The following is a 288,358-nucleotide window of genomic DNA, read 5'->3' as shown; positions in this document are numbered from 1 at the left end:
GGAGTGATGCCCAAACGAACGACAAATGCAGCAGCAGAGAAACCAGGTGGGGAAAGGACTCTTTCTTGTTTTGCAGGCATACTTTCGCTATGTCTGCAGGCTATTGAGGAAGAGATTTAGAAGGCTCTTAAGACAAGCTAGGAGAGATTCTTCAGCTGGCAGGTTGTCAAACAGCTTTCAAAGGTCTGCTGCACTGAACGAACGTCCATCTCCCCAGGCTAGTTATTATTTGTATTTAATAAAACAGTGTAAACCTGAATTGGTGGGTGGGTGGGTGTATAGTAAATGGTATCCAAAAAAGCTATTAAAATTAATGGAAATGGAGTCAATTATGTAGACAAGGTATGTCCTGGTTAGATTACTGCAATGCGTTATAAGTGGGGCTGAGCTTGAAGATGTCCCACAATCCTTAATTAAGCACAGGATACAAAAGCTGGGATTCTAACTGGGACTAGTGTTTGGGAGCACCGTATACCTGAAGGAGCATCTCCACCCCATTGTTCCCATGAATAGGAAACAAAAGATAGGGAGTTCTTCCGATCTTGCAATGGGAAAGGATTTGGGATGCTGGCCAAAACTGGAATTAGCTAGAATTATTCTGGTGCTTGGGCCCATTGAACCTCTTCTAAACACCTGGGGGAGTTCTCTGGACACGATAAATAAATATAAAATGAGTGCAATGAAGCACTTCCGGCACTAGAACATAATGTGATAATATGAGGCATACTGTGATTAGTATGCCTGGCATATACCTAGAGTGGATTCCAGTCCAGAAATGATCAGAGCCTGGAGCTACAGAATTATTTCAAGGTGCGCAGACAGTGTTCAACCAGGTAATCAAATAAACTCAGGTTATTTCTGTGCTAGAATTTAGGGGTTTTAGCCATTTTTTAAAGGCTAGTTGTTGGGAACGGAAGTCCAAGGGCTGCACATGATGCAACCCAAGTTGAATCGAATCTCAGAAAAGCAAAGGGCATTTCCCTGGTTCATTATCTCCTGCTGCGATTATACTCACAGCTTTCCCTTTCCCTATGCAATTTCTAAAATGAGAGATGTCTTGGGCTTGGGGTATTATTCCCTGAACACAGGTGCAGGTTCTGGCCTTGTTCTTATTTTTCTGTAAATCTATGACCTTTCGAAAAACACAGGAACTAAATCAGTCAGAGGATGATAAATGTTTGAAAATGGTACCCATATTGGGGGGGTGTATAGTACATAAGACATACTGCATTTACTTCAGCCGTTTAGGTGATGTGACACTGCCTTTTAAAGCAGAAAACTAGTTTTTCCAAAGCTTACAATTACCCTCCACTGCAAGCGGACATTTATCTTCCAGATGCTATCTTCCCTATGAAAACATTTCCCCTAATAAACAGTATGTTGTTATAGCAAAGAACAGAGATACTGAGGGGGAGAGAGGTTGTATTAATCAACTTCTGCAGAATTGGAAGAGGTGGGCTATCCCAGATCAAGAAGTGATATATAAGTCCCTTAAAAGACCTACCACAAACTCCAGTTTATTCAAGCTGTAAAGCCTGTTTGTCTTGAATTAGGCAACTCTCCTATTCAAATCCCTAGTGTGGCTAGGGATACAGGTGTTATGCAAACACAAACTTTACCTTAATCATGTACCATAATTATAAAGACTTGAATGTTACATTTGTCACTTAATTATAACGAGCCTCTCTTCCTGTTCTGTACACATGCAGTCATTATGGACTGCTTTCACTGTGATCAGCCTGAGGTGCAATGTGGCAAGTGAAAAACTGGAAGATGCACAGAGCCCTGTGCCCTAACTGTATTCTTAACATCACTTGCCACGATCATGCCAAGTGTCCTTCCACTAGATCTGCTACTACTTTAGCAGCACGTGATCTTAACCCATTTACTTTAGAAGTGGCAAGGTCAGATTCAGCCGTCCCTGAAGTGGCCTGAATGATGTTTCAGCAACATGACATGAAGTTCTCAAATGACATGGGGACTCCTGGTCCTCCCCTCTATCCCAACCACCTCTTGTGCATGTAATATAAATGGTAACCTGTCCAGTCCAGTCCAGGCTGTGTCAAGTAAATGTTTTGTATAGGATCACCTTCATTCTTGATACTAGATTATGTTGAGCAACTGTAATAGAAACAGAAACTACTACAGCGTGAGGTGGTCTGCAGGAAATCATTTTGAGGTCCACCTTGCACCTAAAGACCCATTTTCTGGAACATTGGAACCTTCAGAGGCTCATGGAACAGCAAAGCTTCAGCTTGAACTCACCCTTTCTTTTATTATTAGTAGTAGTGGTACTGTAGTAGTAGTACCACTCACTGGGTTGTAGTATTAGTTGTAGTAGTAGTAGTAGTACATCTGACTGTGTTGTCCCGGCCACTCTGGGTGGCTTGCAACATATATAAAAATATAATAAACTGTTAAACATTAAAAAGCTTCCCTATACAAGGCTGCCTTCAGATGTCATCTAAAGTAATATAGTTACTCATATCCTTGACATTTAATGGGAGGGAATTCAACAGGGTGGACACCACTTCTGAAAAACCCCTCTGTGTGCTTAAAAGTGGGGGCAGCACATGGCTTCTCAGAAGAATGTCACAAAACATACAAACCCAAGTATGGTCAAGTCCTTGGTCCCAGTCAATGGTCTTTGACGAGAAAAAATACTACGAGCAATACACCTAGGCCATAATGGTATCAGTTAATGTCATGGTTATGCCATGATTATATGTTTGAAGGTCACCAACCTGGACCTGTTAGATTCCACACCTCAAGAATATATCCACAAAGATAGCTTTGGGACATTCTGTACTAGTCTTGACGTAGACAGAAAAAGGCAGTTCCTGAATAGAAGTTAGATCAGGAGAAACTGGCAGATACAGGATAGGAAACAGAGAAGAGAGAGAGAAGGTATTCATTAACAGCCAGGAAGAACACATTGCTGGACCATCATAAACAGCTGGTGGACTAACAAACTGGCTTCCCATTAAGATCCCTAGAGCCAGAGTTCAGTATTTTAACTTTGAGGTATGTCCCATAAGAGCCCAGCATTCTTCTTTGTGTTGTGGAGGGAATAATGGGAGATAAAGAAAAGATGCCCCATATATAATAGCTGCATTCTTTAGGCTCTTGATTCAAAGAATCCTATCACTTAGCTATGCCTGTGTACAAGCCCCTCATTGACATAAAGGAAGCACACAGGTACGTATAGATGATACACCATGTGAGAAGGAAATGCAACTTCTTCTGCCTGATTTGAAACGTGCTGACGGCTTTCACTCTACACCTGTGGCACCTGACCGGATATTGGAGTCATATTGATCAGGTGCAGAGTGAATGCTTCTGTTTGTCAGTTATCTTGAGATTTCAGGAACAATCCAGAGTCATTCTGATTAGCTGTTACATTTTTCTCTGCACCCTCCGCCTTCCAGCAGCAGCTAAAAGAGAACTTGGTACAAAAAGTGACAACTGAGCTTCGTACATTCCAAAGCGGCTGGAATTTCAGTGGTGTTTTTGTTTTTTTACATAGGTCTTATTCACTCTAAAAATCTTTGTGCGGTGTGCAAACTCACCTGAACAACTGCACTACTCATGGCAAGGATCCTCACAAAGCCACTATGCTGGTGCGTAGCAACAAGTGCGAATTTTGCTCTAGGAGACAAAAGTCTGTGCTTCTACCCAGCACCGTTACCGAGAAAATGAAGTGGGGTGGGGGGAAATAGGCATTCAATTTGGGCTAAGCTGATTTGTCATTTAACCCAGAATATCACAGAATACGAGCAGAAAAGATTCCTGCCTTCATCCATCTGAAACTATTCTAATGGAAGAGGCTTGGCAAAGTGGCAAGGGTAAAGCAGAACAGAAGACTGTGGGGCAAACTACTAGGCCAGCCCTACCATTAGATAGAGTGAGAGAGCCACCTCAGGGGGCAGATTTTTGGTGTTATGAAAGGGCAGACAATTGTTAATTATTAAATTTGTGGGCTGTATTTTTACTTCCTGGGGGTGGAGAGGGTCTTATGGGATTACAGTGGTACCTCAGGTTACAGACGCCTCAGGTTACAGACACTTCAGGTTACAGACTCCGCTAACCCAGAAATATTACTTCGGGTTAAGAACTTTGCTTCAGGATGAGAACAGAAATTGCACTGCAGCAGCGGGAGCCCCCATTAGCTAAAGTGGTACCTCAGGTTAAGAACAGTTTCAGGTTAAGAACGGACCTCCTGAACGAATTAAGTTTTTAACCCAAGGTACCACTGTATCTGCCTCACGTTGAAAAATAGCATGAATATCTGATGGGGGTGGATTTCTGTGCTGGGGGGTGGGGGGGTTGTGTTATGTTGTAAATAAAATTTCTAATAAAAAATTATTTAAAAAAGAAAAGAAAAATAGCATGCATATGGGAGGGAATCTGCCCCATGGATTCCTGCTATGATGCTAAGTCCTCACCTTTGCTCTTGAGCTTCTTGTGTAGCATTCGCTTTTCAGGGAGACAGAATGCTGCCCTATTATTATTATTATTATTATTTATACCCTGCCCATCTGTGAGCTGCTTACATACATATAAAAACCCAGTATAACCTCAAACATTAAAAACATTTTGATACGGCACTGCCTTCAGATGCTTTCTAAAGGTCAGATCAGTTAACATCTGATGGGAGGACATTCCACAGGGAGGGTGCCACTACCGAGAAGGCCCTCCCTTATTCTAAACAAAAGCTTTTGGTGGGCATTATGTTAGCCTAAGCCCGGACTGCCCGCCTCCTGCATATGTTGCAGGACTACAGATATGTATAATCACCCCTGACCATTGACTGTGCTGTCTGAGATAGGTGGGCTCTGAAGCACAACATCCGTAGAGTCCCAAGTCCTTCAGGCCTGGCCCAAACAGCCTGCTAAAAGGGGATGCATCATTCCTTCCGACCCCTGGAACTTTCCCTCTTGCCTAGCTCCGAAAGCAAAGTGTGCACACACACACACACCCGCTGCTTGGTTAAGATGTAGTAATACATTTAATGCCTGCTCATGACTTTCAGCCTCCAGCTGTTTTACTGGTTGTGTAAGTAAAAATAAGATAGTTCTATGCTTGGTAACCATGGTTTTGGTCGGCGTTCGCATTTGACAAGTCGCTGCACAGTATGCAAGCCGTGTGTGTTCGGTGGGGGGGGGGGAGTGTGTTTTAAACATTTAAATTTAAACCCAGGAGTCTACATTGCCATTATTTAAAGAGGGAGAACTGCTAGACTGTGAAGAGTGGCGTATTCTATCAAGGCTTTGTATATGGAGTTACATTATCAGGACAAATCATGTGTAAACAAGGGGTGGGCTGGTTCAGGAAGAAGGAGGCTGTGCAGTATATAGGCAAGTGAGAGGGCTCCATTTGCTTCAGTTTTTAAATAGCTAATGATCTTATTTGGGGGGGGGGTTTAAAAAAAAAGACAGCAATACTTCAAAAAAGAAATCTAAGGAGACTGGTTTTTATTTCACATGCTGACTGTTTAATTCCCATTGAAATCTAAAGGATTTAAGTACCCTCTGAAGGATTCCATTCTAAGAGCCCAGTACCAATCGTATTTACCTGGTAAGCCCAATTGATTTGATTAGAAATTATTTCTGATTTATCCTATCTAAAGTGGGATCAGAGAAAGTCTTTTTTTATCAGGAGTCATGATTCTGTAGCTTCATACAGTGGTACCTCAGGTTAAGAACTTAATTCGTTCCGGAGGTCCATTCTTAACCTGAGGTACCACTTTGCTAATGGGGCCTCCCACTGCCGGCGCATCGCCGGAGAATGATTTCTGTTCTCATCCTGAAGCAAAGTTCTTAACCCGAGGTACTATTTCTGGGTTAGCGGAGTCTGTAACCTGAAGCGTCTGTAACCCGAGGTACCACTTTAGATGTAGCTCCCAGTCAAGTCAAATCAAATGGACTTCCTTCCAAGTTGTGTATGTATAAGACATAGATGTAACTGATTACGTTCTTCCATGTTATTTGATGGATTTTACATTGGTGCAAGAGGATAATTAAAATCCTAGAAGGTAATAACCCTACTGTATTTACAACTGTAAAAATCCATGAAGGCCACCAGCTCAGGGACAGCCCAAGACATTTTGCTGCCTGAGGCAGAGTATCACATGGTCAAGATACCACCTAGCACCCAAGGCCAGCCAAGTTGTTTTGTCATCTGAGGCAGAAAATCCCACAAGCATCTCCTCCCTCTCTCTAGCAGTAAAAATACATCAATAACACATTCGTTAATTAACAACTTGCTGCCCTTGATGATGACACCCAAAATCTGCTGCCTGAGGAAGCAGCTTCACTCTGCCTATTGACAGGTTTGGGCCTGAATTAGGTAGTTGCACCACATCTATCCAACTAAGAGCACTTGCAAGGGAAAATCAGCTTGGCCCCACACAGATATAGAACTGCATGCTTACAATTCCACACTTTGCTCTGACAGTCATTGGCAGAGGCACCAGCTTCTCCAGAGGATTGGGGGAGGCCAACACGACATTGTGTGACATCCTGACATCGCGCACACAACATCCTCTGAATATTGAACCCCTCAAAAAAAATGGGGGGCCAAAACTGCCTCAGCCCCTAGGAGTTGGCATTCACACAGCACTTCATTCCATTTCCCCAACATTTCCCTAACTGCTAATTAACACATTATATTTGATTTTTTTTAATTAAAAGTTTATTGGCATAAACACCTACAGAATACAATAAAAATGACGGATATGGTGAATAAAAATAGATGTAAAAGTACAACAATAAAACACAGATATGGAGGAGGAGGGATTTTCAACATGATTTGAAAGCCATTTCCAGAAACCTATGCAATATAGTGCAAGTTTAGTCCTCATCTCCATGTTATTCAGTTTGGGGAGGGGGGGTCCATTAGCAAATCCCTTAAGCCAGTGGTGACCAAACTCAGCCCTCCAGATGTTTTGAGACTACAACTCCCATCCTCCCTAGCTAACAGAACCAGTGGTCAGGGATGGTAGGAATTGTAGTACCAAAACATCTGGAGGGCTGAGTTTGGCCACCACTGCCTTAACCTGAAAAATCACAGGAGGGAAGGGATGAAGTTTCGGGCATCATCCTGGCATGCAGTTCTATCCTACAGTTTTCTTGGGGGAACAGAAGCAAGCATGTGTTGAAGGGGTGGCAGAGCAGTGGTGCTGTGGTCCCATGCCATGGCCACTGGTTTGAATGAAATTTAATGGTCGAAAAGCCACAGTTCCATCATGCAGCAGGAACTGCATTGTGAAAGGAACATGAGGTGCAAAGTGGCACTGCAGCATTGATTTCAACAGAGCATCACTATGAACCTTCAGGCATCAAATTATTCCCTGACCTCTTGCACCAAACCTCCACCTTGCTGTCTGCAGTATTCCCCTCTCAACCCTCGTGAACAAAATAAATATAGCTAATATGACCCCAGCAACTTCACCCTCCTCCATCTCAGAACATTTCCCTCTGTTTCCCGCTACTACGCAGCATCCGCTCACACGGGCCATGCGTTGCTGCTGTTGTTTTCCTAAATGCCTTTGCCTCTTTAAGAAACGAGTGGCTATCTCATCAGTGGAAGCCTGGGATTTTGCAACCCAGCCAAGCCAATTTGGATCAGCCTTTGCCAAGCCCTGGCTGCCTCATTGCAGCAACAGCCACATGCTGTGGAGTGTGGGAGACTCGCAGGTGGGTGACCCCGGAGTCGGCGGCGGAAGAGCCTCCCTGAACGGCTGGCAGCTGAGCAGAGCTTCGACCCAGCTGGAACACCAGGGAGGAAGTGTGTAGCAAAATGGCTGAGGAAATGATGTATGAACTGAGAGAACCGGCGCATGGCCTGCGCAGAGGAGAAAGAGCAGGTTCCTTTCTCCCACAAAAAAGAGGAAAAACGAAGAAGCCAAGCCACTGTATTGAAAGGAGAGAATGAATTAATTGAGCCTTCCCTGTGACATTTTGCTGTATCTTTTAAAATGCATTAATAACTGTTCAGCCTAGGAAGAGTTTTTACCCTCCCACACAATAGGAGGTTGCCAGGGACAGAATATTCATCTGAATTGTTTAGCTTATGTGACAGGCTTACAAACTGTTGTTAACTTTATCACTTGGGATATGGATTACGCTGCCGCACATTAATTTATTGGGAAGCACGAGAGCTGCCGGTTCATCTCCACTCTGTTATGACATCTGCAGTGAAAAGCACAAAGGGGGCCAATGCCCGACAGTGACTAATGGCCTGGAATATGAAGTTTTCATCTGAAAGATGCCATGCTTTTTGCAGCAGGAATAATTGAATCCATTAGGCAAAAAGAAGGGGGGAAATTAAACCAATCAGTGGCCCTTTTAGCAGATATTGCTCTTAATGAAATTAGAGATAATGAAACCTGCCAGTCAAAACCGGCAATCATTTCATGTATAGTAAGCAAACCAATAACTGGGACGCGGGTGGCGCTGTGGGTTAAAGCCTCAGCGCCTAGGGCTTGCTGATCGAAAGGTCGGCGGTTCGAATCCCCGCGGCGGGGTGCGCTCCTGTTGTTCGGTCCCAGCGCCTGCCAACCTAGCAGTTCGAAAGCACCCTCGGGTGCAAGTAGATAAATAGGGACCGCTTTCTAGCGGGAAGGTAAACGGCGTTTCCGTGTGCGGCTCTGGCTCGCCAGAGCAGCGATGTCACACTGGCCACGTGACCCGGAAGTGTCTCCGGACAGCGCTGGCCCCTGGCCTCTTGAGTGAGATGGGCGCACAACCCCAGAGTCTGGCAAGACTGGCCCGTACGGGCAGGGGTACCTTTACCTTTACCTTTAAGCAAACCAATAGCTATATGCCTTTGGAAACCAACCACACATATATATCTATGTATCTCTCTCTCTCTCTCTCTCTCTCTCTCTCTCTCTCCATACATACAAATGTATATATGTATTCACATGCATACACACACGTAGCCAAAGGAGGCATGGGGGCTGCTGCCGCTCCTAAATCCTTTTTAAAAAGTATTTAAAAGTATTATATATACTCAATTAATTGAGGTTCTCCAGCCCCACAGCAGAAGCCTGCCCCCCTAACAAAAGCCTGCCCCCCACATAATGTCCTCTTTGGGGGAGGATTTTTACCTGTGATCTCCCAAAAAAGCTCAACAGCTTTTAGGGCAATCTCCCCCCCCCAAAAAAAGGGATGGGGTGGCGCTGTGGGTTAAACCACAAAGCCTAGGACTTGCCGATCAGAAGGAGGGGGGAACCATGTACCGCACCTTGTGCTCCTTGAGGAAAAGTGAGCTATAAATGAAATACAGCGGTACCTCAGGTTAAGAACTTAATTCGTTCTGGAGGTCCGTTCTTAACCTGAAACTGTTCTTAACCTGAGACACCACTTTAGCTAATGGGGCCTCCCGCTGCCGCCACACAATTTCTGTTCTAATCCTGAAGCAAAGTTCTTAACCCGAGGTACTATTTCTGGGTTAGCAGAGTCTGTAACCTGAAGTGTCTGTAACCTGAAGTGTCCGTAACCCGAGGTACCACTGTAATGCAAGATAAACTAGGAAAAGGGAACAGCTCTAGCAGCCTGACCCACCCAATCGAGTGAGAACTTAATTCTGGTTAGCATGCACACACCAATTGGGATGATAAATAGAGGCATGTGAGATGATGAGGCCCTCAATTTGTAAACAGACAGGTACCAATAAATGTTTCCTTTTGCCGTTTTATGACAAAAATCTTGAAAAAGGGAGGGGGTTAAAAAATTAAGTGGCTGGAATTCTTTAATAGCTCTTTATTTAAGTCATTCATCCAATTGTTTCCCTGCTCCATCCCATAGATTCTTATGGGCAGAAGGGAGGCAGAGTGCTACTATCCATGGGCCAGAGGATTCAGGAAACATTAAAAACCAACTTCTCAGTGTACTGAAAGGTTAATGCCAAATTTCCAGCTTTGCACAAAACATATTCCGGTTGTCATTTTTATTCTGCACAGACCTGTTCACCCTCTGATTATGTGAACAGCCATATGTGAACAATTATTAGGCAGCACCAAAGAAGTGCGGTTTTGTTGTTTGGAGGTGTGTGTGTGTGTGTGTGTGACAGGGTTGTTTTGCTTTTATGTACTCAAGTTTGAACTCTGCATTCGCCATTGGACAAATTAATATGCATCACCCTTCCCTTCAACATTTAGAGGGTCCACGTCTGCAAGTATTTAGAGATGGAAACTGGCAAGTCAGAGGATGGCAACGCTACTACAGCATAACAATGTGCAAAGCTTCTATTGCAGCTGAATGTTTTCATGCTGGAGGCGGGAGAAAAACTATCCACAGATCTCTGCCAATGGAAGTCTCATTCTGTCTCATACTGTAGAGCGAGTGGCATGTGGAGGTGCTGGACTACAAGTCTGTTTCTGCCCTTAGCTCAGATAAGTCCTCGCTGGCTGGCCTTGCAACCACCTCAACCGCAGTCCCCATTTTACACCATAAATACCATAGCAATTCTCCAAAAAGGGTATGGGAGAATGTGATTCTAATGTCCAATACCAAGACTGAGCAGCAAGGGTAATAGGATTGCATATATGGTAATCTTCCCCACCTTTCGACACAGGGGAAAGCACATGATATACTTCCTCTATGGTGTGCCCCACTATTTTTTTATTTATCTACTTATTTCTATTTCACAAGATTTATATACCCCTTGGTTGTAAAAAAGAAAAAAGAACCACAAAGGCAGTTTACAAAAAAAGAATAAACACCTATTTAAAACATTCCAATAAAATAAAATAATTGACGATAAACTAAAAACCCAATTAAAAGCATGTGTCAACAATGTCTGGGGAGGCTTGAGCTTTTGGGGGGAGATCACAGGTAAAAATCCCCTGCCCAAAAAGAAGACATTAAAGCGGGGAGACTCCTGCTGGGAGAGTGAGCAGAACCTCAGTTAATGGAGTATTTTTAATGCTTTTCATCCTGCCAACCTAGCAGTTCGAAAGCACGTCAAAGTGCAAGTAGATAAATAGGTACCTCTCCAGCAGGAAGGTAAACAGCATTTCCGTGCGCTGCTCTGGTTCGCCAGAAGCGGCTTGGTCATGCTGGCCACATGACCCAGAAGCTGTACGCCAGCTCCCTCGGCCAATAAAGTGAGATGAGCGCCGCAACCCCAGAGTCGGTCACAACTGAGGGGTCCCTTTACCTTTTTAATGCTTTTCAATACTTTTTGAGGACGGGGGGGGGGGGACTGCCCCTCCTCCGCTCTCCCTTGGCTACTACCATGGGTGCTCCCACACTTACAAATGCAGGAGAGCCAGTTCCGCAGATTGAAGCAGTTGAGTGGGGATTTATGGGGTAAAATGACCCAGCTAGTAAACTGGTCCCAAGCTGTTATGGGCCTTATATACTAATAGTAGCACTCTGAACTTAAAAGAAGCTGGAGGGGTGTTTCTAGGACTAAGGTGAAATGGTGAAGCTCCCTTGTTATTTTTGCTATTGGGTGTTGTATGTTGTTTAAGCGATCTTGATCTATTTGTAGCACTGAAATGTGGCTTTTTGCTTGTTACTTACTATATATGCTATTGTTTTGCTATGTTATGAAATAGCTACTAAGCTATTGCTTTACTGTTACTATGTTATTTTGCTATGGTTTTTTTATTTGCAGTGTTTGCTTGTTGTAAGCAGCTTTGAGCCTGGTTTTCATGTGTGCATGTGGAAAACCTGAACACAAATAAAATGAATGAGTGAATGAATGAAGTTGGCCCAGTAGCAAATCAGAAGCCTGTGCAGGTCTCTGAGCAGAGGTGCTGACCGGGTCTCACTAACGGCAGCATCCAGATCCAGTGCAAAGTAAGCCACACATGTGTGCAAATTTTGTCATTGTTTACCAACATCATTGCTTCTGTGCCAGTAGAGGTAGAGATGTGTCTTCCAATTCCATTGAAACGAGTTATTCAGTGGGTAGTGAGGTGTACTTAAGAGCATACAGTGGTACCTCGGGTTACATACACTTCAGGTTATATACGCTTCAGGTTACAGACTCCGCTAACCCAGAAAAAATACCTTCGGCAGCAGCAGCAGGCCCCATTAGCTAAAGTGGTGCTTCAGGTTAAGAACAGTTTCAGGTTAAGAACGGACCTCCGGAATGAATTAAGTACTTAACCCGAGGTACCACTGTCATAGCCTGCTGGATCAGGCCAATGGCCTATCTAGTCCAGCATCCTGTTCTGACAGGGGCCAAACAGATGCCTGTGGGAACACAGTTAGCAGGATCCAAGCACAACAACATTCTTTGCCTCCTGTGGTTGCTGTTGGATGTGGGGGACTTGGGTTGAAGCCTTTCTCCCCTCTGCCACAGGCTCACTCCATGACAGGGGCATAGCGTAGGGAAGCCACAGGGACAGTTTCCCCGGGCACAAAATTGTTAGAGGCACAAAAATTTTGACACCCGGTGCTGTCTCAACACAGCAGCATGCTTCCGCCGCTGGGTTCCATTGAAAACAGCTTTTCCATGAGAACCAGAAAGTGACCTCTCCAGATAACGGAATAACTCTTTCTCTCCGACTGAGAATGCTGAGGATGCTGTCCAGCAGTTGAATGCATATACAGTGGTACCTCGGGTTACATACGCTTCAGGTTACACACTCCTCTAACCCAGAAATAGTGCTTCAGGTTAAGAACTTTGCTTCAGGATAAGAACAGAAATCGGGCTCCGGCGGCGCGGCGGCAGCAGGAGGCCCCATTAGCTAAAGTGGTGCTTCAGGTTAAGAATAGTTTCAGGTTAAGAACGGACCTCCAGAATGAATTAAGTACTTAACCCGAGGTACCACTGTATGTACTCCTTCTGTTTCCCTCTCACCCACCTGCCCATCCCCTCTGCATGGCCCTGGGCACCAGCATCCCACGCTACACCACTGCTGCATGGCTTGGTCAAGTCTCTCTTTTCGACCCAATTCACCGGGCATGGTGTGGGAAAAGCAGTGACACAGCAAAGCTAAGAGCCATAAGGCAGAAGTGCAGCATGAAAGATCAACAGAGCGGCAGCAGTTGGGATGGGACTTTAAGTACACTTCACAGGGCAGGGCATTTTACCCATGGCCTGCTCTTTGGCTTTCGCATGCTCAGCCAGTGCCTGTGCCATTAGTGCAGAGCTGCTGCTGCCGCCACCGATCAGAATTCTACAAGTCTGCCGATGGAACAGATGCACATTTCCTGCGCTCCGGTTCCGCTGGGAGTGCAGGCTGTGCGGCAGAAATAAATCACACGGAAGTTGCTGTCATTTCTCTACCTTCCCGCAAAACCCTCCGACGGCGGCTGCCTTGACTGGCTTGAGCTGGCATGGTTTTTAAATGAAAATCTGGGCAAGTGGCACCAACAGCCCTGCCTAATTTTTAGCTAATACCTCCGTGGGTTCTGTGTTCACATCTGGACAGCGCCGTCATGCTGAGTGTGATTCTAATAGGCTGCTGCTCTTTCCCGAGCAGGCGGGAAAGGCTGTGGCATCGCTGCCGACAGACTAAACAGAGGCTTGTTCCAAGCACAACACCACATTGTAGCCAGCGAAGGGGCTGCAGTACAGGACTTCTCCCAAAGCATAAGAGAGAGAGAGAAATGTGTTAACTGTGCTAACCGTGCCAAGTAATATGCTTCGTTAAAAATTTAATCACCTGCAAGTGCAAAACAAGTGCAAAGCAATCATGTTGTAATTAGTACAGCAATTAACACCTCCCTCTTTGATAGCACATGCATCCTAGGAAGTGCACGATTGCAAGTGTTTACATTGCTCTTATAGACTGAGTTCCTATAGAGATGCAGTAGAAAATGGGGGGGGAGAGACTGAGGCTTAAACAGTTCTTTGGGGGGTGGATAACACTCTTCTTTATTAATGCTCTTTTTTTTTTTTACGCTCCGGTTCTCTTTTTTATGTGAGGCTGGTGGGTGTGTTCATGAAACCAGCTGCCATTTTGATTCCACAACAATGTCCTTTGGTGCTCCTGGCTGCTTACGCACCAGACATTTAAAGGACATCCCTCCTCCCTGCAGAAAGACTCCTGTAGTTTGTTATGGGTGCTGGGAGTTGTAGCTCCATGAGGGGTGAACTACAATTCCCAGGATACTTTGGGGCAAGCAGTGCCCGTTATATGTAAGGCCTCTCTCAGTGTGGTGTAGTGATTAAGAGCAGTGGAGTCGTAATCTGGTGAACGGGGTTCGCTTCCCTGCTCCTCCACATGCAGCTGCTGGGTGACTTTGAGCTAGTCACACTTCTCTGAAGTCTCTCAGCCTCACTCACCTCACAGAGTGTTTGTTGTGGGGGAGGAAGGGAAAGGAGAATGTTAGCCGCTTTGAGACTCCTTAGGGTAGTGATAAAGCGGGATATCAAATCCAAACTCCTCCTCCGCCCCCTCTTCTTCTTCTTCTTCTTCTTCTTCTTCTTCTTCTTCTTCTCCTCCTCCTCCTCCTCCTCTACCATGACATCAGGCAACCAAGGGTCTCTGTCTTCCTTTGCTAACCCTCTCATCGTCGCTGCTGAAATTTTGTATTTGCTTAATGGTTTTATGTGCAGATCTTTGTTTTTAACAAATAAATGATTGACCAAGTAGCCCATGCTATCTGTTGCCTCTTCTATTCCTCCCCTCGCTTTTGGTTTATTACCACAGAGCTGGCTCAAGACATTTTTCTTGAGTGCCCTGCCCTCTATTAGCCATGAGGCATAGCACCCAAAACTTCCCAGGGGACAGTACCTGAGGCAGACAATCCCACAAGCACCTCTCTCCTTCCCTGACAAGCAAGCATGCAATCATATCTCACCATGGCACACAAAACCAACTGCTTAAGGTGATTGCCTCCTTTTGCTGAGCTGCCTGACCATACCTTCTTTGTTGGAGAAAAGAGCTGTGTGTGTCATACACCTGCCCTCTGCCCTCCTCTCCTCCTTCAAGGTCAGTATGGTGCCCTGTTGCTAGTACTGAAGTAGGATTTGCTGCTGTATGTGGAATGGGTGTGTGTTATGCACGCCATTTTGTCCTTTGCCTTAGGCAGCAAAATGTCTTGGACCAGCCTTGTCCTAAATAGACAACTATGCTCAGTATATGGACTTTGAAGGTGGGTACAAGGGTGGGGAGGGGCAGAAACACACGAAGGGGGATCGTGACTCTTGCATTGCAGGCCACTGGTGCCACCATTTGCATTTTCTATGCATGCTTACATATTCTGTGCATGCATGCACATGTACAGTACTGAGAATACTTTATAGATTTGAAGCAGTGGGTAATAGTAGTAGTAGCAGTAGTAATAGTAATTTATTACTTATACTCCGCCCATCTGGCCAGGCCACCCAAGCCACTCTGGGCAGCTTCCAACAGAATATTTAAAACACAATAAAACATCAAACATTAAAAAGAGGGCTGCCTTCAGATGTCTTCTAAAAGTGAGATAGCTGTTTATTTCCTTGACATCTGCTGGGAGGGTGTTCCACTAGGTGGGTGCCACTACCGAGAAGTCCCTCTGCCTGGTTCTCTGTAACCTCACAGTGAGGGAACCATCAGAATGCCCTTGGAGCTAGACCTCAGTGTCTGGGCTGAACGATGGGGGTGGAGATGCTCCTTCGGGTATACAGGGCCGAGGCCGTTTTTGCTACAATAAATCTGTTCATCTTTAAAGTGTGACAAAAATCCACATTGGTATTGCTGATAATCCCAATCACTATATCAATTAATCCTAAACCACCATCTAGTATATAGATAGATATTATTTCCTGGTATTAAATCCTTTAAAAGGTAGTTGATGAGGTGATATAATCATGTCACATTGCTCCACTTCGCACCCAAAATCAAATTACTTGTCTTCCCATTCTCCCCCTTTTCTTTTCTTTTTGTTAATTTCCCCCTTTTTTCATTGTTTCTTTGGAACATTATCAGCCTGAGCTTAGCCACAATCGCTCGTGCACCAAGTAGAGTAAGGAAATGTGTAAAATGTTGCATGACTAAATTAAATGCTGTTTTAACTAACAGTTAATAGTGTTTACTGCTGTGCAATAGTGATTTTCATATTTTTACTGTATCTAATGACTTTCTGATGATTCAGATTCTCTGTAGGGATACAAAATCATTACATTAAGGATGAGTGATTTTAGTATGCAATGACTGATCAGTACAATAATATGTAGACTCATGCTTCAGCTAGTAAATTAAATCATTTACACTACTGTGCTTGTCAGTAAGAAGAGGGGCTCTTGCATTGTAATTTAGCTGAGCAATAAAGTCTGCTTAATATAAAACAAACACAGGAGAATCCTAAGTAGGTGCCCCTTTGGCAAAGAGAAAGCACAATGATTTGAATACAGGTAGGCCAGTTTTTAAATGCAACAGCCAATTTAGCACATGTCCTGATTTCTGCTCAATGATACTGAACAAAATCCTAACAGCTGCTTGCCAGAGCTGACTGTGACTTTGAAATACATCAGCAGTGAACTTAAAACCCTAGTAATGCCCATGGCTTCAGGAGTGGACTTTCCTAGCTTTCCCCCCATTATTTAGATACTCCACCGATTACCTATAAAGCAGGGGTAAGGAACACATGGCCTTCCAAATACTGCTGGACCTCAATTCCCATAATCCTCTTTGTTGACCATGCTACCTGGGGCTGATGGGAGCTAAGAGTCTGACAACATCAAGAGGGACATAGGCTCTCCCACCCAGTCCAAAGCATGTCGTCTACCACCAAATCATGCTCATCCCTTATGATCTCCTTCTCCCATGTAAACCTCACTGTTTCATAAGCTGGTAGTCTGAGGCTCCACGCTGGATGTCCTAAGCTTCAGCAGATGGGCAGTTGGTTGCCTTGGGAAAGGGCCTTTTCGTGGTAGCACCCTGTTTACAGAAATGATGGTTTGGCACCAACGGTAGTATACTTTAAGAGCCAGATAAAAATGGTTTTCATTTTCCCATGCATATGCGGAAAAGGTTGTTGCTGCTGCTTCTCCTTGTTGTCATTTTATTCCAAGCTGTTATGTAGCATTTTTTAAACGCTGGCTCTTGTTGTTAATTGGTTTTCTTGTCTGTAAGCCACTCTGAAGGCTTGAGAGTGGAAAGTGGGATATAAATAATCAATAAATGTGAAGCACTCTTTGGTCTTTCTTTTTTTAATTGTTTTTATCGAAATATTTTCATGGATAACATATAACACCTCTGCTTTCAGTTCATACAGTCCTATCCACGAGTCAGTTCCATTTGGTACAAGACATGGCCATCGTGGGCATTGTGAGGTTGCGGGGAGAGAAAGGTGTTGGGAGAAAGAGCTCTTTGGTCTTTCTGTAAGCTGGCTCTTAGGCTGCAATTCTATAGCCGCTTACCTGGGAGTCAGCTCCATTGAGCTCAATGGCCCTTACTCCTAAGCAGACATGCACTGGATTATTCTACAAGTCCCCTCTCCAGCTGGTGTGGCAAAGATTTCTGAGTACAAACAAATGTGGGTCCTCTCACGTTCTCACTTTCTCTGAGATGTCTCTCATTCTCTAGAGCAGCCTTTCTCAACCTGTGGGTCCCCAGATGTTGTTGGACTACAGCTCCCAGCATCCCTGAGCCCTGGCCTTGCTAGCTAGGGGTGATGGGAGTTGTAGTTCAACAACATCTGGGGACCCACACGTTGAGAAAGGCTGCTCTAGACTAACAGCACATCAGTCTACATCTACATGCAGCCTGCAGTGAAAGAAACAGTTTCTGTTGCCCAACATTAAGTACATGTGCTTAAACCTATTCTAGCAACATAATATATCACTGATGCTCCCCAGTACCTTATCCTGTGCTCATTAGGTTTTTGTCTATACACCAGAGTCATCTTTTGAAGAATCTATTCACGTGGTCCAGTTGTGAATCAAAGTAACATTTTCCTCTGAAATTTTCATTTTTTCCTGCACAGTCATGTTTATATAATCCACTACTTTCTCCTAAAACTTAATAAGTGTAAGATATTGTAAAAAAAAAGAAAAGTGTTTTAAAGAATCCTTACTGCTTTTCTAACAAAATGCTGTCTTAGACAATCCTTTTCTATACAATCGTAGTGGAGTCCACCAAATTCTCAATAATATTTTCCATTTAAGGTCCATTGATATCTTTGCTATAGAAGCTAAATAATAATAATAATTTAATAATAAATTTTATTTATATCCCGCCCTCCCCAGCCAAAGTCGTGTCTGACTCTTTGTGACCCTATGGACCAGAGTACGCCAGGCACTCCTGTCTTCCACTGCCTCCTACAGTTTGGTCAAACTCATGCTGGTAGCTTCAAGAACACTATCCAACCATCTCGTCCTCTGTTGTCCCCTTCTCCTTGTGCCCTCCATCTTTCCCAACATCAGGGGTTTTTTCCAGGGAGTCTTCTCTTCTCATGAGGTGGCCAAAGTATTGGAGCCTCAGCTTCACAATCTGTCCTTCCAGTGAGCACTGAGGGCTGATTTCCTTAAGAATGGATAGGTTTGATCTTCTTGCAGTCCATGGGACTCTCAAGAGTCTCCTCCAGCACCATAATTCAAAAGCATCAATTCTTCGGCGATCAGCCTTCTTTATGGTCCAGCTCTAACTTCCATACATCACTACTGGGAAAACCATAGCTTTAACTATACGGACCTTTGTTGGCAAGGTGATGTCTCTGCTTTTTAAGATGCTGTCTAGGTTTGTCATTGCTTTTCTCCCAAGAAGCAGGCATCTTTCAATTTTGTGGCTGCTGTCACCATCTGCAGTGATCATGGAGTCCAAGAAAGTAAAATCTCTCACTGCCTCCATTTCTTCCCCTTCTATTTGCCAGGAGGTGATGGGACCAGTGGCCATGATCTTCATTTTTTTAATGTTGAGCTTCAAATCATATTTTGCGCTCTCCTCTTTCACCCTCATTAAAAGGTTAATTAATTCCTCCTCACTTTCTGCCATCAAGGTTGTGTCATCTGCATATCTGAGGTTGGTCTAAGAAGATAGGAGCCTCTAATTCCTTATTCCCATCATTTCTTAAAATCTGCATATCGTTGATTTATTGATAGCAAATATCTTCTTTGTGCTCTTACTATAGCCGAAAGACTGATACTAATACCCTGGAAAGATAAATGCACTGCTCCATTTAATCAATGGATTTAAGATATGACTACACTTGCAATTTATGAACAGGTTGCTTATAGACGTAGACTTTGCATGGACAAGTATAATGACATTTTGAATGCATTTATTCAAAATATAGTAGATTAAAATTAAATATATGTGTATTTGGGTAATAATAACAGTACCTATTTATATGAAAAAAAAACCAAAAAAACAGTCACCTCTCAGCACTAAGGAATTCAACAGGAGTGTTGCCAATCCCTCTAACAGAGCCAGGATTTGACTCGGTAACAAATAGCAACATCATATAAACCCAATATTCATATTTTAAGGATCTAAGGATTGGGTGTCTATAATTGGTGAAGTACTTTGTTTCCCCCCATGTGCACAGAAACAAAATGATCCTATGGTAATGCAGAGACAAAAGGAAACAGGATTAAGGTTGCTATGGGAACTCAGAATTTTCCGACTTGTCTGTGATTAAAATCTTAACTGTAACATTTCATTAATATGAGTTGTTAAGGGCTTTTTTTTTGGTGGGGAGGGGGTGCAGTTTGGCATTATTGGGTCTTCTGGTTTTTGTGCCCAAGTGCATTTGTGCGCACATGTGCACTCAGCCACACACTTTCCATCTATATAACAGAATGCGCCCACCCCCCACTGCCTTGATGTGCGGCATATACAGTTTCATAATTTCCGATAATATCAAAAGGAGTTACTCATGTAAATCTTCCAGGTACAGTTTGGACAACAAGCCCTGCAGAGCATGGAGGCATTATATTAAACTCATTTTTCTCTGCGTAGGTACGAGTAGCCTTTTTTACATCCAAATGACAGGCACACAGGCTTAAAAGCTGCCTTGTTTCTTGGTATCATGCATCAAGCCACTTATCTCTTTTGTCACATGGAGCAAGTGGAGCTCTAGCTACACTCACACGCTGCGTTTAAAAAGATGGCGTCCGTTCAAAAGGAAGACGCTAGCAGGATGCAGGACACACCCTTCTGTCATTCTGTTTTGCATACCCTCCAACATTTTCCCGGTGAAAATAGGGACGTCCCCTCCAACATTTCTCCACTGAAAATAGGGACGCCCTTAGGAAATTCTGGGATCAAATAAGAAACCAGGACAGCTTCTGTAAATCCAGGACTGCCCCTGGAAAATAGGGACACTTGGAGGGTCTGGTTTTGTGGTCCAAAGCAGACACGATGCAGAAGATCTGTGAGTGGTTGCCCCAACGTTTTTTTAAGCAGGTTGGGGGTACTTCGATTTTGACCAGAGCAGTAGAACCAGGGAAGGGGATCTTTAACTACAACTTCTCATGCTATTTTCCCAGTCAATTGCTGCCATAGCTGCTGTATGTCCTGCTGAATCATGTTCGGAAGAATTGCTGGGAAGATGTGTGGGATTGAGATTGCGTTGCTGGAATGACGACATTAGATTCTACCTTTCGGTACTGAAAGGATCACCTCACCCCTTATATACCCAACTGATACCTGTGCTCTGCTGGAGAGCACCTCCTGCGCTTATCTTACCAGGAGGTCTGTACTGTACAGCATAGGACTCAGGGCCTTTAGTCTGGTGGCACCTATGGAATACCCAAAAATCACATATTAGACAGGCTTTTGTTGCCTTTTCAGTTACCTACTCAAGACCTTCCTCTTCCAAAAAGCCTCTTCCGTGGGGACCTTAATCCTAGTCTGCCTCTCTATTTTTAACTTTTATTATATGTGGAATGGTTCTTGAATGGTTTTTATGTATGGAATTGTTTTTAATTGTTCTCACACTTGTTTTATGGCTTGTGATTGTTTTATAATTGTATATTTTATTCTTGTAACCAGCCCTTGAATCTTTTGGTGAAGGGCAGGTAAGAAATCGAAATAAATAAATGTGCTTCATCCTTGATTAAGCAGATGACCTGACACTTGATTGAGAAAATATATGGAAGTTTACACTGTAGCACTTGTAAAAATAAAAAATAAAATTAAAAATAAAAAGGTAAAGGACCCCTGGACAGTTAAGGCAGTCAAAGGTGACTATGGAGTTGTGGCGCTCATTTCACTTTCAGGCCGAAGGAGCCAGCGTTTGTCCACAGACAGCTTTCCGGGTCATGTGGCCAGCAGGACTAAACTGCTTCTGGTACAACAGAACACCGTGATGGAAACCAGAGCACATTTACCTTCCCGCCGCAGTGGTACCTATTTATCTACTTATGTACATTGGCGTGCTTTCAAACTGCTAGGTTGGCAGGAGCTGGGACAGAGCAACGGGAGCTCACCCCATCATGGGGATTTGAACCACCGACCTTCCAATTGGCAAGCGCAAGAGGCTCAGTGGATTAGACCACAACGCCACCCACATCCTGTGTACCACTTGTGCACATCCCAAAATATAGTGCAAAGGGAGCATTTAATATCAGGGTATTTTTCAAAATGGAGGCCCTTCCTCTGAATGCTGGTACTGCCTTAGCAGTCACAAAAAGCCATGAAAATGTTGGGACAACATTGTCCCTCCTTTAACAGGAGATCTCTAGTAAAATTATTCCCTGATAGGAAGCTAGAGCTTTCAGTCACAAAACAACACACACCCCTCTGATGCTTTTTTATGGAGAGCTTGTGGGGTCCAACATGTATCCAGTTGAGTATAATATATGGGAACCACCCTCCAAAGCGCCAAACTGAGTCTAAAGCTTTGGGACCAGCCCACTTCAGGTCATTTTGGGCAAGATCCACTTCGTTTCAGAGTGAGAATACCCTTGAAGCAGCCAATACACCATTCTAGCTTTTATTCTGCCTTGAAAGTGTCTTCTCTATTGGTTTGCCATTTCTATTTTTACCTGTTTCTAAAAATAGGTTCTTGTAAGCATTGCTAAAGATATGTATGTGATCAAATCACATGTGATGTGCTATGAACACTTCAGGAAGTGCTGTATAAATATTATGATGAATCCAAACCAAATGACCATCCATTTATACCTGCATTGCACCAAAGCAGACAGGATAATATCTGGCAGCATGGACCAACATCTGGTGCTGAAATGGGACACATGTGTGCAAGCATTATAAGACACTCCCCTCTGAAAAGCAGTATCCAATCCCACAAAACTTGTTTCATTCTTAGCATAGCTTATCAGTGCTTCTGCATGGTGAGCTCAATAGCGAGCTGTCTATGGACAATACAAGCAAGCATCTGCGGTAGGTTTGTTAGGGTACCAGGCCTTGTTTCACATGTTGTTTATTATCTGAAAGGAATTGATGGTAAACAATGCCACTCTGGGAACGTCATCCAGATCCCTCTCTGCAAATGGAGCAACAACTGCTCATCCTCTGCACAAACATCTCTGGTCTTGGAAGGTTCTTGAATTGACCAGATGCTGCACGCTGGCCTGTCTTTACCCCAAAGCTGCTGCATAAATAAACCTGTGCAATCATTACATCTCACACATGAGATATTATTAGTTCTCTCAGAAACACACACACGCACAAACATACTTTAAAATTTAAAGGCAGACCAAGCGACGGGCGGACACTGGCATGAAGAAGGTTTCCGCCTTCTTAAAGTAGGAACGTTGGTTTTCCTTTTCATCCAGGAGGAGGCTTCAGCCATAAAGCTATCTACCCATGAGTAGTCCCCTGGGTCTCTGTAGGGCTACTTATCAATGACTGGTTCCAGTTTTATGGCCGTGCGCACTGACTCTTACAATTGCCTCATTTGCTATGCCTCTTCTCTAAGCCAGAAGCTGGAACATAAGAATATGGAGGATGCATGGCAAAGGCGGGCCTGCTTTGGTTGTTCTTACCTGAACAGAATGGAAAGCAAAGCTTCTGTGTAATTCTGATTGAATTTTAACTTCTGCACTCTTACTTCCAGCATCCTAATAATGAGGGAGCAGTCCAAAAATTAAAAAATGAAGCATATAATAGGAGCCCTCCACCCACTTTCATAATAAAAAAAAGTGGGGGGGGGAGAAGCCGACCTGCAGTTCAGGTTTGACTGTAGTCAAGCACATTAGTGCGCTAACCTTTTTTTATTACATTACATACATGAAAACAATTAAAGCTGGGATTCTTTCCAGTATATTATCATCTTTTCTGTTCCCTCTGGCCTTTTTCCATCCATTTCAAAGAACGTATATAGCATCAACAGAACGTTCTCTCATGCTGCGTGGGGTTTTCCTTTCAGGGTTTGTTTTTTCTTCTTAACAACTGTCTGCCTTTCAAGCGTCGCCAGCTACGGTCTATCATAGAGCCACAGCAGCAACAAAACAAACAAACAAGCAAACTGACAAAAGTTTTGGTGGATGGTTTCGTGTGTGTGTGTATGTGTTTAAAAAAATGCATTGTGAAATTAAATCCGAGAGTGAAATTCTGCTTTGGTTTATTGTCTTTCTCTTCTCTCTCTCTCTCTCTCTCTCTCTCCCCCCCCAACACCATGGTAAATGGTAATTAGAGTCAATAATCTTTTGCTGAGAGAGCACCTTGTCCTTAACAGTGTTTATATCATCATCATCAAAGATCTGCCTTGAGGGCCCTGGCGTGTTAATAATTTAAGGTGTGCACGGCCTAGTTATAGCAGGAAGCCTAGTTATTGAGTTTGTAAACCAGCTGATGATTTATGGGAACACCTTGCATGAGTCATGCTCATTAAATAAAATACTTCGGCTTAATAAGGAACACAGGGGTAAACAGTCCTTCCCGTTACAGGGCAACAAGGCCACTGGAAATTCTGCAGCGTGCTGTCACCTGCTGAATTGCGAGGGCATCATTCTGCCTCAGCTGTAAAGACTGGCCCTAGTTTAAGAGAGTGTGTGGCAGTCCCCTCAGATACCAGATCTGGGTCCGTCAAATTGTCAGTTGTCATATTTATCATTCCATTTGCTCCTGCAAGGAAGGGGATTTAGATACTTTTGCCCCGGGTGCTAGATGGCATCAAGGGCCAGAGGTTTTGCTGCCTGGGGAGAAGAGTTTATTTTATTTTAATTACAGTACTGCTAACCCGCCCTCCACCAAAAGGTCTACATGCATCCTTAAAACATGACGGCAAGAAGTACCTATAAAACCCAAAAGAAGATTCTTAAAATCCACGTTAATTCGTCAACATTAAATAATCAAAGCAAGCAATTCATATTCAGCTGTGCAGCTCCTATCCCAAAGGTCTGGGCGAGGAGGCAACACATTTCCTGCAACTCTCAACCCACAGAGCTCCTCTCAGGAGGACACCATGGTCAATGGTATGAAAAGCTGCTGAAAAGTCATGGAGAAACAAAAGGGCTGCACTCCCCGGACTCTTTTTCTACAAAGGTCAGCGTGACCAAGGCAGTCCCAATACCAAATCCAAGTTGAAAAAAGGGTCTCTATAACCCATTTCCTCCAACCATGCCTAAAGGTGAACTGTCACCGCCTTTGCAATCATTTTGCCCAGAACTTGACTGGGCAAAATTTTTCCAACAGTTCCTAGGAAGGGGGTTAGCGCCTACACTTTGAGTCTGTGTGAATAGCATCCTCTCATAATACAATTTGGAAGGGTACCAGTGTCTTTTTCCCCCTTGCTGTCTCTCCACCTAGCTGTGTCCTCCAGTTAAATCCTTTGATAGCGAGAATGTTAAATCTCTCTTTAAAAGGTTGCTAATTAAGACACCAGAAATGTTGATGGAAATGAAATTACGAGGGGGGGATAGGGAGAAGAATCAATATACAGTTGTTAAATGTAGCTTGCATTGAAAGCCATAGCCATATTTTACACTTAAACATCCACAGTTTATTCTGACGCATGAGCAGTGCCAGAATTATATGTAAGCTAAACAAGCTATAGCTTAGGGCCCCACTCTCCTGGGGACCCCCAAAAAAATTAAAGGAAAAAAACTGGTTGTACATTTCCAAAATATAAGATAAAAAACAAATTTAAAAAAATCTACATACAGCAACAGTGTTTTGTGTTGTGTAGGCTCCTATGATGTAAGTAATGAGCCCTGCCTGCTAGCCCGCTCCCTACAATATCACTGGTTTGCTCATTTCTATATACAGTGGTACCTTGGTTCTAAAACATAATCCATTAAGGAAGTCTGTTCCAAAACCAAAGTGTTCCAAAACCAAGGAGCACTTTCCCATAGAAAGTAATGCAAAATGGATTAATCCGTTCCAGACTTCTAAAAAAAAAAACTAAAACAGCAATTTAACATGAAGCGTCACTGCCTAAGGATATTAGCTAAGCCAACTTTTTTTGCAATTCCCCCCAAGCAGCTTATGCCCTTTTTGTTGAGACATGCCCTTACAGCATAAAATGTTTGTTGGATTTATTGTTGTCAGGAAGTGATTTTATTCCATTGGCTTTGACCGTTGTCTTGTTTTAACTGTTTTTTTTATTATTGATTTTATTGTGTAGTTTAATCCTACTTGAGCCACCTTGAGAGCTTGTGTTTCCAGCTAGAAGACAGGATATAATATTTAAATTTAAAAAAATAGGGAGAGGTTTCTTCCTATTAGTTGCTTACTAAATTTGTGTGTGGCTTCCTTCTTCAGAGAAGCAAGAAGTTACATAACACATCAAACAGGAATGTATTAACACATTGTAAATCACAGCAGGCTCACCATGTATTTCCTGACTAGCTAACAGGTAGTGGGTCGCAACCTGAGAGTGCATTTTTTTTAAACGATGCTCTCAAGATCCACATGTTGGGATAAAACATGGCAAGTCCCGGTAATGCAAAAATGAAAAGGAGGCAGACGTTTATATTCTCAGATTATTTAAGACTGGGGAGAGTCATCAAAAACCTCTGTCACTGCTGTAATTTTACATAGCAATCTTTTTTTTTTAGGCCAAAAGTGGAGGGTTTGGGAACTTTGCTTTTTATTATCAAACTAACTTTTGGAGTTAAAGATAAATAACCTTCCAGTGGCTGCAGAGCTATATTCCAGGAAAAGAATGCATCAGAAGAAGTAATACTTCGGGAATGTCCAATACCTAGAATGTTGCCTTTTAAAGCAGGAAGCCAGTTCAGAAGAGTTATCCTGCAAAACTATTGAACAACTAGGGTGTTGTTGCTGCTGCTGGTGGTGGTGCTGTTGTTGTTGTTGTTGTTGTTGAGTTACCTGACTGCTTTGTGGTACAATTGTTAAACACCATATATGGAGAAGACATCACATCACATGACTGAAGAATGGTCAGGGTAAGGATGGGGCAGGTGCTAGCCATTTACAGTGTCTTTTTTAGTAATCTGGTTATGTGTGTGTGTAAAATGAACAGGTATTACATAGTGTCAGGGAAGGCTTTGTGGGTAAATCAGCTAGGAAGCTGAGCAACCTAGTGTTCAAGCCATATAATTACACTTTCCCACTGCAGCATCTCTTATATTATTAAGTGTATTTATTTATTACATTTTCTTTTGCTTTCAATACTGCTATACCAAAATCTCTCTAGGCAGTTTAGGGCTGGATCTATACACACATCAAAGAAGTGTTTCGGTTAAACACATTGTAAACTTCATAAAGGAAAATCATGTTGATGAAAGATGGGACTCCACAGCGCCGTCTAGTGTCACAGTGTTATAGCACATATAAAACACTTTATTTGTACAAATGTACCCTAACTGAGTCCTAGAAGTCGACTTTAGTAAGGGAAACTCTGGTGTTATGCAGTTACTATTTATACCTGTAGGGACACGGGTGGCACTATGGTCTAAACCACTGAAGCCTCTTGGGCTTGCCGATCAGAAGGTCGGCAGTTCAAATCCCCATGATGGGGTGACCTCCCGTTACTCTGTCCCGGCCCCTGCCAACCTAGCAGTTCGAAAGCACACCAGTGCAAGTAGATAAATAGGTACCGCTGCAGCAGGAAGGTAAACGGCATTTCCATGCACTCTGGTTTCCGTCACGGTGTTCCATTGTGCCAGAAGTGGTTTAGTCATGCTGGCCACATGACCTGCAAAGCTGTCTGTGGGCAAACACCAGCTCCCTTGGCCCGAAAGCGAGATGAGCACCACAACCCCATAGTCGCCTTTGACTGGATTTAACCACCCAGGGGTCCTTTACCTTTACCTTACCTATTTATACCTGTATCCTGCTTTTTCCACAAAGAGCTTAGACATCCATAAATGTGGCATGCCAGCATTTCTCAGGGAAAGACCCACCTAAACTCTCTATTAAATTATATACATTAAGTTAGCACTTCTATACAATTTAATAGAGAGTTTAGGCTGCAGTCCTATACATACTAACTGAAGAGGGGGTTACCTCTGAGTAAATATGTAGAGGATTACACTGTTGACATAATTTTCTTTAAATTGTGGTTTAACATTTCCAAACATGGTCATTCGAGCTTTTATTTTATTATCATTGTGCAGCTTTATTTTGCTTTGTGCTTTCTGTTTTTGTGTTTCAGCTTAAAAGTCCTGAGAGGACATGAAGTCAAAAGGTTAAGCTACTAAAACAACCAGGAAGTGTAAAAATACTTAAAAATACCATTTCAAAAAGTGCATTGTGATGAAATGTTGTGGTTTACTGTAAAGCAGTTGTGCCGCACTGAAGGACTATGACCTTGAACATTTTGAGGTAACATAAACTTAATATATATTTAGCCTTCCACAGAACATCTCCTAGGGCAATTCTGTGTTTTGTATTCAGATGAGTGGAGGGATGGTGTGGGCGATTTCTTTGGATGCTTGCAGAATAATCAACATATGGCCATTAGCCGACCATCATCCTGATGCACTGTTTGCCAAGATGGACCAAGTCATCTTGTCTTTCAGTGACAAGCAAGTTATCAAATCCAACCCTTGCTTCCCTAAAGATCCTCCGCACATTGAGACCAAATTAATTGTGAGAATCTGGACCATAGTGTACTTTAAGAATAGAGAATGCCTGCAATCAAAGCAATATGAACCGCCAAGATCCTGAGAATGCAAAGTCCAATATGCAGTCCAAGAAAATGACTAAAGAGCGATAACTGCAAATTCCAAGGAAAACACACTCCACATTGCTTTGCAAGATAATGTACAGAAAAAAGGAGTATGAGGATGCTTGTTCCTTTATGAAAGTAGTGAGATGTGCTTAAACAGCTGAAATAAATGGAAAGGGACCATGCCTCAATCTCAAGTTTGCATGCAAAAATGTGAATACACAAACACACACCCTCCACCATGAACCAAAATTGACAGGCTTGGCAGCAACAGCAGCAGCGGTAGTGTTCTATGTCTATGATGATATGTTTATTCTGTTGTTAAGTACGTTGTTTTAAATGTGTGTTTTATATCTGAATTTCTTTAGTAATATTTCCTTTTGAAAAGTTAGAGATAATTTTTTGTTAACTTTGCTGCATTAAATGTGCAATCTGTAGCTGACCTCTTTCGTAATGCTTTATTTCGAAATCCTGAAGATAATATTTTGGTTTCCTGTTAATTGTGTTGCTCTTAATGTACGCTTTATATTTGACTATCTTCAGTAATGTCTTATTGTGAATTGTTTCATTTGATATTTTGATATGTTGTAAAATGTTTTTTTTAAAAAAAAAAAGATTTCTAAGTTTACAAAAAGGCGTGCATTGTCTCTTTTTTCAAGTTGCGTTTTCTACAGATCAGTTTCATTTGTTGCAAGGTATTGGTGCTGCATACAGTGTTAGATTAGGAAGAAAAGAGGGGTAAAGAGGGGAGTGTTAATGCTTCTATTCTTTTGCTTAATGTATGTGTGGGGGTTTGTGTTAGAGTCACTTGTGTGGGTTCTCTTACTATTCACCTGTTATATTTCCTTGGTGGTGAGAGAAGCTGGGAGTGTTGTAAACTGCTCTGAGATTTTTCCCCCTTAAAAATATAAAGTGGTATAGAATTGAAATGTAGATAGATGATAGATAGATAGATAGATGATAGATAGATAGATAGATAGATAGATAGATAGATAGATAGATAGATAGATAGATAGATGATAGATAGATAGATAGATATAGATAGATAGATAGATAGATGATAGATAGATAGATGACAGATAGATAGATAGATAGATAGATAGATAGATAGATAGATAGATAGATGATAGATGATAGATAGATGATAGATAGATAGATAGATAGATAGATAGATAGATGATAGATAGATAGATGATAGATAGATAGATGATAGATAGATAGATAGAGATAGATAGATGATAGATAGATGATAGATATAGATAGATAGATGATAGATAGATAGATGATAGATAGATAGATAGATAGATAGATAGATAGATAGATAGATAGATAGATAGATAGATAGATGATAGATAGATAGATATAGATAGATAGATAGATGATAGATAGATAGATAGATAGATAGATAGATAGATAGATAGATAGATAGATAGATAGATAGATGATAGATAGATAGATAGATATAGATAGATGATAGATAGATAGATAGATAGATAGATAGATAGATAGATAGATAGATAGATAGATAGATAGATAGATAGATAGATGATAGATAGATAGATATAGATAATCAGCTTGCCCAGGACCTGAGATCTGCAAGAGAGGTCCTTCTCATTGTTCTGGCAATATGGGTAGCCTGCTATGTCATGACAAAGGAGAGGGTCCTTGCTGTGACAGCACTTCATTTGTGGAATCCCCTTGGAAGTGTGTGCAGTGCCATCGCTCTCTGGTTTTCAGTGCTATTTAAAAATGCACCCAGGAGTCATCTGTCAACTGTATTTATTATTGTTTGGGATTTAAATTATGGGATATGGGATCTTGGGTGGTTTGGAAAGGGACCAAAATATTTAAATAATGTCACTGTCTCCCACTTTGGACACTATTAAGTTTTGGATATTCAGGGGGAAAGTCATGAAAATATCAAATTTGCTGTTGATCGTTTATATTATTCTCTTAAAATGCAGGAGGAAATAGAAACAAAAATACTCTTGATCTTATTTGTCTTGCCATACTATTCAGTTACTCGGATTTAAGGGCAAATGTGCACATTATTTCTAGTGGATATTGTGAAACTCTAAAACGTTGTTTGCGACATGCACATCTCAAAAATACTGTTTTCCTAGTATCGTAATAGGTACCCGTGGTGTGTGGGTGTGTGCATGCACACGCATGTGTGTGTGGTGAATGGCTATGCTTTAACTACACAGAGAAATCACAAGTACATTATGAATTGATTGAAGGGCAAGACAATCATGGCTAAATCTACTGCAAATCCTTCAAGGGTGGTGTATATTTGAAAAAAAAATATAGAAGTTGTCCTCTTGTTTTGGCCTTGCAATCCATTGGAGCTAGAGTCAGATCTATCCAAAGTGGCCTTTTTTCAGTCTTTAAGGAGAGCCCGTATAAAAGTGCACGCTAATTGTCTCTGAACAACAGAGAGAGGAAACAAAGGGAATAAAGGACTCCATCATGATAGAAAACACCTCCATAATAAGGGTGGGAGTGTTTGAGTGAACGAGAAACTCATCTCCTGTAATAAAAAGAGCATTAAATACTTGCAGACTATGAATGTGGGAATGGATATTCCTGATAGGTAGGCAGAGCCATACTGGATACGTTCCCTCTTCTTGTTATTTTAGTATCCGAAAACAAAAAATACCCCAAGGTGTTTCTCCAGTCATTTTCAAAGTCTTGATAAAGGTTCCCTTTCTACAGTCAGATGCTGAGGTGGGGTGAAGACATTTCGGAAAGACAAGCTTTTGAAAATAAACCTCTAAAGGAGGGGGAGAGAAAAGCTTTCCACTGGCCTTTTTAAAAAACAAAACACCTCTCCTCCAGTGGATTCTGTATGCAGCAGACACTGAGAACAGAGGCATCCTCCTTTGCCTAATACTGAATGTATAGCTCCCCTCCATGCCTGGCGGCTAGAGAAGATTTCTTTACTGAGATGCAATCAGCTCTGACCAATCAGTAATAAGGGTTAATCAGCTGATCGATTGGTCCCTGAACAGCTTGGACCTGGCTCCTCTCTGACTGGCTCTGGCCTGGCCTTCGGGCGAGAGGTTGGGAACTTTTAATTAGCAGCAGCAGCAGCGACTCCACTGACTGAATGGTCAAGGGGTTCACCACTGGAGCTGCTGTGCTTGAATAATAATAGAAAACAATGTGACCACAGGAGAGAGAGAGAGAGAGAGAGAGAGAGAGAGAGAGAGAGAGAGGCACGCATGGCTACAGAGAAGATAAGCACAGTTAATCACAAGGAGGCTGGTGGTGTCTGAAGGACACCTCAGATGTGGCTCTGTGGCTGGATTCCCTTTGTTGTTCGTCACACCACCGCCATGCTTGTTGTTGAGACAATTTAGCTGCACACAAAAGCCCTATCTGATGACTTGTTTATGGCCAGCAAAGGAATGCGCTCAGGAGTTCAGGTCTTATTTTTAAGTTTGCAAACAGCAACATGGGTCAGAGCTCTCCTTACTGTGAAACAGCAAGAGCCGTTTGTTTGGAGCAGGTTAATCGAGGAGGACAGCTCTGTGATACATGTGGATTTTAAAGTACAGGCAACTCCCCATTTAAGTGAAATCGCATATATTGGGAACACCATTGAAAAAGCCTGCGAACATCCTCTAAACCTCCGGAAACCCTTGCAAAGCCCATTTAAAAACCCCAAATCCACCAAACTCCATCACAATCGCTGCCTCCAAACCTCCTTGCTCCACGGGTCTCAAAGGTTGCTGCAAAGGCTCCTGAGATTACACTTGCAAAGGCTTGTGGAGTGGTTAGATCAGGCATCCCCAAACTCGGCCATCTAGATGTTTTGGAACTACAACTCCCATCATCCCTAGCTAACAGGACCAGTGGTCAGGGATGATGGGAATTGTAGTCCCAAAACATCTGGAGGGCCGAGTTTGGGGGTGCCTGGGTTAGATACTATTTTCGTGCCATTTTTGCTGTTTTTGTGCCACTTCTGGGTTTGTGGTGATGCACATGTGCACAGTTGCACATGCCTTCAGTCCGCATAAATGCGGTGTTGGCTGCAGTGATGGGGTTGGGACACCCTCTGCTCCCCTAATGTCCCTGTGCTGGCTACTCAACTTCTGATCTTTGTAGGTTGAGCTGAACATGGTTAGAATCACCCTTCAGACCTTTGAACTCAACACACCAAGGTCACCCCTCCCCACGTGTTTACCCAAACACCACAGCAAGGGTCACCATTTACCTGTCTCTTGTGTCATTAGGAAACAAGCCCCAGGTGTTGTGTTTGGGGGGGTGGATCCTTCTGACCTTTCGTTTGAGGCACAAAAATGTCATAAGAACTTGGAGGCATGATAACCTCTTTTAAGGGGAGGAAACCTGCAAACTGCATAATGATAGCTGTCATGGTTACCAATTTGGGTACAATAGGAATCGGAGGAAAATGGGGAAGAACATGAGTGTCCAGGAGAGTTTCAGGTGGGAGAAATATCCGATCCCTCCCCATCCAGGACCCTTTTACCCCCAAGGGTTGGGGGGGAGCCTGTCCCATGGATTTTTGGAAATGCAACCTTCTCTCCTGGGAGAAAGGGATCTCTCCATTGATTTGCATATAAGGATGTGATAGGAAAGCTCCAGGAAAAACTGGGGTGGGGAAAATTTTACTCTCTGAGCAATTACCTTGTTAGCACAAGGGTCATTGGTGGGAAGGTAGGCTTCTCCCCACATTACCCCCATGGATTTTTGGAGACCCATTGGCGGTCTCTCCATTGACCAGCATAGGGCAAGGCATAGATCCAAATGAAAAATGAACAAAAAACTTTTTTTGTTTTTAATCATCCCCCACACACAAAAGATTCACTATAAATAAAAGTTTGACCTGTCTGCCAAAATTAAAGACCCCTACCAAGTCAGCTTGGTTTTGTTTCATGGGAAGGTGAGAATGGTCATATTCAGCCCTGCCATCCAAAAATCTTGTTGCCTTTCCCTCCCTCCTCAACATCGGCTACCTGAAGTTTTCACCTCATTTTACCTCATGGGAGGACTAGTCCTGTTTCCAGATAAGGCAGGTGGTAAACAGCAGCACACCTGTTTCTACCTGTATTTATTATATGCGGATTGAATACCATGTCATCATTGCTAGACTGGGCCATGCAGGAGGATTTCACAAGGAATCATCTTTGGGCTTATCCATGCCTACTTTTTGCCCCACTCTTTCCAGAAACAGATCCGTGCTTTAAAAAGCTCGTTGTCTGAGCGTTTTGGGGGTTTTTGCCCCCAAACTTTCCCTGCAAAACAAAAACAAAAAAGCCCACCTCTTTAGTGTTCAACCAGAGCAAATGTCAATTTGGGCTTTCCTTCGATTGATGCTTGTGCTGATTCATCACTAAAAAGAGGGTTTTCCTGGGGAAATCTCTGGAGCAAAAAAAGGGGGGTGCTCAGACATAGTAGAAAGTGGATAAGTCCTTTGTCTCCAGGTTTGTAGGGTGGGAGGTCTTGGGCAAAGTGCCTTCTGCAATTGGGAGGTTGGGTCTCCTCCCTTATCAGATCCTTGGGGGTCAAGAGCAAGCATCTCTGGTGGGCCATGCCAAAAGAGCAGGGCCCCAGCAGCTGCCCAAGAATGCCAAGTGCCTCCACCATCTCTGCTTTTTCTAATTGTGTGGATAGGCAGCCTTGTGAATTTGCAGGTGCACTGAAATTTGAACCCACATTTTCCACCCTACGCAGGCCACTGTGGACCACCTGGCTCTCCGACATTGCTGCTTCCATTCCTTCCTTCCAAACTCACCGCAGGATTCCTTGTGTCTGCTCCTTATGCCGGCGCTCGCTGCCTCGCAAAAAGCCACAGACATAACACAAAGGAACAAGACTTAAGCGCATCCCACAAGCAGCACACAACTAGACTCATTCATTCATTCCTGCTCTAATCGTTTTGGATGGTCGCTGAAATGAAGCATATTGTTAGGGCAGACATCAAGAGAACAACCAGGCTTTGAGAAAAGACAGCGAAAAGTCGGTTTTATCATTTCAAATCTAATCCTGGATTTCTTTTCTTTCTCCCCCCCCCCTTTAAAAAATATGAAACAAACAAAGAGTCAGAGAGCTGAAATTATGTTATTTAAACTGACAGTGCCTAAATGGGAGCGCTTTTTATTATTCCCTTCCCTTCTTCCTCCCCCCCACCTTCCTCTTTTTTTTTGTGATCTCTCATAAACGCACAATGTGTTCGGCGCAGACATGGAGCCAACTTCATTACTATTTATATTGCTCTAGACTGGTTGTGTGCAGTCAATTCATAATTGTCCAGTTTTTCTAATTAATCACAAAAGATTTTTGTTTTGCCTGCAGCTAGTGCTGGGGTGACTCACAATGGCAAGCCAAAGCTCATACATCAAACACAGGCCTTTCTTCACTCCAGCCTCCTTCTGCTGGGGAATGCTGCGTGGCTCTTCTTTACCACTGAAGCCCTCACTGGGCATGTGCGGCCTCCGGCAATGGAGAAGCACAGCGATCTGTCCTCTACCGAGCGCCTTGTTATTTTTATCTGATGCTTGCATTTTCAGCTCAAACCAGAAGCAGATATTGGGGGGAGAAGAGCCTCAGCCCAAATGGGTCTGATTTCCTTCCTTCCTTCCTTCCTTCCTTCCTTCTCCTCAAGATTATAAATTTCTTAACCATTTGAAATAATCCATAGCGGCCTTCATCATATACCTTCCTGAAGTGCACATAACACTATTTATAGTTCCCTAATTAGTGCTGCTGAACCAGGGGGTGGTACAAGGGCAGCAACAGCTAATTATCTAATGGTTAACTTAACAGCACAATCCTAAGACTGTTTACTCAGAAGCAAATCTGCAGCGCTGTTAGGATGCAATCCTGTGTACGCTTGCCTGGGAGCAAGCCCCTTTGAACTCGGTGGGGGTTATTTCTGAGGAGACATGGCTAGGATTTCACTGTTGGGCCTGTCAGTACAAGGGTTTGATGCTACCACGAACTGAATAGTAGCCGGTGTGGCCATTTGCCTACCCAAGATTTATGTTGGGGGTGGACAGGACACCCACTTGTCCTGTTCCAGAACCGAGCTGCCTATGACATAGTAAGTGTGGTTTGTGGAAGCCACACCTATTGCTCAGTAGGGTTACCAGTTGTGCTGCTAGAATGTGCCACATCATCCAACATCAATAAACATTTCAATTTCAAATATTCTGATTATTTCTACTTTTAGTTAAGGTTTATTTAATTATTATTCAAGTAAATAATAATTAAATAAAGCTTAACTAAAAGTAGAAGAAGAGTTTGGAGAAGAGTTTGGATTTGCTATCCCGCTTTATCACTACCCTAAGGAGTCTCAAAGCGGCTAACATTCTCCTTTCCCTTCCTCCCCCACAACAAACACTCTGTGAGGTGAGTGGGGCTGAGAGACTTCTTAGAAGTGTGACTGGCCCAAGGTCACCCAGCAGTTGCATGTGGAGGAGCGGAGACGTGAACCCGGTTCCCCAGATTACAAGACTACCGCTCTTAACCACTACACCACACTGGCTCTCAGTGTATAATCAGAAATAATCAGAATATTTGTTGGATGATGTGGCACATTCTAGCGACACAATTTAGGAGGGCAGCTGCCCCCCTTGGCTGTGCTCATGGGTGTGGTGTAGTGTCAGCCTAGGACCTGAGAAAGCAGGGTTCAAGCCCTAATCCACCGTGAAGCTCACTGGGTGACCTTAGACTTGTCACTGTCTCATCCTAGCCTACCTCAAAGGGTTGTGAAGATAAAGTGTCTATGTGTGATGAGCTGTTTGACAGTGGAACGGTCTTCCTCAGGAGGTTGTGGACTTTCCTTCAATTGAGGTTTTTAAGCAGAGGTTGGATGCCCTCTGTCATGGATGCTTTAGCTGAGATTCCCACCTTGCAGGGGGTTGGACTAGATGACCCTTGGGGTCCCTTCCAACTCCACCATTTTATGATTCTAAGAAACATGTATGTCACTTTGAGCTCTTTACAGGAAAGATGGGGTATAAATGTAATTTTTAATAATCATTTCCCTGGAATGTTCCATTTTATACTGTGAGTGGAAGAGGGTAGGCGTTGCATGTTTGAATGCTCCCTCATGAATTGGGGGAATCTCTCTACGCATTAAAAAAAATTACTAGGCAAATCCACAGCCCTGCAAGCTCATGGTTTTTTTTTAAAAAAGGGTACAGTGTTTACTCACCTTCACTTTACTTCCCTGAGATAGATTCACTTTGAGCTCTACCAGTTGCTTCTGATTATTCTATCAACTGGATCTAATAACTAGGCCTTAACTGATCAGCTGCAACAAGAATTTAGTATACTCCTGTCACGGGTGGAGCCACAAAAAATATTGGAGAACCCACAGAAAAGGCAAAGGGCAGTTCTGGGGATTTGAGCATTGCCCCACATGTTCGATTTCAGAAAGAGAAACAGAAGTATATTTTACATCTGCCACTCCCATCTCAAAATCTGTTTTCTCTGAAGTGAAGTCGTTTATTTTGATAGACGTTAAACTTTCAGGCAAACACCCCTAGGACTTTAATGTCCAGTTTATGATTCAGTGATCATTTGTATGTAGAAAGTGCCTTTCCTTCAACTGACCATAAGGGACCGCAGTGGGGGGGGGGGCACACAAGCTACTGGTGAGGGGAGGTGCTTTGTCCTTTTGTCCTTTTGCCCCTCTCGCTGGCGCCACCTATAGTTCCTGCCAGCCTTTGCCAAACTGGTCCCTGGCGCTCTGGGACTGATGGGAGTTGTAGTACAGAAAATCTGGAAGCCACCTAGTTGGCAATAGCCAACTTATAGTTGCACAGGAGAGGAAATTTGGTCATGTCTTGTTTCTGGAGGGGTTGAGAAAGAAGCAGCTGCTCACAGTCCCTCTTCTGTGCAACTATTACAGCTTCAAGAGCCTTGTGCTGTAATGCTTTTGGTAACCCTATGAATCACCTTTGCACTTAATTTAATTTTTTTTATTTTAAAAAAATCACATATCTTCTATTATCATAAGAAACACTTTGAATCGCAGCATGCACAGGCCAACACAAATAGGATATTACAAGCTGAAGACCTGTACCTCAGGCACCATTTTATTAGAACGAGTGTTTACATCAAACAATATATCCTAAGTACTTCATATTAAGCTTGGACAAATCATTTGCCTCAGGATTCAAGTGTTGTGCCATCAAAATCTAATCCTGTTGTGGAATTATTACTATTTTTACTACCTAACCAAACATGGTGCAAGCAGTACCTGTTACAATGGAAAGCAGGAACACTTGAGATGCTACACTTTAAAAAAGGGAAAAAAGGAAACCCGTGTGTGTGTGTGTGTGTGTACACAAATACCTTGTCTCCTATCCATATCTTTTTAAGGGGCAAACTATCAAATTTCTCGCAGTGTAGCGCAGTGTATAGTGAAACTTGACTATGCCCTTAAAAAAATTATCTGACTAGCTGGTTCAAAAGATTTTTTTAAAAAAGAAAACTCCTTTCTTTGGCACCAGAATGAAGCAAATCTAATCATTCTGATAGCACATACTAAGATCTAGACTAAGTTAGTTCAACTTAGGACCCATTGAAATCAATGGGACCCATCAGTCATGACCCATTTATTTCACTTGAAAACACATCCAATTTTGTGATTGCAATGTGTGGTTATAATTTGTTTTAAACTCTTTTTAATGTTGTATTTTACATTGTTGTGACCCACCCTGGGACCTTGTGGTGACGGGAGGGTAATAAATAATAATAGAAATAAGCACAGTGACAACAATCCAACCCAATAGGATGTATCCCATTCATGCAAGGATTTCTTTCTGTGCAACAGGATTTTCTCTCTTCTCCCCACATACCCCCCATGTGTTCTGGGGGTTTCCCCAACTCTCCAGAGCAGATTTGGAGGAGTCACAGGGAGAGGAGAGGGAGACAAAATCCCACCGCACCCCAAAAACCTCTGGATACCCCCTTCTTCTTTCTCAGTGACCTTATTTTGGTCATAGGCCTGGCCAAACTCACCAGATGATTTCACAATTTAGCATCTACAACGAAGTGTTCACATCCCATTTGATCCTTTTGAGACAGATTTAGCCACGAATTTAACTCTTGACGAGATGTGGAAGTGCTTGACCCCACCACCAACCCACCCCTATATTGTTGAAAAAGGAACGAGAGGCTACAGGTAAACTCCATGCCAGCTCCTAGCTTTGATTATAGCAGGATCCAATACAGGTTGCACTCATTTGAAACCTGGAGCTGGAAGGGAAGTGCCACCAAATATTAGGCGAATCGTCTGTGTGGACAGAGCTGTTCCTCCACACAAAGGGTAATAAGCATATGGGATAAATTACAAAGGCACAGTGGATGCAAAGCACACAAATGAGTTCCACAGACACCTCGATTTGTTACTGGAGAAGGAGGGAGCGGGCTGAAAAAGCAGGAAAGTGGGATTAAAATAGCCTTTTCCTGTTCCCATGGCCTCCTCCAGTGGCTCTTATATTCTCCTTACGTTTAAGCATTGCTGGCAATCCCAGATCAATCACTGCATGTTGTTTTGTAGGCACTGTGTGTGCAGTTGCACAGCTCTCTGCCATTGTTGGGTTATCTCCAAGCACCATACCAGTCTGTCAAAAAAAACCAAAGTTCCTAAAAGACATATTTGAGTTCTCCCAAATTCTTGGATCTGTAAACTTACTAGCTAGGGACAAAGCAAAGAACACATCCAAATATCTCTCATGTGTCCCATACAGTCAGGAACCATGTTTGTGTCTTCAGGTCAGCTACCATTGACTTTCCCTCTCACGGCAGAGCCCTTTGCAACCTGATTTTTTAATTGGAAAAGCCTCACAACAACCTGTGAAGCAAGCTAATGTCAGTGATGAAAGCGTGCAGGAATGAACAGGGCACATTCCTATGCATACACTGATAGCATCATCAATATACATTTATGAGTTTTATACGTTTAAAAAACAACAACCTGTAATTTGTCTTGTGATGGTAATATGCCCTGAAAGCTAGGGTCGAAATGTATTGCATAAATAAATGAAGACATGAAGGTTTACAAGAAATGTAAGAAATGCCCCTGCCCCAAAATCACTGAGTTATACATTTCACTGTGATCCCCATCATATTGAGTCCCAGTTGGTACTTGAAGCCTATCAGTGAATGTGGACAAAACATTTTTCCAGTGCTCTATACCCATGTTTTCCTGATCACTTAGAGAGCCAGTGTGGTGCAGTGATTAAGAGCGGTAGATTCATAAACTGGGGAACCAGGTTCGTGTCTCCACTCCTCCACATTCAGCTGCTGGGTGACTTTGGGCTAGTGACGCTTCTCTGAAGTCTCTCAGCCCCACTCACCTCACAGAGTGTTTGTTGTGGGGGAGGAAGGGAAAGGAGAATGTTAGCCACTTTGAGACTCCTTCGGGTAGTGATAAAGCGGGATATCAAATCCAAACTCTTCTTCTTCTTCACTGGCATCATTGAGTTCATTCCATTTTACAGATAGAAGACCAAGGCTAAATTATATGTGGCAAATCAGCTTGTATTTATGGTATAGGAACAGTGCTATTTTTCTAGAAAAAGAGGTGATGAAACTCACCATAATCTCCTCCCTCGTTCTCTTAGAATGGCAATGGCAACCACCTGAGAGGTGCCGGAACTGAGTTCTGGTGAGTTCCTGCTGAAAGAAAGCACCACAATAGTAAGGACTATGTTTATCCCAGTCTCTGACTCTCTCTCAGTCTCTCTCTCTCTGTGGGTGGGTGGGTGGGTAGGTGTTGAGTAGATCAAATTTCTGCACCAAAATAACCCAAACACTGTGCAAAGGACAGCTGGACTCTGCAACCTATATAATGTATTCGGTTTAAACCCAATTGCATAACTGTTTCTTCTAATTACTGGAAAGGGCAAGGAGTTTGTCAGAGTGCCAAAGCTCTATCCCGTAACTGCCGGAAGTCTTAATCAGACCCACATCTCATTTCTGAGATTTCATCAGTTGTTTCTCACACTTTTTCAAGCCTTTCTCCACAGTCATAAGCCTTGTGACTCATAAAGACAAGAAATAACCTTTTTTGGGGGGGAGCAGGGAGACAGAAACTGAGATTCTGTGGAGGCTGAACCCAGTGCCCAATAGATGACACCATGCTTGTTCTACACCTGGTGGAACCACAGAAAGCACAGTATATAGGTAGGCTGTGTCAATCTGTGTCTACCCATAGCCAGACCTAATTCTCTATCAGCATTGTCTCTTATCCACACAGACTATCTCACGAGTGAATATCCCCAGCAGTCTTCCTCCATAAAGGCCTTAATCCCCCATTTTAAAGAGAAGAGCAAAATAACGCTCTTCCCTATTCATAGTAGCGGTAGACAACAGTTTTTATAGCCTTTAAAATAGCTAAACCACAAGTTAACAGTTGCCAGCACTGGCATTGCCCTCATGCTGATGGCTTACCCAGAATGCAATATTCACCGAGGGACCTGCTCTGTCCATTCCTGCTATTCATTCTCAGAGGGGTCCTGCAACAACATAGGAAGGGGAAGAGCCTCTTGGAGGTGGCATTTTTAATGACGATTTAAACATAGCTCTCTATTACTTCTACACAGCCCCACGGACTTCATCTGTGGTCGCTTGGTTGCTGCCGAAGGCAAAATGTGATCTAAAATATCCACATGAGGAGAGAAGGGAATTTCCTTCGTTCTTGGGAGAGAAGGGGGCGTATTGTGGGCACAGAAGTATGGAGACAAGAGACAGAGGTGTCCACAGGACCAAAAACATTCAGGAGGAGTCACATCAAGAGCTGCTAAAAAAGATGGTGGTCTTCTCTCCATGAGTGGCCTGAGTGTTGATTTTTGTTTGTATTTATGAAGCATTTATCGCTGGAAGAGCAGGCGCCTGTGGAGTAGCCACGAATGGCTGCTGTGGGTGGGAGCAACAGACCTATTAGAATTCATCGAGGGCTTTGCTGGTTTTCTACTGAGGGATAAAGTTTGCCACTGGGCCACCACCACCACCCCCGCTTTGAAGTAATTGGTTTTAACTGAGTGCATTGCACCCTACATTGAGTATTCTTAGAACTTCCATATCACCCCAGACACAATGGAGGCCATTCATACTTCCACTGTTAAGATGAGAGACATCACATGACTAGGACTTAGGATGCCAGGGTTCAAATCCCCATTCGGCCATGAAGCTTACTAGGTGACCTTGGACCATTCATGGTCACGCAGCCTAACCTACCTTGCAGCAGAAGTGGTTTTAGGGTATTGCAACCATGAGGGCTGCACTAGGCTCCGTTCTACAGTGATGTAGAATGGAGTGTGAGATGTGGGGGGAGCTGAATTTTAGCATCACACAGGGTGCCCCTGAAATTTGAAAGCCCAAAGACCACCACTACTTGCATGGTCATTGTGAGGATAAAATGATGAAGGGGATTGCCACCTTGAGCAACTTGGAGGAAAGAAGGGATATAAATGTAATATAAATACAACTGGTCTCTGTAAATGTCATATAAACAAGCCTAGCCATTTTTCTGTGGGACCCCTATGAGCAACCATCTACAAAGCAGATCTCTTAGGTTTGCATCCCACATTAGTCATGCTCATAATCGACCCATTAACATTAATAAGAACTAGTCACAGAATCATAGAATTGTAGAGTTGGGAAGGACCACGAGGGCCATCTAGTCCCACCCCATGCAATGCATAAATAATTGCCCAATGCGGGACTCAGACCCACACGCCTAAGAATAAGAGTCTCATGCTCTGCCAACTGAGCTATAAGTCCAGCATCCTGTTTTCAGCAGGGCCAGCCAAATGCTTCTGGGCAGCCCGCAAGCAGTACTCTCTTTCTGTTCACAGAACTGTTGCTCAGTCATGCCGCTTCTCACAGTGGAGGCAAAACATAAACATCATGGCTAGTAACCCTTGATAGCCTTACTATTTTGTCTAATCCTATTTCAGATCCATACCAGTTGGTGGTGATCACTCCTGCTGCTTCTGGGAGCAAATTCTGCTGCTTTGCTACATGCCGTGTGGAGAAGCGCTTTCTTCCATCCGTCCTGAATCTTCCAATGCTAAACACAAGTAACTTGTACCTATTAATTTCTATGGGTCTGTTCTGAGTAGCACTTCACTGGAGGCAGCACTTGGTAAAGTTGCGCGCACACATACACAGCCAAACTAAATCTAACTTCAGGGATTGATGGTCCCCTGCCTCCACCACTTGGAGCCACGACTTAGACTTAGACCCGCTTAGGACAAGTGACACACAGTCCTTCTCCAGCACTTCTTCGTTTTGGTGATTGAATGAAAAGCCATGTTTGGGCAATGCACATACCACCAGTTTTGGGGTTTTTGCAAACAGCATATGCAAGCATTAAAATGTTCTGTTTGAGGAGGCTTGAAGGGGATGTTCAGGTCCTTTCCTGTGTCACCCAAAGAGCCTGTAGAAAGTGTGTCTTTAAATCTGATCTTTCTTTCTTTCTTTCTTTCTCTCTCTCTCTCTCCAGTGGACTAGCTTGAGGGCTTTTTCAGCAGCCCAGGGCACATTCCCTCGTAATTGTAGGTTGCTCTTTTTTGTTCTCTGACTGGCCCTTTAGAAGATTCCCCGATAAGAAGGAGCAGTTACAAAGGCAGAAGTGCATACTAATGAATCTTTCACTTCTGGAGTTCATCCAGAGTGTTTTGGACAACTCTTCTGTGTGGTCCTCATCACACACCCCTTTATGGTAGCGAGTGGTGGAAACTGAGTGTAACTAAGTAACCTGAAGCACTCCAATGACTAATATGTTACCAAGCTAGACCTTTAACATTTATGCATTGCATTTTTACTCACGAAATCGCGTTGGGGTGGATAATAACAGAAGAGCCCTCTGTGCTGAAGATCAGCCCAAGGGTACATCATTGCTGTTACTGTGTCAAAATAAGCTATTGCTCATAACCAACCTGTTAAATTTTATTTTGCATTACATGTCTAGCACATAAATATTTCTAGAACCAATAGGTAAACCTTCAGATTTTTATAGGCCTTTTCGCTCACTAGATCCTGACTTGACCTCTTATGTTGGTGTACAAACCTGAAAAATTCGGTTAGCAATTGGTGGGCTCCATATCCCTCTGAAGTCTCTGTTTGTTGTAGAAGCATGTCGCCAACTGGTTTTATCCAACCAACTTGTTGGGAACATCTTTTGTGAGTGAAATGGATCTTCCTCTACTTCTCCATCTCACACCCTGGCTGCATAGCAACCAATTCTGTTCCAGATGGTGGTGGAGAACCTGGAGCAGATTTGGGGTTATGCGGAGGAGGAGAGGGAGGAGAACTCTCGCTGTGCTCACATAAGTCGTTCTGCACTCAGGTTGACTTCGCTGAATACAACCCGAAAACTACAGCCCTTAACACCAGGGGTAGCTGATGTGGTTTTGGGGACTCTGGATATTGTTGGGACTTCTAACATCCTATGGCCAGCATGACCAAATGTTATTGAAGGTGGAAGTCATTTCCTACAATATCTGGAGGAGATCATGTTGGTTACACACACACACACACACACACACACACACACACTTACAGGTCCCAATGAATTCACTGGGCCATACTTTTGAGTTAGCATGCATAGGATTGCACTGCCAGTCACCCAGTTCCAGTCTTCTCCTGTGTCCTTTGGTGTGCCAGCAGCCTGTCCTCAGTCATTTCCCTGGAAGGCTCAGAAGCTGCTTTCTCTTCATTTAGACCACCAGTTCACCTAGCCTGGAGCCATCTATTCTGATTGGAAATAGCTCTCCAAAGTCTCAGACTAAGAACAACTCCTGAGATTCTTTACCTGAAGCAATACAAAGACCAGGATATCATGTAGTTCCCTCAGAGAGAGCAGAGCATTTCCATAATCTAATAACAGGCAGTGTTATTTTTCTAGTAAGACACTTTAAGATCTGTCAAATGTTGGTCAGATGGTCAGATGACCCAAGTGACAAAGAACTGCATTTCAGGCAGCCTTTTTGATGAGCATTTACCTTAGCCTTCAAATGCATGTTCAGAAATTGCAATGCCAGCACCAGTCCTCACACATATGGTGTTGTGGAAAGAGAAGAAAAAGTCACTTCATTTAAATCTTTTGGGTTGGAATTGGCCTATAGGGGGTGCTGATGATATCATTTCCCAAAGCATTTCAAAAGAGTGCAAGAAGCCATGAACGAAAATGTGTCAACAAACTTTGTAAATAGGAGTTGAATGCCTTGTTACATTGTGCAACTGTGTCAATTGTGTCTCTTGTTTCATTTATAATTTCAAGTGCCTATATAGCATGGGCTTGCAACAGCACAGAAAAATGGGATTGGTTTCTGGGGCTTGTGTCCCTAGTGAGACCAACTGCATGACTCCAGTGGGCTTTCTCCTACTTCTACTGAGAAAGAAGACTATGACACCGGAGAAGTGCAGACACAGGAGTGACCATTGCAGCGGTCGAACAAAACATGATGAATGTTCAAAACTGGATGAATGTTTTTAAGGTGTGCAATTCAGATTTCTTTACATCAGAATTTGACCCCGGCATTTGACATTCAGGTTTTTGGAATCAGGAAAGAACAATAGCTTTGGGTTTTGTTATCTGTTTAAAGGTTCATATTGAGATTCATTCGGTGAAGGGACTCCAACTTGATGCTCTTCAGATGCTGTTGGACTCCAGCCAGCATTATGGTCCCTGATTAGGGATGATGGGAGCTGTAGTCCTGCAACATTTAGAGGGCACCATGTTTCCACTTTCAGGTTAAATGAATGGATGAAATTTGAATAATACATACTAAATACTTTTCAGGTCATCTGTTGGAGACAGCTAGATGTTGACCATGACTACAAAGCATCTGAGAGTGGTTGTGTTAGCTACCATATATTTTTGCCATTCCCCAGTCAAATTATTTGTGGCAAGTTTGCTTGAGCTCTGAAAGCTACAACTGTTAAGCCAAAAAAATGTTGTGGACATCTCTTCTCTCACTTTCCTTTTTCTGCAAAGGGATGGTGGAAGTGGCAGAGCTTAGGAATCCTCATGAGATGCAGTTACAGATAGGTAGCCATGTTGGTCTGCCATAGTCAAAACAAAAAAAAATTCCTTCCAGTAGCACCTTAAAGACCAACTAAGTTAGTTCTTGGTATGAGCTTTCGTGTGCATGCACACTATCTTGAGATGCAGGTAGAGATCAGGACAGAAAGAGCTGTCAGTGTCTATTGTCTTTCCCAGGCTGGCAAAATTATCTTAGCAGGCCTTGATATTATTTTTATTATTCATATTTTATAGATAGGTAACTGAGATGAACAGCCAAGTATTTGCCCAAAGCTCTTTCTTAGGTTAATTTTGCTGGTGTGTTTGTTGCGGGTCTTATAACTATAACACACAGTGCCCCAGGTGCTTTTTAGATAGATAGATGATAGATAGATGATAGATAGATAGATAGATAGATAGATAGATAGATAGATAGATAGATGATAGATAGATAGATAGATAGATAGATAGATAGATAGATAGATATAGATAGATAGATAGATAGATAGATAGATAGATAGATGATAGATAGATATAGATAGATAGATAGATAGATAGATAGATAGATAGATAGATAGATGATAGATAGATAGATAGATAGATAGATAGATAGATAGATAGATAGATAGATAGATGATAGATAGATAGATAGATGATAGAGATAGATGATAGATGATAGATAGATAGATAGATAGATAGATAGATAGATAGATAGATAGATGATAGATAGATAGATAGATGATATAGATAGATGATAGATAGATGATAGATAGATAGATAGATAGATAGATAGATAGATAGATAGATGATAGATAGATAGATAGATAGATAGATAGATAGATGATAGATGATAGATGATAGATAGATAGATAGATAGATAGATAGATAGATAGATAGATAGATAGATAGATAGATAGATGATAGATAGATGACAGATAGATAGATAGATAGATAGATAGATAGATAGATGATAGATAGATAGAGATAGAGATAGAGATAGAGATAGAGATAGAGAGAGATAGATAGATAGATAGATAGATAGATAGATGATAGATAGATAGATAGATAGATAGATAGATAGATAGATAGATGATAGATAGATAGATGATAGATGATAGATGATAGATAGATAGATATAGATGATAGATGATAGATAGATGATAGATAGATAGAGATAGATGATAGATAGATAGATAGATAGATAGATAGATAGATAGATGATAGATAGATAGATAGATAGATAGATAGATAGATGATAGATAGATGATAGATAGAGCTAGATAGAGATAGATAGATAGATAGATAGATAGATAGATAGATAGATAGATAGATGATAGATAGATAGATGATAGATAGATAGATAGATAGATAGATAGATAGATAGATGATAGATAGATAGATGATAGATAGATAGATAGATAGATAGATAGATAGATAGATAGAGATAGAGATAGATGATAGATAGATAGATAGATGATAGATAGATAGATATAGATAGATGATGATAGATTAGATAGATAGATAGATAGATAGAGATAGATAGATGATAGATAGATAGATAGATAGATAGATAGATAGATAGATAGATAGATGATAGATGATAGATAGATAGATAGATAGATATAGATGATAGATAGATATAGATAGATAGATATAGATAGATATAGATAGATGATGATAGATAGATGATAGATAGATAGATAGATAGATAGATAGATAGATAGATAGATAGATAGATAGATAGATGATAGATAGATAGATAGAGATGGATGATGGATAGATAGATAGATAGATAGATAGATGATAGATAGATAGATGATAGATAGATAGATAGATAGATGATAGATAGATAGATAGAGATAGAGATAGATGATAGATAGATAGATAGATAGATGATAGATAGATAGATATAGATAGATGATGATAGATTAGATAGATAGATAGATAGATAGATAGATAGAGATAGATAGATAGATGATAGATAGATAGATAGATAGATAGATAGATAGATGATAGATAGATAGATAGATAGATAGATAGATAGATAGATAGATAGATAGATAGATATAGATGATAGATAGATATAGATAGATAGATATAGATAGATATAGATAGATGATGATAGATAGATGATAGATAGATAGATAGATAGATAGATAGATAGATAGATAGATAGATAGATAGATAGATGATAGATAGATAGATAGAGATGGATGATGGATAGATAGATAGATAGATAGATAGATAGATAGATAGATAGATAGATATAGATAGATAGAGATGGATGATGGATAGATAGATAGATAGATAGATAGATAGATAGATAGATAGATATAGATAGATAGAGGCTGGCTAGACTGTTTAAAATAAATCTCTGTCTTGAAAGGGAGATGGGAAAAAGTTGCAGGTAGGGCAAACCCTTAGTAGCCGTTGCAGAGGTCATGCACCTTCTCTTCAAAATAAATTTCTCTTATCGTTTGAATAGCATATAGATTCTGAGACAGCATGCATATATTTGAAAAGACACACCAAAAAACATGGCCCCAGATTTATGCTCAAAGCTTGGATCTGAAGTCACGACCCCAAGGGCCGAAGGCGTTTTCACACTGACATTGGAAACCAATCTCATTCTGTTCCCATGTGGGTATTGCTTATCCCAAACAGAAGACAGCCATATCAACTAAATGCACACTGTAGCCAATACAGGAAAGCAAAGGAGGGGAAACAAGCCGACAAGTGCCATCCATACTGGTCCCATTTCTGTCACATGGGAAACTGGAATGGAAATGCCTCCTCAGTAGCTCTGAGCCTATGAATGTTCTCCCCTCTGAGGTGTGTCATGCCCAGACACTATTCTTATTTCATCAGCAAATGAAGATCCCAGGTCTTTGCAAAAGGGGAAAATGCAGTGAGGATGGATAACGTTTTTGCCTTGCAACTGAGGCCTTTTAATTTTGGATCTTGTGATTTTGCAGTGATTTTTATTGCATTTTTTTATTGGCGATGTACTGTATACAGTATGTATTCTGCTCAGTTTTATATTGTTAACTTGTGGTTTTAGCATTTTTGTATTCTCAGCCCTGGGACCTTCAGGTGAAGGCCATATTTAACAACAACAACCCATCCAACTGGGTTGCCCCAGCCACTCAGAGTGGCTTCCAACAGAATATAAAGAACACACGATACACCAGACATTAAAAACTTCCTGATACAGGACTGTGTATAATAAAATAAATGCACTCGCAGGAATCCAGAAAGAGATTTCAACAAAGTTTTTTTGCAAGTTATATAATATGCTTTGTATATACCACGTGGAGGGTGAAGGAAGGTGTAGACTTGCTATCTTTGTTTTGATTTATTTATTTATTTATTTACTTACTTACTTACTTGTTTGTTTTAACAGACCCTGCCTTTAACAGAAGCATGAAACCCAGAAGTTAAGTGGGCTTAGTTTTTTGGTTTTTTTCTGGCATGGTAAAAATTGTAAGGAAAGAAGCCACAGGTGCAGGACCAGTAAAAAGCTGACAACCCTGGTTATAAGGCAACGCTATTGACCTATCTTGTGTACCATTTACCCCACTCCATGTTAAAGGGCTTGGCACTGCCTTTCTTCCACACTTGTCTGTCTTCTGCACCTTGCCGTCCTTTCTGAAGCAAACACAGTGGAGTTGCTGGTCATTGTGTCCTTCATTGCATTCCGGGTTTGAAGGCAAGCTGGAGCCTATATTGTCTCGCCATCTGCAGGGGGTGGGAGTCTGGGTTGCTTCTTTCTTCGGAATCTAAGGAAGGCAAAAAGGTAAGGAGGGGGAAGCTACAGATTCAGGATTCTAATCTGGTAATTATAGGCCCCACAGCCTGACACAAGGTGACTCCGATACCGATTTTGACCCAAACCATCTTGCCCTCTTTTCTGCCTTGTTAATTAGACTCAAGAATGCAGAAAAACCAGTATGAGAGCCCTTGTTTGCCCTTGCTTCGTAAGTGTTATTATGACATTAAGTGGAATTTGTTGTGGTGAAGGGGGAGAGGAAAGGAAAAGAAAGAAGGGGAGTCTGACTTGAGTTCTGCTGCTGTAGCCATGAGTTTGCAACCATCTGAGGAGCTTTTAAAAAGTGGTCATTTTCGGATTAGTGCTCACCTTCCCTTTGATGCTTACAAAACGCTTCACAGGGCAGGGCTGGGAAAGTATCTTTCCCTATTGGGTTGCCCACCTTGGAGGCCAATGGGGATGAAAGCTCCAAAGCCCCTGGCGCTCTCTTCTTGAAAGCCGAAAGGCATTCCCAAATCTTTAAAAGCTTTCCTTGTCACTTTGGTCTGGAGTTTCCTGCCCCAAATCAATCATGTTTGTTTTCAAACCCAGCAAGCTGATGAAGAGCCCTCACTTGAAAACCTTCAGTCATAGATCACAATGCAAATATGTCCATGGTTTTATATTTACACACACACACAGTGGTACCTCGGGTTAAGTACTTAATTCGTTCCGGAGGTCCGTTCTTAACCTAAAACTGTTCTTAACCTGAAGCACCACTTTAGCTAATGGGGGCTCCTGCTGCCGCCGGAGCACAATTTCTGTTCTCATTCTGAAGCAAAGTTAGCGGAGTCTGTAAGCTGAAGCATATGTAACCTGAAGTGTATTTAACCTGAGGTACCACTGTAAGGGTAAGGACTGAAGAGGTATTTCCACCAAACAATGGCAACCAAAACACCACATTTGCTGTGAGTGAAATGTTGCACTCCTTTCCCAAGCCAGGATCCCTATGTTTGTCAATTACAATTTTGCTCCTTTAGGACTTTGGTCTGTTGCTGCTCCATGGTATTGAGTTTGATTCGAAGATCTGAGGTTCTATAGGCCACATGGAGAATCTGTGACCCTTCAGATGTCATTGAATTCCCAGCTCCCAACAGCCCCAGCCATCATGGCCGATGGTCAGGGATGAGGGGGGTTGGTGTTCAGTAGCATCTTGGGAGGGGGCACTGTTTGATGGTGTCAGGGCAACTTGCAAGGTCTTGTCTCCAGGCAAGACTCACCCCATCAGTGCCTCCACTGAGACATGACTTCCCTTTAAGGCAGCATGGTCCAACTTCTCATACCAAGCATGAGAGAATTTTGACAAGGAACTCTCACCAGAGTGGTGCATGCTCTGGTGATCTTCCACTTGGACTACTGCAATGTGCTCTACGTGGGACTACCTTTGAAGGTGACTCAGAAACTATAACATGGGTCCTAAAGAATCTACACCTGCTTCCGGTACATTTCTGAGCACAATTCAAAGTCCTAAACGGCCTCAGCCCAGTATACCTGAAGGAGCATCTCCACCCCATCATCCAGCCGGCACACTGAGGTCCAGCTCTGAGGGCCTTCTGGTGGTTCCCTCACTGTGAGGGGTGAAGCTACAGGGAACCAGGCAGAGAGCCTTCTCGGTAGTGGTGCCCACCCTGTGGAACACCCTCCCATCAGTTGTCAAGGAGATAAATACGTAACTACACATCTGAACAAAATAATAAAAAAAATTCCTTCCAGTAGCACCTTAGAGACCATGCACGCATATGAAAGCTCATACCAATAACAGACTTAGTTGGTCTCTAAGGTGCTACTGGAAGGATTTTTATTATTATTTTGTTTTGACTACGGTAGACCAACACGGCTACCTACCTGTAACTAGAACTATGGTATACATCTGAAGGCAGCCCTCTATTGGGAAGTTTTTAATGTTTAATGTTTTTGTATATGCTGCAACCCAGTCAGATGGGCGGGGTAGAAACATAGTCATCATCATCATCATTGTCCATTAAATAATCCTTATCAGCTATGAAGCAGAGCAAAAACCTATCCAAATAGGGTGATGGCAACTTTCTTTTAAGCCTAAAATTCTACAGCACTCTTACTTGAGAGCAAGTCCCATGGAACACAATGGGATTTACCTCCAAGTAAATGTGCCTAGGACCAGAGTGCACCAGCGCTGTACTCGGCAGGATAGGTTTTCTTTCTTTCCTTTTCAAACTTGTTATCTTTGAATAAACATTTGCATTATGTTGCCACCTCATAATCCAGAGGACAGCGAGCCTGAATTACCCTTGTGTTCCTGGATGTTTGTTCAAGGGGAAGAGGCAGAGGAAGAGGCGTGATGTCAGCCCCGATCGTTGGCACAATAAATGCGGCCCGGTGTGAAGTTCCACGCCCCGGGGCGTGCGGACGCGCAACTTCTCCAGGTGACAGGTGCTGGAGAAATTAACATGCAAGGGACGAAACCTCCCTCCCTCTGGCTGCTAAATCACCGTGGAGCAGGGAGGGGAGAAGAGAAAAAGAGCGAGCCCGGGAGCGCGTCTCTTTCTCTCTGGCTCCTCTGTTTTGCATATAAATAGGAAGCAAGGGTTTATGCAATATTTTCTCGTTACAGTCATCGGATTTTTTTCTTTCTTTCTTCCTTTTTTTTACCCAGGGAAACCTCTCTAATATGGCCACGCTCAGAAAGATCTGTTTTAATTTAAAAGCCAATAACAGGAGCGCGCCGGAACCTGCGCTATAGAAAACCGATGCGAGAATAATTTGGGAGCAGTTTGGGAAAATGCTGAGTCAGTTTCTCAGTTTCTCAGTCTCAGTCTCTCTCTCTCTCTCTCTCTCTTTCCTCTCTCTCTCTTTCTGCCCAGCGGAAGCTTCTTTCCAAGTACGCCTGTTGGGCTCCGTTTACTGTTAGACCGCTTGAAACGCCTAATTAGTGTTTGTTTTCTAAAAATGTAATTACGCTTTGACGGGGGGGGGGGTTGCTGCTCTCTCGCTCTCTGCAGAAGCTCCAAATGTCTAACACGGGCACTTTTTTGGGGTGGGTGGGTGCGCGCGCCGAGGGCGAGCAGTTGAGATGCTGTTTTAGAAATTGTTAAACACACATTTGCGTGCGAGCGTTTGCCAAAGAGTTTCAACAGGCGGTCGGTAAAGCAGCTTGCAAATTTACAGCCCAATCCTCGCCACGTCTACCCTGCTGAATTCAGTGGAGCTACGATTGCAGCTTTGGAATCACAGAACTTTCGTTTTGGAAGGGGTTCCCAGGGTCATCTAGTCCAACCCCATGCAGTGCCCAACATGTGCGTCGAACCCGCGACCCTGAGATTAAGAGCCTCATGCTCTAACGACTGAGCTATCTCCGACATCCCCAGTCGCTGAATGAATGAATGAGCCTGTTTGAGGGAATCCTTCGTGAGGCACGTTGTTATGTCTACAAACTTCCGATTAGTCGTTCAAGAAAATTGAATTAAACAGGGCTGTGCAGGAAGTGAGCTGACTTTGAATTCTGGATCGAGTTATTTGCTATGGTTCACTGTGCCCTATTTATTCACATCCTGAATGAGTCGATTGAATTGTCTGCAGAGAAAATTGTTCCATTTTCCGCCGGTAAGTCTGGCCTCGGAACAATGCCATGCACGAAAGAGAGGACTTGAGCTTTTCTTTTTCGAGGGCGAGTCCAAAATAGCCTTATAAGGACTGAGCATGCTCAGTAGGCAGGCATGATGCAACAGCCCCAAAGGCTGAGTGTTGTCGGGGGTGATTTAAAGAGGGCATGGCTGGCTGGTACCTTGAACACGCGCTCTCTCCACGCTGCAACTTTTTGTCGCAGATCCCACTTCTGATGTTCTGCTTCCCTTCCCAAAACACAGGTGCGCACATCATCATCATTTGGAGAAAAGAGGGATGAAATGAAGTAGTTTCGGTATAAATCATTCATATTCGTGCCTCAGCAAGGCTGGACATGATCATTTTACACGTCAGATGGATAAGTAGGTTTCTCCAGGGCAACAGAGGCCAGAAAGGTGGAGCATTTAAGTAACTGTTGCAGCCACATAAAGTAAGGAACGAGCTACATTACTTCTCAAACCGTGGATTGTGTGCTCTCTCTCTTTCCCACAAACTTTTCTCTCACTGCAAGCTTTATTTCTTTATTAAATTTCTATCCCACCCTTCATCAGAGGGCCACAGGGTGCTTTACAATATAAAAGCACAGAAAGACATAGCATAGTAAGAAGCAAAAACAATAATTTCTCTCCCCTCCCACACACGCACAATTTAAAAGGCCATAGATTGTTTAATTAGCCAAAGGCCTGGGTAATTCAGATTTCAGATTCGGCAACAGAAGCACCTTGTTCACGTGGCTATATGCACCATCCCCCAAGATCCTGTTTCCTCTTCTAAAACGGGATAACTCACTTGCGAGAACCTGGAAAGGACAAAAATCATCAAGGTTTGAGCCTCCAACTTATGACCGATCATTTAGGCCAGCTTTTGGGTTCATCAAATGTTTTTGCAGACAAAAACAGATTCACACATGGGTGCAGGACATTCAGTGTCCCCGATGCCCAGTGATTTGCAGGGGAAAGTTATCTGTTATGGGGGAGGGGTTGTTCCATTAAAATGATATCAATACTTTATCCAGGGTGTTTAAGTGGTGGTCCTCTTTCCCACGAGCAATGTACACCTGTAAACTCATTCTAAGAGAACAAGGGGAAAGTTCATAGTGAGCTCCAGCACCTCTTTTTCTAGAAAAATAAGACCAGTCATCATCCAAGTCACCCTGCCAGTGGCGTAGCATGGGGGTGCAGGGGGGGCCGGCTGCACCGGGTGCAACATCTGGGGGTTAGGGTTAGGGGGCGCAAATCCACGGGTTAGGGGGCACAAATTACTTGCCTTGCCCCGGGTGCTGACAACCCACACTACGCCACTGCACCCTGCTACATGTAGATCATCAATAGCTATGGTGTCAAAAGATGGAAATGGGATGGCAACTCAAGGCAACTAAGAGAGGTCATGACCCAGGAAGGATTAAAAAACCAAAGCAAACCGTAGGTCTCTGTTGTAAACAACAACTCTATGCAGATGCTAAAGAGAGAATACCTTTTCTCTAGTGCTAACAGGGTTGCTAACCATGAACTCAACCTGTGGGTCCCCAGATGTTGTTGGACAACAACTCCCATTATTCCTAGCCAGCATGACCAGTGGTCAGGGATGATGGGAGTTGTAGTCCAACAACATCTGGGGGCCCACAAGTTGAGAACCACTCTATCTACTCTCATTTCTTACTTCCTAAAATAGGTACCGTTCCGGCGGGAAGGTACTGTAAACGGCATTTCCGTGCACTGCTCTGGTTTGCCAGAAGCAGCTTAGTCATGCTGGCCACATGACCCAGAAGCTGTACGCCGGCTCCCTCGGCCAATAAAGCGAGATGAGTGCCGCAACTCCAGAGTCGGCCACAACTGGTCCTAATGGTCAGGAGTCCCTTTACCTTTACTTACTTCATCCTCACATTGAGAAAGGAGACATCTTTTGTGTCTCTCCTGCTGAGATGCAGGAGTAACTATGGTTGAAGGCATCTCCGCCTTAGGTAGAAAACAATGGATCATTATTATATTTTATCAAGCATGCATTTCCTGTAATAAATGGAGCTTTCTTATATTTCTTCAACTCAGAGTCTCAGTGTGAAGTGTCCTCCTGGAACAGGGATGCAGTCTTAAGTTCAAGTTCTGCTGAACGTTTTAACTCCAAATGCCAAGCAATGCTAACATTCCCAAGGACTTTAACTGAGTACAGGGATACCTTAAGTCAACTTCCTGAGTTTGCAGGAAGTCTCCTAAAAATCAAAGGTGTCTATGAATCAGTTCAAGATTGCATTGAAATCAATGGTACTTAACATTTCTAAGTGAAGGGTGGTGAGTTTTTTCCTGGGAGCTGCTAATTCCTCAAGTCTTCCAGTTTTTCTGGAGATAGTCTGTTGTATCCGTCACTGAGCAGGGAGGAAAGTGCACTTTGTATGTGCTCAAAACCTCTTAAATCGGCTTCAGGTGTGAGCACGGGTTCAAATGGAAGTCTTCATCGAAGCTTCGGAAAGGAAGGGAAGCCCTCCTTTGGGACCACAACTCCCATCAGCCCCTTGGCGAAGGCCAACATAGTATCTTCCCTCGCGAAGGTCTCACCTGGAAGAACTCTCTGGACCCACTGAGGAACAGAGCTCTGCTACTTTAAATTGTCGTAACAAATAACGACAGAATCCTCTCCAAGTCCGTAGAAAACTATCAGATTTTGTGTTGTTGTTGTTTTGTGGGGTGTCTGAAACTCACTTCACCAAATGCATCTCCCTCTCTCTTTTTAACCCTTCTGTCCCCAAGAGGCCCTAAGCACTTTTCCAACACCCTGCTAAGCACACATATATACTACTCTTCCTCAGAGGGAAGTCAGCCCGCTTTGCTGTCCACACGGGACCTTCCTTCTCGCACATGCCTGCTTCGGATCAGACTCTGTTCTCTTCTCCCTACGAGAATCCGAACCCTCCCCTCTTTCCCCAGCCCCTCTCGACCCCCTAGCCGGCCTTTTGTCTTTCAGGAGACCCCAGTCACTGGTTGCCACCAACGCTTTAAATAAATCACCCAGAGGTGAAACGAGGCTCACTTAACGCGCGATTGTTTTTAAGAGATTAAGGGGGAGCGCAGGAAACCAGGGCTTCTCTGGGAGCGAAATCTCCCAGCTCCAAAAAATAAAATAAAATAATGTCCTGGAGATCAAGAGACATTTGGGGCGGCGGGGAGCCACAAAAGGAAGCGAGGGGGAAGAGGCTGCATAAATTTATTTATTTCTAGGCGTGCGTGTGTGCGCGCAAGGCGATTATTTCCTCTCCCTTTTCCCTTCCACGGTGAGTAAGTCCTTTATCACGAGGTGGCACCGGCTGCGCCCGCAGCCAAACTTTGCCTGAAGGTATGAACTGGGGATGGTAAGCGGGTTCCCGCCAGCCTCCTCTATAATAGCGCCGGGGATTGCCACAGCTGCGCCATGACCCTTTTTGTGATGGAGCCGATAAGCGCCGGGGAGGGGATAATGGCCTTCTCTTGTGGGTGTGAAATTGCCATGTTTATTAATTGAGCGACACATTAGGAGCCTCTTCCCTCCTCGCCCAGCCCCCGCCCCCGACATCCCCCACCCCCAACCTCGGTTCTTTCTTCGCCACGACAGATCAGAGAAACAGACCTCTGCGCGCGCCCCCCACGAAAGGCAGACAAAATTTATTTATTTTATTTGTTTGTTTCTAAAATGGATCTTCCCTTTCAAATAAGGACGACCAGCTGGAAAGGAGAGCTGAGCTCCTTTCTAAAGAACTGAGCAGGAGAGAGAATTCTGAAAGGTGCTCCTGATGGGACAAGCAGCCTTGGCCCACAACTTCTTTGCCAGTTATTTAAAAGCACTTTAAAGACACTGTCCTGCTTGGCACCTTTGTCGCCCTGTTTCAAGTGCGCAAAAGGCGCTTTGTCCCGCTGCCCAGTTATATCCGGGCAATTATATATCTGGAAATTATATCTCGAGGTAGGATCGCAGGAAACTGCTTTATATACGTTGGAAACAGCCCAGAGTGCCTGGGGCAACCCAGTCAGATGGGCGGGGTACAAATAAAATTAATTATAACAGTAACAACAACAACAACAACAACAACAACAACAACAACACAGTTACAGATAGGTAGCCGTGTTGGTCTGCCATAGTAAAAAAAATAAAAATCCTTCCAGGAGCACCTTAAAGACCAACTAAGTTAGTTCTTGGTATGAGCTTTCGTGTGCATGCACACTTCTTCAGATACCTGAAGAAGTGGTATCTGAAGAAGTGTGCATGCACACGAAAGCTCATACCAAGAACTAACTTAGTTGGTCTTTAAGGTGCTACTGGAAGGAATTAACAATAATACAGTTGATCTGTCAAGTTCAGTATTATCTACACGGAGTGGCAGTGGCTCTGCAGGATTTCAGACGATACAGCCTTATTGCAATCAGAAAGAAGTTCCATTCATTTATTTCATCATTTACAACCCAAGTTTTCCTGCAACGAGTCAAGGCGCCCTGCGTGGTTCTCTCCCCCTCTCCACAGCTTACTCAGTCACAACAACCCTGTGAGGTAGGTTGGGCCGAGAGATATTGCCTGGCCCAAGGTCCTAAATAAATACAAAATGAAAAGTGTTGATGTCTTTGTGGTGTGCCTGGCATTGCTCTCAGCCCTGGCCTTTTGGGGGGAGAAGGCGGGGGGGTGTCAGATGAAGAAGTGGGTTTTCGGACAGAACTGAACGCCAAGGAAGTCGCGTGGCCATTAAGTCACTTGCCCCTCGGCATTTCTCACACGGGCCTGCAGGAGAAGATTTTGTACTCGCTGCGTTCTCAGGCCGGGAGAAGTTTCCCCCGTTGAAGGTCTTCAAAGCAGAGGAGCGATTAAGGCGGGAGAGGGGGAGAGTTGTCGACCCTAATAGGAAACGGGTTTAGGGTTCAGATGCACGACGGGAATTGTTAAGTTTATTAGTCGAGTGGAACAAGAGATCTTGGCGAGTGCAGATAATCATGCAGGAACGAGGAGGAGGAGGAAAAAATGGGTTTCCTTCTTTTTATTCGATATTAAATGTACAAGAGTAATTATCCTGTCTTCCTTTGAATCTGATCGTCCATTGTTACGGATAGGGGTTTTAAAAAATGGGCTAAGTACACACCGTACAATTAACACACACATGGACCCTGCGCCCGAATCCTGGGGGCTTTTTAGTTTATCCCTCACAGAGCTACAATTCCCACGCCGTTAACAAAGCTACAATTCTGTGAATTCGTGGATGTGCGATTTCAGTGTATGAAATGCAAATCACCTTCCTTTCTTCGAGGATAGCTCCGTTGATTTAAACTGGATTGCTCTAGAGTAAGCCTTGGCCTGCTGTGGACTTTTACTCTTCCAGCCCTGCACGTTGACTTCTGTGGGATTTACTTTCTAGTAAAATCGCCTGTCCGCTCAGCCCAAGCATGTTTACTCGAAAGTAAGCCCAATGGATGTTAATGGGAACTGGCTTCCAGGAAACGGGCCTGAGCAAAGCGACTGTACTTCTCCATCTGCAATACAGAACAGTGATGTGCAACCCTAAACTCAGGAGAATGCCCCCTTAGCTTCAAAGTAGTTTACTCCCAGGTCAGTGGCTGAGGCCTTCAGATTCCGTTTTCCTTCTGTCAAAACGCTTTCCCTAGCACGCAGCGCTGAAAGATACAGAAGCCCTATCGTGGGAGAAAATCGACAGCTTTAATAATTTCTTAATAATTTACTTCCCCGGAACCGACTCCTTGGGATCCTAGCCAGACTGTTAAACCGAGTGAAATCTAATCGATTCGGAGCTCAGTTCAGACGCATGTCTACTGGGAAGTAAATCCCAATCAGCGGAAGGCGGCTTTCGCTCATCAGTGTGCCTCAGGGTTGGCAGCTTGCAGAACACACAGAGATCTTCTACGGTTAACATCACGCGAATGGCTGGACCAAAACGCCCAGCTGCTTTGCATCCTTTGCTGTAGGCAAAGATCTGTAATCGGGTCCCCCCGCCCCCGCCCCGGGGAGCAAAAGACTGACTTCAGAGTAACTAGGCAAAGGCTCTGGATTCAGGTCCCGCTGTTCGTTCAGGAAAGTCAGGATCTCAAACGAGCCACGGGAGCTTCTGCGTGGTTACTCCGAAGTCAGCCCCACTGACTTCGACCTCGCTTGACTCCCGAGTGAGCGTGCAGCAGAGGATCCCAACCCTGGATCCAGACGCTAACCCCCAAGCTGTGCTTACTCGGGAGCCGCTCCAACTGAGTCCAGTTGCGCTTCTTCCACAGTCTACTGTGGCAGAGAGGGGCAGCCTCAAGCCCGGATCTCTGCTACCTGCGATTGGAGGAGGAACTGAGGGATGGGGGGGGGGGATTCCCAAGTTTGTGCTTCCTCAGCTGCTATGACACTCTTCCTTAGCTTTGCCCAGGGATCCTTCCCAGGTGAAGGAGGCGGGGAGAGCGCTGCGCTCTGCCGACAGACCCGGGCGGTGACTCGCGCCTGCTTCCAAAGGATGACGTTGCCTCTCGCCCTCGCAATTAAGCGGGTTATTACGAGCTCGCTGCGGTGTGTGTTTCTGGGCCAGGAAGACTTGTCGCTCGCCTAATTAAAGCCAAGATCTGAAATCTTAATATGCTTTCCTTTTTCGTTTTTTAGCACGCAACGGAACCCCGAGGGAGCCGAAAGAAAAATCACTTTCTTCGCAGGTTTTGTTGCTCTTGAGCCCGAGCCAAAACGGGTAAACGGAATTGGAAGGGGGTGAGGGCGGTGAGCTCTGCTGCTGCTGCTGCTGCTTTCCTCCGTTTCCTTGCTTACTTCTCTTTGTGTGCGCGCTGGATCGCAGGCGGTGAAGCAAGCGCGCGCCCGTCTTCATCGGAGAGATGGGGAGGCAGGCTCCGAATCGGGGAGGAGAGAGGGGAGCTGCTTGCTCCTCTAGGCTGCCTGGAGAAAGAGGAAGGGGAACCTGGCACCCTCCTCTCCCGAGTCAAAGATCCCCACCCAGCCAGCGGTTATTGCGCGCCCCCAGGACCTGAGAGCATCTTTTAAGCAAAGTTCAGCTCTGGCGTGAAATGAGAAAGGATAGCTTCTCTCCAGCAGGACCACTTCTGCTTCTAGAGACAGGAGCGCTCTTTTTACGACGTGTGTGTGTGTGTGTGTGTAGCAGTCTAGGCTCTGGCTAGGGGCTCCTGAGAAACCAGAAATTGACAAGGCTTGTGCTTCCTTTGGTCATCTTCCTATCACAGAGCCTTATAGTGCAATCCTATACCCCAGGCCCTGGAGGCAAATGTGGCCCTCCAGGCCTCGGTTACCTGGCCCTTGGGACTTTCCAGAGGCCACACCCCTCTCTGATGTTGCTTCACATCTTCCTGAGAGTTTGTGCTTGGCTGGGATGCGTCCTTGGTAATGGAGGGTAGAGAGGGGTATGTGCTGTAGAAACCAAGGTTACTGAACAAAAATAAAATTTGTTGGGATTTGACTTGATACTAGAAGAGGATATATTTATTAGATATTATCCTTCCTTTCTCAGGTTAGTGAGGTTAGTGAGTTCAGCAGAGTGCCACCCCTTTGCAGTTTAAAGAGAAGTTTGGATAGGCTTGTTTTAGCCTTTTAGTATTATAATAATCCAGGAAGCTTTAAGGCAGACTGGATTTTCCTGGCATTATGCCCCTTTTCTCCCCCTTGAAATAATAATCACAGACGGTTTTGAGAAAAGGTAGAAATAACACTTGCTCATTCAGTCTATGTCTTCAAGAATAGCAGATACAGCAGCTTGAAGTAGGCAGGCTTAAAATGCCAATTTAGTTAATAACACATACTAAAGTTTCGCTTAAAAATGGAGCCTGAGCCGGAGTTACAGGTGCTCTCACATTGCAGACATGATGGAAAAGAGAATGTGCCCAGGCAGGAAGTAGTATATACAGTATAGTTAATGCCTCTTCCTATCAGGGCACAAGAGGGAAGTGATCTCACAGTCTTCCTTAGTAAGTACCACAGGAAGACTCTATGAGCTTCAGCCCCAATAATATGCCTATCTAGCAAAACATGAATTGTTGATTTGACTGTGATAAATATCCCACAAAATTTGCATTCATTGCTGCACCCACTTGTATGTAAACCCCCCCCCCCAAGATTGCCCAGAAGGTAATGTGATCCTCAGGCTGCAAAAGCTTTCCCACCTCTGCTCCATACGTCTACTCAGAAACAAGCCCCACTGAATTCAATAGGGCATTTCTGTTAGGGTTGCATTGTTAGTCATGAATTCAAACAGTTCAGCCAACCCACACCAGTGGAGTGCAGAGATCTTTTCTCACAAGAACACAAGACAGAGTAAAAAAAAAAAAAGCCAAAGTTTTCCACTCCTCTCTCTCCCTCCCTCCCCCCCCCCAGGATATGTGTGTTCCAGATGTTCTTAGACTACAATTCTCATCATCCCTGAGCATGGATCATGTGAACAGGGACCATGTGAGCTGGAGTCTGATGTACAACATCTGGAGGCCCACAGGTTCCTCATCCCTGCTATGAGATATAGCGTACAGCACTGTTCAGCTATGTCCTGATGTGAAGACACAGGAGACTACCCAGCAAGTCTGGGTGGGGTCAGTGCCTGGGTGGGTGACTGCCTGGGAACCACATAGAAGAATGATGGAAGAAAGGTGAAAGTGTACAGGTAGTAAATGTGTCATAGCCCTGCCATCCAAACAATGGCTCAAAGCCAAGACTATATCTATCCTTTTCTGAGCTCTGATTCTTTCCTGACCATGCCAAGAGAGACATAGCTAGGCTAACAACTCATCTGGCTTTACTACACTAGTGGCTAAGAATAGACAGGGACAAAGTCGAGGAACAGGAGACCAAATTGTTCTGCACCCAGCTTAGCCATGGATGTGTACTAGGAAAACCCCCAGAGATAACCTACAGCAAGGAAGGGGGAAACCAGGGTGGGGAGTGGGAGAGACCCAAAGTTCTGGAGCTGGAGTTTCCATTCTGGGTTCTGAGGTCTAGTGCAAGGCCACAACTTCAGAGAGACCTCTGTTCTCCTAAAATTGGTATATCAGAAGAGATTGCAGCTCTCCTCTGATCTTAGTCCAGAAGAGACATCTTATCAGATCACATTTTATTACATATTTGTCCATTTATTGTTACATTCATATCCCACCCTTTCTCCAGGGAGCTCAAGGTATGTGCATGGTTCTCCCTATCCCTGTTTTATGCTCACAACAACACTGTAGGCCAGTCACCATTTCTCCACCTCAAAGTCACCAATGAGCTTCATGGCTGGTCTCTCAGTTCCTAGCCCAACACTTTAACCACACCCAACTGGCTGTAGAACTGCAGGGGGGGTGCTTGCAGGTGTTGTTGGGTTGGAATGCAACACCATCGGTCCGCATGGCAAATGGTTAGGGGTGGTCAGAATTGTTGTCCAACAACATCTGGAAGGCCAGACATTACCCATCCCTGCAGTAGCATGAGTTCTATTCCCCCTAATAGTCATCACGCCACTCAGAAGTACTAGTCAGTCAACACAGGGACTGAGGGCCCTTAGGCAGGAGGGTTTATTGGAAGAGGAATAAACTACTTAACCCCAGCTGCCAGTGGCTGAGTTAATCTTCTTGGCAAGCAAGGTTAATGGGGTGACAAATACAGGATCTGGAGCCTCCACTATCCTGGAGGGTGAGAATACAGAAATGGAGGAGGAGGAGTTGTTGTAGTAGTAACAGACACTGTGATCCAGCAAGAAATATCTGCTGTGCTTCCACACATCCATGCAATGTGGATGTAGGTATCCTCACACTTTCACATCCACATCATGATCAAGTACGTCTTGGAACTGGCTAAATGTGCCCTTTCATAGGATCTACCTCACAATCTAAGGCATGATAAATGTATTAGGTGATAAGTTGTTAGGGTTGGGAAAATGTCATCTGGCCCCCAAAACTGTGCCTTTAAGAGCAGCTTGAGCCACAGCACTTAGCAGGGGATAGTATTTATCCATATAGGAATAGCTTTACTCACAGTTCACATTCAGTAGCAATCTGGAGGCAAGCTTAGCAGTTTGAAAGCATGTCAAAGTGCAAGTAGATAAATAGGTACCGCTCTGGCGGGAAGGTAAACGGCGTTTCCATGCGCTGCTCTGGTTCGCCAGAAGCGGCTTAGTCATGCTGGCCACATGACCCGGAAGCTGTACGCTGGCTCCCTTGGCCAATAAAGTGAGATGAGCGCCGCAACCCCAGAGTCGGCCACGACTGGACCTAATGGTCAAGGGTCCCTTTACCTTTACCTAAGTCTCAGACTTAGAACATGGGCCTACATCCTTTGTTATGGAGGAGGCATGAGAGATGAGATCGGAGGAAGCAGATGAAGAGGCACGAGAGTAAGAGAGAGAGAGAGATGGCGATATAACCAACCTTTTATATGAGTTTGACAGTGCCCATTCCTTTGAGTGCCCATTCTAGCAAACAGGAAATGTTGGACTTGACTGCTCTTTCTGGATATCCCACACACTTGCCAGTTCCCAAATCTCACACCTTTGGTGAAGACGCAGCTACCATGATGCAGGTAGAGGGTTGGCAACCTTACTCATCATATGTAACTTGAGATAGATTGTGTTGAACGGGTTTTCTTTACTTTAGGAGAAGATACCCGCTGATTAAAAACAAGAAAGGAATTTGTTTTCTCTTCTTCCCGCACCCCATCATGCACTTCTCCACAAAGGGAAGTGCCATAAAGCTATCTGAAAAGCTACAATGTTCAGATGTGTTTGCCACTAGAAGTCTTTTCAGCTCAGATGTTCTATAATTATGCCTTTTTTCCATTTATTCAATACAGTCAGGGTTAGGCTAAATGGCTTTGGTAAACCACATGAAATACTTTGGGGGCTGTGTATGTATGTTAATGCCTTTTAACGCCATTCCTCCCATATTAAACGAACAAGCTTGCTCTCATTGAAATAATGTCTTCATGGAGATATTTCAGCAGGTTCCCAGTCAATGGGAAAATTAAAGTCTTTTCCAGTTCAAAAATAGCATGTTAGCATTTTTTAAATTTTGTTTTCCTTAAAAGAAAAGAAAAAAGACCCACCAAACACTGGATAATCAAAATTATCCTGGAGATTTCCCCACCCCCTCCATTCTGAATGACATTACAAAGATTTTTGTTAAAGAAAGCCAGACTAATTGCTGCCAGAAGACTCTTTTCATAGAAAAGTCTGGTTTTCATAAGGCAGCTTGTGTGGGAGTTGTGGTTACATTTAAACCTAGAGGAGGGGTTTTTTTAAAGTAGGGTTTTCTTAACAGCCATAGGAAAAGACCTCATTTTAGTGAAAATGGGCCGTAATAACACAGGAAAGATATACTAACAAGACTGCCAACTTTGTTCTTGGCTGTGCTCCTCTAGACTTTAACAGTTATAAAAATGGGAATAAATCAAGCCAGAGAAGCTTTCTACACCATTTCATGTGGACTAGAGAAAAGAGCTGTTGTTATCTTTCAGCTTGCTATGCACTTGTTGAGAGCACAGGAGCAGTGCTTTGATAAAAGTTGGCATCTATCTATGCTAAGGCCCACCAAGCCAAATTCTGTCCACCAGCAATATATTTTGGGCTGCTAGATACTTGATAACTTCCCATCCTGTTTCTGCAGGCCGAGGCAAAATCCTAAAACAGGAGATTCCAACCAAACATCAGGAAGAACTTTCTGACAGTAAAAGCTGTTCAACAGTGGAACAGAGTCCCATGAGAGGCAGCAGAGGTTTTTAAGCAGAGGTTGAGTGGCCATCTGTCATGTGTAATCTAGTTGAAATTTCTGCATTGCAGGGGGTTGGACTAGATGACTCTCAGGTACCTCCGAACTCTAGGATTCTTTTTTTTGGGGGGGGGTATAATTTTTTAATTAATTTTCACATATCATTTTCAACAGTCATTAAACATATTTTGACATCTTAGACAATTTTTTGACTTCCATCAATCTCATCTGACAATTTTCCAATCTAAGCTCTAAATACACATGCCCCACTTCTTCAGTTACATTTAATTCACAACTAATATCCCTATTCTTTCTCTGATTTGCAATGTTCCATACATTTTTCCTTACACAGCTTCTTGTAATCCTACTAGAGTACCGGTAATTTGTTGGTTACAGTTGTCCCTCAAATAACTCGTATATTTATTCCAATCTTCTGTAAATCTCTGGTCCCGCAGGTTTTGAATCCTTCCTGTCATTTTGTCCAATTCTGCAGTCTATTAATTTTGTTTGCAATTCTTCTTTCGTTGGCATCTCATCTTGTTTCCATCTCTGGCCTAACAATATTCTTGCTGCTTACAATTCTATGATTCTGTGAGGTTGTTTGAGTCCAGTTCGAGCTGGCACCAATGGCTACTTGAGTGTTGGGCTTGTTTTACACATAGGCAATAAGAGCAGCGGGACGTGGGTGGCGTTGTGGGTTAAACCACAGAGCCTAGGTCTTGCCAATCAGAAGGTCGGTGGTTCAAATCCCCGTGACGGGGTGAGCTCCCACTGCTCGGTCCCTGCTCCTGCCAACCTAGCAGTTCGAAAGCACGGCAAAGTGCAAGTAGATAAATAGGTAGCGCTCTAGCGGGAAGGTAAACGGCATTTCCGTGCACTGTTCTGGTTCGCCAGAAGCGGCTTAGTCATGCTGGCCACATGACCAGTAAATGGCCAGTAAAGCGAGATGAGCGCCGCAATCCCAGAGTCGGCCACAACTGGACTTAGTGGTCAGGGGTCCCTTTACCTTTAATAAGAGCAGCAGTTAGACAGATCATCTTGCAAAATCGCTATCACCATCATTGCATGATCATGATCTTTTATGTATGGGCAATCCAGGGCACCTTCTGCCATGTCTAGCATACTGGTAGGCCTTCAGCTCTGGGACAGGATATGCCTATCCCCCCAATAGTGAGAGGAGAATTCTTCCTGTCCAAATTACCAGAGGGTGAGGCCACTTTCTTATCAGTCAGGAAAAGTAAAGGCCAGAAGTATTGGTTGGGCCCAGAAATCTTCTCCTGAGACATGCAGCACTGGCACTTTTTAGCAGAGATTAGTGAAACCCACTCTGATAATTCTGCATTGTTATACAGAATTCTCCGAGTGAGTTCACTAATCTCTGCTGAAAACAATTCCTGCCATCAGATTCTTATGGGGGATTATTCCATGGGAGTGAATGGCAAAGCAAAATGTTTATATAGCACAGCCTGTCAGGATCCCTGACATGCTAGGACTACCCAGTGCTTTCAATGCCCTGATGTGCCTGTGATATTACTGGGACGTGCAAGGGCTGAAAAGCCTTAGTGCCTGCTGCAGCCTGCATGGTTTATGCATATGTGGTCATCCCTGTGGAGTCATCTAGAGGTCAGAAAGGGTGTGACTTACACCATACAGGCCACAGCAGGCCTCCAGGCTCTGGATATTCTTCTAAATACTTCCTGGAGGCATCCAAGGCTGCTCTCAGAAACTGAGATACAAGAAGAGGACACCGAATCATTCCTAGGGGATGATCCTGAAGATCATCTTGAGATGGAGCTCAGAAAGAAGCAATAGTTTAGCCAGGCAGTGATGCAGTTAGATAATTTAGATTCTGAGCTTAATCAGTGAAAATTTTGGGGCGGAAGACTTAATGATGCAGGCAAGCGGGTGCTCCTCTTTAGATGGTACTTCAACATCAACATCAAAGCAGCTACTCTATTCCGAACCTAAAAATGGAAAGTGTAATGTTGGTGGTCAACAAAGAGGTTTAAAGACTCTCTCATTTGGCTATGAGTGATCACCAAAGAAAGAAGAAGGAGGTACTATGTACATAGGTATGTGGTTAGCAGTCTTGCTGTGCTTTTCCAGAGCATTCTGCCTAGTGGGCTCTGGACATCTTTCCCAAAGTCCTGTCCTGATGGTACCACTTCAAACCAGCAACAGAATACACCCAACTAAATGTTATGAGGGAAGAACACAGCCTGACTTCAGAGGATGCCTAGCATTTGATTGCCATTATTTGTACACACATATACTCAGATGGTATGATAGCATCATTAGCATTTTATGGAACGTTGGCTCCATGGTTGAGTTTTGGATCCTGTTGCTGAGCAGTTTGTACACTGATCATCTCAATTTCACTTTTGGAAGTCAAGTCAATGGTCATCCTGCATTAAAAATACTGGATTGAACAGGAGTTCGGTCTAGTTTACCTCCAAGATTGGTTCCAGCACTATGATTCTGTGTATATGCCATGGTTCCCTGTTGTTACTTTTGTTTGTAGAACCATATACATTTGTTGGTGATCACTACTGTAGTTGTACCATGCATTTGAGAAGAAAGCAATGTCATGTGTGCAAAATAGAAAGCTGAAATGATGTATTGTAATAATAAATTACTGGAATTCAAATTAATAATCTAAAATGTATTCTTGTGATTCAAAGTAACCTAAAATGGTGTTATGCTATGCAGCCTGATCCATTTTTTGTTAATAAAATCTTGCCATTTTTAATCTGAATGACTCCTCTTTAGGATGTGGTTAACAGATAGCAGAGTGGATATTGTTACTTGTCTCCTGTCATCCAGTTTGCTACACCTGGCTTCTCAGGGGCCACTTGTTCACTCTCTAGACTAGGAGTGGGCAGATAGTAGATTCTGATCTCCTGGTAGATCTCTGGGTTCTTTGCAGCAGATCAACAAAGGTTTCTAAAGTATTTAACAACTGCAACCACAAAACGGCTTCTCCCCATTAGGCTGCTGAGAAAAAGAAAGCTGATCAGAGAGTGGATTTTTCTGTGAAAGGACTATCCTCTCAGTTCATTTATGGTCTTGAAAATAAATTCCTAGGCTCAGAATGAAGCATCCTTTTTTTAATAAAAAAAAATATATAACTATAAAATTAAGCTGTTCTTTTGCAGTTAGCACAGGATAATTGATCTTGAGATTCTAAGTAAAAAGCAAAGTAGATTCAACAAGCCCGAAGTCTGCCAACCCCTGTCTAGATCATGTTTTTCACTCAGGGTTCTTTGTGCTTTCTGTTCATGGATTCTGCAAAATTTATCATGCCCCACCTCTGGTATCTCAGTTTCCACTCCTATGCCAGCCGGTCACCGACATTCCGAGAGTGGGAGTGAGTGCGACTGGGATGGGGAACCTGAGACCCTCCAGGTGAGACAGAGACACTGTTGAACTCCATCTCCCATGAACCTTAGGTAGCATGGTCAATGCCCAAGAATGATGGGAGCTACAGTCCAACAACATTTGGAGGACCACATGGGTTCTCCATCCTTAGTCCATGAGTAACATGTAGCCCAACCTAATCTTTTCAGTTGTAGCACTCCATTTATGGAACTCCCTTCCCTAAGAGAGTCACCTGGTGCCATCTTTATTTTATTTTCAGTATCTGATGAAAACTTTTTTTTTATTATTTTGCCCCAAACTTCTAATACAATATGCATTTTATGCTAGAAATCGTCACTACTACCACCACCCTCTTCTTGATTTTAATGCTGCTTGATGTCATGATTCTTTTCTGGGTTTGATTGCTGAAATGATTGTTAAAGATTTTTTATTGCTGGTACTGGATTTATGAAAGCTGCTCTAGGAGCTTTGTCAATTGAAGAGTGGGACAAATAAATAAAAATACCTCGAATAAAAAGTAGGAAATGTGTAAGGGCTGAAAAGAGAGCAAGGGAAACCCAGAGTGTGTCTATATAAAGGTGTGATATAAAATTGAAACTGGCTGGATTGGCTCCTGAGTTCTGCTCCCCCCCCCCCGCCCCCCACCAGAAGCCTGAGGACAGGATTATACACAAATTAATGGATTTAGGACTGAGTTCACAGGGCAAAGTGATAGGCTTTCCCCAAAATAGCCTGGATGGGGTTTTTTGGGGGAGGAGGAGAAGAAGAGCTAACCCACTAAATCCATTATTAAAGGGACTTGGGGGAGCTTATTTGGGGGTTTTCTTTCTTTCTTTCTTTCTTGACCATGTGACAAAATTTGCCATGCAAATGAACATGAAGTCACTCACAGAAGGCTGTAAAAACAAATTCTGGCATTGGTGCGATTTGCTTTGTTTTCTCCAAAGGACAACACTTAGACTGAGCTGCAGGAGTCTTGGAGAAATCAAAGGGTAAAACTCTCTCTGCCCTTCAAATATTTTAGCAATGCTAAAGCAAACATCAGGCACTGAGAAGAGAACAGAAAACCAACTCAAATCTTTCTTGGTCCACAGCAGATAAGATGAGGAACTCAGAGCAAGATAATGCTAGCTGAATGGTTTTATTCCTCTTCCTTTTACTGTATTGTGCCTTTGCATACTACCCTGAAATAGATTTTTGGATGAAGGGTGGTTTATTATCATATTTAAACAAACAAGCACACAGAATCAAGTAAGGCCTTATCCCTACAAACCCTACCCTGTGTCTGGACTGTACCGTTTCAAATTGCAAGGGTACACAACTGAATAGTACATGAAAATCCCCTGCAGTAGAAAAGGAAGCATCAGGGAGACCTGTGCTCTAGTCTAGCCACAATAGAGTTCTATGCATAGGGATAATCTCGTATGCAAACCTTCCCTCATGTGAGCAGTTACCTATGGTTATGAAGGGCAGATCCCAGGCACAGATTCACCACCTCAGCTGCTGTTTGTAGGAAATAGGCCTCAGATCCTAGGTCCAGTTGCAACCATTTCTGTTGTTCATAACTTTGTGAACTAAAGGCCTGGTCTTCAACCTAGTGTATGTTGTAACAAAAGTGCCAGACTAGTGGAGTGGTCATGGTGTTGAAGACAGGTTCCAACGCCCACTGGTCTGTCACTGTCTGTTATCCTAACCAAAATAGGTGATGATGGACAAAATAGGTTGTGATGGCTATGTTTGCTCCCTTGAGTTTTTTGCAAGAAAGGACTATCAATGTCATAAATACAATTTTAATTGAAATAGATGGAATTCAGCTTACCCCTAATGCACTGAGGATGTAGGTTTTATGGTAGGAGGTTTTCCCCACCACTCAGAACCTGATTTTCTATGAGGCAGAAAATGGAACATTGAAAGCAACCTGCTAAAGAAGTATGCTTCCTTGCTCCAGTATGTACTTGCGCTAGTATATTGAAAGTATTTGGATGTTAGACAGAAAACTATTTAAAGCTGCAGCCCTATACCCACTTACTTAGGAGCAGGTCCCATTGAGCTCAATGGGAGTAGACGTATATGGGACTGCAGTGTTAGTTACCTTGATGGAATAATTTTGAACCCAAACACTGCGCATGCAATGGATTGTGTCATCATTCTAAGCAGGCTTCCTTCTCAGCTATGTCATCATTCTAAGCAGACACCCAAGGCAATTTCTTCCCACATCTCTGTCACTGGCGGCAGGGAGGTCATTTCAGTAGGCACAGGGCACAAGAGGTTTCAGCAGAGAGATGCACAGTTCTGAGCAAGAGAGTTAAGAGTTCACTCTTGGGTGTAGTCAAGAGTCCAATTCACAGCGTTTTAAGAGCCCTTCTTGAAACCTTCCTTTTTATATCACATAATAGCCCCATAGCAATGCTGTAAGCACAAATCAAGCGATTCACCCTATTTTTTTTCTTACGGAAAATGTCGTATCCCGTTCACATACTTAAGTAGAACGCAAGACCACTTAATTGTTCAATAACAATGGGTGCTTTGTGACCAGGGGTGGCACTTTAGGATTTTGACAGAGAGAGAGATTTTCCAGCTGGGGAGGGAGATGCAAGATTTGCAGGAAGATTCCCCCTCTTAGATACCTTCAGCTGCATCCTACGCAATCTGGCCTACCACAAGCCCTGTGCCTTTTAAGAGCATTTTTCTGGAGTTACATTTCATATCTCTTTTTTAAAAAACCAGCCAGAGATATAGCTGCTCCTACAGAAGAAAGGCATAATCGCATATGTTCTGAATCATGGAAGGTGGGAGAGATTACCTTCCCCCCCCCCACTCCCAAGTGGCATTGATGATCAATGGGACCAAATGAGAGGACTTCTGTGTAATTGGGTTATAGATCTTGCAGTGAGTGGAATAAAAGATGCTGTGTGTTTGTGTCCCTCTTCGGAAGGGCTGATAACCTTGTGCTCCTGAGAAGGGCTCGGTTTTTTTGTGGATTTTATTGAGAGAGAGAGAGAGAGAGAGAGAGAGAGAGAGAGAGAGAGAGAGAGAGAGAGAGATCCATTTTGTTTGAGACTGAAGCTGCCATAAATCGCCTTCTTCACCCTGCTGTGGTCCCCATGACATGTTAGCAGGATGCCCCTGGATTTCGCCTCTGTGTGGGTGTGTGGTTTTTCCTTCTCTTTTCTTCTCTGTATCTCTCCCCCCACCCCCAATTCCTCTCCAGTGTTCTCTCCTCATTTGCCGAGGCTGGGATTTGATAAAAGCAGACAGTATTAGAGAAAGAATTTGATTGAAATGGCGTGTGCCAAGCGGATGGGAGCCAGCGAGGGACAAAAGCGCCCAGAATCCATGGCCACTCGAGCAATTATTCCTCCACGCTAAAGGTGGATTAGTGCTATGGAAAGAAGCATATGTTTGGCCTGGGGCGACTCTCCCCCTGGCTGGCTTTAGAGAATGAGCGCCGGGAAAGGAGAGAGAGAGGGAGAGAGAGAGAGAAAAGGCTGAACCTGGAATATCAAACTAGGAGAAGGCCAGGCAAGCGCGCTCGCAGCCCCCGCCGAAGGGGAAGGGAAAGAGGGGCCAGAGGTGAACATCGCCCTGAAAATGACAATGGGAACAAATAAGCAGCCGGTCTCCAAATCTCATTCCCCAGAAGCCGGCCCTAAATGGAGGGATCCGGGACAAGTCTTTGCTGGGCTCCATACTGCCCAGATCTGGTTCTCCAGCAGCAGCATCAACAACCAAAAATCTTGCCCATGTTCAGAAGCAGATCAGTTCTCGCTTGTGTTGTGCCTGACTGCATTTCCTCACTCAGATAAAGCGCACACTGGATTTGCAAGCGTCTCTTTTGAAACGTTGTATGTCGCTAGGGCAAAACGCACGCACGTGGCACTCTCCTCCTGTCTTTCAGTGAGTTGGTTCATTTGACTTATTCTTTGGGGATCTTTTCCTGAGATCTGGTTTCTGCGTGCAAGTGACCTTTCAAAAATCCTTTGGCAGTATTGTGCAAAAGAAGCCACATTCTGGAAGGGCGTCAGTCACCAAGACGCCCCAAAGGGCTCTTCTCTCTCGGGTCACCTTCGGGCTGCTCATTTTGCAGATCCACCAGGTGGAAGAAACGGGTTATTTGGAGCATCTCCTCTCTCCCACCATCCTCTTCCTGCCTGCGATGATCTTTAAGGCAGCAGGCTGATTCACTCTCGAAGGCTCCTCTCCTGATTTCTGCACCTTACCCCATTGGCTTTGCAGGAGGCCCTGTCGAAGCACATAGGAAAGTGGAAAGTTCTCGCTGCGTTCGCGCCCCAGTCAGCGAATGATGCGAGTCCTCGCGTGAACCGGCCACTCCTTGTCTCCTTTAGGGTGTCGGCTATTCAAGTATCTCCCACAAGGGATCTGCTAAGAAAATATCTTGCACTGTGTGGGAAGTCGAGATCAGAGAAGACACCTTCAAAAAAGATACGGTTAGATTCAGGGGCCAAAACCGACGTTCGTTTAACTCAATACAGGCTAGTGTTTTCCTGGTTCAGCTGCGGTCAAAGCTCCAGTTTCATTTCACTTTTAATTTGTATACCGCCTTTCGATATTACTAAACACAAGGCGGTTTACAAGCTGAAGAAACAACTAAACAGACAGCAAATATCACACACCGAATAACAATCTGATCCAATACAAAAAAGTCATAATAAAAACATAACTTTAAAATAAACCGATTGTATCCAATAAAGCAATATTCCATATTCCATTAGAATGTTGAGCATAAAAAAATCAAGAAGGATGCCCAAGAAACGAATTCCACTGAAACTAGTAGGACTAACAAAAAAAACCCAGCCATAACAACGTGACAATGCTACTTATATGTAATAATATTTAATAATTATTAATAATACTGTTTATTTTATTTATCTTCCAGGAGTTCAAGGCTGCGTGCATTGCTCTCAAACTCCTCGTTTTATCTCCACAACAACCCTGTGGGGTAGGTTAGGCGGAGAGACTATGACCTGGACCAAGGTCGCGCAATGAATGAGCTTCATGGCGGGTGCAGTTTTGAACACTCTAACCACTCCTCCATGCTGCCTCTCCTAAAAACTGCCCGATGCTGTTGGGCGATGTATATACTTGATAAATTATCCATGAGTGTGAACAATTAATTGCGGGGGTGTCAAAGATTTCTGAATGCCTGGGCAGGAAGTGCTTGTTGAAATTATCTCTCCTCTCTCTCCATGCGTCCTGGGTACAGATAACCCTTTTCTGAACCTAGTGCAGATCAATTTTCCCTAATTGTATGTTATTTTCATTCAAGTCCCAAATCAAGTCTGTTTTCCCTGGGCGGAGCGAAATAATAAATAGCCCGACAACCTGTATACTACTAGACCAAAAACAATGCAGAGAATCTCCTTGCTCTGGACAACATTCCAAGATTACCGGGGGGGGGGCGGGGTCCGGATAAATTTCCATCGAAGTTACAGTGGGAAACCCTCGATCGTCTGCTTGGAATCACCTGTGGAAACTAATCCCAGAGAATACTCCCATGTCTTCTACAAGACCTCCGTGAGATTATCCCCGAAATAATTGCCAGCTGGGAGTGTTTTGCAACAGTGCTCTAATCCCTTTTAGGGTTGTATATGGAAGACAGGGTTAAAATTGGTGAATATGATGCCCAGTTATGGTTATAGACGTAGTGCGTTCTCCTCCACTCCTCTTCCAGCTGCCTTACAGCCCGGAAGGAGAAGCTGAAATATGTAGAATCAAAGTCCAGAAGCACAAGAAAGCACCTATATTGCATTGGCTTTCTTCACATTTTTTAAAAGGTGCTTAATTTAGGCTGGGTTGTGCTATTTACAGTGTGGCTAAAGTGTGGTCGAGGTAACCTGACCCAGGAAGATTTGTTAAGGCGCAACCTTCCAGAATTAATGAGTGTCTGCTGCGATAATAAAAAGAGGTCAACAACAAAGAAAGGGTAGGATCCAGCTGAAGTTAACCACCTTCAGTGCAATCCTATGCATTTCTACCCAGAATTCCTCAGGTAAATGTGTATAATAAGGTGACAGTCCCTTCCAGTTCCACTGATTTCAATGGCAGAAATTCACTCCCATTAAAATCAATGAGGTTTTCTAGGACTTCGTTTTGTCTGGCTTGCTGCTCATGTTAAAGATGAAACTAGGGGTTCGGTCTCATTGAACTCATTGAGTTCATCCTTGAGAAATCTTTCTCCTGTACTTGTTTGCTTGGAATAAAAGTAAGATATCCAGAGTTCCTGTGCATCGTTATTAGAACAATAGTTTACAAATGTAAGTATCACGATGATTTAAGTTTGACGGGTAGGGCTTCCCCCCAAAATATAATTTTTAAAACATACATATTAAGTTTATTTCATTCTTTGTATACAATGAAAAATCTTTTTTTAAAAAAAACTTTAAAAAAGAATCTTAATGTAATGTAAGGTTTGCACGTAATGCAGAGAGCAGTCTAAGAAAATTTTCAGAGATTCTGTAGTTCGAAGTAGGGGATCTCTGAAGTTCTTCCTTCTTCTAGGGCTTGTGATTAAATATATAAAACACGTTTCTAAAAGTATCTGCAGCCCGGGTATTCTCCAGACCTTGTTTTTCTCCGAGACCTTAAGGAAACGGTTCTATAAAGGCCATTTCCTGTTCAAAATTAAGCGTGCTGATGGTTTTCCTCTTTTAGATGCAGCACAAAGAGAATGGAATAGGCTTGGACCATGTGAAAAGTCCTGTTTCCTTAAGTGAGAATGGTGTTGGGTCTTTATTTGACCTTCTGGCATGAGCTGGTCCATGATGCACCTGCTGCACCCTCTCTGTCCGACAGCAGATTTCACTAAACACTGAAGCTGGCGACCCAAATCCTTCACGACATTCGCCTACCTTGTCCCAAGTCAGGCTGTTATGCATAGCCTACTTGATCTGGCTGCAATTCTCCAGCGTCTCAGGCGAGGCTCAACGGCACCATCCAGTCCTTTGAATTGAAGATGTTAAGGACTAGATCTGGGAATTCCTGCATCAAGAAGGTGAGCCGTGCCGCTGAGCAGCGGTACCCTAGGATAGAGTGCAGAGTGCTTTGACATAATCTATGGAGCGAAAGCAATCTGGGCCACGAGGCACGCCGACCACTAAAAATAGACTAACCTGCCAGAGATGCTGCGATCTAATCTTGTTGTGTGCAGAGAGTTTATGGCATTGACCCCACCCCCAACCCAACCATTCTGCATCACAGGGGACCTATTTCGAGAGGGGTGGGGGCAAGATTGTGAGCCCCAGCATATTAAAGGAGGGAGGGGTGTTTGGCTGGATCCATAGACTTGTGAAATCGAAATTTCGAACCGAAAACGGCATGCACCACTGATCCTGGCGTATTTTTACTCTGAAGCAAGTCGCACTGAGCTCAGTGGGTTGAGCCCTGGGGATAACAGAAGAGGCTCAAAGCGAGTCCAACTCCGGTTTAAATCGACCGTGGGGTGTGTAATTGCACCCATAGTTAGGATTGCAGGTTCCCGGGGGTGCGACGGAAGTGAAATAAGCAACATAATTATTTTACTGCGTAGAGAGAAGAAACACTGTTTCGAACTTGCTGGTTTCGCTGGCCTCGCGAAAGAAACAAATCACGTTGTTTATACACAGCTTCGTGCAGCTTTCTCCCAAAACGGCTGCGCAAATCCTGAGCCAACCGATTCCAGGCTTCTTGCTCCCCCCCCCCATATGTAAGCTATCTGACTCCGGATTCGTTTATTCGAAATAACTGACGTGCCTGGTGGTTCAATGTTCAAAAAGCACGAATGAGGACTGGGATCTGGATCCCATCGTTCTGGGGAAATGAGATGGAGGGGGGGGGATGTTTGTTCCTCGGAGGGATTTCCGGAGCATTTCTGAACGTTCAAAAGAGCAGCTAATTCGGGTGAAGCGAGGTTGAGTCCGAATAGCCGTTCGCTTCTCCTAGAAATTTAGGCGTGCGAGTGGGAAAAACACACACACACACACACACACACACACAAGCACACGGTCCAGTCTTCTCTTTCACAGGGGGCTGTTTTCCATTCTTTAAACGGGAGCCACCGAGCGTGACTCACGGAAACAATCAAGAAGTCCTCCTCTCGGTCCTTCTACTCCTCCTACTCCTCTAGCTTGTAGTAAGAAATCAGGTGCGAGGGGATGGGATGGAGGCTATTCTGCAGCGAGAAACATCTCACCTCTGCACGGTGGAAGGGTGTTGGGTTGGGGGGGAAGCGAGAGAGAGAGAGAGAGAGAGAGAGAGAGAGAGAGAGAGAGAGAGAGAGAGAGAGAGAGAGAGAGAAGGGGGGCATTAGTAATCCCGAACCTCTTCGCTTCCAGTCGCAACTCCAGCAGCAGCGGCGAGGATGGAAAGTCCTTTGTCATGCCCGGCTTCTCCCCCCCCCCCAGTCGTGATCTAACGATCTGCTTCTGCTTTATGGCCCTGACCCCTGCGCCCAAGACTCGCCGGCTTCACCCCCTATAATGGGCCGATAAAGGGGAAGGGGCTTTAACTGGGGGTCGGTGTGGGAAGGGGAGCAGATGTTGGTTTTCCAGCACTTGTCTAACCTGATTATTCTTTGGACACGTTAGGCAAGCGGGAGTGATGGATAATGACGCTTCGTCGCGGAGGCCCCTTCCATCCGGAAAGAGCAGGGCTGGCTGGCTGGGCGGATGACGGCGCGAAGAGATGGAGGTGATGAGATCCATACAGAGGAAGAGATCAGCCGGGGCCCCGGCCAGTAGAACAAACGAGTTGATAGTGTGATGGATCCGTAAGCCCGACGCGTGTGCCGTGGGCTGCTTTGTCTTTATGGGCGATCTATCCAGATGTTGCTGCTGCTGCAAACTGCGTTTCTTATGACGAGGCTAATGGAGAGCTGCGGCTGAAGCCCCCGGTCCAAATCTCGATTTATTCACTAGATAAGCCTTGGACAAATGGTTATCTCGCATCCTTGCCTCCTTTGGCTGGAATGTGGCGATAAAAAGAAATAACGGACCTACCTCGCAGGCTTGTTGTAAATACCAGTCACATAATGGGTGAGCGCTCACGCAGTGCTGCGCAAATGCCTCCACTTATAGCTCAATAGAGCATGATACTCTTAATCTCAGGGCGGTGGGTTCGAGCCCCAAAGTGGACAAAAGATTCCTGCATTGCAGAAGGGAGTTGGACTAGATGGCCCTCGTAGTTCCCTTCCAGCTATATGATTCCATGATTCTAGTAGTGAAGCTGGCAGTTGTCTAAATTGTACGTGGAGAGAGATGCAACGCTCAGCACTAACGAACGAAGTGTCGAAAGGGAGGTCTTTCAAGGCAACGATCGTTTCCCGCCTCTTTAACTCCATTAAGCGAGCTGCTGCGCCAAAAACAGGGTTCCTGGTTTTCTTCTTAAAAACTCCCTCGAAACATGCATATTCAGCTGTTTATTTAGGCTGTCGTTTTTCTCCGTTAAAATCAATGGGATGCATTCATTCATTCAGTTTCTTTGGCTTCAAGGAAGAGCTGAATTGCGACCGTGCAGCCCAATCCTATGTATGCTGATCTGGAGGAAAATCTCACCGTCTTCAAATAGGATTGTATCCTTACAGTCCAATCCTGTACCTGCGCGCCCAGAAGTCTCACCGAGTTCATCAGGCCTTCGCCCCCTTATAGGACTGGAGCCTTGGTTGTTAATGGCAAAAAGCCTTCGGGCGTTAATACTCCAAGTTGAAGAGGGGCTATGGTTTTTGCGATGGCACTTCTTTATTTTGGCAGAGTTTATTCGTGAGATATACATTATCCTCATCTTGGTTTTGGCAGTGAGTTAAGTGGCAGCCCAGCTAACGAATGACATACTGAAGAATCAAGCACATTTTCTACTTCATCCTATACATGTATTGGAACTTCAGCCCGAAACACATTTACTTAAGAGTAGGTTCAGCCGGTTTCAATGAAACTTAATCCACATTCTGTGATCTAGCATCATAGATGTTTAAGTCGAACTCAGCGAAATCGTAGCTTGCCTGTATATGTATGTATGTGTGTGTGTTAAGAGAGAAAACGAGATATACGCATTATGGAATTCACAGCGATTCCAAGCAAACAAGCAAAGGCTTCATCTGATTATGCACTTAGATTTAACATGGGCAATCAAAGAAATCTCCTTTATATTTAAGGATTTGGATAAATGAATATTCCTAGCAAGTGAATAAAATGTATTCAATTAACTCAAAACCTCCTGCACTTCTGAACTGAAGTGGAATCGACTGTAATTGATTTATTTGAAACCAGAGGTTAAGGACTGAATTAGCTAAGTACAACTGGGTATTTCAAGCCACTGACTTATCAAATGTCAAATCTCTTCTATTTTAAATATTATTTCAGCTGCGGGGCATTGCTGTCCTGATGGCTGTTCCACCAGTTAAATCTCAAATTATATTAATATTCGATTTTGGAGGTTGGAAGGGAGGAGGGATAGATGATGATTTATTACAGAGGAGGGTGGTAACCATTCAACTCGAAGAAGCATTGTGCTACATTTTTAAAAATGCATAAATTAGCATAGCATGAAGGAACTGAGCTATAACTCATTAACATTTAACCATTCATCCTAATTTCAGTTAATCTAAAGAGCAAAGGGAAAAAAAACATTTTAGGGTTAGCAGCTAAAAGCATGGCCTAGAATTTGAAAGGCTGAAACAATGATTGATTACAATGTGTAAAATACCGCCCTCCCCCCCCCAAAAAAGAATGTGAAAGTAATTAGCACGATTTGGTAACTGCACTTTGGTCACAGCAGATGAGCCCTAAACTTCAATGAGCTGCATTTCCATTAATTTCGCAGGCAAAAGTTACCAGTTCCCTTTGTTGTTTTTTTAAAAAATGGTAAACAAAATGAAATAATAGTAGGATAGAAATTATTCAGTAATTTCATTCAATTTCTCAAAAGTGATATAGTAAGGGTACCTTACTAATAATCAACACCATAGTTCTAAGTAGGTTACTTCCACTGAAAATGCAAATGAATGAGATTATGTTCAAGTAAGGATCTAAACAGCTACACTGCACTGAAAATACATTTCAGGCTTATTCAGCTTATTTTGAGTGCAATGGAAGTCAGCATATATCAACAGTAAATTTCAAGAAAACTATCAATTAGCAACTCAGTTATAATGTTCACTTACTTCAAAGTAGACCCACTGATTTCAATTGACTTTACTTTGAAGTAAAGGTACTTAACATTGGATTGCGGGGGGGGGCATAGAATGCAATGGCAAATCTCTAATTGATTTCACTAGGCCTAGATTGTAGTCTTAAAAATATAGAAGTCTAAAATCAATTGGTTAATTATATATAATACACCTTTTAATATTATATCTGGGCTATGTTAGTCATTCCTTACACTGACTTTGTATAATAATGTTACAAGGCCACAATCACGAAAACATCTTAAAACAGTTGTTTGCAGTGTATCAAATATGCAATATTATTCATTGCATTTAATTTCTTAAATTGTATTTTATAGCCACATCCTTAAAATTATTAGGACCTCCTTGTGTTTCAAGATTAAGTCTGTTTTTATACATTGCCCAGCTACAGCCTAAAACGATTAGGCAGACTTAAAAAAAAAAAAACAGTAACAAGCATCTGTAAAACCAGATATGAATGAATGGTATTTAATAAGATTGTTTTTACTCATTTAAAAATGAGTATTTATGCATAGCTGGAGAAAGAGCAGCAGTGTGTGCCTTGCTGTTTATGAATGCCATTGTGCCTGAGGTTAGGATCCCCCACACAATCTGTGATGCAGCCAACAAAAACAGCCCAGATAGACAATGCTTCACTTCACCTGCTAGAACGCTGTGCACTTCATTTATGTCAAGGCTGCGTGTACAGTTAGGGTTCATTCACCTCATTATTTTGTTACATCCACTTTACAGTTAACCAATGTATCTTGGGGAGGAAAAATGAATAAGCATTTTCAAAATGATGCCATCTTTACAAGCAGAAGATCTTCTCTCTCTCTCTCTCTCTCTCTCTCACACACACACACACACACACACACACCCCCCATTTCACCAACAGTCTGTCGCTGTAAAAATAGCATTTCAATTTCACCAGCTCTCCTTCCTCTGCTTGACCACACTGGTTTTCTACTGCCTTCCCTAACGAGATTACCAAACTGGGAGAATGGAACATCTTGTGCTTTATCTTATGTGTTTGGCCTCACCCACCTACCAACAGGAAAAGCACAGAAGCAGCAGGCCCAATTCTCTTTGAAGATACACTGAGACATGCATCAAGCTTGCTAACCTCTCTCAATTCTGCCCGAGAAATAGAAAGCCTCCAAAAACACACAGTGCAAAGTTGCCTCATAAATACCATCACACATTCACCTATTTTGCAACACTTCACGAAATACAAGATGGAGCCAACCAGATTGCACTGGGAGTTAAGTTTCACAATGTTTTGCTCACTCAGACGCTTCAGGTTTAGCATTCCAAATAAGCACTATAAGCAAATTGTTTTGCTGTTTTTTGGTTTTTTTTTCAAAGTTACCACAGGGAGAACATCTTAAGGACAGCTCTGGAGGGGAGCCCCACCTCCACTTCTGTTCTATCAAAGCCATCTTTGCATAGACAACCCTGCACCACAAAACACCACAATGAAGCTGAAACAATGAGGCTAACTGCGTTTTTCCCACAAGTCTACATTCTGAGACCATTTAAGTTGGTTAAAAACAAGCAAGTATCTGTTTCCACTGAATACCTATTCTGACTGGAGCCGAGATCTGCACAATATGAGAATATTCTATATCCAATATTTACTTTGCACTGATAATAATTTAAAACATTTATTACTGGGATGCCACACATTTCACATCCTCCCTCATCCAAAACAATGAAAAAATATGCTGAAATCTATGAATAAATATGTACATCAGATATATATATATAAACTGAAACACAATTATTATAAAATATGAACAATAAGTATTGCTTCAGTATACCTTTATACCATTATATACTATAGTCACATATTAAATCCATTATTTAAAAGTTGTATGCAAGCATTTGCATGTGTACACTTGGAATTATCCTTAACCAGGTATATGCTTTCCCCTTCCTCCCCAGCTGGCTAATAGAGATTAAAAGGCAATGCAAATTAAGATTATGTCGAACATTTATGATAAGTAATACTGATCCTTAATTATGAAGCAGGAATAAAAACCTAAAGATCAAATAAATAAAATAAAACTTTATTTTTTAAAAAATAAAAGTACCTTTCAGTTAAAGAAAAGTATGCCATTTCTTTAACAGTACAATTTTTTTTTTATCCAAAAGAGTACATTGTGTTTTATTGTGTAATTTGTCTGAATACAGACTCGGTGGAATATCTAAATGATACCCTGCTCTGAACTCCAACTTGAAAGTAAGTTTTTATTATACTTGAGGGAAACAATGGGTTCAGCTGCTTATTGCAAGGAGCAATTGTCAAGGGAGAGTTAAACTCAATTACTGTAACCATACTGAATAAAAAATACTGCCAAGAACAAAAATACGCCTGGGTAAAGACAGCCACTGAATAAAAAAAAATCGACATAAAGCGTATCAAATATTTATTTATCTGGGCAACAAAGGACTATGATACATTGACAGGCATGGAAACTACTGCCAGCACAACTCAATACAATACAACTATAACTGCTTCCAATATGGATGGTGGAAATAGAGGATACCAGGTGGTCCCAAATGTATGGAAGTTCTTTGAATCAAAAAAAACAACTCAAAATGAAGGGGGGGAGAAGATCCCTAAATCCTTTATCTAAATAGACAATATCAATTTATTGCTCTGATGATGCTTTCAGTAGAAGAACACGGGATATAAACTTTTTGTTTATTTTTTCCCCTTCTTTTTAAGCCACAACACATAAAGGGGTTGTTAGAAACTACTAATACTTGAAAAAATCTGTCCTGAAGGAGACTGAACATCATTTCAGGTGGTGGTTAGGGGTCCTTTTCCGCTTTTATCCATTAGAAACTAAAGGTCATACTAATAATATATATTTTTAAAATCCAGATTATTTTATTTGTTTAGCTGCTTTATTGTTTCCTTTTAAAAAAACATGCTACAACAGGGCTGAAGTGATGAATCCCAGAAAAATTCCACCCCCTCCCTCCAAAAGAGCTTCCCCCTCCCTTTTTTTTTTTGATTTCTAAATAAGTAACCATGAACCACAGTGATGGAACTAAGGAGGGGGAAAGATTTAAAAACCCACTAAACAAGAGGCAAACGAGATCACCAGATAAATAAAAAAAAAAGTTTCAAACAGACTCACCATATTTACAATTCCCATTAAATTACACATAAATAAATATATACATACATGAACACTGATCCCCTTATAGAACAACTGTGGGTTGGTGTTACCATAAGAAAGTTCAAATTGGTCGCTTTACCTTGGGCAGGAGAAAAGTTCTACAACTGAAGACATGACATGGAACTGCATGTGGTTTGTGTTCAAGTTTATTCACAATACTGATAAAATGTCATCATCATCCTTTTTGTCTCTCTCTCGCTCTCTCTCTTTTAAATATGGCTACAATCTTAAACGGAAGTTTATGTAAGGGAAGTTGGTGATTCAGTCCGATGAAACTCATTTGATTTCTCCACATTTACTTAATTGTTTATTTATTGTTTGTTTTAGTTCTCTCTCTCTCACTCACACTTTGTCCTTTTTTTTTTTAGAAAAAAAGTTCTATTTGTTTGGTTTTTTTAAATTTTTCATCGTTTTTGTTTGTTTTTGCTTTTTTTTTAAAAAAAATGGAAAGTCCACACAAACTGAGTCGACCAGAAATAAAAAATAAAAATCCTAGGCTGGCTCCATTGCCTTGTTCATCTTCCTAGGCTCCAGACTGGGCAGCAACTGAGAATGAACTGGGAAGTACAGGAGGGAGAAAGGGAGGGAGGAGATTGGGGGCGGGGAGGGCCGTGGGTTTCCAGTCCTACTACGTGGGGTAGAAGATCTCTGGGCTTCTGCTGCTGTAGCCTTGGGGCTGATGAGGGAAGGAGGGAGAGACCGAAAGGAAAATGCAGAGAGAGCCAGGCTGGCTGGTTGGACAGGGGGGTTTGGAGAAGCAAAAAAACCCTCATTTTCTGTGCTTCTCCTCTTTGTCGCCGCTTTTGGTGCTGTTGTCTGTGTGGCTGTTCGGGTTGTTGCTGAGGTACATTTTGTCCATGGCCTTGAGTGCCTCGGTGAGATAGTTCTGCAGGGCAGTGACTGCAGCGCACACAGCAGGGCTGCCGAAGCCGTGCGAGATGAGGTTGAAATGGGTCAGGCAGCTCTGGATGCCCGGCTCCAGGATGGGGGTGGGCCGAGAGTTCCCCAGAGGAGATCGGTCCTGAGCCAGCAGGTCGGTGAACTCCTTGCAGATCTGTCTGCAGCACAAATGGAGCAGAGAGAAGGAGAAGAGGAGGAAAATGAGCCAGCCTTGTCAGCAAGCAGCCAAGCCAAGGAGTCAGTCAATGCCTTCAGAGATCAGCGGACACAAACACACACACACACACACACACACACACACACACACCTCCATGTGCACATTTCTTTTCCAGGAGCAATATTTTCCTTTCTGCTTTCTAACACATCTATGCATTTTTAAACTGAATAAACCTCTCTTTTTTTTGTATGCAACCCACACATTCTCGGCCAGCTTTCCTTTGTGTTTCTGCTAGTCTCCTAGGCAGTCTGCCTGAAGGAGGGGGCTGTGCCTTTATTTCCTTCTAAGAACAATATTTGGTTCCTGTTTACTTTAACTAACAACAACAACATTGTCAAGAACACACTGTCTCAATAATCTTACTGAGCCACCCACAAAACCTTACAAAAGTAATCTCAACCCTACTCCCTCTACAACTATCAGATGTAACCTATCTAGCATTTATTCCTCCACTTGCAGGCACTCAGGTTGACTTCAGACACACAAGACCTCTCTCACACACACAATACAGGTCTCTCTCCCTTTAACATAATTCACTTCCATAAAGAGATGTGCATCTTCATACACATGCTAAATACAGCAGAAACCACACAGGCACACCCCATCACTACACAATTTCTCTTTTACTTCCTCTCTACATGTTCCTCCCCCCGCCCCCACACAAAATACATCCCTTTCAACCATTTTTAAAACCGCCATATCCAAGTTCAAGTCAACAGTTAGCTTATAGCATGATTTTAAAAGCCATTATTTGTTGGAAGTAAGTTGAAGAGATTGCAATAACACTTACACCCTAATAAGATTTTAAAGAGATGGGCTCCTTTGAACGTCCTGCTAGGCCTATCAACCCAAGGACCTCCCCTTTGACAGAAGTAAGACCTACTTTCCCTGGAGGTGAAATGTGGAGGGTCCTGAGCAGAACTCACATTCAGAACAGTATCTGAGCCAATTGTTTGGGGTGGAGGGGAATACAGCAGAAAAATAAGTGGCATATTGAAACACTTGGCTCTCTAAAGGCCAGCGTTAAATATCTCCCAGGCATAAACTACCTCCAACTTCAGCTGGTGGGTGCCCTCTGGCGCAGTGCCCTTTGGTGACATCGCCACCGGTAATTAAGGAGTGCTAAACAAGGCTTTTAATTTCCAGCAAACACATCATGCACAACAGCCGGGGCTTCTCTCTCTTCCTCCCCCACCCCACCCAACCTGGAAGTCTAGTTGGTTTTCTTATCCACTAGACTTACAAACACATATCCTTCTGCTAAAATAACCCCCACTGGCATTTTTGCAGTTTGCAGGTTCAATTATGTCTTCAGGTTAATGGACAAACTTGTGGGGAAAGGGTAGGGGAATGTTACCAGTTCTTAAGATCTAGTATGCAGTCTGTCTGATCTTATACGTGTTTTGGGTATCTCAAGTTCCACTGAGATCAATCCTATTTACTCCTAAGTAAGTGAACACAGAATTCTGATATCCTATGTATGTTTACTTGGGAATAAGTCCCACTGTGTTCAGCGGGGCTTTTTCAAGGTAAGTGTGCAGAGGCTTACCGACTTAATGAGCCATTTTTACTTCACTGCTAAAAAAATGGAATATCCTTCCTCTTTGAATTTATAAGCTCAGATCTAACCATCACTTTGCAGACATCACAATCTCGGGGGGTGGGTGGGCATGTGGAAGGGTCCTTCTCAGTCATCTACACAAACTTGGTTTGGACAGTAATAATATACTCTTGAATGAATGCATGTTTTATAAAGTTAATTATACAATGTGAATCTTGTGTGCATGGTGAAAGCTATCGCCCACAATTAATAAATGTGAAAACTAATAATCACACAATATCAGAACAAGCAAGCAAGCAATGGAAAGCCTTCCTTACAGCTCAGTGATACTCCACAAAGGTAAATATCTTACTTTGTAGCTAGAAGCATGTTTTTTCTTGTGACTTGCTCATTTGGATCGGAATGTTGTCGGTTGAGAAATTCAGCTACTGCTTTGGCAGGAAATTCTGTTTCACAGACATAACCAAAATCTCTTGCTAGATGAACGGCTTCTCCTGAAATGAGGGGTAGGTGGAGTGGGAAGACAAAGCTAATCAATACACAAAGCTCAAGCAGGGCTGAGGAGAACTTAGTAACATGGTTGAGCAGCTAGCCCACTCCATTACAATCAATGGGAGCTTTCTAGTTGACTTCCCTAGGTGTATAATTGCACCTTTGGACTTTTAACATACACTCCAGACAATGAAGACCCCAAACTACTAAAAAATCTGCAAATGTATAATTTGTAAGTAAAAAAAAAAAACTGGTTTAAAGAAAGTACTATGAAAACCCTGGTGTAAGATTAATCAGAACACCTGATTGTTATAAATGTAAGATTTCAGCGCAAGGAATATTTTGTAAGCATTTCCTGCAGGAAATGATCAGTTCCTCATTAGCTGCATTAGGAGAACACAGCTTTTTAAAACCTTGTTTTAAAATCAAGCAACGGGCATTGTTTACATAATGAACATTAACACTGAACATTGTCTCTTCACGGGCAACAGATCATATTAAAGTTTGTTAAAATTTGCTGTGGGAGGGGACTGTGATTAATAAACACCTTGGTTAAACTGCTTATTAATCCACTAAACTCTTTCAGTGTTAAATCATACCGCAATATATTTTATTTTAAAATACACAAAATTTATCTGGAATACTTATTTTCTGCAAAGTGAATAGTGAGCTTGTGTTTGTACACTTAAGGAGATCCATTCACGCCTTATATACAGGAAGAAAATATATATATACATGCCTGGGCAAAAGCATATGTTTAAAATATGCTAATTCTTCTTATTTCTTATCACACACTAGAGATTAATATTGATTATTGATCACCATTAATTCTAGAGCTCCCCTAAATGGATTGCATTAAACAGTTAAGTGTTTAAAATTTAACTTGATCGCATATAATTATCCACCCTTCCCTTCCCCCCCCCCCTTCAAACGATTAACCATAAGAATTTTAGGGTCATTCTGCTGAGTCTGTCTGTTTTGTTGATTTTCAAATCTTTGGTTTTAATTTCCTGAACCAGTTGGTTTTTACTGCAGGGCTTCCTGCCATTAGCTTTAGGTCCGGAAGAACGCATGCGCCAATTAGAGCTTCAAAGCCTCAGTCCAGTGAGCTTGTTTCCATAAAATGGAGCGGATCATAAACAATAACAGTACTTTAGAAACTGCCTCATCGCACAGGGACTCACAGCCAAAACAACTGTATATTATCTCTCAAAGGGGAAAAAAATTGCCCACTATTATCAGTTTATCTGAGCATTAGCCTTTACTCCTTTGTTTTTTCTCTAATATAAGTGGATCAAACCCTAGCCAATTGTTATTTTTTATAAAACCTTTATAAAGAAAAGTATGAGGTCAGCAAATAGATCCTATTAAACCTTTTACATATTACTTAACATCGCAATAGCAATAGCATTAGCACTGGCCAGTTGCCCCTGCCAATTCTTTTTGTATGTTTCCCATTTTATTATTTTCTTCAGTATACATTGAATTCTTTTTTTCCCTTCAGCTGCTTGTAAACTTTGTTTTGCTTTGCTTGGTTACGCATCAGTTACTTATGCCATGTAAATATACTTTAGTTACAAACGACAAATGAAAATCTCCTTGATACTCTTTCAGTTGTGGCTGGCATTCTTAAAATACTCCAGCTTTACATCTTTGAACCGTTCAATATTTTTTAAAGCAGGCCACAAAGCAAAGAAAACTATTAGGCTATTTCTAAGCAAAACCAAAGCTAACCAGGGGTCCAGAAAAGCTTAAAAAACACTCTACAGTTATTGAAATCGGGGTTAAAGACCTCGAGAATTAAACACTGGAGAAGAAAGGTTGCATGAGTATCAACCCCATATCAACTTCCTTGTGTCAACAGCTGTGGCAAACTAACCCCACTTAAAGCTGGACCAATATGTTTCTTTCCACATTATAAGGCATTTGGCTAAATGAAGCTTCCTAGCCCTTGCACTCTCATTAATGTTAGAATAGTATGTCCTTCCTCCCCCTTTTTACAATTGGAAAAGATATCAAAGAAGGTTCCCCCCATAATATGCAGCAATTGGGAACAAAGGCGGAGTTCAGTGGCTGGCTGCGAAGCTTTCAGGACACCATTAAATCATGACTTAGGTCAAGGATTCCAAAACTAATTCAGGAAGTAATGGTCACGCATTTCTCAAATGCAGATGTCAGAACAACTTAAATTATTTACTGGTATGCAGTTTGAAGCAGCAGAGGCATACTTCTTTTCGGGTGGCTGCAGCACCTAGCATTTAAAGCTGCCTAGTGATGAACTGAGAATGAAAGGGGGAAGGCTGAAGATCTGCACTGAAAGATGCTCTGCTCAGATAGACCTGTTAGACTGCATCAACGCAGCACATAAATAAATTGCCAAATGAAAACGAAGAAGGGTCTGGCCTAATTTCTAAACAAGTTTCTTTTTTCTACCCAACTTCACAGAAATTGGAAAATTTGTTTGAGGCTGGAATTTGTTGGTGTGGTGGTATTCTTGGTGCAGCAACCGGCAAAAATCGGGGTCTTCCTAGCGAAGCGTAACACTGCCATACATTCTTTCAACGTAGGCCGTTCATATAGAATGTGAGAGCCGGCCTGCTAGAATACTTTTAATGCGCTATTTAATCCTGAACAGTAATCACATCCCACAGATTAATAGGCCAAGATATTACTGGTAGTCTAGTGCTACCCCTGATATATGTATTACAGCTGTTGTGGTACAGGGGTCCGATTGCTGGACTAGGTCCAATGAGACCCTAGATCAATTTCCCTCTCACTCATAAAGCTCATGGGGTGACCTTACCCAGCCTTTCTCAACCTTGGGTCCCCAGATGATGTCAGACTACAACTCCCATCATTCCTAGCCAACATGATGGGAGTTGTAGTTCAAGAACATCTGGGGACCTAAGTTTGAGAGAGGTTGGCTCAATCTCACAGGGGTTTTTTTGAAGATAAAATGAGGCTGGGGAAAACAGATAAGCCACCTTGACCTCTTTGGAAGAAAGGCTGAATATAAACTCTAATAAATAAGTATTCTGTCCAGCTTTGTATTTGTTGCATTTATAAGGCCTTCACTGGTGATGGGACTTTTTGAGATTGGAAGTGGTCAACAATTATTGCAACGTATTAACATTTTGAATTCATTATAATATCCTTTCTGTAAGCAGCTACTCATATAAGCAGCAAAGCAGCATGGGTCTCATTTTACACCCGAAGCTCTTGCACAATTAAGAGTCATTTTGAACTTATTTAGGCCCATTCATTTCTGCAGAACTAACAGAACAGAACCACAGGCTTCAACAGTAATGCACTTTTCTCTCAGTATTGCAATGAGGATTATTTGTGCCTGATTGTCATCTGGATTCACAAGCTAACCAAACAGGAATGTTTGAATTCAACCTGATTTGAAGATTACATACAGACCTACAATGCACTTAAGTTAACATATGTGGCTTTTAACAAATTTACACCCAGATCCTAAACACATTTAGGCTGCAATCAAACCAGGAGTACGGTATGTCTCATTGAACTCAGTGTGTTTTACTTCTGAGTAGACATTCATAGGATGGTACTGTCATTGTGATCTGTTAATTCATTTATAACATATTTAGAGAGAAGTCTATTTGGAGAGCAGCCTTCATTCAATTGATGTGAATGACCTAAACAGGTTTAAATGCAACTGGGCTACAGTTTTACACATCAATTTAAAACAAAAAGTTCTACCCATATTGACTGGTGAATTGGAATCCAGTTACCTATAGTAGCACAATTAATCAGTTCATTAATAAACACTAAGTTTCACTTCTCCCAAAAATAAACTTCTTTTGACTAAGAAGTCCAGCTAAGTCATATCTTGTTTATGAAACTGTCACAATCCCCAGTCCCTGTTGTCTGAATTAAGATGTGTACAATGATTGTACACATCACTACCATGCCCCTTTCACTGGGGACTGCACTGATGAAAATCCAATTAAAATCCACCATGTCAATCAGTGATTAATAAATTAATTCATTAATTATGCTTAATTAATATTTTCAGCCCTACTTTTTTTTAATGCAAGTGAACAACCCAGTTAAACTGAACTTTCAGAATTTATAACCAACTTAGTTTCATTCACTTCAATGAGGTCTGGCAACCCAGAACCTAACTACATTACAGGGATTTAAGCCCAGATTTCAACAGAGCCGGCTTCCAAATATTTTGACATAAATGGTTTCTGGACTGGGCTGACAGCTTCAATTCACCTTTTGAAAAAGTACAAAGCAAAAAGGTCAAAATGAGCATTTTCCTCAGACATAATGATTTAAATTAAACAATGCCCATAAACATTTCAGCACAGGCCTCCAAAAGGTTCTGGTTTTGTTCAGTGGTAAAAGCAAACGATAAAAATACACATTTCCTAAAGAATGCCCTTCTCCTCACCAAATCCAAAGCCATCACTTACCTTCCACTAGTGATGTCAGCAGGGTAACATTAGCAGCCTTACGTCTCCCGGCTGGCAAATTTAATCCTATTTTGTCCAGTTTTTCTCTCAAAGATCTCCCTCCATTTTTTGATTTCGCCCTGTTCCACACATTAAAAAAACAACAACACTTAACACATGACTCGAGTTCGTATTGCAATTCGTATTAGCAGTTCGTATTGCAATGCTTTCAAATATTTTCCTCCAAAGCTATTTTACAAATCCTTATTATAAGTGATATAGTGGCGTTCCATTTCAGGAAATGCTAGGTGTGGAAGACATGCTATGAAAGGGACAATTAAATGCAAAACAGGGAAATGTCCTGAAATATTTCCTTGTGTCTGAAATAACCATGGAGATAGAACTGCTAAAATTAAGCCCTTTACATTCTCACAGTGTCTACTGCAAACCATAAAGAGGCACCAGGTGGCCCTTACCTTATCATGGTCTTGACCAAAGTCATAACCACTGTTAGTGCTTTCACACATTTGCAATCCAGTGGGAACTTGCTTAAGCCAACCCCATTTGCATTGTTAACCAGCCTAATTCACAACTGTCAAGTGTGTTCATTTGTCTTCCATTATGGAAACTGCACTCAGTTTGCTCAAAATTTGAAGTTGGAATGATACCTGCTATTTTGTCCCTGTTCCGGTGTGGTTTTCTTTTAAAAAGAAAATCCTTCATCGTATCCCTGTAGCAGGCTCAAATCTTTTTAATCAAATCTTTTTAATATCCCTTATTGTATTGTAGCTTAGCATTACTCGCTTGTTGCAGCATTACTCAGCAAAGCAATGCTGGCAGTGCCCTCAGCTGGTGTGTGTAAGCTTTCAAGAAGTTTTGCTGAGACGCATGCCCTGCTATGATGAGGGGACAGTGCTCCTTGCTGAGGCTGCTGACTGGATGCATTGGCATTGTGTAGCAGTGTTGTGTGATTGTGGCACATGCTACATACAACAACAACCACAATGATAACAGCAGATATAATCAATGTTTTTTTTCATATTTAAGGTCACTTTCAGTAAGCACATTTCTATCTGCAGTTTACAGGATGCTGTGTAACATGATCTCATTATTAACAACCCTGTGAGATGGGTGGTTCATTTTGCAGAGGGGTGTTGTTGTTTTCCAAGGCCCCAAACTAAGGCTGAAGAATAGTTACTTGCTCAACACATTTTCCAGGTTCAACGGCTTGAAAGCAAGTGATGTCCTCTCATTAAAGACATTCAGGTCACTACCGAACTTAGATTCTGATCTCAAAATATTCTGCAGAGCTGGTGTGTTCTGAGGTTAACTACTGCCTTCTCCTGCCCCATGTAACAACATATCCACCCAAAAGGGATAACTTTTTACAATTGTGAACCCAGAACAAATATTAACACAAGAGGCACTGGGCTTTGCGTTTGCACTGAGGCGAGAACAAAACCACTTAACACGTGAGTAATATCAGGTCTGCAATTGTCGGGAGTCAGGTGAGGCCACCACCTTGATGAAACTATGCAAGTCTGGGTCTGGTTAGTGGCTGGATGGAGAGATTGCCTGGGAACCACATATATGCCAGCTTGGGTTCCATGTTGGAAGAAAGGAGGGAAATAAACAAGTGAAAGATACATTTCCCTCCAAAAATCTATTATAAAGTATCCTTATTATGAAAGATACTTAGCTTATCCTGAAATGAAGCCATAGGCCATGAAGGCAGACTAGGCTGACATGATTTTACTGTTTCAGGTAGGTAGCAGTGCTGGTCTGATGCAATCAAAATCAAAATTTAAAATTTAAAAATTGTCCAGTAGCACCTTAGAGACCAAGTTTGTTTGAAAGCTTATACCCAGAACAAACTTAGTTGGTCTCTAAGGTGCTACTGGACAATTAAAAAATAATAAATAAATAAATAAATTTTTCGATTATTTTATTGTGTTTGAAATAATTGTGGAGCTTGGCTTAAAACGACCAGGTTGGCAGCACCTGCTCTGGGCTCTTCTTGAAGAGTGTGGAGCATCTTTGACAACACAAGCAAGAGCCGTTTCCCCTTCCTTTCTTACTAACCCAAGGCACCGTGGAGGATCTGCCTAGGTTTCTAGCCTAGGAGGATGCACACTGAGCAATGGTGCCTCGGGGCTTGGGAATTAAGCACCGGCAGAACTGTGGAGGAGTGGCGCCCTTTGGCGAGCAAGTGATTGGACGGGGCGCTACCACCTCAAGTCGCGCGCACGGTCCCTTCCAATGGGCTCCCTTCCCTCCAAAAAGAGATCCCGCCCCTCCACCCGGCCTCGTTTCCCGCGGCTCGGGCTGCCTCACCTCCGAAGCACTCCGCCCAGCAGAGACGCGTTGAGGCACTCCGGCGGGGACAGGCGCCTCTGCACTTCCGCCACCGTGACCTTGTACTTGGAGGTGGAGCTGAGGAGGGACAGGCGCCCGGGCACCGAGCAGAAGACTTCGTTGGGGTTCACCACGCCGCCGAAGAGCGTGTCCTTGTTGATGGGGATGGAGGAGACGGCGTTGGCGTTAGACTTGGACAGGGACACGGGGCCTGCAGAGTCCGGGAAGGGGGGGCGGGTTGGGTAGGAGAGGAAGAGGGGAGGGCGAGGGGAGGGAGAGCCGCGTTAGTGCACAAATGCTGAGGGGATTAGCAGCTGCCAGCAGCCTGAGGGGGAGGGGCGCCTGGGAGGGGGAGGGGCTGCCTCGGGATAAACTTCGTGGTGGGGAAGAAGACGACAACGACAAGCCAGGAGAGGTGGCGGCAGATGGAAGACGACAGGGATGAAAAGGAGGGGGGCGCTTAGTCGACCACTATGGCGGGCAAGAAGCGGGGGCCTCTCGGGCACTGTCCTCCGCGCCAAGGGACGCTGGAAAACCCCCGGGGGCGGCTGGCTGGCTGGCTGGCGGCTGCTTCTTTCTTTCTCTCCCCCCCCCCAGCTCCAAGCACCACTTCCTCCTACCCCCTCGCTTTTTTTACTTTGAAGGCTGAGAGAAGCAGTTTTCTCCCTTCCTTCCCGCACGTTGCACAGGAGGAGGCAGGAGGGGTGCCAACTCGAATAAAATACTCGGGGGAGCGGGGGCAGGTTAGCTCCCACCCCCCACATAATCGATCACAGGACACGGCACATGCACACCATTTGAATGGCCAGGCCCATCTCAGATATTTTATTGGCTCCTATGCGAGGAGTTAGAGGGAATGGGGGACGACGACACGAAGGCCCGAAAGCCCAGACTCCGCCGCCTGTTCTGAAATGCCACCGAATAAACAGGCAAACAAGCAGCTGCACCACCTGACTCAAGCCAAGATGTTATTTACAGAGCACGCAACGTTTTGTTTTGTTTTGTTTCTGGGGGCGGGGAGACATTGTGGGGAGGTGAAAGCTCAAGGGGCTTGCAATCTCTGGCTTAAAAGCCTGATGCATCCCGATGTATATTGACTATGCCTTGAACTGAATTAAGCTTCTTTAAAGGAGCTGGCATGAGGCAGGGACACCAACAAGGCGAGCGTCTGGGCTGGTTTGTTCTCCTCCCGCCCCCTTCGGGGGAAAGGCCAATCAGAAGCGGGGGTTGTGTCAAGCGGTGAGGAGGGGGCGGAGCTTACGGGGAATTGCCTCTCATCTGCTAAACGGTTCCAGGGGCATCTAAGTCCTATGGATCTGGCTGGAACTTGGAGCCAAATTAATGTTCTCAAGCTGGTAGCCTGATGAACACTTACCATACTCGCTATATCACAGAGAGAGAGAGAGATGTTACATTCATCCTTTTAGAGACAAAAGCGAGACGTTCAAACAATGCACCTTAGCCGGTTCTGGAACACCTAAGCGTGCCATTGTTCTAGAGTAGCCTCCCCGCTTCCCCAACACACACTGTCTCCAAGTGTTTCAAATAAACTGGGCCGAGTGTCGCAGCCTCTCTGCGTGCAACTTTTCACACTGGGAAGCGTGAAACAAGGGAGGCGGTTTCTATCGTCAAAAGAACATTGACAGTGAAGCGCTTTGTTTAAAAGAAGAAGAAGCACGCAGCCAAAACAAAATAGGAAACTTCCTAGATCCTTAAAGAGCTGCTTCTCAAAATGGGAAGAAAACAAAAACAAACCACCTCCCTGCTGCCGCCTTCATATCTTTCCCATTAAGAGACAGAAAGATCTAGGGCTTTGTTAGGAGATAGCCAGGACCAGCACAAAACTCAGCAAGCCTTATTTTTCGTTTCCCAATTTGGCTAAGCATAAGTGAAAAAAATAAGGGCAGCCGCCCTTGCATGCGATGGGCGCTGTGCTCACGTTCCAGGCCGGTTACACTATAAATATTTACTCTTTTGTCATCATCTGCTTCTTCCCCTCGTTCCCAATCCCACCCCCGTTTCACATCCTCACTTTAGTGGCCCTAATCCAAATGTTAAAGGGTGGAGCGAGGGGGGGATATCTAGGTTTTGGATAGATCACTTGTGACATTAATAGCTCTGGGGAGGCTAATAGAGACAATAGGAGTTAAACGAACTCTTGAGATTACTAATAAAAGAGCCAATTATCATGTCGACTCGGAAAGAGCATCTCTTTAAGATTTATTCCTTGCACATCTAATTTGACGTGACAAAAGCTCCCCAGATTGAGGGGGGTGGGGTGGGTGAAACTTTAGCTTTCACTGTGGCGGTGCTGAGGTTTCCAAAGCTTTGTAGAGCATCAGACCCTGGCGGTGCCTAAAATACCCAGACACTCCGCTAGAGCGAAGGCAAACACGCGCCCCTTTCCCAGCGAAGAATAGCCAAGCGCTCAACCCGGAGAGAGCTTCACTCTCTCCAACAGCAGTCTTCCGAGCAGTACCCAAAAGGGGAGCCCATCGTTTCGCTCCCTTGCCAACACTGAGAAATCAAGAAAAAGAAAGCCCAAGCCCATGAAACCCCTTGCAAAGTCATTTGAAAGGGGCTGAGAATGAGAGCACTCTGTCTTCTAGACACCCAACGACAGCACACCATTAAGAACCAGTAGCAGCAACAACAACCCAGAAGGGACTAGTCCAGAAACAAGCGGAAGCCACCGCCGCGGAGACAACACCAAAGCCCCCTTCCCATATCCTTAGCTCGCTTGCTACAACAAAGCCTACTGATATAAACAATTCAGAACAATCTCATAAACCTGAAGTCCGCCGTGGGGGTTGGGGGGGGGGGTAGAGACAGAGAGACTAGGGTCTGGAAAGGGTTGGTGCGGGGTTCTGGTCACGAGAGATAATTTCACTGTAGAAATTCGAAGTCAGTTCCTAACCGCGAATGGGATTATTAGGAAGAATTAAAACCTGGATCCGTTCGAGAGAGATAATATAATCGCACACATTCAAAAATCACGGCGCGTTTGGGCTCGCGTGAAAGGTGGTTTGCAACCAGGACTGTCCATGTCGTTGTCCACTTTCAAAAGCCTGTTGTGAATTACATGGAAGGGGCTGAGGAGGGGGGGGAACAATGGCTTTATCAAGTTCTCTCCGCAACAGCACCGAGCTTGTGAGGACATGCCTGGAATGTTAAAGGAAATGGCTTACCTTTCTTAATTACAGTTTGATCTGGGATGTTAATACCCGGGTCCTCTACGTGCTGCAACAAAAGGGATACACAAGGATGTGAATATTTAAACATACCAAAAGAAACATGTTACGAAGCTGCTTCTCTCTCTCTCTCTCTCTCTCTCTCTCTTTCTTTCTTTCTTTCTTTCTTTCTTTCTTTCTCTTTCTTTCTTTTTCTAATGTTTCTGCCTTACGGTACTTGGATCCAAAACACACAAACAGATATGGATATATATGCAGTGCGGAAATGTTTCATTTCGATGCATTATCGTGCAAGGATTTAACAAAGGGGGGCAATATTTTAACCACAGCCCCCAGGTCTAATCGGGATGGGGCATTTGGCTGGGCTGTTGGAATCTTACAATTAATAGCTCAGTCTTTTCGCTACGTTTACTCGACAGTAAAGCCGCATTGGTTTCAATACAACTTACTTCCAAAAACGCATGCACACGATTGCGGCCTGTGCAGGGGAACGCTGAACATATTTACTCGCAAGTAACACCCGCTGGCTACAAATATGGGCGTCTATTTGCAGCCACGCAACGGAATCTTATGCATGTTTACTCGGAAGTAAGTTGCAATTGTGTCCCCAGGAAATGTGCACAGGACTAGTGTCTTAGTCTTGCAGTATTTTTTAAAAAACGTGATTAAAGGTGATTTGGAGATTTCAGAATGGTAATTTTGTGCCACTACTGGGCACAGAGAACAGAGGGGAAAATACAATGGAAACCAGGGAGAAGCAGCAGAATAATCCGTTTGGGAAGGAGGCACAGAGGTGAGGACATTTTTTAGGGGGAAACGAACTGGAGGGGAAAGGAAGCCAGCTTTATATTAGCTGAATAACCCAAGAACATGAAGCCTCGCTCGCGGCTCTATTGTCCACTAGCAGATTCGGCTGATGCCTTTTTAATTCTCCTACAGATGGATTTGCGCGCGTGTGTGTGTGCCCGCGTGCCCGCGAGGCGCGCCCTCGACTTCGAAACGTGATTAGAAAGTAAAATGAAAATCATGTTTTCTAATTCCCAACCTGACAGTCAATCTAATGTGTCTGTCTGTGTTTACAAATTAGCACTAGCGCTGCTGAGATATAGAACATTTCGCGGCCGCGTTGCAAAAATTGCAGGCGACCGGCCGCCGTTCAAAACACAGGAGCGCAGAGATACCCCCAAACCCCCTTTCCCCCCTTCCTTCGCTGTCTCTGTCCAGCAATAATACCGAGCCTAACATTTTCCATTCTGCCTTGGATTTATGCTCCTGTTAATTGTGCCTGATCTCAATGATTCCGGGTGGATGGTACGAAGTTGCTTTATTACGGGTTTTATTGTACTCAATGCTCTCATTTGTAACTTGCCTAAAGTGCTTCTGGATTTGAGCATAATTAAATTGAGAAATGTTCAGAAATGACTAACGCTGCAGTTTTCTTTGGGGGTCTTTTTTTTTTTTAACTATATAGGGAAATATGATCCCTTCAAGCAGGAGGCCCCAAACCCATAAAGTAAATGTACTGGGGCGTAACGTTTTTATTTGTCTGATTCCTCTACCTATATGGAGTCCACGCAAGCCACCGACTGTTAGGTTTTAAAATCCCGCCGAGATATTTATGCTTAAATAATTCTCGCCCTCGACTTAGCATGTCTTCAGAACCGAGGACTCGCTCCTAGGAAAGGTTAACTGCGGCAGCACGGGGACACTGAAAATGACCCTTTTTCTGTGACCCACATTTCTTGATAAAGGGATTCACAACCAACCCCACAAGCGATCTCTCTCTCTCTCTCTCTCTCTCTCTCTGTGTGTGTGTGTGTGTGTGTGTGTGTGTTCAATTGCCAAAGCAGTTCCATGCCACTTTTGTCTGTTTAATGGAACCACAACTCAAAGCTAGGTGATCCACCTTAGCTGGGTTGTGGGTCCGGCTCAGTTTAAGGGCGGGCGTGAGGAGTGGGAATTTAATCTAGCTGGCAACTGACTTTTCTGAAAACGTGCCAGCGATAAGTCATCTCTTGCCAGAGCAGGGAATAAAATGGGATGTATTTATCATTCAAATGCAATTTGCGCTTTGCAATAGACTTTGAACAAAACGAAATTCCGAAAGAGGAATATATTTTAGCTCATGTTCCTTGCAAGAACCGAAACCCCAGCTGCTAGCTTCAAAATCGTTTACATCTTGACATGTGTTGGGAAGTCCTATTGGTTTCAACTGTACTCCTTTCTCTTGGAAGTAGATCCCGGCCATTTAAAAGGCGTTTCCATATAGAGAAGTATTTTTAAGAACCGCAGCCTGTCCCAAACGTGCTTTGCGCATTGTTCTGTTCTTTTCATCCCCAACCGTTCCCTAAATTCCCACACGCGGGAATGCATGCGTTTGTTGCAAAACAACTGAAGGTAAAAATCTGTTTCGTAGGGAGGGCGGGATGTCACGAAATCCCCTATTCAACACCACCTCCAAGTATGATTTACTAAACCGGGAAGGAATAAAAGGCTTCCAAAATGACACCCAAATAGGTGAACCCATCGGAACATTATCCTTGCAACATGAAACTGTAAATCATTAAACTGTCAGTGGACATATTGTTATAATATTTGATCCTGTAATTTGGGGTGGCGTTTTAGCAACAACAGCAAAAATCACATCCAGATACCAGGAGCTGCTTCTACCAGCCACCAGCCCCAGCTCCCCCCCCCCCCGCAAATGCTTTTTGCCTGGTATAATGAGCCTTGCATAATATTACTGGCCTACTCAAATACTCTTTTCAGCCGGGGAGCCAGAAGGCAAGGGGACCTCTGAAGGCGAGTTCCCCTTTGGAGCCAAGCACGTAAGGTGCTTCCCCGCGGACAATGACCCTCTTCGCTTGCAAAGGGGCCGAGATCCGAACGCGGGCTCCGTGAGAAATCTTCCCCAACGAGTAAGAGAGCCCAACTCCAGAAAGTGGGCAGCAAATATTCAGGGTACCAAAAGATATTGGTCAGAATATGACTACTTATCTGTTGTCAGCTACTAGTACCTTCTCACCCCCAACGAATAAAGGACATTCATTTTTTTAAAAAAAACACCCAAAAATAATGCATTCTCTTTCTTCCATCCGCCTGGCTAACCACTTCAGACTATACCAATTCTTCAGTCCGGAATAACGTGGTTTTTTGTTTTGTTTTTAATGGTTTGGTGTTGATTTGCAATTCATTTTGCAGGCTCCCTTTCTTCTCCCGACCGAGAAATGCATGAAGCCTTAGGCATGTTTAGGTCGACTGATTGCTTTCCCAAGACATCTAGGATCCTACCGAAGGCAAGGCCCGAGGATCACATTAATTCTAATTCTACTACTACTACTACTATTACTGCACGGCCTTCCCTATAGCTCCCACTCATTGTCATTGGGCATGGGGGGAAAACCGTAAAGGATTATTTTGGTTGGATTATTTCTCCCCTGGTGCGTCCCCCTCTCAACTCCCCGTTAATGCAGTGGTAGGGACAGATGCAAACAACTATTACTGTGTGCTGGACATTACTACTATTATTCTATTTTTTGCAGGGGAGACGGTGGCGCGATTAAAATGGCCCGGTTGCAAACGGGTGGAGAGACACCATCGCCTCGCTGCCTTTCTCTGCGGTCATTTGGCTGCGTGCGCCCAGCGCAAGTCCCATCCACCAGCCCGAGGGCGCGCGGGATGTGCGCAGCGCAGGCCGGAGAACGAGGCGTTGCTGGTGTCAGCCGCCGCGAGGATACAGGCACGGAGTTCTCCTTACCGGTACGTCTTCTAAAGAGTGAGGTATCGAATGAATGGGGATGTCGCCTAGTCCTGAGCTCAAGCCATGAGGTCCGTGCAATAGATCTTCATGCCGCCGGTAATCCCTTCGCGGATCCAAGCCGGAGAGCTGGTGCGGAAGTCCTCGGTGGGTGTGCAAAAGCCCCGTTTCCTGGTTCTGTCTCTGTCCCGGCCAGCCTGGGTGTTGGGGTTGGGGCTGGGCGTGAAGAGGGTTCAAGCTATAAGGGTCGTTAACGTGGGAATAGGGGTCTTGGGACTGAGGGTAGATGGGCTGGTACGGCGGCGGGAAGTAGGGGGGCTGGAAGTCAGCGTTGGGGGTGTGAGAGAGCGGTGGGGCGCTGGTGTAGGGCGACTGGCCCACGCTCCCCAACTGGGGTAGGCGGGCTGTCCCGTTGCTGGTGCCATCGTGACGGTCCTGAGGAACGAGGAAAAGAGGGGGAGAGAAAGAGAGAGCAGATCAAAATCAAGACGGTTTGAAGGCCTCGCACACACCCCATTATACACCCAACGCAAACACACAAAGGATGCGATTTGCAAACATTTGGTTCCAAGCATCTTCCAAACGGAAAGGCGTTGAAATTCCTTACAACAAAAGGAAAATCATAAATAGAAAAACCAACCAAATCCGTACCCTGACGGCAGATCCGAGGGCGGGGGAAATCTTAGAGGGGATTCTGGTTTTTTTTGTCATTCGAAAATTCAGCCTATCTTTCTCCCCTCCCCCACCCATCCAAAGCGTTCCCACACCATTTACGAAAAAGACTCTCATCTGCCTGGAACTTTTAAATGGGAACGACTGTAAATGGTGCAGAAGCGGACCTGTATCGTCGTCGCATTCCCAGGGCAACGCCACCCAAAAGAGCTGCTATTCCTTCAAAGCGCGTCCATAAATATGACCAAAATGTGGGTTTGAATAAGTTATTTGTAAAAAGAAAAATGATTGACGACTCATAAAAAATGTGCTGCTTTGTTAGTTGGAACTGTGATATAATATAAAATATCACACACACTATACATACATACATATATTGCATATGCACACACATTCTTCATAAAAGAATGAAATCTCCAAAAATTAAGGCGAATAACTAGAAAACAAAAATAAAAATAAAGCGCGTGGGGAAAGAGGAACGAAAATGTAAATGGTTTTGCCGGCGTGCAATTGGGACTTGGAAGGTTATGAAATTATAGCCCACAGGTACGACTAAAGGAAATTAACAGCCACAGAAATGGAAAGGAGGGGGGGGACGGGCGAGGGCGGCAGTTGGGAATTATAAGAAAGATGTCGTTAAATGCCTTCGACTTCAATCTCTCAAGGAGTGTGATGATCCCCGGGAAAAAGAGAGGAGCGGAAAAGATGTGAAATCCAGCGGGGAAAGCGGGAAGGGACAGAACAGGACAAAAACACCAACACAATAGACGGGCATGGAAGCGGAAGCGAGGATTTCTGTAGTTAACTTGCAGCAGCCAACGCAATAATAAAGAAGTTGGGGGGTTTTTTTGTATTCTCGAAATAAGAAATAAAAAAGGAGGAAAGACAGAGAGGACAGACAGACCCTGGCAGGATGTGAAACACGCACACATATAATAAGCAAGACTGAGAAAAGGCACAAGCAAGACCAACCCACCCCGCCACCCCCCGATAGAGAATGCTAAGAAAGCCACTCACCATCGCTGAGAAACTGTGAACTAACATCTGCGCGGATTCGGGGGGACCAAGTCAGGGCACAGGAGAAAAACAAAAAGGCAGAGAAAAGTCGGCTCTTTTTAGCTCTGGCTTTCGGGCTCTCTCGCGCTGCCTGCGTCTCTTGCTCTCTGCCTCTCCGGCACGCGAGCAGCGCGCTCTCCCTATCCCTCTCCTCTCTCACACACTCACACACACGCACAAAAGGAGGAGAAGAAGCCCAGGTCTAGACTGTGACTACACCAAGTGCCCAACGCCCAGGCTGGTCCGCGAGCAGCACTGGGGACGCGGCGCGACTCAAATCCATCAGAACTTGACCCAAACGCCCGGCGATCTGCAGCGGCGAAAAAAAAGGCGAGGGAGAGCCGGATCCGGCGGTGCTATTGCGGTGCAAAGTTGTGTGTGTGGGTGTGTGTGTGTTCCTTAATCCGTGTGTGCGTGTGTGGTGCGTTGCCCCCACACACCTCTCTCTCTCTCTCCCTCCCTCTCCGACTGCTTCACGTGAGCTCCTAATAAGAGAGAGAGAGAGAGAAAGAGAGAAGGAGGGAGGGAGAGATCTGCGGCTCGCTTTCCTCGAGAGTCCTAATAGCAGATATTCATGACTGTTAATATTACACGAATACTTAATAAGGGAAGAATGGCTGGAAATCGAGCGTGAAGCGAGGAAGCAACTCAAGGCAGAGGCTGTTCTAAATGACGTCCATTGAATGAAGAATCAGTGTATCTAATCAGAGGGGGGAGGGGGAGCGAGAGAAGGGGGGGAGAGGACGGAGAGAGAGGGAGAGACAAAAAGAGAGCGAGGGGAGGGGGGAGGAAGAGAGAGAGAGAGAGCCATGCCGCCGCCGCTGCGTCTGACGAATCACAGGAAAGGGGCAACATTTTAAAAGGTTGTAGGGCATGAAGAAGTGAAAGAGAGAGAGAGAGCCAGGCAGAAGCAAGAGGGTGGGAGCAGGCAGGCAGGCGGGGGGGAGAGAGAAGAAAGGCGAGTGGATAGGAGAAGGAAGGGCAGAGGGGTAAGTAGAGAGGGAGGGGAACGGGCAGCGCGCGTGGGAAAGGGAAGGAAAGAAGCGGCAGGCCGGGGGAAAGGTCTCGGGTGGGTTCCGGGGCTTGGGGTGAACTTGGGGAGGGGGCAGCAAGGGACTCACGGGGAGGGAGGAGAGAAAGAGACTGAGAGGGGAAGGCAGGAAGGCAGTGAACGAGGAAGAAGCGAGAGGGAAGAGACGGCCCGACGAGGAGCGCAGCGAGGAGGCAGGGAAAGAGGAGACCTGGGCCCGGTGGGGCAATCGTGGAAGGAGCGAGAGAGGCCCAGGCAAGGTCCTGGGGCAGCAGGGAAGCGAAGAAGGGCGCACCTCGGGCGGCGGAGGCTGGGCGAAGGCCGCGCCGTCGAAGGGCAGCGCCAAGAGCTGCGCGTCTCCAGCTGCCCTCTTGCTCCGCGAGGAGCCGCTCTCGGAGGAGCCCGCCTCGGCGCCGCCGCCTCCTTTCAGCTGCCCCGGCTCTCCTGGGCCTGGCGGCTCGGCTCCGGCGGCGTCCTGCTGCGTCACGTCCATGGCTCGAGGGCCCGAGGCGGCGGCGGCAGCAGCAACAACAGGGCCTCGCCGGAGCCCCGGGCTGGAGGGGAAGGGCCCTCCCTGCTCCGCGCGTGGAATCTCCGCCGCCCTTTCGGAGCTCCGTTCTCCCAGAGGTTGTGGCGGCGGAGGGGACGGGAATCGGGGCGGCGGAGCTACTCTCGGGAACCCCGCGGAGCCCTTTTTTTCCCCTTTGGGGCTGAGGATCGTGGAAAAGGGGTGGTGAAGACTGTCGGGGGGGAGGGGAGGGAAAGAAAAAGGGAGGCGACTGGCGCTTGGCTGGCCCGGACAAGCTGGGGCTCCCAGGCTCGGCCCAACCCGCTCAACTGGCTGGGCAACTCGCAGCCAGTGAATCCTGGGAGGTGACAGGCATGCTTCACTTTTCCTGCTGCTGCTGCTGCCGACTTATCATAACAACAGGCGCTCTGCCGCCGACCGAGCATGTCCCTGCAAAACTCCCGGAGAGCGCACCTCGCCGAGTGGAGAAGGATAGGGGGCGGGGGGGGCGGGCGGGGAGAGAAGCATGCACCTTCAGCTTTTGTAAGCCTGTTACCTCCCGACTTTCTATTTCCATATAGAGAAAAGCAGGAGAACTGTAGCTTCACCGCCGAAACACCCTCTCTTACGATTGCTTATGTCTCCAATTTGCTGCATGGGCGATTTGGGGCGCCATCCGAAGCCAAGCGCATTAAGCAAACGCCGAAGCAAGTTCAGTCCAGCTCAAGAGCACTACCGCGTTCCAGAAGCTGCTCCCGCACACAGACAGACTTTAGAAATAAAATTGAAATCAAGCCCATCTCCTCCGAACTCTGGAGCACTCAGTACCTTATGTATGTTTACCTGAAGTGAATCCCACTAGGATCAATGGGACTTACTTCTGCGTAAGTGGGCGGGTGTCACTGCAGCCATAAGCTGCAATTCTGCACCGACTGACCTGAGAGCAAACCCCATTTAACTCCCATGCACGTCTAGGATTGCGTTGCTAGTCCATTTCAAGTGCTGCTAGTCAGCTTCAAGCGTTGTGCCACCGCCCTAACCGTAGCGATACCTTCTCTTAACAGAAGAAAATCGCGCCTAAGCACTCACAGCTCTCCAAACACACCACCCTCGCCTACTCCCGGAAGCCTCACCGCTGGATTGGTTTGTTTATCAGCTCCATGTGAAGCAACACAAGCCATTTCCTAGCAAATCCACAACCGCACGTGCACTTCGCTTCGACACTGAGAAGCGAACGGCTTTCGCCCTGAAACGGCTTTTTTCCGGACGGGTGGGTGAAAAATAGGGAGAGAACCACACATCCTTTTCCATTCTGTAGAGAAAGTGAGAATGAGATCTGCATGCCGCCTACTCTCAGTTTCTGACATTTGTAGACAGGCTCGCCTCTCCAAAGGAGCCATAAATCTCAGCACCAACCCACATTTGTTTTCTTAATTAATCTTCCAGGCTGGCGCTTGTCAGATTCTATTCTGTGCACAGAATTAAGGAAGCGTGCGTGTATTTGTGTGTGCGCGCAAAGAGAAATAATGTGTTGCTCACCAAACCGTTGGATTGAGATAGAAAAGAAAGACTTGCAAAACAGAGTTTTGAAGCACCAAATCCCACCAGGGAAACAAATATTTTAAAGTATTCAAGAGTACAGCTCTTGTACACATCCACTCTAAGATGCGTTTATTTGAAAAGCATCCTTGAGGTCACCCTAGCGGTTCACCCTATCCATCTATGCCTTTCTATGCACCTACCTCTCTGGCTTTTAAAAATTATAATCAACATCAGACATCACATATATGCATCTCTCCGTCTCCTTCATCAACCTCCAACATCATCTCTAGTTGCATTTTATATACCTCTAATAAATATCAAGAGTCTTGTAAAGCGAAGGAACGAGTAAGCATCTTCTCTGCCACCGCGCGCAGAAGGCACCCCTGATCTGCTTCTGTCTCTGTTCCACACTACCTGTGCGAGGAGCATCTCCCAATAGCCTTCGAGGAGGCTTTTGGAGTTTGAAAGGCGTGCTCTTAAAAGCCCAGCAAGTCGTTTAAACCCTCACCAACTGGCTGAGAAGAATTGCAGCCAGCAAGATCTGACGCGGAAGTGACAACGGTCCAAACCAGAGAAAAAAGTCGCTCAGTGCGCCTCAGCAGAACTTGTGGCTCAAAAAGACCTCTGTCGGGGGCAGTCCTCTTTAGGACATCTTGGGGCTCCTTCTGCTGACTCGAGGGTCGTCTCGATCGTCCTCATTCATTCGTTTTGCTCATCCATTCCATCTTCTCCCCCTCCTCTCCTCAATAACTGTTTCAGCACTGGTGCAGAAAGATCTGCCTGGGCTTCCTCCTCCCACCCCACCCGCTTCCTATCTCCTTCTGGTCTCCTTGGGCCGAGGAGGTCGATTCCCCCACCCCCCACCCTGCCTAAGCACCCCCTTCCTTCCTCAACGCGTAGCCTCCTCCACCTGGCACCCAGGTATAAACCCACCACAGGCGCCCTCTCTCCAGCGGCGAAGTCTGCTCGGTCGCCTAGCGCAGAAGTTGGTCTTCCAACGGCATCGCTAGCTGCTGCAAGGTGCTCCCCCAAAACAGATGGGTTGTCTGTTTGTTTGTTAGGTGGAGCGGGGGTGGGGAAGGCTGGACGGATTGGGGGACGGGGGACCGGGAGATCCTCTCTGATGTGTGCCCCAGCCGCGGGAAAGCGCTTACCTCACATTCCTCATATTTGATATTATCCGTCAGTTTCCAAAGCATTTTCATGGATTGGCGTGGCGAGAGAACGAGAGAGACAGACCGATACAGACAGAGTCAGAAAGAGAAAAAGGGAGGGAGAGAGAAAGAAAGAGAGAAGGAGAAAGAGAGAGAAGAGGCTCTTTTGCCCTGCCTGCCTGCCTTGCGCTCTCTGGCATGCAGAGCGCGCCCGCTGGAGTGCTTGAGCAGGAGGAGGAGGAAGAGGAGGAGGAGGAAGAGCAGCAGGAGGAGGAGATCTCCCGTGCCCGCTCGGAGATCTCCCTCTAATGGTCGAAACTTTTCCCTTTTTTCTTTCCAAGCGAGTCTTTTCACCAACAGCCTAATCGCCTCATTAGCATAGCAACAATAGGCCAATTGCTCCGCTGCGCAACAACCTGCGCGCGAATGGACTCAGGTAGCCAAGAAAACGCCCGCCACCCTCGCGTTTGGGCTGGGTTGGGCTAAGCTACTTTTAAACAGCAGGACTCTTGGCAGGCGAGAGGGAGGGAGGTGAGACAGAGGAGGGGAGGGGTTTATTGTGATGGAGGGGCGTATGTGTGTTTTAAAGTCACTATTCTTGCGATCTTCTTCTTTGAGTCCATTTACTTTTTCGTTCTCACGTCCTTCTGTTCTTACTTTTGCTGTCTAATTGCTCTCTGCCTCTCCCTTTCTCCCTCCTCTTTAAATAACTTTTAAACTTTTCTGTTTGTTTAGATGCAGTTTTACTTGCAAAGCTGTCAAAAGGAACAGTTCCATGGGCGCGAACGGATCGCAACGTGCAACCCGATCCTATGCACGTTTACAAGTGTGCGGGGCGTGGCGCTAGTTTACTCACGATTGTGATAAGGTTTTACCCGCGCAGCCCTGTCCTGTTCGTGTTTACCCAGAAGTGAGTCCTATCCCACCGAGCTCGATAGGATTCCTTTCCATAGGGTTGCAGTTCTTTTGACTTAAGAACGCTAAGGCGTTTAGGAGTTCCCAGCAAAGCCCTCCATCCTTCCTTTTCTGATTTGGGTTTTGTTTCGCGAAACTGAGGCCTATCCCCCCCCCCACCTCGTAAGGACCAGATTTGAACCAGCAGCTCCTTTTAGGGGACGAAAACAACAACGCCCACTTCCTGGGGGTTTTAACATCTCTCCCCCTCCCCGCCTCGCCGTGGGGACAACCGAGAGTCTGTTACGTATTTGTGTGGTTTTCTTTGCGTCTAAGGACAAGCGACGCTTGGGCTGAAAGATACATTCGTGCAAATAATCCTAGACTGCGCCAGTATTGTCCAAACGTGGGATCCTGAGCGCAATTATTTCGGAATAAGTTCGGCAAAAATCGACCTGTGGCTAAGAAAGGCGGCGGTGCAGTTCGGGGAATTGTAGACTCCGGAGTTAATGGACTGGGCGGGGGAATATATCGTTACTTCAATATGTGCCCTGACGTATTTGGGGGCCCTTCAACTCGTTCTGCTGAGTGGAGTCCTGAATTATTCTACCCCCCCCCCCAATCCTGCCGTGTGAGGGCACCACTGAAGTACAGTATTAGGAACCGAGACAGTGGACAGTGTAGGAAGTTGGGGGTGGGGTGGGGAGTGGTCTCCTACTCTACCTGTTTGAACCCCATGCAAACCCTTCTCTCAGCCACTTGAAGAAAGGCATGAACGCTTAGCCGCAGGCTATTTTGCGCTGTGATCCTAAGCAGACCGCATTCAGACGAGTACAGACAGGCAATAAGATTTACTTCCGGAAGACTGCAGTGTTTAGGGTCGGATGGAGGATGTGAGGGAGAATCAGTGGTACCGCCGGAGTCAATGCCACCTGATCTTAAACTGGGAGGTGCGAGATCCAGCTTCAGTTCCCGTTACTCTCACCCTCTTTTATGCTAACCTGCTCTCTCTTTTCGGAACCCGAGGGCGAATGCTGGAGCATGTGAAGTCATACTAGAAAGGACAGTGCCTCATAAGCATGTGCAGAGTGTTTTTCTCTCAACAGCACACTGTCCCCGCAGCATTCAGGTTTAAAAAGCAGGTTGCAGAGCATCCTGACTGGTTCGACCAGGGTCCCGGAACTGCTGTTTTGATCAGCACTGACACCAGAGACAGACAGGTAGGTGCATATGTGAACCTGCCCCTAAATATAGTGAGGACTGCAACCTTGCGCTCTCATGGGAACGGCTGCGCCCCCTTCCTCTCCAGATCCCCTAGTGCACACCCGACACCTTTCTTATATTTGCTTTGTATAGCTCAAACACACTGTTTCATAATAGATCCCTTCGGACTGGGTTTTTATTTATTTTTTGCCTTGGCTGATACTGTTTTTGATTTTTAATCCGGATTCATTTCGGATCGCTCAGGTTGGAGTCCTCCTCTGTCTTTTACTAGAAACCGTGCTTCCTGAGACAAAGAAGCAACATCTTTCCTACTCTCCCAGCTTTGCAGGTCAGGATCAAAAGACACCAGGTGTCGAGGCAGGTGTGCTGCCGGCCCTTTTACAAGCGAGTCGTCGCATTTGGTGGATTCAGATACCGGCATGCGTACATTCTCATTGGGGTCTGTACGTGTCTGGATAAAGAGGCCACCTAGAGCTGCAATTCGAGACCAGCCTCCTGAATAGAACCAACCTTCCGCGATGCGCTCCTATTGTTGAACCACAGCGAGATCTACAGGTCCAAGGAGGCAGAGGCATCCTTTGCACGGGAAACGCACTGCGATTCGCCTGTCTGGGAGACTCTGAAGTTCCCCCAAAAGGAGAACCCAAGCCAGTTAAACCGGATGAAATTGGATTAAGGTCCACTGGAGAATTTAGAATTTGGCATCGACTCAGGTTTGTTCGGGCTTAAGCAGCTTGTAGATCGGGATGGTAAGGGATTTTCTTTTTTTGAGAGAGAGAGCGAAAAAAAAAATCTACAAGTCAACGCCACTGCGCCAGAGATTCTGGACGATCCAAGAAACGGCGAGTTTCCCCAGAGATTCTGGACGGCCACAAAACGGTGAGCCCCCTTTTTCGGATTCTGCAGGACCACCGCGCCTGGCTGGCTCCCTCGCCACCTCTGGGCTCTTCCTAGGAATAACAGAGTCGGTGCACTGTCCATTGATGGTCCACTTCCAAGGGAGCTGTGGGGAGGTGGCGAGAGAGAGGCCACTCCGACGAAGGCGCGGTCTCCCTCCTTTCACCCCTCCGATACACAGGAGTCCAAGGTCGGTCTAAAACGCCCATTGCCTTGACGCCAGGGCGCTGGTGGCAGATCAATGTGCGCGCGCGCGCGCGGTCCTGCGCCTTCCAGCGGCGATTGCGCCACTGGGCTCCCAGGCTCTAACGGGAGTGGAAGATTTCCCCCCCCCAACACACACACACACACACACACACACACACACCACAACTCAATACTACTGCGGGTTGCACGGACGCACGGGAAGGGGGTGGATCTCTCTCTCTCTTTCTCCACTCCTCTTCTCTCTTCCGCTGCCAGAGAGAGAGGGAATCAGTCCAGCCGGCCTCCTTGGCGGCACAGCCGTGTGGGAACTTCGCAAAGCTTTGGGTGCTCCCTCCCGCCGAAAACTTCGGCGGTTGCGAAACCCAACAGAGAGCTAGAGGCGTGCAGCTTTTGCAAGAGTCGGGGAATTGCATTCCCGGACAGGGCTTCAAGCCCTCGCAGGAACCGAAGCTAGTGGTAGTAGCTCACCAGGTGGCTGCAGAAAACCGACCTAAACACACACACTCGCGCGCGCACTCACACGCGGGTATCTATAAAAATTAGCGAGCGAAGGGCCTCAAGGCGCCGCGTCGCCTTCCCCTCCCTCTCCCTCGCAGCGCCTTCCTTCTGTTGCCCGTCTGATAGCGGCTGGATGAGTCCCAGTTGACTTCAGAGCCACAGGTCGAAAGCGAGGCGACTACTTGGGAGTAAGTGGAAAGAATGGCCGGCCCTGGGAATGTAAGGAAAACGCGGGGTCCTAATCAATCGCTTGGGGTCTTCTGTCCCCTTGAGCTGAAATCAGTGGCGCTTCCTTCCTTAGAATTAGTGGGGAAGGGGTGCTGCAAAGCCCACACCTTTGTGACAATCCCCATACTGTTTGTACTGTTTGTACAGCGCTATGGCGAAAGCATGATTAAGATGAAACTGGGACTAGTCCGGAATAAGATCTACTTGGATGGCTACCCGTCTCGCGGTGGGGGGGGGGAGGGGAGGAATCAGTCCGAGTGGGTTAGGCTCAGAATACTATACATACACTATTTGCGACCCGATCAATAGCTGCATAGCTGTACTTAAGCCAATGCCATTCTGTTAAATAGGGACAAAATAGGAAAACAAAGCAAAAGACCTTAACTTTAATCCAGCCTCATTTGGACACATTTTCCACGGAAGTGTGCTTAGGATCAGGTTTCTTATAGGTAAATTATGCTCCATTCAAACAAATGTCAGGTGTGTGGGCCCCCCCCCCAGCAAATGCCTTAAAGATTTAGGATTGCTCTCCATGACTCAGCCAAAGTTAAGCGCTCTTAAGTCCCTGGAGATTTTCAGTTGGAGAGAGTTTAGCTTCTGGTAAACCTTTCCAGTGAAGTTCCCTGTTTACGGTCGTTCTCAAGGGATAATTGGGGTACTGAAAAACCATTCTGAATAAAAGGAACCGAAGGTAAGAGCTGAATTTTAACTTCCTCGGGATCGTTTACCCGAAGAGCAAAAGCCACCGGTTTCAATGGCGCACCGAGTTCACTTTTCCCTGCTTGCGGGGCCTGAAATCAGAAAAAAAGGCGCGAGCCACAAGGAAAAGGCGCAAGTTCGGCCACAGGTTGAGCATGGAAGTTCGACGCGGAGAGGGAGAGTTTCCCAACCCTGATCTCCTTTGGAAAAGAAGGCCCCTACCTTTCACCCAGTAAAAGCCTGCGAGGCCTAGTCTAGCGCGGAGCAGCGTTCGCCTTTGAAAGTGCTCAGAATTGGAGCACTTTAAAGAGTTAGAACTCCTGCAAAACTTAGGCTGGGTCTATTAAAACCATTTTAAAAACCTTTCACACAAACTAGTTTTCGGCGCCCAACATAAAGAGAACCAGTTTACAGGAGAACTCCACCACCGGTTTGCCAGATCAGTGGTGGTTTGACATCAACAGCGATCACGCGGCAAGTTTCTTTCGAAATGTCGGTGGGGGGCGATTGTCGTGGACGAGGAAGCCCGTGGCGCCGTTTGCTGCTCCGTGGGCTCTCTTCCCCCACCTGTTGAGCAGCCATCAAAGCTCTCCTTTACGCATAGAATTTTACGCGCTGTGAATTGTCCTTATTAGGTGGCTTGCCCTCCCCAAAATGCCCCGAGAGAGGAACCCCAAGTCGCTCTTCGTCTGTTGGCTCTGGATCCGAGCCTCCTAGTTTTCCCTATCCTTATCCCCAGACAAAACGAGGAAGAAAAGCAAAGGCGGGCGGGGGTGGAGAGAAGAGAAGAGAAATCGCGTTACCTGCCAGTCTCCCATTTTCGCAAGGAGTGACATTCTGGCTCCGGGCTGCCTATCGCAAGGTCCCTGCCGGTCATGGAAGGAGTGATCTGCCCGCCTGCCTCTCCTGCGATCTCTTTAGGCAAAGCCTTCTTTTACCTGCCTGAGGAGCTCACCTGGTCAAAAAAAAAAAAAAAGGCAGGGTGCTGCCTGCCCGCGCAGGCGCACTGGCGCAGGAATGCATTTTGACCAGCTCCCTTCCAGAGCTCGCAACCTGTCTCCGCGGACAGCAGCTCTCTGGAGCGGAGTTTCTTGACTTCCCACCTCCGGGGAGCCGTCCTGATCTCCTCCTGGAGGGGATCAAAACAGCAGAGAGGCAGAGGAGCTGCTGGGATTCCTCTTTCCCCTCTCGTCGCCTTTCTCCCCTCACCCCCACTCTCCTCCTATTGTTTGGCTTTGCTGCAGTGTGGAGAAAAGCCAGGGGAGTGAAATTGGGTGTATATTGGTGGGTGGGCGAAGAAACAGGAGAACGAGAGAGATGGAGACCGGCAACTAACTCCCGCGGGCCTCAGAGATCCCGAGCGTGGAGCCGGCGCTGCTGGGCAACCTGATTTTGAGCTGGGGGGGGAGGGCGGGGGCAACGACCGAAATAAGGAGAGACCAGGAGTTGTGTGCCGAAAAAGCAGCTGCCACAGGGGTTCAGTTGCAGATTTGGATGCTTTAGGACTCCTGTTGCTCGGGGAAAATAAAGACTTCGCTAGGGACAAGCACCCCCCCCCCCGCTTCCAACGGAGAGCAATTGCTCTCCAGACGCCCCCTTCTTTTCCCCGGCTTCGAGACATGACTTGCGAGGATTCCCCGTCCGCTGGCTCTGTCTGCGCGGCATCCTTTCAACGGCCCTTTGCCAAGACGACCCAGTTGCGCAGAAGCGCCCGTCGATTCCAGATTGGAACTCGATCGGCTTCGGCGCAAAATAGCCGGGGCTGTAGGACGAGTTGAGGGCCAGAGCAGCAGCAGAGATGATATACACCGGGTCTCTCACGTTCAAATAAAGCGGGGATTGTTTTAAAATGTGTTCCGTATCCGTTAGCAAGACAGTTAAGACTTTTTGGAAAACTAAGCCTGGGGCGCGGGAGGCAGTAAAAGCAGTGCTGCGTACGCGGCAGAACTGCGGGTTCCAGTTGCTACAGCGAGAGGCACGATTCTGTTTTATCGTCGCCGTTCATGGGATTAATTCAAATTGCGGAACGGGTTGTTAAATTCTGCACGGACTCTGTTTACCGAAACAATGCAGCTGTTGGAGTGATAATAGAATGGAGGAATGGGGTATAAGACAACTAAAAGCAGCATCTTTTATGCCTTTAATATTTTAAGTGTTCGGGGTCTTTTCAAACGCGTCTGACTTCACTTTTCCATAGTGAACAAGGGGGCTTCCACTATTGTTCCAGAAGGAGCTGGATCTGCTTATATGTATGAAAGGATATTTTTCACCTAATTACGGCGAGCGAGCAGCAGAGCCAGAGCAGATCACCGCAAGCTGTAGTTTTCGTTTTACCAACTTTCAGAGACTTTCCACAAAATGTTAAACTTCCTCCCACAAAATAAATAAATAACAAATCTTAAGACAAGGTCTAGGAGTTTTCAAAGCCTTCTTTTCCCGAGAGTTGAAAAAAAAGAGGGGGGGGGGAGCCGCATTTCCTGTGACGCCATTGTGTGCAAGTATCGGACGAGAGATCTGCGCGGAACTGTGCTTGTATCAAGATGAAACTTTGTACGTGGAAAGGGAAATACGGTAATAAAAAGAGAGTCACGCTCCTTTCTCCTTTTCAGCTCTGGTCTCGATGCGATGAGCCGGATCTCCGACCAGATGGGCGCCCGCTTTGGCTAGGAAATAAGTTTTACTCTAGAGTAGCTCCGTAAAAAGTTTAGGGTCAGTGGCGTCTGTAGATTCTGCCCTCTCCCTAAATACATGGAAAGAAGGACGGGAAAGAACCTGCATAGCCGCGAGGTGATTCTCTCTGGGTAGACAGAGAGACTTTGGTCAATTTCAGAATTAGGGGGAACAGTTGCATGGTCCCGTTTTCTGAGTTTCAGCAAGAGTGAGACATCAGGGAGGGAGGGAGGGAGGGAGGGAGGGAGGGAGGGAGAAAGAAAGAAAGAAAGAAAGAAAGAAAGAAAGAAAGAAAGAAAGAAAGAAAGAAAGAAAGAAAGAAAGAAAGAAAGAAAGAAAGAAAGAAAGAAAGAAAGGCATTAGTGAGAGAGCTAGCCATGTATGTAGGATTTGACTGAAGGCGCGCTTTGATCCTGAACACTCTTCTCGAAAGCAATGCAACCTAGCAGGCGTAAACCTTGCTGCTTCTGCTTAACAGATTTATGGATCTGCCTCCTCCAAGTGCCCTCTAGCTTGATCGGGGTCGTAGACCCTCTTTGGATCCTGTTCACCAGTGATGCCTTCAGGGCGCAGGACCTTGGGACGGAAATCCAGGCCCCACCAAAACCAGCAGAAGGAGCAGGAGAACTTCCCAAGGGCAACAGGTCCGGCTTCTCACATTTTAAAGCAATACACCTCACCTGTCTAAAAAGGGAACTCGCGCCCTCCCCTCCTCACGGGACCACGAATCAGAGTCCACAGCGCCCTAACTGTACCATTGCTGCTCAAAACAACCCCAATTTAAGCAGGGAATAAGAGACCCTTTGAGTCACCAGAACTACATCAGCTGCGTTGGGTTGCGGATCGGGGCCCTAGTTTTTACACAAGTTTTTCTCAAGGGGCTTCTTGGAAACTATCCCTTCCCCGAAAGGAGGGAAGTTTTGCACGTGCCCTAAAGTGCGGTTCAGGTAGCTAAGCGATTTTTAAATTTTATTTTAAGGGAGCGTCCTTTATTTTTCCGAAGGGCAAAGAGTTCATCCGATTAGCAATTACGAGATTTCTATCCCTGCGGAGGTTGCAGGGCGGGCTGGGAAGTAGAAATCCGGGCCCAGCCAGAGATTTTAAACGAAACAGCCACCTATGACCACCAAACACTAGCGTCATCTTCACCACGGTGCTTTGAACTCCAGGAGGGCTCAGAACCAAGCTAGGCTCTGAATGAATCCAGCTCACCGATTTCCCCCCTGACCAATTCTCCATTAGGATTGCTGGTTTCAAAGGTCTCCGGCCCAAATCCCTTGTGAATCTCAGTCCCACCAACGCCCGCTGGCAAGCCTTTAAAATCAGCCAGCAGGAAAGGAAACGGATTAGATCTCCGATTAGATCCAGTCCCATGTGCGAATCCCTGTGGCATCACATTTTCCCTCTGCACCTGGTCCGTCCTATAAAAAAAGTTATATTAAGTGGCTCTAAACCCTTGGAGGAGGGCGAGAGGACGCCGTTTAATCGGAAAAGAAGCGTCCGGGTCTGCCCGATTTCTCCCCTTGGACAGCAAAAGCGCGAACAGGTTTACCCCGCTGAAGGATAGGCTGTTCAGGGGGCGCTGCAACAGGTGAGAGTCGTTAGGAACTTCAACGGAGGAAGGCTGACAAGAGTGGCTGGGAAAACCCAGCCAGATGGGCGGGGAATACTAATGATGATGATGATGGTGGTGGTGGTTGTGGGTGCAAGTCGGCTCGGACCTCTGTAGTGTTCTATTTTGGGTATCTGCTAATAATAATAATAATAATAGCGGGGACTTCAAACCCTTTACTGGGATGCAGTAGGGTCCTCAGTGGGATGTACCTCGTGAATCACCAACCAATTGCTTGGATTACAAATTCCTATTGCACACAATGGAACTTTGATTCAAGAATGTATCACCCGATATTCCACTTTTCGAGTTTCTGCTTGTTAGAACATGAAACTGGCAACCTTTCCTTGCTGATTCCCAGCAAAATATACTGCTACTGCTAGTGGAGGTTCCACTGAGATATCATTCCGTTTGGGAAAACCTCGCGATAGACACTCCCCCCCCCATACACATTTCTTATTTTAGCCGTCTAAACCAACGGCTATCGACACATCTAGCGACCCTTTGAGCTCAGCGAGGCTTACTGCCAAATCAGTGGGCATAGGATCTCAGCCTACACACGGACGAGTTTCTGGTGTGCTGCAATCTCATTAGTCTGCAACTGACGGCCAATCAGTTGCATTTGAGTATATGGGACAAGTAGGGAAAAGTTTTCTCTGCATTCTTAGAACGTTATGACCCTCTTATCTTGCTTCTCGTCAGGATGAGCAAAAGGTAGTTTGGGACCTACTGGTAGATCTCTGGATGATTTAGATCAGCAAGGGTTTCCAAATCCCAAGAGCAGCAAAATTAGTTTGCTAGGGGAAGGGCGTTTATGGGGGGAGCAGGAGTGGACTTACTGACATATTTAGTGTCATATGACTTAGGAGCTTGATTCTGGTACTGATCACACATTCATTAGCTCCTCGTGTTCTTTAGAGGCACATCTTTACTTACTTGTTAACTGAGTCACTATTTTGCACCCTCTTCTGATTGGTGGACCTCACGGTTGCATTTACAAAAATACAACAAAACCCCACAGCCCTGAAGTATTGTGGGCTAAGCTAAGCGCAAATCTGCCCCAAGCAAATAAATGTGACTGTGGCGCTAGTCCGTGTGAATCGCGCAGCTACTGTTTAACATACATTTAGAGCCAATAACAGTGCTAGGCGCTGCGGCTTCCCCAGTTACGTGGGGGACCCCGAGTCTGGGCTAATATTGGACTTTGGGACATACTGGTCCTGGTCTTGCTCCCTATTCTTGCTGAAGCCAGATTCAGTCCTATGCCTATGTATCCCGAAGGAAGTCCCACTGAACCCAAGGGGATTTACTCGGAGGTAAATGCGTATTGCAGCCCTGGATGTAGTGTGCTCCATGGAAACCGAGCCGTCAATAACTTCACCTGGATCGGCGCCAAGATCAATTCAACAGGACATCATTTCCAAGCTAGTCTTAGGATGGGGGTCCGAGGCAGAAAATACCCTTGAGTTCCCAGGGAATCGCGCGGACCATCGTAGATGGAGGGTCCCGGGAATTTCTCAGCCTAGCCACGCCCACGCAGAAACTATTCGACTTCATCCCAGTCCCAGCGCCTCGGGGAGACCTGCTGCAGTTTGTGGATGCAGCTAGAGTGAACCGGGAAACACGCGATCCGCATTATACGAGGTTGGATACGTTTAGGTCGTCGGACTGTAACAGCCGGCAAGGTAGAGGCGATGCATTAATTTCTCTCCAGCTCTCAAGGGTGGGATTCTACCCTGGGCCAAAAAAAAAAAAAGGAGGAGGGCGGGGAAAAGTTAGCAAGGATCTGGGAAAGAACCATAAACGCGCCTCTTTGGCAGTGGAAAGGAGGCTGAAGGTGATACCTCAAAGGAACCTACACTTTTGCACCTTGGAGATTTGAGCCTTGAGGGGAGGGCTTGCCTCGTAGCAAAATTAATTGAGCAAAATTAAAGTGTTGCGTTCAGTAGGTTTCTTCCACAGTACTCAGTGCAGACTAGCCAAAATCTAATCTTGATACTTATACAGATATAACTGAAAGGAGAAAGGACACGATCCAGCTAACACTGAACTGTTTTAGATCTCTTTGGCTTCAGCTGGGGGAATCAATAAGACATAAAAATAGTTGGCTGGCTGGGGCGTCGTGCCTGCCTAAATCTCCTCGGATTTCATTGATGTTTTCCCAGATTGCAGCTCTGAAACCGCTGGTTCCCTCTCATGTAACCTACACGTGAACACAAGGGTGTCAGGGGGTTTTCTGACCCCAGTACACTGTATGAAGTCTGAGTCCTCCACTTCACCCGCAATATACAGTGGTACCTCGGGTTACATACGCTTCAGATTACAGACTCCGCTAATCCAGAAATAGTGCTTCAGGTTAAGAACTTTGCTTCAGGATGAGAACAGAAATCGTGCTCCAGCGGCGCAGCGGCAGCAGAAGGCCCCATTAGCTAAAGTGCTGTTTCAGGTTAAGAACAGTTTCAGGTTAAGAACAGACCTCCGAAACGAATTAAGTACTTAACCCAAGGTACCACTGTATTGGCAAAAACTACTATATCGCCTACTACCATGCCCTCACTAACTCCTCCTTTGGTTTATGGTTCTGTTGCTGTTGTTGCGGCTGCTACTTGGGAGTAAGTACCTTTGACTCTACTGGGACTTATTCCAGAGGAAACCTGCATAATAGGAAACCTGCGTAAAAGGCCACAACCTTTTCGGAAAAGCGGTCCAAGCGGCGGCTTATGATCAGGCCCCATATCCTTGACCCATGTATTGTGCGTTTAATCCAAAAACCCGGTGAGATTATAACGTATAATTTTATTTCTCTCGCACCCTCTCATTTGCTGCCTAGAAACTGGTTAAGAACTGCCATCCCCGCAGAAGAGAACGTTGCGCCCGATCCCAAACAGATAACCAGTTGTCCGGAAGTGGAGTCGCTGCAGCCAACAGGCGTGGACTTCGACCTTCCAGGCAGCCTCATCAAACTCCGTTAAACTAAAGCCCAATGGGGGCAAGGGATTAAAACTGGTTTAATCCCCAGTATTTTGGTTTACATCCGCCAACAAATACAACTAACCCAGCACTGGGTCCTCACCCCCTGTCCAGAGATTATTTCTTCCGTGGATCCTTTCAAAGTGCGCGCGCGGAGGGGGGGGCGTTTCTTCCCCCTCCCCTGCGGCGCAATTGGAGCCGGAGGATTGTTCTGTAAGCTTTCGCAAGTTGCTGCGGAGGCATGGCCATTATCAGCCTGAGATTTTCCTTCTGTTTACACAGCAATCCCGGCATCAAAGGAGGCGAAATCACCACTTATCCGTCCTGTCAAAAGTTTAATCCGCCCTGGAGGAAAAACCGTATAAATACTTGTGCAGGGAAAGGGACGGAGGCGAGGAAACCAGAGGACACACTTCAAAACGCAGCTTCATCTGTGACTTAAAACGTATTTGAATATTGGCAAAGGCTGCCCGTGGAGCAAGATGCCCTCCCTCAATAAATCCATTGTCTGCTGAGTAATTTTCTTCTCTCCCCCCAAAATAAGAAAAGACATTAGAAGGAAAGACATTATCTACAATCCTATATCCATTTATCTGGAAGCCTCTTGAACTCCCATTGAGTTTCTTCGGGGTAGAGTTGTATAAGATTGCGCTGACAGGGAAGTGTTTGAGGCAGTTTATAGAAGCGTCCACTCCTTAGCCTTTTGTTGCGGAATGATCACCCTCAAAAATCAGAGGGAAGGCAATAATACTTTCCATAAAAAAACTTCCCTGTTCAACAAGGATCCTTATAAATGGACTAGGAGTTCAGCTGGGAATTCCCACTGTTTTCCGTCGTGAAACGTCCACGGGTTGCAGCGGGGGAGGCTCAAATACGCCTTCCGTATAAAGCGAAGGGAATTGAGGTTCTAGGCGAACTCCATTGGACTCAGCGCTGCTTCTGCGCAAAGATTCTCAGAGCAGGGTTTACCGGTACCTCCGGAGTTGCCTTTTGGCTAGAGATCGTGGCCCTGTCCGTTCACTTCACGTGATGAATTTGGGGGTGGAGGAAAGGGGTTGTTAAAAAAAAAGAGTTCTGGGTCACGAGCAATCCCGACAAGCAACCGGATCTGGATCCCGGAACATGTTAAGGTCTAAACTGAATGAGGTTTGATGTGTAATTTGAGCGATAGATAGAGGACGGGTTGCTGCTCACATTACTGCCCTCGCTATAGTGACAAACCCACTTACCTGGAGGCAATGCGGAGCTGAAGACCAGTGGGTGACGGCTCGATCCTAAACACATTTACTCGGAAGAAAACAAGCCTCGGTTTTTTGCTTATAAGGGAGACAGATACGCCTTCAGGCAGGGCTAATTGTCCCTATATATACGTACGTGTGTGTGTATTTATTTATATATGTGTGTATACACACCCCGCCCCTCCCCTCCAGGTTTTCACATTACATTACCAACAGGCTTCTATGTATTGTATATGAACCCTCTCTTATCCAGTTTTGTGTTTACTTATCTTTAACATATAATCTGAGCATTAGTTATAAATAATATGTACATTTAAAGTAACCCTCGTGAATTATGCTGTCACCCTCAAGACAAGGTAGGTCAGTGTTAGTAAACAGAGCGAGATTATATACCATGTTAAAGTGCAATCGATGTTATACTTGGGTCTTCCTCTGTTTTACACACTTTCCCAAGTGTTTTGTATGAGTGTTGCTTTTTTCCCCTAAGGAAAATTTTAAAAAACGTTTTAAATACACAATCATTTAAAAAAAACAAATCCGAAAAGACTCGAGCTATGCAATCAAAGCAAACCACCTTGAAGCCCCTTTGATTTTAACTGGAATGTGAAGCGTCCATTGAAGTCAATGGGATTTAACGAGCGCTTCGCTTTGTGTCCCGCGCAACCTTCCAGCCCGTGACGTTTATCGGGCACGAATGTTGCCCTGCAAGCCTTTTACACTCCCTGAAACCCGGCTGTAAGTGTTCTACAAGAGTTACTCCAAAACCATGCTTTGGGGTGTATTACAACCCTAGAAAAAGGCAAACGCTGTACCCACTGACGTGGGTGTCAGGCTCTACTTATTTGAGGTGTTGACATGAATTATGCAATCTAGGATTCCGATATTTACGCAGGTTTTCTTAGACGTAACTGCCATTGGAAATAACGCAATTACTCCTGGGTAAATAAGAGGGAAGGGACCCTAGAACACGTTCAGTCCTCGGCACCTCCAGTTGCAGTGAATAGCAGTTATTCTTAGTCTGTGTACTATACAATTAAGGCACATTATCTCCCCCACCCACCCCCCAGAGATTTCTGGGCTCCGCAGTCTGCTCCTCACAGAATTACAAATCCTAGCAACCCTTAAGGAACTGCAGAGCCCAGAATTATTTAAGGGAAAGAACGTGCTTAGAACAATGCTTTAAATGTACCCTATGAACACAGACTTCGTAAATGTGAAGTAGGTTTGCAACGTTTGCGCGTTCCAGGCCAGAGTTTTGGGGGTCAGATTAAGCCTTAGTGCTGACTAATAGGTAGGGCAAGGCACTCACAGAAGAAGGAGCTTGCTGCCCCCCCTCACCTGTTATGGGAGTTTCACTGCTTGCTTGAAGCAGAAGAAGTTGACCGACGTTCACCTTATCCACCAGGGGTCGACAAAGCTGAGAGATTTCCTGACAGGTTAGCGCGCAATCCTATAAAGGTAAAGGGACCCCTGACCATTAGGTCCAGTCGTGGCCGACTCTGGGGTTGCGGCGCTCATCCCGCTTTATTGGCCGAGGTAGCTATACCTCTCCCCAAAAGTAATTCTCACTGAGTTCGGTAGGAGGACTTGTTTCAAGTCAATGGATAGGATTGCAAATTTGGTCACCCCCTTGGATAATCTGAGGCTCGCAGTCTTATGGACTCTTACCTGGCGGAGGAAACCTCTTAGGACTTACTATTTGTGAGTAAACATGCATAGGGTTGAGGGAGGAGTCAGCCTCAAATAAGACGTTGGCATTTATATGTGAATACACATGCAACTCCCATTCTTCTCAATGGAACTTAAGGACGACTCCCTTCTCTAGGTCGGGCCCAAGGGTGTGTTAAAAAAACAACTCAGTGGGGATTTTGTTTTTGTCTTAGGTGGTCGGGTGACGCCGCTTCCACCTCACAGCTCTTAAAGATGCAAGGAACCCTCTTTTGTTGTTCACCTGGACTCTTTAGTCTCGTTGTAGGAAGAGCTTTGCATCCACACCACAGAAGAACATCCCACTCGGATTTCACCTGCAGACCAATAGAGCAGAGAGTTTTGAAAGTTTCGCTTTCTGACAACTTCGAAAAACAGCTTTTCCCCATGACTGGGAAAGTAAAGTTTGGGGAAACCTGGATCTTTTTTCTACCGCGTTCAAGCTGATCATCTGCAACCACGAATGAAGAACTTAAAGCCCGCCCCTCTTGTGTGTAGGAGTGGCATTGTAATTCCAGATGAATTACAAACTCGATCCTCAACTCAGTGGCTCTAGAAGCAATTTATCTTGACAAAAGCGATTGTTTAAATCTGATTGCAACAGACTGAGCATTTTCAAGGACTGCAGTGTAACTTTATTCAGCTCTTCAGGCCGCATGCGCATGCTAAACGCACCTATTGGCCAAAGTAGATTCAATTGATTTGAAATCGGAACTGTTTCCAAGCTTCTACGCATGTTTATTCGCCACTGTTTGATAGGGTTACCCAGGGAAGTTTTCAGATGCTTGCAGCCATGCTTTCCAATCCTATACAACTGTAAGGTAAAAAAGGTAAAGGATCCCTGGACGGTTAAGTCCAGTCAAAGGCGACTATGGGGTGCAGCGCTCGTCTCGCTTTTCAGGCCGAGGGAGCCGGCGTTTGTTCACAGACAGCTTTCCGGGCCATGTGGCCATCATGGCTAAACCGCTACTGGCGCACGGAGGACTGTGACAGAAGCCAGAGAGCGGGGAAACGCCGTTTACCTTCCCACCGCAGCGGTACCTATTTATCTCCTTGCACCGGTGTGCTTTTGAACTGCTAGAAGCTGGAATAGAGCAACGGGAGCTCACCCCGTTGAGGGGATTCGTACCTCCGACGTTCCGATCAGCAAGCCCACGAGGCTCAGTGGTTTAGACCACAGCACCACCCACTCCCTTTTTCCTATACAAAGATCAACACCTGGCAGCCCGGTCCCTATTTAGGTTTACTCGGAAGTAATTCCCACTGTGTTCAATGGGACTCACTCCCTTGAAAGAGCTGCAGTTTACCTCTGTGTAAGCTCCGGCTGTGCAGTTGCACTCCTCGGCACGTTTACCCGAGAGTGCACCTTTGGACTTAGTGTGACTTACTTCAGGTAAGGGCATATTATTGGTGTGCTCTTACCTTACTTTCAAAGATCAGCAAAGATATTGAAATGAGTATTTGGCAGCACAGGCGGCATTCGGCAAGTAGGTTATCAGGAGATCAATTTCTCTTGAGTGAAACGCAACCCTCCCCCTCCCCCGCATCATTTAGAAAGCTACCTCCAACGTTTTTTGGATGTGGAAATATACTCTTGGCAAAAAGACTATCAGCACACAACGTGCTTTCACTCAGCAGAAGCCTCAATTAAAACCAGTCACAAAATTAATCTACATTTGAATTTCTAAAAAGTAAGACTTCCTCGATGAAGCACGACCAGTGCACTAAGTCTTACTTAAGGCACGCCAGGTGTGTTCAAAGTCAGGTTTCCCCAACCTGGTGCTCTACAGATTTTGGATCCCAGTTCTTATTTGCCCCAGCCAGCGGGATCCAAGTATGATGGTGAGCGGAGTCCAAACTACCTGGAGGGCACCAGATGGGGAAGCGTGGTCGAGACAAAAAGCGCATCGCCCAGTAAAAAGTGTTATTGGAGCACAGACCATTTCGGACTGCAGGTGAAAGACTGGCGAATGATATTCTCAGAACACGCAATGCAGGAATATGCAGTTGCAAATCTCCTTGTGCACAGAAAACTCAGGCAGAAGGATTCCAGGCACGGAGTTTTTAACACCTATACAAAGCGATCCTCGCCTGCATGCAACAATATTGAGATGGATTGCCACATTACAAAAAAACAACAACCCAAAACCCTAAACGTGTGCTTCCGCTAGGTGTCTAAGACAGCGGCTTTAGTTTAAAAGAACGTTTTCTAGGCAAACAAGCGAATCCTCCCCGCGGGTTCCTTCCTGGTATCTGTGTCAGCCAATAGCCGTCAAGGGACTTGACAAACGTTCGCCTTCCAAGCATTTGTTTGCTTTTCACACTTCTTCGCTTCCGATCTCTGGATTCCACCTGCAAAGCAACTCACGAGGAGTCTCCTGCGGCAGGACTTGTTGGGCGGTTGCCAGCCGGGATTGGACAATCTCTCCTTAGGTCAGGTGCCGAACTGCAGCTGAATTAGCCTCCCAAAACCTGGTGCCCTCCAGATATTATGGATTACAGTACAGTGTATACAATCCCCACAGTGCTGGGCGGGGCTGGTGTGTTTCGTAGTCCAAAATCTCTAGAGGCTGCGAAAGCATCGGCTCCTTTCTTCCTCCAAGAAAGGCAAGATACACAGGCAACCTCTGGATTCGGGATTCTGGGAAACCCAAGCCTGAGTTTCCCTTCTCCCTTCCAGCAAGGCATCCTTGGAACGCGACAGCGCCACCTTCCGAAGGAGATGGAGACTCGCGCATCCGGTTGTGGCTGGCAACACTTCCGGCAATATTGGCAGCCACTGTCCCCATCGGTTAAATGGGCATAACCGTGCCTCCTCCCCACATAGTGTTGCCCTGAGGGTGACCACTGTAAAGATGAGAAAGAACTTTAAGGGGGCGGGGGGAATTGAGGAGAGGCATAAATTGTGGGTTTAGCTTTGCTTCTGGTGCCAGATCTTGTGCGCGCGTTTATAACTGCGCGCGTTTATAACTGTTATAAAAGGACTCAACCTTTAAAGCTGCGATTCTTCGCGCCCATTGATAGGCATTTAAAAAAACAAAAAACGGAGCGTTTAGACTGCAGTCGGTTCAATCTCAGTGCTGTTAACAGGAACGAAATCGCTTCCTAGGATTGACTGGGGCGCTCGCCTTTGGTGTCTGCTACTGAGCCATCCATCTGCCCTTAAAAACGTTGCATTCCTCTGGGTTCCTGCTCTATTTGACGAAATGTAGCTGCTGGCAAGCGCCGAGGCACCTTTGCCTTCCTCTTCTCCTTTGATCAGGACCTGATTTTCCGGGTGGGGCTGTTTGAATTCCTTTGCCCTGAGAACTTTTGTCAGCTTCCTCCCCTAGCGCCTCGGGAACGTGAAGGCGCCGCCCTAAAGACTTTCTCTGCTTGGAGCAGCAGAATTTCAGAAGCCTCCTTTCCATTCGAATGGCTCCCCTCCCCTGTCCCCCAAAGCACAGCGTTGAGAACCTGTGACCCTGCAGGTGTTTCTGGACTACAGAGCCCATCACCTGTGACCGCTGGCTATGCTGGCTGGGGTTGATGGGAGTTGGAGTCCAACATTTAGAGACCCATTTGTTCCCTATCCAGAGGCAGATTTAGGGGAGCACAATTAGTTTGGGTGCACTGGGCGCAGAGCCTCTGGGAAGCTGCAGAGGACGCCACAACTGTTATTTAGAATGGAGTGTGCAAGAGGCAGCAGGACACATAATTGTGCTGATGTGCTATCTATGAAGTTCAGTGGGTGACCTTGGGCACCCATAGTGCACAGTATTTATTAGGAAGGCTTACTGTGAAGTTTAAATGAATTCAACGAACACCACAATGAGCTCATCAGAGGATGGGCAGGAGATAAATGTCCTCACTGCCACTTAAGCACATTTGCAAGAGTGTGATATGATTGCTCCATCTGCACCCTGGTCCAGTTTGTTTTTTAGCTGGGAATGAAGTAAGTGAATCTAATATCCTTATGCCCTATCTAAATTGCTGGAGTGCTGTTCCTGCAACAGCAATACATTCAGCACATTTTTTGTCTGACATTGTGCTAGCATGCTGGTGGATACATCCTTTAAAAAACTTTTAAAGCTGTCTTAAACATGTTAAACTCTCTGAAGTGGTGCTTCTATTGCAAGCGTAGACTAAGCCTTAATCTGCCTCCAGGATTTTCCATGAGAACCACAGCATAGTTTCCAATCCCAAAGACACCCCCCAACACTTTATTTTGCAAGCTGATTTTTGTTTTGCACCCTGGCAAAGGTTTCTTTAACCACTTTCTTCCAGCGGGCTGAACTCTAACAAAGTCTCTCTTGTTGTTCCCATTTGGCAGAAGGGGCTTTTGGTGTGCAGGAGCATATCAGTGCTCACAGCCAAACTGTCTGGTCCTTCCACCCATATTCAATTCAGAAGATGGCCTTAGATTCCCAAGTCATAAAATCATAGAATTGTAGAACTGGAAAGGACCCAAAGGATCATCTACTTCAGGGTTCCCCAAACTTTGGCCCTCATCTGTTTTTGGACTACAACTCCCATCATCCTTAGCTAGCAGAGCCAATGGTCAGGGATGATGGGGTTGTAGTCCAAAACAGCTGGAGGCCCAAGTTTGGGAAACTCTGATCTAGTCCATCCCCCTGCAATGCAGGAATAAACAGCTGTCCCATATGGGGATCAAGCCTGCAACCTTGGTGTTATCAGCATCATGCTCTAACCAGTTTCCCAGCATGGTCAATATGAGGTCCAAAGTTTCATTACAGGGAGCAGCATTGGTTTCTCTCTATAAGGCTCCAGTTTTCCAGTGCCAACTAAGGCTAACCCCAACTTACATGGGAGCGAGTGCCCATTGACTTCAGTAGGACTTTGGTTAGGCTTGCGCAACGCACGAAACCTCTTGTGACTGAAGCCATGCATATGTCACTGCTGGGATGCCATGGTAGCGCAGACCTACAGGAGAGGAAGAGCTGGCAAAAGGTTTGTATTCAGGGGAAGGAGCTGAGGATGACACACTGCCCAGGCATGTCAGAGCGGCCTCCCTGAAACCCCGCCATTCAGCAGTTTCAGAGGACAGGAGTATAGTGGCATGGAGGAGCAAGGTTACTGAGTCCAAGGAGAAGCACCAATTAGCCTGTGATGCAGTGGGTGGAAATGTACAGCTCCATGATTGGAGAAGAGCCTGCCCAGCTGGATTCACTCGGCTTATTTAATAACCTTTGTTTGACTTCTGAGTGGGCAGCAGACACTGCAAGATTCAAATCACTCACTGCTCCCGAGTGATCTTATCTTACTGCCCTGACAGTAAAAAGATTGCCATCACCACAGCCATGAAGCACAAAACATTTCCCCATTTCATCGTTCAGATAGTTACCACTATGTGTCTCTTAAATTACATTGACGAGAGATTGCCATGTCTATACAGGGTGCAAATATATGATGCATTGCAACAATAATAGGAATTGTGTTTGCTAAGGCTGGAAGAATACCAGCCCCTCCCCCAACAAACTAGACACAATTAGGAAAATTTGGGAACAGCACCATGTAATCCAACTTTCAGCGATGTTATGAAAGAAACATAATTGTGCTGATGTGCTAGACAAAGGAGTTTGACAGTTGAAGGGGTGGACTTCAGTCATAAGAGTTACCTATAACTTCAATATTTAATATTCATATTTTGTTAGATTTGTTACACTAGCACAGTGATGACTTAGGATGTATTCACTCTTTTGGGGTAGCTTCCCCCCTACGTAATTTTGTTATTAGAAAGCTGTGTAGCATAAAAATACTGTAGCTGAATAAAACAGTAAAGTTAAGTTACCAGCAAGTATAATGAACTACATATATATCAAATGGTGTTGATAGAGGTGTGAATTCCAGGAAGCAGCTATGAGTAGAAACAGGAAGTGGAGTGACACTCTGTTCTCTCTATCCCAAGCCAGGTGAGAAAGTTCAAGTTCAATGTTTAGACAAAGAGATATGTTTTTAGGAAGGTTGAGTATTGTTTCAGCAACATTATCAATCCAGGTATCAGCAGAGCTAGAATTTGCCCTGATACCATGAGATCAAAGCTATATGTGTTTACCTGGATGTGAGTCCCATTGATCGCCATGGTACTTACTTCTGAGTAGACAATGCACAGCACTCATCTATATCGGTTCCTAAATCCATAAACTGAGTAGGGTCCTGTAATTTTACCAGCTGCAGAAATGTAAGAATTCTACCATCAGTAACAGGAAAAACTGCCTCTGGTGGAACTCTGTCCTGTTCCATTCTTAAAGGTAGAAGAAGATTCATCTTGACCTGTCAGCCCTAATCAACTTTCTTCTTACTAAAATTAAAAGAAGAGAACAGGCTAAACAAAAGTGAGAGTCAAGGTCTAAACTTAAGCTCTTTTCCTTGAAGAAAGAGGTGATTTTATAAAGTTATGCAAAATGTTAAACATTGGGTTATCTGCTGGCATGTTTCACAATCATGGCGTTCACCAACCCACCAAGAATATATGAATCCTTAAAAGGCTACTTTCAGTGGGGTTTATGTGAGTTCATTACACAACAATGGCATCATGAAGCATTGATCACCATGTATATATGAGTCACCACAGATCAAACATTCAGGCAGAGCTTCCTATCACTGCAGCAACCATACCTCAATGGAAGCAAGTTCACATGGAGTCATTGAGCAATTTTATTTGCATGGATTTGTGTCACAGTGATTTATCAGGTTACTGATGAGTGGCATACACGTGGCTGCAGTCCAGTCTTTAAGAACTTAAGGAAAGCTCTGCTGGATCAGCCTCAAGTCCTATCTAGTTCAGCATCCACAGATGTCCATGGAAAGCCCAGAAACAGAACTTGAGAACAAAAGTCTTCCATCCACATAGTGTGATTTGTTGATTCCTCACCACCACACACACATTCTTTAGCAGGTAAAATGTTTACCTAACAAGTCTTTATTCCAGTCAGAAGAATGAAACGCACTACAAAGGGGCAAATCTTCATATACTCTTTAGATTATCTCTTGCATTATTGTTGGACGATACTACTGAATGTAAAGTCCTTTTACTTCTCTGAATAAATTGAATAAGGCCAGGAAGAGGGACACTTGCTTCTTCTCACTGACTCTGTGTCTGCGTCAAGCACCATCAGAAATCACTTTCAGCTAAGCAGTTTTTCTACTCCTTCATAATGTTAAGTAAATACATCTAGCTATCACCAGCAAGCTGCCAAGGGAGAGGCTCTTTTTTCTTTTTCTTTTTTAAGAGAATGAGAGTCATTTTGTTGTCGCCATCATTAAACAACTGGCAGACAGAAACCCTTGTTGTATAAATGCCGGCATAAGATCTATGTGTACATCCAGATTTACTGTACTTGCTTGCCCTAGAAATAATTTCCAAAGTGGAATGTACTCCACATTCAAGGTAGATTCAGGAGGCAGCATTGAAAATGTCCCATGAAAACTTGTTATAGGCTGCACATCAAAACAGAAAGACTTGCCTTCATTTCTAAAACAGAAGGTTCTTTTTACCTGGACTTCTCCATGATTTTTATAATGGAATATTAAAAGGAGAAGTTTGGCTGTGGTAAGACATAAAAAGAACATTGAGGGAATCCCATTGATTCCCTGCATAACAACTGGTCACAAACCAACACAGCCTCAAATGCAATTAAACCCTTTGATGTCAACAGCTTAAGTGTGCTTAACTTTGTGTTGGACCAAGGCCACTCTGAAGACCTTCAAAATGTATTTGTGCCCTAGAATAGGGTTTCCAATTTGGAGCCTTTGCAGTTAACGTACATACACATATTTAACTTATTTTCCTAAGCACATCTTTATTTTGTCCTGCATCGACAGTTGATGGTAGTTTTCAGGACATACAAAGTGATTATTATCTTAAAGCCGACTGCAAAAATGTGATTCTGGTTTTTTTTGGGGGGGGGTGGAGAGATAGACAAATCCCCCATTTAAAGTGTGGAGGCCTTTAGGCATTTCTCTTTGGCTGCTTGTCCTCTCAAATGCTGCTCATTAATGGCTGGATCCTGAAGACATTATTCAGACAAAACCTCCATTGTAGAGTCAGACAATAAGACTCAATCCTGCTAAAATTTACATGTGTGCTTAATTTTACCCAGTGAGTCATTCAGCAGATTTCAGCAAGCCTTTAGATCAGGGTCTGGGATGTAGTAATAAAGTTTTGTAGATGTTTTGCCTTGGGACAAGGGATCTGAAACTTGGCTGATCTTTCATACCACAAAGGTCCATATTATGACAGTGATTGTATTGTTCCTTAGGGCTGTTGGGTCACTCCTGAGATTCTCACCTAACACACAGTACTGTAACTCGTCATTTCTTACACCCAAGGTAAGCCATTCCTTCGCTTGACACCACTTTGAGGTTTTGGAATCACACAAATTCAGACAGACCATCCTACCTCCTGAGACAGACAAAGAAGTTAAAAGCATTAAACAGGAATTTCTACAGAAATCCATCCCGAGAGTGCCATTTCAAGTGGTTGGATGAATATAAAGTTTTCAGTAGGAGCCTTGGGGCAAAATTTATGGCATGATTCAAAGCTCATTCTGGATTGAATTCCATACAAAATGGGAGAAGAAGACTATGGGTGGATCTACACACAGGAAAAACCAGCTATAAATAAGTCAGAAATTAAATCATTATAAGAAAGGGGGGGGACACTATGGAAAATTGCAGATAACTTTTTTTTGCTCTCCAGTGCTATCTGGTGTTGCATGTTCATAATGCATTGAAAACACTGGGTGTTGTTGTTTTTTACTAATGTAGCTGACTCCTATATTAAACCATTTGTTGATTATATTTTCTTCTGCATTAAGTTGTATAGCTGTCATCAATGCAGATCAAACAGTCACTGTTTTGCACACTTGGGGGGGGGGGGCTTGTGCCCTTGGTATGACTAGGCAGAGGGAGGACTGTTGACTTCTTGCACAAATTGTGGTCTTCTTGGAAGTATCTGGTTGGTTACTATAGGAAAGAGGATGCCAAAACTTGATGAACCTTTGGCCTGAATCAGCAAGATTCTTGTGTTTTTAAATTGTTCATAACAATAGACTTAATGTCTATAAAATCAGTGGAAGGTTCTACAGAGGTCCCCCCCATTCTCTTCAGTCAGAGATGGGGAACCTGTGGCCTTCCAGATATTGTTTGGCTACAGTTCTCATCATCTCTGACAGCTGGTATCTAACAACATCTGGAGGCAATCTTTTCCGTAACTGAAACCCTTGATTGACCCCTCTGGACAGTGATTGGCAAGATATGAGGTAGTAGTGAACAACAATTGTGTACCCTTTATGGATCCTAGCTGCTCAGACTGGTGTAATGTTGACAAGGACTTAGCTCAGATGCTGTGATACAACCCACCCGACCCCCCAACCTTCTGTTGTCTTGTCAACAGCAATAGCTGGCCTGATTGACACATCTCCACTCCCTTCTTTCCCAACTAGTAGGATTCAGCGGTGGAAACACAGAGACAGAAAATGACTAAAGTCACACAGAGCCTGGTATTGTATTGAGAGTTGCCATTGACCGTGCTTCCCTATGGATGGATCACTCTATACTGCCAAAACGAGAAGAAGCTGAGAGCAGAGGAAGGGAAGGAAACAGGACTCAGTTTCTGTAAGGAAGGACAATGTGCTATTCAGTTCTGGCACTCAAAAACAAATTCCTGGGCTCATAATTCTGCAGTTTGAGTAAGTGAACCTGTCTGTGCCTGGGAGATTTGGGGGTTCTAGTAAAAAAAATAAAAAGGAAAGAAAGTACTATTTATTTTTATTCATTGGATTTGTTTATTGACCATCCAATTATGACTGTTCACAACAAAATAACTGGACAGTTCACAATATATTAATAAAACAATAAAAATACCACCCATAAAACCATCACATGTAGGTAAAACCAGGAATTTACAGCTCCTCATGTCAGTACAGCAAACAATAAGAGCAATTTAGATGACCCAGCCACATACTCATACCGCCCAAAGGTCTGGATGAATAGGTGTGCCTTGAGGTGTTCCTCAAGGATCAATCGCTGGCATCTCCATGTAGGGCTGGCAAATATTCCTTGCCTGAAACACCAGAAAGCCACTGCTAGATGGCATGGGCAGTACTGAGTTAGAGGGTCCACCAGTCTGACTCTGTATAATAAGGCTGAGTTCCTGTGTTCCTTTGTCCCCATACAGATCTGCTGGTCTGCACTGTTGCATGAAACGAGGATGAACCTGCAATATACCTAAGGCTTCCTGGGGGCTGAACGTTGCTTGGGGAAGATTGACAGCTATAAGCAAGCCATCTGCCACTGAGGACATCTTGTTTGACTCATTACCGATCATCACATCACAAGAAGCTTCAATAAGCTTCCCAAGAATCCCAGGGATTCTTTAGAACAAAGCCTGGAATCCATTGTTCTTAGAGGTTGCTGCAGGTTTACAATGCTTTTGATATCATTTACTTTGGGAACATGCAAACTTTGGACATCATTTCAATCTTGTAACCTTGCTTTATATAACTTCTTGGCTCCTCCCCTCATTCCACATGCACCAACAACCTCTCCCTCAGCTTTCATTTATTTTCAGACAGGTATACTTCCCAAGGCTTTCTCATCATTCAAGGCAGAAGATACAACTGTTGCCCTCCATGCCCCAGCTTTGTTGCTAAAAATAATTCCTTTTGGTACAGTTGCCTGAAGGAGCATCTCTATCCCAGTTGCTCAGTCCAGATACTGAAGCCCAGCTCTGAGGGCCTTCTGGTGGTTCCCTCTCTGTGAGAAGTGAAATTACAGGGAACCAGGCAGAGGGCTTTTTCAGTGGCCACATCCGCCCTGTGGAACACCCTCTCGGTAGATGTCAAAGAGTTGAACAACTGTATAAGTTTTCGTAGACATCTGAAGGCAGCCCTGTTTCAGGAAGTTTTTAATGTTTGATGGTGTGCTTTTGTTGGAAGCCACCCAGAGTGGCTGGGGCAACCCAGTCAGATAGGTCGGGTATAAGAAATAAATTATTATTGCTTTTTAATGGATCTTCTAATTAGTATTTTGTGCGTGCACACACCAGCTTAGCACCCTGTGCAGGGGAACTACCTGCATTGCCCTAAGTCCAACACTTCTGTAGGGAAGTTGTACAGCTCCCATGATCCCTGACCATTGGTGATGCTGGCTGGGACTGATGGGAGTTGGAGTCCAGCAGTATCTGGAAAGCACCAGGATCCTTGTCTCTCTACTCTACTTGCTTATTTTTAGTATGCCAGGGTCTGCTGGAAGATGCAGACTTGCACTAGGACAATGGTTAAGAACTTAATCCCAGAGGTAAAATTAATTGCAGCTGCAGCAATCTGGTGTAGATTAAAGAACACCGCTTTGTAAGTTTCCTGTTAAAATTATCTTTTAAGGCTTTGGGGAAGGAGGGGTAGGGGGAGATTAATATTGTTCAGGACATTGCAATCTTCAATCGTCAGTTTCCAGTCATGTTTTCGAAAGGCTCTGATTTTTTGTAGTTATGAAACCCTTAGTATTGAACATAATCTTTCTGATCATTGCCCAGATATCTGAGAAGACAATGGTGGGTAGGTGTAATCACAGACTAATGCCACATATTTCATACAGTCTGCTTACAAACAATAACATGCATCAGGAAAAAAATTCCACTTTGGTTTCATGGCTCAAATCTTTAAAGAACTCAGATCAAAACACTTCAACATTGAGTCCTGAAACTTAGCAGTCTCTGGGCATGACCTACCAGAGTGCTCACCTGTGCAGACATCGGTGAAATTAAGAGGAACTACCCAAGAGCACAACCTGCCAGGAAGTTTTCCTGGGCAAGCCTGATTGACACGAAAGAGCCTCACTATCCTCTCAGGCAGCTCCCATTTAGTTCAATGGGATTCTGAATCAATGCATAGGGTTCAGCTTCTGAAAAATCAGCTTTTATCAGAGCAGAAAGGAGTTGCCTACTGCTATATCCTGAAGGGTCTCTGACTTCAGCTGGTGTTGGACATGAATGCCTTATTTACATTAGAACACAGTGAAGCTAACCCCCATCTCACCTGCAGTCCAGCTTGGGAGAAAGGTGGGAAATAAATTTATTTACTAATAATACTGGCAAATTTCTTCCTCATTCTCAGGTCTTATTAGAATTTCTTCAGAACTTTTGGAGGGCACAGGGTTTAGTGTACTTTATCATTCCCAAGTGTCCATGGATGGTGCATGTGTTTTTCTTTCCACTAAATATTTCTACAGCATCTTATACGCCTCCTTCCAACAACTCCTGCAGCCAAGCTGGTGCCCACTATATTGCTTTGCCACATCAGTGAAGCCGAGAGAGGGGTCTTGTTGCCTCAGGAGCCCAAGACCTCCATACACCCAGCCCATGCTTGCACCCGGAAAGGTCACCTTGGTGCTGCTAAAACAGCAAAAGCAACACGGAAGGCAGTAGTTATGAGTTACCATTCTCTGCAGCCACAGAAGGCGCTGTGATTCTCCAGCAGTTTGGCTTCACCCCCATTGTCTCCTGAGACAGACTGATGCCAACAATAACTCTGCAGCCTCCTTGGCTTGCTGCACTTCCTGATACGAAAAAGGCCCACAGGGTGACCTGCTTTATAATGTTTCTGGCTTAACTGAAGCATGGGAGCCATGGCTACTGAATACCTAGGATTGGTGTGTCTGCTGATTTTGTTTTAAGGGAAGTATTTCCTTTGACCTCTTAAAAAAAAGAAAACCACACTGATGCCTTTAAAGGTTATGTTTAACAAAGTAAGAACAAGCAGCTATCAGTGAAGAGTAGGCAACCTCCCAGTGCTAACAGGAAAGCCCACTGGAGGATGTCATGGGGTTTGCAGGAAAGATGAGCACCCAGGAAGGCTGCAGAGTGCAGACCACCAGAGAAAAGATATGTAAAATGAAAGAGAAGACCCTCACAAATGTCCTTTGGCTCACCTTGAAAGTAAGGTAAGCAAAGCAAAACCCTGCACTCCACCCATGAGCATGTTGCTGAAATTTTCACTCATCTTCAATAACTTTCAAATGCAATTTCTATATCATTAATTGATGGAGAACGGTTAAAAATAATGTGACAGGTTTTTGTGTGTGTGCTTGAAACCCTGCACCATTCTGAAAACATACTTTTCAAACAGTGTAATCCATAGCCCAGAAAGTTCTTGGAGTGAAGTCAGTAACAATATATTTCTCGGATCAATAGGAACTAACCAGTTAAAGCACGAATATTTCAACTTAACTGGCCACACAATCCTATGCAATTTTTTAAGGAAATTAGCTCCATTGAGCTCAGTGGCACCTACCTCTGAATAGAAAGCAGGACTGCACAACTCACTATGGATCAAAATTAAGACTTCATTAAGATTTACAGTACAATCCTGTTTTCATGAAACATTTTCAACACTGCCCGTTTTCAGAGCAGACAGTTTTAAAAAGAAAGTCAAGTACAAAAAAGGAAATAGTTTATGTCCATTTTATTGTTTAATTGCTTTATTTCATTACCACATTGTATCATGATCTTCATTTTGCATTATGTTTGGTCCCACTGTGAAATGTTTTTCTGTAAACAACATAAAAATACAAAAAGAAGGACACAAATCACATAATAAAAGAAAAACAAACCAATAACCTGCCCCGCCCCCAAACACATTTAAAAGACCATAGAATGATCATCAGCCCAAGGCCTGGTTGTAGAGAGATGTTTTCACCTGGCACTTAAAATATGTTATGAAGGTGCCAGGTGAGCCTCTCTGGGGAGAGAATTCCACAAACAGGGAGCCACTGCAGAAAAGGCCTGTTCTTCTGTTGCCACCCTCTGAACCTCTTGTGGAAGAGGCTCAAGTGATGATTGCAGGGTCACTACCAAGTAAGTAACAACTATATGCAAAATAATTTATTGTTAATCCCTCCCCCCAAGGTATGGAGACACGTTAAAGTGTCTCATGCAACACGTTTGTCAACATGACTAAGAATCATTTCCATTAATCACAGTTCTTATAAAATTTGGTAAAACATTAAAAGGAAATGCATTGAAATTCAACCAAGGGGAAGTGAGGAAGTCACTTAACAATGTTAATAAGTGTAATTTTTAATAAGGTTATGATTTATGTTTGTTTGTTATATGTATTTGTTTATAATTTTGTGAAAATCAATAAAATAAATGGGGGGGAGAATCATTTCCACTAATACTGCCTTTTTTTCATTTCTGATGCATTCTGTGTGCGCCGTGAATTGATTTTGAGGAGACGCTGCCATAAAAGGAGCCTGGAGAAACTCTAAATCTTTTCCTAAGCTTTTGGCGCCCTCATGTGTCTAGTCCTGTTTAAGGCTAGATAATTTTTTTTGGTCAATCGCATCCTTGCAAAATGGGAAGAGAAACTGGCACTGTGTGTGTCACAGTTTGTACTTGACGGGCAGGTATCAACTGGCATTCTTTTCACAAGTATGCTGAAATAACAACACAAAGAACATGATTAAAAAATAATTGCATGGTTGCCAGGAAGTAGCACGGCTTAGCTTTTCCTTTACAGCAGTGGCGGGAGGCAGGTAGAGTTAGGCTTACCAGATGTCCCTGGTTCCCAGGTACCGTCCCCAGATTCACCAATCTGTCCCTGGACAAAATCCATCCCCGGAATGTCCCCAGAATTTAATTAATGTCCCCTGATTTTTCCCAGAGAATGGGAAAGCCAAGCTGAGGAGGTGCAGGACAGGCCCTTCCCTCACACACTGGGCCACCGCTCTTGCCCTCCAAGCAGCCGCCCCACCCACCTGTCACTCTCCTTGGGCATCCCCAAGTACCAGCAGCAGCAGCAGCCCCAGCAGCAGGCAGAGGCACAGCACACTCGGTGATGGCCACAGCACCAGCAGCAAGAAGGTGCTTGGCACCTCCACCGCTGCACCATTGGGCGGTCTCACTGCTCTTCTGCACAGAGCCCGACCTCTCTGGTTGTGTGGCACACGGAGAGAGAGAGAGAGAGAGAGAGAGAGAGAGAGAGAGAGAGAGAGGAGAGAGAAAAAAGAGAGAGGGAGGGAGGCGGAGGCGAGCTGTGCCCCCTGCGGTGGGAGCAAGTCAGCGGGGCCTGTCGCGAATTCCTCGCGGCGCTTTTAGCAGAATGCTCAGAGTCCCAGGTTCTTTAGTGCAGTATTTATTATTGTGAGCAAAATATATATACAAATATCTACAGAAGCAGTTCATATAATCAGACAGACTGCCTGGCTGTACCTTGAGGCAAAAAGAAGACACTCCTCTACACCACCACAATTACTATTGGACAGGCTTCCCTTCTAAACTGGTGACAGCCAATCACATTCTGACCCAGCACCTCCACAGAGAGTATTGCATCAGCATGTTGTATAATCTAGCAAAGTGAAGCCTGCAGACTTACTTACACATCATCCTGTGAATCCCAACAGGGCCAGCGGTGTGACCAGCAGGAGGAGTGAAGAGACGAGCAATGGATGGCGCTTGGCTAGGTGAGGAGGAGAGAAGAGAGGGATTGGGGGGCGACCAGATGCTTCTGAGAGGCAAGATTGGGTTGCTTTACCCACCGAGGAAGTGAGGGGGGCAGCGGGAGAGATTTCGCCAGATTTCACCGAGGGTGGCAACCCAGAAAGTGTTGGCTTGACAACAGTGCATTATGAAAAGGATATAGGGTATTAGTAGACCAGAAGCTTAATATGCTTCAACAGGCTGATGCAGCAGTAAAAAATGATAATGTAATTCTAGGCTGCATCAACAGAAGTACAGTGTCCAGATCAAGGGAAGTAATAGTGCCCTATTCTCCCTTGGTCAGGCCACACCTGGAGTCCTTTGTCCAGTTCTGGGCACCAGAGTTTAAGAAGGATATGGACAAGCTGGAATGTGTGCCGAGAAGGTCAGCCAATATGATATTGGGTCTGGAAACCAAGCCTTATGAGCTGAGGCGAATCTGGGTTGGCCAGGTTGGTTCTGTCAAGAGCGCCGGGGGGGGGGGGCAAAAATCATGCCTTGCTACTCTGGCATGGTGTGGCTAGAAGCCCACACACTCCCTGGACTGCTCCTCCACTGCTCTGGGGGACCAGGTGAGATGTGCAGGCTCCTCTGGCAAGGGCACATGAAGCAGGGGACAGCTCCTTGCCAAGGAATTGTAGCTCTGTGAAGGGAATGGGAGTCTCCGAGCAACGCGCACTAGCCTTGCCAAACTACACTTGCTAGGATCTTTGGAGGAACCCATGACTGTTTCAAGTTGTATGAAATTCAGTGTAATCTACTCACATGCTGATTTGGGCTTGTATCTCAAGATATCAGAAGCTGTCTTAGGGCTTGTCCACACTTGACTTTTTCAGTGTCTAGGGAGCGCAGGTTCATGTGGATTCTGCTTGCCCTATGCTTCCTATGCACAGATCTGAGCAGCTTTCCATATGCTCTGCCACGTCCTCCCAGGGAAACCCAAGTTACATTTGCTCTGATTCAGCAGTAAAGGGCAGGTTTTCTGAGGAGAAAACAGCAAGGCAAGCAGTTGTGTGAATGATCGGATCCCAGCCAAGCAAAGCTGCTCAAAGGGAACACAAAGTCCTTCTCACACAGCCTTCCCTGAGCCAGCTCAGCTTTATGAGACTGGGATCGGATCAGATCTCAGCCTTGCAAAGGAGCACAGGGCTAGTTTGGGGAGGGTGGCATGAGTAAAAGGTAAAGGGACCCCTGACCATTAGGTCCAGTTGTGGCCGACTCTGGGGTTGCGGCGCTCATCTCGCTTTATTGGCCGAGGCAGCCAGCGTACAGCTTCCGGGTCATGTGGCCAGCATGACTAAGCTGCTTCTGGCAAAACAGAGCAGCGCACAGAAATGCCGTTTACTTTCCCGCCAGAGCAGTACCTATTTATCTACTTGCACTTTGACGTGTTTTCAAACTACTAGGTTGGCAGGAACTGGGACCGAGCAACGGGAGCTCACCCCGTCACGGGGATTTGAACCGCCGACCTTCTGATCGGCAAGTCCTAGGCTCTGTGGCATGAGTAGCATCCCCCTAGACACACCCAGGGTGATTGCCCCAGCAGTGCTCCTCATGCTATGCCCCTGCATACAAGGAATACAGATCTTAGCACCTCTGCTGGTTGTCATTTTATACATTTGCCTATTTCTGCACTCACCCAGGGTCTGTGTTCCTTTGGAAAACTGAGACATGGTGGAAGCTGTCGTAGCTTTAAAAAATGGTTTATTCACCTATTTACACCTCCAGTCTGCATGGAGGGGGTCCAGATCTTACAGCATGGTCATTTCAAGAGGGGCTTGTCCCCCCACAGCATCAGAACTCCCAGCCTGCCTTCAGTCAGCCTGCCCAAGATGGATCCCAGTCATTGTTCTCCTTCATCCCATAACACCTTGCTCAAAAACCCTCTTGGCCTGGCTGCAGGCGGGGTCGTCCTCTTATATACCTGCTGGGATTGACAAGGCATCTGACCCTCACCTGAATCTCATAGCTCTCTTGATTAGTTATCATTTAACTCTTGGGGGAAATAATTAGCATCACACGTCATGTGCATGGAAGTTGCTGAACCAATTAACCAACTAGAAGGGTTACTGTTAATAGCACCAGTTTTCCTATAACTTCTTATTACTGGATAGTTCTGATGAACTGCAGAAGCATTTTTAGTTTGCTTTCTGTTGCTACCCTGGAACTTTTCTTTATTAGTGCTACTTTGTTTTGTACAATTCCTTGCAAATGAAGGAAAACAACTTTTCTGCTTGTATATGTTGATAATATAATTTTGGTTACTAAGGAAAAACAACATTGTACAAAAACAAGATTGGGTGCAGGCGTGGCCAGGACATAGGCATCCTGACTGTGACAAAGGTGACCTGTGTGCTTGCTTGGTTGATTAACAGCTGTTGGGAACTTCAAGGTCCCTGCTCTTCCTTCTTATGCTCTTTGTATTGGACCTGGAGACTCCAATAGAGAGCATTCCATGTCAAGAAGGAGGGCAAGTGGGCACTCTATCAAATGACAGGGTGGGAGTTATACGGAGCAGGGCCATTTCACTGGTGGTGCCCATTGTATGCCTCGCTCTTCCCAGACCTACTCTCTTTTGGCCTGTATTTTGGAGCTTTATAACTTAGGAAGACTATGGAAGAACTGGTTGACAAGTCTTATCAGTCGCTGATGTATGAGCAGATTTTATTTGCTGCTATTCTGGGCTCACCTAATAGCAACAGTTCTGCTACTCCTCCTTGCCAAAGTTGCGCTTTGTGCGTGGAGGGAAAGCGGCAGGTTTAACCCTTTGCGTGGAAGCCTGCTCTCATTTCATTTTAAAGCACATAAATATATATCAGTCACCCCCACCTCCACGCAGTCTCCGCTTTTCTTTTCCCCCCAACCGCGATGGATGATGAGAAGGGCAGATGTCAGGAGCGTAAAAAGTGTAGCACAACAAGCAAGCCGGGCAGGAGATGTGATTGGAGGCAGGGGGGAAGTGTTTCCAAGCCTCAGCCCCCACCCCAAAAGCAATCGCGGAGAGCGATGGCCGTGAATGAACTGCCGCTGCCCAAAAAAAACACAGACACCGAGCAAGCCCTACGGCGTGCCTAGAAGAAAGGAGGAAGAAGAGCTGAGGGGAGGAAGAAGAGGAGACAACAGCTTGCTACCTACCTCCCGCCCTTTGCAACCTGCTCCGGCCCCGCTTGCGCTGCTTGTCTTTTTTTTTTTTTTTTTTTGCAAATCTATGCAATATTGCGCTTGACCTTCCCAGCTCGCCAGAGCCACCGGTGCGAGGCGGGAAGCCGAGGGGAGAGCAGCAGAGCCGGAGTGAGGCCCCAGCCGAGTGGGCAGGGCTCAAGTCACCCGCTGTCGAGAAACTGGACAGGGATGGGAGCAGAGAAGAGAGAGACCCTGACTGGGCAGAAGCGAGGTCAGGTGGCATGGAGCCGTGCTCACCTCTTGCGAAAGAGAGGGGGCGGCGGAGGGTCTCTCTCCGACATGTCACACCACCGCCAAGCTCCCGGAGTGCACATGGGTGCGCCCCCCCCAACACAGTTGGAGCTTCCCTCCTCCCTGGCCGACAGGGAGGGAGGGAGAGGAACTGCTTCTTTTGAAACCCGGGAAATTTAAGGGAATTTATCAACCTGGGACAGCAGCGGGACATGGCACTGGGATAAGGGACTGTCCCACCAAATAAGGGACGGTTGACAGCTATGCCTAGAAGAAGGCTGGAGAAGGAAGGGGGTGTGTGTGTGTGTGTGTGTGTGTGTGTGTGTGTGTGTAAACCTCTGGCCTTTTGTACAGCTGGAAATGTCACCTACTGTACATTTTCTCACCTGGCCCCACTTAGCACCGGCATGCTGTCCCCATAACATTGCCCCAGTGCAGCCCTTGCATTGAAAAGGTTTCTCCACCATTGGGGTAAATGAAAGTCAACGAGCCCGGTATGTATTTGTTTCCCTGCAGTTCCTTTTTCTCAAGCGGAGACGCACTTGGGAAGTTACTACATGTTTCTTTGAAGGTTGAGATGCCTCCTTCCTTCCACAGTTAGTGTGTTTTACAGTGCAGCATGACAGTATGATTTTTATTGAAGATTAATTGTACAATTTCTCGTTCTTTCTCTAGTAACACTGGCTTACCCTTTCTGAACCAGGCGTGGGGGAAATGAGCCAACACTACCATCTGCTGGTAGTAAATCATATATATTCCTCCTGGATTCACCATGATCTGTTATCTCGCTGTTGCAATTGCTTGGTTTATTTTATTTTTTTTCATACAGAGAGAGCTTTGAATTATATCCTTGCATTGAAAAGTTCAAAAGGTGGTATTCCCTTATTTAAAAAAGAAAAAGTTCAGAAGAAGAGGTGCATCTGAGAAAGTGGACTCCGGTCCATGAAAGCTTATGCCATAAAAATTTTGTTCGTATTCAGGGTCCTACAAGAATTAATTTCTGCTCATTTTGTTGCTTTTAATGAACTGCTCATTTGTATGATATATATTTGATGATGACTGTTCTTTGATTTATGTTTTCTGATGCTCCGAGTATGTTAGAAGGAGAACAGGATATATAAATAAATAAACTTAGGTTTTCTGAGGTTTTGCTGCAATAGACAAACGTCGCTGGAAATTTTGCCACTGATATCGAGCCCTACAAATCATAGAATCACAGAATTCCCAGTTTCACCCAGACTTGGGAATTGGATTGCAGCTTGCCTGCCTATTTGTCCAATGGCAGGCAGGCTGCAGCCCCAGTCCCAACACTGGGGCAGATCTGACTGAAGCAGCAGGCTTCACTCTGCTTCACCCCATGGATTTTAAGAAATAATTTTACAATTTCAAGCTTCGAGGTGTCATATTTATAACAACATATTTCTTTACAATGTTGTAGGATGTAGGTGGAAATAAAGATACATAAAAGAATGCATATTTGTCACGGCATCCTTCTGTTTGTTTGCTTAAAGAAGGTAGATTTCCGGGGGGGGCACTGAGTTATTTGTTTGTTTATTTATTTATTTATTTTCTGAAAAGGGAGTGGTAGGCCAAATAAGTTTGGAAACCTCTGATGTAAATGTTTCACATTTTATCAAAACTCAAAGCATAGGCATGGTGTCCAAATGTAACCACTTCTTCCTTAAAGGAAAGCTTTCTCTAGTCCTTCCATAGAAAACAAGACATTCCAAACTGACAGCTGATGTAGCTATAGATATAGATGCAGAAAGATAGATATCCAATTTCTGCTAATGTGGGCACATGCAAATGTTTGTAGTACAGTACAGTGGAACCTCAGTTCCCGAACACCCACATTGTCGAACGTTTCAGTTCTCGAACGCCAAAAACCCGGAAGTAAATGCTTCCATTTTTGAACGTTCCTTGGAACTTGAATGTCTAACACAGCTTCCGCTGAGTGCAAGAAGCTCTTGCAACCAAACAGAAGCCACACCTCGGTTGTTAAATGTTTCAGAAGTCAAACGGTCTTCCAGAATGGATTACATTTGACAACTGAGCTATCACTGTACATTAAATTCTTTTCTGTATGTATGTATGACAAAGAACCCTGTGCAACGCAAAACTTGGCATGTTCTGAATTTATCCCACACAATTTCTCACTTTTCTTATTCAAGATCTTCTATGCCCTGGGGACTAAACAGTCTATTTCAAGCCTCCTATGGTCACCTGATACACTGGGTGCCTTTGACTCCCATGGTTCTGCTCACATTGCTGGCCGTCAGTGGAAGGAAACAGCCAGAGAACAATCTTAGAGAGCGCTAGGCAACATAATAGCAGGTGCTACAGCAGATATCAACCTATAATTTGGAAAGCTCCAAAAGCAACTGCTGCAGTTCTTTAACACAAATGCAAGCCATAACTAGCAGAGTTCTTAAGATATTGTGTTCCCCCAATTTACACCTTGCCCATGAGAAGATTTGTTACTTGATGCTAACAAGTTCGGGAGAGTTATTTTCCTTTGTTTGCTTTTAATAAGATGATCCCAGTTTAGTTGACTTCAATGGAATTACAGGAAGGTCTGCCCATCAAATGATTAATCCATTTCTTGAACAGATTTAGCCCCCCAAAAGCCTGCAAGGATCAAGAGATTGAAAACACCCTTCTTTTGATCACAGGGTTTGATGGTTCAATGGGGAAGAGATTTTTGCTATGTTTGCAATGGACTAGCTTTCTTTCTCATGTTAGCTGCTACTCATTCTTTCTTGCAGAAGAGTGTTTTCTTCACACCCCTCCGAAATGAGGACAAGCTAGAGCCTAGCATATGCTACAGAGTCTTCTATTACTCCTGTCTGCCAAGCAGGGAGGCATTATTCAAAAGCAGAAAAATCAAAGAAGACGAAGAAACCACCTAGAGTAGGGAACTAAAGTGCAGTTCTTTGATTTCCATGTGATATTATGTTGTTTTGCAAAGAATAACTGAGCACCTTCACTACCCCTGTGTCGTGGTCTGGCTGTGTGGCCTAACACAGCTGGAGCTTTCTGACACAGAAAATTTATTTGCCCTAGCAAGCAGTTCCCATAACGTACCATGCTTAGACTCACAGCATTTCTGACAAGAGACAAGTCCAAAATGCATGCTGAGCAGAAAAACCTGTGAGGTGCAGGAGGAAACAGCAACATGGGCACCTGATGGCCTAATTGCAGTCTCAGTGCTGTCTATTGCTGGGAAAACAACTTTACTCAGTGACACAACCCTGGTACGCATCCCTATTACAAAACCCTATTATAAAATATCATCATAAAACATGTTCTCCGTTTGGCATGAGTCAAATGCCATGGTCCAGCTGATTCCACTTCATGCCATATTCTTAGGTTTGTTGGGCGAGAACAGCTCCTGGTTATAATTGTTTTAATTATAGTGCATTTCCCCTACTGCCTTGAAAACTGCAACTGATGTGTATGCATATATGATGGATGATTCAGTCTGCTTAGTACAGTGGCATCAGATGGTGCTTGTTTATTCAAGTGCTTTTTTACTTTTTTATTTTGTTTTTTGCTTAGCTCACATCTCTGTTGCAACAAAGCCAGCTGCATTCAAACAGAGAAAGTGAGAGAGGGAGAGGGAGAGAATGCAGTTCAGCAAACTGGCAGGGCAGGAGAAGAGGGGTATTATGGAGCTTGTTCGAAACCTGAGTTGGCTTTAAGAATCTCCAAGCAAAAATGCTGGATGGCTGATGTAAGTTTATGGGAGATTTTATATTCTGCCACTTGCTAGATAATGAACTGGCTGGGCCATCAGCCCTTGGAGAGGTGTAAGATGGCAGTGAACCCATCATTTGGGGTTTTTTTTGCTAGAAATATATCTTGAATGCTGATATCTGGACATTTTGCTTATGTTTTAATGAGCCAAGATGATACTTCAAGCTCTATTTCCCTCTCACTGGTTTAGAAAATTGTTGCTGAAAAAATAATAATAATCCAGAGTCTTTGGAGCTTTTTGTCTTGTCATCAGGCAGACTACTATTTTTCTTCCATTCTTTTCCTTGTTGCCTCATTGAAGACCCTTAGCCAACAGTTGCAGGATAAAATACTCAGCTGAAGTTGATTGCATGGAAATAAATGCCAGCCAGTAAGTGGGCATTGCTCTCCAGAGGGAGAGTGCATTGAAACTAAGAGCAAATAAAAAGGGGATATAATCTGAGATTTTATGGGAGAGGGGGTATTTCCTCCAGAAATGTTGTGTGCATAGCAGAATTTAAATGCATGGCCAAGCATTGCCCCTGTAAAATTCAGATTATAAGAAATACACAGTGGCAAAGAGGATCTTGTCTGGTTACTGACTTAAGAGAGTGTTTCAGCTGTAGAACAAACTACTTCAGGACATGTTGAGTGCTCCTTTGCTAGAAGCATTTAAGCAGAAGCTGGGAGACCAGCTGTCAGGGATTCATCTTTAGCCATTGATCCTTGCAGTCCTCTAAAATTCCTTCCAATTCTAGGAACAAATGCTAGGGTTCTGTGCACCTCACAAATATGCATGAATCTAGCTCTTGAACAAAAACATAACAGTCCAGTCATGATTGTGATTATTTTTAATTATATTTTATTAAGTTTCAATGTTTTTAACATATGCAGTCGAAACACAATTTCATCTTTTCTCTCTTTTTTTGTCGACTTCCCACCCCTTTTCCCATGGAGTTGTTGTTTCTCTCCTTCTGCTGCACCCTATCTTCAAATCATAACCACAGTATTATAATCTAATTACTTTTGTTGCTCATAGCTCAAATCCTGCTTGCATGTTCACCATACTGTAATATTCCTTGCAGTAAGTAGTCCCAAAAAGTCACCCATTCTTCCATAAAACATGCATTAGATTCTCTAAATTTTGCTGTTCATTTTGCCAGTTCTGCATAGTCCATTATCTTACTTATCCATGAGGATTGAATAGGAAACATGATGTCATGTAAAGTAGTATACAGTACTGATCCAGATATCTAATAAAGGGGCAGACTGACTGCAGGGCAATCTTTACAATGGGCATGAATGACATATATGACCAGCACAGGGCAGATGCTGTGGCTAGGGCACACTGCAGGCCCAGCGCCGCTCGCGGGGCTAGTGCCTGCCAGTTGTGTCCTTCTCGGCCACCCTCTGGCAGCTGGAGGGGGGTGCAGCAGCTTGGTGCTCTGAGAGCCCAGCCCCAGGCCACACTGCTTTGGGGAGTAGCATGCCAGGCTCTGGGGCGTCTGGACTTATGCATCACCTTGGGCTTAGGCGTGCCACCCCTAAAGGTAAGTGCCACCGGGGGCACCCTGCCATCTTGCCCCCTAGCTATGCTACTGTGTCACAGACTCTTCTTGTCCACTAACCCATTATCTATTCAGCTCCTGACATCTCCTCCTCCTCCCAGTCTTCTCCCTCCCCCCCCCCCGACCACTCATGGTTGTCCCACTACAAATCCTCTGGCTCTTAGCTTTCTTCCCTTGTGGGTTCCCCAACTGGTGCCTCTCACCACTCGTGCATCCAGCCAGTCAATGGCATTAAAGGGACCCCTGACCATTAGGTCCAGTCGTGACTGACTCTGGAGTTGCGGCGCTCATCTCGCTTTATTGGCCGAGGGAGCCGGCGTACAGCTTCCGGGTCACGTGGCCAGCATGACTAAGCCGCTTCTGGCGAACCAGAGCAGCACACGGAAACACTCTTTACCTTCCCGCCAGAGTGGTACCTATTTATCTACTTGCACTTTGACGTGCTTTCGAACTGCTAGGTTGGCAGGAGCAGGGACCGAGTAACAGGAGCTCACCCCATCACGGGGATTCAAACTGCCAACCTTCTGATCGGCAAGTCCTAGGCTCTGTGGTTTAATCCACAGCGCTACCTGCGTCCCTCCCATCAATGGCATTAGGGATAAATAAATAATTCTTTGTAACGTTTTCTGTTGCTTTGAACATCCATGCAAATAAGGAACTATCTCATGCTGCATCAGCTATGTTCCTTTTCCTCTCCCCGTGTGCCCCCAAAATCTGCTCTGGAGGTTCCCCCCAACCCTGCAGAAGTGATCTGAGAGCATGCAAGGGGGGGCTGGAGAGGGAGCTCCTTTGAGCACACAGAAGTCTGTTGCGCCAGCAAAGCTGTAGCATTGGATATGGCCCAAGGAACAACTTCATCGTCATAGCGTCTACAAGCGTAGCTTGGTCACCAAAAGAGCTCAGATGCAAATAATAATGTTCAGGCAGAACCTGCACAACCAAAGAAACCATTTTTTAAAAACTCCTTTTCAAACGGATATAGCCAGGAGGGAGGGTAAATAGGGAGAGTATTTCTGAGTTGTGTCAGGGGAGGAAACCAGCAACCAATAAAGCTGAAGAGAACTGCCCTTCTTTTGGGAAATACGATTTCTCTATTCTCCATGGGAGTGTGGGAAAAACTGGTTTCACAATATATAACCAGATATTAGATAGGCAGTCAAAAACCTGGAATCTTACACAACTCATGAATTAAATAAGAGCATTACCATCGGTGTACACAACCTAAGAATATACCGGTAAGTGGTATACTAACACTCTGTAGTTGCTGCAGTGTAGTATTTTTATCAACATGCTACAGTAACACTAATGGGATGATAACAAAATGAAAAACTAATGATAGTACATTAATTGCCATTGATGCGACTTAAGGGAATGAAATGTTGTCAGCATGGTGGGGAAAAAGGAGACAGGGCAGGTGCACACTTAATTCCAGAAGCTGTAAGTTTTCATACATGTATGTGCATGTCTGAAGCTGCCGTAATGGCATAATGCTGTGTGTGCTTACTCACTGTGTTCAATTGGCTTTACTTCCAAGTCAGCATGCACAGGACTGCAGCATGGCAGGGCAATCCCACACTTCCTTTCCTGTGAACATCTTGTATAAAAATATTTGTTACAAATAAAGATGAAGTGAAATTAGTTGCAAACAAGTGGCTTTGGAAATAGCAACTTCTGCTCAAGGCATTTGGGCAGTGGCGTAGCGTGGGGGGTGCAGGGGGGGCCAGCCGCACCAGGCGCAACATCTGGAGGTTAGGGAAATCCACAGGTTAGGGGGCGCAAATCCATGGGTTAGGGGGCGCAAATTACTTGCCTTGCCCCGGGTGCTGATAACCCACGCTACGCCACTGCATTTGGGCTCTGCAATGCATTTTGCCACCTCAAAAAGGTAAAGGGACCCCTGACCATTCACCTCATACTCGCCAGATAAAATCTCCATTCTAAGGCACTTCTTTGTTTTGGTGTCCCACCCATGCTTCCTGGCCATCTCTTCTAGTGCTGAGTAATTTGTACTCTGATAAGATTGCTCCTGTCGGTTGCTAGCATTCTCCTGGATTTGGGAGATTCCACTTAGATGATGATAATAATAATAATAATAATAATAATAATAATAATAATAATAATTTATTATTTGTACCCCGCCCATCTGGCTGGGTTTCCCCAGCCACTCTGCCACTGCTCTGCTTCCAGAAATTCAAGTCCTATCCATTTGCATATCTCCTTTCTCACATAGATTCATTTTAATTTCCAACCTGTGCATACTGGAGCCATTCATTTAATGGCATGTGAAAGAAACAGAGATCTTGAATGTGTGTGGTGAGTGGGCAGGTTGGAGCCCATCTCTTCAGGTTGGTTAGAACCATACTGTCAGAGCCACCCGTCTGGTCCCAGCTCACAAGAGACCCAAATCCGATCCAGTTTATTTACAAAAAGTCTTTATTGAAGATCATTGCTCCATTTACATTCCATCTCTGTGACTCTACGTCTGTAACGTTAGACCGCTGAAGTACCCTCTGAATCCGTACCGCCTCTACACCAATTTAAGAGGCTTGTGCTGGACCACCTCTTCCTCTCCTTCCTTTTCCGCAGGGTCTTTCTGCCCCCCTGGGTTCCCCCTCGCCGGGACTCGCCCGAGGCTGAATCCTCTGACGCCTCTGCCCCCCTCCTTCTCGCTTTGGGGCTGGGCTCCTCCCCAGGGCTCTCCTCACTTCCGCGCGCCTCTACATTTGAACTTGGCGCGCGTACGTTGCTTCTGACCTTTCTCTCGACCGCTACACTGCTCCCGGTGCTGCTCTCCACCCCTTCCGGCTGAGCGTCCTGCTCCGATCTCCTTCCCCTGTCTCCTTCTTGCTCTGCTCCCTCTGACACACTGGTAACTCCGCCCCCTTCACTCCGTTCCGGCTGAGAAGCCGGCTCCGGTGTCCAACTCCCACTGGGGCTTCTCCCTTCGCTCCCCTGCTCCTCACTGCTTCCCCCTTGGCCTCCCTTTGGTCTGACCAGGGGGGCCCCCTTTTGGGAGTCCTCTGACTCACTGGACAGACTCATGGACGACCTTTGGTCATCGTCATCCTCCTCCTCATCTCTCTGGGATTCTTCCCCCTCGCTCTCTGTCTCCTCCCCCATCTGCTCTTCTCTCCCTGAAACCCTGACATCCATCCCCCCTCGAAGCCCCCCCTTCCCCCCTCCCGCTCGGCGGGTGCCGGTTGTGGAAACTGCGGCTCTTCGGGGGTAGGCTCAGGATCCAGGTCGTCTACGTCAATGTCCTCTGCTGGCAGTTCTGTGTATGTGTGTTCGAACTCGGGTTCTTCACCCAAAGCCATCTCAGTCTCTTCTTCCATTGCTACTTCCTCTGGTGCTGCCCGCCAAGGCCCCATCATCCACCTCTTACGCCATTCCTCCTCTGGTTGCTCCTCCCACCAATCCGAAGGTAGTGTGTCCACTCCCGAACACGATCCCCTGGGCGGGCTCGATTCTGCTGTTCTTTCCTCGGAGGAAGAGAAACCCCTGAACGTGCTATCTGACAATGTGGGTGTGAAAAGCCAGTCATCAAAGTACTCAGCTGGCATGGGTCTATGTGGGAAAAGTGCATGGAACTCTTCCTTCAAAAGGGGTTCGTCTAACGCGTAGCCCGGCACCCAACTATTGGTAGTGGCTGGGGTGCCCTCTCTGGCGAGAAAGTATTCAACCCCCTCTTCCCCCCATCTCGAGTCCAGTATCTCTGTGACCTCGTTGAGGGGTTCGGCCCTAGGCGACCCCCCTCTCTCGGGTGACTCTTTGCGTGGGTCTGGTACTGTTTCTGACTCTTGAAACCTGTGCGGGGCCTTGTAGGGAGTGAGCACCGACCTATGAAAGACCGGGTGTACTCTGGAGCCTTCTGGAAGGGCCAGGCGAAATGCTACAGGATTGATCCTAGCCTCAACTTGGTATGGTCCTAGCTGCCTGTGTCCTAGCTTCTTCTTGGCTAACGATTTGGCTGGCATCGCTTGGGCCGCTAACCATACCCAGTCCCCCACCTGGATGTCTTCTCCCGCCCTTCTGTGTTTGTCCGCCTGCACCTTATAGGCTTGTTTGGCCAGCTCCAAATGTCTCCTCAGCTCCTCGTGCACCTCTTGCAACTCTGCTGCAACCTGGTCGGCCTCTTGCGGCACCCCCTCTCCTGGTGCTATAAGCCTCGGAAAGGTTCTGGGATGACGGCCATTGTTCGCGAAGAACGGCGTCACCCCCGTCGATGCGTGCTTCGTGTTGTTGTAGGCAAACTCAGCCATCGGCAGGTAGTCCACCCACGCTGCGGGTCGCTGATTGGCGTAACACCTCAGGTACTGCTGCATGATCGCGTTGACCCTCTCTGCTTGGCCGTTGGTCTGTGGATGTCTCGCCGACGCTAGGTGGATCTTGACGTGCAGGATACCCAGGAGCTTCTGCCAGAAGTTGGAAACAAATTGGCGCCCCCTGTCGGACAGGACAGACTGCGGTAATCCATGCACTCTGAACACGTGGTCGATGAAGAGTTTGGCGGTCTGTTCTGCCGTCGCCACCTTGGCACAAGGAATGAAGTGCGCCATCTTGGTGAACAAGTCCACAACCACCAGTACCGCCGTCTTGCCCCTGGAGCTGGGCAGGTCAGTAACAAAATCCAGGGCTACCCTCTCCCACGGCTGCTGCGGCGTCTCCAGCGGTTCCAGCAATCCCGCTGGCTTCTGGTGTACTGGTTTGGACCTCTGACAGGTGTCACATCTGGCGACGTAATCCGCCACCTCTCCCCGCATCTGGGGCCACCAAAAGTCCCTGGCCACTAATTCTATTGTCTTCTCCTTGCCGAAGTGGCCCGCACTGGGGGCGTCGTGCAATTGCTGCAGAACCTTTGCGCAAAGCTCGTCGTTTGGCACGTAGAGGGCACCCTTGCGAGTCAAGAGCCCGTCTCGCAACTGGAACTCATCGTCTCTCTGCGACCCGCTGCACAGCTCCTCCATCTTGGATTGTGCAAATTGATCCGCTTGCAACGCGCATCGCACCGCATCCAGGTCGACTGCGATGGCTGCGCACGCCCACGCCTGCGGTGCGAAAATGTGCTTCGCTGCTATTGGTGCCGTCTCCTCAAGGTATTGCGGTTTCCTGGAGAGTGCGTCGGCTATAACATTGGAGTCCCCCGGGATGTATTCTATCTTGAAGTCGAAATCCGCAAAGAATTCTGCCCAGCGCATGTGTCTTTGGGTCTGCAGCTTCGCCGTTCGCCAATACTCTAAGTTCTTGTGATCCGTGCGCACCTGCACTGTGTGCTTGGCTCCTATGAGGAAGTGTCGCCACGCTTTGAAAGCTGCATGAATGGCCAACAGCTCCCTGTCCCATATGGTGTAGTTCTGCTCCGTCTTGCTGAGCTTCCGGGAGTAGAAGGCGCCCGGCCTCCAATTGCCTTGCGGATCCTCCTGCAGAAGGACGGCTCCAACCGCTCTGTCTGACGCGTCGGTTTCTACCCGCATGGGCCTGCCGGGATTCACGTGCAGTAGCTGTTCCTCGGAGGCGAAGAGGCTTTTAAGCTTCCGAAAAGAGCGCTCTGCCTGTTCCGTCCAAGCGAACTTCTTCTTCTTGGAACTGAGGGTGTCCGTGATTGCTGCCGTCTCCTTTGCAAAACCTTTGATGAATTTGCGATAAAAATTGGCAAATCCGATGAATCTCTGGACTTCCTTCCGATTGTGTGGGCTCTTCCAGTCCAACACCGCTTGGACCTTGACTCTGTCCATGGCCAGCCCCTCGTCGGACAGCTTGTAGCCAAGGAAATCCACCTCCGTCACATCAAACTGGCATTTCTCCAACTTGGCGTACAGCCTGTGCTCCCGCAACCTCTGTAGGACCTCCTTGACATCCTTCTCGTGAGCTTCCGGCGATTCCGAGAAAATCAGGATGTCGTCGAGAAAACATACACACTTCTTGTAGAGGAGTCCCGCCAGCACGTGATGCATAAATGCTTGGAAAACGTGGCTGCCATTTTGGAGACCAAACGGCATAACTCTGTATTCATACGTGCCCAGAGGCGTGAACATGGCAGTCTTCCACTCATCACCCTTCCGGATGCGGATGAGGTTGTACGCTCCACGCAAATCCAACTTGGTGAAGATCTTACCCTTCCTAACGGTCGCTAGGAGGTCGTCAATCTTGGGCATGGGGAAGGCCTTGGGCTTAGTCAGTCTGTTTATGAACCTATAGTCCACAACGAGTCTTTTTTGGGGCGTGTCTTTCTTCTTCACAAAGAAAACAGGACTGCCTCCCACTGCTTTGGATTCCCGGATGAACCCGCGCTTCAGATTATGCTCTATGAACTCTCTGAGCTCTTGCATCTCGTCCTCAGACATGGAATACAGCTTTGCAGTTGGCAGTTGCGCCCCCGGCACCAGGTCGATCGCACAGTCGTAAGGCCTGTGAGGCGGCAACTTGTCAGCTTCTTTCTCGCAGAAAACCTCCAAGAATCCTTCGTACTTGTGAGGCACTGCCTGCACCATGCCCAGTTGCAGCTGCTGCTCAGCCCCCTCCTCCTGATTGGTTTGGATGCAATGCTGAGCACAATACGATGAGCAGAAGGTGATTTGCCGCTGGTACCACGCTACAGCGGGACTATGCCTCTCCAGCCAACTCATGCCCAACACAATGGGCGTGTCTGACAGGTGGGTGACATTGAAGCTAATGACTTCTCGATGATTTCCAATCTGCATCACCATGGGAGGCGTCTGCTGCACAACTTGCCCTCCCAGCAATTTCCTGCCATCCACCGTGACCACGTTCAGAGGCGTCGTTGCAGGCAGGAGCGCTATGCTATGCTGCTTGACAAATTGTATTCCCACAAAATCCGCATTGCTCCCTGAATCAATCGTGATGGGAACTTCCAGGGAGTGTCCATTCGGGAGCTGAAGGGTTGCAGTGAGTTGCACTGCTGGCTTGGGTGGTAAAGGGTCTGTGCGTTGCAAGGGTGCTGGGGACTGTTCTACAGATCCGCCTGGCTGAGCCCCAGTAGCTCCGCTTCCAGCCAGGCACTGTCGTTTCCCTGAGGCTGCTCTCTTTGCACCACTTCCGCTGCCACTGTTGCCAGAGCTGCAGTGTGTTTTTGGAGCCTCTGGGGGCACTCTTTCGCCATATGGTGTGCACTGTCACAGATGTAACATTTCCTGGTCCCTCTAGGAGGCTTCGCCTTCACTGCACCGGAAACAGGGGCTCTGGATGGTGTCTGAGCCCTAGCACCACCAATTTCCATCGGCTCTTCTCCCTGCCTCCCCAAGGGCGAGGGGTGCGTCTGGCTGAAGTCCCTGGGGACAAAAGGGGGGGTTCTCGCTGGTGCACGCGCCTGGGGTCCCTCCCCCTCATGCCACGGGCGTCCCTCATGTCGTATTCCGATTGCTAAAGCCCACTGCACTACGTCTTCTAGGGTCTGGGGTCTATCTCCTCTGGCGATCTCATCCTTGACGGGGGGGCTAAGACCTTCCCAGAACAGATCTCTTACTGGTTTACTATCCTTCTCCCAGCCCAACGCAGTTAGTAACGCGAAGAATCTGGAATGATATTGACGTACAGTGGCTTTGCCTTGCCGCAGTCCGTGCATCTGCCTACGAGCAATATCCACATCCACAGATGACTGGAAACAAGCATCCATTGCTTTAATAAATTCATCAGAATTGCGGCGGGCAGGGCCATCTTCGCGCCACAAATTGCGCAACCAAGCTCTGGCCTCCCCATGCAAATGCGAAATTATGAACCCCACTTTTTCCTCCTCATGTTTAAAATCATGACGAAGCAAATGCAGTGCATACACGACGTCTGCCCTGAAGTTAGGGTAGTTTTGCAGGTTGCCATCAAAGTGCGTAACTAGGGCGCCCCCCCCGCCGTCCAAGTGCAACTCCCTCCGATCTGGAACCTGGGACCCCTGCCCCGCTTGCATGCTCCCACCTTGTTCGCAGGTCCTGGCAAGCCTTCTCCAGTTCGTCATTCTTCTTCTGAGATGCAATGACTGCAGCTGTGAGGTCGGTAACCTGCTTCCTCAGCGTAAGCAGCTGTTCCTCCGTGCTCATGGCTGCTCCCGTTGGTGAGCTTTGCAAAAAAAAATTTTTGCGTTCTTGGGAGGGTACTTACTGTCAGAGCCACCCGTCTGGTCCCAGCTCACAAGAGACCCAAATCCGATCCAGTTTATTTACAAAAAGTCTTTATTGAAGATCATTGCTCCATTTACATTCCATCTCTGTGACTCTACGTCTGTAACGTTAGACCGCTGAAGTACCCTCTGAATCCGTACCGCCTCTACACCAATTTAAGAGGCTTGTGCTGGACCACCTCTTCCTCTCCTTCCTTTTCCGCAGGGTCTTTCTGCCCCCCTGGGTTCCCCCTCGCCGGGACTCACCCGAGGCTGAATCCTCTGACGCCTCTGCCCCCCTCCTTCTCGCTTTGGGGCCGGGCTCCTCCCCAGGGCTCTCCTCACTTCCGCGCGCCTCTACATTTGAACTTGGCGCGCGTACGTTGCTTCTGACCTTTCTCTCGACCGCTACACTGCTCCCGGTGCTGCTCTCCACCCCTTCCGGCTGAGCGTCCTGCTCCGATCTCCTTCCCCTGTCTCCTTCTTGCTCTGCTCCCTCTGACACACTGGTAACTCCGCCCCCTTCACTCCGTTCCGGCTGAGAAGCCGGCTCCGGTGTCCAACTCCCACTGGGGCTTCTCCCTTCGCTCCCCTGCTCCTCACTGCTTCCCCCTTGGCCTCCCTTTGGTCTGACCAGGGGGGCCCCCTTTTGGGAGTCCTCTGACTCACTGGACAGACTCATGGACGACCTTTGGTCATCGTCATCCTCCTCCTCATCTCTCTGGGATTCTTCCCCCTCGCTCTCTGTCTCCTCCCCCATCTGCTCTTCTCTCCCTGAAACCCTGACACATACTAACCACCAAGACGGTGCCTGAGGGGAAGAGAGCAGGCAAAGATTCCTTTTTTTAAAAAAAAATTATTGAAGTTTCAAAAAAGTTACAAAATAAAAAAGAAAAGAGAAAACAAAAAATACAAAATACAGAAAAATAAAAACAATTAAAAACAACTCAATCTTTCCATATCTTTTCTTTCATTTACTTGTTTCCCTGACCTCCTCACACCTCCCTTTTTTGTATTCTAGTTCAATTAGTTATTTCAGCAAATCCTTTCCATTTTTGCTTTTATCTTAATAATTTATCTTAATATATTGCAACTTTACATTCTCACCTGTTAACAATCCATTTTTACATACCCCTTTGTAACATTACTGCTAAAACCACATAACTTCATTCCAGCATCCTTCTAACATTCCTTAATTTTACAGTGTTTCTGTAAATAGTTTTTAAATTTCTTCCAATCTTCTTCTACTTACTTTTCTCCCTGGTCTTGGATTCTGCCGGTCATTTCCGCCAGTTCCATGTACTCCATCACCTTCATCTGCCATTCTTCCAGGGTGGGTAGATCTTGTGTCTTCCAATACTTTGTGATAAGTATTCTTGCTGCTGCTGTAGCATACATAAAAAAAAGTTCTATCCTTCTTTAACACCAATTGGCCGACCATGCCCAGGAGAAAGGCCTCTGGTTTCTTCAGGAAGGTATATTTAAATACCTTTTTCATTTCATTATAGATCATCTCCCAGAAAGCCTTAATCCTTGGGCACGTCCACCAAAGGTGAAAGAATGTACCTTCAGTTTCTTTACATTTCAGCATTTATTATCAGGCAAATGATATATTTTTGCAAGCTTGACTGGTGTCATGTAACACCTGTATACCATTTTCATAATGTACTCTCTTAAGGCATTACATGCCGTAAATTTCATACCTGTGGTCCATAACTGTTCCCAGTCAGCCAACATAATGTTATGTCCAACATCTTGTGCCCATTTAATCATAGCAGATTTCACCTTTCATCCTGAGTGTTCCATTTCAACAGCAAGTTATACATTCTTGATAAAATCTTAGTTTTGGGGTCTAACACTTCTGTTTCCAATTTTGATTTTTCCACCTGGAAGCCAATTTTCTTGTCCAAATTGTAAGCCTCCATTATTTGATAATAATGAAGCCAATCTCGCACTTTGTCTTTTAGTTTCTCAAAGCTCTGCAATTTCAATTTGTCTCCTTCTTGTTCCAAAATTTCCCAATATTTCGGCCATTTGGCCTCCATATTGAGCTTTTTCTGAGCCTTTGCTTCCATCGGTGACAACCACCTTGAGGTTTTATTTTCAAGTAGGTCTTTATATCTTGTCCAGACATTAAACAATGCTTTCCTGACAATATGATTTTTAAACGCTTTATGTGCTTTCACCTTATCATACCACAACTTTGCATGCCACCCAAATACGTTATTGAAACCTTCTAAAGTCCAAAATGTCTGTGTTCTCAAGAAGCAGCCATTCTTTCAGCCAGCAAAATGCAGCTGATTCATAGTAAAGTTTAAGGTCTGGCAGGGCAAATCCACCTCTTTCTTTTACATCAGTTAGTATTTTAAATTTTATTCTGGGCTTCTTGCCCTGCCAGACAAATCTAGAAATATCTCTCTGCCACTTCTTGAAACAGTCCATTTTATCCAAAATTTGCAGTGTTTGAAACAAAAACAACATTCTTGGCAATACATTCATTTTTATCACAGCAATACGGCCTAGCAATGAAAGCTTCAAATTTGACCATATTTCTAGATCTTTTTTCACTTCCGTCCAGCATTTTTCATAGTTATCTTTAAATAAATTCACATTCTTAGCTGTCATATTAACCCCCAGGTATTTCACTTTCTTAACCAATGTTAAACCTGTCTCCTTCTGAAACCACTCTCTCTCAATCACTGTTAGATTTTTCTCTAAAACCTTAGTTTTTTGCTTATTCAACTTAAATCCTGCAACCTGACCAAATTCTTGAATCAGTTCCAATACTCTTTTGGTACTAGATTCTGGCTCCTGTAATGTCAATACTAGATCGTCTGCAAATGCTTTCAATTTGTACTGTTTAGCTCCGACTTGTATACCCTTAACCAATTGGTCCCTTCTAATCATATTTAAGAGGGCCTCCAGGACCGATATAAAAAGCAATGGGGAAATTGGGCAACCTTGTCGTGTCCCTTTCTCTATCTTAAATTCCTCCGTCACCACATTATTAACAATTAGTTTGGCCTTCTGTTCAGAATATATTGCACCTATACCGTTTCCAAAACCTTGACCAACCCCCATCCCCTGTAGATTCTTCATAAAACTCCAAGAAATGTTGTCAAAAGCTTTCTCCGCATCCAGAAATATCAAAACTGCCTTAGTATTGATATTCACTTGTAGTTTTTCTAAGATGTTAATTATATTTCTCGTGTTATCAGATAAGTGTCTGCCCGGGAGAAAGCCTGAGAGCAGGCAAAAATTCCAGTTCTGTCCCATTAGCTGGTTCTTCCAGCTCCTCTAGCTTGATCTCCTGTTTTTCTCTCCACTGTGCTCTTCTACGCTCCCTCCCTCCCTCCCTCCCTCCCTCTTGCTTTCTGTTCCAGTTTGGGATGCAGCATTCCTACCACCACTACTCTGTTGACAAATAACTTACTCTCCCCTCACCAAATACCTGAAAGGGGCTAGGTCTGCTCAAGGGTCCTTTTCTGCTGGTCACTCTGCTCCATGACTGGCTCTCCGGATGGTAAGTGCTTACTTCTGACCATCTTTTCCAATTCCACAGACTCACTTTCATACAAACAAACAACCAACAAGTGTTGACAGGCTGGTCCTAGACCAGGAGTCAGCAAACTTTTTCAGCAGGGGGCCCCCAGGCCTTAGTTTGCCTACCCATGTCCTAGACCAAATATCACCTCAGGCAAGGAAAGGTTTCGACACCTTTCTTCAATGTTTCAAATTTTGTAGAGCCTCTTTTTTACAAATGTATTTGCTTTCCAGTTCATGACTGGGATGCATGATTTGCAGACATGATTTATTATTTTTTTAAAAAAAATTCAGGCCAGGATCAGATTAACTGTTTGTATTATTTGTTTCAACTGTTGACTAGATATTTAAGCAGATAGCCTACACAGCATGTGTGTGTGTGTGTGCGCCCATGCAAGCCTGGCACCCCAGGGAAATTTAGGGTCAATTGGTCCTAAAACCAGCCCTGCATGCATGCCACCCATTCACTCAAATACAACAGCATGGACCCATGAGAATCTCCCCCCACCCCCGCCTTCAGGTGCCCTTGTCCTGTGCTGCAGCTTTGGATTCTTGGTGTAAGAAGTGACTTACTCAGCTATGTATGGCTCTTTTGGTGACTCAGTGGGGAATCAGTGACAAGTCTCAGTGGAACGTTTGTAAAAAGCAGGTTGAAATATACGCTCTGTGCTCAGGTTTGCAGCTAAACAAGCAAGTGTGCAAACTGCTGGATCAGCTACTCTGTTTGTTGATGGTGGGGGTCAATACAAAGAATTGAGGGGAAATAGAGAGGACTGTATCAGGGCTTGATTTTCCAGAACAAACTGTATATCTTGTTACGTATATCTATGTATCTCCCCTTTGGGAGCGGGGCAGACTCGCCATAATCTCTAGAGTCGGTAAAGAGCTAGAATTTGAGCAAACTCATAAATTCACGAAGTAAGGAAAGTCTGGTTTGTTAAAACTAAGCCAAGTGCTGTTGCATTCAGTTTAGGAGCAGGTAGCTAGCCAGGGATAAGCCAAGCCGATGACAAAAGGTGTTGATAGCCCATCTAAGTACCGTATGTAACCACCCAGGTGGCATTTGTGGTTTCTTTAGCCAGAGTTGAGGCAGTCTCACCTTGCCTGGGAGAAGCCCCACTGAATTCAGTGGGACTTACTTCTGAGAACACAGGTTAGGATTGCACTGTAAGTCCATATATTTCAAGCACATGACTCCCCCCCCCCAAAGAAAAAAACAATAATGGGAACTGTAGTTTATTGAGGGTGATGGGAATTATAGCTATGTGAGGGGTAAACTACAATTCCCATTATTGTTTTCTCTCTGTGTGTGATTTACATCCTTTAACTATGCTTTAAATGTATGGTATCAGTAATATTTAATCTTTTACTGCACCTTTAGACCAAACATTAATTTGGGGACCCATTTCTCCTTTTTTCCTATTTTTAAAACCACCAACTTTAATGCTGTGTATCTTCTTTGTTTTACCCAGCATTTTCAGCAGCGGCCATGAATTCACAAATGCGTCCCATTCTGACTCTTTTCATCTTTGCGGTTTTCCTCTCCATCCTATTATACACCTCAAGACTATCGGATGAAAACATCCCAAGGAGATTCAACCAGTCGGCCACCTCATTCTTAGCAGAAACTTGCAAAGCTATTACTGAAGGAAAAAAGCACTTCACACCCCGAAAGATGCTGAAGACATCCTTTGGGGAACCCAACTGCAGTGATTACGTGACCCAAAGCCACTACATTACCAGACCCCTCTCTGCAGAAGAAGCTGCCTTTCCTTTAGCCTACGTGATAACCCTGCACAAAGAGTTTGATACTTTTGAGAGGCTCTTTAGGGCCATATATATGCCCCAAAATGTCTACTGTGTCCACGTGGACAAGAAGGCCACCCGTGCATTTAAGAGAAAGGTGGAGCAATTGCTAGGCTGTTTCCCCAATGCTTTCCTTGCTTCAAAATTGGAGCTGGTGGTTTATGCTGGGGTATCGAGGCTCCAGGCTGATCTGAACTGCATGAAGGATCTTGTAAAATCCAAAGTGCCCTGGAAATACCTTCTCAACACTTGTGGGCAAGATTTCCCCTTGAGAACCAACAAGGAGATAGTTCGGTACCTGAAAGGGTTCAAAGGGCAGAACATCACTCCGGGGGTGTTGCCTCCACATCATATTCTTAAGAGGACAAAATACATCTACCGAGAACAGGTTTACAGCATCTTTTCCTTCATGCTGGGGACTTTTCTGCGGAAATCGCCACCTCCGCACAACCTGACCATCTATTTCGGCACTGCTTACATTGCACTTTCAAGGGGATTTGCAGACTTCATCCTCAACGACCAGAGGTCTCTTGATCTCCTTGAATGGTCTAAAGATACCTACAGTCCAGATGAACATTTCTGGGTGACACTCAACAGGCTGCCAGGTATGCTCCTTTTCCTTCAAAAAGTTGTTCTGTTGTTGATAATAACGGTGGTAATAATAATAGTGTTACAAACATCAGGTGCCCCCCCCCTGCCGAGCGGTGGCAAGAGTTTATGGGGTTCCAGGCACTCACCCAGGGTCTGTGGTCCGTTGGAGAATTGAGACATGACGGAGACTGTCATAGCTTTAATATTTACACCTTCAGTCTGCATGGAGGGAGTCCCAGTCTTACTGCATGGTTATTTCGCTGGATTTTACCCCAGGAACTAGAAAGGCCTCGGGCATCATGCAGACTAGACTAACCACACACCCCACCCCCAGCTCACAAATTATTTTTGAGGTTTGGCAACCAGAACTGAACACATTATTCCAGGTGTAGCCACAGCCCAGATTTGTACCAACAGTTTTATTTTCAAATCATTTCCTCTTCATTCCTAACACACAGAATACAACTCCCCCCAAAGTTACTCCACACTTTAATTCAGCTGTCCATCTCTTTCTTAGCTGGTCAATGCCTGCTCAAGCCCCATAGGCATAAATGTGAAGTTTGGATTTCTTTTGCCACAAAGTTCCATCAACCCCAATCAATACGGTCAATGATCAGGGAAGATGCAAGTTGTATTGCCGCAACATCTGATGGGCACCACATTAGATACCTCTGACCTAGAAGGAGTCATTGTTAACGCTGGAAATTTTCCTCTGTTCGTGTTTCCCTACATTTTATTATATACATTATATGCTAACGTTCAAAGAGTAACATATAAATAAAAAGACACCTGTATTTAAGAAAAATCATTTTGCAAGCTGAGTTCCCTGCAGCCCGTATCATGCTTAACCTCTTCAATCTAGGGAAATGCAATAGATGGGGAAGAGATGGGTATCAGGATGGTAAGAGGGAAGGGCTTGTGTTGTTTGTTTATGGAGCATTCAGTCTGATTTGTTTGTGCAAAGTTTGCAGGGAGGTCACATGACATCAGCTGTTTATTGAGGATTCAGTCTGATTTTTTTGCAAGGAGGTTAAGGGATTCCACTTCAAGAAGTTGTTATCCCACACCAGGGTTCAGCAACCTTTTTCAGCCGTGGGCCGGTCCACTGTCCCTCAGACCATGTGGTGGGCCGGATTATATTTTTGGGGAACAAATGAATGAATTCCTATGCCCCACAAATAACCCAGAGATGCATTTTAAATAAAAGACACATCCTACTCATGTAAAAATATGCTGATTCCCGGACTGTCCATGGGCTGGATTTTTATTTTATTTTTTAGCAAATAATATTTATTGCTTTTAAAGTTTACAAAAAAGGAAAAGAAGAAAGAAAAGACAAAAGAAAAAAACAAAAGAAACAAGAAAAACAATACAATACAAAATATAAACAATAGACAACACAACCTTAACACATTAAACTAAACACATTAAACTAAACAAAACCCTATCCCTAACCCTAACCCTAAACTAAACAAAAACAAATTAAAAACATACATCACTCCTTTTCCATACTCTATTTTTCATTCCCTTGTTTCATCGACCTCCTCTCACCTCCCTTTTTGTATTCCACTTCTATTAATTGTTTCAGCAAATCCTTTCCATCTTTCTCTGTTTTCTGTCATACTATAAATATCTTAACATTTTTTTAACCTTATTTTCCATTAAAACTAGAATACTTGTATATGCTTAACTCCTTATAACATTTCTACTAAGACCATAAAATTTAATTCCAACATTTTTCTATCACTCATTAATTTTACAGTATTTCCATAAATAAACTTTAAATTTTCCAATCTTGTTCCACCATCTCTTCTCCCTGGTCTCGGATTCTGCCAGTCCTTTCCGTAAATTCCATATAGTCCATCAACCTGGAGATCTTATGTCCGAGGCTCTTAACTCTTTTCCAAGTCCCTTCTGCAGATCTTCTTCATATTCTTTAATGCTAAAGAGCAGATCTTGGGGAGACTCCAACCTAAAAATGCTTTTATTCCTTTTCGACAGGTCAGCCAAATTTCCATAGCTAAAATTTAGATCCATAAAGTATTTCAGAACATGTTTCAAGCTTCCTCCAAATCCAAAGGCCCCAAGAGCTTCAATCTCCTCCTGGCCCAAGTCCATATCCCAAAAGTCCGTTGATCCCTGCATAGAGAGATCTTTCCAACTTTCCTTCTCCAATCCAAGCCGGGCTCCGATCCTCAAAATCTGACTTTTTCTAGATTCAATCATAAAAGGCCTCAACTTATAGTCGTCAGTTTGCTTCTGTAAGGCTGAACATCCCACTTGTATTACTTTAGGTTCGACAACAACAGCTTTCTCCTTCTTCTCCACAATTTGTCCTGCCAAAGTAGATTCCTGAACTAAATCCTGAATACTTTCTGTGTTGGTGCTCACTTTTTGTCTCAAATTAATCACTTATTGTCCCAAGTTGTCAATTTTAATAGTCATGTCATCCGTCTTCTTGTGAGTCTGTTCCAGCGAATAGCTTATCTTACATAATGCAGTCACTATGGCTTCTCCTGTCAACATTTTTAAATAGTCCAAGGTCAATCTCTCGTTCTCACAATTTCTTATCTTGCAGCTGGAGATTCCCCAGTTACACTCCTGTAACAGTTTCAAAAGCTCCCTCTAGAGGGAAACAGTCTCCACTTGTATCAGTCCTTTCAAGCACAACTCAAGCAATAAAGATAGTTTCAATTTTCAGTTACTTTTCCTCCTTTTTAAACGCAGAAGAGGACAATGGAAACAGTATCTTTCTCTTATCTACCTAGCTGTCAAATACGTTCTGTTCACAGTCAATGAACTCTCCCAAAACATCACTCTTTCTGGCAACCCGTTTCCAGGTTCAGAGCAGTGGTAATTTGATTTTTCACTCTCTCCTGCAGGCTCGCTAGGTCCAAAATTTCCCCCCTCTTCTCCTGCTTCCAAGGGGGGGTTTTGTAGTTTTAACCGATGGAAATTTAATCCTTTGCCAAAGGCTTTCCAAGACTTTAGCTTGTAACGTCTTTGCTTCGATCTATTTACAAAAGAGGAAGGCGGACTTCCTGTTTAAAACCTTCCCGTTTCGGTGCCAAATTAAGGTATTTAAAGATCCAATTTTCCGTTCTACCCACGGGTAGTTGTTTAAAGTCCAATTGTCCACAGGAAAAAGTCAGCGCTCTCTGGCAACAGCAATGCGGCTTCACTCCGTGAAAGAAGCAGTCAATTCGAAGCACCACGCCACTCACCCCACGTCGCTCCGGATCCCCAAAACAGGGTTTCCCCGTGAGTAGGGGAGGCGCAAAAGGTGCCAGCTGAATCCCAGGTTCACAAGCTTCTCCCGCCTGTGATTTCAGTGGGGCTCCGCCTTCGCCGTGGCGGTCAGACCCTGCTTTCCACGGAGCAAGTTCCTCCCGATCGGAGGAGCTCCGCCATTGCCAGAGGCGCCAACCCAGAAGTCCCGCGGGCTAGATTTAGAAGGCAATTGGGCCACATCCAGCCCCTGGGCCTTAGTTTGCCTACCTGTCCCACACTTCCCACCAGGGCATTTTCCTGTCACTTTCTTAACCACAAACAGTCTACGGGGCAGGAGAGAGAGGGGGGGTTGCTGTTCAGGAGCACCTAATCTACTTTAACTGGGCAACCTGAATTTACAGGTATGCATTTTCATCCCACCCACAGAACAGTGACAGTCTGGAAGTGACCCTAGAGAAGAAATTGTGGGCTCAGGCTGTTAAGAGGTGTGGAACAGAAGAAAAGGAGGCATGTGAATTAAGAGATTGTGTAAAGTTGTGAGGAAACAGGGATGGGGCTGTGAGAATGTGCAACAACTCACTCTCTCCAACGTAGCTATTAGAGATACAGCCTGGAGTTGTACAAAATTGAAAACTGAAGCAACAACTTTGAAACAACAATTGATTAGAAAAGAAAGAAAGGCAAATGGGAATTTGGGAAATGTTTATTGATTATGCATCCTGATGTGTTTGCAGAGAGATTAGATGAAGCTGGCTATTTAATAAGCATTCACCCTGATTTGTGTTGCATCAAAGCACACTTTCCAGTGCATTTTCCTCTGTGTGTGTGTGTGTGTGTGTGTGTGTGTGTGTGTAGTCCAATCTTTTCAGGAACTGGGTTGTTACACAAGACCTCTAACTGACTGTAATTGTGCAACCTGGATTTCTAAGTATGTGATTGATTCCCACCTGAAAGTAGTGATATCTAGAAGCGCCCTTGGTAAAGTAAGAGGGATAGCCATGAAAGGTGTTGTCTGGTTGAACACCTGGCATAGACAAGTAGAAGTTTCATGGAATAGACAAGTAGAAGTATAAAGGTCACATATGCCTTTTGGGGAAATTTTTAGGTGGAGTAAACCTAATGGTTGAATTCAATGTCATTTCTGCTTGCCTGATGGAACCATCTCCCCTCTCTTCCTCCCTGTTCTATGGGATCTCCCAGCCCCCCTAGAGCCAATCTGGGGAGCTCAGGGGTACTGGGGAGAAGAGGGGAAACCCTGTTGCACTAGCAGGACTTGTTGCATTGGCTCCCAGTACCTCAACTATTTGGTTGGATCCAGTGGCATAGCATGGGTTGTCAGCACCCGGGGCAAGGCAAGTAATTTGCGCCCCCTAACCTGTGGATTTGCACCCCCTAACCCTAACCCCCAGATGTTGCGCCCGGTGCGGCTGACCCCCCCTGCACCCTCCACGCTACGCCAGTGGTTGGATCCAACTCAACAACTTGATCTGGAGCTGTGTTGATGGCAACAGCCCATTCCTGATTTGATAACATATTGCAACATGGTGGCATCCTCAGCTGAAGGTACAGCACCACCACTCTTACCGTTGTTATGTGACTCTTTGTACAACCTTTGGACATTACAGATACCATCTTCGTCATGCTTCCTTTCATTTGCAAAATCCAAAATGCTACCCATAGCTTCTTCCCTATCGCACTCGGTAATCAACATTTCCTCTTTGATTTGGAGAGGGTGTTTTCATGTCTTTCATAATCTACCTTCAGGTAATGTATAGGGGTGTCCCATTAAAACAGGACTCGCTGCATTTTTCTCCTCATATGGAGCAAGCACAGCTTCTCTCCCCCCGGCCCCCGGCCTCCAAATGCATTGGACAGAAGAAGCATGTCAGTAGAAGTGTCTGTCTTGCCATGTGGAGCCACTAATGTCTTTAGACCCATTTGGAAATTGAGAAAGTATTGTGGGCACCACCCCTCTTCACCTTGTCATTCTGTACATGCAGAGAAAGCACACACACACCTTTTGCTTTTCCATGGCCCTGGGTAAAAGTCAAACCCAGCAGAATAAAAAACGGATCCTCTTGGTTTTACATACCTCCTCCAAACTACCATCAGATTAAAGTTTACATTGGTAGACTGCAGAGTAAAAAGAGAAAGAGATCCGGTGCCTACCAGCACCACAACACCACTCATAGATCTCCTTGATTCTCACCTAGCATAACAATAAAGTCACCGACAAATAACAGAATACAACTGTGGACACATAAGTGGCCTGTTATTAGATGATGACTTTGAAGAGATCCCTTGTAAAAGTTATCCTGATCCACAAGTGAGTGGGATGGCTGGCTAGCTCACTTGGTAGAGCATGAGACTCTTAATCTTAGGGTTGTGGGTTTGAGCCCCATGTTGGGGCTGGGCTAGAGGACCCTTGTGGTCCCTTCCAACTCTACAGTTCTATTATTCTATAAGGATCTATTACTCAGTTTTTGCACAATGGCAGCACTGGAAAGACTCAGATCTGCGTTTTTTTAATGAGTTATGTCGGTTTAAAATGTAAAACTGCACATGGCGAGAGTATTTTGTTGTTGCTGCTGCTGCTGCTTATTAAGGTTAACAAATTGATGTTTGTTTTATATCAGGAGTGTGGAATGTAGTAATCAAAGCATGGAGTGAGGGGAGATGCCTGCTTTTCTGGCTTGTCCTATTGCCACTTTTTGCATCTGAATGCTCTATTACCTTTATAAGGCATGTGTGTGTGTTTTCCTGTTTGATGTTTTTAATCTGAACTCATCAAGAATAAGGCAATGGAATGGTGGGACAGTGCTTCCCAGCTGAAGTGTTGCAATGCAGTCTCCTAGGGAGATGCAACAGGAAGGGAGGGGTTGGTTAAGTTGATTGCAGCCAGGGTGGGGTGATTAACTGCTTTCCTGCCCATGGGGGCAAAATAGCAGGGTTCTCAAGACGAATTGTTGCTGCGGGTATGAACATTTCAATGAGTACTTTCATGCCAAAACTCTCAAATCTTGTTTTACTTCTTTTTTAAAAAAAGTGACCTCCTGACTTTGGATGATAACGTTGCAGATGGATATGTTACTTCCTTTTTAAAACAATTTAAATCTTGAATTCATCCAAGCATGGGCATCTGAACAACATTGCTATAAATCTCATTTGCGTTTGGACCCCTTCCACACCTGGTCTCGCACTGAATGTTGCATTGTCAATGCAGGATCAGTTGATGAAAAGCCTACAGTAATATAAATGCTTTGCAATGCATAAAACTTGAGTCTTTTGTGTGGTTTACGGTTGCCTGGTAGAATCCATCAGAGGCGGGTAGCTACCTTGGTCAGTAGATAGAAAAGAATGCATGGGCATAGCCAGGATTTTTGTTGGGGGGGGCAGGCCTTGGGAGGGCAGAACCTCAGTCAGCTATGTATTTTTACTGATTTTTATTGATTACGGGGGAGCGGCTGCCCCTTCCTGCCCCTCCCTCCTTGGTTATGCCCATGGTAGATTGTTCTGTATTTCACCAGCAAAGATCCCTGTGTTCTCCTAAGTCCTGCTTGGTGCATGGTCAGGCTGATTTGCAGTTAGGGATTGGTCAATGTGGGATTCTTTTTTGGCAACAGAATGTTCAGTATTATTATTATTATTATTATTATTATTATTATTATTATTAGACCAATAATCTAATAATGCACGTATTATAATTACAGTTACCTATGCATCAGTGTTAGTTTTCAGTGCTCCTCCTGACTCAAGTACGTTCAGAATAAGATTGCAGGCTTCTTTTATTGTATCACATGCCTGCATGTGACATATGGTGAGCTTCTGCTTACCAATTTGCAAGGTGCTACCTATGGCCAGGGGACGTGGGTGGCACTGTGGTCTAAACCACAGAGCCTAGGGCTTGCTTATTGGAAGGTCGGCGGTTCGAATCCCCGCAACAGGGTGAGCTCCCGTTGTTCAGTCCCAGCTCTTGCCAACCTAGCAGTTCAAAAGCACATCAAGTGCAAGTAAATAAATAGGTACCACTCTGGTGGGAAGATAAAGAGCATTTCCGTACACTGCTCTGGTTCGCCAGAAGCGGCTTAGTCATGCTGGCCACATGACCCAGAAATGGTACGCTGGCTCCTTCGGCCAGTAAAGCGAGATGAGTGTCGCAACCCCAGAGTCGTCCGCGACTGGACTTAATGGTCAGGGGTCCCTTTACCTATGTCCAAGCCAGCAAAGGGTGAGAAAGATCAACCAAATTAATGTGTGGGCTCGGGCAACCAGTTTATTCAGTGGTGTACAGACACGCACACAGTCAGAAGTCACAACAGCTTATTTATAGCAACCTCCTCCTTCCTGAACTCAATTATAAGATAAACTAGGAAGGCTATATTTCTATGCCTGTGAGGAAGAAATAAATAAATGGTCAAAAAGGTCAAAATCACACTAAGTGTGTTCTTTCTATGCCAACATTTCCTCATATTTGACAGCACAGTATTTTAAATGGCTAGCAGCCATGAGGCAGAACATGACCTCAAACTGAGCATTAGGGAAGGCAGGAGTTAGTCATGCCTTCCTTATCCTTAGCATTAGGATTACCGGTAAATATTATTTATTCAGCTTTTGGGGTAGAATTAAAAAGTTTAATATTTAAGTTAAACGTAACGTAGAGCAACACAATCAACCCTCCTTTAAGTTATTGCCACCTCCTTTATGAATCATATGTTTTACAGATTGCTTTTTCTTTCTTTCTCATTTATTTATGATTTTATTGTCTAAATTATGCCAATGAAGGCTGAATGAATGAACTGATGAATCATATGGGTGTGAATGTTAAGAATGTTTGGACAAATCAAATCAATCTTGGTTATATATTTGGCTTTGAAATAAAACAATGACTGAAAGGTTGACTTGTCACAGACTTACGGGCTTGCCAGACAAGCAATATTGCTGCCAGAGTCCTTTTATTTTACACAAAGGTCAACTTCCGGATTCAGTACAAGGGTTGGGTAGCCAAAAGGGTAATTTCGGATAGGAGATGCAAGATGCCATAATTCTCTGCCTTAAAAATTGCACTGTAACAGCATTAGGCTGTGCCTATGCCACAGATTTACAAGAACTTCAGTTCTCTGCAGTAATCGTGATTCTAGGCTTGAAACTGTGAATTGCAATTGTATGAAAATGAGGGGGTTTGGGGGGGGGGACACAGAATCAACAACTTTGATATTTCATCCCCTCCTGGAAATGCTTCTGTTTCACTAGGTGTTTTTTGAGAATGAATTTGCTTCAGTGTTAGTAATTTGTTCCGCATTTTATTTTATAATTTTGTGACATTTTAATGATTTTAGTGCATACCACCGTGATAGCTCTTTGAACAAGTTCATGGTTTATAAACACACTTATCAAGCAATATAAGTCATTTTCAGAACCCGCTAATTCACTTTCAGACCAGTTTAAATTTGCAATGTAGATATGCCAAATATTAACACAAATTTTAATGGCATTTAAAACAATGAACTTTCAGATGAAGTTGTGCCATATCAGCAAATATTTCTATCACCTTAAGGCTTTCTCCAAAAAAAGTGTAATTGGTCCCCATTCCACTACATTAAGTTCTGAAGTTGTTGAGGGGATGCCAAGGATGCTTTCTTAAGGAGGAAAGTGAGCCCCATTGTATTCAATGGGACATACGTATACTCCCTGGAGTCTGCAGGAGTGCAGTTGTGTTTATGCTGAAATATTGTGCATTTTTGGTTTTCGTTTTTTTCTGATGTTTATCTTTCTTTTTTTGTTGACTCTGTAATCTTTCTTCTTGTTAAAACCTAATAAAATATTATTTTTAAAAAAATGAAAGATAGAGTATTGAAATGGCATGCTATATGTTTTTAAATTGTTGTTGTTTTGTTTTGTTTTGTTTAGTGTTAAGGTTGTGTTTTGTATTGTTTATTGTGAAGATTTTGTTTTCACCAGCGGCATCCTTGCTGAGCAATAATCTCCCCAGAGAGGTTTGTATGGAGCATCATTATGGCCCTTTTTATGTTTCAGGTTTTAAAAATTCTCTCAGGTTTTTAAAATCTCAGTTTTTATTATACTGGTCACATGGATATTGGTATATTGTGATTGCTGTTATAATATTTTAATATTGCATCTTATGAATTTTTTTTTTCTTTCTGAGCTGCCAATAAGAATATTGTGAGCTGCCTTGAGCACTGCTTTGTTGTTGTTGTTTTTTAAAATAATCTTTATTACTTTTCAAACTTTCAAGAAAAGAAAAAAGAAAAGAAAAGTCAGGGGGAAAAAGACAAAATAGAGCAGACAAGAAAAAAGAACAAAAGAAAAAACAATACAATAAACAATACAAAACACAAACTTAACACAAAACAAAACAAAACAAAACAACAACAATTTAAAAACATATAGCATGCCATTTCAATACTCTATCTTTCATTTTTTAAAAATTAATATTTTATTAGGTTTTAACAAGAAGAAAGATTACAGAGTCAACAAAAAAAGAAAGATAAACATCAGAAAAAAACGAAAACCAAAAATTCAACACAAAAGACAAAAAATTAAAAATAAAAATCCCTCCTTTCAATTTCTACCATTCTTTTACTTACTTTCCTGACTTCCTCTCACCTCCCTCTTTGTATTCCATTTATAAATTTATTCAGCAAATTCATACCCTCCTATCTTACCCTTAATTATGTATCCCCATATAATATTACTTCATCTTTTCATTTATAATCAAACCATTCTTGCAAATTCTTATTTCGCCTTATTACTCAAACCACTTCATTTTTGCTTTAATTTCATTAAATTTTATCTTTTAACCTTTCTGCTAAAGCCAATTACTTCCTTTCCAACATCTCTTAAAATTTCATTAGTATTACACTAATTCCATAAATATAGATTCATTACAAAAAACATTTCTCATTCTAAGTTTATCCAACATCCTTTTTCCTGGTTCCGGGTGATGTCAGTCCTTATGTCATTATATCCTCCTCAGTCAGGTGTCCTAATATCTGAGGCTCTCAGGTCACTTCCAAGCCCCTCCTGCGGGTTTTCTTGTTTCTGTTTGTAGTTGCATACCTCCTTGTTCCCTGTTGGGTTCTTTCGCAATTTCTTCTCTTTCTCTTTGGGGAGCCAATCACCGGGGAGTTCCATATAGTAGTATTCTTCATTTCCTTTTATCCAATTGTCCCATTCCCCGGTGTTGCACTCCCCAGTGTTTAGTTTATAATCCCAAGAGTAGTTGTTCCAAAAAAGATCTTCCACTTGTTTCACAGTCCCACCAAGGATAGGAATTTTCTTAAATCCAGAATTCAGCCAGTGTCCTCCAAGTTCCATCTCCCAGTGTTGCAACTTTTGGTCATGTAGGCCTTGAAGTCTCTGTGTCTTTTGAGGTGCATTCACAACCTCTTCCATCTTTCTCTGCCCTTGCACTTGCCCTGTTGAACCAGTTTCCTGGGTAGATTGTTGTACAGTTCCTATAGCTGCATTTCCCGTTGGCAACTCTTTGCTGACTACAGCTGTTATATAGTCCATCTTTTGATTCATCAAAGACACTTTCTCATCCAGCTGTAGCAGCACATCATGTATTTTGTCTAGGGCAGATAAAACTTTCTCTCTGGTCATTTCTGTCAAGGTCAGGGAACTGGTCCCACGGTCTGATTTTCCCAGTTAGTATGTTCTCTTTATAAATTGAAACAGACACACTGATAGACTTCCTCTAGGGGGTGTAGTTACTTTTTGACATCCATTTTTAAAATGTATCCAACAAGGAAGAAAGAAAATGTTACTTTCGATTTTCAGATATTTTGTTTCCTTTCAATATAAAATAAACAGGCAGAAAGCAGCGTTGGAATTATTTTTCCCTTTTCCAATTCTTTCTTTTTTTAAAAAAAATATTTTTATTGAGTTTATAAAATACAGAAAAAAAGAATAGAAGACAGATAGCAGAAAAAGAATAAAAAAATCTCAAATTTCCGTGTTCTTTTTTCCCCCCCAGCAAATCTAGTGGACTTCCCCACATCCTCCGGACCCTGCATTCTTTATAATACAAAACATCAGCAATTTGTTAACTTATTTCACAACTTTTTGTAACTTTCATTTTATCGTGTTACCAAATTTCAAAATGTTGTATCCCAATTCTTATATGTTTTAAGTTGAACACAATAAAGTTATTTCATAATTCCACCTCTAACTTCTTGTACCTTAGTTTTCATTTCATTAATTACAATTGCTGAAGCTAGAATTTCCTAAGGAGTGCATTTTCTTAACATTCATACAGCTTATAATGTTTTTGCAAGTAGTCCCTGAATTTTTTCCAGTCCTCCTCCATTGTTTCTTCTCCCAAGTCTCGGATTCTGCCAGTCATTTCGGCCAGTTCCATATAGTCCATCAACTGCGTCTGCCATTCCTCCAGCGTGGGTAAATCTTGCGTCTTCCAATGCTTTGCGATCAGAATTCTTGCTGCTGTGGTAGCATACATGAAAAAAGTTCTGTCTTTCTTTAACACCTTCTGGTCCACAATGCCCAGAAGAAAGGCCTCTGGTTTCTTAGGTAAGGTATATCTAAATACCTTTTTCAACTCATTATAAATCATCTCCCAGAAGGCCTTCACTTTTGGGCAAGTCCACCAGAGGTGAAAGAATGTCCCTTACGCCTCTTTACATTTCCAACATTTATTATCAGACAGGTAGTATATCTTGGCAAGCTTGACTGGGGTCATGTACCACCGGTATACCATTTTCATAATATTTTCCTTCAAGGCACTACATGCCGTGAATTTCATTCCGGTGTTCCATAACCTTTCCCAGTCTTCAAACATAATGTTATGCCCAATATCCTGCGCCCACTTTATCATGGCGGATTTGACTGTCTCGTCTTGTGTATTCCATTTAAGCAGCAAGTTATACATTCTCGAAAGTAATTTATTTTTTGGTTCTAGCAATTCTGTCTCTAGTTTTGATTTTTCCACCTGGAACCCAACCTTTTTATCCACTTTAAAAACCTCCTGAATTTGAGCGTAATGCAACCAATCTCGCACCTTGTTTTTTAATTTTTCCAAGCTCTGCAACCTCCAATTGTCTCCAATTTTTTCAATTATTTCCCAATATTTTGGCCAGTAGGCCTCCATGTTAAGTCTCTTGCGTGCCTTGGCCTCCATTGGTGAGAGCCACCTCGGAGTCTTACTCTCCAATAAGTCTTTATATTTTGTCCAGACCATAAAAATTGCTCTTCTGACAATATGGTTTTTAAACAGTTTGTGAACTTTAACCTTGTCATACCACAAATAAGCATGCCACCCAAAAGCATTATCGAACCCTTCCAGATCTAGGACATCAGTGTTCTCCAGCAAAATCCAATCTTTCAACCAGCAGAAGGCTGCAGATTCATAATATAACCTCAGGTCTGGCAGATTCATAATATAACCTCAATTCTTTCTGACAGTTTTTCCACATTCAAATTGCAAGCATCACCGACAGTTTCTTTCCTGTCATTCCGTCCCCAGGTTAAGGACAATGGAGACTTATTTTCTTAGCTCACTCTCTGCAGGGTTAGAAAGTCAAATTCTTTCCCCCTTTTCCTCCTGCTGTCTAGGGGGATTTGGTGGTTAAAAATGCAGGAATTTTCAAGCTTTCAATTTATCGGGCTTTTAGCTTATAAAATCTTTGCTTTGATCTTTATACAAGGAACAGGAGGCGGACTTCCTGTTTGCGCCTTCCCGTCTCGGGTCAAATTCAAAGGTATATTTTTGATCCAAAAGCTTCAATTGTCCTACTCATGGGTTGTTGTTTAAAATCCGAATTGTCACAGGAAAAAGGACAGCGCTCTCCAACATCAGCTGTGCAGCTTCGCTCCACAGAAGTAGCGATGACTCTCAGCACCGCGCCAACCCCGTCTCACTCCGGAGCCCTTTGTGGGGTTCCATTGCCAAACGGGGGGGGCACAAACGGTGCCTGCCGAGTCCCACGGCCGCAGGCTTCTTCCACCTGCGGTTTTCAAAGGGTCCCCGCTTCGCTGCAGCGGTAGGACCTGATTTCTGCGGAGCTGTCTCCCTCTGGATCAGAGGGAATCCGCCATTGTCGGAGGCACCGCCTCTGGAAGTCCATTACTCTATCTTTCATTTCCTTATTTCATCGACCTCCTCTCACCTCCCTTTTTGTATTCCACTTCTGTTACTTGTTTCAGCAATTCCTTTCCATCTTTCTCTATTTTTATCATTAGGAATATCTTAACATATTTTTAACCTTATTTTCCATTAATACTAAAGTACTTATTTATACTTAACTCCTTATAACATTTCTGCTAAAGCCATAAAGTTTCATTCCAACAATTTTCAAACACTCATTAATTTTACAATATTTCTATATACAAACTTTAAACTTTCCCAATCTTCTACCACCATCTCTTCTCCCTGGTCTCAGATTCTGCCAGTCATTTCCGTCCATTCCATATAGTTCATCAACCTGGAGATCTTCTGTCCGAGGCTCTTAAATCTTTTCCAAGTCCCTTCTGCAATTCTTCTTCATATTCTTTGATGCTGAAGATGCTGAAGAGCAAGTCTCGGGGGGGGGCAACCCAACCATGTCCCCTTTCCCTCTCGACAGGCCAGCCAACTCTCCACAGCTAGAACCAAGGTCCATACAATATCTCAAATCATGTTTCAAGGCTCCTCCAGATCCAAAGGCCGCCTCAACTCCAATCACCTCCTGACCCAAATTCAGGACCCAAAGGTCAGTAAATCCCTGCATGAAAGAGTCTATCCAACCTTCCTTCTCCAGTCCAAGCAGGGCTCCAATCTTCAAATTCTGACTTTTTCTATATTCATTCATAAAAGGCCTCCACTTATAATCCTCAATTTGCCTCTGTAAGGCTGGGGCTTCCACTTGTATTACTTTAGGCTCAACAACAACAACTTTCTCCTTCGTCTTCTCCCCAGTTTGTCCTGTCAAAGTAGGTTCCTGTGTCAAATCCTGAACAATTTCTGTATTGATGGTCACTTTTTGTCCCAAATTTATCACTTTTTGTTCCAAGTTCTCAAGTTTGGTATTCATGACATCCGTCTTCTTGTGAAGCTGTTCCAATGAATAGCTTATCTTACATAAAACAGTCACTAAGGCTCCTTCTGTCAACATTCTTAAAATCCAAGGTCAATCTCTGATTCTCACAGTTCTTATCTTGCAGCTGGAAAAAACCCAGCTCCACTCTTGTAACAGTTTCAAAAGCTCCCTCTAGAGGGAAACAGTCTCCACTTGTATCAATCCTTTCAAACACAATTTAAACTATAAAGTTAGTTTCAATTTTCAGTTACTTTTCCTCCTTTTTAAACGCAGAAGAGGACAACGGAAACAATATATTTCTCTTATTTAGCCATCTCTCAACATGCGTTCTGTTCACGGTCAATGAACTCTCCCAAAATGTCAATTCTGCTGGCAGCCCGTTTCCAGGTTCAGAGCAGTGGTAATTTAATTTTTCACTCTCTCCTGCAGGCTCGCTAGGTCCAAAATTTTCCCCCTCTTCTCCTGCTTCCAAGGGGGATTTAATAGTTTTAACCGATGGAGATTTAATCCTTTACAAAAGACTTTCCAAGGCTTTAACTTGCAACTTCTTTGCTTCAATCTATTTACAAAAGAGGAAGGCGGACTTCCTGTTTAAAACCTTCCCGTTTCGATGCCAAATTAATGAATTTAAAGATCCAATTTCCGTTCTACTCACGGGTAGTTGTTTAAAGTCAAATTGTCCACATGAAAATGTCAGCGCTCTCCGGCAACAGCGATGCGGCTTCACTCCGTGAAAGAAGCAGTCAATTCGAAGCACCACGCCGCTCACCCCACTTCGCTCCGGATCCCCAAATCAGGGTTTCCCCACGAGTAGGGGAGGCGCAAAAGGTGCCAGCCGAATCCCAGGTTCACAAGCTTCTCCCGCCTGTGATTTCAGTGGGTCTCCACCTTCGCCGTGGCGATCAGACCCTGATTTCCACAGAGCAAATTCCTCCCGATTGGAGGAACTCCGCCATTGCCTGGAGGCGCCAACACGGAAGTCGCCTTGAGCACTGCTTTGATTTGTGTGTGTGTGTGTGTGTGTGTGTTTTCAAGAGTGGAAAACCAGGATATATGCATATAAATAAATTATTGCATTGTGGGAGACCTCTGCCACCTGCTACCTGGTTCACCCCTTCCCAAATATAAGGCTTTGCTTCTTCAGCTCTAGGGCCACATTCTCTCACAGGGAACATGGGGTGGGCTTGGAAGGAATGCCAGGGGTGAGCAGAGAGAAAACTGCATGGAGCCAGAAGCAAAAAGTGGGCAGAGCAATGGGTGTGACTCTTACCTTTGTACAATAGATTAAATTCCAGGCACATAAAAGTCAGAGGTTCCTACACATGTAAAGGTAAAGGTAAAGGGACCCCTGACCATTAGGTCCAGTCGTGACCGACTCTGGGGTTGTGGCGCTCATCTCGCTTTATTGGCCTAGGGAGCCGGTGTACAGCTTCCGGGTCATGTGGCCAGCATGACTAAGCCGTTTCTGGCGAACCAGAGCAGCGCACGGAAACACTGTTTACCTTCCCGCCAGAGTGGTACCTATTTATCTACTTGCACTTTGACATGCTTTCGAACTGCTAGGTTGACAGGAGCAGGGACTGAGCAACGGGAGCTCACCCCGTCGTGGGGATTCGAACCACCAACCTTCTGATCGGCAAGTTCTAGGCTCTGTGGTTTAACCCACAGCGCCACCCTTGTCCCTCCTACATATGTACACACCTCTAAAGGCTAGCAAGAGGTACTATCACATTCAAACTAGGCAAAGAGGACTGGGGAGCAGTGTGGCTTGGGGAGCAGACATGTGTGCCCCAGGGAGAGCATTTCCAAGGCTGGATAGAAAGGGCATGGAGGGCTGCATACCCTTGTTTCAAACATGGCAGCAGTGACAGTGCTCTATGCTTCAGCACCGGGGGTGGGTGGGAGTGGAGAGCAGGCGGGGATGGGGCTGGCACGTGTCCCAGGGGTGTGCTACACCACCACAGGGGTGTGACATGCGTCCTGTAGGTGTGGAGCGCCACCCACAGGGATGTGGCATGCGCCCTCGGGAAGTGGCGCTTAGTGCAGGTGGGGGATGCAACTGCGATAGCACCACATCGGGATTGTGCTGCCAGGGGCGGTGCACTCTCCCCACACTCCTCTTCCTCCTCCAGTGCATGGCGGGTTTTTCTTTGCATGAATCTACTGAACTACAGTGGTACACTGGGTTACATACGCTTCAGGCTGCATACGCTTCAGGTTACAGACTCCACTAACCCAGAAATATTACCTCAGGTTAAGAACTTTGCTTCAGGATGAGAACAGAAATCGTGCTGTGGTGGCGCGGTGGCGGGAGGCCCCATTAGCTAAAGTGGTGCTTCAGGTTAAGAACAGTTTCAGGTTAAGAACGGACCTCTGGAATGAATTAAGTACTTAACCCGAGGTACCACTGTACTCTGCCTGCACGGTTCCATTCTGTGATGCCAAACCAGGGTATTTGTGAGAGAGAGAGACAAAGAGTCCACTGCAGCATACTAGCACTTCTTACTTTGCTGCCCATGGCAGCCAGTTTGTGCCGGCACCTGTGGCACTTTTATCAATACAGTGGTACCTCAGGTTACATACGCTTCAGGTTACAGACTCCACTAACCCAGAAATAGTGCTCCAGGTTAAGAACTTTGCTTCAGGATGAGAACAGAAATCGTGCTAAGGCGGCACGGCGGCAGTGGGAGGCCCCATTAGCTAAAGTGGTGCTTCAGGTTAAGAACAGTTTCAGGTTCCGAACGGACCTCCAGAACGAATTAAATACGGTACTTAACCCGAGGTACCACTGTATATGCATACCAGAACAATTGTAAATTTTTTTGAAGTGCAGAACCAATGGAAACTCCCTCCGGATGGTGTGTGAGAATGCTGTTGTGATTTGAGATAGCAGGGATTTTATAAATCCTCACCATAGATGGGACTAGAGGGGGCAGGTGGGGCAATTGTCCCATTCCCCCACCCCCACTGCCACCGCTGCCAAAGGAGCTCATTTCCTCTCTCACCTCCCCATTTCTGAACTCCTGTCATTAACATCTGCTGTTATTTTTCTTTCGTACCCACCGAGAAATATAACCTACTCCTTCTGCATTTTTTCTTTCTCTCTGGTGCTGCTACTTACTCTCACACGTGTGTGTGTGTGTGTGTGTGTGTGTGTGTGTGTGTGTGTTCTCTCCCTCCCTCCCTCCCTCCCTCCCCCTCCTTCCCCTCTCCTTCTATTTACACAATTTTTCAATTGTTGCAAAATTTTGAAATTGCCACTAGCTTCTAGTGCTTGGCCAGCTCGTTCCTTCACCATTCAAAAGCCTGTGCAAACATGGAAATAAATAAGCAAAAACCTCTCCTCAGGGCACAGCCAAATTTTGCCTTTTAACACAAAGGTGTACAATCAATAAGAATTAAGTTTGCAGCACACCCAGAAACTGGTTTGCTTCCCCAAAAGATGTTGAAAAAAAACAGCAAGGCTGACCTGTCAGGTTCATGAAAAGCAGGAAGAGGAAACCTGAACCAAGCTAATAGTTACACAATCCAGCACTTGGAGCCATCTGTTACTGTCCACTGCTGGGTTAAAGGCTACAGGAGTCTAAGGCCACACACACCGGCTTTGGGCCTCGTATCAGATCCTTATAGAGCCCTGTCTCCTGCTTCACAAGGAGAATGAGAATGCGGGTTCACAGTCTTGAGCACTCTATAATATTGTAAAACACCACCCCAATCTCTGGAGCTGGATCTAGACGCAGCAAAGAAGCATTTCAGTTTAAAGAGTTGTAAACTTAAACAGAGAAAACAGGTAGAGGAAAAGTGGGATTCCACGTTGCCATCTGTGGGCACAATGTTATACTGCACATACAAAGCATATGAATTGCTTTTTCTTTACCAGTCTAGCTGAGTCCTGGGCAAATGAGATATTCCAGCGTTTCCAGGTGCTCACCCAGGGTTCAGTTTCCTTGGAAGGACAGCAGATGCCATGGTGTCTTAATGATATAAGGATTATTTACACATATATACAACCTGGGGCTAATTTGGGGGGACCCACAGCGTTAACACCTCAAGAGGTCTTGCTTCTCCCATAGTCACAGCCTTGGATTCAAGCAGAAATCAAGCATGGCTCTCATTCTCTCACTTCTGCCTGTTTATAACCCATCTCTCTCTCTCTCTCTCACACACACACACACACATATACACACCTACCTCTGACTTTTGTCTTTCTCACTACCAGCCAGGTGATGGAGGGACCCCCCCCACCTGCCCTCTGGCACAGAGCCACTTCCTCTGTTATGCTGAAAACACTATTTAAGCCATTATCTCACTAAGAAGCTTACCTGGCTAGTTCAATAATGGAATCCTCTTTTAGATTTAACCCTCGCTGGATTTTACCCCAGGAACTAGAAAGGCCTCGGGCATCATGCAGACTAGACTAACCACACACCCCACCCCCAGCTCACAACAACTTTATTTTGGGGTTTGGCAACCAGAACTGAACACATCATTCCAGGTTTAGCCACAGCCCAGATTTGTACCAACAGTTTTATTTTCAAATCATTTCCTCTTCATTCCTAACACACAGAATACAACTCCCCCCCAAAGTTACTCCATACTTTAATTCAGCTGTCCATCTCTTTCTTAGCTGGTCAATGCCTGTTCAAGCCCCATAGGCGTAAATGTGAAGTTTGGATTTCTTTTGCCACAAAGTTCCATCAACCCCAATCAATACGGTCAATGATCAGGGAAGATGCAAGTTGTATTGCCGCAACATCTGATGGGCACCACATTAGATACCTCTGACCTAGAAGGAGTCATTGTTAACACTGGAAATTTTCCTCTGTTCGTGTTTCCCTACATTTTATTATATACATTATATACTAACGTTCAAATAGTAACATATAAATAAAAAGACACCTGTATTTAAGAAAAATCATTTTGCAAGCTGAGTACATGTCACACACTGGTTTTATTAGTTTTCTTCCCCACCTTAGGTAAATTTGGACTTTGGATAACTAGGCTCTGTCCTAACCAGGAAGTATGTATAGCTCAAGTTAACAGTAAATCCATTAAAAAATAGCTCTAGTCTTTCACAATCCTCAAAGACTGTACATGGGGTGTTAATTTCCTATGCTGGCTATTCATATCTGTAAGATTCCAGCCTTAAGACCTGTGTTTTATACTAGTGTGTACTGGAAGGACAACACTAAAAAAAATATCACTTTAGAATTTTGATTATGCATTTGAGGCACAAGTCAAAGTGAAGATATGTCCTTTTTATTACTAAGCTATCTTATTTAATCTATCTTTTCAATAGGTTATTGATAGATATTGACATTTCTTACAAAATACAGCGGGCTATGATGGGAAACCCATTATTATCAAAAACTGGGAAAGTGCCTTGATCATCCTCTAGTCCAAGGTTTCCAAACTTGGGACTCCAGCTGTTTTGGACTACAATTCCCACCAACCCTGACCACCGGTCTTGCTAGCTAGGGATGATGGGAGTTGTAGTCCAAAAACAGCTGGAGACCCCCCATTTGGGAAACCCTGTTCCAATAACCTGCTGATACAAGAAATGCATAATAGGGGACCATCTAGGCTCTGCTTTAAAAACTCCAATGAAGGAGAGTCCATCAGGCCTGACCTGGGGGCAGGATAGGAGGAGATGCGGTGGCAGCACCACTGGGCTGCCCAGTCTACCAGGGGAGCACCACACTTGCCCCGCCCCGGGAGCCAGCAGCCACTGCTACGCCACTGGTCCCTCATGTCCCTAAACTTTTGATTCATGCTACTTGTGTCTGTGTGTGTGCATGTGAGCTGAGTTTGATAGGGGCGTGGGAACAAGCTGTCTTAGTCTCTGGGGAGATCTTCACTCCCCTCCCATACTGTTATACCAGAACCACCCTTGTTGCTCAGGGTGACAAAGCCCTCGACACTTCATATACAAGTACCCATTCAACAACTTGCAGAGAAGTAGCCAGTCTCAGTGCATTTCTGCAGAAGACAGAGGGATGTCCAATGCCGTATGGCAAAATTTGGTGCCTTCCATAGTACATAGGCCTACCAAGTGAAGATAAAACACCTGATGCATCTCACGACTGGTCCATGACTATCATCTGTTAGTCTTCAAGGTGCCACAAGCCTCTTTTGAGGTATTCGTTTATATTCGTGTAAACGTGGATATGAAGAACAGAAGTTATGGTGACTGAAGTATAAAAGACGTGCGGCGTAAACGGTGGAAGTCTTTTAAAACATTTTAATTAAGGCTGATATCTTGTAAGATGGAAATATATAGCTGTATGCAAGTATAGATCTGAAGCTGCTGTTTATGGTGAACACTTTTCTATTTTCTAAATTTTCATCTTTAATTCTTCTTTCTTCTTTTATTCTTTTATTCCTTTTTTCTTTCTTCGTTTATTCTTTTTTCCCTCCCCCTCTTTCTTTCTGAATATTACTTTATAGATGTATAAATAACTATGTTTATGTGTATATGTATGAAATTTGTTTCGTATTTCTTTTCTTATTTGATATTCTTTTTTTGTATTCAATAAAATTTACAATAATTTTAAAAAATTAAAAAAAATTATTCGTGTAAACGTGGCTTGCTCAATGGGATGAAGACCCTGGGTTCAGCTCTTTGTTTCCCAATATGTTCGCCTTGGCTTGCAGGCCTTCTTCTCCCTCCTTCACCCTGAGGGTTTCCCTTTCACATGCTAAGCGGGTCGGGCGCCCCAAACCTGCTCCACGCGCGCCCGGAGGATTCGGGCCCCAAACCGACAGGTGGGCGTGGAAGCCGCGGCGCCAGCAGCCAATCACACGGCCGGGAGCAAAGAAGAAGCCCGTTCCCCGAAGGCGGGGCCGAGCCGCTGAACCAAAGGGCTACCAAAGAAGAGCCGGCGAGGAGTCCGGCGAGGAGCGCGCGCAAAGGAGAGGCGGCACAGGCGAGGCTCTCGCGCCTCTGCGCTCTTGAGGGAACGCTCAGCCTGCTTCCATTGCGGCCGCTAGGAAGAGGCAGCCCGGCGTCTTGCTTAGCAACAGGCTGAGCGAACACAAAAGCCCTGCCTTGGCGACCTCGCTAGCCGTGGGCATGCGGGAAGAAGCCCCATGCAGCGCGGCGGCGCCCAGCTGAGGAGCCGCATGCCTCGCGCGCAGCAGGGCTGCAGCCGGCGGGAGCTCCTTCCTGAGGCGGTCGCGCTGCGCCTGGCGGCTTGGGCGTCGCGCGCCACAATGCTGCCTCGCAGGCTCTCCTACCTTCTGGTAGCCCTCGCCCTCAGCAGCCTGACGGCCTTGCTGGTTTTCCTCCGCGGCCAGCCCGACCCTCCGGGTCCCAAGGAGGAAGCCCGGCGGCCGCGGGGGCAGCAGCCCCAGCCTGGGAGAGAAGGCGACTTCCTCCGCGGGGCTTGCGGCGCCCTGGCCGCTGAGGAGAAGGCGTTCGTGTGGGGCAACCACCTGCGCACGCCCTTCGGGCAGTCGCCCGGCTGCGCCGAGTACGTGGAGGGCAGCCACTACGTCACGCGAGCCCTCTCGGAGGAAGAGGTCGCCTTCCCGCTCGCCTACGTCATCACCCTCCACAAAGAGTTCGCCACGTTCGAAAGAGTCTTCCGCGCGCTTTACGCGCCCCAGAACGTGTACTGCGTCCACGTGGACGAGAAGGTGTCCGGCGACTACAAGCAGAGCGTGGAGAGGCTGCTGGGCTGCTTCCCCAACGCCTTCCTCGTGTCCAAAGCCGAGCCGGTCATTTACGCGGGGATCTCGCGTCTCCAGGCCGACCTGAACTGCATGAAGGACTTGCTGCGCTCCGAGGTCCGCTGGAAGTATGTGCTCAACATGTGCGGCCAAGACTTCCCGTTGAAAACCAACAGGGAAGTCGTCCGCCACCTGAAAAACTTCAAAGGGAAGAACATCACCCCCGGCATCCTCCCTCCTGAGCCGATCACCGTAAGGACCAAGTACGTTTACAAGGAACACATAGACAGAGAGTCCTCTTACATGAAAAGGACTGGTACCCTCAAATCACCTGCGCCCCACAATCTGACAATTTACTTTGGCTCTGCCTACATTGCCCTCACCAGACCGTTTGTGGAGTTCCTTTTCCAGGACAAACGGGCCCTCGATTTGCTAGAATGGTCCAAGGACACCTATAGTCCGGATGAACATTACTGGGTGACGCTCAACAGGATACCAGGTACGTTAATGGCATCTGGCAGTTTCTGATTTGGGTGGTTTCTGGTCTCCCAAGGCACGTTTCCAGATGGAGCCTCTTTAGCGTGGGAAATAATTCACTGCATCTCTCAAAACTCCAACTGTGAGCTGTCCAAACCACAGAGCAAAACCCTGGACAGCTTTCCACCTTGCTTTTATTTTTCAAGGACACATTTCCCACCTTTTCCAGTTCAACAATAAATCACATTGTTCCCAGTGGTGCAGGGAATAATTGCCTGGATACAGGCTCCGCTGTTAAGGGTTGATTACACACGACACAAGATTATTGAGCTCTGTAATAATAACAGCGTATACCCAGCAGACTTTAGTCGAAGTCCTGCCCAGCTTGGCAGATGCAGGATGAGAGTACAATGCCTCTTTCTTATAGATGGACAGATGTATCAGAAAGAAGGAAGTAGTGGAGTTTCCCTATAATCTTGTCCTGGGGCTATTTAATGTAATTTATTTGTGCGTGATCTGGAATTGAGGGTAAGCAGTGAGGTAGCCAAGATGAAAACTCAAGGAGGTAAAGAGCTCCAAAAGAATCTCTCCAAATCTAAGCCTGCAGGTGAGAAAAGGGAAAATGAAAGTGAATGTAAGTAGGTGTAAAATGATGCATATCTGGGGCAACCACACACGCAGCTTTCCATATGCACTTATGGGATCTGAGCTGGCTGTGATTAGCAGCACCACAGGTATGTCTGGAATGCCTGCCAGTGGCTGTTAACATGAAAACTTAACAATGCAGCGATATGCCTATCTATTTAGAAGTAAGCTTCATTGAGTTAGGTATTGCCACCTAAATGTTAGAGCCTCCATACCTCTCAAAACCAGTTGCTGGGTAACTTACAATGGCGATGAGCTGTTGCCTCCACATTTTACATTTTTGGGCTTCCCTGGTGCATCTCCTTCAGAGGAAAGGTTAAGCTTAGGAGGAGAAAACCATGAGTAAGAAGAGGGTGGAGACACAGGTGGCGCTGTGGGTTAAAGCCTCAGCGCCTAGGACTTGCCGATCTAAAGGTCGGCGGTTCGAATCCCTGCGCCTGCCAACCTAGCAGTTCGAAAGCACCTCCGGGTGCAAGTAGATAAATAGGGACCGCTTACCAGCGGGAAGGTAAACGGCGTTTCCGTGTGCAGCTCTGGCTCGCCAGAGCAGCGATGTCACGCTGGCCATGTGACCCGGAAGTGTCTCCGGACAGCGCTGGCCCCTGGCCTCTTAAGTGAGATGGGCGCACAACCCCAGAGTCTGTCAAGACTGGCCCATACGGGCAGGGGTACCTTTACCTTTTTAAGAAGAGGGTGGCATGACAGAGATGTGTAAAATTATGTGGAATGTGGAGAAAGCAGACAAACTTATTTTCTCCATCTTTCATGATGCGATAACTTGGGTTGCATCAAATGAAGCTAAGAGTTGGAAGATTCAGGGCAAACAAAAGGAATCACTTTTTCACACTTTTTTCACACAAAACCAAAATATGTGGTTCATGTGATTTTATCATTGAAAAAGTGAATCCGTTCCTTTTGACAATTGTAAACCTTAATTCCATGACAAGTTTGTAGCAAATGAATTGGCTGTGATGTTCCTAGCAACTGACAAAACTCTATGAAACATTGCATTAAGAGATGAAATTGAGAAATGATACACAATACTGGTATATGTGCTTGATGGCAGGACCTAGGGCTCAGAGCAGGCATGCAAACTTGGGCTCCATGGGGAAGGGTGAAATAGTAGCATGTTGATTATGGAAAAGTTAAACAAATAAACCTGATATTGTATAAGGCTTAACATATTTTAACGTCAGAATATTTTCAATGTTGTCTCCTTGGTTACCTCATGTGGTCAGAAGAATGTGTGCAGTATACATTTGTTATGGTCTTCTGGTTTCTCATGCTTTTAATTGCAGTAGCTGCAGTGATTTGGGGTGTCACACAGAATGTGAGGCACTCTCCCAAATCTTGCTTCAAAGGGAAACTCCACTCAGAGGCTTCCTAGCTTCATTTGCAGTGCCTGCCATGCCTCTATGCTGGCTTCATGCTGCATTCGCAATAGATTGTTATCTTTGGGTACTGATCCGGATAGTAAATCACACTTTCATTTGACTTATAGAATCATAGAATTGTAGAGTTGGAAGGGATCACGAGGGTCATCTCGTCCAAACCCCAGTAATATATACACTCCCCCCACCACCACTTGTAGGTTATATAGTGGGTAAGCTTTAGACATAAAATGTGTCGTGAGATGCAACATGAAGATGCAAATGTGGCTTGGTCATTCCACCATTTTCTACAGACCCTCATTCCCGCCCCCAATTCCCCCCTTTTTCTTATTTATTGAATCAGTCTTATTGTAGCCCACCCCCCACCCCCCAGTTTTCGCTTTTCCTCTAAGAAAGATGTTTTCTTCATCTGACAGCCTGCCACCTTTGCTCTTTTGGTTGGGTGCTACACAGTGGCCATACCAGCTCCCTGAAGGTATGGTAATAGCTAGTTAGTTGCCTCCTTAAACAAGCACAGGCAGGTGAATTGGGCCTGTGGAGCAGGGTGGTTGCTATTGTTGTCCATGCATCCTAGACACAGGAACATTTGGCACAGAGGGAATTCTCAGTGCCCTTGCCTTTTCTTCCTTTCAGATCTCTGGTTTCTCTTATTACTGTTGCTTCCCAAAAGAAAGCAGAAGCTTTGTTCATGTGTGTGTGTGTGTGTGTGTGTGTGCAATTTGAATTCGCAAACTATTTTCCAAGGAAATATAATAGAACTTGAAAGAGGGGGACCCACCTCCAGTACATAAAGAAGGTTATTAGATGGCAGTGTCTTAATGCATTTCTGATAACTCAAAGGGATATATCTGACTCGCCCACACTCATAGCTGACCTAATGAAATCAATAGTCTTAAGTTAATTGCATGTGATTTAAATCCATTCATTTTAGTGGGTCTACTCTGTGTATGTCTTGGGTATAACTCAGTACAGGAGATTCCTGCAAAATAAATACTGTATTTTGCCAAGAAAACTTCTGTAGGTGCTCTGGCCAGCTGATGATCTTGGAACATAAGAACCTCTACTGGATCAGGACAATGGCCGAACTGGTTCTGTTCTTGTAGTGGTCAACTAAATGCTTGTGGGAAGCATATAAGCAGAACCTGAGCACAAGACTTACCCTCCTTGCCCTCAGCCCCTAGCAACTGATATTCAGTGGTATAGTGCTTCTGATAGTGGAGGCGCAACGTGATCATCATGGCTAGTAGCCACTGATAGTCTTATCCTCCATGAATTTGTCTGATTTTCTAAGTCAACCAAGTTGGTGGCCTTCACTGCCCGCTGTGGGAGTGAGTTCCACCATTTAACAGTGTGCATTGCTGAAGAATATCAACAATGGCCTTCATGGTGGAACTGGATGATTACTGTATTGGGTGCTGAAGCTTTAGAAAGGTGCAGATTGCAGAATTATCCCATAAATCTGTTGGTTGGACTAGAAGGTCTGCTATGAATGTTCTGTAAACCTTGGGACCTCACAAATCAGGTTGTTCTGTGGTTTCGTGGCATGGAACATGTTGCTTTTCTGATGTTATTAAATTCCTTCTCCCATGAGACCCAGCTAGCACGGCCAATGGTCAAGGGCTGTAGGAGCTTTAGTCCAGCAACACTTGACAAACTGGACTCTGGCACACAAAGGCTTGTGCCATTACAAATTTGTCATTTTTTGCTACAGTGGAGCAACACCACTATCCCTTTGGAAACAGGGCTGTGGAGAAGCAGAGAAGCTGAGCATCAGCACAAAGCAGAGATGGGGAAGCTGTAGCCCTTCAGTGCAGCCAATGGTCAAAGATGATGGGAGTAGGGGGCCCAGGAGCATCCGAGGGACCATCAGTCCCCATCCCTGGCAGTCTGCAGAACATGAGACTCCTAATCTCAGGGTCGTGGGTTTGAGCCCTATCTTGGGCAAAAAAAATCCTGCATTGCAGGGGGTTGGGCGAGATGACCCACATGGTCCCTTCCAACTCTGCAGCTCTATGATTCTATGATCAGCCAACCAATCCTTCTAGGAATGCCCATGATGAGCAGCCTGGTAAAGTAGCACAACCACCCTGGCTAAAGCACACAACAGCTTTGATGTATCGCAACAGTACTTGCTACTTGTTGTGTAATTCATTTTCTAAGAGCCCAGCCCTTTTCTTCCCGAGCTACTTTTCCTGACCTTTAAAGCTCCCCTGAGGGCACTCCTTTGTTAGGAGCATTGCAAAGTGCTCATACCTGTCACCTGGGGTAAAGTAATCTTTCAACTATCTTTCAAATTATACCCTTTGGCAAAAAAAGAAAAGAAAACCCACCTCCTTGGATCTTGTGAAAGCTACACTGGCTGGAAAGACAGGTCAGCCCTCTTGAGAGCTTCTGTTTTGCCCTTTCCATTGCTCCCAGCTATTTCACAATCTTCAGGAGTGAAACCTGAACAACAACGAAATGTCCAGATATTTACATGCCTTTTCATCCATTTCCTGGGGGGCAAATGAGCCAAAGAAAAGGAAGAAAGGATCTTAGGCATAACCTTGGGGTGGGGGGATCAAAGTGTTTGGATGCCAGAAGTGCATAAAAGATAGCATAAAATTGGTTTCACCATCATGAGATTTCCAAAGAAGCTGGCCTAAGGATTATAGTGGGGGGGCGTGTCCCAAGTAGTACTCACCTGACCCCCCCCCCCAAAAAAATTCAATTGGACTGCTGCTATTATTAGTTTATCTGCAGTGACTTTGATACAAAATAAGGTTCCCATATTTTTCTTGGCCTCCGGCAGTCTCCCATACACAAACTCCAGAAAAAGCCTCATGAACAATAAATATACATACATACGCACATCATTTTTTGGGATGCATTTCCATAGTTAAAACCATGCTCAAGGCGGCTTACAACATGAAGAAGAAACCAGAATTACAAAAGTTGAGAGAAACAATAAATAAAACACATCAAAAGGCACACAACCAGATTGAACAGTTCTAAGATAAATCTTGGTAAGATAGCCAAGAAGATGGTCTCTGGCCTCTTCAGCAGCCTTAGCGTTTGTAGCTGGAGTCAGTCAGGGCCCCTCGCCTCCCAGACCAGGTGGAGAAAGGCCTGCAAGGCAGGGAGGCAGGGAGTCCTTCCAGGACTCACAGCCAATGTGGAATCATCCAAAACAAGGCTTTGATCCTAAGCTAAGTTGACTGAAGGAAGTACATAGTAAGAGCATTTCTGTCCTTTCCTTCTGCCACTCTTCGCACCCACATTTGCCAAGGCTGTGCCAAAGTGACTGCTGCTTCCAGGCCACCTCTGCCATCAGCAAAGCAGACTTGAGGAATCTGTGGCCTTCCAGATCTTGGTTGCTAGACTCCAAACTTCCATCAGCTGCAGGGCCAGTCATTGGGGATGATGAGAGCTGTAACCCAGCCACATCTGGGAGGCCACAGGCTCCCCAGCCTAGCATTAAACCTAGTGCTGGAGACAATCTGCTCAAGGGCCCTTCATGCAACTTTGTTGCGATACCTAGCAGGTTGATAGACCAGCTAAAAACCTGGGGTTATTCTTTTTTATCCCTCTTGCTTGAAAACTGGCACCACAATGCTAGTCTTCCAAACTCAGTAGGCTATTCCTTTTCCATTGATTGTGGCGAGTAATGCCACAAGACCAGAATGCCACCAGTTAAGGCTTGTTGTAGGGATTTGTTGCCCCCAAGAACCTTGGAGCTGCTTACCATTTTTAATGAGAATCAGTTTCATTGGGGAACAAAGGAAGCCAACTAAGTATACCATCTAAGAATCAGTTCAGTATATATATCTGTGGTATTTGGAAGCTTAGCTGCTGAGCAGTGTCCTTGCAACACGCTGGGAATTGTTATTGGGATCAGCCGACACTGAGAGTCAGGAAAGAAACCCATCTGCTTCTACCATAGGAAGGAAGTGGAATTATGCAGTTGAGAGTAAGCGACATTTATTGAGCATAATTTGCTGTTGCAGGTTTGTTGCAGAATGTTGTGCGTTGATGCTACTATTGCGTTGTAAATAATATTATGCACGCTGTGTCTACTGTTACATTAGTGCTTTCCCTCTACCCCAGAGATAGGTAAACAAGCAGATCAGAATCTGCTGGTAGATGTTTGTGTGATCTGTAGTAGATAGACACAGCTTTCTGAAACCCAGTTGCTTAACAACAGGAAGTAAAATATGCAAGTTAAAAAACAAAACTCTCTGGGAGGAATTCATTATATGGCTAGCGGTGCATTTAGGGCAGCATGACTGGTTCCTCTGCACTGGGCGCCAAGCCTAGGGGGTGCTGCAGGACATTGCAACTGTAATGTAGTGAATTGAGCAGAACAGAAGATGAGAAGTGGAGGGTGCTGAATTTTGGGCCCACACAGGGCACTGCTGAAATTTGAAAGATCAAAATCTGCCTCTGCTATGGCCATTGTTCCACCAGTGCAAACATTTCAGTTTGCCAGGTGGAAGGGTCCCCCATCTCTTGTCTCCCCCCTGCACTGTTTTTTAGGGGGGTTCTCCCACCTACCTGCTGAACCAATTTTGGGGGCACAAGGGCAGGGGTAAGCAGCTCTGCATTACTAGAAGTCCTTATGTTAGCAAGACACATTTGCCGAATCTTTCCCTCTGTGCTGTTCACCTATAACAGGCTTCCTCAACCTTGGCCCTCCAGATGTTTTGAGACTACAATTCCCATCATCCCTGACCACTGGTCCTGCTAGCTAGGGATCATGGGAGTTGTAGGCCAAAACCATCTGGAGGGCCGAGGTTGAGGAAGCCTGACCTATAACATATTCATATTCATTGATTCCCTTATACCACATCTTAGTGCAACCCTGTGGGGTAGTTTTAGAGGTTTGTGCTTAGAATCCTTAATCTGCAGTAACTCAATACATATATACACCTGGAGAATTTGGGCTACAGTAGGTAAGGCTCCCATGCTCCAAAAGCACCGTTTTGCATTGTTCTGCAGCCGCTATTTTGCACCGGCTCTGATTGGTGGACCTTTGGGCCATAGTAAAAATGAAGTAGATGGCACAAATTTCACCTTTGCTGTGCTCCATTCATGCCTGTGTGCAGTGCAACCAGTTCTGTTGACTCTCAGCATTTCTTCCAAAAGTTGGTATTGGGTCCAGGAACACAAACATTCCTCATGGCATTTGCAGGACGTATCATAAGCAGCACATGCAGACTGACCGGAGATAGCATTTCCTCCAGGCTCGTCCTTGTGCATGGACATTCAACTTTGTTTTACTGCAGGGTTCACAGTTCGACAGGAAAACCATACCTCCCTTTGTGATGCAGAAACTATTTGTACAGCTGGAGATTTTGGAAAAAAACTTTTAGAGATCAGGATATGTGTATTGTTTTTAACGCAAGCTGGCTCGGGCAAAAGCCAGAGGCTTCCAAGTAGAAACCTTTGAAGAAACTGAGATGAATGAGGATCTCCAACAGGGTGGCACAACAGTGTTCACTTCTTCAAGAGCGAACCACCTCGTTTTAAGAATAAGACTTATATTTCTCTTGTGTTCTCTCCTCAACAAACAGGTGTCCCCGGCTCCATGCCAGATGGTAAATGGGAAGGTGACCTGAGAGCTGTCAAGTGGAGCAATGATGAAACTAAACATGGAGGATGTCACGGTAAAGAACACGTAGTTTTGGCGTTTTGTTTCAGTCAACCGTGGGAAGCTTGATTCTCCCCACTGATTTTTTCCCCAAAACCATTGTTAACATCCATAAAGTTGGAAAGATAAAGATCCAGTTAGTAAGGTAATAGGGTAAAATGGGACTTTGTTTTTAGTAGACCTACATAAGGCTGCTCAGCTGTCTCACGTACACAAGCACACCCTTGCTCAGTTGACTATATCTGGGAACAAATCCGTAGGAGATGGGACTGTGAAGAAAAAGAAAAGGAGAAGAAAAAATCAGATGCACAGAGGTGGAGGAAAGGGGAGAGTAGGAGGCAGAAGGAGTGGCATATTGAGAGGAGGGCAGAAGGAAGGAAGGAGTAAAGAACAGGAGAAAAACAAAGATGTAATGAGCAGAAAACTATTGACAAAATAGAAAAGAAAAGAAGAGGAGCTAGGAAAAAAATAGAAGGGAAGGCACACAAAACAATGGTTTTGAACTGCAGCCATAGTGAACAAGCTTAGAGGAAATGACAATGTGGGTGCAGCAGCCAGAATTTTCCTGGAAAGGGAACTGCCTGCTACTCCCTTCCCTCGGCAGTAGTGCATTGTCATTTTGCGCAGCCGCTAGAGATGGAGCCACCAGCCAGCGTGGAGGGAAGGGGGCTGCTTGGGGACAAGGATCCAGGGTGTGGTCGTTCCAGCCCTCCTGAATGTCACACCTGAAGCAAACTGCCTTCCTTTGATTCCAGACAGGGCAGTCTCCTATTTCTGCTTCCTTTCTTTATTGCTCTTTTGTTTATTTCTCTGTAGCTTTGTGTACTTTGCTTATCCAGCCATGTAGCACACACCTCCTTGAATCTGAAAGGAAAACAAGGACGGGAATGTGGTTTTGCTACACAGCAGAGATTTCCCTCTTGCAACACAGCTCTCGATACTATGTGGTCACATTAAATGTTTCCATTGGTGATACACTGAGAATGCTCCACTAGCGCACCCCCCCCCAATTTTTTTAGTAATATGTCAGATGGAAATTACATAAAATATTTACACACATAGAATCATACAATAATAGAATTACAATTACACACACAGAATCATAGAACTGTAGAGTTGGAAGGGACCCCGAGGGTCATCTATCTCAACCCCCTACAATGCAGGAATCTCAACTAAATCATACATGGCTGATGACCACCCAGCCTCTGCTTAAAAACATTAAAGGAAGGAGAGTCCACCACCTGGGATTCTGTTTCACTGTCAAACTCCTCCCACTGTCAGAAAGTTCTTCCTGATACAGTGGTACCTTGGGTAAAGAACATAATTCATTCCGGAGGTCTGTTCTTAACCTGAAACTGTTCTTAATCTGAAGCACCAATTTAGCTAATGGGGCCTCCTGCTGCTGCCGCACCGCCAGAGCACAATTTCTGTTCTCATCCTGAAGCTAAGTTCATAACCCAAGGTACTATTTCTGCATTAGCGGAGTCTGTAACCTGAAGCGTATATAACCCGAGGTACCACTGTATTTAGCTGGAATTTCCTTCCTTGTAACTTGAAGCCATCGGTTCAGGTCCTAGCCTCCAGATGATGAGAAAACAAGCTTGCTCCATCTTTAGATATTACTCCAGCCCTTTAGATAGTAAAGATGGCTATCATATCTCCTCTTAGTCTCCTCTTTTCCAGGCTAAACATACCCAACTCCCTCAACCTTTCCTCATAAGACTTGGTTTCCACACCCTTAATCATCTTGGTTGCCCTCCTCTGCACAGATTCCAGCCTGTCAATATCCTCCTTAAATTGTGGCAGCAAGAAATGGACACAGTATTCTAGGAGTGGTCTGACCAACATAAGGTCTCGGGCACAGGCATGGATTCCAGGCCCTTCTTGTCTTGTCCACAAAAAAAGAAGAAAAGTTTTTGTGTGTGATTATTATTTTCTCCCCCTATTCCTTGGCAGGTCGTTATGTCAGAGCCATTTGTATCTATGGAACTGGTGATCTGAAGTGGCTGCTAAAATCCAAAAGCCTTTTTGCTAACAAGTTTGAACTGGAAACATACCCACCAACCGTGGAATGCCTGGAGTTGAGTGTTCGGGAGAGAGCACTCAATCAGAGTGAGATACCGGTGGAACCAAGTTGGTACCTATAGGAAAAGATACCTTTTAAGTTGATGAACAGAAACAATCATGGAAAGCCAGCATTTTGGATGGACCATTCATCGCACCTTGAAGCTGTGCTTCTTCAGGATACTCAATACGAGCCGTTTTTATAACACTTTAAATACCTTTGCACTAAGGCTGAAACAAGATTTCAGGGCAATCAATATATTAGCTGAACTTCCTTGATATTTTAAAGATTTTGGAAAAGGGTTATTCGCCCTGCCCAGAAAAAAACACTCAGGTATTATTTATTAATACTTTGGGAACTGGTTTGTATTAACCAAGAGAAAGACAGTGACTTCAGATTTCAAGCTGGTCATGTTAGAGCTTGCCCTTTGTTACAGTCAGGTCTTGCTAAGTGATGGTTCAGGTCAGTGGATTAAAATTGACTACATCTCTTCAGCTTCAGCTTTCAACTCGTTAGCTGGACAACTTGTGCCAGCTTCTGCTGTCCTACATACAAGCATTGTACTTGATACTGAATTGACCTCTGCCAGCAATTTAGAAACCTGCTTCCTGGACCTCCAGGGTTCTCTCAGTAGAAGGAGAACCCCACACCCAACCCCACAAATGTTAACTGAGTTTTATCTCCCCTCTTTAGCCCAGGAAGTATTGCATGTATGGCAGGGATAGTGTGGGAAGTCTGAATCACAGCCCCAGAGGGTTAAGTAGGAGAGTGAAATAGAAACTCAGAGATGGGAAGGGAAATATTTCTATTGGACCAGTTGCCTGTTTACACTTGCTACATTTGGCTTGACTGTTAATTGATCCCAGAAATAAAAAAGAAAGGGGCTATCAGTGGTGTCCAGGACCTAGTTCATTAGGCCCAACTCTCTTTGTGGCAAGGAACTGTTGCTTGGGAGAAACGAGACTGCTTTATTCAGATGAAATGAGCCTAAGCACTATTGGACACATTCTGATAAAGTTAAGCCAGGTTTTTTTTCTCCCAGGTGAAGCCTCCAGGGGGCACCATTGAGAATCCCAGCCTGTGTATGTGTGTACACAAATGCGCATGTGGGGGGGTTGCAAACTGGGTCTTTGACTCGGGTGAAATAAAGTCTAGTTTCACCTCTGGTTAAGCAGGAGTCATTTCCACTTCTGAAAACATATCTGCCCACAATCTAAATCTCCCAACTTCTGGGATTTAGAGAGAAGACAGAAAAGGTGATTAAGAAGTGCTTAAAAGCATTGGGGAGAAAGCTAAATAGCCCGGAGACGTTTCTCTCTCCAGATGTTAAGATTATAAAGTGATTATACACACACACACACACACACACACTTTTGTGCAAGATTCCAACCTTCTCCCCATATATATGCAGAATGGGGTGGAGGTTGGAATCTTTCACAAAAGGTTTTATCCAGTCCAATGTCCACCTCCTCTTCTGAATGCATGAAAACGGTGTGTTAAAATTTGGGGTTGATGGATTTGTTAATAAAATACCCACTTTGAAAACAGCCCTTCAACTTGTGATACAATTTTAGTTAAGCTCTTTCTGTGAAACACGTTGTTGTTTAGTCATTTAGTCGTGTCCGACTCTTCGTGACCCCATGGACCAGAGCACACCAGGCACTCCTGTCTTCCACTGCCTCCCACAGTTTGGTCAAACTCATGCTGGTAGCTTCAAGAACACTATCCAACCATCTCATCCTCTGTCGTCCCCTTCTCCTTGTGCCCTCCATCTTTCCCAACATCAGGGTCTTATCCAGGGAGTCTTCTCTTCTCATGAGGTGGCCAAAGTATTGGAGCCTCAGCTTCACACATAACCTGTCTCAAATATTGTTCATTTACTGCTGCATTTTTAACCGAATCGTATGTTTTCCTACTAAGGAAGCACATTTGCACATACCAAGCATTGGAGGCTACTCACTGTAAAAATAAATAAATAAATAATAAAGTTGATTGGTTTCTTGTTAATTTTTAAAAGCAACCCTCACCAAACTGATCGCAAGTTGCAGGTATTACTCAGTGTCTCCATGCTATGAAAAGTTTCACCTGCTAATTTCTACCAAATTGCTTTAAATGGCAAAGACCACTGTATGAATTGGTGACAGAAGCTTGGGCCAGCTGTAGTAACAACTTTCAGGACAAGGAATTCAACATTTGGATGGTACTGACCATGCCATAGGTTACAAACAGAAATTGTGTGGATGCTAGAAAATCCAAAGGTTCTAATCTTCTGATTATTTTGAATATTTTAAAAACAGAACACGAGGTAGGATGGGTTGTCAACACTTTGGGGACAATGGGCATATTTGGAATGCTGAGAGAGTACTGCTGTGGGCGCCAGTCACAAAATGGCTACCATGGAGGTTACGATCCTCGGAGGAAGGGCCGTATAAAAATTTAACAAACATATAATAATAATAATTTATTATTTCTACCCTGCCCATCTGGCTGAGTTTCCCCAGTCACTCCAGGCTGCTCCCAGTCGAGTGTTAAAAACAATACAGCATTAAATATTAAAAACTTCCCTAAACAGGGCTGCCTTCAGATGTCTTCTAAACGTCAGATAGTTGTTTATTTCCTTTACATCTGATGGGAGGGTGTTCCACAGGCGCCACTACTGAGAAGGCCCTCTGCCTGGTTCCCTGTCACCTCACTTCTCGCAATGAGGGAACCACCAGAAGGCCCTCAGCGCTGGATCAAACAAACAAATAGCAGACCAGGCTGTTTGCTAAGTGCTGCATATCAGGAATGTTGGGTGTATACATTGTGGAATCTCAGTCACAGAAAACAGCCATTTAGTAGAGTTGTCTTTACTAGGTTATCACCAACATACTCACAAGGTTATCAGTGCATAGACAAACAGCAGTTAGGCTATCTGTCAAGATAGGGATGCAGCTGGGCCACTAGATGAAGCTGGTGGCCACTGAGGCCACCTGAGCCTCAAGCAAAGGTTCCAGAAGTAGTCCCAAGCTATGTGTCTGCTCCTTCCAAGGGAGCATAACCCCATCAGGAGCAGTTGTTACAAGTAGTCTTCTCTTTCTGAGCCCAGAGAGGGTTCTTTGCTTCAAAGTCCTTTCTCTGTTAGTCCCAGTGGCGTAGCGTGGGGGGTGCAGGGGGGGCCGCCCGCACTGGGCGCAACATCTGGGGGTTAGGGAAATCCACGGGTTAGGGGGCGCAAATCCATGGGTTAGGGGGTGCAAATTACTTGCCTTGCCCCGGGTGCTGATAACCCATGCTACGCCACTGGTTAGTCCACAGCCAAGTCCTTAGTTCATTGGCTTGCAAAGCTCTGCAACAGATAAGAGGTTTTCGAATTCTAAAGTGTGGCAATATCCCAACTTCTTCCTCAGATGATCTCTTCGAAAAATCCGAACTTGAATCCACAACCCCAACAGAAAGCCTTCAACAATTCCTGCAATCTCCTCCCACAACCCACACAGTATGTTGCCCTTGTATACATGAAGTTACTTGCCAAATCTGCCCAATAACACACGTGAAGAGTTGCAAGGTGCCTGCAGGTGCATTATGGGTGATTGAGTTGTGTTTTCTAACTTACGAAGAATTAACCCGTTAACTGCATTACCAAGGGACGCTAAGCAGTGTTGCTAGGCTATAGAATGAATGTTGAAATGCACATTATACAAATGAGATACTCCCAGGTGTTCCTGTCATCCTTTTAAATAAAAGGTACAGAGAAAAATATGAACCAGAACTGACCTTTGACCAACCCCCCCCCCATTCTTGACGATGTGCGCATTGCAGCTACTTTTGACCTTTCTCAAGGTCAGATATGTAGAGGCGAATCTTTTCATAGCATGCTTAAAATAAAATTAAAAGTAGTGGAAACAGATTCTGCTGCCTAATTTGTGTGCATCAAGCTGTTGTTAAAAGGCACAGCAGACCCATTAAAAATCAAAGCTGCAACTGGAAGTCAAGCAGTTGTTCACCATTAAAAAAACCAAAAAGGATTATCAACTGCGTCTTTTCCACACTAGCTTGTTTGCCAGTACTGTCTAGGCAAAAACGATATCTGATGACAAGGAAGTGTAAAACAGAGACACCAATATTGTTTTGCATCATTTGCCTTTTGAACAGCAAAAAGTTCATGAGTTTCCATCAACAGTTTTAAGGGCAAGTCTTATCACTGGCATTTCTAAGCTGCTCTAAGAGCCTTTTGGGTGAGTGAGCAGGAAATTAAATGAAAAAATAACAATGCACAGCTAAATCATAAAACCTGTTTAGTTAGAATTACAAACCCTCTCAGTTCAGCAAAGCTTTCTTCCTTAGTGAGCAGGGTTAGGATTGCAGCTTGAATCTGTGAAGGTTACTCAAGAGCCAGCCACACTTTGCTCAATGGAAATTACTACAAAGTTGGTGTGTTCAGGATTGCAGCTTTGGAGTCCCGTTGACTTCAGCAAGGCTGATCTTCTACCTGCAAAGACTGCAGGTGCCTTTCCTTAGGATCACAACCTAAACAGGCAATGAGAATTCATGGTGTGGGGTGGGGGAATTACATGGTCAGTTCAGAACTGTTAAAACGACCTCTTTCCTCACACATATCACTATAATCGGTACAAATACATACAGGCAGAGTGGGTAGGAGTCATTCTACAACCAATCTTTCCTCCATTTCATATACTTCATTCTAGGGAACTGTGTGTGTGTTTGTGCAATGGAAATTAATAAAACGAAGTTATTCAGATGCATTCCATGATAACGAATTACTGGAAGAAACATGAACTTCCTTCCCTGCACTCTTTTAAATCCTTTAATTACATGTTTGTTCAGTTGCATTTATTGTATTTTAATGTTCTGCTGGAAGCCGCCCAGAGTGGCTGAGGAAACCAAGCCAGATGGGCAGGATATAAATAATAAATTGTTGTTGTTGTCATTTACATTTATCCAGTTGCATTTATATAGTTATATAGTTCCCTGACCTTTTCCTGACGCAGTTCTGAACTTTGTGAAGAGTTCATTTGTAATAATAATATTAAAAACAGCTTCATACAACACCCTCCCTTTAAAATAATACACTGATCAAATCAGCTCCATACACTTAAAGCACAAGGCTATCTCCAAAAAATCCAGGGACCTGTAGTTTACCCCTCACAGAGCTACCATCCCTAGTACCCTTAACAAACTACATTTCCCAGGATTCTTTGGGGAAAACATTGTGTTTTCAATGCATGGTCTGGATGTGACCAGGCTTAATTTCATGCCACCATTTAAGTAGCTGTTGGAAAGCCACTTCAGATTATTGTGTGCACTGTTGTCCCAGAGTGTGCCGGTGAGTAAAATCACACCATTCATTGTTGGACTTAACTCTTTATTAACAAAAACATGACCTCCACAGACTTGGCTGAAGGTCAGGTATAATGAGCACAGCAGCTCATTCCCTGTGGGTCTTACTCCATGAAATCAGTTGCTGAGAGTAAGGTCCCTGCCTCCCCACAGCTGTCTATGTTACCTCCTCTCCAAGGTGTTTTCCAAACAATCGGAGACTGTGCCTGCGTGCAGCCAATCGCTCTGTTCTTTTTATGCCTCTCCTGATTCTGGGAGATGGGCAGAAGGAGCTTGTCACAGCAGGAGTCAGGAAGCGGAGACACCTGTGACTCTCCACCAGCCTGACTCATCTCTGTCTCTTGACCTTCCTCATGCCAGTTGCCAGCTTCAGCTTCTGATTCTTGACTTTCTGCCACAGACTCTCACAGCTCACCAAGCCCTTCCGCTTCCGACACCTACTCTTTCCAGTCTTCTCTCTCTGACTACTCATCGTTGTCACATCCCACTCCCCAGACTCTAAGCCTTCTTCCCTTGGTTGGTTTCCCAACCTGGTTCCTCCCACCATGCCTTTGCATCCAACCAGCCCGTGACAATTGTCCACACATAGTACACACAACACACACTTTCACACATATGTGATTAGGGCATGCCACAGGGTGGTTCACAGTAGGGCTGCTACTAATTCTACCTCAGTAGCTGTGCCTAACTAGTTCCATCTGGTATGCAGGCTGAGACCCTATCTGCCCACGGACTGTCTCGCCAGAGTGGTGCATGCTCTGGTTATCTCTTGCTTAGATTACTGCAATGTGCTCTACGTGGGGCTACCTTTGAAGGTGACCCGGAAACTACAATTAATCCAGAATGTGGCAGCCAGACTGGTGACTGGGAGCGGCCGCCGAGACCATATAACACCATTCTTGAAAGACCTACACTGGCTCCCAGTACGTTTCCGAGCACAATTCAAAGTGTTGGTGCTGACCTTTAAAGCCCTAAACGGCCTCGGTCCAGTATACCTGAAGGAGCGTCTCCACCTCCATCGTTCAGCCTGGACACTGAGGTCCAGTGCCGAGGGCCTTCTGGTGGTTCCCTTGCTGCGAGAAGCCAAGTTACAGGGAACCAGGCAGAGGGCCTTCTCGGTAGTGGCACCTGCCCTGTGGAATGCCCTCCCACCAGATGTCAAAGAGAACAACAACTACCAGACTTTTAGAAGACATCTGAAGGCAGCCCTCTACAGACCACTGTATTTTTTTATTTTATTTTTTTTAGACCACTGCATTTTAATACTATGTTGGAAGCTGCCCAGAGTGGCTGGGGAAACCCAGCCAGATGGGCGGGGTATAAATAATAAATTCTATTCTAACAACAGCTTGATCTACAAAAATAAGCAAAGGAGGCATTTCATCTCTCATGACAATGTGGTAGTGAAAGGATTGGTTGGGGAGATCCCCACTGAGCCACAGACATTTTGCCGACTGAGACAGAGCAAGACGGGGTACCCTCCCCCCTCATGCTATGGTCCACAGTACTTAAGACTAGTCAAGTTACTTTGGAACTTGAAGGCAGAAAATCACACAAATGCCTCTTTCCGGCAGCAAAAATAGTCATAAATCAAAACTATCCATTTGCTGCCTTTCTACTCTTTCTCTTGCCTCACTCTGCCTAGTGGTAGGTCTATCCCTATCCACAAAGGCTTACTGGGGAACCTTGAGGCAGTCACTGTTTCTCAACCTAATCCACCTCACAGTGTTGTTGTGAATATAAAGGTGATGTATCCCTTTACATCAGCCTGGAATCTTGGAGGAAGTATGGGGACACAGAACTGACAGGCAGGGTATGACATTTATCTTGTGAAATCTGATAACTGCTGCAAAACAACCCACTGTGACAAAAGCCAGTTGAAAAGGTGCTGAGCATCGTAACCTCCACTGACCTTAATGGTATTTCATGCAGCTTGCACCCAATCTTTTCTGCAAAGAGGCACAACAGGTAAAGTAGATGCTGACTGCAAGCAAAACACCTGTGCACTATTACAAGCTGCAGGTCATATGGCTACGATACTTGGCTTGAAAAGCTAGGGTTGCCCTCTTTCAAAAAGCAAAAACCTTTGCGGAACTTTCCTGTGAACAATGTTTCAAACTATGTTAGCAGAGCTGCTGTATCTTTTCAACACCTGCAAAATACGTTGCCTCTTTGTTTATTCTCCATCTAACACCATGAAGCCCCAAAGGATTCCTCAGAGCACAAAAGATCCACTTTGCTTTGGAGTCCTGGGTGTGTTTCTGTGATAGCTGCCACCGAGAATGCCTTCTGCCAGGCGGCTGCCACCAGCACCCTGAGCCTCTGAGGATGGAGGAACTACCAAGAGGGCTGCCTCTGCCTGTCTCAGCATCCTAGAGAAGGAGGCAGTCTTCCATATATTTGAGGCCCGATTCATTTAGGACTTTAAACACCAACTTAAGCACCTTGAACTGGGCCCAGGAACAAACCGACAACCGATGCAGCTGTTTTGAAACAGTGGTGATACAAGATCTAAATGGAACCCTAGCTGTTAATTTGGCTGGTGCATTTCTGAACCAACTGATGTCTCCAAGTCGTCTTCAAGGGCAGTCCCCTTTACAGCGTGTTGTAGTAATAATCCAACCTGGAAGTAACTGGAGAATGGAGTAGAGTGGCCAGATCATCTCCATCCAAAAGGGTACTGCATCTAATCCATCACTGCCTCCATGCATGGATCTAACACCTCAACCACCTCTCCTGACTCAGATGGAACAGAGAAAGAGCAGGGTGCCATCAGCTCCTGGAGGCTTTGTATAGATCAGTGGTTCCCAATTAGGGGTCCACGGCCCCAGCTCCCCCCCCCCATTTTTTGTCATTTTTGCATGGCAATATCAAATTTTTATGGTCTTCTTGTTCGTTTTCAGCATACTTAAAATCCTTTGCTTATTAGGGGCTACCCCACATTTTGTTCAAAAAATTGCTTTGTAGAGGTAATTGCCATAGAGTTATCAAAATTTTCAAAAGTAAGGGGTCCATGGCTTGGCTTTTGAAAAATAGGGGGTCCTCAGTAATTTAGCTAATTGGGAACCACTGATATAGATGAGAAATGGCACAGGGGGATAAGATTGAACCCTGTGAGACACCCCAAGACAACTCCCATGTTGCTGAATGGTAGCCTTCCATGATGACTACATTCTGGAATGGAGATACGTTCCCAACCAAGTATGTGTGCACATTGAACTGTTTTTTTCTTTGACTTCTAAGTATCATAGCTACAAGTGTTAGGCATTGTTTCTGTAACAGTGGGTGTGCCTTTATTTTGATTGTGTTGTAGAACATACATGAGTAATAAGTGCCCTGTATAATATTTCACAAGATAATAAATAACTCATGCTCAAGCTACACCCACCTGAAGGCAAATATGTCGGTTAAGGTTCTATGGAATGGCTTTAGACATTGTACACTTAGGTAAAAAGGTAAAAGGAAAAGGACCCTTGATGGTTAAGTCCAGTCAAAGGTGACTATAGGGTTGCAGCACTCATCTCACTTTCAGGCCGAGGGAGCCGGCGTTTGTCCACAGACAGCTTTCAGGGTCATGTGGCCAGCAGGACTAAACTGCTTCTGGTCCAATGGAACACCGTGATGGACACCAGAGTGCACGGAAACGACGTTTACCTTCCTGCTGGAGCGGTACCTATTTATCTACTTGCACTGGTGTGCTTTTGAACTGCTAGGTTGGCAGGAGCTGAGACAAAGCAACGGGAGCTCACCCCGTCACGGAAATTCAAACCACCAACCTTCCAGTTGGCAAGCCCAAGAGGCTTGGTGGTTTATACCACAGCAGCACCTGCATTTCTGGGATTGTACATTCAATGATGTGCCATAACGTCAATCCCTCATTGACATCTGCTTCCACCTACATTGATTTTTCAGAAAACAACAAAACCAGAGGTTTTTTCCTTTTTCTTTCTTTTTAAAATCTGTCCCCCGCCCCCCAGGCCTTCACATCTCTAAGCTAAACCATGGCATACTACTGCATAGCAGGGCAACAGAAGGATCTCTGGAGGAGTGCTGTGATCTCTCTGGGAGTGCACACATTTGCTGGTTCGTGCTAAGTCATGGTTTGGCTAAGTGTTATGTGCCAACCAGGTCTTAGGTGGCAATTCTATACAGTTACTTAGGCCCAAGTCCCATGGAACTCACTGGGGGCTTACTTCTAAAAAGGCATGTTTAGGACTGTGCTCTCAATAATCCCGAATATTCTAGCTTGCTCTACACAAATAACTATTTGATATCAAGGAGTTAAAGGCAGAGGAGCTTATTTTGGCACTGGAAAGCAATTTCCTCCTATCCTTTTATAATCTGCAAACAAAGGATTGTTTTTTCATGGCTCCAAGTTTATGAGGAGAGTTTGAGATTCCCACGCATGCATATCTAGTTGCATTTGGTTAAAAGTCCTCAGTTTGCAGTTGTAATTTGTTTTGTGGAAACAAGACAGGCAAGGCGAGGCTGAAATTGCTTTTGAATTGAGAAGCTTCATCCCATGGCCTTCCAATGCCATTAAAACCCAAGAAGAAAAAGGCCAGTTCATTAGAGGTGGCTGTGGTGAAAAGCGTGCTCTCTGCATATGCTCCGAAACACTCTTAACATTCCACTGAAATTTATAGAGAACCGAACCCTGGTATTCAAAGCAGTCTCTGCAGATGGTGTGTGCAAAGGTAAAGAAAGAATGAAACCCAGCTTCAAAAGCCCTTCCTATTGGCCGATGATACTGTGCGCGGTGGAGGTGTTTGCTAAAATGATTTCAAACTTTGCCATAAAGTATCCTGCACCTGCAATGCCAGTTCTCTCTCTCAGAGAATTAGACAAGCACATTTTGATGGCCTGTACAAACCCCCAAATAGGGACGCAGGTGGCGCTGTAGGTTAAACCACAGAGCCTAGGACTTGCCGATCAGAAGGTCAGCGGTTCGAATCCCCACGATGGGGTGAGCTCCCGTTGCTCGGTCCCTGCTCCTGCCAACCTAGCAGTTCAAAAGCACGTCAAAGTGCAAGTAGATAAATAGGTACCACTCTGGCGGGAAGGTAAACGGCGTTTCCGTGCGCTGCTCTGGTTCGCCAGAAGCGGCTTACTCATGCTGGCCATAAGACCCATAAGCTGTACGCTGGCTGCCTCGGCCTATAGAGCGAGATGAGCGTGCAACCCCAGAGTCAGTCCCGACTAGACCTAATGGTCAGGGGTCCCTTTACCTTTACCTTACAAACCCCCAAACAAGTGCTGTCATATATTATTAGTGGTGGTTTCACAAGATCAGCCCTCAGATATAACATTTTTCCTGGCAATAGGAATTGTAATTGATTGCATGTTTGCTTCCTATATTCTAAATTAATAAAAAAACATTAAAAAGAGCCATCACCTCCCATCCTCAAGCACATCTGCTTGAACATAGTTGAATACCATCCCTATGGGAAAGGGCCATAGCTCAGTAGTAGGTTATCTGCCTTGCATGCAGAACATCCCAGGACTAGGTATAGGGATGCCTTAACTGGGATTTGGCCATCACAAACAGAAATCACTTTAAAAACAAACAAACGAAAAAGTCTGGGGAAATCTGGAAGCATTGCAACCCATGTCAGAAGTGTAGATTTTGTCAGAAGTGTAGATTTTAAGAATAACTTAAAAACTTCAATTTTATTTTATTTTTGGAGATTTTGCAAAAAAACACCCAAAAAGTTCAATAACTTTGGGCAAAACTAAAAAAAAATCTCAATAACTCCCCCCCGCCCCAAAATACACCTGGAGAGCCATTGCCGCTCAGTGTAGACAATACTGAACTAGGTGGACCAAGAATTGTAGAGCTGGAAGGGAGTCCGAGGGTCATCTAGTCCAACCCCCTGCAATGCAGGAATCAAATCAGAACCAGGATTCAGTATAAAACAGCTTCTTATGCACGCACCTCTCCAAAAAACAGCAACAAGGGACGGCAGCTAAGCAAGAGAATCACCGCACTGACAGCGCTTGGCTCGTGAGCTCCGGGCAAAGTGCCGCTCGTCCCTCGCTCTCCAGCACGGAAACTTCGGGCGTGCTGCTGGTTGTCCACGCTTGCGCGCTCCCGCAGCGGAGAGGACTCTGGGAGACCGAGTAGCTCGGCGTCAGTGGGGGAGGGGGAGCGTCCCAGGCAATCCTCACGCTGTGCGCCCTTGGAGGAAGAAGGTCAGTCTGGGGCGCTGCGCTGTGCGCTCCGTTGCAGCAGGGGGGTTGGAGTCTGGGGCGCTGCGCTGTGCGCTCCTTTGCCTTTGCTGCATCTTCCCTCTGAGTTACAATTTGGGGTTGGAGGAGTAGGAACTATGGATTCCGCCCACATTCCGCCCCATTGCAATGGTCTATGGCTGCCTGGTTGGTACAAATGTGGGGCGATCAAGCCAAAGTGGTGGATTTGCTTCCTATATGGGGGAAAGAGATTCCCTACTTTGCAGGTGCATCGGGGCACCTTGCAGCATTGGGCACGCTGCCCTCGCTTGCAGGAAGCGCCCGATCATCGCGAAGGTTGTGCCGCCGGCTAGACTCAGCCGGTCTCCGCCCATTGCCCGGCCTGTTTATTATTAGCCCATCTAAAGGCCGAGAGTTACAGTTCTGCCGCCGCCGGGATACAGTTTCTCTCTCTCCCGAATACTGACTGTTTCCTTACTGGGTGCTACATTGTTTTAGACTCCAGATCAGGCACAGGCAAAATCGGCCCTCCAGATGTTTTGGAACTACAACTCCCATCATCCCTGACCACTGGTCCCATTAGCTAGGGATGATGGGAGTTGTAGTCCTAAAACATCTGGAGGGCCGAGTTTGCCTATGCCTGTTCTAGATGCTGGTGGAGGCTTGGAGCCCCTGAACAGTGGCATGGCAGGTGGATGTTCAACAGGTCAGCAGGGTGTGGAAGGGGTTAACTCCCCCCCCAACTTGTTTCAAGGCCCTTTCTGGTGGTTCACCTAATGCCAGCTGTTTTGCTGAGGTCCTTGCACCTGTTTGCTGATTCTGACCCAGAAAAGCACTTAGAATCATAGAATTGTAGCATTGGAAGGGACCCCAAGGGTCATCTAGTCCATCTAGTTACATATGTAACCCAAGGTACCACTGTAGATGGATGTGTGCTTTTTTACACTTGGATTTCCCCTGCAGATTTATGAACTGTAGTCAGGAGTAGATAAGCTACTGTTGTTTCATGACCTTCACTTCCCCTGTGGTGGGACTCATTCATTGGTACTGTTTCGTTCCCACCCACCTTCTTCCAAGGACATCGAAGCAGAGCTCTCGCCTCAACAAATCTGCGTTCTGCTGTGTCAAAGTGTTGTGTTGGGAAGGTCACCTAACATGGTAAGATCTGCCTTACAGTGGAACTGACTGCAAAGAGGTAATGGTGGAGTCTCCCTTCCTGGAGGCCTTCAAGCAGAGGCTAGGAAGCCCTCTGGATTGAACTAAGCATTGGAGGGAACCCTGGATTGGAGGGTTCCAATTCACTGATTTAGGCATCATCACCAGTAGGAGATGGCATGGTAGGGATGCGACACTCACCTGACTTCTCTCTGGCTGCATCACTGCTGCATAGCTGGACAGAAAGGGGAGAGGAGAGGAGCAGCGATGGTGGTGAGATCAGTGCAGTGCAAATGCACCGGTGGAGCCAAGCCAATGCTCCTGCTGCCATGTTTGCACTGCACTGGCCTTGTTGACATGCCTTGTTGACATGTCATGGTGATACTTGGCAGTTCTTAAATTTGCAAGTGAAATCCAAGTGTAAAACAGGTATATGCAAACATTTCAGGTCATGGAATGCGTACCTTTTTATCCTGTTGCGCTTGCCCCCCCCCCTTCAGCCTCCTCTGCACAACATCACCTCCAAGAAAGGAGAGAGAAGCTTTAAGATAAGGACGTATTGCTGTAAAAGAACGTGACTTTGGGAAGTGGAACTGCGTGCCCCTAGCAAACAAACAGGTGAGATGAAAGCCAGATGAAGGAGAGAGGTCATTTTTGTTCTGAGTTACCTTCTACTGCCCCTTGCAAGAAGACGGGTCTGTAGCCCCTAAGCTTGCCTCGTGTGCAACTGTGCATGCAATGCATGCTAAATAAGGGTATGTTTACAGTGCATTTAGACCTGGGAAATCTTGCGTTGGTTTTCCTGATTATAAGGCTAGCACTTCCGTCCCATTTGCTAATATATCATTCACGGTACCTGTCGCATTCTGGAACTGTGGCTTTTGGATCAACATACTGGCAGGTCACATTAAATTTAATTCACAAGTAGGCTTGGCATGGCACAACAACAAACGTCATTGGACAGCGTAATTACTCCCCCACTCTTTCCGCACATACATGCTTCTGTTCCCCTTTGATTCCCCCATGAAGACAGTAGGGGAGAAATACATGCTGGTATTCTGCCCCACATTTCATCACTTTATGCCTGAGATTTTCTGGGCTAGTGGGGGTTGCAAGCATCTTTTTTCCCCTGGAAGCAATGAACACAGAAATGGGTGCTAACATTCCATTATGTTCCACTCCGAAAGTGTTTTTTACTTTGTGTGAAAGATTGGATATAATGTATTTAATAAGTTTTGATGAATGAATGCGGCATTGCAGCCTCCAATTTTAATAGCCATGAAATCCTTCACCATCGGCTCAGCTGAAAATATTTGAACATTGCATTTTCATCTTTATGTTCCAGAATGAGTACGGACTGGCTTGGCTACAGTTACGCAGCACTGGTTGCTTCAGGTGGAGTAATTGGCTATGCAAAAGCAGGTATAGTATTAAGAAGTCAGACCCTTTTTCTGTTTTCTCCATCCTTCATTCAGCATTGTGACATGGACATTTGTGCTTCGTATCCTTTGCTGGTACAATAATTTTTAGGACTCAGAACTCACTTCATTCCCATTATCACCAAATGCTGAGAGATTCAGGGCAGACAAAATCATTTATTCACACAGCACATTAAAATAATTATTTCAATTATTATTTAAAAGCAGCATGATCATGTAATGTGTTTTTTAATTTTACTTAAAAAAATTAAGCATGTGTTTTCTTCCCTGGGACCATTTGGTTAACGGTTCATTACAGTTTTTCCAAATAAGGTTAGCTATGGACTTGGCACCCACAAGATGTAATGTCCCTTCATTGTCTTTTCTCAAAAAGAAATACTAGTTTGTAGATTTAATAATGGAACTCGCTTCCCAGAGGACCTCATTAGGCCGCCTCTGCTCTTCCTTGTCGACAAATTATTTTTCTGTTCCAGGAGCCTTTCAGGGGCTAGATGAGTTTTAATTGCTGTTGGCTAGCTTGCCTTGAAAAGGGGCCTGTTGCTAGTAATTTGAGCCACTTTAAATTAATTTATTATGTGCTGTTTTTATTCTCTTTTAGGATCCCAGTTTTAACGGTAGTATTATATTGTCTTGTGACATGCATTGAAGTAAAATATTCAGACAAACTGAATGGCCAGCCCCTGTTCATTTGCATTTGTGTCCTCCCTCACTTTAGTAAGCCTTTCAATGCTGAAGAAATCCAAGGGAGTTTTGCAGCTCATTAGCCTTCCACAATCCTCTTGTACTTTTACTCTAGGTAGCGTTCCTTCTCTTGCTGCTGGTCTCTTGTTTGGTGGTTTAGCAGGCGTGGGTGCTTACCAGCAGTCTCAGGATCCCAAGAATGTTTGGCTTTCTCTGAGTAAGTATTTTATTTAGATTTATTTGACCAAAACAACAACATCATCCCACCCAATGTGATTCCTCCTTCTGCAATCTCTTCCTTCCCAAATCATAAACTCACGGTCAGCCATTGTTGCTTGCAAAGTTCCCATTTGCTGCAAAGGAAATGGGATGTGGCATGCCCAGCAAGCCTCCCCCAATGTACCACTGTTGCCTGGTGTCCTTTCTCCATTTTTATAATAGTGGCAGCCTACATTCAAATTCTAGCAATGAAACACAACGTGGAACCAGAAACTGCAGAATTTGGGGGTTTGATGTAAGGAATTATAACGTTCCTTATGGAGGCTCGGGCTGTGGTCTAAACGTGACCATGTCTTATGGCATGCGTAGGCAAACTAAGGCCCAGGGTCCAATCGCCTTCTCAATCTGGCCTGCAGACAGTCCGGGAATCAGAGTGTTTTTACATGAGTAGAATGTGTCCTTTTATTTAAAATGCATCTCTGGGTTGTTTGTGGGGCCTGCCTGGTGTTTTTACATGAGTAGAATGCGTGTGTTTACTTAAAATTGGTGTTTTTACATGAGTAGAATGTGTGCTTTTACTTAAAATCTCTGGGTTATTTGTGGGGCACAGGAATTTGTTCTTTAAAAAAAAATTAGTTCGGCACCCCAAGGACTGGCCCCCTGCTGAAAAGGTTTGCTGACCCGTCTTATGGTATCAGGTGATTCCTAGGTTGGCAGTCCCAACCTCTTTTAAAGTGTTCTGCAGAGGGTTGGCCACCCCTGGATCCAGGCAGGAGTCCAAGGGGTGGACAGTGGAAAGGGGATTTGTCAGATTCTGTGTCACCCATGAGGCAGGGCTGGGAGGAGTCCAGGTGGTCAAAGGGAGGAGGAGAGCAGGCAGAGAAAGAGTTGTGCTATCTCCAAGGACAAGGTGGGGCTTAAAGTGGCAGCAGCAGCTGGAGCTGCTGTGCAGAAGTCGCCAGTGTCTTACGTGCACTGCATCAGATGAGGGGGATTAACTAAGCTGGAAGGGGCGTCATTGTGCTGTTGCTCCAAGGGTCCAGGTTGCAGCACAAGTCTGAAGGGGGAGGTGCCCAGCTAGCTATTTAGCAGGAGCGGTGCATATAATTACTGCAGTTTAGGAGCTGATGTAATAGTTGCCAATAAAGAACTAAACTTTCCAACGCTTGTCTTCACTGGAGCTGGGTGTGCTCAGAGGACACCCCTTGTCTTAAGGCACAGGACGTAACAATTTGGCAGGGGCTAGAAAGGTCTAGGTCTGCATGGGGGAAGCACCTGGGAACCTTATGCATCCAACCTTCAGCTCCACTGAACAAAATGCAGGATGTAAATGTAACACTTGAATGAAGCTCTGGCTTGCATTAAGCTTTACAGGTAATGTGGACTAATGTATCCTCCTCAATTCTTGTGATTTCCCCCCATTAGTTGCTTCTGGAACCTTAACCGCTGTGATGGGAATGAGGTTCTATAACTCCAGGAAATTCATGCCCGCAGGGTTAATTGCTGGTGCCAGGTACAAAATTCCATTTTCCTTCTCCATCTTTCCTGCCATGAACTATTATTTGGTTTAATGGAATGTGGGTACCTGTAAGATATAGTTAACACAGTCATAACATGGACTCGTCATTATCGTAAACTACAGTGAAACATTTAGATTATGGTACTCTGCCGCTTACTGAAATGTTGCTTTGTGTTTGAATTTAAACAGTCTGTTGATGGTGGGAAAACTTGGACTACAGCTGATGGAAAAACCCCTCCAGCCATAAGCGTGCAACAGATAAAAAGCAAATAAAATACCTGAAGACAGCTTTCAAGCCACATAAAAACAGCTGAAGTTTTTGACTTTTAAAAATATTGCCAGCATCTGGAGAAGATACTTGACTACAGAAGCAAACCAGCATATTATCTCTATTGGCTCCTTTTGCACAATTCTAAAGTGTCATAGCTACAAAATTACAGCTTCCACATCACACTTTTTAAATTAAAAAACGTACACATTTCTTCCCATAGCCCTGTGCACTTGAAGATTGTGAATGGGGGAAAAGTGGCAGTGATAACCACTGCTGCTGCTGTGTTATCTATCATAAATATTTCCTTAACTTGTATCATATTTCACTTCTCTGTCTTGAAAAACTGAAATTTTCGATGCTGCATAGAGGGACTTCTTAGTATAAATTTGTATCTGTACTTACAGGGCTACTATCAAGGTGACTAATTTTGTTTAAGTGTCTACAAATAATATATATTTTAAAAATCAGGTGAAAGTTTGCTAAATCTGTTGAGTTTTGGTTTTTTTAAAAGATAGTAGTAAATAAACCATTTATCCAATAATAAAAAACAATTAGTTCTAAGTACCTTTCAGGGTGGAAGGCAGATTTTGTTTTGTGCGTCTCTGTGTGTATGGGTGTGTTTTACTTGCTGGCTGCCCTTGGTCAGCAGTACCTGAAAATATACTATTCAGGTAAAGATACTAAATGCTTACACAGATATTTGTTGATGGTTAATTGCCTTTAAAGAGATTATGGTACTGATCCAGTGATTACCGTATTTTTCGTCCCATAGGACGCACCTAGTTTTTTGGGGGGGAAATAAAGGGAAAAAATTTTTCCTTTATTTCCCGCCCAAAACCAGGTTGGGGAACAGCGGTATGATGGCGCTCTGCCTCCCCGCTGTCCCCCGAGCTTGTGGGGCTGGCCGATGTCTGCCTGGCGCGCTGGGCGCTCTGCTTCAGGGCGCCCTGCGCACCGGGCGGCAGGCTGCTATCCGCAGCGTGGGGAGCCCTGCGGGAGTTCCTGCGGGCTCCCCAGGCTTGCGGATAGCTTCCTGAAGCCTGGAGAGAGAGGGGTCGGTGCGCACTGACCCCTCTCGCTCTCCAAGCTTCAACAAAAGCCTGTATTTGCCCTATAGGATGCACACAGATTCATTTTCCCCTTCATTTTTGGAGGGGGGAAAGTGCGTCCTATAGGGCGAAAAATACGGTATGTGGGTGCTGTGATATATCCATAGCAGTTGAATGGAATGAATACATTCCCCCAATATTGCATGAGGATAGCACTGCATTGCAGCCACTGAAGCAGAGCCGGGCAGGGCATTGTTTTTATAATGGTCCAGAAAGACCCTAAAAGTAGATAAAGTACAGTCCTAAATGGCTTCATGAATACATAACCCCTTGCTGCTGAAGTAGCAAGAGAGCTGCTTCTTCCTTTGTCTGATTCAGGCAATTTTAATCACACCATAAACACAAGCAGTCCAGACATTACGTTATCACAATGACACTTTCTAAGTTTTCAAAATTTCCTGCCGCAACCAACATCTCAACTTTGAAGTCATGCACCCCTGTTAGCATAGGAGCCAACTCCTAGGGGCTATGGGGGCTTTGGCCCCCACAAAAAAAATATTTGAGGGGGACATTTCCCAAAGTTGATGGGCTTTGCCATTCACATGGTGTGTGTGCATTGTGTCATGTGATCAATTATATGGGGCTTACCTGGGCCCCCACAATATTTTATTCAAGTTGACACCCCTGCTGTACCATTTCCCAGAAACTAAGCATGAAATCACACGTTCTAAAGGACACTGCCACAATGCCCCCTCTCTCCATAACATCATTTACTCTGTGGGTTGAGGTCAATTTCATGTTTCCATCCTAGCCCTACCTAGGGGGAAAACATACATAAGAATTATGTCTAGGTACAAAACAGAACAGTTCATTACAGGGATGGAACAGGTTCTCTGTGAATGTATAGCTACGGCCTAAAGTTAAGACTCTCGTGTGTGTGTGTTCTAATGGAAGACTATTATAGTCTTGTGTATCTGAGAAGTTAACTTTATTATAAAAGAAAATGATTTTCATCTGAAAACAGCCCAGTCAGAAAGGCTAGTTCCTTGCTTTTTACTAACATACAAACCTGTAGATGGATACCTACAATATAGCATTTCAGTGAAACTGCGTAAACCTGGAGAGACTGAAACCCCACTTAACACGAGGGAACGAGTACAGTATTAGTCTGATGTTCCTGCAACTCTGCATAGGAACATAATATTGCCTGCATAGCAGCAGCTTAGGTAAACTACTGAATTAAAATAATCACTTGCCCCTTTTTGCTACTAGTTAATTCAGGGTTTTCATGTTAAAACACACTTAACACATCAGTAAACTATTCAACTTATGAAAATGTGTTCAAGTGAGTTATAGCTTAAATCCTAATTCAAGCCTCAAATCAGCCAATAAATACTCTACAACAGAACTGTACATTAAAAAACACATGAAAATACATGTTAGCCTGCAAGTAACTCTTAACATTTTACAAGTTAAAAATATACAATACAATACATGCTACTTTTTAAACTTTGGATTGTCAGGTTTAATACAACATTACATATCATAACATTTAGCAGTTAAAGCAGCAGACCTTATATATCTCTCCACAGTTTGTATCTCTGTTGTCTAGTATATTAGCAAATCTACTAAAAACAGAAATATACTGAAATAGCACATAGGTTTGGGGCCACTGTGTACTTTATGGCACCCAAAAGGGGAAAAGCAGGTCATAAATGTGTCCCTGGCCAAAAATGCAGCAAACTCTATGCTACAAGTATGAGGTTTCAACGATAAACACGCTTCAGGAACCGGTAGGAAATTCTATAGTTGTTCAGCTTTGGTTACCAGGCGAAGGCACTACAAGTGGGACTAACCAAAATTTCTGATTCAACAAAATTAGTGAAGAGTTAAAAAAACCCCCAGTGGCCTAGACTTCCTGCAGACATTTTGTGACAAAACACCAGAACTCTGGTTCCATAAAGGTGGGGATGAAAGTTGCCTGCAGAGCACAAAGATTAAAGGTCTTCAGTCAGTAATTACAATTAAAATACCCATCTATTTCCTGGCTTGGCAATTATGCTAAACCTACTGGGTAGGAAGCCAGGCTTCCTCAACACCATTCACAGGGTGTATTTCTCAATTACAGGATTAAACTTGCAAATGATCTCCAAGAAAACTTTCACCTCAATCCAGGGGCTCCTTAGGGTTCCAGTGCTCCTGTTCACACATCCTTTGTGCAATGAAAGGCTTCTTTCATTGCAGTGTAATGCAAAGGTTAACAACCACCACATACTTGTATCCAGTACACATTTGCACATAACTGTCTGGGGATTAGGGCAAAAATGCTGTACAGATGAATCTCTTCCCTACTCACTTGTAAGTCAGACCCAGAGACAAGCTGTATACATTGGTCACTAGTTAAACAGTTTACAAGGTTTACAGCCTTCACAATACTTCTGCAGGATCCACATGCAAGGAGGGGTCCCATGCTTGCATAATACAACATGAAATGGGCTCTTGGGGATGTGTCACCTTTGTAAAACACTTATTTTAGTGGGCTCACTGACTACGGATGGCCGAGGTGGGAAATCTGTGGCCCTCTAGATGTTGTTGGCCAGGATGATGGAGGTTGCGAGTCCAGCAACATCTCAAAGGCTGCAGCTTTCTCACCCCTGATGTATGGATTCACCCTCTGCAAACAAAAAGGTAGTTAAAGACATAGAGCAACCCAAAACAAAGTCAAATGACTGTGGTTTAGTTCTGGACCCTTTGATGCTAGCTAGACAATGCAATAGAAGATTATTCTCCAGCAATCATTATGACTTTCATTGTTCAAATCTGATTTTATCTGTAAATGTTCTGGAAGCAACATCTGTTTGAAAGTCACCCTTTACCCTACATTTTGCACATCTGCTGTTCTCCGCATAGAAATGACTCACAGTTTCTCAATGGTAAACATGTGCATCTGCTTTTTTTATGTCATTTAAAAACATTTTTAAAAGGAAACATCAAAGGGATCCAATAAAAACTTACCTAGAAAGAGTTGAAATACTCATTAGTTTTGGCAATATACTTTATAGAATACTTTGTAATGTAAACAAAATTAAACAACAACAACAACAACCCTACCTTAGAGACACTATTTTGAAGAACGCTTTCTAAGTAAAATGTATTTATTATTATTTTTCCCCCCTAGAGGTAATAAAATACAGGCTCTCGGTTCTTTCCAGAATTGATATTCTATTAGTAGAAACGTGCTTTAAAGCGTCCCGGAAGTAAATGAAGGGAAGTGCATAACAGTCACAGTAAAGCATACACAGTGGGAGCAAGCCCTCCTATCGATGCCCGCCATATTTGGCCACCCAGTCGGTCCTTCCATGGATGGGTTGCACTGGAGGTGGGCGAGTTAAAATGTTCATGCCTTTCGCTGCTGGGTTGTATGTTGGCCCTGGTAACTGAGAACGAGCAGCTTTCGTTTTCCAAGCATATTCTGCATATTCTGAATAAAAAAACACAAAAGTCAATATAAGCCAGAATCTAGTGGGTAAAACTTTACTTCTCTCTCTCTGTTAAACAGAGTACTTGGTTTTTTATTTTAATAAGTTTATAGTACACGATTCCGAATATTACTATTCACACAAAAGGGGGGAAATATACTCTAGCTGTAATAGCACACATTGGTAACGAGCAGAGAAGGGAAAGAAGGGCGTTTATCTTCACTTTTTGCTGATGTAATGGCATATATGGCACTATCAAAGCCACAGAACTAATCACCTATGCCAAAACCACAGAGTTCTACAGCAGTACAAGGACAGACAACAAAGCAACCTCAAGGTAAGCTATTTCATCCCTGGATAGTTTGGCTGGCTGTATCAGTGTTAGAAACTCAGATTTATATAAGCTAGGCACCAAATGGCTCCTTAAACCAGGGTTACAGCTGCCAAAACACAATGCCTAGTTGCCCTTTTGGAGCCAGACAACTTGAAAGTCACATTTTTCAATACAACTTTTTGGTTCCTGAAATTCATTTTGATTGTGCAGATAAAATATAATGGATAGAATTCTATAGGATGTGTTGCTAGTGTGTGAAAACAGTCAAGATCCAAGGATCCCCAGGCATGCACCTCCAGATGGCGGAGACATAAGGCACCATCCTGGCACCCAGGCATCTTATGCAAACACTGGCCTGTATCGTAACTGCTACCAATGGGAATGTCTCTGGACCTTGTCATCCAGCAATACCTTAAATTATAGAACTTTTTGCTATCACTCACAAGCGCCTAAACACCTATGAACCTACAAAACACATCTCTACAAAGAGCATGAATAAACATCCACAACTCATTCAAATGCTATGGAAACAAACCTTTAATAGCACCAACATACTAAATATTGCCATACACAGGTTTTTAAACTGTCCTATTACCCCACCCGCCTTATTAGACAACTAAAAACTAGATGCACAGCCCTAGGCAAGCCTCATTTATATCAGACAGCAGAGGTGATGTTGCTGAGAATGGTACCCAACCATGGAGCAAGGTAAACGATCTCTGGACCTCCCTAAACCAAAGCCTCCCAGAAGATAGAGAACTCCAGACTGAATTCACATGCACTAAAACGAATTTCCACCCTGTTCTTCTGAGTACCACCCACACAGACCAGCATAATAATAATAATAATAATAATAATAATAATAATAATAATATTATACCCCGCCCATCTGGCTGGGTTTCCCCAGCCACTCTGGGCAGCTTCCAACAAAATATTAAAATACAATAGTCCTTAGATATTAAAAACTTCCCTAAACAGGGCTGCCTTCAGCTGTCTTTCAGCTTGAGGCAGGTAAGCATTGCTTTGTTTGCTTATTCATTAGGAAGTGCAAACATTGGCACTCAACTCCAAAAGAATAGAAAAGTCTCAGTTTGTCATTCTCTGACATTTCCAATCTATCATCCCACATACTATTGGCAGGGACTCCAGGGATAGGAGGAGAGAAAAGCAATGTTGCCAGAGATATGTTCAGATTCAGCAAGTGCCTTTGAGGTTTTATTATAATCAGTGCTTTCCCCCCAAGGGGGGAATTCACAGTACCAGCACCTCTTTTTGTTGTTGTTTAAAAGTGTGGCACTTACTGTAACAACTTCATGATGCGGACCGACACCTATCTTTCTAGAAAAAAGCACTGATTATAATCAAGTGGTGTACAAATCTTGTGAAAGAATAAAGTAAGTTCTGTGGCAATTTGCACTCATCACAACTGCACATAGGAGCCACGAGGGGCTGTCCCTTTGCCCCCCCTAAAATATTTGCAGGGCCCAGGCCCCCCCCCCAAGTTGATGGGCATTGCCATTCAAATAGTGTGTGTGGAATCTTTTGTCAGTTATGCAGGGAGGGGCTTACCCAGGCCCTTCAATATTACTTTCAAGTTGGCACCAGTGCAACTGCATATAATGAAGGTAATCCACTCTGCACATTTCAGCCAGCATTTGCCCAGAAGTGCTTTCCATGAGGTAGCAGATTCAAACCTATAAAATTTTATCAATAGGGTATGCTGGATACACTGCTTTATTCATGCTCCTCATTACATCACCATCAGTTCTAAACAATTTATTTATCACACAGCTTCCTAACTTTACCTTTCTTTGTGTCACAGATAGTAGGAAGCTCTGACAGGCAAAATGAATGAAGTGATAAAAAGGTGAGAACATGACAAGAAAAATAAACATGTCTGCTGTACAAAGTGGGAGGAGAAAGCTAGAATACAATAGAATAGTTAAGTCTTTCCCTCTGGGTGTTACAGAAAAAGATCTCCAGCTTTTTCCTGACAGAGTTTCTGTTCAATTAATAGCTGCACGATGGGCAGAAATTCAGGGCACCATGTTTTCCATACCATGATGATTTAATGGGGAAACTGTAGCTGTTGGTATTTCTGAACACCAGGGAGCCATTATAGAACTGATCTCTCTTTCAGGAAAAAAAAAAGCTGGTTGGCAGGAGGGAAACCAGCAACCCTCGTTATGGGGCAAGGATTCCCACTGGTAACTGCATTCCTAAAGGTTGCGGAGTCAAGCAATAGTTTTCTCCAACAAGCAACCAACAACTTCTAGTCCATGTATGTAAATGACTAGAGACAAATCCATTATGTGGAGACAGTTAAAAGGTGACTAGATATGGCACTAGCCAGACAGCACGTTTTGTGGAATAAGGGCTACAGAAATTGATGTGCCTCACACACTAGATCTGTAGTGAGTTGGGATACCCATCTCTCACTCTACCTTTGATGTTTGTGGTTTTAAATGGTGCTTTTTTCCTTGTTGCAACTATCAAGGCCCAAGCAGAATAAGGAAGTGGGACCTTTTCACCCACTATGGCAGTACCTAAGTTTCCTACCTCAAGACTGCTCTGCCCACACCCTGGGTCCGCTTTCTCTCTCTAAAAAGCCACTTCCACAGCCCTTATATCCAGGTGGAGATAACGAGCCACCTGCAAATAGTGAGTCAGTAAAACACACACACTTCTAGATCACCTTCCAAAACATGGGAGCGCCAAGTATTCCCAGCTTACTCCTTTGTAAACTTAAGCCCTTGTCAAAATAAAAATACACCGGCATCATGAATGTAATTCTGAAGAGTATAACATAAAATGTGTGTCCGGTATCTATAGAATATTCATTACTTTATAAAGGTATAGTGGCCAAACGGTCCTGGAAGGTGAAGTAACAGGTTGCCAACTGTTCAGTTCACCTCTATAGGTTGTGATTTGATCAATGGCAATTGGCAACGGATGCATTTTATCTCCACACCATGAAAAGTTTCACCTGCCAATTCCCTGCATTTCACCCTGCTTTTAAAAATCAACAGCTACAGGGTCCGGCTGAAGACTTGGCAACCCCAGGGTGAAGTTTCATTTAGTCTTAAGTGCTGTAGTCTGCACAACTATTACTGGGCACTTAATCAAGGAACTTCGTGAACTTCTGATTCTTGCTTTTATGGTGCTTTAAAAAATACTCTCCAATTAATCAATGGTTCTTTGGCAAAGGGGTTCCAGGTGTGTATGACTTATCACAGACCATAAAGTAATACATTATTAGCCACACTTTAATATGGAGCCAAATCTTTAACTGCTGTACAAAAAAACAAACATCCTGTAACATTTTTAAACAGAAAGCCAATGTTAATGCTCAGTGGCAGTTGTGGAATTTACTGTTAACAAGATAAATGTCATTTGTGGTGCAATACCCTATAATAACAACTAGAAAGCTTTTTTTTTTTTGCTAGCTCCTACATAATGAGATAGATGTGAACTTTAAATAATTGCCAATAGGAATCAAAAGTAAATATGCCAAGCTGAAGTGAAGTTTTAATATGAAAATGGGCAAACTTATGCTTGAGAACAGTTTTTTCACTGTAGTTCAGTTCAGTTAGTTATGGGTGGTGTTTACGCTACTCAGTAACAAACTTATATTTGTGTCTTACAACAAAGAAAACAATTTAGATACAAAATAAGATATAAAATTATAAAATCAAGACAACTAAAAAACAAAAACACACCTCATCACACACTCAAAATTAAAACCTTTGCAAGACCAGTCTAATGTTTCAGACATGATACATTAAGGGTGGTATTTAATTAAGTGTTACTCAGAATAGACCTACTGAAATTAATGGAGCATAGTTGTGTTCATTAATTTCAATGGGTCTAGTCTTGAGAAAAACCTTAAGCATAGCCATAGTGATCTGGCCCAAATCCTTACAGAAAGCCCACAAGATAAGAGACTTCAGAAACACGTGATGGTTTGTTTCACTATAGATAAGACAATAATGCAATCTTACCAGTCGCTGATGGACCAAGAGGTGCTAGTTGTATCCTTTGACCAGCTGAACCAACCTCCTTTTTGTGAAAGGAAGGGATATATCCAGTGGTATTGTAAGCAGCTCCTACAAAGCCAGGATTTCCTGTGGAAAGGAACAAAGATCTGAAGGATCATTTTAGGACTGTACTAGTCATTCAGAGGTATTCAAAGATGTGTTCACTGTTCGTAATTTTATACAAGTTAGTATATTCTTCTTGCCTAGAAACTTGGATGCAAGGGATAAGGTTCCTGTGTGTCATAAGCATCCCCAGATAGACTGGTACAAAGAATTGTCAGCGGAATTAGATGCAAGCATTACGTCTTACATAAAGTGCAGGCAAACCACAGTAGACAGTAGAAATGCTGTGACAGAAAGTTGTTCAACACAAAACCCCCAATGATCAGGGAGTGCACCAAGTCCAGCTTTCTTCTCTCCAGGTCTTACTGGTTCATTCTTCAGTGTCAGTGTGCATACAACTAAAAATGCAATCATACTGACAAGAAATAGTAATATCTATAGTTTTGAGGCAAGCGACACTGCATCAGACGATCAGCTTCCGAAAAACGTTCCAAAACTGGAACACTTATGGTACTTCTGGGTTTTTGGCATTTGGGAGCCGATTTGTTCATGAACTAAGCCGTTTGAGAACTAAGGTTCCACTGTACAGTCTTGGTTCTAAGAAATTCAGTTTCCAATGAAGCCCACTGGAGTCCTAATGCCAGCATCACACTTCTAGTGGTGCATCTTGCCCAAACACTGTACTCTTGATCAGAGACGTTTTCAGGGAGATTAATGCACACGGTTGGTTTTACTGTCGTTCTCTAGCCCCATGTATGCATCCAAGACCTCTCTGAAACAATAGTATCTGCACCAGAGGAACCGATTTATCTATGCAGTCTCAGAATGAATTATCATTAACCCTCCACTGAAAGAAAAGTTGACTTTTCCAATCCAGTATTAGGGGTCAAATGCACCTGAAGAAAGCCAGAGAAATAAAATACTGGGTGGAAGTCGTTAAGCACAACACTATTGGCTAATATCATGGAAATGTAGCTTGTCCTAGGCAGGACTTTAGTTATCTTAAATAAACAGGCAAGAACAATGATAACCAGCAAGGCGTCCATTTATTTATTTAATTCTGCTGCAGCAGGTCTTTACCCCTAGGTCAAAACCCAAAGGCACAGCCCAAACAAAGAAATTGTCAAGCATTTTATACACTTTTTAAAAAAAAAATCCAAATGATTTTTATTGGTTTTCATGTAAATACAAGAACCACATATAAATACAGTAACTTATACGGAGGTACATTCTTATTCAGTTTCATATGCAGTACACAGTGCACAAGCAATACGTTTACTTGGGCACTGTCAATTCAAGTATCCTCGCCACAGAGATTCTTGTCTTGTGGGTGGAATAAAAGTATATTTTGTCTCATTTATAAAGGAAAAGAATGGAAGCCAAGTCTCACCAAAAGTGTCTATCTTTGAAGTGCCTTTAATTACCCTTCTATGGCGAGTAAGGTGTCCCGATAGAGCTACATTCCAAATATTATTTACCCAGATTTCTATGGGTTGTTTCCAGTATTGGGCATTTTTTTGTAACTAGAAAATAATGAGCAAATATTGACAGAATGTATCAAAGCAATGAAAATATGGGTGTTCATCGGCTTTATCTAAATTTGTATCAATATTCTTTATTGCTGCTTATATCTGTCAGATGGCCAACCAACCACTGCTTAAAAACCTCAAAGGAAGGAGAGTCCACCACCTTGTGGGGGTCCGTTTCACTGTCAAACAGCTCTGTCTGAAAGTTCTTCCTGACCTTTAATTGGAATCTTCTTTCTTGTAACTTGAAGCCACTAGTTCAGGTCCTACCCTCCAGAGCAGAAGAAAACAAGCTCTGCTCTGTGTATTCCTGGCTGAGTTGGGGTGAGGGAGTTATAATCAAAGGCATAAGTTTTCAACAGAACATTGAATGCATGCAGATTTGCATTCTTAAACATATGCGCTTCATTAGGTATAATTGAAAGTGGGGACATGTGGACAGCCTGCCGGGTTACCCTGCAGATCTAAGTGTTGGGAAGGGGGGAAAGAGAAGAGGATGGCTAATTAACCAAAACCCAAGAAAAATTGTTTTACCAGATTTATTTAGGAAACTTTTTTTAAGGTAACCTCAATTGTGTTCCCCATCACAATTGGCTCCTTTGAATCCTTACTGCAGAAGGTAAAGCAGAGAGTTCAGAAGAAAGCAGGTGAACCTTTTGCAAGCCATGTGGAAATGCATGAAACTTGGAATACCTCCATCTCTGGAATCTAGTTAGAAATACAAAAGAGAAAAAGACTGTCAGTGAAGGTAAGAGGAAAAGCTGCAACAAGAAGAAAATTAGAAAATATTAAATCCAAGCCTACAAATACGGAAAGATTAGGAAAGGGGAATCCTTACCTCTTCCAAGCACTGTCATTCACAGGTGGTTGTGTTCATCCTCATGCTTATACGGCCTCCCAGGCCTACAGATGGTTTGGAAGTGGATACAGAGGGAACTGTGTACTCTCTGCAATGGTATCATCCAGAGTGGGATGCAAGCCGTACTACTGTAAATTACACAATAGTCTGAGAATCATAGAATTGTAGAGTTGGAAGGAACCTTGTCATGCTGGCCACATGACCTGGAAGCTGTATGCCGGCTCCCTCGGCCAATAAAGCGAGATGAGCGCCGCATCCCCAGAGTCGGCCATGACTAGACATAATGGTCAGAGGTCCCTTTACATTTAAGGGACCCTGAGGGTCATCTCAGCCAAAGCATCCATTACAGATGGCCATCCAGCCTCTGCTTAAAATCCTCCCTCATGCAAAAAAGAGCAATCATCATTTGAAGCAGCAGTTGGAACCATTCAGATGTTTGAAAAGATACACAGTATTGCCAGAGAAACCCACCAGCTGATTACACACTAAAGTCATGGAACTGGAAACCTGATGGGAACCAGAATCGGGTATGCTACACTTTGTAATCATTACGTTTGTATGCACATACAAATCTCTCTACTCAAAGTAAGTGCTTCAGTACCTCAGCCCCAACCTTCTGGCATGGGAAAACCTACAGAAAGAAACATAGCATGCCACTAAAAGCATGATTCAGACAGCTCTGCCACATTACAGTGGTACCTCAGGTTACAGACGCTTCAGGTTACAGACTCCGCTAACCCAGAAATAGTACCTCGGGTTAAGAACTTTGCTTCAGGATGAGAACAGAAATCGTGCTCCGGCGGCATGAGGCCCCATTAGCTAAAGTGGTACCCCGGGTTAAGAACAGTTTCAGGTTAAGAACGGACCTCCAAAACGATTTAAGTTCTTAACCCAAGGTACCACTGTATTAAAATGAATGGCATAAAGTTACGCACCCATTTGTGCCTAGCAAATTTAAACAAACCAACAGGAAATTAGAGGACTCCTTCAAGCCTCTCATACTTAAGCGAGTCTGTTTACACAATCAGGAAACTTTTGCACATTTCCCATGCATTTGTAGCGGGTTGCGCCCTTTGCAAATTCAACAAAAGAATCACCATCTCAGTCACAAATATTCACTGGAATGCAGCCCTAGTCCCAGGAAATTCTTATTGGCATTTTCTTTTGCATATTTTCATCTTGTTTATACAACAAAACACAATAGGATACAGAAAGAAACACAATAAAACAAGACATAAACAATATCAGCATCATTATTCCGAGTTTTCAAAACACTAAGTCCATTGTAAATAACAAACAAACAAGGAGAAAGCAAGTAGAAGTAAATTAAAACTTTTTCAAATAACTCCGGAGACCCTTGCTCAAATGAGAGTCACACAGGATATGTACGGTTTCTTAGGTCTTTAAAAACCTAATCCCAACAGTTATAGTTTGTACTTGATCTATAATGCTTGATGCAAAGTAAAAGGGGACAAAGTTCACTTTGGAACATATTGCTTATGCTCCATGACTACCATCTCTAATTCTATACACATTTACCAGGGGTAAGCTACATTTACTTCTAAATATACATGTATATGATTTCACTGTAAGGCAGCAATTCTGTGTGTATGTACCTGAGTGTATGCCCTATTGTACACACACAGGATTGATTTTTCTAAGTATAACTCCCTTTTCAGCTGAGGGAAAAGACACACCCTTCATGACAGTGAACAAATCCTGATTCTACTCAGTGTTCAAAAGGTCCTACTTCTGTCTTCCATATCCTTGGAATAATCTAAATATGTGCAAGTACCTCCTATTGCTGCCCAACAAATCTGGCTTAGATTGCTTCCCTGAATTATCTGGACCTAGTTAGCCTTGAAGAATCTTCTCTGTGCCTGTGACACACAGTGATCCAGAGACTGGATGGATTGATGGCGGTTGATTCATTTTTTGGCAAACATGTTTGACCAGATGGCCCTGTGGAATCTTCCAAATCCAAGAGCCTCTTACGATCTCTTTGATCATAAAAGTGAACAAGGAAGCTTCTGCACACACAAGATTCTCTGTGCACATTGGAGATGCTGAGCTAAAGCCATGACATATGTCAAAATAAAATACTACGGCTCAAATGATACAATTAATGCCTTTTCAAAAGCAAATAAATAAATATGATTTGAATATGAAAAAAAAACCCCAAACCTGCAAAAGATTAAGCACTGCCAAATGTAATTGCCAGGAATTACCTTTTGGGTCCTCTAATTTTTCATTCACTCTTTCTTTGCATGACAGTTTTTCAATTGGTTTAATTAAGTTTTCTTCTTCAGAGGAGGCAGTAAAACAGATGGAGGAAAAGAAAAGGATGAAAATAAATACCTTAGGCAAACAGAATGAATGGATGAAACTAATGGAAGACACACACAAAAATAAATAAAAAAGCAATCTGGAATACAGCATGTGTGAGTGAGCCTCTAGGATGCTGTATCAGTTCTGTAAATGTTGAAAGATTCATCTCTAAAACAGGAGCTAGACCAGTGAGTACTTATTACCAAGAATCAAACAAGCAAAGCAAAAGGTAATTGAGAGTGGTTATGATCAAAAGCATAATGAAGGAATAGGATACTGAAATACCAAATTACCTTTATTAATCCTAGAAAGAGAATATTACAGAATTCTAACAAATCTGTATTTAAATGCATAGTGTATTTTTCTTGTACGAAAAGGTTAGGACAATCCTATGTATGTCTCCTCAGAATTAAGCCCCGTAGACCAATTCTCACATAAGTGTGCATAGGACTGCAGCCTTCGTATGTGCAGTCAGCTAATAATCATCAATACCGTAAAAGTAATTACTATTATTTGCTAACGGAAGAGTACTTCAAATAGGTTAAAGAAGACACTGAGTAAAGCTGATTTACCTGCCTCTAAAGCCCAGACAGGATATTTATAATATTTTCATATATATTTTTGTCTGCCCTGTATGATCATGCAAAGGTTTAATACAAACCCAGAAAAATAAAGCAAATCTAGCCCCACTTAGGGTCATAGCAATACGAGCTTTATTCCATGTGCTACAAACGGATAAAGTGAGTGGTCTGAAGAACAGAACAGAACAGAACATTACCAGAAAACCCGGACCCTCCAATTTCACAATATGCACAATGTCATTGTAACACAAAAGAAGCAGTCTTATTTATTTGAGATTTCTGATTATCTTGATATTTAGGGTATTATGCAAGGGTTTGAAATAAACTGCCATGGAACTGTAATCATAGCTGTTAAAAAAAAAAAAGCTCAACCTGAAAAACGTTGTCTACATAGAAATAGACTAGAACTTAGGTTATGCTGCTTTCAATAACTTAAAATGTTTTGGGATTAGTCAGATCTACAGTTTTAATTTTGAAGTAATTTGCTTTCTTTTGATAAGCTCTTTAATATTGTTTGAAACCAACAGAGAAATGATGGAGGTCAATTTACTTGTAAATTAACACAGGATAAATATGAAAACTTCCCAGACTTTGTTTCAGCATTATACTTAGCATATACTTGCCCCATACATGTCCCAATTCCCTTCCTCGACTGAGAACCCCTCATACACATACATGTATCTGGACGCTTATGAATACCACAAAACACATTCCGACATGAGGCATTTGACACAGCCATGTTCAGCACTATGTAGTGCAACGCTGATACAAATGGACAATGACAGTCTCAGGCTGCATACTTGCTGCTCTGCACATTGATAGCAGAATTACAAATAGAACACTGAAAACACACGCTGCTTAAAAACCATCACAAAAATAACATAGTAAATAAATTTTACAAAATCTATCAAATATATGAGACAGGGGGGTACACAGAGATTTTTAACTATCCATTACATTAATTACCTGCACTGACTCTGCTGAAAGACAGTCCTCCAATTGGTGCCATCGGTTTTGAAAACAAGGAATTATTCCAGTTACCATGGGATCCTTCTTTACTGGCTGCTCCTGAGGAGACATTCTTAGGGTTTACACCTTAGAAAAATAATAATGATAGCAGTTAATATATGGTTGCCAATTCAGGGCATAACCTATCAAGAGTGCTGAAGTCACAATGTGCTTTGCAACACCTTTCACTGAAAACTGTGCCTCTTGAAATAAAGTTTGTTCTAGCTCCTGGATTCCCCCCTCTTTTTGCCCACTTATTCCTCTGACCTATGTATACTAACAGAAGAAAAGGCACACAAAAACCCCACCTCCCAACCAATGTAATCAAAAGCATTAAAGAACTGCCTCCTTACCAGGTAGGTATCTTGACTGTTTTAAGTAGTACTGTTTTGCTGAAGTCGTTGATATTCCAGAGTCATTTCTCTTCAGAACTTTGTTTTCTCCTGATTGGCCAGATCTGGGGGACATACACCCAGGAACACTGAAAGTGAAGATAACCCATGACACAAATTAACTCTTGATCCAAAACAACAGTGTTTTCCAGCATCTTAGGGATGCTGCATTTTCACATTCAGTGCAGAGTTGAAGCAGACCTAGAATGCAGATTCCATGCAGAGCCTATACAGTGGTACCTCAGGTTACATACACTTCAGGTTACAGACTCCACTAACCCAGAAATAGTACCTCAGGTTAAGAACTTTGCTTCAGGATGAGAACAGAAATCGTGCCGCAGTGGTGCGTAGGACCATTAGCGAAAGTGGTGTTTCAGGTTAAGAACAGACCTCCAGAACGAATTAAGTACATAACCAGAGGTACCACTGTACTGAAAAAGTTTAGGCAAGAATGTCAGGAAGCTGTGTGGGAACAGTTAAAAAATGAAGCACTTCTGGGGAAAAACAACCCTCATTGTGATGCAAAGAGATACACTGACCATAATTCCACACTAACCCCACAGGCAATGATTACAATGTGTGTGGATAGGTCCAGCCTGCCTTTGTGTATTTTGCTGCTTTTGTATAGGAGACTCTCCAGACTTGGGGTGGTAAAGCTCTGGGGGGTGGGGGTGGTCTCAAGTTAGCCCAATGGGACATATTCCCCAAGCTACAACCACCTGTCCACCAGCTGGGTGACGTCAGCTAAGGGGTAGAGGGTTCAAGCATGCTGGGTGCTGCCTCGCCCATCCTGTGGGTCAACATTGAAAGGTGGATGGGACCGCCCACCTATGAGTTACCTGATGTCAACATGACATCAGATGATTAACAAGTTAAGTGGCCCTGCCCATCTGTCAATGTTCGCCTGTGGGGGTGGGTGGGGAATAAGTATCAGGCCCACTGGGCCAAAAGCTCTAGAGGAGCGGTTCTCAACCTGTGGGTCCCCAGATGCTGTTGGACTACAACTCCAATCATTCCTGAGCTCTGGCCTTGCTAGCTAGGGGTGATGGGAGTTGTAGTTCAAGAACATCTGGGGACCCACAGGTTGAGAAAGGCTGCTCTAGAGAAACAACTCATCCTGCTTTTGGTCTTCAGACCTGCTTTTGATCTTGCAGATTGCTTCCCTGCTCCCACACATACCAATTATAAACTAGGAGGGAAAACAGGACAAAATATAATGCCTTACCTAAAAAGAGATTCCTTTGCTTTCTTTTCACTTAACATGGTGATGCTAGGCTTCTTAGAATATGAAATCCCAAATTCAGAGTCATCCAAATTGTCCCAGCTATCCATCGCCTGTAACATAGTCTGGCCCCATCGGCGCCGACAGTTTTTTAGGCCTACTGCGCCATTTGACGGTCCTATGGCTATCTGCTTCTGTTTCAAGTACACACACACAAAAAGGCTATATTATTTCTGAAACATCTTGCTACTTGTACATTACTATCCTAAATTGGAAACTGGTTGGAAGTATTTCTTGGTTTGTAGGAGTTCTGACCACAAAACTAGAATAAATCTAGTGTGCAGAGAGTGTACATGCTACAGGGTAAGGAAAGACGTAAGCACTATGGAGAGAAAAACAAGAGTTATCAGAGAAATCTATAGTAGTTTGCTTGAGGGAAAGGAGTGCTTTGGGTACAAGTGGAAAGTGGCTTTGTAAAGAATGGATTTCAGAATAAAACACCAAGTCAAAATTTACACAGAATGCTGCAGATTATGCAACCCTATTGAATTAATACGAATGTAAAACAGGACTTCAGAGTAATTACTTAGTACTTTTGACTTGTTCATAGGTAAATAGCCACTTGACAGCAACTTACTGGTGTTGAATTTTTATTGATGGCTGGAAGGAATGATTGCTGCTGCTGCTGCTTTGATGGTTGATGATTGGCTGCATTCTGTGGCAACTGAATTGCCTGGAGGGGCTGCTGGCTATTCTTTGATACACACTGCAGCTGAAACTTATCAAGCGCATCTGGTGAAGACTGAGATTCTGGCTTAGATACGGGTTCTAATTTTGATACAGGGTCCAGCTTGGATAGAGACGGCTTTGGATCTGCTGCTTGAATTGATTTGGGATGAGACTGTTTCTGATCCAAATATTGTGGAGGTGGTCCTAAAACTTGGCCCACTTGAAAGTAAGGATACTTCAATGCCTGAAGAAAGAGAGAATGCTGATAACTAGAATGCAGATAAAATGTCTACAATCATTCTAGCGTACGGCTGATAAAACAGTTCTCCTTAAGCAAAATCTTATAGAAGCAAGTTTTGTGGCATGGACAATATCATGCACAGAACAGCCAAGGAGGAATTTTAACTGCATGTAAAACGGAGAAACTGGTGTAGCAGTCAGGCAGGACATTCCCAATTCAAATGTCATATTAACCTTAAGTTCAACAGGTCCTGGGAAAGCAACAATTTCTCAGTTCCTTTACAACATGGGAATAGCATTACTGGTATACCTCACAGAGGTGGTATTATTAAGGTAACATATGAGATGTGCTTTGTACGCTTGAAAGAACCTTTTATGGATTTTATCAACTTTGTTTTATTCCCACTTTTACTGTTCACAATGCCATAAAAATAGGAAGCAAAACCAACCCAATACTGAATAAAACACCAAAGCCAGGTATAGCACTGAGCAACCACCTGAGGTCAATTGCTCCCCCTCTTTCCTTTTGATCTACAGGTTAAATCTTACTTGAAGGCCAGCAAGGAAGGATATGAAGATGCCTCTTGGACGGTATCAGTCCAGAAAGATGGAGCCACCACTAAGAATGACCTGCTCCTTACTGGTGACTATCTGATTTCCATAGAAGGAAAGAGTTTGTAACATGACTTTCAAAAATGAATTTAGAAGCCCCAAACTTTCTATTGGAGTGCTACCTTCTTTAAACTGTGATAGGGAATTAGATGTTGCTGACTTTATTTCCCACAGTTCCTAACTTCTGGCCATGCCAGCCAGCTGGTGCTGATAGGAGCAGTGGTCCAACTACTCATGATAATTTTTAAAAACTATTTTGCACATGACATACCTGACTTGCTGTAGGTCGTTTCTTTGGATCCCAGTTCAGCATGTCACACATAAGCTGTATTGCCTCATTACTGGCATTTGGGATGAGAGTCTTTAAGTTTAGGGAGACACATTGAGGGAAGCGAAAATTCATTGCAGTGGCAAGTTGGTATCCTTCTGGCCAATCATTCTGAGAAAAAGGCATACAACAGCAGTCATGAAACATCAGATAAGAAGATGTTTCATTTTTTTAAAAAAGCTGGGGGGGGGGGGAATGAACTCTTCTAGACCAGGAGTGGGCAGATTTCAGGCTTGTGGGATCTACTTTCTTTTTTATTAGAAATCTGAGATCCACCAATGGGAGCCCAGTGTAAAAGACATACAGGCAACTCCCCATTTACGCAGGGTGGGTGGGTGTTCCAAGGCACAGTTTGTGTCCCCTTGTGGTGCCAAAACAGCACATGTGTCAGTGGTCACATGTGTGCTGATCACACACAAATGGGGAGTTGCCTGTACATTTAAAATTAGAGAAGTATGAACCCAGAAGTTTGTTTTCAGTACAAAAGTAAATGGAGCTCACATTCCATCTACACAAAAACACTCCTGGTTACCCGGCTTTCTGCTTTTCAGCAGTGTACCACTGTTAAAAAATAGGAATAATAAATCACCACCCCTATTTCACATTGCTCAGGAGCCTCCTGAGAGGTGTGGGGGCAGAGAAGAGATGACGAACTTTCCGTTTGTGAACTTGCTTAATTTAACTTCGCATCCAAGCCATATTCTCAAAGTAGCTTACCTTCTTGGGAGTGCCTAACACCTGGCAAATTTTGAAGATTTCGTCAACTTCACTTGTTCCTGGAAAAAGTGGTCTTAGTGTGTATAGTTCAGCCATTATGCTGCCAACAGCCCATATGTCAATAGGAGAACTATAAACAGAGGATCGCAGTAAAACCTCAGGTGCACGGTACCTGTGATGGTGAAGAGAAATAATTGAATACATTCATGCAGAGATGCAAAAGGTAAGTGAAGGTCATGCTGAATAACAACACAGTCCGAACCATGTCTATTCAGAAGCAGGTTATGTGGAATTCAGTGGGGTTTACTCCCAGATAAAGTGGGGTTACAAATGCAGCCATACTTACCATCTGGTAGAAACATAATCTGTATATGGAGGCTGAGATCTAAGTTCTCTAGCCAGTCCAAAGTCAGCTATTTTAACAAGTTCAGGACCCATACAGAGAAGGTTTTCAGGTTTCATATCCCGGTGGAAAAATCCTGTAAATGTGAATACGGACAAAGAAATAATAAACAGACAGACAGACAGACAAACCACAGTATCAACAACTACCTGAAATATGGAACTTGGGCATGGAATTCAAGTGGAAAATAAAAGTAATCTCTCTTGAATTAATTCTAAACTAGTTTACCATTTCTTTTTTTAAAAAATCTGTTTATCAAATTAAATACAGAGAACATTCTGACCTGTAGCAGCTGGCATTTAGTAATTATGGCAACTAATTAAAGAATTTTAATTAAAGAATGATGAACCACCTGCTTTTAAACAAACTAGGGCAAAATCCTGCAGTCCCAAAAATGGTGGTGGTGGGATGTTGAAAGATCTGCCTGTGGCACCTGCATTTTAACTGCCAGAGCAAATCTATCTGTGATACTTGCACTTTACTGCTTCCTACTATTTTAAGGTATTGAACCGTATTTTTACCTACTCATATGTACTACTCAGTATTGGGTTGGATCATACATTGGTATAAAGTCTTTAATGGTTCAGATTGCTTCAACGCAGGGATGGGAAACCTGTTACCTGTCAGATGTTGCTAGACTACAACACCCATCGTCCCTGACCAATGTCCATGGGTAGCTGAAGCTGATAGAGTTCAGCAGCATCCTAGGGACCATAGGTTCCCCAGCCCTGCTTTTTAAATACATGCACTTTGTTACTGGGTCAAGCTTATCCAAAGACCATGCAGAATCCAAATATAAAGTCAACTTGAATCATGTGCTTAGCAGTATGTGCTTTGGGAACATAGTCAGAGCACCTCAATAACCAGGGATATCGTTTGGAGCATGGTCAGGCCAGCTGAGAAGTGACTGCATCTGGACCATCTCTCAACCATCACAGTTTGAATGACTATGTCAATTTGCCTCCCACTGCTCCCCAAGTGGTGCTGCCGATGAACGCATCAGCCAATAATTAAATTACCACCACCCATGATTTCATTTTGGATGAAGGGGTAAACTTGCAATGTATTCAGAAAACCTGGGTGGATCTACTTTGAACCAGCTCTGTCTACCTGAGCATTTTGTACAGAACCAGCACAGGCTGATGGGTTGGAAGGGGGCATCAGCCAAAAAAAGTGCAATCTTTCTTTCAGGGAAGCCAGTGCACCTGGGCACCTGATTTGATACTTTCTTCCCTGTGACAGAACAGGGATCTTATTAGTGTACCATTGATCCCACTACTAAACAGCTTCACTGTGGCCATGAATTCTGGGGCTGGCTTGGAGCTTCATAGTCACCATGACAACCATGCGTCTGTCTCAGTACATCACTGGCCTAACCCATGGAGCGGGCATAGATATTTATTTTTATTGCTACAGGGCCTTCTGCTTGAGGTCCAATGGTTGGATGGATTCAACTTGAGGTAAAATTAATATTGCCTTGAAAACTGAAGATAGAACAAAGGATTTAAACATAACACTCTTTGGGTGGGTGGGGAATTGCCAACTATCATGTAGTGACAAATACACAGCTGTAGCTTTGTTTCAGAGGACCGTCTGAATTATGTATCAATCAGAAGGCTCCTTCTCCATTTGATCCACTGACACTGCATAACAGTAATAATATACACCAATCTTTAACAAATCATGAAGCATTTCCCCCCAAGTTACAAATGCTTATCACTGTACATTTACTTTACTCAGATAAAGAAAGGATAGTGAAGTGTCTTACCGTGTTTATGGATGAAAGCTAACCCTTGTAATATCTGGTACATAATGTTCCTGATGACAGACTCAGGGAACAACTTATTTCTGAAAGGAAACAAATTGACAATGTCAGCAGATTTTTGCAGCATTAAAGTTTTTTGTGCTTATGAAGCAGAAAAATCTCATTTTAAAATGTGGCAGTCTTATATAAATGCAGTAAATCAACCCATACAGCCTTGATTTAACCATCCAGAATGGTATTCAGTTTTCATTTACTTCTTCCAGTGAATTCACACTGCAACTTTTCTAAGGATGCCCAACAATATAAATATAAAATCACAATGATCGATGTTCACAATTAATCTAAACTTTTCTGCAACTCTTCCTACATGTAAACAATTCTGAACTCTAGCAATCTTCTCACTGATCTTCTCTAGGGGTGATATGAGAGCAAGCTTACATCCCGCCTCCCAGGTATGTTCAGGTATACCACTTCTGCCAGACATCCACATATATGCACTAACATCTAAATAGAGCAAATGTGCATAAAAAGCAGTATGTGTAGGCTTGAACAGTGCAGTCCAGATCCATGAACAATTTGGAAATCATGCAATTTGTACCTATGCGCACTGTGTTTTATGCACTCTTCAAACACATGGATGGATGTCTGGCAGATGGGTCTGATGAGCAGGGCAGAAAGCTGCAACCTTGCCGCTCTGCTGGTCGTCTCAAGTGATCCTATGGCTTTGATGACCACTTCATTTGAAAGCTGCTGGGTTAAAAATTCAATTTCATTTAATTTAATATTGACCACAAGGCACAACTGAATACAAAACATGGCTTTAAATAAATAGTAAATAGTATAACAGAATCTATATTACACCAGCTAAAGCAATAAAAAGGTGAACTGATTAATCTGTACTTCTTGATGGCAATTTAGGACATGCAACTCAACAAAAGCAACACAAGGTTTAGATAATCCCCAACATGTTGCTGACTAATAATAGTATTCAATTAAATATGTGCACTAGTGCATGGATTAGCACTATGGGACTTCTCCCCTCCCCATGCATACCCCACTCTGTTCCAAAATCTTCTCTGGAGGGTTCAGGAACTCCCAGAACAGATTTAGGGGGCACATAAGAGGAGGAGGGGGCAGAACATTCTACTGTGCAAGGAGAAATCCTTGGGCTGAAAAAACGTTCTCTTACTGCAATGTTGAGTACAACTCTTAAATAACACTTTCTGGCTAACAAAGTAAATCTTCTGAAGAGTTCATTAGTTTTCTTTGTCCATCAGAAATTGCAAGAGAAACTTGTTTCAGACTGACATACAGATAGGATGCCAAGGATGTCAAAAAGGTAACATACAAAGTTCTCGGTTTCTGTTGTGCCACATAAACAAGGCTCCCTTCCAAGACAAATTGAAAAGCATCCAATTAAAATTGAGTAACATAAAGGCTCTTCTCAGAGGAAAATTGGCCTGCTTAAGATACCTGAAACATGAACATTTCCCCTTTGATATTGTAATAATCACCTTTCTGTGCTGTACTGAGAACTGTGAACAGAGTTCTAGGGGGAAAAGCAAACAGGATGTTGTACCCAATGAGCAGTGGGTACCAGATCTAAGCAAAGTTTTAAAAGTGGACATACCTGTCTTTCATTAGCTGATAGAGATTTTCCTTCATATATTCAAACACGAAATAAAGATGGTCATTTTCTCGAATAACTTCTTTCAGCTTTATCACATTGGCATGATTAAGTTTTTTCAGAGACTGCAATACATCAGAGAAACTAATTATGATGATGTCATTGGTTCCAACACAGGCCTAAACAGTTATTTAGTAAATATGAGCATTACCTTGACTTCTCTAAGATTCATACATTCATCCCAAGAGTAGAACTTTCTTTTCATTCTGAAATAAAAGTCACAAGGAACACATGCTTATTAGGTAAAAAGTGAAACACGCAAAGAAGATAGAAAGTAGAGAAGATTATACAGAGCACTGAAATATTATTTCCTGATTCAGAAGTTACAAACCTGCTCTACATAATATCAGAACAAATTAAAAAGTCTTGGCAGCAATTTCAATGCAAGCTACTGAACAGAATTTGAAAAAGGTAAGAAATGAATGGGCAGGGTACATTCCATTAACGGCTTATTCCAATCAGCATAACTTAAAATAAAGCAGCGCAGAAAGGGTCCCAATGCTGCAGTTCAGCTAGCCAGAGGCAGCAGCCCAGCAAAAGGCAAAAAGCCATCTCAGAAGGCAAAGTGGGAGAAAAATGACGTGGCTCACAGAGCACAAGCCAACAAGGGGGGGGGGGGAGAATTACATTTGATTTCTACTACTGCTTAAAGAGCATCCAGAATGAGGCTTCAGTCATTTACATATTTGTTGTTATTTATATTTTGTCAATGTTTCACTAACAGCAACCAACATCATATGCAGACTCCTTCCTACTTGGAACTAATTCCCACTGACCTCAATGGGTCTACTTCTGAGTAGACATGTGTAACATTGCACTGTCATGCATGAAGATTTAATGGCACGTACCTTTTGATGGCCACAAGCTCCCCTGATTCATTGCTCTTCCCCATCAGTACACTGCCATATGTTCCATCCCCAAGTTGCTTCATGGTTGTGTAGCGATTCATTTTGTAAAAACAGGTTAGCCAAATCCTTTAAAATGCTAAAACTGCTTCTTTTTCAAGCAGGGACTTTTGAGAATGTTGCTGTTACATGGGCGAGTAATCTGTCATAGTACTTGCTTAAGTCATCAGTCTTCTTTTCCAGTATTATAACCACACTATCCGGAAATAACGTCGTAGTGAAGGGAATAATGCTGCCATTCTTATAAGAGTCCTTAATAGAAACAGATATTTTGTTTAAGTTTTCTGTGGGAAAGCATGTTACTATCACGCAACAAGCAAACTAAAACATTTTATATTTAAAAAGTAAACATGCAAAGTAGATTTGAGCTAAATCCAAGCAGAATGCCAAACTAGCTTTCCTGCAAAGTGGGAAAATTCCCTCTAGAATAAAAAAAAGAGAGCAAGAAGGGCTAATACTGCAGTAGAATCAGGTGAAATGACACTGCAGGTTCTGACTATTAATAATCATGATTGCTAATTAATTATACAACATATTATTTCAAGCCAACATATAGATTGAGATATTAGCAGGGCAATCCTATTCATGTTTACTCACAACTAAGTCCTCTAAGTCCTACTGAGTTTAATGGAACTTACTCCCAGGTAAGTGTGTATAGGATTGCTGCTTTTAGACCATACCTAAACCCACTTACTAGTAAGTAAACACTACTTAACTTTGTGGAACTTTCTATCATCATCATTTACTTAATTAGTGGGACTTAATTCTGCCATAGGACTGTGCAGGATGTCACCAAAGTGATCAAAGTTTTCATTTCTAGACTGCCACAACACCAGCTACAATTCTAATACTCTACAATTTCATTATTAAATACAGGTTTCTAGCTCTCGTGGAGGTAAAGAAAGCTCCCAAACACGATTCTATTAGGCATGTCAGAGTAGTTCCCAAACTGAGATGCTATAGCAGCACACATGCTACAGTGAATGCTTTTACAGGGAATTCTCCAAACAATGCAGTGAAGAAAAATTCCTAAAGCACACAAGAGGATCTTCAGTGACCAGGCTACTGCTTGTATGAAAAGAGATTCTCTGGTGGTCCTGAAACAGACGAAGTAAATATAGAACCCCCCAAATGGATACTTTATGTGTTGTCTGATAAATAATAATAATAATGTGAAAAACCGGAAGCCTATGAAGCTGTCACCTAGCTATATTTGAAGGCTGCAAAGGAGACAATTGTGTCAAAATGGAATTAAAAGGGTAGCCGAGTTTTAGAGGATGGAAATGAAGGACATTTTACAGCTGTTGAAATGATTTAATTGCATAACAGCTTTCAGAGGAAGTATGTAAGGAGAGAATAGGATGGTGGTGCAGGAATAAGCAAATGAAGTCCTTCTGCTGGTTGCACATTCCACGCACTTCTTAATACGATTTTTAAAATCATTATTCTTAAGGACAATTTGATCAGGCACACAGAGCCTTATATGCAGGCCCCACAGCGTACTTCTGACTCTTACGCAGAACTTGGAGACAAGTGTATATCACATTCCCCTGGGAGTTTCCCAAGGGAGATGGAGAAAAAAATGCTATTGTAAACAACAGATTGTTCCTCATTGTTCAAGACATGCTGCCAATAATCTCCTCAAGGAGGATCAAGGGAGGATTAAAGCAGAGGACAGATAAAGGTCAAGTTGCCATAATGCAAATGCGCCTAGCAGGATCAGAAAAATTGCAGAAAGCGATAGCTAGCTATGTATGAATCAAAGTAATTCAGTCATTGACTAATTGCCATCCTTTCAAGACAAATTTCAGTAAAAAGATAGTTACCAGAAATGCCATCTTTAAGGTTAAGGCGTAACCTTATAGAGAAAGCATCACAACTGAAAGAGAGCCTGCAGAAGCTCTGATGCACATACATTTGTTTCCTAGAGAAACTTTTCAAAAACAGAAGCCAAATTTAGTGGGCAAAAAGCACATCAAAGTTGATGACAATGCCTGTAAACTGCTATTCTAAAAATAAAATAGTACAACTGGCAGAACTAAAGCCTAAGTAATCAGTGCTGACTAACCACACTCACTGCCAGTAAAACACACACATTCTAAAAAATCATCTGTGGAAATGTGCCATCCTTCAGGTAATTAAAAGTCATTAGCAGCAACAACAGAAGATGCTTCTATCACTTTTCCAGTTACTTGCTGAAGTGATTATTCTGAACCAAGAGAACTACTACGGGACATTGGCTTGTCAATCTGCTACTGAAATCCTATACTTGTCTACGTAAGAAACAAACCCCACTAGGTTCAATGCGGCTCACCCTCAGGTCAGGGAATAGAGGACTATGTAACATACTAGCTCACAACAAAATGCCATTATTTTCAGTAAGATTCACTGTTTAAAATCAGATCCAGATCCAAAAGCCTATTGTTATTTTAGGGCTTTGTGACGACATCAACACTTGTAGAGGGCATGAACTGGTTGCAGAAGACCCATGAAATTAGGTTGAGGGTCACAAGTTGCCTACCCCAGCAGCCAAGTATGGCAAAGCCATTCAACTCTACCATACTTTTAATGAAAACCACAGGTGTGCTACTGTGCAGAATTACATAAACAATCTTAGATCTTGTACTGTGGGAAAGAAAATCCCTTCTGTGCTCAAAGCAAGCCTGTTGCACTGAACAGCAGCGTCACAAAGGGGCTAGGGGGAAGCAGAAACATAGTAGTGCTGATAGTTAACATTTCCACCATTGGGTCCCTGCACTGGAAATAAAGAAACAAGAAAATATCAGTTGACATTAGTGTCTTATTTAGAATATTGCTTCACATTTTTTTAATTGAAAAGCAGGTCACACTGATCACCTTCCAGAAAACTTGTCACAGATAAAGATAAAAGATAAACCTCATGAATGTTAAGCAATAAAAGTCCAGATCAGGCTCACCTTGCAAACAATTTTGTCACTGGCTTCATGAGAGCTAGCAGTGACTATACAGTTCTTTATTATTTTGTTTCAAATGCAATAACAAAAATTGACAGAAAATTCAGAAAGGTATCTGCTACAGGCAAAACTCTTGCTCCATTGGAAATAGGAAACAGGTGGTGTTTAAATGCATGGCAGGGGCAATTAATGCATACTCATATTTGAAGAGATTTCATTTTGCTTTAGTTTCCTTTCCATGTTTACTTTTACAGGACAAACTGCTGCTGTTGCTAAAGAGTGACAAGTGGTAGTCAAGGTGGTAAACAAGGTAGTTTCACATATTTTTATTCAAGTGGAAACTGCACCCTTCATTCTGTGAATAAAGAACACTATTTGAACTCTTCTCTTCTTGGCATTTGTATATCTGTCATCATCCCCATAGTTAAGAGAAGAAGCTGTCTCTACCCTTCTACGTTTTGTTCAGCACACCTAGAAACAATATGCATTCAATAATTTCACCCACTTTATTATAATCTGCTCTTAATTGCATCTACTTGAAAATGTTTATAAGTGATTTCAGTGGAGGGAACATTAAAAAAATACAGTACTATCAAGTGCAGCATTAAGCCTACCTATTGAAATCAATGTAAACTTTCTCTGCTTCAGATTGAGCTCAACATATATTTAGGGTTGCAGCCACAGTTCGAAATTATCCTAGGCTAATTGGAAATTTTAGATTTCTGGATCTAAAATATTTCTTTTTCCCATATGAAAAAGCTTATAAATGATGTTTGGCAGATTGTGGTTGATCTTTGTTTTGATCAGCTTCTTGAAGGCAAAACCAATCCTCCCGCCATGGAATTTCAGCCCATAGCCTCCCACCAATAGTTCTATCTAACTTTGTAACAATCCTGTTATCACAAGTGAATAGAAAATATCTACCGTAATTTTGTACGAGGAAGGTGACAGCTGTGATTGGTCAAGCAAAACCTGCACAGGTGTTTCTTTTTTTTTCGGAGGGGGTTGATGACATACTGTAGATCAGTGTTTCCCAACCTTTTCCAGACCATGGTCCCCTTCTGACCTTGTTTCCTTCTTGTGGCCCCCCAATCTTACCAGTAGATAGGGTAGCCAGAGATTTTGAAGAAACACATAGTTGAGTTGGGATAGCTCAGTCCATAGAGCATGAGACTCTTAATCTCAGGGATGTGGGTTCAAGCCCCATGTTGGGTGAAAGATTCCTGCATTGCAGGGGGTTGCTCATGCTCTCTTCCAACTCTACAATACAATTCTACATCTTACAACTCCCCATTACATCCATCAGATCTCCTTCTGGGTAGTACACGTTTCCGACTGTCATTCTTGGAAATATCAACCCACCTCTCATTAAGTACCCAAATTAAGTACTGTTAAGAGCCACTGTAACACAGTGGAAGAAAGTAATATTGGATCCTGGGGGGAGGCCCAGATTCAAATCCGCATACAGCTATGAAACTCAGTGGGTTGCCCACCTCCTTTCAGGCTTACCCACTCCTCCCTGCGTGGATAAAATAAGTGACGCGAGCCACTCGGAGGGAAAAGTGAGATACATAAACGAAAAGCGCAAAGTCGCCCCTATGCTTGAGACCCATTTTAAGCTGCTTCCCACTGAAATCGACGCGATTTTAAAGGCCCTTATAGCTTTGGCTAGATCGCGCCTGAAACTCTGAAGTCCCGCCCAAAGTTAACGGGAGCCTGGGAAGTAAAATCCCAAGTCACAAGAATCATGGAATCGTAGAGTTGGAAGGGGGTCACCGGGGTCATCTAGACCAACCCCCTGCAATGCTTCAAACGGGGCCAGAATAAGAGCGGTGCGTGTGTGTGTTAAAGGCTTTTTTTCTTTGCCTGCCCGCCTCGTCACCCTCCTTAATCCCTCCCTGCCTCCGCCGCCGCCTTTCGCCTCACTCACCGCTGAGCTGCTGGCTGCCTGCGGAGGCTCCGGGGCCGCCCCCTCCGGGTCCTCCTCCTTCTTCCCTTGGCCGCCTCATCCCAACCTCCGAACCACCAGCAGCTCCCTCGACCCGGCCAGGGGTCTAGAGCCGGCGGCGGCAGCGTCAAGCAAGCGGCGGCGGCGGCGACCTGTTTCCTAGGCAACACGAATCGCCGGCGCCACCTCTCGAGGCACGCAGGCGGAGCGGGCGGGCCTAAGAGCAGTTGAGGAGGAGGAGGGCCGTAGGAACGAGAGGTGGTGGCGGGGTGGCGCTCGAGCTTCGCGTCGTTGATCCTGATTGGCTGGGCGCTGACTTGAGTGACGGTTCGAGAACGGCCGGGCCCAGCAACTCGGGAGGGCGGGGCGGACGCAAGCTGCGCGCGCGTGGCGGCGGCGGCGGCGGCGATGACGCTTCCCACTTCAGCCTCCGAGCCGTAGAAAGGCGAGAAGGTCGCGCGCGCGCGTTCGACTTGTTGATTATGCGCGCACGCGCCGGCGAATTAAATAATAAAAAAAAGTGGCCTCTTCAAGAAGAGAGAAAGTGCGCGCGCACCTGCTTGTAGAATCGAGGGGGCGGTCCTTTGCGCGCTTGCGCAGGAGCGTCGTGCTGAATATTTCATCTTTCGAATTCCAAAAAATGAGGGGTGTTAAAAAGTTGTACAGTAATATGAACTTGGGAATTCAAAACACGTTTGGATTAAGTTAATACGATCTAGTTTTGCTTGCTAAGTAAAATGTGTGTAACGTTGCATAGAAATGATTGCCAAGTACTTGCAGTTTTATTATATATTGATTTTATTTTTTTATTATTATTAGTTTGCATTACCTGACATTTTCAGAAAATGAAATTAAAATTATTTGGTTTTCCAAGAGCAATTTATGTTTTTTTTTAAAAAAATAAAACGTAGATTTACCAAGCAAAATGTCCCGTTGCTAAAGTAATATCGTAGCAGATTTGAATTCCTCACACCCAGAAACCTCTCGCTAAAGAAATGTGCAAAAAATAAGTTTCACCCCTAAAATGACACCCCCTATGCCCTACACTGTTCAGTGTCCCCCTCCGATAGCCACGATGCCTGTTCTCTGGAACCTCACCCTGGGAGGCAGCAATGCTTCTGAATGTCAGTTGTTGGAAACGCATACCCTCCAACATTTTTTCTGATGAAAATAGGGACGTCCTATTTCATAATACAGTCAAACCTCGGTTCCCAAACGCCTCCATTTTGGCATGTTTTGGCTCCTGAACTCTGAAAACATGGAAGTAACTGCTCGGGTTTTCAAACGATTTTCGGAAGCCGAACATGCTATGCAGCTTCCGTATTGAGGCTTCCACTTTCAGTTTTCAGTTGTCAAACATTTTGCAAGTCAAACTGTCTTCCGGAATGGATTACGTTCAACAACCGAGGTTTAACTATAATAAGAAGAATAAGAATACCCTGTCCATTTGACTAGATTGCCCCTGCCACTCTGGATAGCTTCCAACATATATAAAAACATAAAACAAAAAGACTTTTTTTAAAAAAAGACTTCCTTATACAGTACAAAGCTGCCATCAGATGGCTTGAGGGGTCGGTTAACTCATTTCTCCAGTGAAAATAAGGATGTCCTACCATGCCCTGCAACATTTCTCCTATGAAAATAGGGACATCTTAAGGAAAAGCGGGACATTCTGAGACCAAGTCAGAAACCTGGGCAGCTTCTGTAAATCCGGGTCTGCCCCTGGAAAATAGGGACACTTGGAGGGTCTGGAAACCACAGGTGGGGAGGGCTTTCTTGCAGCGCACATATGCTGTTTGTGGTTTCCCCACAGGCATCTGGTTGATCACTGAGAACAGGAAGATGGACCAGGTTGGCTGTTGGCCTGATCCGGCAGGACTCAACTTTCATTCCAAAAGGATGTGTCTACTGCTACTCTGTGTATTTATACGGATGACGTGTGAGGCTGTGTACGCATTACCCTTTTGCTCTGGCTCAAGTGCACTCCAACTTCTGAGTACCTGAAGCCAAGTGCACACAGCATTAGCCACAAACCGTAGGATCCTTCTGTTTATTGGTGCATTTCCCCTCCAACTAGCTTCCATCTGATTTAAAAACGCAAGCTGTTGGTTGTGCTTGTGCAGATGGCAGCTTTCTTGTACAGTTTAGGAGTTCGGGGGGGGGGGTTGCAGGGGTGGGAAAACAAAGCAGGTAACGTGCATTGGCCAAAGCGAAGCCACCCCTGCGTCCTCTCTGTACAGCAGATTAGAAGTGAAAAATCACTTGACTTACTTTTCTTTTTGCATTCAACTGTAAACCTGATCAGCTTCTTTGCTGCAGATATAGGCTTATGTTGACAGACAAATTGATTCTACAGCAAGTCAACTGGAAAGTCAGGGTAACAGAGTCAGTTTTCTGGAATCCAGAGGATAAACTGTTGAAAACAATAGATCTTGCCGTTGAAAAGATGTTCAAAAGAAGTCTTAAAACTAGTGCCATAAAGCAAATTAGGCATGGAGCCCTACTGCTATTGTTTACATTAAATGCGGTAACACTTAATTCCTGGTTTAATGAGCAATTTAAACAAGGAGGAAAAGTTTAAAAATTAGCTATTTGGAGTTCAAATGGCTAAAAACCCTTTGCTGGTTAAATAGCACTAACACCATACATGAAGATTTCAATCAGAAATCAGACTGCTTTATATCTCTGGATAAAAACAGCAAGCTTTACTGCTCTGTACATCAACAAGATAAGAATTCCTAGCAAACAAGCATTTTCAAAGTCTTATCTTACCCTGCAGCCACTGATTATTAGATAGGTCCAGTCATTTGATACCAAGAGCTGGTTCAGTGTTTATGCTTCAATACCTTCTCAAGGTAACTGTATTGTGCTACAGATTCAGTACTGCTAGTGTAGTTTCACCTTATGTTTTGCTTTATTGCATTTATAACTATGCATTTTTGCATTTATGCCTCACCTTTGCAGGAAGACGAAAAGGCTAAGGAGTAAACAAATCTTGAGTGGAGTCCCTAAGACAGTTGGATGTCACCTTGTACGCCTCCTTCCAGTAACTGCCGCGGCCAAACTGGTGCCAAAAGTATTGCTCTCCTTTCCTTTGGACCATATCAGTGAGGCTGAGAGAAGGGGAGTCTTCTCATCTGGGCAGCCTGGGACCTCCATCCACGCTGCCCAGGCTTGTGTCCCATGGAGGTCACTACGGTGCTGCTAACACAGCAATTTGACGTCACCCCTGGAGGTGCACTCCATTGCCTCTTGAGACAGATGGATGCCAAAAGACTCACCTTTCCCTCAAGGAGCTCAAGGTGGCATCCATATTTTTCACCCTTCCCCATTTTATTACCACAACAACCCTATGAGGTAGGTTAGGCTGTGAGTGTGTGAATGACCCAAGGTCACCTAGTGAGCTTCATGGCTGAGCAGGGATTTGAATCTGGGTTTCCTTGGATGCAGAATGTAGAAGCATATCCTGTCCTGATAGAAGAAATTATATTTGTTTTGTTAATCCAAATATGAATGGATATGGAATGGAATCCCTGTCTATTGAGATTGGAATTTCCCATAAAGTAACCTTTTTATGGCACAATCCTAATACAGTGGTACCTCAGGTTACATACGCTTCAGGTTACAGACTCCGCTAACCCAGAAATAGTGCTTCAGGTTAAGAACTTTGCTTCAGGATGAGAACAGAAATCGTGCTCCGGTGGTGCGGCGGCAGCAGGAGGCCCCATTAGCTAAAGTGCTGCTTCAGGTTAAGAACACTTTCAGGTTAAGAGCAGACCTCTGGAACAAATTAAGTACTTAACCCGAGGTACCACTGTATATGGCTACTCAAGACAAGAACCATTATTTTCAGTGGGTGTGGAATTTCAGCTTTAAAGGTCTTTCCTTTCCTTCCACCACCACCCTCTCTCTCTCCCCGCCCCCCTCACACACATACCACATTTTAACTAATACCTCTTTTTTGTCAGAACTTTACTAACATCTCTATAGGCAGTCTCAGTGTAGATTAAAATTAAATTCATATTTCTCATGTTTCTATTGCATCTTTTCCCTTTTTTGCATTTTGTTGTGCCACATCACATATCACATTTTTCATATTTGAAAGCACTTCTGAATAGGAAAAACTGAAATGCAGGACATCTGATGATACGACACAATACGATATCTTTATTGTCATTATCCCTTGCAGAACAATGAAATTGAAAAACTACATAAAACTACCACGAAACTACATAAAACTACATAAAAACTACATAAAACATTCAAACCCCCTAAAAACTCTAAAACCCCATTTTAAAATGCACTATACTACAGAGACCCCTTATGCTGCGTTTAGAACCAGAATTGCATTAGCAATTCCCTTTATTAGATACAGGGAAACACTGGCCAGTCACAGCTTGCAAGTGATAACAGTGACAACAGTATGGCTCTCTCCTACTTTTTGAACCCTTCAAGCAGCAGCAGTAATTCTAAATACATTTCTATCAACCATGTGCCTTAGTTTCAAAGATACTAAATGCACTTAACGATATCATGCATTCCACCATCCTATCTATAGTAGTCAGCCTCTGACAAGAAGTATTATTATTGATGCCTAATCTTAAAGTGGCAAAGGCATTGGGCAGCAGTTCTTTAGCAAGCTTAGCATTAAGAATAAATAAATATGATGTTGGTGTATTTGAGCTTGTGTGATCATGTTTACTGCACATGCCTGTGTTGCTCTTCATGGGTTATCTAACACACAGTTGCTTTTTGATGTTGTTCTTTGATAGCAGTTCTTAGGTTTCATAGATAATAGCTCAGTTTGACCTTAGAAGAACAACCTGCCAGTGTTTCCCAAAGCAATGGGATCAACAACATGTGCCGATCAGTTTGCACGTCATTTTGCCCCACAGACATAACAGCAGCAACTTGCTGTGAACCAGGAAATGTAATGAAAGATAATAGGCAAGAGCTAAAAGATCCATGAAGAGCAACACAGTTTGCATTTTTACAAAAGAAGCTGGAAACGACAACATCCAAACGCACCTGCTCCCTGACTCATGTTTACACTTCGCCGTGTTCACGTTATGGTGCACCCAAGTTGGCTCCTACTTTAACTGAATATAACTTTTTGAAATGGACTTCAGGCATATTCCCCAACCAAGTTAATAAATAAAATACATTGTTTAGTTTGAATTTATTCCGTATCCTACATTTCCTCTAAGGAACTCCAGGAGCTGCATGTGGTTCTGCCCCCTTCCCTTCAACCTCGTGACAAATTGGCTAGACTGTGTGACTAGCCCAAGGTCGCCTTGTGAACTTTGATGTTCGAGGGAGAATTTGAACCTGGGTCTCCCCTAGTCTAGCACTCTTAGTTGAAGGGTAAGGGAAGGGGCCTTCTTTAGGTCGAGGGCCACATCCCCTTCAGAGTAACCACCTGAGGGCCACATGCAAGTATTGGGGAGGACTAGCAATGTCATGGTCAACACAGGCAAAGTTCTTTACTGTCTTCACAATTGCTTCTAGCTGAGAAATAACGGTTGCAATAGCAGTGCAGATTCCACAAAGCAAGGAACATTAGGTCACATTCCAGTGCCCACTTCCATAGCACTAAACCGTGTCCTTTAAAAACTGTTTCAAACTGATTTGGGCTACCACATAAAAACGAGACGCAATTGAAGATGTTTAATTTTATTTTAGGAGCCTCTTAACTACATAGCAGCTGCTACTGAATGATTCTGATAATGCAATTAGCTATATTAATTAGAAGGGGAAATAAACAGCAAAGAAAACAAGCTCTCAATGAATACATGAAGGGCAAAGGCTGCTCTGAGAATCTGTCTGTGGTGAATGTGGTACGGATGAGATCAATATACTGTATTATTTTTCTCACATTTCTATTCCAACCTTTCCTGCAGTGACCTCAGGGTGGCACGTGCATGAGTGCAATCCCATGTTATCCTTACACTTGCCCCTGTGATGTAGGCTCAGGAATGGTGTAACAGGCCCAATGAGCTTTATGGCAAGTGGGGCTTTGAGCCCCAGTCTCTCCAGTCCAAGTCTGACTTACTACCGAGATGCTAACCACTCTGGATCAGTAGATCTTGTAAAAGGTATTTGTTGTAGGGAAATGACAACCATAGAGGAGCAACAGGTAAATATTTTCAAGCACTCTGTAAAGAAAGACTCTGTCTGTGCCATACTTCATGATGCACAAATATGAGCCCAAATTCATTTTACTGTTTTGATCTCACCTGCTAAACTGGCTTCCCATTCATGAGTAGTGTATGGATCAAGAAGAATGGTTTTCCTGCAACCAAGCTTCCTTATGAGAAATATGGTCATGTGAGCTAATCCACTATCACTGTTTCTGTTTTATTGATTCATGAAAAGGTGCTTTTAAAAAGTGCTGGGGAACCTATGAGACTCTGCATGTTGTTGGACTATAACTCCTGTAATCCCAGATCACTGACCATATTGGCTGGGGCTGACGGGAGAGTACAGCAACATCTGGAGGACCACAAGCTATTGAAATGGATATTACAAGCCTTGCAAGCTTCCTTTCTCCATTCTGCTTAATTATCTAATCATAGAATTGTAAAGTTTGAAGAGACCCTGAGTCCAGCCCTGTGCAATGCAGGAACACGCAGCTGTCCTATAAGAGATTAAACCTGCAGCTATGGCATTATAAGCACCACACTCTACCCAACTGAGCTTTCTGGCCCATGCAGTGAATGAGGGCTGTTCTTTATGTTGGTTTCATTTTGTAGCTTTCATTGACGAAACTGATTGGAATATTTGTTGCTGCAGTGAAATTCAGCCCTCCAGGAACACAAATTCTGTTCCATGAAAATTATAGTGATGTGTGCTTAGAATCAGAAAATTGTAGGGTTGGAAATGATAAAAAAACTTAAATAAAACTGATTCAAGTTCATAAAATATCATCATGTATTGGGATGAAGGTCTGTATAAAAATGCAATAACTAAATAAAATAAAATTGTTTGATTTCCATCTTATGTCTTCAAATTAATGTTTGACATAATAGCTTAATAAATTGATTTTTTTTAAAGGTGATTTTGTTTATTACTTGTTGGTTGATGGTTTTTCAGCCTTTAAAGAGTCACATTTTGGTAGCATTTTATGCTGCCATAAAGACTGAATAGGTGCTTTCAACAGGGTTGTGGAGCATGTGGTCCTCCAGATTTTGTTGGACTTTGTCTCCCATAAACACAGACCATTGTCCCTGCTGGTTGGGGATGATGGAATTTAAAGTCCAGCAACATCTGAAGAGCCATATAGGTTCCCCATCCTTAAAACCTAACCATAACCACACAAGGAGCTAATGTGAAATAATACCATTACAAAGGGCACACACATACTGATAATTTATCATGAACATGACAGATTTAAAAGAATAGAGGTTCACTGTTCACTCATGCAGTATCCATGTGTTTCCACTGAGCATGCACAGCTGATCTGCACTCACAATACTCACAATGGAGCGATTTTGAGTAAAATACCAAAGTTTACAACAGCATTTTGAGCCTATATAATTCTGGCACTGTATGTATTGTATATGCCAACAGCTTAAATTCTTCCAAATCTTTAGATGATATCCAGCGAAGTCATTTTCAGATTTCAGTGGACCTCTGCTATGACTGACATTGCATCACCCTTTAACCTAGCCATGACTTAACTGCTGTGTGGTTTCTACATTGTGACTTTAATGTTATGTTTAGAATGAATAACATGAGCCACAGTGTTGATCAGATCTCCCAAAACCAACAGATTTCCCACAAAATATTTTATAATCTATTGGTTACAAATAAATCCTTATCTTCTCTCTCTCTATCTCTATCTCTCTTTGTGTGTACACAAATCTTGCCACACCTGAGGCTTAGTATTCAGTATTCTCAAATTGGAATGTTTGTCCTTCATATCCAGTATAAACTTTTCCTGCATCAGTACTATCCTGGCATTTATTCACTGATGCTATATGCTCCTCCTTATCAATTGTCAGAAAATGCTCACCAATCTCATTTGGTTTGCCCATTCCCCAATCGTCTTGAAGGCTTATCTCTCGACAGACATTCCCTGAAATGCTTTCTGCCAAGGTACAACTCATAAGATCTTTTGGATCATATAAACTCTCATCGTACTTCACAGGAGGCTTGTAGGCTTCAAGGGACATCTTGGTAGTTGTGGTTATAACAGTTTGCAAAGGTGGGCCTTCCAAAGAGGAATGACTGCTATATCTGCAAGCATATTCTTCACAGTAATGGGGATGATTAACATTGACTTGACTCGATTCATCGCCAATCCTTTCTCCGTAGTTAGTTTCAGCTAAGGCCTGTTTTAGTCCATGATGTTTATGGGTGCCATCAAAGTTCTTTTCATGGGCATTTAGTGAATTTACATGGTACTGAAGTCCATTCAACACAACATAGTCAGCATCCCCTGGAATATCCATTGGATCTTTGTGAAAGGTATACAGACTGGAATTGATGTAACCAGGAAATGAGCATTCATAGCCACAAGTTGGTTTAGATGTATAGATTTTGGGGCTCGGACGCTTCTGAAGTGGTGATAACACATCCTCTTGAAAGCTGGCTGCATCGCAGGTAATGTTGTAAGGTTCTATATTTTGAAATAAATGGTGAGGCTGAGCTAGGAGTGGCAAGCCGGTATCTGTAATTATGTTGATTTTTTCTGATCCTTCTTCACATCCCAGATGATGAATATAATGAAAGTGACTGCTGTTCTCAAAACACATTCCTGTCTGATGAGAAGATAAATAAAAAGACTTCAGGAGAAATGGCTGCATGCACCAATGAAATATGCCGAATGGCTATTTCAGTTGTTGCCAGTTGTGGTTCAAATTAATTTTGCTCAGGTTTTTCAAATGAAGCATTAGAGATGGCTTCAAATGGCTATTTGACATCAGAAACACCTGGATCTAGTGCTGATGTTCTGTGCACATCTTGGAATCACCATAAACATTTGTTGGATAATTTTAATTTTTATGGGTTTATTTATTGGTTTATTTCAAGCCTAGGGCATTTCCAGATAGGTCTTTTGCTGTGGGTGTATGCAGCAGCAACCCACTGATGGGATTAAAGTGAAATTGTACTGATTTTGAAGTGGGCTATCTGCACCTCCTACTTCATAAAGTATTATGTGATGTTGCAGCATCACTGCCTCCACACTAGTGTTGCTCCTCACCCCCCACAAATTAGACAACTCTCCAGCCCCTACAACAGATATTGCTGCTCTTGCTAGCACTGCACACACACACACACACACACCACTTCCCTGCTTTGCCAAAGGTGAGGAGTGAAGCAGATGGACATAGTGGCTGGGTAGCTGCCTGTCTATCCCCACGCACTGCAACTCACAAACGCTTATACCTGGATATATTTGTTAGTCTTTAAGGTGCCACAAAGCTCTCTGTGGTTCTGCAACCTTATAGTTACCTGAAAATCCAGAAGCCTTTTTTTCTGAGATGAATGAGAAGGTGGTGTTTGCTTTTTAAGGGCACTTCTTCTGATCTCTGTTTCTGATTTACTCTCTGGTCTAGGGTGGTCATGTATTCCCTTGGCCTGGAGAAATATGGACACGTGAACAATGTTCTTAGTTACAGGAAACATACGAGCATAGAGACATTTCGACCCATCCACAAACTAGTTAATTTGGAGTGATCTTATAATCAGTTTAATATGGTATGAAGGTCATTTTCTTCTGTCAAAAGCCATGGTTAGGAACATTTATATAAGTCTGACCTTGTAACAAGAAATTGCTTTTTAAATCTATCTGGAGTTTTGCTAACGTCTGTGGATTGAAGTTTGTATCATTTATAAGAAATGAAGTCAACTTTTGTTGTGCAAGCCTCATTGAAACGAACCAGAGAAACTGATTAAAGTGAGTGTTGGTAGTCTCCCCTGGCTCAGATGGACAGCTTATTTTCACCAGGACTTGTGCATTCAGGTCTAACTCTGTAGTACCGAGCTAAGATCAGACACCCCTCTGTTGAGCCGCAGGCACCTGAGGAAGAGCTTTGCATCCCAGTAGGCATTTTAAGGAAGTTGTATTAGGCCTATATGGCTTCTATTGATTTAAACACCATATTATTTGATTAGTGCATTGTTCTATTAATTGATTTGTAAACTGCTTTGAGACCATTCATGGTAAAAAGTGGTCTGTAAATATTGAGAATGAATAAACAAATCAAATAAGTGAATGCTGGATCAAACATAGAAAAGGATCCAGAGAGCTGCTTTGGATATGCCAAAGGGTTGAGGCACACCCATCGTGCCATATGATGACAAACTCTTTGAAATGTCCTTCCATTTCATAAAAAGGTTGCCATGAAACCTTGGGGTGACAATTTAGCTTCAAAGTCCTTGGGGCATAAATTGTTCATATAATTAATTGGATTCCGGCCACCATGTTTTTGGACCTTGAAATCCATGGCTTGGAATTATGTCAATATTCAATATATCAAAGAACCAAAAGTCACACAGCCTGCCATCTTATCAATGCCAGGCTATTGTTGCAGATCTTCAGTGAGTGCAACATAATTAATTTCATTCAAAAGCACAAAAAAATGAAAAGGGTGAATACAGGTGATTATCACAAGCAATTCCAGTATGAATTCCTTCTATGTGGTGCAGAAATATAATCATGGATTTTCCATCCACAAATTCCGAATCACTGAAGAGGGAAAAAACACAAGCTGCTCAAAATCCAAAAGCACTATTTATATTTTACCTGGAAAAATATTGCCTTGCCTTCATGTCTCCAGAAGTTAGTTACTGGGTAGCCGCTGTGCCCCCGGCAAGGAATTAATTCAAGAGCTGAATTGCAGTTTGGACAAAGTTTTTCTGTGAGACAGAGGGATGATAGGTTAAAGTGAGGAACAGAAGGGAAGTCAGATTCAATCATTCTGTAGTAAAATCTCCAGGCAGAATTATTTTTGAAGTAGATTTGATAAATGGTGGAATTATTAACTTAGAACCTCTAAAGTACAAACCTCTTCAGAACTGATGTTGCTTGTAACTTAAAATGATTTCTGAATCTGATAGCCTTCCACATTTTATGTACTCTCCAAAATTGAACCCATCCCCAACTCCTCCCCTCTGTAGCATTCCAGGAGCTTTCCATTGGTTTGTGTGTCAACACTTGCCACTCCAGTAATATTGCCTACTTTCCCCCAACAATCCAGAAGGGGAAGTCCTACAGGCAGGGTGGAATGACAAGATCGTAAATTTACTTTGCACAGAAATACATTAGTAGGATGGTGTATAATAACAATGGGGACTTTGGTTTAAAGATGTTTAAAAACCCTATTAATTGCTCTCAGTTGCCAGAATATCTTTGGCATTTGCAGGATACTTACAACATGATTTTTGACATCCATGAGACAAAAGTCATCCTATAAGTACAATGCAGAAAGAAAAGTTACACCTGGAACAGTTATGCCTGCAGTTTTTCTAGGGATGGTATTGAAAGCAGATATTTGATTCCTGTTGGTTGTTACTCACAGATTCAAGATTACTGTTGGGTCTTCCTTGGATTCCTCAGATATATTCCTTGGAAAGTGATGGAAATTCCAGGGTAATTTTTAAAATAGAAAAATGGTTTGCAGTTACAGGATCACTTCAAAACATCATCCCATGAGTGCCAAAACAATATTCTCTAAGAGGACTCTACAGTTGCACCTTGGATCTCCAACGGCTTAGTTGCCAAATGTTTTGGCTCCTGAACGATCAAAAACCGGAAGTGAGTGTTCCGGTTTTTGAACTTTTTTGGGAAGCTGGACATCCGACAGGGCTTACGGGGTTTCTGATTGGTTGCAGGAGCTTCCTGCAGCAAATCAGAAGCTGTGCTTTGGCTTCCGAACTTTTTGGAAGTCGAATGGACTTCCAGAATGGATTCCGATCGACTTCCAAGGCACGACTGTACTTTTAAAAACACTGAGAAAATATTTAACAGAGCTGTGTTGAGGCTTGAAATCTCCTGGACAGATTTTCCTTGACTTTTTAACATAAACCACCTTTCATCCAAAAACAGATTCCAAAGCGATACACAAAGAATTTTAAAATGGCAGAAATGTTGTAACAAAAACCAGCACAATAAAATTAAGAGGAATGAAGCTGCCCAACCACCTAAAAATGCCACCATCTAAAATGCCTCTGCAAATAAGAAGACTTTAACCTGGCATCGATAATGTTATAGCATGGATGCCAGGTGTACCTCCCTGAGGATGCCATTCGACTGAACTCTCTGGTGTAAACTCCACAAAGGCCCCCTATGGCTCCCAAATCAGAGCAAGATGCAACAGCCGTTGGGTGGCTTCCCCCATCACAATTCTCTCACTTTGCTGCTTTTGGCGAGCCTTGTCACATATGGCAGGCCGGAGCTGCAGTTTGGTCCCATCCAACAGGGTGCAGTCCCCAGCACATGCCACTACACCAAGGCAGGACTTCTTGAGGATCTGGCAGTTGTGGTTGTTGGTGTTGCGCATGGCCCATCCGCTGAGGTGGCGCTGTGCGTTTTTATCCTCGTTGAAGTAGATGAGCCGCAAATAGCCGTCAGGCCACTCCTGGAAGGAATCAAAGTGCTTGGGCTCCTGCATCAGCGGCAAAGGGATGAGAGAAAGAGGAACGGATGGAGGCTATATTAGCAAAGCATCTCATTAAGGTGAAAACCAGTCTGGGCCTTTATCAGATCTACACACACACACACACACACAATGTATTAACAAAATAATGCAAGCAGTGGCTCAAATGCACATGTGAAGATCCACCATGACAGCAACTTCCCAAAATCGTGTCCAGTTCAGCTCCACATTTAGATCCCAGACTAATGCTGCAAGTCTGCACGTTCCATTGAAATCAGTTAGATTTATAATTGTGGGCTTGTAATTGTGCAAATGTCACAGGCTCAAGCAACTAATGCAGTTTCCTTGTGACTTTATTAGTGATGAACAATGCAATTCTCCTCTATGGGCTTTATTATTCAAGGTATGTATTTTTCCCCCCAAAAAATGTGCTTCAGTGGAGAATATTTTTAAATAGAAATGAGCAGCTAATATAATTCCACTGGCACAAGCACACACATATACAATATCATTTTGTAGTCCTCTCCTGTTTTTAATTTTCAGGGGTGCTTTGCTCCCCTTCTCTTTTTCTGGAACAAATATCCATCTGGATCTACAAAGTAAGAGGGAGAATAAGAACAGAAACTCCTCTGTTCCACTCCTAGCAATTGCCTATAAATCAGCCATCATATCATTACTGCTTGTTTGCTGTTGCAGGAGCATCCTACAAAGATACAGTGTAGTTGGGGGTGTGCTTTGTTGGGGTGTACAGGGACATCCTATACACACCAACTCAAGAAAAAGCCCCAATGAGCTCAGTAAGGCTGACTTTCAAGTGTGTTTTGTGGCCTTAGAAAACTAGCCCACAAATTCATTCGTGTAGCTTTCTTCCAAACCTCCCTCCTTGAACTGTACCTGTGGTAACTTGGGATCATTGATATCCCAGGTTAACTTCATCCCATAGAGGCAGGTGTAGTCTGAGTCCTTTGACATGTTAACCATGGATCTAGGTGAATAATATAACAAAAAAGATACAGCAAAAGGTAAAGATTAATCTGGAGATATTAACCTTAAGCTGTAAAGAAGGCCAGAATTACCTTATATTTACTTTATTTTTTATTTACCAGAATTTATATATATAATACTCTGTTTGAGGTAAACCTCTAAGCTGTTTACCTAACATATAAAATGTGCATTAAAGGCAGATGTTAAAATTAGCCGCCTTTTTCCGAAATAAAACCAGCAGTTAAAAAAACCACTACAAACTAAAATGTCCTATTAAAATACACATCATATTTAGACATCTGGGTAGTCTTGCTTAAGCAAAGAAGAGTTTAGCAGTGGTAGAAAAGGTGCTTGTCTAAGGGCAATGGGCAGGGAGGTGCTGCCAAACTGAAGGATGGAAATCCTTGCAAGTCCCACATATCCAAGTGGTTGAGCAGGCATCTATGGAGTAATGTGATCCTCATGCCCCAGCTAAGAGGAGGGGAGGGGAACATAAGAGAATCATGCAATTCCTAAGGCCAGTTCACCATTCTCACCCATGATGGCCCAACAGTCCTCAGCAGCTGCTGTGGAGTGGCAGTTAAAGCGCTGCAGTCTCCAAATCCCTACTCAGCCACGAAGCTACTTGAATGCCCTGGGCAAGTTTCTATTTATCAGACTGGCCTACCTCACAGGGCTGCTATTTGCAGCGGGTGAGAGAAATCATGTGAGCAGCTCTGGGCCCCTTGGAGGAGAGGCAGACATAAATAAATACCCCAGCACCTCCCTTTGTAATAATAATAATAATAATAATAATAATAATAATTTATTATTTATACCCCACCCATCTGATTGGGTTTCCCCAGCGACTCTGGGCGGCTTCCAACAAAACACTAAAATACAATAACCTTTGTAAGGTGCCCACACAGCGGTTCTCAACCTGTGGGTCTCCAGATGTTGTTGGACTACAACTTCCATCATCCCTGAGCTCTGACCTTGCTAGCTAGGGGTGATGGGAGTTGTAGTCCAACAACATATGGGAACCCACAGGTTGAGAAAGGCTGCTCTACAGTGATGGCAAAAGAGAACAAACTGAAAGGGATGAAGGTGAGGATGAGAGACAGGACAGGACAGGAGAGGGAATCAAGGGTGTTGCACAACCTGCCTTAAACAGCGGCGTCCTCGCCTTGCCTTTGCGTTTGGCCGCTGTCCGTCTCTTGTGGTGCTGAAAAGAACTCGCTGTTGCCCTTACCCTCTCGAGCTCCGCTTCTGATCTGCTGCTTACTCCGGGAAGGGGATCTTTTTTGTCCCCGACCTTCACCCTCCCACATAGCTGTCCTCCGAGGTGTTAAAAGCACGTGGGAGAGGGAGGGCGACTCCTCCTTCTCCTTCAGCCCCTGTGCTGAAGGCGCAGGAATCCAGTATTCTCCGCCCCGCACACACAAAAATTAATTAAACAAAAAAAATAAAAAAGCCTCTCAATAGGGTGCCGATCCCCAAGCCAGCAAAGGTGTCCTTTGAATGGGAGGCTGCAATGCGAAATCCGCTTACTCAGAATAAGTCTGTTCGCCTGACTGCAGTTCAGTAACTACTACTACAACAACAACTTATAATTTATGATGATTATCATTACGCATTTCGGCTTTTTAGCACTCTCTTCAGCCAAAAACAGCTTTCAAATTGCGCTCCACAAAACCGCGTTGAGCTTCAGCGTCGGCTCAGAACTTCTGAATGGATTTCCAGCGCTGAGTGGATTTTAACCCAGCTGCGCGCTCATCTCGAAGAGGGTGTATAGTTATCTGAGTAGTGCTTAGGCTTGCCAACCTGGCGCCCTCCAGATGTTTTGGACTAGAACGCCAGATGTTTTGGATGCTGATGGGAGTTGCGGGCCAAAACATCTGAAGGGCACCAGGTTGAGCAAAAGCTGAACTACAGGAAATATTAATTGGAGGTTTTTAAACCGAGGTTGGCTGGCCATCTGTCTGGGATTCTTTAGGTGAGATTCCTGCATTGCAGGGGGTTGGCCCAGATGAGGTCGCTTCCTTGAGGTCCCTTCCTACTCTACAATTCCATTATTCACTGTCCCTGAAATGGTTAGATACAAAGGAGCTTAACAACTACAACGAAGGCAGCTGGAGTTGCAAGTGACCAAGTACAATCCGAACCATGTCTGCTTAGAAGTAAGTCCTACTGAATTCCATGGGACTTACTCCCAGTCAGGTAAGTGGAGAAAGGACTGCAGCCTGAATTAGAACATGAATTAGACCACGCACCATGTTGGTTCTCTCATATCCAGTGGTGGAAAACCGGAAGGCTCTGCAAAGTTGTTGTGCAACGACTCGAGGCAAGCTCTCTTTAATCTTTCTAATGTTAATTCTGCAATGTGACAAAATTCCATCACACCGATGGCGGCAGGCAGGGAGAGGGGGGGGGAGCCATTTCCGCATGCTGACAACGAAAAGTATTGTTTCATAACGATTTTGCATTTTTCCTATGATGTTAGTTAGTTCACAGTTTTTAAACCGATAGGCAGGCCATCTTTGAGTTAATTAAACAAATCTCTGCTCTGTTCTAAGATACCAAAGACTAGACTCCTGAACACACCGAATACTTTCCTGCCTTCTCTTTTTTTACTTTCGATTTTGGGTTTTATTCGCCGATACCATCCTGAAGACATTTAAGCCAGCTCTCTGGCACGTAAAACGACGATCCAATACACAATTACCTGGGAGTAAATCTCATAGAACTCAGTGGTTCTTACCTTTGAGGAGACACGTTAAATAAAGTCAGCGTTTGGTGCTCAGCATTGTGCAGGGCACTGGCTGCGATCGTATCCGATGCACACTTACGTGGCAGGTAACGTAGGCGTTATGAATTTCAGCCCTCCAGATTTGCTAAAATACCCTAAAAACTTTACAAGCTTCTGGGGGTATTTTAGCAAACCTGCAGGGCTGAAATTAATAACGCATTTATTCCGCCGCAGTCTCGATCCCTAAACACACTTGCTAGGGAGTGAGTCCCAATGAAGAAAATGGGATCTACTTCCGAGGGGGGGAAACGCGCGCAGTATTCCGCTACCGCGCATTCTCAAAAGCAGACGACGCGGCTGCGTACAATCAGCGGACTTGGTTCTGCCTAGCACAAACCTCTTGGAAAAGGATCACTCTGTTAATAAAATATATCACGGGGTATATTCTGCCACATATATATATGATTTTTGTCCCCGAAACCAGCATTCTAAATAAACTCAGCGTAATAGTTGCGACAGTTTGTTCTAAAATTATGCACTGCTAGGATCTATTTTGCTGTGGCAGATAATAAAAGAAATCGCCTCCCCTCGACCGTTTGGCAAATACAGGACGCGAAACTTTATAGATTTTTGTTCTCCAATAAAAATAATAAAATGTCAGTTATTTTATTTGCGGATTACTGGAACGAGAATCATATTGACAATGTTCTTCCTTTGTCTTTACTTCCCTCGCTTTGCGTTACATTCTTTCAATTTTTTGTGACTAGGATTTATCATAATGCTAGACCCGATTTATGAATGTATGTTTTTATTTTATTGTTTTTATTTCATTGGCCGCTTTTCCATCTGTCTGTCTGTCTGTCTGTCTGTTTAAAGCATGAATAAAATAAAGGCGGGGCCTCCCTCCAATGACCCTGGAGGCGTGTTTTCTGAAATATGTTCCTAAACATCTTTTAAGGCATAGATTCTTGTTTGTTTAATGTTAACCTTCATAGTTATTGTGAAGCAAAACTAAGTAAGTGGCACCTGTTGAACTGGTCATGACGCACCCACAACACCGTTTTACATGCGCCGGTTGGTATTCAACTAAGTTTTACTCAAGAGTCAGAGTACACTCGTTAATGAATATGCATAAAACTTAGTTGAATACCATCCATTATAGCTACCCTGTAAAAGAGCAGTCCTATACTTCAGTGTAGTTTGCACCAAGGTAAACGGGTATAGGATTGCTAAACCTAAAGCTCACAAGATGGCTATAATGGGCGAAAAATCCGGTTGCGGTAGGCTTATTTTTTGGCAGGATCCTAAGGTCTCCAACACAATGGAACTTCCTTTTGAGCAGACAAGTCTAGACTTGCCCTATAAACTGCGTTCTTGGTAGTGGTGCCCTCAAGGGAGTACGAAATTCAAATTTTCCTTTGTGATTGGAGATTTTAATCTGCCTTGGATACAGAAAATATTAACCTTTGGGCTTCAATCATATATAGGCACGCCTTCATTTAGGAGCGTCATTAAATCCAGTAGGTCTGCGTAAACGTAATGCAAAATCTCTTCTGCGTTTGCAACACCTCCACCGAAGAGTCCAGCTCTGTAGGCTCGTTTTCCAGGCAGAATGAAAGGCGCGCAGCTCTTTCGGGACTCAGCGATCCCGCTTCCTTCCTCTCCCTTTTATGTCGGGTGAGAAGTAAGACTTCCTCTCGGCGGGGTTTATAAGGCGCACCGGATTGCAAGCGTGGCGCGGAACTCCACCTCTTCTCGTTCTGCCTACTTACAAAATAATGTCCCCCATCCTAAACGCATAATTGATAAACCAATCCTAGGGACATGTGCGCAGCAGCAGCAAGGAATAAAATCCCCCTGCACCCCCCGGGATCAATGCCTACTAGGAAGGGATGCGTAGCTTTCCTTTCAGGAAATCGCCTCTTAAAGTAACCCCTCCGACGTAGGGAGCGGGGAGAGTGGATCGGGCTCCGAGCGCGCTCAGCCACCCTCAATTCACGCCCTTGGGCGCAGGTGGCAGCATCAGCTGCGCGTGGAAGGCGCGTCAGACGCTGCCCGAACGCTTATTAAGGCCGCGCTTGGCGCGCGCGCCACTCTTTCCTGGAGGATTTGGAGCCGGCCATGCAGGATCAGGTCGGTGGGCCGCTTGCAGGCCCGCGGGAGGGGCTCTGTTGACTGGTGTAAAGACTGGGTCTCCAGCATAGTGCTCATGACAAATGGGGGGGGCAAGCCTGTTGTGGGCTTTTGTTTGGAGAGTGTGCCCAGTGGCGTAGCGTGGGTTGTCAGCACCCGGGGCAAGGCAAGTAATTTGCGCCCCGTAACCCGTGGATTTGCACCCCTAACCCCCAGATGTTGCACCCTGTGCGGCCGGCCCCCCCTGCACCCCCCACGCTACGCCACTGAGTGCCCCATGGGCCCTTCCCGTGGGGGATCCTTCTCAAGTACACATGCGTCTGATTAGGCTGACCTGAGATTAACCCCTTGGAGATGTATAGGGTCACCTTGCAAAACGCTCAAGGTGGGGGTTACCCAATGAGCCTCAAAGGTCTTTTTTCCCTAGGATTTTGGCTGACTTTTTCTTGGCTGCAAATGGGTGGTGATATTTATTTATTTATTTATTTTTGCTGGGGACACATTGAAAATCTATGCCCCATCTTTTAATCAAATACTACCAGGAGTCGCTTATAGCAGATGAAATACCCTGCAGGAGGAGTTGCTGCTTCTGAACACCAGCTGTTGGAAATCACAGGAGGGGAGAGAGCTCCTGTGCTCTGCTCCTGTTTCTGGGCTTTCTTTTCTTAGGTAAAGAGTCGTGACTGACTCTGGGGTTGCGGCGCTCATCTCGCTTTATTGGCTGAGGGATCCGGCGTACAGCTTCTGGGTCACATGGCCAGCATGACTAAGCCGCTTCTGGCAAACCAGAGCAGCACACGGAAATGGCGTTTACCTTCCCGCTGGAGTGGTACCTATTTATCTACTTGCACTTTGACGTGCTCTTGAACTGCTAGGTTGGCAGGAGCTGGGACCGAACAATGGGAGCTCACCCCGTTGTGGGGATTCGAACCGGTGACCTTTTAATCGGCAAGCCCTAGGCTCTGTGGTTTAACCCACAGCTCCACCCGTGTCCCAATCTTTCTTTTCTTATATTCACTTAAAAACAGTTCTGGCACAAGTTCACTAATGCTCTTTCTTGAGAACATCTCCAGTCTTTTTTGCAGCGATCGACATAAGTACTGGAAATACCGAGGTGGGTGGTGAGGCATTGTGGAGAGGGCATCGCCTTTACCTTTCCTAATGGTCTTGGGGTGGGGGCCTAGTGGGCAAAATTGGTGAGTATGAGCAGCTGGGCAAGTGGGCTTCCATTAAGCCCCCCCCCCCGCCATTTCTGCCCACAATTTGAGCTCTGGGTAGATATTTCTAATCAAAATTTGTATGTTTGAAATGATTGTGTGTGTGTTCCCCTCACGTATAGGAAGAAGAGAGTAGAGAAAATGATGGTGACATGCCGGACAGATCCGAATACTATGTAAATATCACCATGTGCACAACATTGTTCAGTCAGCTTAAAATCAGATGTCTTTGTTTCAGAGACACTCATCTTTTCAGCATATGGAGGGCCAAATGAGCCCCACTAGCAGAAGCTCACACAAGACTTCCACCATTGTCCTCCCCTCACACTCTTCCAAATTGGCTTGTGTGTGTTTCAGGAGAAGCGCCAAAGAAGAGTGTAGGGAGAAGAGTGGGGAGCAAGCTAAAAAAGCTTGTGCTGATGGAGCCCTTTCCATAGCGCTATGTTGAATTTCTCACTCTGTTTTCAAAGTTGGTATGGACCAGGAAGTGGCTAGACCAGTGGTGGGAAAGCTAATCTGTCCATAACTGAGAGGCTACAAATTTTCCAAAAAGTTGTTTCTGCATGTTTTATTCTAGCTAGAGTCATTACTGAGTGATGCCTTCAAGGGAAAAGGATTTCAGAAAATAAAAGAAATAATCCAAGGGAATGATACTTATCCTCAGAAGTACAGCAAGCAACTGTTAAACCAACTGGACAAAGTTCTAAAAAAGGCAAGTAGGAAAAAGCTCCATTGTTTCAGCTGCAATTCTGTAGCTTCTTTCTGAAGAGTAAGCCCCATTGAACTCAATGAGGCTCGCTTCTGAGTAGACATTTATAGGACTGCAGTGTTAATCTCTTAAAATTCAGTCCATTGAATTGCTTGTTTATGCAGTAATGCGGGATTTCCCTCCATCCTAGGAACTGGACAAAAATGAGTTCACAAATGTATCCCTATTGTTGAAGTGCATTCAGCAGTATTGTAGAAGTGATCCTCGAGATGGTGTAAATTTGCTTCTTCAGGAGGGATTGATAGCAAAGATAAGTAACCCTATGCGTGAATGCTTGTTTAAGTGCTATGCTGTGTATAAACCATACTAATGCTCCATGAAACAGAAATTTCCTTGTTCTAAGAACTGGTGATCTTAGCCCAGAGCTGAGCAAAGCAAACTTCTAAATAGCCCTCCTTTCCATTGCAGATTAATTGTCTCCCCCCTCCCCCTGCCAAAAAAAACCCCAAACCATTTAATTTTTTTGCAGTCAGTTTAGAATCATAGAATCATAGAGTTGGAAGAGACCACAAGGGCCATCGAGTCCAACCCCCTGCCAAGCAGGAAACACCATCAGAGCACTCCTGACATATGGTTGTCAAGCCTCTGCTTAAAGACCTCCAAAGAAGGAGACTCCACCACACTCCTTGGCAGCAAATTCCACTGTCAAACAGCTCTTAGTGTCAGGAAGTTCTTCCTAATGTTTAGGTGGAATCTTCTTTCTTGTAGTTTGGATCCATTGTTTGACCTCATTTTCTTACTTGTGGACAAGGATGACAATCTTTCTTTTTTGTTTTATGCAGCTAGGCATGGTTCTGTGAAGATTTGTGTTATTTCATTGAAAGAAGAAATTGGTTTCATAAATTGGGAATAACCCATATAAGGCGGGCAGGCACGATCCATGGGCAGCTTTTATTTTACTCTTCAACCCTCCCTGTATAATAAAAACACTCGTGGGTCCCTATTCCCATGTAATTGTCTTCTTTCTCCTAGCTGCATTTCTCTAGGTGGAAAACTAGCTTTGAGACATTCCTTTGACTTTGCATCTTGTTTGTTTTACATGGTCATTTGGTTTGAAAGAACCAGAGAATTTCTGAGCCTGATCGAACCAAGTGAAAGTACATTCTTGGTCCACCTTGTTGAAGACTTCTTCGACACTGCCTTGGTAAGTGCACAGAGACAAACGTGCTGTGTTGCCTTTTGGCAACCATATTTGTGCGCCATGAAGCGGCTGGTTATGAACCCCACGAATCTCCCTTTTCCCTGTAGACATGCCTATTTGTGACCTTTCTTTTGAAAAAGTGCTTTTTGGACTTGACCTTTTCCCACGTGGACGTAGGGATGGGGGAGCCTGTGGCCTGCCGGAATTTGTCGGACTCCAACTCCCATGAGTCCCAAACAGCATGGCCAAAGGTCAGGGATGGTGGGAGCTGTAGTCCAACAACATCTGGAGGAACCAGTTCCCCAGCTAGTGGCAAGCTAATGCTTTCCTTGTATGATTATAATGGACTGTATGGATGCAGCTTTGTGCAATACTAGGACATCATAGTAATGTGGAAAGCCATCCTGTGAGCCTGTTAATATGCAAAGATGCATGTGGATGTTGTGCAGACCCTCCAAGTGTTCCTGTTTTCTAGGGACAGTCCTGGATTTACAGAAGCCGTAGCAGTTTCTGATTTAGTCCCAGATTGTCCCACTTTTCCTTAAGATGTCCTTATTTTAATCAGAGAAATGTTGGAGGGTATGGAGTTTTGTCACCCCTCCAAGCCAAAGAGATAACTATACAACCTTTAGAAGGCATCTGTATGTATAGGGACTTTATAAAAAATGTTTAATTATGTTTCTATATACATTGGAAGTTGCCCAGAGTGGCTGGGGTAACCCCATCGGATGTGTGGGGTATAAATATTGTTATTATTATTGAATACGATGTCCCTTTCTTTATTGGAGAAATGTTGGAGGGTGTGGTTGTGCAAGTTAAGGCTGATTTTGATAAATGCTCCCAGTGATAAACTGGATAACGGAAGTTGCTTCTGGGCTTCCATGTGTCTGCAGGAACATTATGTTCACTTCCCATATGGTTCAGCTGCATTGTAGCAAGTACCCATGCCAGCGCCACAGGGTGGCAATGCTAGTGAGGCCAGCATCCATGACATCTGTGGGACAAATGTGGGATTTGCTGCTTCAGATTTTCCTGTGAAGACCCAACCATGCATTTTTTGCTGGAAGCTATGTTGTTCAAAGTACATAGCAGTTGGCCCTAACTTGTCATCGTACTACGTAGTATTTTTACAAAACCTGCATGAAAAAATGGGAATGTAGAAAATGCATGTGAAAATCTGTACATGGTTGAAATGCACTTCATGAATGACAATGATAATAATTCAGGACGAGTCTAAATTTGAAATAAAACTCAGTGTTGAGGAGCAGAAACTTGTTATGTTTGAACCTGGCCGGTATTACGGTTAAGCACACTTTACAATGCTGTGATATATTAGTGCTGGTGTGTAAGTTTTATAAACTGGGCAGTATTTTGAATGTGCTACATTTTGATGCATGCCAATAAGGTATTAACTTTGAGTTATATCCATTCTGTTTCTCTTCCCATCCCTGCAACATCTTGCTTTCAGATTATCGGCAAAAGCAACGCTGAAGGTCAGTCGCTAAATACCTTTAAGTATCTGATGATGATTTATTATCAGAGCAGTCCCAAAGCAACATGACAAAAGACAAATACAAAAATTACATTTTAAAAAAAGAAATGGCGGTTTGAAGTAGAGAGAATTTATGGCTTTTAAATGCATATGATTTGTGACTACAATACGATGCATACCTCTCCAGGAGTAAATCCTATGGAACACATTGAGATTTACTACTGTGTAAACATGCAATATTTTTGTTCGGCTTTCTTTCTATATTGTTTTGAGTCCTTGTGGAGAATAGGAGTAAACAAAAGAAGTGAGGCTGCCAGGTTTATTTAGACTGAATTAGACAACCAATTAATACTTTGGACCAGTGGTTCCCAATTAGCTAAGTACTGATGAGCCCCTGTTTTTCAAAAGCCATGAACCCCTAATTTGGAAAAATTTTATATCTCTGTGGTAGTTTTTGTTATGTGAATGGTGCCACAGACCCCCGGTGCCTGCGGACCACCAATTGAGAACCACTGTTTAGCTCATTCTAGTGGGTCCCCTCTAGTTAATCAGACTGAGCGATTAGGATACTGTTGTCTGTGTCTGATCTTTTGTTTCTGATGCTTTGCTGTAGTAAGGAATTGGAATGGGGGACACACTATAAATGGGTTTTCCTTCTGTTGTCTTCCATATTGCGAAAGTCACACACACTTCAGTAATGTACAAATATATTTAATTGACTAAAAAGCAAATTATTGATCAGCTAAAAATGATCTAATCTGTGTTCAGCTCTAGTAAAAATGCAATAGGTATTTAAACTTCTACAATGAGGGAGCGAAAAGCAAACCTCTTTTACAGTGGTACTTCGGGTTAAGTACTTAATTTGTTCCGGAGGTCCGTTCTTAACCTGAAACTGTTCTTAACCTGAAGCACCACTTTAGCTAATGGGGCCTCCCACTGCTGCTGCGCCGTCAGAGCACGATTTCTGTTCTCATACTGAAGCAAAGTTCTTAACCCAAGGTACTATTTCTGGGTTAGCAGAGTCTGTAACCTGAAGCGTATGTAACCTGAAGTGTATGCAACCCGAGGTACCACTGTACAATATTACAAAAAGCAGGTGACACTGATTTGGGAAGATTGCTATTCCAATAAGAGAGACTGTGGCACTGCTTTGAAACTTAGAGGTCTTGCTGCCTAACTGGTAACCAATGTGTGTTTCTCTCCCAACTTTTCTGTTATAGGGAAAAAACAGTTGCTAGAGTCTTTCATACCATATTTAGGACATCTAGCTGCTGATTCTCATGTGAGCTGTTTCCTTCGACAGGAGGTCAGTTTCAAACAAGGAATATGTGAAATGATTTCTAGGAAGTAAATCAAAGTCATTAGTTACTTAATCTTGTCTTCCTACGTTTCTTACACTTCCCGCATCAAAGGCTTTGAGAACCTTAAACACTCTGCTAGATAAAACCGGAAAAGAGGAGAAAAAGAAGTTTGCCGGGTCTGAAGAGATGTGTCTGCTTATGTAAGCATCTTTGTCACATGTGGACTTGATCCTTGTGTGTCTTCTGTGCTCTGTTAGGTGCTAGGAAGGAATCTTTCCCCTCATTTCTTATTATATCTACTTAACAGAAAGTTTGAATTTTTGCTGAAGTAAATGAGGAGACATTTGCATCTAATAATGTCTTGCATTTGTGCAGTGAGGCTAGCCTATGTGGTCCTGCAGCTGTTTTTGGTCTACAACTCCCATTATCCCTGACTCAACTAGACCAAACGCACCACTGGCTACCTAAGAACATAAGACTAGTCTGTTGGACAAGGCCTATGGCCCATCTAGTCCAGTTTTCACAGTGGCCAACCAGATGCCTGTGTCGGAAAAGCAGAATATGAGCACAGGAGCACTCCATAAATAGCCCTGCTTCAGTTACTGCTGGGAAACATATGGAAACAGTTTTAAATTTTTGTATACCACAGCACTGTGCCTGTAGCTGAAGATCCATATGTCTGCTCAAGTGAAGAACTTCCTTTTATGAATGGTGCATTTGAATATTAGGGAGAAAGGCATTTGGTTGCTGTGGCCCTAAACTGCTACGTTGCTTCAAAAAGATTAAATTGGACAGTCTTGGCAAAAGTTCCCTTTAAGTCCACTCCTGTTATGCATGTTTTGTTTCTCTGTTTTGACTGTTCATATGTCTAAATATTTAATCCCCAATTGTTTCTCTCTCGCTCTCTAAGGCTTAAAGCTCATTAATGAGTTATGTCGTTTCAGGAAAGAACTTGCAAAAGCAATTCTGGATGTTGGTGGTAAGAAAAACTTAGCATTTTGGTTGGGGCTGGGAAAGGGCCAGGTACCTGTTTTGACCACCTGGTGCTAAAATCCAAGAATACAGAAACTCCTGTGTAGAGTGGTGCTTTTCAACTGATGTTAGCTGTAAAACTAAGCAGCTGCCTAAGAATTGAGTGAAGCCACCCACATGTGCCCTGATGTCCCAGTGAAATGTCCTTTCCAGTTTTTGCCCACTCAGATGATCAGGACTTACAAAGCCCTTTTACCTGCCTCACATCTAATGGCGTAGATGATGCCAGGTGAGCAAAAACAGGTGGGCGAAAACAGTGCATGGGCCAAATGCAAAGACCTGGTAGGCCTGATTAGTCCCAGGGAATGCCCAGGGTGAGATTGTTGTAGCTTCCCTGCCATCACTAGTTGCTCTAATATCTGATACACCCCATTCTTCTTCTTATTCCTGCATTGTGTTAAAATGTTAAGGGAATACTGACTAGGCATGGGTTAAACTGCTGTCTCTAAAGAACAAGAATTAATTTGAAGCAACTCTTCTTCAGAAATGCTACGTGCAAACAAATATTTTGATATTAATAACATTTTAAGCAATAGGTTCTTTGGAAAGGTGAGATCTCTTCCCTAGCAGTAGAATTAAATTAGGTGCATTAGTGGCGCTAGTTCTAATTCCCATGGTTTTTTATGGGACAAAAGTGGCAAACCTTTGTTGAGTCATAGCCAATGAACCTGTAATGGTTGCACATGACTATTCTTGGAAATGCAAAAGTCATAAGACTGTAGTAATAAATCACATTTTCCTTTAGCAAGATAAATTGTGTAGCAATAGCATCAAACTTCCCAGGAGGGAAGGAGGGAGGGAAAGCATGCTGCATTTTAAAATATGGAATAATGGACTCAGGCAAAGGCTGATATAAAGCGGAATAGTTCTTGATCTAAACTTGTGCAAGGAAGGAAGGAAGTTTTTCATCACTTGGTAAGATACTTTGCATATGGGATGCTGAATATATTGTTTCCAAGAACTCTTTTCTTTGTGCAGACTACGATATCCAGATTGCTATTGTGGAAGCCCTGTTCAGGATAATGTTGAAAAAGCTGAGAGATGATCTTGTTCACAACTGGTTTGAAGATCAATACCTTGCTAAGGCTTTTAGAGAAATCAAAGAAAGAGATTTTGAGACAGTAAGGTTTTTTGGTTTTTCGGCTTCTTGTTTTTGCTAATCTTCAAATGTATAGCAACAGCGCAATTTTTTTTGAAAGGGTATAGCAAACTGGTTTCTCTCCCTTTTCACTGAATTCATGGATGTACCGGTAATCTGCTAACGGTGCATTCTCATGAAGAAAATCAAACATCGCTGGTTGTCTTTAAAGCAACTCTGAAGCTGACTGATTTGTGATACTCAGGCCTTCTGAACTCATTTTGCATTTGTACGGTCGCTTATGTGCCACTGGGAAGAGCATGCAATGTTTTGCTTTTTTTAAAAAAAAATGGAATTGGCGTTGGAAGAATTTTTGAAAATAATTGTCACATTCTGCTTTGCTCCCCCCCCCCCGAAGGATTCCAGATTATTTCTTAACAAACTGAATGAAAGACTTGGAGATAAAAGAAGGTAAGGAATTGCCACGAACATGCTCACCTGAGAGAGTTTGAGCACCCATTTATCACAGGCGTTTGCAGGTTTTGTTTACAGACTCTATTTCTGGGCCTTATCCACAGAAGTAACTGGGCGCCCCAGACTCTTTCCTCCCCACCCAATGTAGGCATGTCCCTTCTGAGGTGCTGCTGAGGCAAGCTTGCTATGAGTCCAAGTTCTCCTGTTCAGGCCAGCAATGCATAAACTCCAGTATCTAGGCATGTGAAGTTATGTTGCAGAACTACACCAGTCTTGAGCACTGAAAGCATGGAGGCAGAAAGATGTAGCGCTACAGATCATGTCAGATACAAATTCAGCTTCGGAATGGATGGCAGTTTGCTGAGTTGGTCTTAAAAGCTTCAAAAGTTACAAAGCTAAGAATCAGCATGCTGTCACCTTGATACTTAAATGAGAGACAATCTGGATGGTGAGTTTTTCGGTTGCTCTCGCTCATGCACACATGGAGGAGACATTGGGGGGTGGAATTTTCCTGTGGGAGGCCTATCCAGTTGAGCCCAAAAGTACAGGGCTTAGTCATGTACAAATATTGGGTCAGCTTAGAAGAAGAAAAGAATAATAATTTGGATTTGATATCCCGCGTTATCACTAACCTAAGGAGTCTCAAAGCGGCTAACATTCTCCTTTCCCTTCCTTCCCCACAACAAACACTCTGTGAGGTGAGTGAGGCTGAGACACTTCAGAGAACTGTGACTAGCCCAAGGTCACCCAGCAGCTGCATGTGGAGGAGCGGGGAACTGAACCTGGTTCACCAGATTATGAGTCCACCGCTCTTAACCACTACATCATGCTGGCTCTTACTTAGTGGCTTAGCGGGGGAAGTCATCTTTGAAGCTGACCCTGCCATTCATGGGGTTTAGCTAATTATGTAGAAATCTTATTTCCTGGTTTCAGTAAGGTCTTAATACTTAGAATCATAGAATTGCAGAGATGGAAGGGAGCCTGAGGATCATCTAGACCAGCGGTTCTCAACCTGTGGGACCCCAGGTGTTGTTGGACTACAACTCCCATCATCCCTGAGCTCTGGCCTTGCTAGCTAGGGGTGATGGGAGTTGTAGTTCAATAACATCTGGGGACCCACAGGTTGAGAAAGGCTGCTCTAGTCCAACTCCCTGCAATGCTGGAATATGCATCCCTCCCATACAGGGATCGAACCTGCAACCTTGGCATTATCAGCACCACACTCTAAGCAACTGCTGTCCTGTTAACTTAAAGGAATCTGTTTTTTTAAAAAAACCCAATGATGAATATTCAGGCTATTTAACGGCATTTTCCCACCAAGTAGTGCATTTGACATGCTTGGGATGATTTCTGAAATTTGACGGTAGGCTAAGGCCATAGATGTGAAATAAATTTACTTACGAGTTCTGTCTGCTTCCCAACATACATTCAAGTCTCCCTTTGCTCAAGCTTCTAAACATCTTGAAAGGGCAAACTTTCTTTCAGAGGAGATGGGAGATGGTTTATTCATTCCCCCCCCCCCGATTCCATTGTTGTCGAAATCTGCTGGGTGTTTCCCCAGCGGCATGGAAAGAGCTATGTGGCCACGTCAGAAGCTGGAAGTCATGTGTGCATGTCTGCTTCCTATTCCAGTGTTGTCCTCCAGTGTGACGCTGGCTCAGGAAGTATCCATATTGGCAACCTCTTTCACTTGATACGCTGATATGATTGCCTTGGTAGTACTGTGGAAAGGAAAGGATCTTACTTAATGAAGTGTGAATTGCTGATGGGGCATGGGAAGGGATGCGGGCCCACCTTGTTTGCCATGGCAGATGGTGTTGATGTGAGCTGGTGCTGACCTGCCTTGAAGTTCTCCAAACAGATGGGCTAGCTTAGGCTCAATCACCACCTCTCATGTTCAGTCTTGCTGTAGGTCATTGCTAACTTGGAGGCCTGCAACTGCAATTGTACATTAAGCGGCTTCTGATGCTGTGAGAGAACAGCATGGGCACGTAGATCACAGGAAGTCAACGGGTCACCCTCCATACAGTGGTACCTCGGGTTTCAAACGCTTCGGAAGTACAAATGCTTCAGGTTACAGACTCCGCTAATCCGGAAGTAGTACCTCGGGTTAAGAACTTTACCTCAGGATGAGAACAGAAATGGCGCGGCGGCAGCGGGAGGCCCCATTAGCTAAAGTGGTACCTCAGGTTAAGAACAGTTTCAGATTAGGATCGGACCTCCGGAACGAATTAAGTTCTTAACCAGAGGTACCACTGTATATTGTTAGATTTCAGGTCCCATCAGCCCCAGCCAGCATGCCCTGTGGTCAGGGGTGACAGAAATCTTAGTCCAGTGACATTTTTGTAGGACACCAAATTGACTACCCCCTGGCATGCATACGGTTACACATCTAGGACATATTTGTACTCGTCCATTTCCATTCTCAGGCTTGCCAGCGCTGCTTGTGGGGCATTTTCTACCTGCTTGGGCTGTACTTAGCATTGTCTGCTTTAAATAAAAATGTTGTGAAAGGCATTTATTATTATTATTATTGAAAGATTTTTCATAGGTAACAAAAGTACATTCGGGGTCTCTGTTTTAGGCATCCTTCATACAGTCGTTTTGAGACATTTTTTGTTGTAGGTAATGTGGGGTGGGGGCAAGGTGGGGAGGGAGAGGGGAGAAAGTAGAGAAAGAGAAAGTTTGGAGGGAGACGAGCTATTTCCATAGCTGTGAGATGGGGGAAGCAGGGGTCGGAGCAGATTGTATTTGAGACCGATATCCTAGTGGCGAATTTGTTCTTTTGCAGGGTTTACTCAGTTCCATGCAAAGCTGCTGTTGCTGATGCGAACATGGTAATGCTTAAAAATCGCTGTGATGTTGCATTAAGCTCGATAATGCTTAATAGGGCTCCTATGGCCTTCTTCAGGTGTTTTGCATCTGAGCAACGTAAATACATGAGAGGGAGGTGGTGGGGAGCAGCATTCCACCTCCATCGTTGTCTTGGTTGCTGTCTACAATTGGGAGGGCAGACTTCTGAAAGTGGAAGCTCCCTGTCCTCTTAGAGGCTCCCTGAGTGTTTTTAGACTTCTCATTTTTCCAGGGACCTAAAATGTACAGGAGGCTCTTCCTCCTATCTCACAAAAGACCACAAGAACAGAGTCCTTGATCCTGCCTGAAATCAGAAAAAACTACCGTACTTGTTGAATTGTCAGTGCCTTTTTAATTCTAGACAGCAAACTCTTTAACTATATCAAAGCTGGCTAACTTGGAAAAACCTTCATTTTACACTGCAGCTGTCCACATGCAGCAAAGGCTAAGTGGCCTCGTTTCTCTTGCATGGTGGTCAAAGCTGTACTCATGCAAGGGAGAGGGGGACAGTCATGGCTTTGTTACATACGTGGCTTGTTTCTTGTGTTCCCTAAACCATTAAGCAAGATATTTACAATTTGTAAAGGGGAATCCTTGTTAGTTGCAGCAAAAACGTAAGTGTCTTATGATGACACCTTGAAGATGAACAAATGTGGCTTAAACTTTCATGTACTGAAGTCCACAGGTTATCGAGTTTTTCCTTTCTTTCTGAAAACAAGCAGAAAAGTTTCCCATTTCTTTCCAAGTTACAGAAACCAGCTGATGACAAACTAAAGGAGTTTTGGATTGACTTCAATTTTGGAAGTGAGAGCATTACTTTCTACGTGGACAGCCTTGAGGTAAAAAGAAAAGAAAAAGATAATGAGCCCCTTTGCGCTTGGCTGCTCTTAGCTGTACTAAAATAACGGACACAATTTTACTTCAAATATCCTTTCAGGGTGGTCTTTGGGAGTCGGTGAGGTTGGCAAAGGAAGCAGTTAGTAGCTATCGTCTGACAGGTGAGACTCATACGCTCAAAGGAAACATATATGTGTAAACTGAGCTTGTGCGAATGGAGAGAAATCTTAGTTACTGTTGACAGGAAATAGACACTTGCTGTATGAATCGAGATGTGAAGCAGGAAGAGTGTTTTAGATTCTTAAGGTGTTTTTTTGGGAAACATGAGTGGCTTCAGATTCAAGAGAGCCTTTTTCTGGAATTTTCTTGCTCTGCTCTCCCTAGTTATCCCACTCTGTGTAGATGACAGGAGCGGCCATCTTGCCATAGGCAAATAATGGTAACTTTTGACATGTAGGGGGAAGATAGCAGATACGGAAATACACCATGAGGGGTTTTTTGGGTTTGGAGAAAGGTTAAACCATTATTGCAGCTGCAATTGTTTTTGTGGTCTGCCTTTGTGGTGCCTTATTTATGCTGTTTGAACAAAGTGTTGGCATCTTCTAGAAAACATGCATTTTCCTTTTTTTCTAAAGAGGAAGGGGGAGAAAAGATTCTTAAAATGGTCTTGAAGGATCCCACGGCCATCAACAAAAAAGAAGTAAACAAGATACAAATTCACTTTGATAGCCAGTTTGATGTGTTGACACAGCTCTTCAATGTAATGGGAAACGATAAAGTGATGGCAAGTATTTCTCCCCCTCCCTTCATTTGACCTTTGTTCAGAGCCCTTCTGTGGTCTTGAATTTTGTGTGTCATGTTGGTTCACTTTATGGACGTTAATATAACAGCCAAGTGCTCAGGTCATTTGTTAAATAAGCGCAACTAATACCTGCTCCATTTGCCTCATGTTATAAAGCATTGGCTGGTTGCTTAATAATAACAACAAAATTCAAGACTGGAAAGCTGCAGATTCTGAACTTGGCAGGCATTTTTTCATTTCCTACGACTTTTATCCATGAGCGAGTGCTTTTCCTGGATTAAACTCTGCTTTTCCAATAACTTAATTGGACAGATAGTGCTTGACCAAGATGACGATAACTGCAGTGGAGATCAGCCACAGCAAAGTACAATAGGTGAGTGTCTTTTGAATGCACCAATATTAGTATCCAGGTCAGATGTGATGCTTAATTGTAGTCTTCCTGGGTCCTCCGGCCATTTGATTCTAGATATCTGGTACCCAAGGAGAGGATGCTCTTCCTTGTGGCATCTTGTGGTTGTAATTCCAGGTGCATCCCAGTGAAGATTGCCTGGTGCCAACTGTGATTACTTTTTTGGTGCTGTGCAAAGTCGTCTTTATTTGCTCAGGCGATCAGCATGTTTTATAATAGCCGGTCAATTATGCGCGTCTTACAGATTTACTGATTTTAACTGTGGTTTTGGCTGTTGCTTCTGTGATTTGTACTGAATGCTTTTTTTGTTGTTGCTCATCACCCTGAGAGGTTTTGTACTGGAGGGCAGCCTGTAAATTTACTGACAGTCTATTAACTGGTCTCAGCCATGTATGTAATATCCTCAATCTTACCTATGGCATATCCTGTATATAAAGATCCCCATCTGTACAAGAGCAGCAATTTTAGCAAAAAAAGAGGACTCTTTCTAGCCTTCCCCCCTTTTGTGTTGGTTTAATTTCACAACTGTTGTGTGCTTCTTCCTTGCACTCTCTTGGCTATTGCTTCAGGAGACTTGAGTGTGGAAGCATTGTTATTCTTTTTAATATCACACACACACACACACACTTATTGATATAAACCCATACAGAATACAGCCCTTGTTTTTATTCAGCCCTTGTTTTTTTCCACGACCGGAGTTCACTTAGATTGAGAAGAGAGGGTTGCATTGCTGCCCCTTCGCCTTTCCACAGCTGGCATTCCAGAAGCATTCCTTTCTAGAGTTATGCCTCCCTATCTTCACAGGGAGAATTAAACAAAGGGTAAATTGAGATTTGGGTTGGGCTTTCCCTTGGTCTTGGCGCCACGCTTCATTTGCAGTAAGAGCCATCTCTCTTCCAGGGTATTAGGGTCAAGGGTGTTTTTTTAAACACATGGCTTGTGCAAATGTTTCTGATGAGAGAAATAGTTTGTGCATGCAAAGCATCCCAACTGAACATGCCCGACTGAGCCGGTTTTCTCAATAAAGAAGTCATTGACAAGTCAAGATGGACCATGGCAAAGAGGGGCCAGAAGTGAGGGGTCTATGTGTGTGGTTGGAGACTTCATGTCTCTTCTGTTTACATCCTGAGTATGTTTACATCAGGGGCTGTATGGGTGGCACCAGAGCTAATCATGGAGAAAAAAAGTCTTAATCTGGAACAAATGCCTCCTTCCTTTAGTTTTCACCAGGCATAGGCAAACTCCGGCCTTCCAGATGTTTGGGACTATAATTCCCACCATCCCTAGCTAACAGGACCCATGGTCAGGGATGATGGGAATTGTAGTCCCAAACATCTGGAGGGCCAGAGTTTGCCTATGCCTGGTTTTCACCATAGCTGCCTTTTTAGAGCCTCGTTCAAGTCTATTCTGAGTTTGGTGGGGTTCATGTCAAGTATGTTTCTTCCTTACTACAACTAACTAATACAGCTACAGTACTGGAAAACAAGTGAAATTAATCATTTGTGACCAGGCTTTTTTTCTATCCAGAATGGAAGCCTCCCCTCCCCTCAGCTGAACAGCCTCAAGAAGCCTCTGGCTGGCGAGGAGACACCCAGAGCCCGAAGATTATCCTCTTTGAGCTCTGGGGTGGGTCTGCTGGGGAAAGTGCATTCTGGCACCTTTTTTCTGGGGGGGGGGGGGAGCACTGTTTGAGACTATAGTGTGACATAGAATGTAGAATACACACACATATATGCATTACACTTCATATAAATGGTAGACAGCTGGGGTTGAGGCTTTTTCCCGACCAAACCATACAATTATGAAAAAGTTTATATTATATCAAATTAAATGTGGCTCCTTCTGATAGTTCTGTAACTGCATAGAAAGAGGGAAACATTTTTAAAAGCTGGGGGAAAGAAAGAGGAATTTTAAAATAGGAACTCTGGAAGGATGGTAAAATGGGGCAGCTTCTGGAGGTATTGGGGTGTGTGGAATAAAATGCATTTGCACCCTTGGGCAACAGCATGCCCTTGTTTGGCCTAGAAAATTCGTCTATACTGCTGATTTTTTTATTATCTTTTTTTTTGCAGTGGTAAGCAGACATGTAGAGACTGGAAAAGATCTTGTGGGTTCAGATTCCTTACTGAACGTTTCAACATTACTGTCGGTTGCAGCTACATCCGTGAGCGTATTTGGGGACAACATTTGCCAGATGGGGTTGTTGCAGTTGCTGGCTGCCCAGCTTTCTGTTCTTTCCTTTGCTGCTGAATACAAGTGAATACAAAATTACATAGAGCCATGTGACATCATAGCTCAGTCGGTAGAGCATGAGACTCTTAATCTCAGGGTCGTGGGTTTGAGCTCCTTGTTGGGCAGAAAGATTCCTGCATTGCAGAAGGTTGGACTTAGATGACCCTCATGGTCTCTTCCAACTCTACAATTCTGTTATTCCGTTCTATGAGCTACCCATCAAAATCCAGTATCCCCAACCCTCATAATGTCCTCAGCTGACAGCTGCTATAAAATTGTCAACTCAGCAGCCATATATGAACGAGAGAGGTAAAATGGTAGGAACTGAGAAAGCAAAGAAGGTGTTGGGGAAAGTTGCTGTGTGTCAGAAGGAGCACTGCAGTAGTTGAAGCAAGGTGACCTAAATGGGGTAGGAGTGTTACTGTTTGAAGAGTTACTTTAAAAATTCCCAAAAAAGTACATTGCTGCAAAGAGGGTGGCAAATAAAAACCCCAACAGGATTTGTTGGGACAGATGGGGGAGGGAGGAGGATCTTGATAATTAATTCACTATATATTTCAGAAAGTTGATTGTTTGATATGCATTTGTATGCCTCAATTTTGCATGATGGTTCCTGAGATCAAGGAACAGGTTTTCATCTATGTTTGGATACAGTGGGAGCCATTTTGAAACAAGTCTATGGCCCGAACCTTTCAAAACAGTGCTGATTTTTTGGGGTATGCTTAGAATTCCTGAGCAAAGCCAGGTATGAACCTGCTAGCAGTATAATATTTGTTTATCCTGGATAGCTTTCCCAGTAAGTCTATACAAATGCTACTGCACATCATTGTTTGGCCCTGTATATATGAAGGAATGTCTCTACCCCCATCATCCAGTTCTGAGGGCCTTCTGACAGTTCCTTCACTGTGAGAAGGGAAGTTATAGGGAACCAGGCAGAGGGCCTTCTTGGTAATGGCTCTGGGGAACGCTCTCCTGTCAGATATCAAGGAGATAAACAATGACACAGTTTTCCTAAGAGATCTGAAAGCAGCCCTGTGACAGGAAGTTTTTAATGTTTGATTATGTTTTTAAATCTGTTGGAAGCCACCCAGAGTAGCCGGAGCAACCCAGTCAGATGGGCGAGGTACAAATAGTAGTAGTAGTACAGTCATACCTTGGGTTACAGATGCTTCAGGTTGCTTTTTTTCGGTTTACGGACCACCAGAACCCAGAAGTACCGGAACGGGTTACTTCTGGGTTTCAGCAGTCGAGCGTGTGCAGAAGCACCGAATCGCAACTTGTGCGTGCGCAGACGCGCCGCTGCGGGTTGCGAACGTGCATCCAGCACGGATCATATTTGCAACCCAAGTGTCCACTCAAAAAAAAAAAATCCGTCCTGTAGCACCTTAAAGACCAACTAAGTTAGTTCTTGGTATGAGCTTTCGTGTGCATGCACACTTCTTCAGATACACTGAAACAGAAGTTTCCAGACCCTTCTATATAGTGAGAAGGTGGGGAGGGGTATTACTCAGAAGGGTGGTGGGAATGGGTGATTGGCAGATAGCTGTGATGATCCTGTTGACGACTCTTAACGACTGCAATAGGTCTTACAAGAAAAAGCAAGGGGTGAGAAGGTGAAAAGTGGCTTTGTCATGTATAATGAGATAAGAATCCAATGTCTTTGTTCAGGCCAGGTTTCTCCATGGTTTTAAGTTTGGTGATAAGTTGCAATTCAGCAGCTTCTCTTTCCAGTCTATTTCTGAAATTCCTTTGTAGTAAAACAGCTACTTTGAGATCTTGTATAGAATGTCCTGGGAGATTGAAGTGTTCTCCTACTGGTTTCTCTGTTTTGTGATTCCTGATGTCCGATTTATGTCCGTTTATTCTTTGGCGTAAGGTCTGGCCTGTTTGTCCAATATAGAGAGCTGAAGGACACTGTTGGCATTTGATGGCATATACAATGTTAGACGATGAGCAATTAAATAGTCCTGAGATGGTATGTGTGATGTTGTTGGGGCCAGTAATGGTGTTGTCTGGGTGTATGTGGCAGCAAAGTTGGCATCTGGGTTTGTTGCAGGCTCTGGTGCCAGTGTCCGTGTTAGGTCTGGTTGTAGTATTATTGTGGGTTAGGAGTTGTTTGAGATTGGGTGGCTGTCTGTAGGCAATGAAAGGTCTTCCTCCCAGAGCTTGAGAAAGAGAACTGTCATTGTCCAGGAGAGGTTGTAGATCTCTGATGATGCGTTGTACTGTTTTAACTTGTGAGCTGTATGTGATGACTAGAGGTGTTCTGTTATTTTCTTTTTTGGGTCTGTCTTGTAGCAAGTTCTCTCTGGGTATCAGTCTGGCTCTGTTGATCTGTTGTCTAACTTCATCTGCTGGGTATTTTAGTTCATTGTATATGCCATCAAATGCCAACAGTGTCCTTCAGCTCTCTATATTGGACAAACAGGCCAGACCTTACGCCAAAGAATAAACGGACATAAATCGGACATCAGGAATCACAAAACAGAGAAACCAGTAGGAGAACACTTCAATCTCCCAGGACATTCTATACAAGATCTCAAAGTAGCTGTTTTACTACAAAGGAATTTCAGAAATAGACTGGAAAGAGAAGCTGCTGAATTGCAACTTATCACCAAACTTAAAACCATGGAGAAACCTGGCCTGAACAAAGACATTGGATTCTTATCTCATTATACATGACAAAGCCACTTTTCACCTTCTCACCCCTTGCTTTTTCTTGTAAGACCTATTGCAGTCGTTAAGAGTCGTCAACAGGATCATCACAGCTATCTGCCAATCACCCATTCCCACCACCCTTCTGAGTAATACCCCTCCCCACCTTCTCACTATATAGAAGGGTCTGGAAACTTCTGTTTCAGTGTATCTGAAGAAGTGTGCATGCACACGAAAGCTCATACCAAGAACTAACTTAGTTGGTCTTTAAGGTGCTACAGGAAGGATTTTTTTTTTTGTTTTGACTATGGCAGACCAACACGGCTACCTATCCGTAACAAGTGTCCACTGTAAGAGTTAATAATAATTAAAGGTAAAGGGTAAAGGGACCCCCTGACCATTAGGTCCAGTCGTGACTGACTCTGGGGTTGCGGCGCTCATCTCGCTTTATTGGCTGAGGGAGCCAGCGTACAGCTTCCGGGTCATGTGGCCAGCATGACTAAGCCGCTTCTGGCAAACCAGAGGAGTGCACGGAAACGCCGTTTACCTTTCTGCCTTATTTATCTACTTGCACTTTGACATGCTTTCAAACTGCTAGGTTGGCAGGAGCAGGGACCGAGCAGGGGATTCGAACCGCCGACCTTCTGATCGGCAAGTCCTAGGCTCTGTGGTTTAACCCACAGCGCCACCCGCATCCCTTGTATTAGTTATTCATCACCTGAAAGAAGAAGAAAATCTTGTTATGTAGGACTTCCCTGATTTTGCCCAAAGGCAAGTCTGCTTAAAAGCCTGTTTCCATCTCTAGCCTGGAAAAATACATTTCTAACTGGTGTAAATATCTATTTTCTTCCATCTCCCAAACAGACATTTATAAATGTACTCTGTTGATGCTCATCCACCACCCCTCTCTTTCTAGCAGAAAACCATTGCTCCTTCAGATGCCACTGCAACTAGAGAGAGTCAACTGACAGGAAAACAAAATGACAGTCAAGGTCAGAATGGTTCTTGCTGTTTCCTGTTCCAAGGCCTCAATACTAACCATGTCGACTCAGAAGCAAGTCCCGCTTAATTCAATGGGGCTTGCTCCCAGATAAATGAGGTTAAGATTGCAGCCTGTGTATGATTACTTATTATTTAAACCAGTAGGTCTTGTTCAGAAAGTGAATGAATTTAGCGTTGGGTTTCTAGCCTTGCATGGGATTTTAATGTTCATAAACTCTGCTGATTTAGTTTTCTCTCCCTTTTTCAATTGAAAGCTTCTGGTGATGTAGGTGCAGTTTCTGGAACAAATGCTTTGAAAACTCCTCCGCCATTGAAGACAAGTGCATTGAATGCCTCTCCACAGAGACGAAAGGATAGGGCTGTGTAAGTGCAGCCGTAGAGATCTCTGTTAAAAGACAGTTTTATTGTGGAATGTTCAGTTGTCTGATGGTCCATCTGACTGCTTTGCAGCTTCATCAGTTTATATAGAAAGTGTCATGGGGGCCCCAGTTTTTTTAAACTTGTGCTTTGTACAGGAAAAATTACAAGGCATCTTAGCATGGTCACTCTCCCTCAGCTAACCTACTTCAGGGAGGTTGTAATAAAAAAGAATGTACATTTGTGTGTTGCCCTATTTGGAAGTCAATAACATTGGACCTAAGTATCTTTACTTCAGAGAAAAATCCCACTGAAACTGGCTGGGCTTCCTTCCCAGCAAACTTGTGTTAGGACTGACATTTAAGCGAACTTTCCACAGATGCTATTTGGTTCTGTTGGCCTTGGGATGACAGCTCTGGCATATAATTCTTGCCTGTCATTCTTTCTGCTGCTTTTAGTGAGCCAGGCATTGAAGGCGAATCCCATCTGCAAGGTATACAAGCATTTCCCGTAGACGTGGATTTAACGCTTTCACCCAGTTGCAACAGTACGGGTTTAGTGAAGGTAACTTGCATTTTTAAACTTGGTTTTCTTAGCAGGTTCCAAAGGTTTTAATTCTTTGCTTGTGTTCTGTTTCACTTGATTAGCTTATTGATTTTTTTACTTATTTAAGGGACTTGCACCTCACCTTTTGACAGGTTTGCCAGGGGGCGGGGCTTAGCACTGTATGTAAATGTGCAGTGGGCTGGAATGGAAGAAATTGTATATAATTGATTTCTGACAGTTAAAACACTGTTATTCCCTTTGATAACTGGGCCTACTTTGCTCGGTAGTATTCTTTTTTCTAAAAAGTAACCCAAGAGACTTACCTTTACCGGTGTGAGGTAATTGCTGTTGTTTCATTATACCCACTTCCAATTAAAACAAAGCAGACTAGGTTCCCATTCTTGAATCTGTGATTATCTGACTCTCCATGTTTCCTTTCCAGGATGCTCTGCTGGAGAAGACAAATGCCATCAGAAGTTCAGCCAGACAGATCACACAGGCAAAGTAAGGAAGTTTTGTTTGGTATGTTTTAAACCAGGGGTTGACAGCCTAAGGCCCATGGACCACAAGCAGCCCATGGGGGTCATTTATTCGGCCCATGGACCCCTGTCGCCCGCTCGGTCGGCTTCCATGCACTGTGCTAAACCAGCGCAGAGCAGAGCAGGGACCGCCTTCCGCGACGCTGGCCGGCTTCCCATTGGCTGCAGGAAGTTGCACATGCCGCCTCCGCGCCAGAAGGAGTGAGGGAAATAGTGTTTACGTGTGTGCGTGCACACACACTCCGGCCCACTGTGGCATCTGCGGGACCATGAACCGGCCCAAGCCACAAAAACTTTGCCAACCCCTGTTTTAAACAGACGGGGCGAATATTTTAAATTAACATCTTATCCACTGATTAAGGGCAAGTAATTCTGTTTCAAACATCCACAATACTCTGTTCATGGCAGAAGTATAATATTTTTAAAGTAGCTCCTAAGGATCAGAGGTTATCTTAACTTTTTAAATACGTTTCATGAGGTGATTTTTCATGTTCATTTCTCATGGTTGACAAATTATCCATATTCGTTCTCTGTGAAGCGAGAAGAAGTATTTTGCACATCAGATAAACCCACAGGAATCTGCCATGGCCTGGTATGAATGATACCTAGAAGCACTAAATTGGTATAAATCCCTATGTGACTGGGGTGGCCTTTGGTAATCTTTGCTAATATGGGGCCCTAAGGGAGGCCAAAATCTGGCACAAACAAATGGATCTTCTCAGTTATGGATTGTCTCAATTTTGCACCCTCTCAGCTTGGCATCCTATGTGGGCAGTCTGCCCACACCACCCTAAATCTGGTGTTGACCATGTAAAAATGTAGCCCAAGAAATGTCAGTCCATCGAGAATCATAAGGGCAGGAAGTGGGAGAGCCCATGCCTTGCAAGCAGACAATTCCAGGTTGAACCCTTGACGCTTCCATTTAAAACGAACTAGAGAGCAGATGCTTTGGAAATCTTCCACCAGAAATCCTGGAGAACCGCTTCTGGTCAATCAAAATCAAGCTTGGACTAATAGTCTGTCCAATATGTCCTAAGAGGCCATCATGCTGGAGGTGGTGTAGGGGGTAGCTGAGTTCAGCCATTGATTTGGAAAGCTATGGCTGCAGCTCCGTTGAGCCGCCCATCTTTGAATTTTCATAGCGACTGTGAAAATGCATCCTGCTTTTAGGTTATTTTCACAGGAGTAAAAAGTTCTGTTTATCTGGAAATGTTCACTTTGCAGGAAGGATGCGTACGAATTCGAATACACGTCTGATCCTGCCACACATGAGATGGTGAGACACTTAAGTTGGAGAAATGTTTGGAACAGAGTTTTTGGTGAACAAATTATATCGTGAATAGTTAATATAAATTGTGCCCTTCTCTTCCACCTTCCCCACACACCTAGTAGTTAGTGGTGTTTCTCAGACACCCTGAATTTGGTTGTTGTTGTTTTTAAAGAGAAAGATTTTGTGCCCTAGGTTTACTACTTGCTGGCAGTAGTAAATTAGAAATGAATTCATAGCTGAGACTTCAAACGCAGCCTTGGAGGAAATTTGGTGAGATCACTACAGGGCCTAGTAGAATTATTGTGCTGGGGTTGGGAGTGTTTTTCATTTTTTAAAAACCAAACCCCCCAAAAAACCTTGAATGTGTTTTCAGTTCACTTTGTTTTCAGGTCTCTGAAATGAAGCAAAAAGTATTTGTCCAGAAGGCTACTTTACCCAGGTATAGTTGGAATCTTGCACTGAAATTCTCTTGGGGCTGTTATACAGATTTAATTATGAAAGTATATCCAGAAGAGATGCTGTAAATGAGAAGCAAAATCAGAGAGATGCTGCCTGAGAAATGGAATGAGTGGGGATTGAAACACTTAAGAGTATTTTAGTTGTGATCCAGTTTGAGCAGTGTGGAATCTTCCAGTGAGTAGTAAGCCTTTGCTTACTTGAGGAGCTCTTGGTCATTGAAATTATGGGAAAGGGTTCTGGGGTGAGAGCCAACGCTGTGTTGTCATGACCGAATTAAATTTTGCTTGTGTTGTGATTTTATGGCCTGCTGGCCAAGAGTGTGGCTCCACCCCTTATAACCCACCACTGCTGCCGCTTAATGAATTCTGCTTGTTTGGGTCAGCCTTGTGAGGTAATAATAATAATAATAATAATAATAATAATAATAATATCTGATGAAAATAGGGGTGTAATATAATATAATATAATAATATAATATAATATAATAATATTTATACCCTGCCCATCTGGCTGGGTTTCCTCAGCCACTCTGGGTGGCTTCCAGCTCATATAAAAACATAAGTTTATAAAAAGATTAGATTATGCAGAGCAAGTGGCTGGCCCAAGGTCTTCCAGTGAGCTTCACGGCTAACCAAGTATGTGAATCTGGCAATCCCAGTCTGATGCTCAAACCTAGTGTTTCCCAAACTTGGGTCTCCAGCTGCTTTCGGACTACAGCCTCCATCATCCCTGGCCATTGGTCTTCTTAACTAGGGTTGATCGGAGTTGTAGTCCAAAACCAGCTGGAGATCCAAGTTTGGGAAAGCACTGCTCTAACCCAAGGGCCACTTTCTCCCTTAGCCATCACTGGCAGCCCAAGGTAGGTGTCGCAACCTCACACATTCACATGCATACCTCCTCATATATAAAGATCCTGCAGCTCACCTCTTCCATTTACCAGTGACCGATCAGCTGAGGTGGGAGTGCTTGTTTTGATGATGGGAGAGAACAGACCTCTCCACCCACTCAGCACTGGGGTGCCTGCTTGGTTTTCTCTTTATTTTTGCTTGGCACTGCCACAGTCAAAGGTGTCTTGAGGGCATACAGCGGGCAGGAAAAAAAATATGCTTGGGAGCACAGGATCGGGTCTAAGGCTGTTGTGTTGGCCACCCATTCCCCCTTTCTGGCTCTCAACCAGGATATTTTAACACCTGAAGGTAAAGTTGCTGTAATTAGCAGGGAAGTGTGGGTGGGAGCTGAGCTTGGGAGACTTCTAAAATTGTAACCTTCAATATCTAAGCATGTGTAACTCAGGACTTTGCAGAGTTGTCCTAAATCCTTTGGAAGTGTCTCGTGCCATCTCTTTAACATCCTGATTTTTGTGTTGTACACAGGAGTTCCAGCAAAGGAGACCTTGAACATAGCAAGTCTAAGAGAAGACTGGTAACAAGGCCCATTCTTAAGTCTTAATGGGAATAGGGATCTCAGAAATGGATGGGGCATAGTTGTCAGGCATCCAGAAATAAATAGTAGTTCTTGAAATGTGTGATCAGCCGTAGGGCTTTTTGAGCACTTATTGGCTTCTGAGTTGGAATAATTTATCATCATCATCTGGCTGGGCCTTCCCAGCCACTCTGGGTGGCTCCCAACAATATATTAAGAACAGAATAAAACTTCAAACATTATAAATGTCCATAAACAGGGCTGCCTTCAGATGTCTTCTAAAAGTCAGATAGTTGTTTATTTCCTTGACATCTGGTGGGAGGGCGTTCCACAGGATGGGTGCCACCACTGAGAAGGCCCTTTGCTTGGAAAGGTCCCCCCTCCACTCTGTATTGTGAAATACTGTGTCTGAAACTAGAGTCGCTGGCATAACTTTTTTTTTCCAAATCTAGTTCTGTGTTTAATGTTGATTTTGAGATGATTTATGCATTTGAATTGTTTTGTTGTGACATCCCCATTCTTTCTTGCAAAAGATTGGTAGATTGAACTAACTTCTATCTTCACCTCTTTTTTTACAAGTCTGCCAGCTACAGGAATAATCTCCCTTCAGAGAGCAACCAAGAAACTCCAAGCAACAGTGAGAATGAGAAAAGCTGGGTCCTTGAGTCTCAGAAAAAGCTGGTGTCAAAATCCGCAGACTATACTCGGAAAAAGAAGAGGGTCAGGAGCAAGTTAAAAGGTGAAAATGGGGTATACAGCACAATTTTGAATTAGCCACCTGATGCAGACTAAATGAGAGATGTAGCCAGATTCTGTTTTGGTTTGAAAATGAGCCCTGAAAACCTCAGCAGCACTTGCACCCAAGTAAATGTGGATGGGGCCAGAGTCTGTAACGACAGATACATGTGGCTCTCTAGGCTTCATATTATTCCCTGTCTGGTTGTGGCTAAACTAACCGTATTATTAAGAAAAGCAGGAAGAATGCAAAGTGTGACTTGAAAGAGTGTATAAATGCGACAGTTTGTGGATTGGTAGTTCGCATTCCAGTTAGTGTTTTTTTTTTAAAAAAAATATTTTTTATTAACTGGCCAATCACATCAAATTAAATCACATCACATAAATTCCAAATTACAAAGCCAAATTTTGAATTTTGTTGGGGGGACCCATACTTCAAGTTCCAGTTAGTGTTAGGGGGTTGGAGTGGGGAGACTGGTCTATTTCCTCTTTTTTGGTTATGAAGCCTTACTCAATCGCCAAGAGCCATTCATAAGTATTATTTCTAGTTTGTTAACTTTAGCAGATTAGAAAAGCTACCTTGTGTTTCTGCTGTTCTTAATGGATACCTTTTGTCTTCCCCTCCCTCCCTTAGTATTGCCACTGTCTTCTCCAAGTAGTGGCAGCGATCACCATGGAAAGAAGGTAAGGAAATGCTCAATTCTAATATTCATATTTTTTTATTGAGGCCAGGCTCTTGCAGTGTCAGAAAGCCTAACATTTATGAATCATCTAGATCTGCTTACATAAGAAAATCTTCATGTGCCGTTTCCGATTCTTAGAAATAATATGGCTGAATTTTAATCAAACTTAAAGTGATAGCAAAGAGTCTCAGACACATGTCTATATCTCATCCATGTATGTCAGTGACGCTATGAAATGAGGGGATTGCAAAACGCTTTCTCACAGTGAGATTTAACTTGATTTCTTTCTTACTACTGCAGAAGCTTTATTCTATGGGTCTGCCTCACTCAGTATTGTTTAAGCAGATTATCTCCCTAGAGAGTTTGAAACGGGAATCAATCCCAGCCCTGTAGATGATGGTGAATCTAGAACCTTTTGCATAAAAAGTATCTGCTCCACTAGTGAGCTCTGCGACCTTCCCAGTATGTTTCATGAGCTACACGGGTAGATAACTTTTGTTTCTTAAGAGCCTGGGTTGCACATTCAATACTCTGCTGCTAGAGCTTTCTCCCATAATAGACTTGTTGCCTTTGCCTTCTCTTCCAGGTGGGGAGTTCACTGAGAGGGGAGCAAAGGATGGAGCCAAGCACAGAGCTGTATGACTTTGCTGCAATGCAGCCACCAATGGTTTCTTCAACCCCTATATCACATGTTAGAGACAGTAGGTGGTTCCCCCTAATATACCATATATCTCTGCGATTCTCGGGCTTTTGTTTTGAGAGGAAAAGATAAGCCAGTGGATCTCTGGAAAGCATAAGCTTTGCTCTATATCCTCTCTTAGTAGTTCTTGCCTTGACTGAGAGCTGAGTCCTCAGTAGGCATTGCAGTATCATCACAACTTATGGGGGGGTCACGTTCTGGGGGTTCGTGCATTACAGCAAAATTGCATTAAGTCAGGACAGCTTCCAGGACTGCCCCTGTGCAACCATCCCTACCTGACTGAAGCCAGCATGCTGAGCGGGCCTTTGCCCCCAGACCAAAACAGTGAGTTTTTAAGCCCTCCGTCTTGCTTACTGGGCTCTGGTGAAGTTGCATATGAGCTCTGCAAGGTCTTGGGAGGCTCCCACAAGATCTCGCAGGGCCGTCTGACATCCCACGAAATCTCTGTGGAGTTCCCCAGAGCCCGGAAAGCGAGGCAAAGGCAGAAAACCCCAGTGCAGAAAGAGCTTTTTAAACCCCCCCCCCGCCTTGATTTACTGGGCTCTGGAGACTCCTGCAGAATCTTGAATGGCCCCTTCCAACATCCCTGCCCCACTTCCCCACCCCGTTTTCATTCATTTATTTTTCAGCCAAGTGCGTAAACGTGTGATTGTGTAAGTAAAATCAGCGTAAATTGCGATCGCACTGTACTAAGTTCTGAATGTGGACAGAGATATAGCTAGGCTCTCTTGTGTCCTTGGCAAGGAGCTATATTGGCACCCACTCTGTCCTTTGGCAACCACCAGCTCTCTTTGCCTTTCTTCTTGCACCCTACCCCCTGGGCTTGGGCCCTTGGCAAGGGCTAGTCACTAGGAATGCTGCTGAGTGTGGAGTGGTAACGACTGTATTCACTTGAAAGGACTTGGAAGTCTCTCAACAATGGGGAAAGCCCATGCCATGGCAACCCCCAGTCTCTCAGAATTGTACCTCCTCCTTCATCTGCATAGCACAATCCTAAAGTCTGTTCCTAAGGCCTGTTTCTCAGAACAGATGAGCTGGCAAGCCTATGTCTGGACTGTACCACTTGGGGCTTTACACAATGGAACAACAACAACATTTGTATGCTACCCATTTGACTGGGCTGCCCCACTCTGGGCGGCTCCCAACAGAATTCTAAAAACATGATAAAACATCAAACATGAAAAACTTCCCTAAACAGGGATGCCTTCAGATGTTTTCTAAAAGTCAGATAGTTGTTTATTTCCTTGACATCTGACGGGAGGGCGTTCCACAGGGCGGGTGACACTACTGAGAAGGCCCTCTGCCTGGTTCCCTATAACTTTGCTTTTCGCAAGGCCATTTAGGGCTTTAAAGGTCAGCACCAACACTTTGAATTGTGCTCGGAAACGTACTGGGAGCCAATGTAGATCCTTTAAGATCTTTAGGTGTTATAGGGTCCCAGTGGCCACTTCCAGTCACCAGTCTAGCAGCCACATGCTGGATTAGTTGTAGTTTCCGAGTCACCTTCAAAAGTGAAACACTTTCTCCATATATAAAAATAAAAATCCCTGCAGATAGTAAATAGCATGTCAAGGAGAAGAGTTGTAGTCTAGCCTTCTTGGCATGTTAGTTTCCCATAACTGTATTGTTTTATTCAGTTGTGGGGGAAACAACATTCCACCCTACAAGTCCCTCCTTGCTCGACTGAACCCTGACTCTCAATCTCTGGTTTGTGGGTTCGAGCTCCACATTGAGCAAAAAGATTCCTGCGTTGCAGAGGGGGTGGGACTAGATAAGCCTTGTCATACCTTCTAACTCAACCATTCTGTGATTCTTCTCTCCCCCCCCCCCCCAGTAGTGCAATGTTTTGTGTGGTTAAAGGTTTGTCACCTCATCTGTGGTTTGGGAGGCTGTGGTCACAGCAAAATGTGACTGAATGTGGGGACTGAACCTTTGGGTAGTGGCTTGTCTGTCCAGATATACAGACATCTAGGTAGATGGAGCAGCACTTCTCATTGACGCTTTCATGCCATTGTGTTTTGGCGAGATTCTGTGGACATCAAGGACCTGCAGGTGCATCTCGCAGATTAATTGCTTCTTTTTTAGATGACTTGGAAATGGCGGACGACACTTTGCCGAGTCACATTTTGCCCAATAGCTCAGAAGCTGGAGCGAGCAAGGTACAGTTCCCGGATGTGTGGGTGATGGGTTTGTGGTATTTCACCTGTTTTGCACATGAAATATAGATAAAAGTGTGTGTGTGGAAACAGAAACGCTGCACTTGTTATTTGCAAACCGACAAACAGGGAGCCACAGAAACCAGAAAGAATGCAAAAAGAAACTTGATCTCAGAAGTGCTCGCCAGACAGATTTCATGTCTCAGCTTTCTTCTTTGGGAGCGATCTTAAACTTCATTCAATTCTGTAGGGTAGCTGGAACAACATGAAAGGCCGCTGCTGTCTTCCTGGCATCATGGTGGCGCTATTTGCCAGATAAGCAATATGCAGACAAGCTGCAGAATTTGACAAAATATTTCAGATTGCTCCTGAAGAAGTCCCCGAATGGGTTGTGCTGTGGCAAATGAAAATAAGTTTGTCACTGCTTTGCACTATTTCATACTTTGTAATTCCCAGTTGTAATACAGCCGTACCTTGGTTTTCGAACAGCTTAGTTCTCAAACGTTTTGGCTCCCGAATGCCGCAAACCCAGAAGTGAGTGTTCTGGTTTGCAAACTATTTTTGGAAGCTGAACGTCCGACGGAGCTTCTGCGGCTTCCTATTGGCTGCAGGAGCTTTGGAAGTCAAACGTTTGACGTCCAAGGTACGACTGTATGGGGATATCATATGCCTTTTTTTTAATTACATACTGCAGTTGCCGCATTGTCTTGCTTTTTCTCTTCTTAGAAACATGAAGCTGCTTCTAGTACTCTGCCCATGGAAGATGAAGTCTCCAAATCCAAGCGGAAGTTTTCAGGTAAAGAGGAAGGGTCTCCAACCCCCAACCCCCTCATTTACAGTATCCTGAGCCCAGGGATATGAGCAGCCACCACTATTGCAAGGCAAATAATAATAATAATAATTTATTATTTATACCCCGCCCATCTGGCTGCGTTTCCTCAGCCACTCTGGGCAGCTCCCAACAGAACACTAAAAACAGAATAAAACTACAAACATTAAAAACTTCCCTAAACAGGGCTGCCTTCAGATGTCTTCTAAAAGTCGGATAGTTGTTTATTTCTTTGACATCTGGTGGGAGGACGTTCCACAGGGTGGGTGCCACTACCAAGAAGGCCCTCTGCCTGGTTCCCTGTAACTTCACTTCTCGCAGTGAGGGAACCGCCAGAAGACCTTCAGAGGTGGACCTCAGTGTCCGGGCTGAACGATGGGGGTGGAGACGCTTCCAGGTGGTGAAAGTTTGGAATCTCATCGTGGTATGGACCTAAGTTTGCTTTAACAGAGAAGTTTCACTGAAGTCCCTTGGGACTTAATTCAAGGAGAATGCATGTTAGCATTCGTCTGTCAGCAAGCAAAGCCTTATAAGAACCTCCAGCAACAAAGAAATGGGCTTGGGATTCTGTCTTTGCTAGATTTGTCAGCTGGTACCAGTGGAAAGCGCTCAAAGCTCACCAGGAGGCAGCCCAGGGATGAGTGCTCCCCTACCATTCCTTTTGTACCAAGAAAACTCTTCAACTCCCCGGAGATGGAAGAGGAGACTCGGGAAGGTGACTACTTTGAAACAGAAACCAGCAAGCCTTTGCTGCAGCTGTACTGAATTGAAGTCCTTTCACATTTCCTAATTCCCCTACTTCCTGTGTTTTGTTGACAGTGAAGATCTACCTGTGTTTTCCAGAACATTCCACTGCAGAGGTTTCTCCTTTGTTTTTATAGTAACTCTGGCTTCTAGCAGCCATTGATGCTGAGGCTTTTTTAATGTACTCTGTGATTGGCTTTTATTATCAGTTGCTCTCTGGAAAGGTGGCCAAGCTAGATTTGATGTGCCGTGTGGTTTTGCTGTGTGTGTGTGTGTGTGTGTGTGTGTGTGTGTGTGTGAGAGAGAGAGAGAGAGAGAGAGAGAGAGAGAGAGAGAGAGAGAGAGAGAGTTAATTAACTAAATTTATATCTTGCCCTTCCTCCTAAAAGAAGCCCAGGACAGCAAAACACATTGTAATGCTTCCAGAGTATTCCTTTAAAAAATGCTGCAGTTTAGTAGTGATTTCCCCAAGATACTGAGCATACACAAAATTCTTATATAGTGTGTGTGTGTGTGTGTGTGTGTGTGTGTGTGTGTGTGGTGTGTCTTTCTTGCAGGCCATAATTTAGAAGAGTTAGAGGAAGACGTATTTTTCTCCAAAATACTTGAGGAAGGAGCTGGTGATTCGGAGGTCATTGCTGCGTTTGAAAGCTTCACACACGTATTGAAGAAAACGTTTTGGGTAACTAATGATTTGCAACATCATGCTTATGTTAAGTGCACCACGGGTTGCTTACAGACTGGCGTGAATATTTCCACATGTATCTTCACCTGCTCCAAGTATTTTCCCCCTTCTAATTTGCTGGCCTTGTGACTAGTCTAGGTACAAGAGGATGGCGATTTATACCCAAAACGTTCTGAGGACGTCTGAACGGCATATTTTGGCATTATTGAATCAGATTCACCAGGGCCGGTACGTGGCATCCATCAAATAACTGTGGGGCATCTCTTCTGCAGTAATTGCTGTCAAAAGCCTCAAGTCTTATCATGCATGTGATTGGTTATTGGTACAAATGCAGGAGGTTTGCAAGAAGAGACTGCTGTAAAGCGTTGTTCACTGAAATGAAGATGTCTATTCTTTTGGTACAGAGGTTTTCCTAGGGCTAATGAAGCAGGCCTGGGAGCATTGTTATCTAAGCTGCTTCCTCCCTTATCTCAATCAATGAAAACTGTTTTCCAGCTTGTGTCTTGCATTTTATTAGGCTTGCTTTACTAGTCCAGCCCAAGAGGTGCCCATCAGGTTCTCCTTATACTGTTTTCCATGTTGTGTTTGCATCTTCCCCCCCCAGCTCTGTCAATTCTCATTAGTGAGATTAGTGTCAAATGCTGCTTTCTTGAAGCGGTAAAATGACTTATGTTTGTCTGCAACAGGCTGAATGAACTGGAACACTTCCACAAGACAGTTACCCAGGAACTTGCCAATCTCGAGAAGAGAACTCAGTTTCTTTCAAACCTCGAGAAGGATACTTTGGTGTGTGTATTTCTTTTCCATTTTATTTGTTGTCTGTGGATTGATTTAATGACTCACGTTGAGAACGTTTGTTTCAGGAATTTTGGACTAAGCAATCCAGCAAACTCAACAGCAAAATGAACAATTTTTGCATTCGTCAAATGCAGAGGTATTTATCATCTTGCTGTCTGTCCAATGTGCACCGCTTAAAAATTGTGCACTGTTTTCCTCCGTCTGTTGGGCTTACTATCTTCTGGGTACTTTAGCACATGCATCTCTACATCACTGATGGTGTCTCCAAATGGCACAGCTGGAAGAAGCAAGCCCAGTTGACTGGGTGTTCCTTCTACTGTACTTTTCTTTTCACACAGCCACCCTGGAGTGAGTGGGTGGGTGTATATCTGCTCATGCTTTTCCAGATTATTTTATTTGAACAAAGATGTGCTTCTGCTGCCAGGGATATTGGATTCCCCCTGGCAATTCTCAAAGCCGCAATAAATTGTAAGTTTGGGGAAGCTGAATGCCCCTCCTGCAACAAGCCTACAGCACAACCTATGTGTAAAATGTAAATGTCAATTTCCTTATCCATCACCACAATTTCAAAAGCCATTTATGAAAAATAATATAATGACATTAAAAAAAAAAGAACCAACCCATGCAGAACCAGTAATCCACAGAACATTTTCCGAATCGCGGCTTCTTGGCTCCTGTTTTTATTTTTTAAAAATGTATAAAAGAGGAATAATAATGGTGATGCTAAGGGCCAAGTTGCGTCTTACATGAAACGCATCTTTAGTTTTGCTTGTGCATGTGGTTTGGGGTGTCGTTTTCTTTCTTTTTAAAGTAATAGCCATGGTACACACACCACCACCCTGTTTGGATTGAGGCTTGTGTAGGGGTTAGTTCTGTAGTTCCGTCCCCATCCCTGTTTCTTTCATGGTTAGGACTTTGTGACAGGAGGAGAAGGTTAAACCTTCCCTGATCTCCAAAATCCGTGTGGCCACTGTTGAGGATCTCATCCTTGCATTCATGGATAAACTGTTGGGAAAGGAGACTCCACCAGAGAAGAAAGTTTAGGGTCAATCAGGCTGAAATGTTTGGGCCACTTTATGTAGTGGGTGCAGCGTTCAACAGCCCGTCACTGTCTTAGATGTCAGGGTTGCCCATCCCAGGTTACAGCTGTCGTCATACAAAGAGCTGCTTTAATACTATTGGCAACCAACGTCATCAGGCAGCATCATGAGCTGTCCCCCCCTTCCTTCCTTCCTTCCTTCCTTCCTTCCTTCCTTCCTTCCTTCCTTCCTTCCTTCCTTCCTTCCTTCCTTCCTTCCTTTCTTTCTTTCTTTCTTCCTTCCTTTCTTTCTTTCTTTCTTTCCTTCCTCCTCACTTCGGCCTTCACCCTGGGTTTTGACTGCAGCTTGGGGGAGCATGAGCAGTAACTTTAGCTGCACCAAATTCAACTATACCCATTTTGGTTTCTTTCATAGGATACAGTCCATGGATTCAGAGCTGGCGGGAGCAGCAAAGAACCTGGAGGACGCAGCCCCAAATGGAAAGGTAAGGGCTGTCGCTGGGCAGATTGCCACACATTGCATACTGAACAGCAGGTGTGAGTCTTAGGAACTACAAGGAGAAGCAAAGGCTCTTATTGAGCAGGCAAGATGGCAGTTCTTTATCTAACTGTTTAACACCTTCATTTATAGTCAGTACATCTCTGAGCCAAACCATGCCTTGAGACAAATCCACAGGCTCCCTGAGAGGAGGTGGCGGCTGCTTTGGTATAAACTGTGGCTTGCTTTAGCATGCCATCTGAAGCTTGGCTTCAGACTGATCGCAGCCTGTAACCAAGGTTTAGTCCTGGTGTAGTTAATGGGTTGGGTGTAAGTTTGAGAGTACTACTATTTCCTTATCCCTTTCCATAAAGGGTTTGCCGCGGTCATTTTTTGTAGAACGAGGCTTCCCACAGTCATAATGGCTTTTATCTGTTCCTGTGATGTGTTGGTCCCAAATGTATGAAAATACATTTCATACATTGTAATCAGTGGCAGTGGGACTCAGAGTAGACCTATTGAAGTTAACAAGCCATAGGTTCATTTCAGTTGGTCTCCTCTGAGTAGTACTCGGTGAATATAGGTAAGGACTGTGCTGTAAAGCACTAATAGATTTTGCATGCTTTTTTTCTCCCCCACAGTTTGAGGAAGCAGAAGATCATGAGGAGAGAAGCAAGACTTCTGTCATTGCCTCCAACTGATTAAAATTAATTTAAGAGCTCTGATCAGATGCTGACATGTCTGAATCATTTCTTAAAATATCCTGGACAAATGCCTTCAGTCCATAACTATAAGCAATTGTCTGTTAACATGTACTCGATGCTTAAATAAGTTTTACTCTATCTCTTTCCCACAAGGGGGTGGTGTTGAGGGGTTTCTGGTGCCAACAATTTGTGAAATGCATAGCGTAGCTGATATTTCAGTTGATATCATTCCTTCCCATCCTTATCTGTCATTTATATTTTATATGCAGCCAATTGTGTTAGAAATCTTGTAAACACAAATTAAAGATAACCTTCTCCTAACAAGAAACAGTTGTTTGAGTGTCCCCGCCCCCCAATTTCTTATTGGATGAAAACTCTTTTTATTATTTTATTATGATTTACCTCTTGCTTGACTTGTCTAAGGGACTAACAGATTAAAAAATGTATTTGAAGAGTGTGGTCTGTTGGACACAAGTGATTCCATCTAGCAGTGTTTGGTGTGGCCCAAATTGCAGCTCAGTTTTGCCTGCCTCAAGTGCCCATGAAAGGGATTCGTGTAGCACAGAAGATAGGGCAGCACAGTTCTTAATAGCCGTAACTGCCAGGTTTTAATAATACTGGCAACATGGGTAGAAAACAACT

The 288,358-nt window shown here is 44.1% G+C and overlaps 6 protein-coding genes and 1 long non-coding RNA gene across 21 annotated transcripts; 4 read left to right on the top strand and 3 right to left on the bottom strand.

Moving 5' to 3' along the window:
- Nucleotides 1-80,986: 80,986 nt before the first annotated feature.
- Nucleotides 80,987-110,229, bottom strand: TFAP2A (transcription factor AP-2 alpha). Of its 4 annotated transcripts, XM_081919935.1 has the most exons (8): nucleotides 104,625-104,827; nucleotides 100,352-100,378; nucleotides 98,663-99,097; nucleotides 94,903-94,954; nucleotides 91,694-91,925; nucleotides 89,381-89,499; nucleotides 84,796-84,937; nucleotides 80,987-82,823 (listed from the first exon to the last, which is right to left on the bottom strand). In XM_081919935.1, exons 1-8 carry the CDS (start codon nucleotides 104,673-104,675, stop codon nucleotides 82,535-82,537), a joined length of 1,347 nt encoding a protein of 448 aa, XP_081776061.1. In that variant the 5' UTR covers nucleotides 104,676-104,827; the 3' UTR covers nucleotides 80,987-82,534. The 4 variants fall into 4 exon arrangements, with proteins under 4 accessions (XP_081776061.1, XP_081776063.1, XP_081776062.1 ...); XM_081919937.1 differs by lacking the exons at nucleotides 100,352-100,378; nucleotides 104,625-104,827 and adding an exon at nucleotides 110,075-110,229; XM_081919936.1 differs by lacking the exon at nucleotides 100,352-100,378.
- Nucleotides 105,154-117,042, top strand: LOC309374752. Its single transcript, XR_014170713.1, has 2 exons — nucleotides 105,154-107,621; nucleotides 116,384-117,042. It is a non-coding gene; the product is annotated as an uncharacterized lncRNA (long non-coding RNA).
- Nucleotides 117,043-134,837: 17,795 nt separating this feature from the next.
- Nucleotides 134,838-190,362, top strand: GCNT2 (glucosaminyl (N-acetyl) transferase 2 (I blood group)). Of its 4 annotated transcripts, none has more exons than XM_081918261.1 (4): nucleotides 134,838-134,930; nucleotides 156,786-157,724; nucleotides 187,732-187,824; nucleotides 189,765-190,362. In XM_081918261.1, the coding sequence occupies exons 1-4, from the start codon at nucleotides 134,912-134,914 to the stop codon at nucleotides 189,953-189,955; spliced, it is 1,242 nt and encodes a 413-aa protein (XP_081774387.1). In that variant the 5' UTR covers nucleotides 134,838-134,911; the 3' UTR covers nucleotides 189,956-190,362. The 4 variants fall into 4 exon arrangements, with proteins under 4 accessions (XP_081774387.1, XP_081774388.1, XP_081774389.1 ...); XM_081918262.1 differs by lacking the exon at nucleotides 134,838-134,930 and adding an exon at nucleotides 141,970-142,093; XM_081918263.1 differs by lacking the exon at nucleotides 134,838-134,930 and adding an exon at nucleotides 144,700-144,898.
- A 10,921-nt stretch (nucleotides 190,363-201,283) lies between these two features.
- On the top strand, nucleotides 201,284-207,250 carry LOC309373812 (transmembrane protein 14C-like). The gene is made up of 6 exons (XM_081918362.1): nucleotides 201,284-201,405; nucleotides 203,058-203,175; nucleotides 203,903-203,979; nucleotides 204,793-204,894; nucleotides 206,322-206,409; nucleotides 206,605-207,250. The coding sequence occupies exons 3-6, from the start codon at nucleotides 203,904-203,906 to the stop codon at nucleotides 206,660-206,662; spliced, it is 324 nt and encodes a 107-aa protein (XP_081774488.1). The 5' UTR covers nucleotides 201,284-201,405; nucleotides 203,058-203,175; nucleotide 203,903; the 3' UTR covers nucleotides 206,663-207,250.
- Nucleotides 207,251-208,767: 1,517 nt separating this feature from the next.
- MAK (male germ cell associated kinase) lies at nucleotides 208,768-236,078 on the bottom strand. 9 transcript variants are annotated; one of them, XM_081918215.1, is made up of 15 exons: nucleotides 235,814-236,075; nucleotides 230,894-231,202; nucleotides 230,197-230,251; nucleotides 229,989-230,110; nucleotides 228,362-228,441; nucleotides 226,537-226,669; nucleotides 226,191-226,362; nucleotides 225,417-225,584; nucleotides 224,202-224,537; nucleotides 223,568-223,758; nucleotides 222,304-222,431; nucleotides 221,909-222,037; nucleotides 220,262-220,336; nucleotides 215,550-215,672; nucleotides 208,768-211,216 (listed from the first exon to the last, which is right to left on the bottom strand). In XM_081918215.1, the coding sequence occupies exons 2-15, from the start codon at nucleotides 230,992-230,994 to the stop codon at nucleotides 211,053-211,055; spliced, it is 1,977 nt and encodes a 658-aa protein (XP_081774341.1). In that variant the 5' UTR covers nucleotides 230,995-231,202; nucleotides 235,814-236,075; the 3' UTR covers nucleotides 208,768-211,052. The 9 variants fall into 9 exon arrangements, with proteins under 9 accessions (XP_081774341.1, XP_081774342.1, XP_081774344.1 ...); XM_081918216.1 differs by having other exon boundaries at nucleotides 220,262-220,333; XM_081918217.1 differs by lacking the exon at nucleotides 208,768-211,216 and adding an exon at nucleotides 214,108-214,200 and having other exon boundaries at nucleotides 235,814-236,078.
- A 7,633-nt stretch (nucleotides 236,079-243,711) lies between these two features.
- GCM2 (glial cells missing transcription factor 2) lies at nucleotides 243,712-249,414 on the bottom strand (the record flags this gene model as incomplete). Its single annotated transcript, XM_081919991.1, has 5 exons — nucleotides 243,712-244,593; nucleotides 245,288-245,413; nucleotides 246,582-246,694; nucleotides 248,190-248,442; nucleotides 249,328-249,414. 5 exons carry the CDS (start codon nucleotides 249,412-249,414, stop codon nucleotides 243,712-243,714), a joined length of 1,461 nt encoding a protein of 486 aa, XP_081776117.1.
- A 6,233-nt stretch (nucleotides 249,415-255,647) lies between these two features.
- On the top strand, nucleotides 255,648-287,729 carry SYCP2L (synaptonemal complex protein 2 like; the record flags this gene model as incomplete). The annotated part of the gene is made up of 31 exons (XM_081919990.1): nucleotides 255,648-255,677; nucleotides 256,073-256,207; nucleotides 256,395-256,518; nucleotides 257,251-257,408; nucleotides 258,874-258,898; nucleotides 260,118-260,203; nucleotides 260,310-260,398; nucleotides 261,143-261,177; nucleotides 262,209-262,351; nucleotides 262,727-262,779; nucleotides 266,321-266,474; nucleotides 266,573-266,633; nucleotides 267,108-267,260; nucleotides 267,591-267,647; nucleotides 269,756-269,939; nucleotides 274,388-274,493; nucleotides 274,918-274,979; nucleotides 276,239-276,290; nucleotides 276,674-276,723; nucleotides 278,117-278,165; nucleotides 278,745-278,904; nucleotides 279,535-279,584; nucleotides 280,170-280,284; nucleotides 282,369-282,442; nucleotides 283,166-283,235; nucleotides 283,849-283,983; nucleotides 284,570-284,694; nucleotides 284,831-284,925; nucleotides 285,384-285,483; nucleotides 286,950-287,019; nucleotides 287,654-287,729. The coding sequence occupies 31 exons, from the start codon at nucleotides 255,648-255,650 to the stop codon at nucleotides 287,656-287,658; spliced, it is 2,805 nt and encodes a 934-aa protein (XP_081776116.1). The 3' UTR covers nucleotides 287,659-287,729.
- Nucleotides 287,730-288,358: the final 629 nt, after the last annotated feature.

The sequence above is a fragment of the Podarcis melisellensis genome, assembly GCF_964234715.1.
Source record: "Podarcis melisellensis genome assembly, chromosome: 7".
NCBI lineage: Eukaryota > Metazoa > Chordata > Lepidosauria > Squamata > Lacertidae > Podarcis > Podarcis melisellensis.
The sequence above is the reverse complement of the archived record's forward strand: the minus strand, read 5'-3'. Positions and strand labels throughout refer to the sequence as shown.

Bases quoted from the DNA above. Each gene is read 5' to 3' on its own strand.
- LOC309373812 (XM_081918362.1), top strand. From the start codon at position 203,904: ATGAGTACGGACTGGCTTGGCTACAGTTACGCAGCACTGGTTGCTTCA. The intron at 203,980-204,792 runs GTATAGTATTAA...CTTTTACTCTAG, and splicing joins AATTGGCTATGCAAAAGCAG to GTAGCGTTCCTTCTCTTGCT. The intron at 204,895-206,321 runs GTAAGTATTTTA...TCCCCCCATTAG, and splicing joins GAATGTTTGGCTTTCTCTGA to TTGCTTCTGGAACCTTAACC.
- MAK (XM_081918215.1), bottom strand. From the start codon at position 230,994: ATGAATCGCTACACAACCATGAAGCAACTTGGGGATGGAACATATGGC. The intron at 226,670-228,361 runs GTAAGACACTTC...TCACATTTACAG, and splicing joins AGCTTTCATCCATAAACACG to GATTTTTCCACCGGGATATG. The intron at 220,337-221,908 runs GTAATTAATGTA...CCTCCTCTGAAG, and splicing joins TTTCAGCAGAGTCAGTGCAG to AAGAAAACTTAATTAAACCA.
- GCNT2 (XM_081918260.1), top strand. From the start codon at position 179,085: ATGCAGCGCGGCGGCGCCCAGCTGAGGAGCCGCATGCCTCGCGCGCAG. The intron at 180,166-187,731 runs GTACGTTAATGG...CTCAACAAACAG, and splicing joins GACGCTCAACAGGATACCAG to GTGTCCCCGGCTCCATGCCA. The intron at 187,825-189,764 runs GTAAAGAACACG...ATTCCTTGGCAG, and splicing joins TAAACATGGAGGATGTCACG to GTCGTTATGTCAGAGCCATT.
- TFAP2A (XM_081919934.1), bottom strand. From the start codon at position 101,913: ATGGACGTGACGCAGCAGGACGCCGCCGGAGCCGAGCCGCCAGGCCCA. The intron at 94,955-98,662 runs GTAAGGAGAACT...CTTTTGTTGCAG, and splicing joins ACTCTTTAGAAGACGTACCG to CACGTAGAGGACCCGGGTAT. The intron at 89,500-91,693 runs GTGAGGCAGCCC...TGTGTGGAACAG, and splicing joins CTGGGCGGAGTGCTTCGGAG to GGCGAAATCAAAAAATGGAG.